Source organism: Taudactylus pleione, unplaced genomic scaffold (assembly GCF_031769625.1).
Source record: "Taudactylus pleione unplaced genomic scaffold, aTauple2 ptg000037l, whole genome shotgun sequence".
In the NCBI taxonomy this organism is placed as follows: Eukaryota; Metazoa; Chordata; class Amphibia; order Anura; family Myobatrachidae; genus Taudactylus; species Taudactylus pleione.
Genome location: NW_028284439.1, coordinates 6,648,289 through 6,892,081, shown reverse-complemented (window position 1 = coordinate 6,892,081; position 243,793 = coordinate 6,648,289). Strand labels below are relative to the sequence as shown.

Sequence of the window (243,793 nt, the reverse complement as noted above, 5' to 3'; positions counted from 1 at the left end):
CAGGGGGGGAGGCTACTACTGGGGACAAGGCTACTACTGGGGGCACTGCAGGGGGGAGGCTACCACTGGGGACATGGCATTTACTGGGGGCACTGCAGGGGGGGAGGCTACTACTGGGGGCACTGCAGGGGGGAGGCTACTACTGGCGGCACGGCTACTACTGGGGGCACTGCAGGGGGGGAGGCTACTACTGGGGGCACTGCAGGGGGGGAGGCTTCTACTGGGGACACGGCTACTACTGGGGGCACTGCAGGGGGGGAGGCTTCTACTGGGGACACGGCTACTACTGGGGGCACTGCAGGGGGGGAGGCTTCTACTGGGGACACGGCTACTACTGGGGGCACTGCAGGGGGGAGGCTACTGCTGGGGGCGCGGCTACTACTGGGGGCACTGCAGGGGGGAGGCTACTACTGGGGACACGGCTACTACTGGGGGCACTGCAGGGGGGAGGCTACTACTGTGGGCACGGCTACTGCTGGGGGCACTGCAGGGGGGGAGGCTACTACTGGGGGCACAGCTACTACTGGGGGCACTGCAGGGGGGAGGCTACTACTGGGGGCACGGCTACTACTGGGGGCACTGCAGGGGGGGAGGCTACTACTGGGGACACGGCTACTACTGGGGGCACTGCAGGGGGGAGGCTACTACTGGGGACACGGCTACTAGTGGGGGCACTGCAGGGGGGGAGGCTACTACTGGGGGCACTGCAGGGGAAGGCTACTACTGGGGACACGGCTACTACTGGGGGCACTGCAGGGGGGGAGGCTGCTACTGGGGGCACTGCAGGGGAAGGCTACTACTGGGGACCCGGCTACTACTGGGGGCACTGCGGGGGACACGGCTACTACTGGGGGCACTGCAGGGGGGGAGGCTGCTACTGGGGACACGGCTACTACTGGGGGCACTGCGGGGGGAGGCTACTATTGGGGACATGGCTACTACTGGGGGCACTGCGGGGGGGAGGCTACGACTGGGGACACGGCTACTACTGGGGGCACTGCAGGGGGGGAGGCTACTACTGGGGGCACGGCTACTACTGGGGGCACTGCGGGGGGGAGAGGCTTCTACTGGGGACACGGCTACTACTGGGGGCACTGCGGGGGGGAGAGGCTTCTACTGGGGACACGGCTACTACTGGGGGCACTGCAGGGGGGAGGCTACTACTGGGGACACGGCTACTACTGGGGGCACTGCAGGGGGGAGGCTACTACTGGGGACACGGCTACTACTGGGGGCACTGCAGGGGGGGAGGCTACTACTGGGGACAAGGCTACTACTGGGGGCACTGCAGGGGGGAGGCTACCACTGGGGACACGGCATTTACTGGGGGCACTGCAGGGGGGGAGGCTACTACTGTGGACACTGCAGGGGGGGAGGCTACTACTGGCGGCACGGCTACTACTGGGGGCACTGCAGGGGGGGAGGCTGCTACTGGGGGCACTGCAGGGGGGAGGCTACTACTGGGGACACGGCTACTACTGGGGGCACTGCAGGGGGGGGAGGCTACTACTGGCGGCACTGCAGGGGGGGAGGCTTCTACTGGGGACACGGCTACTACTGGGGGCACTGCAGGGGGGGAGGCTTCTACTGGGGACACGCCTACTACTGGGGGCACTGCAGGGGGGGAGGCTTCTACTGGGGACACGGCTACTACTGGGGGCACTGCAGGGGGGAGGCTACTGCTGGGGGCGCGGCTACTACTGGGGGCACTGCAGGGGGGAGGCTACTACTGGGGACACGGCTACTACTGGGGGCACTGCAGGGGGGAGGCTACTACTGTGGGCACGGCTACTGCTGGGGGCACTGCAGGGGGGGAGGCTACTACTGGGGGCACAGCTACTACTGGGGGCACTGCAGGGGGGAGGCTACTACTGGGGGCACGGCTACTACTGGGGGCACTGCAGGGGGGGAGGCTACTACTGGGGACACGGCTACTACTGGGGGCACTGCAGGGGGGAGGCTACTACTGGGGACACGGCTACTAGTGGGGGCACTGCAGGGGGGGAGGCTACTACTGGGGGCACTGCAGGGGAAGGCTACTACTGGGGACACGGCTACTACTGGGGGCACTGCAGGGGGGGAGGCTGCTACTGGGGGCACTGCAGGGGAAGGCTACTACTGGGGACCCGGCTACTACTGGGGGCACTGCGGGGGACACGGCTACTACTGGGGGCACTGCAGGGGGGGAGGCTGCTACTGGGGACACGGCTACTACTGGGGGCACTGCGGGGGGAGGCTACTATTGGGGACATGGCTACTACTGGGGGCACTGCGGGGGGGAGGCTACGACTGGGGACACGGCTACTACTGGGGGCACTGCAGGGGGGGAGGCTACTACTGGGGGCACGGCTACTACTGGGGGCACTGCGGGGGGGAGAGGCTTCTACTGGGGACACGGCTACTACTGGGGGCACTGCAGGGGGGAGGCTACTACTGGGGACACGGCTACTACTGGGGGCACTGCAGGGGGGAGGCTACTACTGGGGACACGGCTACTACTGGGGGCACTGCAGGGGGGGAGGCTACTACTGGGGACAAGGCTACTACTGGGGGCACTGCAGGGGGGAGGCTACCACTGGGGACACGGCATTTACTGGGGGCACTGCAGGGGGGGAGGCTACTACTGTGGACACTGCAGGGGGGGAGGCTACTACTGGCGGCACGGCTACTACTGGGGGCACTGCAGGGGGGGAGGCTGCTACTGGGGGCACTGCAGGGGGGAGGCTACTACTGGGGACACGGCTACTACTGGGGGCACTGCAGGGGGGGAGGCTACTACTGGCGGCACTGCAGGGGGAGGCTACTACTGGGGACATGGCTACTACTGGGGGCACTGCGGGGGGGAGGCTACTACTGGGGACACGGCTACTACTGGGGGCACTGCGGGGGGGAGGCTACTACTGGGGACACGGCTACTACTGGGGGCACTGCGGGGGGAGGCTACTACTGGGGACATGGCTACTACTGGGGGCACTGCGGGGGGAGGCTACTACTGGGGACATGGCTACTACTGGGGGCCCTGCGGGGGGAGGCTACTACTGGGGGCCCTGCGGGGGGAGGCTACTACTGGGGACACGGCTACTACTGGGGGCACTGCAGGGGGGGAGGCCACTACTGGGGACATGGCTACTACTGAGGGCCCTGCGGGGGGAGGCTACTACTGGGGACACGGCTACTACTGGGGGCACTGCAGGGGGGGAGGCCACTAATGGGGGCACGGCTACTACTGGGGGCGCTGCGGGGGGGAGGCTACTACTGGGGACAAGGGTACTACTGGAGGCATTGCGGGGGGGAGGCTACTACTGGGGACACAGCTACTACTGGGTACACTGCAGGGGGGGAGGCTACTACTGGGGGCACTGCAGGGGGGGAGGCTACTACTGGGGACACGGCTACTACTGGGGGCACTGCAGGGGGGGAGGCTACTACTGGGGACACGGCTACTACTGGGGGCACTGCAGGGGGGAGGCTACTACGGGGGGCACTGCAAGGGGGAGGCTATTACTGGGGGCACTGCGGGGTGGAGGCTACTACTGGGGGCCCTGCGGGGGGAGGCTACTACTGGGGACACGGCTACTACTGGGGGCACTGCGTGGGGGAGGCTACCACTGGGGACACGGCTACCACTGGGGGCACTGCAGGAGGGGAGGCTAATACTGGGGACACGGCTACTACTGGGGGCACTGCAGGGGGGGAGGCTACTACTGGGGGCACTGCAGGGGGGAGGCTACTACTGGGTGCTCGACTACTGGGGACACTGTGGGGGTGAGGCTACTACTGGGGTCACAATTACTACTGGGGGCACTGCAGGGGGGGAGGCTACTACTGGGGGGCACTGCTGGGGCACTGCAAAGGTGGGACCACTACTGGGGGCACTGTAAAGGTGGGAATTACTGCTGGGGGCACTGTATAGGTGGGGGACTACTACAGGGGGCACTGCATAGGTGGGGGACTACTACAGGGGGCACTGCATAGGTGGGGGACTACTACAAGGGGCACTGCACTGAGGGGTTAGTACTGGGGGCACTATATAAGGAACACTAGTACTGGGGGCACCTCACAGGGGGAGGGGACTACTACTGGGGGCCTTATATAAGGGGCACTGCATAGGGGGGGACTACTACTGGGGGACTTATATAAGGGGCACTGCATGGGGGGACTACTACTGGGGGCCTTATATAAGGGGCACTGCATAGAGGGGGACTACTACTGGGGGCCTTATATAAGGGGCACTGCATAGAGGGGGACTACTACTGGGGGCCTTATATAAGGGGCACTGCATAGAGGGGGACTACTACTGGGGGCCTTATATAAGGGGCACTGCGTAGGGGGACCACTACTGGAGGCACTGCATAGGGGGGGGACCACTACTGGAGGCCCTACATCCCTATAGATTGTAAGCTTGCAAGCAGGGCCCTCTTACCTCTATGTCTGTCAGTTATTACCCTGTTTTGTTCTATCAATGTTTCCAATTGTAAAGCGCAACGGAATATGCTGCGCTATATAAGAAACTGTTAATAAATAATAAATAAATAGGGGGGGGACCACTCCTGGGGCACTGCATAGGGGGGGAGACCACTACTGGGGGCACTGTTTAATGGCTTGTGTAGCTATCCGAGGGTGGAGGGGGGTGCAAGGCTGAAGAAATGCCTAGGGTACCAAGAAACCTTGCACCGGCCCTGCTCGTCGGGCTTTGACGGCATGGCTCTTGAAACTTCTTAAGAGCAAAGGGCTTTTCCAGTTCTGTAATTCAGATGATGCTTAGGGCACAGAAGCCTGCATCTATTACAGGGTTTGGCATTCTTTTGGTCAATGATGTTTCCACAGAAAATATGATCCTAAGGTGTTTAGGATTTCCAGGATACTGGCTTTTTTTTTCCATGCTGGTTTTAGGCCGTGGTCTACGTCTGGCCACTTTGAGAGTGCAGGTGTCTGCACTAGCAGTCTGGTTTCAGAGGAAGATTGCCTCATTACCAGATGTTAGAATTTTTTTTCAAGGAGTTCTGATAGTTCAGCCTCCTTTTGTTCCACCAGTAGCACCGTGAGATTTGTCTTTGGTTCTTAAGGGGCTACAAGCTCCCCCATTTGAACCTCTGGACTCTGTATACTTGAAATGGTTGACAACGAAGACACTTTGTCTCCTTGCTATCTCTTCTGCACATAGAGGACCTCATTCAGAGTCGGTCGTATGCATCCGATGTTTCCAAACCACGCATGCGTATGGTTAGTTGAGCGCATGTGCGTACGAGACCTTGCGATCCAAAATGTTGTCGATCGTATGGCTTACGAGCAGAAAGTGGCTTCCGAGAGTTGATTGACATGAGAGGCCGTTTGTGGGTGTTGACGGGGGTGGTGTTCTAAAAACGCAGGCGTTCCTCACCATTTTCAGGGCGTTTTAGGGGCATACATAAATTTCCTGCTACGACCGACATAGAAGGCCGGAAGTAGTAAAACGTCACTCTGCGAGCAGGTTAGAGGCCTGGCTGATCGTACAGCTTGAGTTTGGGTAAGTGCTCTCTCAAGCACCAGAGTACAATCGATACTATTGAATGTGACTGATGTTATGTTTGATGTTTCTATTTTGTGCCACACAATGCAAGCAGCTAATAATCGTTTGTTGTCGCTAATAACACTGCTAATTGGCTTGTAATTGATTCAGTTGCATTTGCATTAGAGAATAATAAGAATAAATATATTTCATGGGGATGGCTTATTCTATGCGTTTTTTTATGTAATTTGCACACAACACCAGCGGCCGCAACCATCAGAAGAAAATTAACATACAGCGACTGACAACGATTGACTTGATCGCTAGCTGCTATCACTCACTAGCTAGAGGAGGTGCTTTGTTCACGTATGGGCGTCACTTTGGTTGCGACCGGCCATGCAATTGCTTCTTTCAGTTTTGCGGTCGTTAGACATATGACCGAGCGGCCGCTTACGACCGACCCTGAATAAGGTCCAGAGTCTCTGATTTGGCAGCGCTCTCTTGTCGCTCCCCATTTTATTTTATTTTTTCACCAGGATAGAGCTGTTCTTCGAAGAAAAGGAGTTATCAAGGTAAGCCTACCATAACTCTAATTTTCCCGTGCAGTAACTTAACTAACTAGACCTGATGCAGAGGTGTCACATTTTATGATAACAAATTTAATTCAGTTGCTAGTTAAAAGCTCTGTGTTTTTAACATTATTGTATTTTTAAATGTTATGAATATTGTATGTGTGTAATAATTGCGTGTTAAATAGCTAAATAACCTACCATTACAATATCTGATTATGAAATTAGGTCTATGCCTGGCATATGGAGAACATATGTGCTCTACCCAGATACCAATCTGGTTGAAGTAGAACCCCTGGCCCCAGTAACCATTGTGCTGCTGTACATCCCCATAAATAACACCACAACTTTAAGTTTAAAAGTTTAAATGAATCTGTGCTTATCAGCTCTGTGTTATGTTGATCAGCTCTATGATGAGTTGCTATGTAACCAGTTACTGAGAAGCCTGGAAGTGAAGACAAAAACATTCCTACACAGCCGTCTGTCCGTGTAAACTCTCTCACTCAGGAAATCTTTGGACAGAAACCACCTTGCACACATGAATCCTTAAAGTATTTCATACTTTCCTTGTTTGTTGAGGTATGTTACAAAACTTGTTCCACAGCTCAAATCTTCTATCAGAAGTAAACTTGCCTTTTAAATAATTTACGCTGTTTATTTGTATTGATAGCCAATGTTTTTAATGCAGATCTCTAATGCTGATTCCCTTCTGACCAGTTTTTAATGCATCGCACGAAAGAGTTGATTTAAAACCAGAGATGAGCAGCCAAAGCGCTTACCTTAATGAGAGACAGCCCAGTGCTTCTGCAGAGGCTCTGCTAAGCGAGGAAGGGTCTGAAGGGGGCCAACATCCAGGGGATTCGATTGAAAATTGGCTTAGCATAAAAGATTTTGCTGAAATTCAGAACATGTTTAAGGCAAGTAAACAAAATGATGTAAAAGTAAAGAAAATGCTGCTGTTCTTGAATGCTTTGAAAGTAAATAATAGAGACGTCTGTACTTTTTGAAATCTTAAGATTGAAAACTTTTTGGCATTGCACGTGGCAGAACCATGAATCTAACGATTAACATAAGTGAATAAGGAAGAAAATGTGCATGATCATCATTTCAAAAATGTTCTAGTAAGGAATTTATAAACGAGACAAAATATGTCTAGTTGCATGAGTGCTCCTGGTCTTCCTTTCAAAATTATGGTAACTATTTTGCGAACCAAACTACTGTGCGTCAGCTCTATACAACATTATTCTCTTTTATGTATAAGGTACCACACAGTTTACGCTGTGCTGTACAGGGGCAATAACAGAGCATAAGTATACTAAACAACAGATGACCGTTGTGTACAAGTATAACATGACACGGTAGGCGAGTAACTGGGGTGTACAAGACAACAAAATTGCATACATGACAATTACAAGTAGGCAGAATAAAAATGAATAGGTGTCATTTCAAACAGAAGAGAACAGAGTAGACAGAAGTGAGATGTGAGGTAGAGCCTGCCCATGACAGTTTACATTCTAAGGGAAGATGTAATAAGATACAATAAGGCCAGTGGGACAATAGTCATTGTGGGGACATCTGAGGATTGGCGGATCTATTTATTTAATATCAGTTACATATATAGCGCCAGCATATTCAGTTGCGCTTGCTCAAGGTTAGGGATGGGCATCGATCCCTGATCTTTTGGGCCCGATGTTTTGAGATTTTTGTATCGACTGGAGACATTAGACCTCATTCAGACGCGGTCGCAAGAAGTGATCGCTCTCTCTGAATAAGGGCGGGCGCTTATTTTTTTTTTTTTTTTTGGTGCGGCCTCCTGGTCGCAAGCTAAGCTGTGGGTTACCACTCACAGCTTAGCTAGCGACCAGGGTGATGGTCCTGATGGTGATCACCATCGCGACCATCGGGGCTTGCGACCAGACCCTAAGGTTGGGTCTGGGCACTCGCAAGCCCCAGGGAGCTTTCTGCTCTGATGGAGCAGGAAGCTCCCCACTGACATCACTGATGATGTCAGTGCGGCCGCCCACAAATCGGTAGGCGTTCCTTAAGGAACGCCTCCGTTTTGGAAACCACCCCCCTGGCCCGCCTACAAAAACGGGCGAGCTGTCAATCAACATCGACAGTCACCCCTTTTGTAGCGAGCTCCGGAGTGAGAGAGTTTCTCTCTCGCTCCGGGGCTTGCGCACGCGCAGTGTGGCCGCTGCGCGTGCACAGGGTTACCCATCGACCCGGTTGCGAGCACATCGGTGCTTGCGACCGGGTCTGAATGACCCCCATTATGTATTGCTAGAATCTATCTAAATATCCCGATGTTGCAGCAGTGATCTACTTACCTGGTCCCCTGGCATCTCTGGGTTAATTGCGCACTTGTCGCTTTTTCCTTTTTCTTTTTTCTTCTTACTGTGCAGTTTTTCTCCCATCTCCCCAACCATCCATGCCTCAAAATAATATCAATCTTGGGAAGATCAACATAATTTTGGACAGTGGTCGACGTGGGAATGTAGAAGTGGGGGTATGGAAAAATGAATGGAATGACCGGGAGTCATGGGTCCACCTAGAACCCCAGAAGCTTTAAGGATTTTGATAATGTGAAATCAATTTTAGATTCTCTTTAACAGCATCCTTATATGGTATAAAGATATTCCCTACCTCCTCTGTGTCCAACCACCTCTTCCCTGTATGTTTTTAATTTCAGCTTTCCTAAATGTCTCGCATAGCATCTCTACTCCTCTTCCTCCTTCCCTTACTTACCCCATGCACCTCTCATGCCCTCTATCCATCTTTAGCCCTGCACTTTTCACCCCCTCCTTCCATCTCTCACACTGTACTTTTCACTCCCTCCCCTCTCTATACTGTCATACTCCAGCCAGCAGCAGGTATTCACTATATCCGATTTTTAATGTATGTATGTACAAGCGCTCTAAGAGCAAATAATCTTGCGGTGGGGGCAGTTGTAGGTATATGAGGTAACCACCCTCAATTCACACGTGGATCTTTAATTTTGATATTGATACCTCAGCGCTCAACCTATATGTGATATTAGTCTAAATAAATAGATATTAATCTTTTGTTTCTTTAAAAATGTTTATTTATCAATATATGTTCCCACCATCAAAGGTTGATATAAGCTGTTATCAGACACCTACAGTGTCTATTAGCAGGTAAGTAAAGTAGAGTGACAATTCTAAGCTATATACAGGATATAAATGAACTGTTAACAAGTATTGATTGAATACATATATCAGAATAAATTAATTGCTAATTGTTGCAGAACATATATATTTGATACTATAAAATCTCCTGCTGGCACTGAGCAATTCTAGGACGTCCACATATAACATCACGGTACGTATACAACACAGACTGACATTGGGATGGGTGAATGTGTGGGAATATGTGATCTAGACAAATACAATAGTGCTATGTGTGGGTACTGGGGGTATTGGGGGGGGGGATGGGTCTGTATGATGTTCCGATGGTGCCAGCAGGAGATGGTGCCAATCAAAGACAAAGGAGGATGCGAACACACACAGGGACTTAAAAAGATTATCCAAACTCCTCTCCAGAGAAACAAAAACATGGTGGGACTACTTCACACTACACTGGTGCAAAGAGAATAAAGTGATCCCCAAAGGACTGAATATCCAAAAATCCCCCGCATATAATAAGGACAATCAGGATTTCATGCAAAATTGGAACAAAATACTAACTAAATGTTCGGAACATTTAATAGATTTATTAATTGATACACATACAGTACAATTAGAATCACTGTACAAAGAAATCAATCAATTATTCAGTACATTAGACACAAAAACACAAACTGATCAGCAGAGAGAAACATTAACATCAATAAAAGAAAAATTATCAAAACAAGAGGAACATATCATAAATAAGAAATTAACTAAAATTATAAGGGACACATTTGGGATTTCAAATAAGAAGAAACAACATCTTAAAAAACCAGGAACAAGTAAGAATAACGAAAATAATAACAATAAAAAAAGAAACAAGAATAAGTTGATAGAGAAAACACACCCTCCTAGAGAAACACCACCATATGTAAAGCTTGGCCTGACATACCAACAGTATATGAAAAAATGTCATGAGGATGATCTGATGAAGCATTTAAGAAACCATAGAAAGACTCTGCTTCTTGAACCACCATCTTTAAAATCAGTGTACAATACAAGTTCAATTTCCACTCAAGAAATCATTGAAATCAATCCTGAATTTACTGTACATATAAGTGAGGAAAGTGTAAACGATATAGACACTACTATAACATCTATATGTATTACATCGGAACCATTGCAAGAGGTACTAACGGAGGTTAATCTTATCACAAGCCTTCAAATACCAAATATTCCAAAAATTCCTGTCCCTCACAACCAGTCTGACACCATCAACGAAACCGAGGAAGAACAAGAATGGGGACACCATTTTTTAGATATAGAGGCAGGAGCAAATGCCTGCCTGACACCAGAAATGAAGAAAGCCAGAAGAGAGAGGTTAGAACTCAACAGAATTCTACAAACAAATATTTCAACTCCAAAAAAAGAAACCTACAATGCGTTACAAGTAGAAAAACCAGAAGAGGAACCTGAGGAGGGAGAAACTGCAATAGAACGAGCAATAGACAACAAGAACAAAGGAAGAAAAATTCAATACACCAAACCCAAGAACAAGAGCGTAAAGAACATCAAATAAGACAAGATTCTCCAGAAGAAGACATACACGATCTTTTACAAAATAAAGGTATATTCAATTTAAGTACATTGGAACTTACCGACAGTCGGATATCATTACTTCAAAAAGGATTGAAATTCGCACCTCCTAACAAAATCAATAAGTTTGAAGTTTTCCTGGACGTACACAAATTCACTAGAAAGTTGACCCTAAAAAAATTATTTGAAAGGAATCAAGCCACAAGTACAGATAAAGAAAACTCTACAGAATATATACATAGTGATTTGAAACCTCAATCACATTTCTACCCGCAACACATCAAAGGAAACTTCATTTCTACATTTGAAAAAATGGTCACGGATGACATTCAACAACTGAAAACAAAAGTACAAGCCAGGAATCAGAACATCAGCAAACAGGAAGCTGCAGCCCTTAAAGAATTACAAAAAAATAAAGGGATCATAATTAAACCGGCGGACAAAGGGGGAGGGATTGTAGTCATGGACACACAACAATATATTGAAGAAACTTTACGCATTTTAAGCGATCAATCCACCTACCAAACACTCAAAAGAGACCCAACTGAATCATTTAACAAAGAATTATTGCAGATTCTAAATACAGCAGCAGATGTGGGAATCATTAACAAGCAAGAAAAGGAATTCATGTACAACAAACATCCAGTAATTCCGGTTTTCTATCAGCTACCAAAAATACACAAGGACAGAAAGAACCCACCTGGAAGACCAGTAGTCTCAGGGATAGATTCAATCACAGCCAACCTCTCACAATATGCCGACTTTTTTCTGCAAAAATATGTCACTCAACAACTATCACATCTTAAGGACACCACTCAAACCATACAAGCATTAGAGGCACTAACCTGGAACGACAACAGATGGTTAGTGACGTGTGACGTTGCATCACTTTATACGATTATAAATCACACACAAGGTATTAACAGCATAAAATACTATCTGGATCAAGATACCAACATGAAACCAAAACAAACAGAATTTATATTACAAGCAATCAGATACATTCTTCATCATAACTATCTGTGGTTCGAGGGCACCTTCTACTTGCAGTAGCAGGGCACGGCGATGGGGACCAGGTTCGCCCCAAGTTATGCCAACCTCTTCATGAGCTATTGGGAGCATGAGAAGGTGTGGACTCGCAATGAATTTGGGGCGAGCCTGGTCCTCTGGAGGCGCTATATTGATGATGTCCTGTTTGTGTGGGAAGGAAGCGAACAGTCCCTGGAAACTTTCATCTGTCAAATTAACAACAACAACAGAAATCTCAAATTTACTACCCAATATAGCAAAACGGCAGTCCAATTTTTAGATTTGGATATATATAAGAACAAAAACCCACTACAAAAACGTGGATGTCAACAGTCTTCTCCTGGCCACAAGCGGCCACCACCCGCAATGGCTAGGAAATATTCCCAAGGCTCAATTTACCAGGCTTAGGAGGAACTGTACAACCACGGACAACTACATACAGCAATCAGAAATACTCAAAACACAACTACTGGAAAATAAATATGATGGAAAAACCATAGAGACTGCCTATACAGAAGTACTAAAAAAGGAAAGAAAAACTTTCTTAACATACAAAGGGAAAAAGGACAACAAGCATGAACAATCAGTTTATTTTATAACAGAATATAACACAGCTTCAGCACAGATTAAACAAATTCTAAACAAACATTGGAAAATACTGTTAAAAGATGAAACACTCAGATCCATCCTTCCATGAAGACCATCAATAGTATATAGGAAAGCCCCGGACATCAGAAAGCAACTGGTTCACAACCACATCAAATCAGAAGATCATCAACAAACATCAATCATTACGTCATGCAGAACGAAAGGCTTTTTTCATTGTGGAAAATGCAAAAATGTTCTCACTATAGGTAATAAAACAACTAAACCAACAGTAACTTTGACCTCAAATATAACAAAGAAAACCATTCAAATTAAACAATTCATAACATGTGAAACAAAAGGGGTTATCTATGTTTTAGAGTGCCCCTGTGGCAAACAGTACGTCGGAAAGATAAGGCAATTTAGTCAGAGAATTGGAGAGCACAGGAGAAACATTCTAAATGGTTTCGAGATGCACAGTGTCTCTCAGCATTTTAAGCAATGGCATAACCAAGATCCGAGTCAGCTCACATTTCAAGCAATTGAGAAAGTAAAATCCAATTGGCGAGGAGGAGACCACAATAAAAAAATTAGCAAAGCAGAAATAAAATGGATAATGACTCTGGACACATTACAACCGAATGGTCTCAACATAGACCTAGAGATACAAAATATACTATAAAAAAAACATAATCTGCTACATGATTCCATACAGAATTTAGAATCGTTAGTTACATTTCGCTATATATACAGCATAATCGAAACATCAACCACTCAAAATCAGTCTAGGTGAATATGTACCCATACAGATTATCTAAAGATAGAAATAAAAAGAGAGCCACTAGATAAAGAATATATAAATAGGAGTATTTGGCATATTCAGTATTCATAAACATCTTCTATTATTTACCATTTTAAATTTAATAAGATCATAATATATGCACTAAACTCAATTAGCAGCTTAGAAGGGTATGATATCTAGAAGGTAATCGTGTTGGAGGTTATGCAGATTTATTGCATCACCAACACTGCACACAGGTCAATATAGAATATAGTTAGTAGTGTATTATTAATATCCCACAAGGTATCCCCTTAATGGCCAAATATAATATTTGCACAAAGAGATATATCAGTTTGTGAGTATATTTATAAAAACTAAAATATTAACCTCATAATTGGATTTGAATTACATATGTTAGGACAGAGAATTAACATTTCAGTATATTTATCGAAGTCAGAATATCAGTATCACTGATACATTCTGGCTACTATCCACCAGTATGTTAAAACAATACCCATTGTGTCACCCTCACGATACTACCACACCTCCGGAGAATACAACCAATTACATGGAATGACCAATTAAACAATTAAGGATTTATAAGAGGCCAAAAGAGATCAAGATGATACACCTTGACAAAGGCTAGACAAAGCCGAAACGCGTTGGTGTACTGACACCACTACTAGCAGCAGAAGAGACCCAGCACTGCACTGCAGGATCAAGCATTTAACTCTGGACGGAGGACCAGGACAGCGCGCTGACAAACTAATACTTAAGCCATGGCCTGACCAAGCCGCAGGTGCATAATCAGCACACTGACAGCCAAGCATCACAGCGGGATCGCGGACCACGCGGCAAACGGAGCAGGTCTCACCACAATAACCATCTGAAGGAACACGCCGCATCAGGAGAGACCAACGTCTCAGGAAGCCGAGAGAGGGAAGCTCCACTCACGGACTTCAGCGGCTGAACTACAGGGGTGACTGTCCTGATCCGTGACGCCAAAAGGGAGACCGGAGTCTCTGCAGCCCAGGAAGGCTAAGTCACCCACGGGGCTGTTAACGGCCGGACCCCAGCGGCTTTATTAACTTTCCAATAAGCTATTTTTCCACTGCTTCAGCAACGACCATCCTGGGTCCCCATACAGGACAATTCTTTGGACCAAGTATATTGGACACCATCGGGACATCATACAGACCCATCCCCCCCCCCCCAATACCCCCAGTACCCACACATAGCACTATTGTATTTGTCTAGATCACATATTCCCACACATTCACCCATCCCAATGTCAGTCTGTGTTGTATACGTACCGTGATGTTATATGTGGACGTCCTAGAATTGCTCAGTGCCAGCAGGAGATTTTATAGTATCAAATATATATGTTCTGCAACAATTAGCAATTAATTTATTCTGATATATGTATTCAATCAATACTTGTTAACAGTTCATTTATATCCTGTATATAGCTTAGAATTGTCACTCTACTTTACTTACCTGCTAATAGACACTGTAGGTGTCTGATAACAGCTTATATCAACCTTTGATGGTGGGAACATATATTGATAAATAAACATTTTTAAAGAAACAAAAGATTAATATCTATTTATTTATTTAGACTAATATATCACATACAGGTTGAGCGCTGAGGTATCAATATCAAAATTAAAGATCCAGGTATTCACTATATAGCTGCTGGTTTCCAGTCCCAGAGACTCTCCTTGTGCCAGCTTGACATCAGCAGTGTGTGAAACGTGCTCCTCCTCTTAGCGCAGCAAGTGCATCCTAGGGATGGCTATCGACCATCAAACATTCACAATAATCGATGGTTTATGGCCGATGTTAAATGTTTTTACCTTTGATCCATCTATGGCACAGCATAACCAAATGTTTTTTTTTTGTTTTGTTTTTTTACCAGGAGATTCGGAGCATAACTCTGCCCCTGACACCTTCGAAGCCCTGCCCCCAGGTTCTGATTGGCCCACGGGCCAGTTAGTCAAAGAACAGGGATGAAACCATCGATGGTCAACCGTTGCATAGTTGGTAACCATCGATGGACACTTGCTATATTACCATCGATGGTAACCACACCGATGGCCATCTCTAGTGCAACCACAGTTCACTTCCCTGAGCCTGGGCACAGTGAAGGGCTTTGGAGGACTGTCCCAGGTGCTGGCAACTGAGGTGGTGCTTGAACGGCCCTCGAGCTGGCCTTGCCTCTATCCACCAATGAGAAGGAAGGGAGATTGTCAGTATTGATCTGTAGTTGACGCTCAGTGCAGAAATTAAAGCACTGAGCGAAACTGACAACTCTGTACATCTATGCTGAGGCCTGGCTTGGTGCATAACATTCAAAGATTATGGCAAGGTGGTATTGTAATAGGCAATAGTGTTTGCACCACCCTGATTCACTGTTATCCAAACTACCTATAAGCCCTTTCTTCTTCAGGGTCCATAGGGGGTCCGCAGGGTTGACCTTGGGGTATAGCTGGATCTGGATCCACGGGCACCACACAGTTAAAGCTTTAGCTCCCAGGATGCACTGGGTCCATCCTCCTAATACCCCGCCCCCGAGCCACAGGCACCTCAGTTTAAGTTGGTGCCCGGCCAGAGTCGGGTCACCGTTCGCGCAGGGGGTCTGATTAGTAGCCCCTAAGCTTATTTGAGTTTTTTACATTTTTATTTTTAACTTTTAATGACTCTTCAGAGCGGCAGCGTCGGACTGTCCATTGGATGTCCAAGCTGCCGCTCCTACACCCCGCCGGCGCCGCGACGCCAGTACAGATCTGGGGATCGCAACGGGACCCCAGAGTCTGTACTAGCAGGGCTCTGGGGGAATCTCAGGACTGCTGCCGGTTCGCCGGGGGAACAGGTAAGACGCGGGTCATCGCTTGCGGTGACACGCAGGTTAATGCAGTCTCTTGCCTCCAGTCTCTAGGGACAGACCGGAGGCACTAGCAGTGGCGGCGGGCTCCCCCTCTCCAGAGGCATACCCCGTGTGTCCACTAGACCACCAGGGAGTTATGCCGGCAGCGGGAGCTATCATCCCGGGGGTTAATTGCTAGCCAGGGGAGGCAGCCTTCCCTGTCTAGCAGCTCCTCAGCTCTGCGCACTTTTCCGCTCGGGTCTGACGTCGCTGAGCTGCTTCCTCCTATGGCCACTCCTCCTCTGAGGTCTCTCGACGGCCCTCTTCCCTGGCACATCGCAGATCTCTCCAGGCAAGCGCGTGGACCGATCCCCTGCTAGGACAGCGTACACAGCACTATAGCCCTTCCAGTCCAGTTCAGTCCAGAGTTTGTCGGCTTCATCTTCAGCTTTTCAAACTATGCTCTGAAGTGACAAGCCTCAGAAAGCGTCTAATCGCACGGTTATGTCATCACAGTCTGTACAGATGTCCGACTCGGCTGATGGGGAATTACTGGAGGACTCGGACTCGGATTCCCCTGTCCGGGAGGTAGAAACTAAGTAGTCTATTAACGTGCCAGCTTTGGTATGGGCGGTTCGATCCATTCTTGATATTGAGGATAACACTCCGGTCCCTAAATCAAAATACCCACATTTCAAACAGGCAAAAGTGACTTCGGCAGTTTTTCCGCTATCTGACCAGCTGACTGACCACATGGCAGAGGCCTGGCAGTCGCCTAGTAAGAGGTTCCAGCTGCAGAAATGTTTAACGTCTAGTTATCTGTTTCATGCGGTTCATTGCAAAAGTGGGAAACTCTGCCTGTTTAATCAAGAGTGCTACCTTACCTTTGCCCTCCATTTCATCCTTAAAGGATCCCACGGACAGGAAGGTGGCGACTTGCTTGAAGTCAATCTATTCTTTTTCTGGGGCTGTGGCATGTCCATCCATAGCCATCTCCTGGGTAGTTAAAACCATTGAAAGCTGGGCCAGTGTACTAGATGATACCTTCCCTGAGGAGGCTCCTGAAGTTCAGAGAGCTTTAGTGGGACAGATGAGAGATGCCGCTTCATATATTGGTGAGGCAGCTTTGAATGCCAGTCTTTTGACTTCCAGAGTCTCGGCCGCAGCGGTGTCTGTTCGCCGTTCTTTGTGGTTACATTCTTGGAGGGCGGATGCAGACTCCAAGAAGGGCCTGGAGGCCTTACCCTTTAATGGGGTGATATTGTTTGGCCCAGACCTAGACAAAATTGTAGATACCCTGGCAAAGTCTAAGTCAGCTTATCTACCATCGGCAGCTGCACCTTCTAAGGCTAGGACCTCTGCATTTCGGTCCTTTCGTTCTCAGGGAAAGTCCAAGGGGCAGTCCTTCCCGAAGCAGTTGGCAACCAAGGCCACCCCTAAACCTAAGAAGCAAGCATGGAGTGCTAGACACCCTGCTTCCAAGCCGGAGGATAAACCTTCTGCCTGATGAGACGGGCCTCCCTCTGGGGGATCCCAGAGTGGGAGGCCGACTTCTTCAATTCGCCCAGTGCTAGTACAACACCACCACGGATGCTTGGGTTCGAGAAGTGGTCTCTCAGGGGTATGCCCTCTCCTTTTGTCACAGAACTCCCCAACAGTTCTTCTGCACAAGTCCTCCTCTAGATGAGACCAAGGCCTTGCAGATTCAGGGAGTCATAGATTCCTTGCTGAAAGCAGGGGTCATTGTTCCTGTTCCACTTTCTCAATGTGGTACGGGTTACTACTCTACTTCTGGTGCAGAAACCCAATGGGTCTCATTGGCCTATCCTCAATCTGAAGTCGCTAAACAAGTTCCTCAGTGTAACAAAAATTCAGGATGGAAACTTTGCATACCATCATTCTGGCTATGGAGCCTGGGGATCACATGGTCTACCTGGACATCCAGGACGCCTACCTTCATGTTCCTATAGCACCTTCCCATCAGCGGTATCTGCGGTTTGCTATACGTCAGCTCCGCTACCAGTTTCAGGCTCTGCCCTTTGGCCTCCCCATGGCTCCAAGGGTATTCACCAAAATGATGGCTGTCATGGCTGCACATCTACGGAGCCAAGGTATACGGCTTCTACCGTATCTTGATGACCTCCTTTTGCTGGTGAGCTCTCCTGAGGTCCTTCTACAACATCTACACCTGATGATCGCTTGTCTGCAAGTGCACAGGTGGCTGATAAATTGGAGGAAGTCCTCCCTTATCACATCACAAAGGATGGTTCATTTGGGGGCCCTTCTCGATTCTCTTCAGCAGACGATCTTTCTAACCCCAGAAAAAATGTCCTCCCTACAACTGTGGGTGCGCAGTTGTCTGAACAGTTACCGGGTATCTGTTAACTCAGCAATGAGGGTTCTAGGGTCCATTGTGTCAGCATTCGATATGGTGGAGTATGCCTAGTTCCATTTCCATTCCAGGCCCCTGCAGGGGCTGATTCTATCCAAATGGAATGGGTTACCACACCGGATCAGGACTCAGATGCTGGTGTTGTCACCGGAGGTGCGCCTCTCTCTTTCTTGGTGGCTTCAGACATCTTATCTCACCAGGGGTCACCCATTTTGGATCCCGGACTGGGTTCTTCTAACAGATGCCAGTCTCCGGGGTTCGGTGTGCAGTGACAGGTCCACTGTCACTTCAAGGCTGCTGGACAGCGGAAGAAGCAATTCTCCCGATCAACATTCTGGAACTTCGGGCCGTGTACAGGGCCTTCCAGTTGTCAGGTCACATTCTTCAAGGAAAAGCCGTGCAGGTTCAGTCCGACAACGCCACCACGGTGGCGTACATCAACCATCAAGGGGGCACTTGCAGTCGGGCACCAATGACAGAGGTGTCATGCATCCTGTCTTGGGCGGAGTGCCACCTTCTAGCCATTTCGGCAGTCTTTATTCCAGGAGTCCTCAATTGGGAGGTGTACTTCCTCAGCCGTCACGACATGTATCCCGGGGAATGGTCGTTTCACCCAGAGGTCTTTCAACTACTTGTGGACAAGTGGGGACTGCCGGAGGTGGACCTCATGGCCTCCTGTCACAATCACAAGTTGCCCGTCTACTGGTCCAGGACAAGAGATGCCGATGCAAGCCTGGTGGACGTGCTGTCAGTGAGATGGACCTTGCAGTTGGCGTATCTATTCCCTCCGATATCTCTAGTTCCTCAGGTCCTTCGGAAATTCAAACAGGACAGCGGCACACTTATGCTGGTGGCTCCTGCTTGGCCCAGACGTCCTTGGTACTCCGATCTTCGGAGCCTCTCCATCGACGCTCCATTCCTTCTGCCTCAACATCGGGACCTGTTGTCTCAGGGTCCCTGTCTTTACCTGGTTCTGGGTCGTCTGTCTTTGACGATGTGGCTCTTGAGACATCGTCTTAAGGTCCCGGGGTTTTTCCAGCTCAGTCATCAACACGATGCTGCAGGCACGCAAGCCTGCCTCCGCCAGGATTTATCAGTGTGTGGCATACTTATTTTCAGTTGTGTGAGTCGAGAAACTACGATCCTCAGCTGTTTCGTGTTTCTAGGATTTTGGCGTTCCTTCAGTCTGGTTTGGACCTAGGCTTACGCCTAGCTTCTTTAAAGGTTCATGTGTCTGCACTATCTGTGTGGTTCCAGCGAAGGGTAGCTACACTGCCAGATGTTCGCACCTTTTTCCAGGGTGTTCTCAGGATTCAGCCTCCCTTTGTTCCCCCAGTGGATCCTTGGGATTTGGCGGTAGTGCTTCGGCCCCTACAGGGTCCTTAATTTGAACCGCTAGAGTCGGTGGATTTCAAGTGGTTGACGGTTGAGACTATTTTTCTCCTGGCGATTGCTTCGGCCAGGAGCGTGTCAGAATTGGGGGCGCTTTCCTGTCGTCCTCCTTTTCTGATATTTTACCAGGATAGGGCAGTGCTTCGCACTCGTCCGGGTTTGCATCCTAAGGTGGTTTCTAAATTCCACATTAATCAGGAAATTGTTGGCTGGTGAGGCCTCCTTGGATGTGGTCCGGGCTGTCTGCATTTATGTAGATCGGACTAGTTCCATTCGGCATTCAGATTCCTTATTCGTCCTCTTTGGATTTCACAGGGGGGTTTGGCCTGCCAGCAAGCAAACACTGGCTAGATGGCTTCGTTTGGCTATTTCTGAGGCTTATACACGGGAGGGCTTGCCTGTTCCAGCATCTGTTAAGGCTCACTCTACTCTGTCTGTGGGTCCCTCGTGGGAAGCTGGCCGTGGCGCCTCAGAAAAATTAGAGAAAATTAGAGATATGGCAAGAACTTACCTTTATCTCTCTCTCTTCGAAGTCCATAGGGTCCACAGGGCTTCCACCCTGCCACACTTGGCTTCATATGGGCTGTGTGGCTGGTTGCCGGATTTCCGTCTCTCTTTCTGTGAGTATGGTTCTTGTGTGTTCCAATCTTCCTTCTCTCTGTTTTTTCCTCCTTCGGCGTTGGCTACTTACCAACTGAGGTGCCTGTGGCTTGGGGGCGGGCTATATAGAAGGATGGACCCAGTGCATCCTGGGAGCTAAAGCTTTAACTGCATGGTGCCCGTGGATCCAGATCCAGCTATACCCCAAGGTCTCCCTGTGGACTTCGAAGAAAGAGAGATAACAAAGGTAAGTTCTTACCATATCTCTCATTTTTATGTTCTTGTTTACATTTTTATTTCCCAGTGTATGGACCAGTGCTCGAAGTGGTAATTTAGAGGTGGGGGTATGGAGATTGAATCTTCCCCCCACCCCCTATGGGCCCCTGCTTCCATATCACTCCATTGTACTTCTAACCCCCCCCCCACACACACACACACTTCTCCCTGCCTGCTCCCCTCTCTCACACCCTGCCCTTACTGATTCCCTCTCTCTTTCACCCCCTACAATAGCTAGCCTGCCTCTGTCTGCCCCTCTCTCTATTCCCTCTCTCACACCCTCCCCTCTCTCTAATTCTCTCTTACCTGCGCTGCTGGAGTGGAGCCACCGGGATCCTCGGGTCTTCCCTCCAGTTTATCTGGCTCCGCTGCGAGCCAATGAGAAGCTGCCATTTGGCAGCTTCTCATTGGCTGGCGGCTGCGAGCCCTGCGATTGGCTGGCGGCCGCGAGTCCCGCGATTGGCTGGCGGCTGCGAGCCTCGTGATTGGCCGACAGCCGGCCAGTACGTGGTGCTTACAGTGCAGCCGGGACCAGGTACTTTGTCCCGGCTACATGTCAGCACCTCCACTGCACTGATTGAGATGTGTCCCCTGCGGGACACATCTTAACACATTGCCGCCGCTGTTCCAGCGCTGGGATCCCATACTGGATCCCAGCGCTGGTGCAATCTTTTCTACATCTAAAATTAAGTGGGGCCGGGAAGTGGCGGTATGTCATACCGCCGTATACCGCCCCACTTCGACCACTGGTATGGACTGTGGGCACCTAAAGCCATCCTTTCTCATGAAATTTGGTATAATTCTGATGTCTCTTGTTGCTGGTGGCTTTAAGTTCTATGGTTGCCAAGTAATGGATAATAGAATTTGATATTACGTGTGGCTTGGACTGTTACCTGCATTATAAGGGCTGCAATCAGAAGAAACAGAATGTCACATTCTAAAGCAAACTGCAGCTAACCCCAACTTGGCAAACACAGCACTGCAGATTGTTAGACAGAAACATCAGCATTACACTGAATGCTGGGGGAACACAGTTGCGGAGTTCATAGTCCACATATACTGAAAAAAATATATTCGGTAAACCACCCCTTTTACTCTGGGTCAATTTGAATAATATACTCACCAACTGTTTATTATGTTAATGACAGTCATAGGGCCGTATTCAATTAGGGGCGAAAACTGACCTTTTTTTCGCCATTGTCGAAAACGGCAACATTTTCACCAAATAAAAAGGCGAAAAAAACTGGAGAAAAGTTTTCTCCATCCCAGACCAGGAGAAAAAAAAATGCAAAATCCCTATTTTTGGCTAAAAATGGGAGGATTTATGTCAGAACCCTTTGGACACCCCCCCTAATGATAAATTACCGGGAAAAAAATCGTAAGTTGCGTATTTTGGCGAAAAAGAAGCGCGCAAATTTTGGCCAAAAAAAAGAAAACATTGAAAAAGATAATAAAAAAGAAAGCTATTTTTTTTTTCCAGGAAATTACTGTTCCACGTAAAATGGGGGTAGGTTAAAATGGGTGCAAGTATATTTTCGTGTTGTAAAAACGCAATTTTAAAAACCCACCTGCTGTGACCGCGTGCGATGTTTAGAACACTTTACGCATCTATACCGCACATCGAAATATCATACCCAATTCGTTAAAACCATTTTCAGCTATTTTTTTTTTTTCGCCCACAATTTGCACGGCTTTTTTCACCAAAGCATGCAACTTACAGTTTTTTTTCCGGTAATTTATCATTAGGGGGGTGTCCAAAGGGTTCTGAAGGAAATCCCCACATTTTTAGCCAAAAATAGGAATTTTGTATTTTTTTTTCTCCTGGTCTGGGATGGAGAAAACTTTTCTCCAGTTTTTTTTTTGCCTGTTGCCGTTTTCGCCTGTTTTTTTTTGGCGAAAAATGTCTGTTTTCGCCAATGGCGAAAAAAACCTCAGTTTTCGCCGCTAATTGAATATGGCCCTTTATGTGTAAACATTATTTAACTGGATTAAAGAAGATTTTATAGGACCGACATGGGTTTTCTTTAAAAATAAAAAAATAAATTGCTGCTTTAAATCTTGCAGCTCAATTGGCAAAAATGTCAGCACTTCCTGCAAATTGCAGGGTAATTACATTTGGCCCTTAGTGTTTTATTTGTTTGTTTTTTCCAACCTGACGACTTTCAGTTGTTTGGCGTCCTACCTTGAATATTTATAAAGGAACACGGGCGGGCCACATAACAAAACTTGTAGAGGAGCTCATCATTGCAGTCCATCTCATGCAGCACTGACTCTGTCAAGCATACCGTCCAGCACTAGAGCAGTGGAGTCCTGTTTTGTATTCCCTGTTCGTGTGCTTACATTATAGTGGGTGCAGGCTGTGGCAGAACTACCGTTGTTGCAAGTAGCGTGTAAAGCTGGTCTCCATAGGTGCTGCGCCTCCAGAAATATTCTTCACAAAAACCTTCTGATAACTCACTACTCAGCCCATCTGACCTTCCAACTGCCCTCTCGCCCAATTAACCCTTTTGATTACACCTCATTTTCTCCTCCTAGCACAGCCCTGTCATTGTACCTATGTTCCCTTGTCGTCACCCCCCACCACCACCAGCATCACTATCTGCCCACGTGTTATGTCTACATTTGTTGAGTGATGGTGTGCTTCCTACTCCTCCCCCATGCGACTTATTATTACTAGTCATAGTGAGTTGGTGTACCCTAATCTTTACATCCTCTATATTCTCCACTACGCATTTGGTTGTATCTTTGTGGTGTTACGTATCGATATAGAATTGTGTTATTTAATCTAGATGATAATAAGAAAAATAGTGTTCTGTTACTGCCATAGTGTATCTGGCAATACAAAGTGAGTAGTCAAAGTTAAGACCTCTATCAGATAGTAACTGTTCAGTCCAGGTCACTAGTACCTTCTGGTAGTTGCTCAAAATGGGTGACTTGTCATAAACAGCAACTTGCCTCCCATTGCTATTTGATTGTGGTCCCCGGCAGCCGCTTTGGCTCTCTTAGCCAATCTCAATCTACTTCTATCTTCATGTAACAGCACATGCAATGCAGCCACGCCAATTCAGAAAAAAAACATGAAAAATAGTATGAGGCACGTGCTACAAGAAGAGGGATATTTCTCCTCCTCCACAGCCCCTCAGATAATGCCAGGTCCAGGCAATTATGACCCACTACCCCCGTTCTTCTTGGCACCCCTAAATGCAGACCTTCAATGAGAAAACCACCAAATATAAGATATTTACATCTTGTAGCTACTATACAAAATAGTGACAGAACTTCAGATCAACGATCAATTATTAACATAGACTTGAATAGGATCTGCAGATGTACTAATGGTTGGTTTTAAAACCTGCCAAAACTCTGCTGTAAAACGATGGCAAACCCGCCCAAACAATAGACCTGCCTGAGGCAAGCAAGTTTGGTGGAAGCACTGCACAGGTCACTATGACCTGTGCAGGCTTCATTAGTTGCAAAAGCAAGGAAATAGTTACAAATAAAAATGTGCGCCCCCCCTCCCCCACAAAAAAAAATCCTTAACCTGCCCCAGACATCTTGGCCTGGACTGGTATGGTAAAATAGGGGGGAAAATGGTATGGGGTTCCCACTGTTTTCCTATAACCAACACCAGGTTGAACCAGCCGGGGGGATAATGCTATAGCAGGAAACACAGAGCGTGGGGTCCTCGTGCCATAACTTGAATAACTAAAATGGGGTCCATCTCCCCTCCCAAAGAACAACAATCCCTGGGCTGGTGGCAGTGGCTGTATGGTAATGGTTAAAAAATAGATAATATAGTTTGTTACAGCCGGACTAGAAGTTCCAGAAAGCCAGTCCAAGCATGATGGCCCTTGTGCAAGTGCCAGCATGCCCGGACATTAAGGGCCTACTGGCATCTGTAGCCTGCCTGTAAAGAAAGTATTAAAATAACCACAAGACTTGGACACCCACGGTTACTCTGGGACATAGAGATGAATGGGAAAGCACTGACTGGCTAAGAGCAGACACTGCCATAGCAACCATTCCCCCACTCTCAGCCAATCAGCACTTCCCCATTCATTTTAAGGGCATTTTCCCACAGTGACCTGTCATTTTGGAGTGGCACTGTACACAGTGTACAGTGCTTGTCCATGGATTTCAGCTCATTTTTTTTATTTTACCAAGACTATTGAATTCCATTTTGGAATGAAGAGAGGCCATACAAAGATTTGCTAAGTATTTAATTGTTTTCTGGGGGATTTTTTTAATATAAAATATTAAAACAGTCGGTGTCCAACTTTTGTCAGCCATGCCGGGGCTGGCTTGCTGGGACTTAGTCTGTCTGTAACGAACAATATTATCTATTATTTAACCATTAACTTGACACCCACCGCCACCAATGGTGCGGGTAATAGACGTGGGGACCATATTTTCAACGTCGGTTTTGAAATAGTCTCAAAGCCGATGGTTAGAAAATTAGCCCCCAAATCTCTTCATATGCTAAAGGTCCCAATGCAGTGGAGCAGATTGATGCAAATTGATTATTAACTCTGAATCAAGCTCCTAGTGCAAAGGTTCCCAAACACGGTCCTCAAGGCGGGCACAGCTGTATTAGAGCTGGTGTGCAGCTGCACAGTGTGACCCCTATGATGTCATACAAAGTCGCACAGCCTTTGGAGTCCCAGGGGCAGCGTCTGAGCTGTCTGAACTAGTGCTCAGGGCTGAAGAAAGCTGCGCAGCCTGTGCTGGAGCCTGGCACAGAGGACTCTGAGTTAATCCTGGACTTTTTAATGCCGATCCTGGTATTGGCTTTCCTACTCCCACCCAAGCTGTATGTAGCATTGTGAAGCATATAGGGTATTTGCTCATTTTGGCCACGTAACTCTTATCTCTGATAAGACTAGATTAAGTGCCCCTGGAAACTGTTAAATATATTGATGTAGTCTTCAGACGAAAGTGTAAGCTTAAAAGGATTGGCTTTTATTTCAACAGCAAAAAATGTACTGATAAGCATTGTACAGCATGGCAATATGTTAGACATTAATTTAGGATTCTAAATTATTATTTCCTGCTCCGTACAAGCGTTTTTCCAGATGCCCCAAACAATCTGAAAGGGAATTCATCAGAGAAAATAACTTTGCCCCTGTCCTCAGCAGTCCAATCCCTGTACCTTTTGCAGAATATCGGTCTGTCCCTGATATTTTTCCTGGCGAGAAGTGGCTTCTTTGCTGCCCTTCTTGACACCAGGCTATCCTCTAAAAGTCTTCGTCCTGTGTCATGCCAACAGTAAAGTATCCTGAGACCATTCATGTGTGGGGTTGCTTCTCAGCCAAGGGAGTGGGATCACTCATAATTTTGCCTAAAAACACAGTCATGAATAAAGAAAGTTACCAAAACATCCTCCAAAAGCAACTTTCAAGACTTGCAGAGGTCTTGAAAAAGAAGGGTCAACACTGCAAATATTGACTGTTTGCATAAACTTAATGTAATTGTCAATAAAAGCCTTTGACACTTATGATATGCTGGTAATTTTACTTCAGTATACCATAATAACATCTGACAAAAAGGTCTCAAAACACTGAAGCAGCAAACTATGTGAAAACCAATACTTGTGTCATTCTCAAAACTTTTGGCCATGGCTGTACATATAATAATAATAATAATAATAATAATAATAATAATAATAATAATAATGTCACTTTGATTGTAAAATGGTGTTTACTAAAGGTGCCCATACATGGTGCTATAAAGCAGCCGATCCGACAGATTGGCACAATTTGGCTGCTATATGGTACTGTGTATGGGCATGATATCGGAAAGAGCGCGCACACGTGGGGTCGTACATCGCACCCCCAGATCTTACTGCAGGTTCAGTAGATCTGGGGATGCGATGTGCGATCCCGTGCAGTGGGGGAGGGGGAGCCAGCATATCGGGTGGTCGGCCACCCGATCGCACCGTGTGTGGGGACCGCCCAATATGTAGGACGTCGGATCCCCCTTCGCGTTGCACGGTTCTTATCGCACCATGTATGGCCAGCTTAAGTGTTACTAATAATAATAATAATAAACAAGAAAAATGTTTGTTTTATGTTTTGTAAAAGAAATATAGATAAACCAGCCAAGCGCTGGAGTCTCTAATAGGTTGGTCCCATCACTTACAGAGGGCCACTGTGTGTCTAGGGGACATCTAGGTTAAACACGCCTATGATTATAGCACATTATACTAGTGCAATACAGCATTGTTAAAATCTCTAAGCTACATTCTGTGGACTTATAATTATAATAACTGATTATTACTTTGTGTCTTGATAATTTGTTTTTAAATGGGACAAGTCTCAACACAATGTCATGTTATTTTTCTCTCCCCAGTCCCCAGAGTTAGAGCCACCGGAGTGTATGAGCAAAGAGCAATTCACAGAGAGGACATACGCAGCCGTGGGGCACGGTGCAAAGGAGGAATATGGGGATTTATTTGATAAAATAGATGTGAGTCGCGAAGGTTTCATTGATTGGGACAAATTAACATCCTTCATGCTGCTTGAGCTTTACGAGAAAGATGAACGAGTGAAATCATCAGTAATTCCCCAGTGGAGGGATATTCGCAGCCTCCCATTAATTCACAAGGAAAACATCCAAAAAGTAGTTTATTTGAAATGTTCTTGTCGCTACGTAACTTTGAGTAAAGATGGATTACTGGGAATCTGGGGAGAGAATTTAAAACTACAAAGAAGCCTGAGGATCTGCACAGACACCGTCAAGCTGAAAGATGTATGGGCAACCAGCTTGGTGTTCCTGGCCAATGTAAACAAGGTAAATATGGATATAAATAGAAGTAATGCATATATCAGTGATGGAAGAGAGGAGGGATCCTCTTTATTAATCCTATCTGTCATACAGCATCGCATGGAGGGTGCCCTGTGCTGGCACAGAGTAGGTTTGGGAAAGGATAAAGAATGCAATTGCCAGTCTATGTAGAAGGGCTGAATAAATGAGCAATGTCAGTGAGTAATGAAAAGCATAAATCTACAAAATAATAATAAAAAACCCTGTACATCCACTATATGGTTCTATGAAGCAATAGTTCTAGAATACCAATCGGTTGATTAAACAAAGCGCAGCTATTGGCCTGTACCAACTGTACATTCAGGGGAGGGGACATGGTATAGCTACACTCTTATGTTCAAACTATCATTCTCTACTTTTTACTGCATAAATCGACTTATTGCTTTTGATGCACTTAAGTCAAATACACACTAGACAATTTTTATGGACAATAATGTTCAACAATATATCTTTCATATTGTTCAGTCTGTATGCAGTGAACGACCAACGATGTGCGCTCCCGCTGGTCTTTAACGATGTCTTTTGTCATCCGTACATGAAGGCCAATCTGACGATCTCGTCAAGAATTGCGTGTTCAGAGATGTGGCAGGATGACTTCACTGAAAGAAATCTTTAAAGATACAGTCAGGTGCATAAATATTGGGACATTGACAGAATTTTCATATTTTGGCCTCTATTCACCACCACAATGGCTTTGAAATGAAACAAACAAGATGTGCTTTAACTGCAGACTTTCAGATTTAATTTGAGGGTAATTACATCCAAATCGGGTGAACGGTGTAGGAATTACAACAGTCTCAATATGTGCCTCCCACTTTTTAAGGGGCCAAAAGTAATGGGACTATCAACTCAAAAGCTATTTCATGGACAGGTGTGGGCTATTCCCTCGTTATTTCGTTATCAATTAAGCAGGTAAAAGGTCTGGAGTTGATTCTAGGTGTGACATTTGCATTTGGAATCAGTTGCTGTCGGCTCTCAATATGAGATCCAAAGAGCTGTCACTATCAGTGAAGCAAGCCATCATTAGGCTGAAAAATCTAAACAAACCTATCAGAGAGATAGCAAAAACATTAGGCGTGGCCAAATCAACTGTTTGGAACATTCTTAAAAAGAAAGAACGCACCGGAGAGCTCAGCAACACCAAAAGACCCCTGTACACCCAATATCATTTGTCCTGCACTACAAAAAGTTCAAGGTAAATCTTTCACCAATATCGTTCATACAACACATCGTGTAGTGTGTATAAGTCTTTAGGGGGAGATGTAAAAAGATGTGGTAAGGGGGAGTGGCTAGCGGCTCCACCAGCTGGACGTGAACTATCATTCATCTACATTCTGCTTTCTCACGGTATACAATCGGGAAACCGGCTGCCTTAATACTGACGGCCGGCCTCCCGATTGTCATATCCCGGCGAGGGTGAAATGCCGGGCGTCTAGATGTAGACGCCTGACATTTCCTAGATGTGGCTGCTACAGAAGTGTGAGTGAGGACACAAATAGAGCTTCATCTGGGCCTACTGGACATATATGGAAGTCTCCTGATACCCAGCACTCATGCTGCTCAGCATATAGAGCCTTCTGTTATGTTGAGCATGTCCAGATGAACCTTTTCATATTTGGGGCATTTGCATGTAGGCTCTGTGTGATGAGACTAAGGAGCAGCTTCATTATTAGGTAAATTGTACTTTATATATCACAAGCGAGGAGTTAAGAGCTGATCATTTCTATTTCTGATTGTTTCCCAGATCCCCAGAAAACTGTGAAGGGGACAGGGTTCTATTTCTAAACCTATTGTGCATTCCCTAACATTAGTGTTGAACTTTCATGGTATATCATCTACTGTATGCTTAGACTTAATGTATTTACCAAGATATGCTAGTTGTTGCTATTGTAACTAATTACTGTTTTCCAGGGAACAAATGCACCCAGCCTTGCTCTTGGTTGGGGAAAAAATGTGTAACCTGCTGTCAGGAACCATATGGGAATTCTTTAGGTGAGGATAGCAGCCAGGAGGTTAGGGTGGCTAGGGAACAAGCAGGTGAGTGACAGTACTAGGTCTCACTATTGCAGCCAAATCTAGGTTTGGCTAGACCTGCCCAGAGGTGCTGAGTCTAACTCACTTGGTGGTCTTCACCAGTGACCCCTCCAAATAGGGACGTGGGTTTCGCTGCACCAAGTGAGCAGGTTACGGCCCTCTGGACAGGTACCCAGGAGTGGCAGGAAGACCAGTAACTATATTTACGAGAGTTAAATTACAGGAAACCAGCACGGAGACAATAAAGATATAACACTAAAGGCCAGCGTAACAACTAAATAACTAGGACACAAGGGATCAGCTAGTGAGCTGAATACTTGACCACAGTAGATCAGCATATAAACTGAGTACTTGAACACGGGATCAGCGTGTAAACTGAATACTTGAACACAGGAGGTCAGCGTATGAACTGAATACTTGAACACAGGAGGTCAGCGTATGAACTGAGTAGAACACAGGAGATCAGCGTGTGAAAGGAATACTTGAACACAGGAGATCAATGTATGAACTGAATACTTGAACACAGGGAAATGTAACACAGCAATGCACTGAGAATAGTAACGGAACCAGTCACTGACTTGCACTGAGAACACAGGGAAATGTAACACAGGAATGCACTGAGTATTGTTAAGGATCCACCTGAGAGCGAACTAGTAGTTAGCATGTAAGCAGACACCAGTAACACAGGGAGGCAGCTGGGGAACTGAAGAGCACAATAATAACAACACTAGAGCTGTTATGAAAAAAACTGGAGTTCAGTGAGAGAACTGAAATGATACACTGGAGAACAACGAGAAGGCTGAAGCAACACACTGAGGAATTAACACGGAGAAACACTGGTGAGTATCACAGTCACTAGAACAGCGAAGTTGAACAGCAGTTTCCTGATCCTGGAGTCAGACTTAAATACCCATAAGTAGCTGGTCAATGGATCAGAGGATCAGCTGAGTGACAGCAGGACTACCATTGGGTTAGACTAGTCAGATGATATGGACCAACATGGCTGCGCCCATGCCCGGCACCCCAGGAACCAGAATGCATGTACGGAAGCCCTAGCAGACCCCGGGGAGAATACTCAGTCACCAGTCACCTCCACTCCCAGCGACTGAACACCTAAGCCCAAGGACACTGGCACGGAGGTGAGTAGTGGCCACATCCTGACACCTGCAGTGTTTTCAATGGACCATATATATTTCCTTATGCTGACACAACTGCAGTGTGTGCTTATTGTATTGCCATAATATTGCTTTCATTGTTATTATGTTGCCATGTGGATTATAGGTAAATCCAGCAGCGGTTTCTACCATTTTCAGTCCAGAGGGCTGCCCGAGCTGAAGCTCAGGTCAATGCCAACCTGAATTCCATCTGTTGTGCATGCACATAAAATCTAGCCGGGGAGAGAAAAAACTGAAGCTGAAGCACCTTCATATTGGAAACTTCTGTAAATTGCCATCCGGACTGGCAGTCCTAGAAAGACAGTTTGGCTTGTTGTCAGGGGTGCCGAGAGGTAGGGGAAGGGGGTGTGGGAGCTAATTACCCAGGCAGGGCCGTAACTAGCTATGGGCGATCATTGCCACCTCGCAGAGCTCTGTGGGCAGCACCGCCGACATTCCCTATATCTGGCTAGCAGCCAGAATCGCAGTTGCAGTGATGCTGCAAATGGCAGACTGCAGCCATAACATCCCCTCTGGAGTATCCTGGGTATGCACCGTGCAGCGCAGTTGTTCTGTTTGCTGGCGCCCCCTCCCCCTGTGGCATGACGTCACTGCCTGCCCGTTACACTTCTTCCCTGTCAGCAGCAGTAGCTTCTCTCCACATCCCAGCAGACACTGTTGTGGTCCAGGGAGGCTGTTGCCACTGAGCAGCAGCAGTCACCCTCTGCCTGCATGATGTGCATTATGTGTGGGTCTGCCCCTGGATATGTCTCCTACTCAGATAGCATGATCATTATTTAGAGGCGGCTCTCTTAATCAAGTAAGCCAATATGACTAGAAGTGGTATCCATTGTTCTGGAAAAAGAGTAGGTAGGCTGTTAGAAGCTTTAACAACAGGGGGCCCGAAAAGTGGTGGGCCATCATCCCTAGCACATTGAAGGAAGTACCCTGACAGCCCCACATCTTCTGTTGCTTACCAGCTCATAGAGCAGCACAAGTGCCCAATCCTGCTACACTGGAATGACCTTCCCCTTCAATGTCCTTTCCTGCACTCCTTCACCACACCAGACGCCTGGAGGCGAATGCTTCCATTACACCACTGGGCAACGAAGGGCAGGTGCTTTGTCTCATTATATCAGCCCCTTGGTAATGCATACCCAACCCTAGAAGCAGAGCCAGATTAAGACTTCACAGTGCCCTAGGCAAAATACTAGTTTAGGAACCCTACGTTGCTCCATTCATACAATGAATATATTCTCTAGGCAAACTGGAGCTGAAGAAAAATCTTAAAAAGATTCCCCATCCCCCTACAGAAACAAAACATAAATTACTGAGCAAAGTAATCCATAATATGATAAAACACACAGGGGTCTATTTAATGATAAGCGGTAATAGGTAACATTTTCATCAGCACATCATGTCAAACCAAAACCTATGTGCAAGCACCCTGTTACTGCCCAGTTATACCCACCCAGTTGCAAGTGGAAATAGTACTGAGATTTTCTGCATACGACTAATTTTTGTGATCCCCATACACTACAGAGTGTCATAATCACATAGATAAATAACTAGGAGACAGACCCATTTCATAATTCTTAGTTCTAAAAAAGAAAATATATTATTTCATGAGTATTAACGGGACTTCCGGTTTTCTGGGACCCGATCACGTGACATAAACAGACTAGTGATCTACCTTCAGGGCTGCAGATCACGGGGTGTCCATATGATCACCGTCTAGGGGCACACCCGAAAGGAAGCATTCACATTCTATCTATCTCCCCTTTTCACCATTGAGACTTATCATGTCTTGGTTGGCTGCTTGTTGTCAGTCCGATCACGTGTGTTAAGGGGCCTGTGTGTTAAGGGGCCTATCCACTAGGCGACCTGAAAGACTGAACGTCTAGCATTCAGACCTTCAGGTCTCTGAGGTGCGGTGCCTGCATTGAACGGCTTTCACTGAACGTCATTCAGTGCAGGAGCCCGACCTCCTATCTCTGAACATGCCGAACCTGACGAGCGTCGTCAGGTTGACGGGCATGTTCAGTAGATAATCGGGCACGGCAAGGACCCAGTGTGCACGCGCATCGCTGGTCCTTGCCAGCTATCCAGTACACGACTTTGTGAACGATGCGACCAAAACCTCCTGGATTTGGTTGGATTGTTCACAAAGTCATGTAATGGATAGGCCCGTTTAGTCACGTGATCGGGTGAACTTCCAATCTGCAGTAACTTGGATCACAAGAGTTAGGGCCCAGCCTGTCAGAGCCTGTCAGATGTTATCCCCTGGAATTCTGGGAATTGTAGTGAATATTCATTTCACAAATTCTGTTTATTCTAAGTTATGTTGGAGTCCATGTTAGTCACGTGAGTTGGAACACAGCTGGTTACATATTATCCCAAAGAATTATGGGAGTTGTAGTTATTCAATGCATACTTATAAATCACATCAGTATATACGTATTAAAACATATCTCATCCAAAATCAACACCAATAAAGAATCTTTGTTTCCTCAACCTCATGTATTAATATATGGAGTACATATATATAGTTTTTCTGATCACATTTACTGTCCTTAATCACTACACAGAATATTTATATCAGACTAATCAAATTGATTACTCTTAGGTATCTAGAATTTTCAAGAAAACCTTTTCCAAAAGAAGGAACTTGTTTAATAAAATTAGCCAAGAATTTATATTCAAATCATTGGTCTATTTTTTAGATTACCATATCTCAGTTTTAGACCACTCTATAGATATAAAGAGGGGAAGGTGGGGAGGTGAAGGAGGGGGGGAAGGATGACTATACCATGCTCTGGATTAGAGCGAAGATAGAAATGTCCCAATACTATGCTAAATAACTGTATTGAGTTCTACCGCCTCATTGAGTCCCTCTGGATATATGGAATTAATTCTAAACATCTAGAACACTTCCTGTTTACATAGATTTTTGAAGTGATCTCCACCCCATCTTGTGACTGGAATATGTTCTAGACCAACCAATTTCAAGCATTTCGGATCACCATCATGACACTGTGTGTCAGTATATTTCTTCAGTGCTCAAGAAATCTGGACTTTGAGCATCCTCGTTGTCCAACCAATATACCTTTATATATAGCTTTTTTTTGTTCCTAGAATATTATTAACCTCAATAACATTAATTTCCAGTCATTTACAGTCAATTTAGACCACTTCACAGCTCACAATATTGCTTTCATCATTATTGGCCAAAGGCTACAGTGAGCTGGCTGGTTATTAAGCGACAGAGCAGTGGCACAGACACCGCAGCTTAAAGCACATCTATGAAACATTGCCACACAGCAGTGGCAGAAATGGTAGTGCAAGATGGAACTGTCCTTTGTGGCCCACCCACCCTTATATTGGATATTAAAAAGGATATGCACACTTTAACAAACCAAGCACTTCAGCAACAGTAAAGAAAACACAAGTTCAGGTGCTCCAAGGAGAACTGAAAGATGCAAATCTAAATGCAGCTCACCACTTAGGGGATAGGCAAACCCCAGAAAAACTTTCAAAAGAAGGAGAGAACTCAGAGGTGGGTGCGCTAATGATTTGTTAATGGAACAATCGTACAGATAATAAAATTAACTCACATTTATTATCACAAATGACATGAGCTGTTTCCATAAGACGATTGGTAGCTTGTTTTGTGGGGGCCCAAACAAACCAAGAACTTCAGCCACAAAAGTGTCAGCCACTGTTGCTGAAGTTACTCACATTTATTATTACAAATGACATGAGATAAATAAAATAATTAGAAAAGAAGGATTGTCTGTTAAAAATCAGCAAGTAAAATGTATAACATTGAAAGACATATAAAGAGAGTGCAATAAGTAACAATGATGGAGTATAATTGCGGATATAAATTAGATTTACTCTGATAATAATAAGGTTGTAATGTCTCAGTCAGAGTTGCCCCTGGTGAAGTCTGAGGTATGATACAGAAGCTACAGTTTTGCACTTAATGAATCATTTGATCATCAAAAATAGGGGAACTGATAACTGCGTGAAATTAGTGTTCTCAAAGGTTCCAATGGAAGTTAGTTAAAGGTGGATTATGCCAAAACCGTTTGTGTAAAACTTCAATGGCTTACCCGCTAGATGAAAGGTGTAGTTCGGGTGCTCAATAGTAGAAGGACCGTAAGCATACGACTTAAACCTAGGATCAAGCACTGTTGCTAAAATGTAGTGATCAGATATCAAGATATTGGCCATCCATGGATCCTGGCTAAGCAACTAAAGGACTTGATCTACAAGACCGGTATACTTTGTGGATTTGCTTTGTTTAATCTCCTCTTTCAATTTCTCCAGCTGATTTTCCAAAAGCCTAAATAGGAGAAACGCCTTACTCAAGCTAGCAGTGTCAGCACTCACTTCACATGTGGCTACTTCAAATGGTTTGAGCACCTTGTACTGTGCTGGGCCAAGGTACATTCCCCCTCCTATCCCAGTGGCATGGCTTGTTGTATAGCTATGGATGGGTTTTTGCTGTTCCTCCATCCGCTGAAGCATACAGACGGTGGAGTTCCACCTTGTTACCACCTCTTGCTTCAGTTGATGGCAGGGCAAATTCAACTGTTCTTGCAGGTGCTGCAATCTCCTGCATGCTGTTGCTGAATGCCAAAAATGTCCCAAAACTTTTCGGCCCACAGACAGCATCTCCTGCACACCCCAGTAATTTTTCTAAACAAACCTGCACCACTAAGTTGATCACGTGAGCAAAATTTTCACAATATTTGGCGTTATCAGAAATCACAAATTCTGAGGAGAGTCCAAGTGGGGTAAGCCATGTTTTTATGACATCTTTTGGTTTTTCTTAAAGGTTGTTAGTGGTATGCCTCCTATTGAATCCAGTGATACATGGAGTAGCCTGCCTCTGAATGAGCTGGCGTTGTTTGTTAGATACTGCTTCTGCTGCTGCTGAAGGCGATTCACCGACCCAGTGAGCTGTCACAGTCATGTAATCTTTAGTTTGCCCACTACCACTTGTCCACATATCTGTTGTTAAGTGGACAGTTTGTACAATGGCATTTTGTAGGCCAATAATTAGGTTTTTTTTTGCATCCTGGTACAGCTGAGGAATGGCTTTTCAGGTAAAATGAAACCGAGATGGAACTTGCTACCAGGGACAAAGGACTTCAATTAACTGTGTAAAACCCACTGCATTAATTGCAGATATTGGATGCAGATCTAATACTAGCATAGCCGTCATGGCATCAGTGATCCGCTGTGCGACTGGGTGAGAGCTGTCATACTTGCTTCCTCTTGCAAAGGATTGTTTAACAGTCAATCGTTTTGTTAAACTACTACAAAAATCTTCTTGTTCCACTTCTGTGATGAAAATCCACCCCCAGCAGCAGGCCTAGCGCTCAAGGATTCTTCTGAGGAGTCCTGGAAAGGGGAGGAGTCACCTAGCAATAACAAATTAGATGCCAGACTACCTCTGATCATTACTGAAGATATTGAGGATGAAGGTGTTGGCGGTGGAGGTTGCAGGTGCTGGGATCTAGTAGAGAGAAGGGAGCTAGCTGATGCTGGACTGCTTGTTGTTATTTTTTTAGCACCAGTTTCTGATGTTATCAAATACTTGTCATGAGCTCGCTGCAGATGACATAATAGCGTGAAGGTTATTAGATGCTTGACAAATGTTGTCAGGATTTTGGTAATAATAATTCCACACATAAGAGGTGGATTTGTTGGTCCTATGCCCAGGCATGACAATGGCCTTCTTATCATGGCCAAGAAGTGCTTCCACTGTTTCAATAATAATCTATCCCAGTAGTACTAGGATTTAGTCATACTATTGCAAAATTAGCCTTTTCTTTGTGTTCTCGCTACATATGGGACAATTCTGTCAATCAATCCGAGCGTTGAATGACATGATCTATTTTCAGTTTGGCTGCATGTGATGCGCTCTTCATATAGATACGCCATGCTGCTGCAATCACAGTAAATAATGTGTTTAGTTCTGCTGTCTCCAACTTGTTGAATTAAAAACACATATGCAAAATATAATTTAAAAAAAAAATAGAAATACAGGTTGAGTCTCCCATATCTAAATATTCCGAAATACGGAGTTTTTTTTAGCATGACTGAGATAGTGAAACTTTTGCTTTTTGATGGTTAATGTACATAAACTTTGTTTAAGGCACAAAAGTATTAAAATATTGTATAAAATTACCTTCAGGCTTTGTGTATAAGGTGTATATGAAACATAAATGAATTTCATGTATGTACACAAACTTTGTTTGAGCCACAAAATTATTGAAAATATAGTATAAAATGACGTGCAGGCTGTGTGTATAAGGTGTATATAAAACATAAATGCATTCTGTGTTTAGATTTGGGTTTTATTCACAAGTTATTTAATTAAGGTATGCAAATATTTAAAAATATGGAATATTCCGATATCCAAAATAAATCTGGTCCCAAGAATTTTGGATATTGGAGACTCAACCTGTATGTAACTATAAATGAATACTGTTAGTATTGTTACATGCGATTGGGGATGATAGATGAATGAGTACTGTAAATGGGTTAGGTACGGGATGCCGGTGCTTGGGATCCCAATGCAGGCATCCCGACAGGGTTAGGATACCGACACCTGTCTGTAAGTATCCTAACCCTACCCCTATCCCTCCTTCCCCGCACCCTAAACCTAACTTCCCCCTAGTGCCTAAACCTAACCCTCCTCCCTAGTGTCTATTCCTAACCCTCTCCCAAGTGCCTAACCCACCCCTAAGCTCACTACTTACCGTTCGGATGCCGGTAATATGCCCCCAACACAAATGTTTTAGTAATACAGCGTGCTGCTATGTTTTTCATGTCAATGTCCTTCACCCCACAGATTGCAGTTGCTTTCACCAGTAAGGAGATATGTTTCTATGATCTAAACTCAAAGCAGGACCTATTTTGCCAGTACAAGCTGCAAGGACTTCCTGGCACACCATTATGTATGGACTACTGGCACAGCCTTGATGATTGCAATGATGCCATTCTGACATTTGGAGATGTCAATGGACAGGTAAAGCTAGCCATAAGACATAGGGCCTGACTCTGAGTGGCATACACCGCCGATGTCTGACGCAGTGCAGCGATTTCTTCTGCGCATGCGGCCAGATAGCAGCACACAGGGTCACAGTTGGGATCGAGGCGAATGAGACACGCACAGTCTCAAAAATGTGTTGCAAATGTAGTTGGTGTTTCTGGGCAGTGACAGGGAAATGCCTATGTGCAGCACAGAGATGGTCATCCTATGGGAGTATCACGAGCAAGGAGGAGGCCATACACAGTTAGAGAAACTGCACCTGCCATATGGCTGGTGCAAGGTTCAATGGTGCCATCGATGGTGATGTCTAAAGACACATCAAGCGGTATTTCAGCAGCACATATGAACACTGACAGTGGGCATCTCAGTCCTTGCACATTTGTTTGCATGGATGTACACCAGGGAAGGACTTTGTAGTGGCATTTGCATGAAGACACAAACGGGCGACCGCCAATAGGCGCAGACACAGACATGGGTGCGTCCGATTCAGAACTGGCCCATAGACTGGTCTGTGTTATTGTTATAACATAAGCACTGTAAACAGTAATGAATGTACACACACAGACACTTATATATCTATTGACACCTTAAGGTCACACAAACTGAGACCTTAAGGTGTTTAGATAAAGGTCCTCATTTGTGACGATAACATTGGTTTTCCTGATGTCCGTTTGCAAAAAATCATTCTTGATAAAATGACAAGTGTTTGGAATGCACTCCTGCATCTATTTCTATGTATGGACCTATGTGATATGGAGTAGCACCCCAGCTTTGAGTTGGTTACATGAGTGCAGACTGATCTGACTATGGGCCTGATTCAGAGCCGCTCGTTCGCTCCGAGCGATGTTTGCCCAACTGCGCATGCGTACGGATCGTTATACGCATGCGCGAACCAGTCAGTGTGGCCGAAATTCATGTGTTCGCAAAATAGCGAATGCCTGATAATTTGAGTGACAGGAGTAGGCGTATGTGGGTGGTAACGGGGGAAGGTGCTTGAAAACGGGGAGTGGAGATCCGAACGCAGGCGTGCTTAAAGGTCAAAACGGGCGTTTTATGGGTGTGCATAATTAAAACAGCAGCGTCATTGACCACGTCACTGGGTTATTTTATAGCCAGAACTGCTCGCAAAATTGTGGTAGGAAAAACCAACCCCAAGAATAGCGAGCAGTTCATACCCTGGTCGATGTACTCGATTAATCTAATAAATAGCGGACATGACGTAGGATGCGAGCGGCCAGGGGGCGTATTTTTTTAAAAAACGACCGCAAGTTTTGTTCGCTCGTTCAGACCTAGAGGCGTGAACAGACCGCAAAGAGCGAACGGTTGATTTGAATAGCCACCCCTATTTTCTGGACGAGCGAGAGCTAATTGCGTCCGGCTCTGAATCAGGTTCTATATCTGTCCGTTTGTCCATCCATCCATTTATCATACAAATACTATACTCATTAAAACAGCTGATAAGATTGTATATTTGTGATTGTGTTACTATGGTCTGTTTATCATCACAGGTCCATGCTATATGTTTCACAGCTGCAATGATATCCTTGTTTGAACGATCTGCAAGTTCTACAGAGGATCAACAAACTACCCTTTATATTACTTGGAATGAACTGGTTTCTGGGATCCACAAATGTTGCTGCATTTTAAAACACAAACTCCATGAAAACAACTGGGTGCGCCAAGGTGATGTGCTCATGCGTGTAATGTATTTTGGCTGATAACAGTTGTCAGCAAAACTCAATGCTTTCGAATTTACTGTACTACAAAATTTAGCTAGCTACTTTTGGTTACTGTAAGTTTAGTCTCTCCCTACAACCCTAAAGCTCATCAGACTACTTATTTTCTATTACAGCCATGCAATGTTTTTAGTACGTAAGCTTTCTTATATTTCATATTCAATGCAATATTTAATTACAAAGGCTTTCACTTATACTTGTATGTCACCAGTTTAGAGAATCACTTTTCCATATGTGTCTATGTTTAATATTTTTCCTTCTCTGGTTGCTCTCTCTCATTCCTTTATTAACCTTTATATAATGACAACATATTATAAAGCACTTTACAGAGAATATTAATATGCACATGTGGTATATGACCCCATCCCTGGCTAATGGCTACCACAGCAGGGGGAAAGAGAGAAGAGAATCACTCCCTGGGGTAGTGTAGGAGCAGGGTGTAGAAGAGAGACCAATATACTAGTGTTTTAATGGGTTGGGTATGAAAATACCAGCAGTCGGGATGCCAGCTGTCAAAATACTGACAGTACCATCCCGATGCTCAGTTTCCCGACAAGGGTCTGTAAGTATGCTAACCATTTTCCGTTCTCACCCTAACCCTCTGTTCCTGCATCCTAACCCCAACCCTCCCTACCGCACCCTAGCCCTCCACGTTAGTGCCTAAACCTAACTTTCACCCTTGGTGCTTGAACATAACCCCCCAGTGGTACCCAAACCCCCCCTCATAGCCTAACCCTAACCTCCCCGTTAGCGCCTAAACCTAACCCTCCCCCTTGGTGCCTGAACCTAGCCCCCCCCCCCCCTGTGGTGCCTAAACCAAACCCTCCCCATTGGTGCCTGAACCTATCCCTCCCCTCTTGGTGCCTGAACCTATCCCTCCTCTCTTGGTGCCTGTACCTAGCCCTCCCCTTTTGGTGCCTGAACCTAGCCCTGCCCTCCTAGTGCCTATCCCTACCCCCCCCCCCCCACATGGTGCCTAAACCTGACCCTCTCCCCCGCGGCTAAACACCTAACCCGGCCCGCTATAGTTACGTCTGGGATGCCGGCTACAAGGATTCTCGCCATCTGAACTGGCGTCAGGATTTCGACACCGGTGTCCTGTCCCAGGTCAGGATTCCGTCGCCGTACAGGATTTCTTCAGTCGGCATCCAGTACATAGGTATCATAATAAATACATCCCAATTTTAATAATACACATCAGATGCTACCACTATGAAACCTACACTAAAAATTAACTATCACACATACAACTAACGAGCCTTTTCAATTACTTGCGAGCTGCCACTGGTAGCTTGCGTTGCACCAATATGAGGACATTATAGTAGGCTGATTCTGCTCACACCTCCAAACACTTTAAGCAGAAATGATCCTGACAAATCCCGTGAAGCTTCAGACCAGTGGATGCTGGAAGGCAACGGTGAGAATTATAGTTCACCAGCAACTGGAGGGCAAGAAGAAATACCAGGGTATTAAAAAAGAGAAAAAAACATTTATATATTAATATTATACGTATGTCAATGTAGATGAATTATACTAGATTTTCTGGCAATGTTGAGTAAAACATGAGTAAAACTTAACTAACTCTGCATACAATTTATCTACTTGATTGCATTTAGTAACAGGAGTGTCCAAAAACATACTGGTAGGTTAGTCTAGGCAGGGTATTCAATAACACACAACAGACTAACCTACCAGTATGTTTTTGGACACTCCTGTTACTAAATGCAATCAAGTAGATAAATTGTATGCAGAGTTAGTTAAGTTTTACTCATGTTTTACTCAACATTGCCAGAAAATCTAGTATAATTCATCTACATTGACATACGTTATAATATTAATATATAAATGTTTTTTTCTCTTTTTTAATACCCTGGTATTTCTTCTTGCCCTCCAGTTGCTGGTGAACTATAATTCTCACCGTTGCCTTCCAGCATCCACTGGGTGGCTGAGGATGATGTATAGTTTATATACCAGACTGACTTAAGTTTGCCTACTGCTGTGCTGAACTTTTCAAGTCGGAATGTGCATTTCAATAAAAATATAATTGAATGCCTAAACTCCCCTAGCCGTTTTAATGGTACAATATTTTACTCTTTTTACCTGAACAATATTACATCACATTTAGCAGCGGGAAGGTTACTGGATATCTGTTAAGGATATGCTTTGGCTTTGCTTCAATTGCTGCAAGTAAGATTAGTCTCCCCAGAAGCTAACAATACTTCTCTGTTATCACTGCAGAAATATTGTAATCTAATTGCTCAGAGAGCTGTACCTGCAATCTCCTGTCTCATTGGACCTAAAATCTTTTGATTGATATTCCTATTTCCAGTACATTTAGAAAAATCATGTTCGATGCATCATGGTGTAATAAAGTCACAGAACACGACTACACATTTTTTACCGATTGTTTTAACAAATGTTTTGGTTCAGCAGAAAAGGTTTGATTAAAAATGACGGTTTCTTAATTGACCTTAATGTGACTGTAGTGCTCTAATAACACTTCCCATTCGTCATGGTAATAAAGAACATTTTTGGATCTGCATGACATTTTTCGTTATTGCAAAGCTCTTCCCGATGTAACTTCAAATAGTATCTTGTGTTAAACTAATGAGGATATTTCTGTTTTCGCCCTCAGTTAGATACAGCTCCCATTTAGAGGCATTTCTGTCGTGTACTACATGTGACAATAACACTGTGGTTCTGGCCTGGAGAGAAAAAGGCAAAACACATTTGAGGACAACATCACTGAACATTACTAAAGGAATTAATGACTTTGACTATGATTCTGTGCTAAATATAATTGGTATGTATCAGTGCTCTGAACAAACCTATGTTAGCTGTAGTTATTCATCTTTCTGGCAGAATGATGTAACAAGAATTTTACTCTGTTATTTTTTTCACTTAAAGGGCTATCTATGTTGCATGTCGTTAAATACAGCCCAGGGTAAAGAGTGGTCCATTCATTCCTTGTAGTTAAAGTTAATTTTTGCTATTAGAAATTTCAATATTCCTACAATAGTAATTTTTCAAGGGTTGGCATACTCCTCGCTGAACCCATTATTTATTGACATCTTCCAGCTAGCATTTCTGCTTTAAATGGTGATTGTAAGAGAAGTGATAACACAATTTCTTCTTCAGGGTCCATAGGAATCCACAGGGATACTATGGGGGATAGTGTGGTTGGAGAGATCAGGCACCAAACAGTTAAGCTTTCAACTCCCAGGATGCCTCTGGTCCTCCTCCACATATATCCCACCCCCGGCCACAGGCATTTAGTTGTTCGTTTGGTGCGGCAGGATTCAGACGCACCTTTGTAACAGGGGACTGCTCTGGCAGTCCCAAGCTTTTATTTTAAGTTTTATTTTATCTCTGTGTTTTGAGTTACAGTAGCAGTGCTGAGCGTCTGTATTAAGACGCATGCACTGCGACTCCGTCTACCTACCCCGGGCAGCAACACCAGTAACGTCTCTGGTGATTTTGGCTGCTTACGGCAGAGCTTTGCTAGCAGTGATGTTGTGGCCCGGACTGCAACCGGATGCACGGAGATGTCAGGGAAGGCGATTCCTCACTTATGGGGAATTGTACGCGGCAGTGAGGGCCTGGTGCGTCCATGTCCTCAATAGACCACTGGTGTCTTATCGTCTCACACTGGGGATTGGCAGCAGACGCGTCTGCTGCCATGAGGCTGTTGTACCCGGTTTGGTTGATGTAACTTAGGGGAGGTAGGCTCTCCCCGGCAGCTCCTCCCCCGACCCAGACGCAGATTCATGAAAAGTTTCCCATGACTGGGTCGCTCCTCCTACCCTCCACATGTATATGAGATGCTCACAGTCCACTGTTGGCGCTCTGCTGAAGCGGTTTGGTCCTAGGAGGTTTCGGGTCAGTCTCCCTGTATAGCTGTCCCTGGGTCAGGTATATAGTGCTCTATATCCTACCAAGCTTCATGTTTTGAGTAGTTAATTCAGAGCCCATTGCAAGTAAATTGCATATGCATTGTATGTGATTGTTTGCTAGCTGCTGAGTGATACTGCCTTTTATTTCTGACTGTCAGTTATAACTGTCACTGTTTTTCTCCTCATGCAGGTTTTTTTTTTTTTCTCTGTACTTCACATTTACTTTTTATTTGTGAAGGCTGTCACATTACATTACATTGCATTGTTACCTTTATAATTGCTATGTCAAAAAGTAAAGGGAAACAGGAGGTGGAGGCCCCTGTGCTGGTTTTATGTAAATCCTGTTTGGTGGGGTTGTCCCCTCAGGACTTTGTTAAGGATGGTTTGTGTGCTGTCTGTTATAAAGAACCACCTCACCAGTCCAGTCTACCAGCCTCTGTACAGGAGCCATCTTGGGTGTTCTCTTTGTCTCAGGTGATGACGCAGCTATTGGATCATGTTGCTATGCCCACACTGCCTCCTTTAATGGGATACCCACAGCATGCTATGTTTGCCCCTCCTATACATCCTTCATGGGTGAATGTTTATGCCCACTGAAGTCAGAGTATGGCTCAATCAGCTGTTGCAAACAGACCAGTAGTCACTAAGTCACCTAAGTGCAGGTTATCTTTTTATCAGCATGTAGATTCAGACGCATCACCAGAGGAATCAGATGATACATCTGGTTCTTCTCCAGGGTCTAGTTCAGAAGAAGAGGAGGACCATCCCACTAAAATGGATGTTCCTTCCTTAGTGAGGGTGGTTAAATTAATCCTAAATATACAGGATGATGAACCAGCTCCTAGAAAGAAGACTCTGGTGTTTAAACACCAGATGGTGGTAAAACCTGAGTTTCCTAAATCTGAGCAGCTCACTGAGTTTATGGAAGAGACATGGTATAACCCGGTTAGACAGTTCTATGTTAGCATGGTTGTATCCTTTCCCAGCTTCTGAATGTAATAACTGGGAAATCCCTCCTACTGTGGATGCTCATGTGACACATTTAGTCAGGAATGCTATTTTGTAATATAAGTATAGAGTGGTGATTACTGGCACCTAAACACTATATTGCTGCAAATAGGTTGTCAAAGCAGTACCACCATTAGATACTAAGATACATATATTACATTAGTAGTGACAACTTTAGTGCGCACGGTGCTTAAATAGAAGGTATATATATTACTTCCCCACAAACAGTTTGATATGTAGATCTTGTAGATAGTTGTCAATAGATGATATTTCCGTTGATATGAAAAACATAAGAATATATCCACATAGTGCAATAAAGTAATAACAAAATTTATTCCAAACTTAAAAAGATAAATAATAATAATAACAATGATGTATCATCCAAGACACACCTAGCATAAAATGCAATCACTTGCATGCAAAATAAGTCAAAAATGAATGCATTTATAAAATCCTTAATAGTATCCAGCCAAGAATTACCAGAAGTCCCACTTCTAAGGGCCCGTAGATTTTAAAGGTGGAGGTTTCCGGATAACCTCTCACAACAGTCCATTTCCGTGGGTCTTCTCAATGTAAATCTCCCTGGTCAAATAATCCTGCCACCAAATGCCAACGCATTTCAAGAGCTATACTCTCTTCCTCAAGCCTTAAGGAAGAGAGTATCAGCAGCCTCAGTTGTGGCTTGCAGAATCCTTTGGTTAGGGTCCTGGAAAGCAGATACAGGGTCAAAGAAGGCTCTGGAATCCTTAGCTTTTTTTGGGCATATACTTTTTGGAGCAGACTTAGATAAGATAATAGCTACTCTGGCAGCTTCAAAATCTGCAGGTCTGCCATCAACAGCCACTTTGAAGTCTAAGCAGTCTTCTTTTCGGTCCTTTCGCCCTCAGGGATGAGCAAAAGGACAGTCTTCCTCCAGGCCATCTAGTTCTCGCAGGACAACCAAGCAGCAAACTAAGAGGTCCTGACAGGCCAAACGTCCAGCTTCTAAGCCAGACAACAAACCCTCTGCCTGATGGGGCAGGCCTCCTCCTGGGAGATCCCAGGGTAGGGGGGCCGACTGCTCCTGTTTGCCTACTACTGGCATCAAACTTTGACAGACGCCTTGGTCCGAGAAGTGGTCTCTCAGGGTTATGCCCTCACTTTCCAGAGGCATCCTCCCCAGAAGTTTTTTTGCACAACTCTCCCATCAGGGGTTATCATTCCAATCATTTTTTGTTTCAGAAACCGAATGGGTCTCGTTGCCCTATTCTAAATATGAAAACTCTCAACAAGTTCATCCGTGTACCCAAGTTCCATATGGAGACTCTTCGGTCAATTATTTTGGCAATGGAACCTGGGGATTTTATGCCTTCCCTGGAAATTGATTCTGTCCTGTTGGAACAGACAGTATCATCTAATAAAGTCCCAGAGGATCCTTCTCACTCCGGATGTTCATCGTTCTCTCTTGTGGTGGCTACAAAAGGATCATCATTCTGGATTCCAAATTGGGTGCTTCCCACCACGGACGCCAGTCTTAACAGATGGGGGGCAGTGACAGGTCATCACACCTTTCAGGGAAGATGGACAAATCAGGAAAGTCATCTGCCCATAAACATTCTGGAGCTTTGAGCAGTATACAAAGCACTCATCATGGCATAGGACCTGCTCCAGGGCAGGCCGGTCCAGATCCAGTCCAACAACACGAGCACGGAAGCCTATCTCAATCATCAGGGAGGCACGCAAAGTCATGCAGCCATGAGGGAAGTGACAAACATTCTGGTTTGGGCAGAACATCATCTTCCGGCTATCTCTACAATATTAATCTCGGGGATTCTCAATTGGGAAGCAGACTTCTCAAGTCATCAGGACATACACACCGGAGAGTGGGCTCTCCATCCGGGGTTTTTAAACTCGTAGTGAACAAGTGGGGCCTACCGGATGTAGACCTTATGGCATCACATCACAACCACAAGGTCCCCAGCTACGGATCCAGGACAAGAGACCCATCAGCTGCCTTATTGGATGCGCTGGCAGTAAGATGGGACTTCAAACTGGCGTATCTCTTTCCTCCGATTTCCCTCCTCCCAAGGGTCCTCATGAAATTCAAGCAGGCAGGCGGAACAGTAATATTGGTGGCTCCTGCTTGGCCCAGATGTCATTGGTTCATGGACTTATGGAATCTATACAGAGACATTCCGTTTTCCTCTGCCTCTGTTGCTGGATCTGTTAGCCCAGGGTCCCTGCCTACAGTACATCCTGACTTACCCCGTCTGCCTATGACGGCATGGCTCTTGAATCTTCCATCTTAAGAGCCAAGGGTTTCTCCAACTCTGTGATTCAAACAATTCTTAGGACACAAAAACCTTCCTCTGCATGCATCTATTACAGAGATTGGCATTCTTTTGGTAAATGGTGTTCCAAAAGAAAGCACGACCCTATGGTTTTTAGGGTTTCCCGGGTACTTGCTTTACTCAAGGCTGGGTTAGACCTGGGTCTCCGCCTGGCCACCCTGATATTGCAGGTTTTTGTGCTGTTAGTCTGGTTCCAATGAAGGATTACTTATTTATCGGATGTTAGAATTTTTTTACAGGGTGTTCTCCGAGTTCAGCCACACTTAGTCCCACTGGTGGCGCAGTGGGATTTGTCTTTGGTTCTCAAGGGACTACAGACTCTCCCATTTGAGCCTCTGGACTCTGTAGATTCAAAATGGAAGACACTTTTTCTCCTTGCAATCTCTTCTGCATGTAGAGTCTCTGATTTGGCATCTCTCTCTTGTCACTCCCCATTTTTTATTTATCACCAGGATAGAGCCGTTCTCCACACAAGGAAGGGTTACCTTCCTAAGGTTGTGTCCAGTTTTTATGTGTTTGAAGAGATTGTGGTTCCAGCTTTTCAGTCTTCAGACCTTTCTGTAGGTGATGCCTCCCTGGATGTGATAAATGCTCTTCATATCTATGTGGAGCGAACGATCTCTGTTAGAAAATCATAAAGCTCTTTATGTGCTATATGGTTTTCACAAATGAGGATGGCCAGCTAACAAACAGACTCTGGTACAATGGTTACGTATGACTATCGCTCAGGTATACACACAGGCTGATCTCCCTGTCCCGAACACAGTGATAGCACATTCTACTCTGTCTGTGGGGCCATTGTGGGCATTTAGTCGTGGCGCCTCTGTGGAGCAATTATGCAAGGCAGCCACGTGGTCTTCTGTCCACACTTTTCTTAGGTTTTACACCTTTGATAATTTTGCCTCTCAAGATGCTTCCTTTGGGCGATGAGTTCTCCTTTCTGCTCAGGAGCGTCCCCCACCCTTAGGGGAACTGCTTTAGGATATCCCCATGGTATCCCTGTGGATCCCTATTGACCCTGAAGAAGAAAATAAGAGTTATGGTAGACTTACCATTGATAACTCTTTTCTTCAAAGTCCATAGGGTCTCTGGTAGTTCAGGGGGCCTGGATGGTAACAGCAGGAGCCAATATAGGAAGCACTTGAGAGTCAGTATTGGTTGGGTATGGGTAGATGTAGGGAGCAGAACAGTACTGTAACAGGACCAGTCTAGGATCAGAATGTAGCACAAACTGGAGCCAGATTGGGACTGGACCGGAGCACACACTGGAGCCGAATTGGGACCGGACTATAGCAAAATCTGGAGCCGGATTGGGACCGAACTATAGCACATGCTGGAGCCAGAGTGGAACTGGACTATAGCACAAGCTGGAGCCGATGTGGGGCCGTACTAGAGCACAAACTGGAGCCGGAGTGGGACCGGGCAATAGCACATGCTGGAGCCAGAGTGGGACCATACTTAAGAACTGGAGCCAGAGTGGGACCATACTTAAGAACTGGAGCCAGAGTGGGACCAGACTTAGCAACTGGAGCCAGAGTGGAATCACTGCTGTAGTAGACAAGAGAACCATAGGCAACAAGCCATGGAGCTGGAGCCTTGGAGGTCTAACAGCAACGAAGCTCAGGCACTGAATGTTGTCAGCCTGAGTATTAGCATGCTGTGAAAGTGTAGAGGGAACAGCAGGTACAGAGAGCAATTACATTTTCAATCTCTGCAGGGCACCCACCCTGATGCACTTCGCTTCATTTTGTAATTTTTTTTTCGGGCATGGATTCCCTCATTTTTCTGAGAGTGTTTCTGATGTACAATTGTTCTTCCTTCTCCTCTTTTCCTTCTCCTGCCTTGGGCTTGTTTACACAACTGATTGCCTGTGGCTGGTGGCAGGGTATATGTGGAGGAGGACCAGAGGCATCCTGGGAGCTGAAAGCTTAACTGTTTGGTGCCTGTATCACTCCATCCACATTATTCCCCATGGTATCCCTGTGGACCCTATAGACTTTGAAGAAAAAGAGTTATCAATGGTCTACCATAACTCTTATTATTCACATGTTGCCTTCTTCGCCATAAATGTAAAGTGAATTAGACTGATGTGACCCAGCCTGGCTATCTCATTGGGGAGAGATGTATCAAGTGTATAAAGTAGAAAAGTTGTCCAAGGCAACAAATCAGCTTCTGTCATTTCAAATACTGTACTAGATAAATGACAGTTAGAAGCTGATTGGTTGCTTTTGGCAACTTCTTTACTATATCTCTCTCCAAGGCTTGATACATCTCCCCCACTGTATTTTAGAGCCCAGCTCTAAATTCCACAATGATCTGGGCTTTTGCAACATTTATAAATATGTGTGATCCACTAGCCTAAGTCTTTATGATAGATTCTTCCTATATGGGCTACTCAGTGTCAAAATGGGGTACCTAAGTAAAAAGGCCAAATAAATTAAAGATTTGTGTATTAAAAATGGAGATGGGGCTAGTTCCCTGACTACCATATAGTAGAATGGCGGGCAATAGTCAGTCAGGCAGGTGGGGCCACATGCATTCCTCAAGGAAGTTAAGAGTCTATGCACATAGTGTATATGACAAAATGATCTATGATTGAATGGGAATGTTTTTAACCAGTTTATCTATTAATACACAGTTTAAGCTAATGCTGCAACTGCATAACCCTTTCTTACTGCATTACTTATCTCATCATTGGCTCTTACCTCCCATCATTGCTCAATGCAGCATTTCTCACCCCCACCACTTCCCGATGCCACAACTTGCACCACCCAGCACTGCTCATTGCAGCAATTCCCACCTCCCTCCACTTCCTGATGCCCCAAATTGCAGCCTCCAACCATTGCCTAATGCCTCGTCTTGCGCCCCCTACCTGCGTTTGCAATGTGGTATCACGCATGATTGCAGTGAAAATATTTTTCAAGTTGGTACAGTATGTCTGAAATTATTTTAGAAAATATTGTTTAATCCAACATACATGCTATTTCATGGCAAGTGATACTTATTTCACACCTGTAGCGTTGTTTCTCTGAGACCATGCAATTCTCAGGTGTGTAATACTGGGTTGAGGTTGTTGAGCACTATTAGTGTTTGAACTATGGAAATGATGGCAGCAAGTAGCTGTCCCATATAGACTTAGGGCCTGATTTAGAGTTGCATGTAAAGCATCCACAATTGTGACCGCTTTACACAGTGTGAAATAAATGCTAATTTCTGCCTGTATTCAGAGTTGTCCATTTCTATGCAACCGGACTGCCCCCATCCATCTGATGGAGAAAGTAGGCGGCATCATCATCCGCACACATTTGCACCAGCCCTATCATTGATGCTAGAGAAGTGTCTGGAAGTGGATTGATTTCTGCATGCGTTCACCTCTGAATAGCCCACAATACCATTCAAACCCCCACAACACATCCACAGCATATTTATTCCTAGTTCATATCCCCCATAGCCACCAAGGGGAAATGTATCAAACCTTTGAGAAAGATAAAATGGAGAAGTTGGCCATAGCAAACAATCAGCTTCTAACTGTTATTTCATAGACTGTGCTAGATAAATGACAGAAGCTGATTGGTTGCTTTAGGCAACTTCATTTTATCTCTCTCCAAGGCTTGCTACATCTCCCTTCCTTCCAGTAACGCCCAATCACCTGTAAGTGGAGATGTGACTGTCCCCGACGCATGCACTGCCTGCGATAAATCATGACATCCATATGCAGACAGGATAGTATGCAACTCTGGATCCAGCCCTCATTCTCCCTGATTCAGGGCAATTCTCTAGGCATATATAAATGAAAACTGTCTTTCTGGATGTATGAAGTCTACAAAAAGTTAATCAAATTTGCTACAAAAACAAATTGACAGAATTCTCAAACTGCTGCTATAGCAACTGCATTTTATTTTTAATACATCATATATTCTATACCCCAGGCAACACTGTGATGTGCTTCTGGTCTAGATGCAACTATTATGATTAGCATGTACAAGGTGTGCCTGACATTTCTATTCGGCTTGCTACAGCTATATATTTGCTATTCACAGGACTTTGAGATATGATTTCAGTAAAAGCATTGCACAGATTAATGGCTACATACATTGTGAAGGGACAAGTATCTACTGAGATGGCAGTAAAAAAAAAAAAGACAAAACACATAATAATACAATGACATTTCTTCCATTTCCATGTAATTACAAAACTGCAGTTGTACAGTATCTGTTGAATACTTTGAAGAGCATTGCTAGAGCCCAAGTCTCCTGCTGAGTGCCCTCGTTAATGTTTAAAATGTTTATATTTACATTTTTAATGGATTTGTAGCAATTTATTTGTCAAACCTAAGTTGCTGTGTGAGGTCAGATAGTAGAGATATTTCATAAAGTTATGTTGTATTCTATTAGGTTCACTTATGTCTTTATACCATGTGGCTGTCAGGATTGAGTATTCAGGAATATCCAGGAGAGACCCAGATACTGTACTTGCTCTCTGGTAGTTCAGGAGGCCTGGATGGTAACAGCAGGAGCCAATATAGGCAGCACTCAAGAGTCAGTACTGGTTGGGTATGGGTAGATGTAGGGAGGAGAACAGTACTGTAACAGGACCGGTCTAGGATCAGAATGTAGCACAAACCGGAGCACAAACTGGAGCCGGATTGGGACCGGACTATTGCACAAGTTGGATCCGGATTGGGACCGGACCATAGCACATGCTGGAGCCAGGGAGGGACCGGACTATAGCACAAGCTGGAGCCAGAGTGGGACCAAACTATAGCACAAGCTGGAGCCGCAATGGGGGCTCGGGCTATAGCACAAGCTAAAGCTGGATTGGAACCGGACTATAGCACGTGCTGGAGCCGGAGTGGGACCAGACTTAAGAACTGGAGCCGGAGTGGAATCACTGCTGTAGTAGACAAGAGAACCATAGACAACAAGCCAGGGAGCCGGAGCCGGAGCCTAGGAGGTCTAACAGCAACGAAGCTCAGGCACTGAATGTTGTCAGAGCTGGATACTTATACCCTGGGTCTCGCAGGGATTGGATGATGCGATCAGGTGCTCTGAGTGGTGTAGGAGTCAGGTGACTGAGTCCAACATAGCTGTGCCCATACTGACTTTTGGAGGGAACTCTGGCATACTGCCTGAATATTAGCAGCATGCTGTGGAAGTGTAAAGGGAACCGCAGGTACAGAGAGCAATTGCATCTTCAATCTCTGCAATTCAAGACCAGCACTACTATTTGGACTGCACACACTGGGCCTGATTCATTACAGATCGCAACTGTAATTAGTCACTTAGACGGCCGATTGTTGCAATCTGCGTGTGCATCTCAGTACGCGTGCGCAAAGGTCTCTCTGCAATCACACTGTGATCGCAGATACTAAGCAAAACCATTGCAGAGTGATTGACAGGAAGTAAGCATATGGGGGTGTTGACGGGGGGTGGTTGGCGAAACGCAGGCATGTCAGTGCTTTGAACGCTGTAACAGGGGCGTGCATAAATTAGTCACTCTGATGCCATACGCAGCTTGAGCTCCTACTGCGTGTGACGAGGTTAGCAATTTCTGAGTAAGCTCTGACCTTGTGCAATTGTTCATGAGGCTCCAACGGTACTCGATGTTACCGATGGTTTTGCAGAATTACAAAGTATTATGGAAGTGAGTAAGGGGAAGTGGGCGTCCTTATGTTGTGCTGTGACGGCATAGCGATTACAAGCATTAGCATATTTTCGCAGTGGACCTGCGTGCCTAATGCTACTGCGATCGTAATAGCGATCCGTAATTAATCAGGCCCTCTGTTCTAATCAGGAATCTGTAGAGTTCACAGACCAAAGAAAACTCAGGTTGAATCAGCCTGGATGGAATAGCACAGTCTCATGCTAACGCTGGACATGTTGCATCCTGCATGCTGAGCAGACTTCCCAGGCATATCAGAATATCCTGAAATACAGTACAAGTGGCAGAGATAAGTCATAATAACAAATGAGATAAATAGTCAGGATCCTGACAGTGGCATGCATGGCAAGGACGGCTGTGAATGTGGTAGGCTGGGCTTGGAGATGAAACCTAGGACTTGGAAGAATCTAGCAATGTGAATGAAATGAATACATTAAAACTAGATCCTTAAATCTTGTTATGATGGTGGTTGTAGTTTCTGAGGATACCAAGCCACAGGTGACTATTTGTATCCACAAATACACCTGAAATGTTATTTAATTGTCATTCATTGTTATTTGTGACATCATAGTAAGGGGTGGGACCTGAGTGTTTAATAAAAGTGACTAGTGATATCAGGATAGCTGGAGAGCTTGGACTTAAGGTTATATTAAGAGAGTCATGGGCCTATTTATCAATATTATTATTAGGGATGTGCGCAGGACCATTTTTGCTGGATTTGGCTCTGATTCGTCGTCTGGGTTTGGATTTGCCAGACCTGCTGTGACTGGATTTGGATTTTTTACAAAAATTGCCAAAAAAAGGTAAAATCACATAATTTTTTTTTTTTTGTTCCTAGAGTACTATTAATCTTAAAAACATTAATTTCCAGTCATTAACAGTCAATTTAGATCACCTCACAGCTCAAAATAATGTTTTCACCATTATTGGTCAAAGGCTGCAGTGAGCTGGCTGGTTACTAAGCAACAAAGCAGCAGCACAGACACCGCAGTTTAAAGCACATATATGAAACATTGACATGGACTGTGGAGCCACAGTACTTGTGTGTTGTGGACACATACAGGGTTAAGGGCCAAGGAGTCATGGTGCTTTTATACACAGAGGGCTATTGCCCAAGGAGTCATGGTGCTTGTATACACAGAGGGCAAAGGCCTAAATAGTCACAGTGCTTGGATATACAGAGGGCTAGAGGGCAAAGGCCTAAATAGTCACGGTGCTTGGATATACAGAGGGCTAAGGCCCAAGGAGTTATGGTGCTTTTATACATAGAAGGCTACTGCACATGGAGTCACAGTGCTTTTAATGTATACACAGAGGGCTACTGCCCAAGGAGTCACAGTGTTTTTATACACAGAGGGCTAAGGCCCAAGGAGTCACGGTGCTTGTATACACAAAGGGCTAAGGCCCAAAGAGTCACTGTGCTTTTAATTTATACACAGAGGGCTTACTGCCCAAGGAGCCACAGTACTTGTATACACAGAGGGCTATGGCCCAAGAAGTCACAGTGCTTGTATACACAGAGGGCTAAGGCCCAAAGAGTCACGGTGCTTTTAATGTATACACAGAGGACTAAGATACAAGGAGTCACGGTGCTTTTAATTTATACACACAGGGCTACTGCCCAAGGAGTCACGGTGCTAGTATACCAGAGGGCTGTGGCCCAAGGAATCATAGTGCTTGTATTCACAGAGGGCTAAGGCCCAAGGAGTCAGTGTTTGTTTACAGAGAGGGCTAAGGCCCAAGGAGTCATGATGCTTTTAATTTATACACTGAGGGTTACTGCCCAAGGAGTCATGGTGCTTGTATACACAGAGGGCTAAAGCCCAAGGAGTCATGGTGCTTTTAATTTATAAACAGAGGGCTACTGCCCAAGGAGTCACTGTGCTTGTATACACAGAGGGCTAAAGCCCAAGGAGTCATGTTGCTAAAGTTTTAACTTTCTTGAAAGTTTTTTTTTTACTTTTATAAACTTTTTTTTTTGTACACACAACGACTTGTGAGTCTTGACACAGCCATTTTAATCAGCAGAGTATAGCGCAGCATACATCAGCCTGTGGTGTGCCCCCTTGCTTTGCTAGCACAGCCACTTGTGAGTCTCTGGACAAAGCCACTTAATCAGCAGAGCATTGTGCAGCGTGCAGAACATGGTAGTGAAATGGCGCTGAGTCCTGGTCTTGGCACCTTTTGTAGAGGCGAACTCTCATGAGAATCCAATGTCAGCAGGATGACGTTCCGCCTTGCAGTGGGGGCCGAATCAGATGGGAACACCTGACCCGTGGCTTGGGTGGACTCGGATCCACGCTGTTAGGAGTGGTTCGGATTCCACAGAATCTGAATTGCTCATCCCTAATTATTATTACAAAAAAAATTTGAAAAAGGGTGTTTTCACACCCTTTTCACATTATTTTAGTATCACATACATTTATTAAAGGGCAATTAGAGTAGTTTTCATGAAAATGCCCTTTAATTCGCATATTTTTAGTATGCAGATCATATTTCCTATACTTGTAATGGGAAATGTGATCTGCCTGAGATTTACTAAAAATAAACAGTAAAAATATAAGTGGGAAAGCCCTTTAATAATACCATCTTCAGATGGCGTTATCAGGGCTTTCCCCACAGTCCCCCGAATCCTGCTTTGACAGGCAGAGCTGAGCCTGTAACTGGACCCTGTGATCAGCTGTGTGGTCTAAGTAGACCACAAGCTGACGACTGCAAAAAAAAAAAAAAATAGTTGAAAAAAAATAATTAAATAACACTTGAGTGAGGTTCTCCCTCTGTGGCTCCAGTCAGCTGGTCTCCGGAAGGTATTCTGCAAGTATGGGGACACTGCGGATAACATGTTGGACAGTCCCCAAAAAGCAGGATTGTCCCACCCAAAGTGATACAGTTGAGGGCAGCAGCGGCTCCTACCTTCTTAGATGAGGGGGGCTGCTGCTGCCCGTGCTGTTCGAAGGAAAGGAGCAGAGAGACTTTAGTCCTGGATGACCGGGTCCCAGTGCCTGCGCAATGAATCTGGCAGTGGAACCGTGTATTCAACAAAATGCATTGGCTGCAGCGCCTTGAAGCCAGGTTAGGACTGCCCGATAGGTAGAGGGATGGCTTCCCACTGGAAGCATGCTCTCTGCTAATCGCAGTCCAGAATGTCAGTCTCAGGGGGAGAAAACACCTGGGACTGACATGCCTTTCATGTCTGTGATTGGCAGGTAGCACTTCCAATGGGAAGCCACTGCCAGCCACAGTGTAGCTGCTCCCTGAGGTGGCAGGTTTTACTGGTGGGGGGGGGGGGGAGACACTGGTTGGGGGGCTATTCTGTGTCATATGAGTGAGTGTTGCAGCCAGTATATATAATTTCTGTGTATGTACAGCTTGATTAGAAATTTAGCTTGGTAAAGTGTCTTTATGACTACATCAATTTCCTTATGCTCAATGTCCAGTTATTTAGTTCTTTTTTTTTTTAAACAATTTTTATTGATAGGTTTGCAAGTAACATAAATAGTGCACATCTGAGTTTTGTATAACTATACAATATAGAATGGTCAACATTTATAAAACATTTGAACATCACAAATATATCCAATCGAGTCATCATCAGAGTCAGTATATTTGACAATATCTTAGAAGATTCCAAAATGAACATACAATCCAACCCTCAAAACAATCTGAAATTCAAAAGGGAGGAGTGCTATTGCTAAGAACCTCCAGGTTATACCAAGAAGTGAATTGAAAACATTTCCTCAAATTTTCTTTCATTACTGGGGATAGATTGTGTATGTATGGGAGCCATGTGTCAAAGAACCTTTTGACCTGCTTTTCTTTATGCAACGATGCCTCAGACCAGTCCATTAAAAATAAAAAGGAAATTCTAGGGTGTAATAGTGTTATGGATATAGGATCTGATGAGATCCATTGAGATAAAATTGTCTTTTTAGTAGCCGCTGCCAATTTTGCAAGTAACACCCGATTACCTTTGGAGGGGCCACGAACAGTATCCTGGGGGTGAATATCCCAAAAAGCCCAAGTTTTAGTGACTACAAACTCAATCATAAGTGTATTATTGATATAACTTTGAAGATTCATCCATAATGCTTGCACCTGAGGGCAGGCCCATAGACAGTGTACAATATTAGCCTCTGGGGCTCCACACTTATAGCAGTTGGAAGTGGAAGCCTCACCAATGAGGAACTTCAATTTTGGTGTAAAATATGCCCTATGTAGGATTTTCTGATGCATTTCAGTATATGAAATTGAGATTAATTGTTTATTTAGTTTGACATAAGAAGCTAATATGGTTTTCAGTGAAAGCTCAGGGAAGTCAATTTTCCATTTTAATAATCCCACATTACCGGAATCTATATTAAGTCGCGAACGAGAGTTCGCATATATCTGTGAGGTAGAATAGAAGTTCTCAGGTCTACAGCGCACCATGTTATCCAATCCGCATTCTATGTCCCTCTCACCTAACCCATGCAATATTGATTGTACATAACTTAAGGCTTGTAAAAATGGAAATAAAGGGATTGTAATAGATGGGTGTAGGTCCTGTAATTGAGAACGCATTAGTGGATTCATAGTATCTGCATTTAAAAATTGATAAACATATTTAAGGCCCTTATCATGCCATATCTTAAATATCAGTGATGTTCTATGTGGACAAAAGGCTGGATTGCCCCAGAGAGGTAAAAATAAAGATGCATATCTAGATATTTTCAATTTAGAACGGACCAATCTCCATGCCGTACAAGTAGTATAAAGTAATAAATTATCTTTAACTTCTGTTGGTAGAGATTGTGGAGGTGTATGTAAAAGAGAGATTAGATTCCAATCTGGAATAAAAGCTTGTTCCATAGATCTTATGGTATAATTGTTAGCCCCCCCTATCCAGTCAATAATTGGCTGCTAAGGCATAGGATTGGAGACATGGCAAATTGACACCACCTAAATCAGTCGTCTGTTGTAATTTGAATAGTGATATTCTGTGGCGTTTATCTGCCCAGATAAATTTTGTTAGGGCTTTGTTTAGCAGTTTCAGGTCGTTCTTTGATGGTATAAGAGGAAGCATTTGGAGAACATAGAGTAGCCTCGGGAAACTAATCATTTTATATAGGTGACACCTACCAATATAGGACAATGGAAGATATCTCCATTTCGTAATGTCTGAAAAAATCTTTTGTAATAATGGTGTGTAATTTGCAACATATAGGTGGGAGGGGTGCGTAGTAATCTTGATTCCAAGATAAGTAATGCAATCAGCAGCCCATCTGAAAGGGAAAGAATCCCCCCAACCCAGTTTTGCGTCAGGAAAAAATGCCAGTGCTTCAGTTTTAGTGTAGTTGATTTTAAACCCAGCTACTGATTCAAAGGTATGAAATAAAGAGACCAGGAAAGGCATAGCCACTTTTGGGTTTGCAAAGTACAGCAGGAGATTGTCAGCAAATGCTGAAAATTTTATTTCTATCTGACCAAATTTAATACCTTGCCATCTGGTCTCTTTAATGAAATGTCGAAGGAGGGGATCAAGGGCCAAATTAAATAAAAGTGGGGACAATGGGCAGCCTTGCCTTATACCACGAGATAAATAGATAGAACGTGTATTTAATGAGTTAATAGTCAAAAAGGCGGTTGAATTTTGGTATAGACTGTTAAAGACATGTAAGAAAGCAGTGCCAAAGTTTTGGTAGTTAAATATTCTAATAAGATGAGACCAAGACACTCTATCAAATGCTTTGTCCGCATCACAGCTAATCACTATATTCCCCCTTTCTTTCAGCTGGTGTGTTTTGATCATGGTAGCCAACAATGTGCGGATGTTATGAACAGAGTGACGGGTTTTTATAAAACCTGTTTGTGCCGGGTGAAGTATTTTGGACAAAATAGGTTGGAGACGTATAGCTAATATTTTTGTGAAAATTTTGAAATCTTGATTTAATAAGGAGATGGGTCTATAAGATGACACCTGAGTAGGATCTTTGTTTGGTTTTGGCAGCATGATAATTCAAGCTGTGTTAAAACCTGGGGGGGGGCTGAATTACCTGCGAGAATGGAATTATATAGTGTTGAAAGATGTGGTACAATGTGTGAGGAGAGAATTTTATAGTAGGCTGCTGAGAATCCATCTGGCCCTGGTGTTTTGCCTGTTGGCAATGATTTAATTACTGATTCTATTTCTAAGTCTGTTATAGGAGATAAGATAGCCTCTCTATCGTCATTATTGAGTCTATGAAGACCCGCTTGTCTCAAAAATTAAATTCCCTGTGTAGGTTCATCAGGGGGTGCTTGGTACAAAGAGTCAAAAAAGGTAAGAAAGGTGTCATTAATCATTTCTGGATTAGTGCTAAGTGACCCAGCAGAAGTTCTTATAGAGGAAATATGTTTGCGGTTAGTAGAGGACCTTATTAGATTTGCCAACAATTTACCTGGTCGATTACCCCATCGGAAGTATCTGTTTTTCTGATAAGTCAGATTCTTTTGGGCTTGCTCCGTACAAAGAGTATCATATAAGGCCTTAGCTTCCCTGTAGGATTGTCTATTTACCTCAGAGGGATCATTCAATAAATCAGAGTAGGTAGACGTTACAGTAGCACTAGCTTGTTGGAATCTTTGTTGTAATTTTTTCTTTTTAAAAGATACATACGCTAATAAATGTCCTCTTAAAACTGGTTTGGATGCCTGCCAGAGAAGATTAATATTCTGATTATGAGCAACATTATCTGTTAAATAATTTTGAAAATGATGAACTAGTTGTTGTTGAAAGTCTTCCGAAGAGGCCAAATAGTCTGGGAACCGCCAATTAAAAGAGGAAAAACAGGGAACCTCCAACTTAATAGTAAACCATACGGGTGCATGGTCTGAAATTAATATGTCAGCTAAGGCAGCATTTTCAACCCTATGACATAAGGTCCCTGGTATCAACCAATAATCAAGCCGAGAGAAAGAGTTATGTGGATGCGAAAAGAAAGAATATTCTCTAGAATCTGGATTTAAATGTCTCCATGGGTCAATTAGTTGGAAAGACTCTATAAGCATTGATAAAGTAGACGGCATTCCACGTCTACCTCCGGTCTGTCTAGGCCCACCTGAAACATCCAATGAGGAATCAAATGCTACATTAACGTCACCTCCTAAAATCAAGGAACCTTCTAGCCAGCCTTGTAAAGCTGCATAAATGTCTGAGAAAAAGGAAGCATTGGGACCTGGAGGGGCGTATATACATGCAAAGGTGAAAATCTCGTTTTCAATATTCACCTTCAAAAATAGAAACCTCCCCTCTGGGTCTATCCACTCCTCTAATATATTATAATTAATGGAATTACCAAACAAAATAAGCACACCCCGTGTTTTCGTAGTGAAGGACGCACTTTTGTATTCTTGTATCCAATTATCCCTCAAAGTATTAGGGTCATCTAATTTCCAGTGCGTTTCTTGTAAAAAAAACCACGTCTGGGCGAAATTTCTTAAGATGACATAGTATCTTTTTCCTTTTAACAGGTGAGTTTAACCCCTCTACATTCCAAGATAAGAGTTTAATGGATCTTTTGGTTAGGACATTAGGATTGTCAGTTATTGGCATAGTAGACATCAACCAACCCCCATTTTGGGAAACATGAAAAAAGAAACTTCTCTATCCGGTTCCCTTACCCTGTCCCAGCGAGCAGAGAAGGGGGCAGTCACGGGGAATCCCTGATAATGACCGATGACATGAACAATCAAAGCAAACCCAGTGTGGACATAGATAGCACAAATATGTGTAGAAAACAACCTATCAAAATTTTTACATATTTGAAAAACCCAGTTTGGTAGCCCCTGAGGGCATCCCAACTTAAACCAGTAATCAAAAAGATTAGAAGAGCACAACCCTAAAGGTCGGTATACATATAAATGAAAAACATACATATTCAGCAAAAATACGTAACAAAGATACACCACAACTAAATGCAGCAGTAATAGTGACATAATATATAAAAATAACATATGGAAAAGGCAATAGAGATATGTCAAACAGACAATAATGTAATTCTTATCAACTCTCCCAATGGTCAGTCATTATCGTCCAGGGTAGAATGAGGAGAGATAGATCCCAGGGACTGAAGAAAATTCTGTGCTGACTTTGGGGAGTCGAAGTAATGTGGCTTTCCAGCGTGAAAGATTCGCAATTTAGCTGGATATAAGAGCGCAAAACGGACGCCTTTAGTAAACAGTTCCTTGCAAACCGTGGAGATTTCTCTTCTCTTTGTGGAGACCTGAAAAGAAAAATCTTGAAACAACAGCAATTTGAATTCGTCGTAGTAAACGCCTGAAGATTTGCGGTAAGCCTCCAATATTTTAACTTTGTCAAGATAGTTCAGAAGCTTGAAAATGACAGGTCTCGGACGTTGTTGAGTATTCTGACGATCCGGGCCAATACGATGCGCCCGTTCCACCAAGATGGTTGAGGAGGTAGATGATATACCCAGTGTTTCAGGAAGCCATGTAGATACTTGGTGGAGAAGATCTTTTGGTTTCACTGATTCAGGGAGACCTATAAGACGTAAATTGTTTCTTCTGTTACGGTTTTCCATATCTTCAAGTTTGTCATGAAGAGCCGCCACAGTGGAATCATGTGATTGGAGAAGAGATTTTGCCTCATGTAATTCGTCTTCCAATGTAGAGATGCGATCCTCCGCCTCTGTCAGCCGCTGGGAATGTTGTGCGAGTTGCGCAGTTGCAGCCGTAATTGCCTCTGTTAGTGGTGCTAATTTTATATCAAGTAAGGGCGAAATGATGTCTGATATTTCTTTAGCTTTTTGTACAGATTGGGAACTGTATTTATCGGTGTCAAATAGAGCATCAATTGAGTCATCCCTTTTAGAAGATATTGGAGAGGAAGAAGTATCAGATGCTGAGGCTTTGTCTTTATTACGCCCAGTTTGCGAGCCTCTAGGACCCCTGTGGGTTTTTGCCACATATTTTTCCATTATAGACACCAAGTGTAGAGAGGTTCTTGTGAGAAGAGAAGGGCAAGGGATATTGGCGTGTCTGTTGATTAAAGTGGCGCTCCTTGTTAGGATATATGTAGAATAGTATAAGGCGTTGTCTGCAGAAGAGGGACTGCGGGCCACCAGAAATTACGATAAAATGGCCGCAGCGCAATATGCCACAAGGCCGTGATCCGGTAGTATAGAGATCAGGGAGCCGGCGTTGATGTGAGCGCCTTGCCTGAGCTTATCCCTGGTTGCTGTCCAGTAGGATTTATTTATTTCTTGGGTCAACAATGAAACAGGGAGCTTCTCTAAAAAAGGGGCCGCCCGCCCACCGGAAATCTTTGATGATATATTCTGAGGCACTGTTCCTTTAAATCTTGAGCTTACATCATGCTGACACAGGAGGGAGCTAGACCCTCATGTATGGAGTGAACAAAGTTATAAGGTGCAATATGATGTGATAACACTGCAGGTGCAATGCAAGGGTAATATAGTCCCCTCCTGCAGATTTACCTTCCTTCAGCAGAGAGGTAGAAGAGTCACCCAGAGGTCTTCATTTAACACAGCAGCTGCAGCAGGTTAATGGAATGGCGCCGGACACATAACAGCCAGCGACCACGTCACCACAGAAGCCCAGCTAGCAGGTAGGGAAGAGGCCACGGAGCATGTATATGCTAAAGAGAGTGGGCAGCCTCCAGCACTCAGCGCTTGCAGGGTAGAGGAGAGGGTCCAAAATGGCGTCCTCCCGAGATTTGCGGCTCCGATCACGGGCCTTTCCAGGGGTCTCCTGTTGATATAGGCTGCCTATCCCACTTCTCCAGCCAGACAGCGAGGGTCCCGCTGGGGTATGGTGGTTGTGGCGGCGATCGGCGATGATCGTGGCAAACTCGGGCCCGGCGCCAAAATCGAGGCTGCGGCTTCTGGAGGCGGTGTAGGCCACAAAGGCCCCAGAGGTGTAACTCTGTCCTGGGTGCCAGCCAGGAGGTCAGTGGGGCCCCGTGTGGGTAAGTTTAGGGAGAGAACCCTCTGTAACGACAGGGGTCGGCGGGAACAGGTGAATTTGCAGGGTAGTTTAGGGAGCTGTAGTGAAGCACGTCTTCCCCGCTTGCCAGTCAGGCCATGCCCCCCAGTTATTTAGTTCTTATTAGAGAATAGGTTGGGTCATATCAGAAATGCTCAGTGAATAGGTTGGGTCAGAACCTGGAAGTAAAGTGATAGCTGTCACTGTAGTATAGACTTCACTGGGTGTGGTGTATTACTACTTTACATCAGTAGGTGGCAATATAGGGAAGTATGAGCACTGATGAAATGAAGACAGGTCTGTTTCATATCTGCTGTTCTTGTTTGTTAACTGTAGGAATGATTGAGCATGGATCGCAATTGCAACCGCATAAGCAGATCGGCCGATTGATGTATACTGCGCATGTGATTGCACTCTGATAACGCACGCAGACAGGAATCCATCGCAGAGTGAATGACAGGCTGTGAGAGTTTGGGGGTGGTGAAGGGGGAGTGGTTGGAGAAACGGCCGTGTGCCTGTCCGTTTGAACGCTGTTGCATGGGCGCGCATAAATTATCCACTGCGATTGCTTACGCAGCTTAAGTACTCACTGCGTGTGATGAGACTTGCAATTTCTGCAATGGGTCAGAGCTGCTGTAATTTTGCGTGAAGGGCCGATGTGCTCCGATGTTACCGATGTATACACAGGACTGGTCCGTATTATGGATGTGAGAAAGCAGCAGTGGGCGTTTCTATGCTGGCTGAGCGGTGGCAGACATTAGCTTATTTTCACAGCTGCATTGCGTGCTATTACGCAGCTGCGATCGCAATTGCGATCCGTGGTGAATCAGGCTCTGTATCCTGAATAACAAAATTGCTGGGAGTCTGGGACAGAGCAGGAGCAGTGAGCAGGCCCTGCATCACTGCCCATCGAGGTTCCATATGTGCATGCCTGATTTGGGAATGTCAGGTCACACACTCACACAGGACTGGAATCCTGTATTAGATTCTCAGCGCAGATTTGATTTACTAAAAAAAAAAATAGGAGGAAAATAATTGAAAAAATGCTTTTGTTTTAGTATAAAGCATTTTCCCTACATTTCTCCCTCCTATCAGCTATAAGGATTGAGGGATAGCGGTGGTACTAGTATTGCTCCTTGTCATTGTTAAATTACCAATATCTATTTGCTTTCAATGGGCTGTCCCGTGTTTATTAAATAGACTCATTAATGGGGGCACAATGCACTAGATCATGAATAGAAACCATATAATGAGTTAAAAGTAGAAAATACTTTTTCATTCTGGTGATCTGGACTCCTTGGACTGTTACCAGCAGTACACAATATTTCTGGTAATAAGTCTGTGTGTATATTATGCATGCCAGTGTCATGAGATAGGGCAGCTCTGCATTATGCACATATTTACCCATGGGCAGGATTCAGGAGGATGGTCTACCCAGGAATACGAGGGCACTCCCTGAAATTTGTGAGTCTCCCAGAGTAGGCAATTTCATGGACATTCTCCTGTTCATTATTTAACTGAAAGATTTGGAGAAATATACACTGTAACACAATGGAGTTGCTGGTGATGGTTGTTTACCACTCTGCCAGTCTCATAGTTTTGGTGCTCTACAAATACATGTTTCTCTGGTATCTAATTGTCCACTTCTTTGGAGGGGTGTGATAAGAATGTTGACAGTCAGAATATCGACATGGACAGTAGGTTGACATAGTTAAAATGTCGGCAGTCAGAATGTCGACATTTAACATGCTGACACCAGACTGTCGACATGTGTTTTGCATATTTTAACCAAACCCTAAACCTAACCCTAATGCTGGTTACACACAGGCTGACATATCGGTCTTTCGATTGAACGGACGATATTTTGTGTGTGCGTCGGCCAGTGTGTGCAGGCGATATGTCTGTGAATGATGTAGTTCACAGACATATATCGTGATGCGTTGACATATAGATCTGCCCGTACACTTGCTGTACAGGCCGCCGGGGAGGGGCCTACATACTTACCTACTCTCCCAATTTGGCCAGGAGCCTCCCGAAAATCGGGTGGCGCTCCTGGCCAACCGGAAAAGTAGGCAAGCCTCCCAGCTGGCTGCTGACCCCCCGGACCTCCCTACGATTCCCAGACAAACCCCCACAGCGGGGGGCCAATGACGCCATTTGCTCTGAATCGCATCATTATGACCCCGCCCCCTGCTTCACAATACCGAAAATCTCACCATTGTGTAGCGGGGCCAAAATTTTATTGTGTGGCTCCGCCCCCTTATGTGGCACCATGCCCACCTTCTTTGCCGACCTGGCTGCCACCTCCCAGGGCTGCCAGAATTTCGGCACGCATGATCTGCAGATCAGTCAATACCCAGATATATCTTTCACGTGTGTACCCAGCTTGATTGGCAAAAAAATATGTTGACACTCATGTCATCCTTTTTGTATGTTGACATATTGGTTGTCAACCTATTGTCCATGTCAGCATCCATAATCTGCCTACATTCTGGTTATCAACCTTCTAAATGTTGACTACCTGACTGTATAAATTCTGCTTCAAATAAGGAAATGTTGCCATAACTCAGCATCCCACTTGAGTGCACTCTTGTAATATCCATACTTACCAGTTATTTTGACCACGTAATGTTACAATAGTTATATAAATGTGTCTTGTTTCTGTAAAGATAATTGAACTTTAAATGCCTGTGGTGCTGTGTTTGAGTGTTTTATACCTTTAGCATTCAAAGCTCATTGTGGCTTAGGAGGTAATTACAGGAGTTTATTGTTTTTGGAATATATGGTAGCTCATAGAAAAGCTTTTGATCCTTTTAATCTTTCTTCAGAAAATGTTTAAAATGAGGTATGCCTTGTTATGGTCTCTTTTCCATATATTGACTTAATGTACAAGCCTATCCTGCCCTTTACATTGTTGTATACTGGGATGTACGTGCATTGCCTACAGGGATGTATAGTCAGAAGGATACTGTGATTTATGAGTACATGCATTGTGTGTTAGTATATGCATGCAGTTGTGTAACACTCTGTAGATGCATTTTTGTGTACTGGGCCACTTTAAAGAAGTGTATTATGATCTAATCAATGTATTGTTTATTGGAGCGTATTTGTAAATTTGTACTGAGGTCTACCTGCGGTTATGAGCTAAGGAGCTGTACATACATTATGTACTGCAGAGGTAGGCAATATGTAGCACTATAGCATTCACTCCTGCTGCTTTGGAACTACACATACCAGCATGCCCTGCCAGTTTTACTTTGGCAGGTTTTAATGGGATGTGTAGCATACTTGCCTACTCTTTCGTATTGTCTGGGAGGCTCCCAAAAATAGGGTGGCGTTCCCAGCCACCCATAGGGTGGGTAAGTCTCCCAGAGCCACCCAGCTGCCCGCTTCCTGAGTGAAGTGGGCAATACAGATGGCTAATGACTCGATTTGCATTGAATCACGTCATGATGGCTTTGACATCTGGCTTCACAATGTCGGTAATGGCAGCATTGAATAGCGGGTGTCACGACCTGGGTTTCTCGGCATAGCGGTCGGCGGCTATTACCAGTGAGGTCGCTGTGGCAGGGGGCATCTGGCAGTGGTGCTGGTGCCTGGCGGGGAGCATTGGTTGTGCATGATCCGGTGCGGGCATGTTGTCACTCTGGGCTTGTTTGGTCTGGCGGTGTTTCCGTCCGCTCCAGCATGGGCGCCGCCATCTTGCCTCTGGCCATGTGTTCTAATCGTCCAATCCTGGTGAGTCACATGCTCTCTCTGGCCTGTCACAGCAGAGAACTGGGTATTTAAGGGAGTTGAGAGCTCTCTTTCATTGCCAGTGCAATGTGTTTCTCAGCTGCCGCTGAGAGAGAGTTCCTGTGCTCACTTACTGCCTGTTGGATGTTTGCCTTAGCCTGCTTACCTGACCTGCTCCATACCCTGCTGGAATCCTCTGCCTCCTCCTATTGCCTCTCCCTTGCCTGAGTACCTGTGTCAGCTGTTACCCTGCCTCCACTTGCTAATCCCCTGGACATTATCAATTCACTACAGCCTGCAATTCACTTCAACCTGCAATTCATTATAGCCTCACAAGACTCGGATTACTGGACTGCTCCTATCTGCCAGTACCTGGACTTTTACTCATTGCTTCACCTCAGTTCCCATTTGCACTTTAGTGCCATCCCTGGACTTAATTTTCTCCCATTGTAAATGTCTGCCAAACCACTCATTAAAAGTTCCACGTTTTGTTTTAAATCTGCTTCTGTGTTTTCTCCTATTACCACCCCGTGCCCACAACAAAACCAGAACATCACAGTGGGGACCAGAGCCATGATGTGATTGCATCCCCCCCAGCACCGCCCATTTCTGCCATGGCAAGCTCCATGCAGTGCCGACCTGGCTGTTCCCTCCTGGGTTGGCAAATATGATGTGTAGTTTTACAACAGATGGAGTGAGTGCCACACGTTGCCTACCCCCAGTGTAATGAAATATATATACAGGTCTGTAGTACACTGTACATGAAGAGCCTACAGTCCTGCCCTAACAGCTGTAGGTGGCAATAGGGTAATAGGGGATAATGATGAGAGCAAGGGGGAAACCCTGCAACGCCGACCAAAATAACTAGCAACCCGGTGTATGTAGGGTCCATAATACTAATATTTAATATAGGAAATTATAATAGAATATGAATTGGTAAACATACGTTAACATAAAGAATGATTTTATGAGAAGATATCAGAAATAATAATTAAAATAATATACTACTACATTAATTTTGCTAATGTAAGAAATACTAATTAATGTGACATGTGAAGACAGGGCAGCACAGACGGTGTAATGGTTAGCGTCACTGCCTCACAGCACAGAGGTCGTGGGTTCGATTCCCACCACGGCCCTAACTGTGTGGAGTTTGTATATTCTCCCTGTGCTTGCGTGGGTTTCCTCCGGGTACTCCGGTTTCCTCCCACACTCCAAAAATATACTGGTAGGTTAATTGGCTCCAAAACCTAAAAAAATTAACCCTAGTGTGTATGTATGTAAGCATGTGATAGGGAACATAGATTGTAAGCTCCACTGGGGCAGGGACTGATGTGAAAGGCCAACTATTCTCTGTAAAGCGCTGCGGAATATGTGTGCGCTATATAAATAACTGGTAATAAATAATAAATAAATAAAGACATTTGTGTAGATAGCATTGAATGTGATTAGTGCAGCCACTAAAGGGATTTACAGCAGCGATAGTGATCTAAGAGTTAGGATTTACATTTAAACAGATGGTGAAAGTTTTTGACTCAGATCAACAGGAAGTACAGTAGTGAAGATGACATCCTGGGGTATGTTAGAAGGTGATGTAAGTTCACAAAGATGTTAATATAGTAAAACTTTTTACACACACAAAACATGCAAGTTATGCTCAAAAACGTTTATCCTGAATGTGCCTAATTTTACCCTATATGGCTGTGCTCAATTTCACCAACAGGATGTATATGTAATGTATGTCTTATAAAACTGGCATTATACCAAGTTATGAACAATGTTTCAAAGTGGTTATCCATTTTATAGTTATACATTTGGAAATACAACTTTCAATGCAAAATAAGAATTTCTGCAGTGCTCGTCTTCTCCAACCATTAGAACATACTTTCCTACTGTCCCAGAAGGTCCGGGAGACTCCTGATTTTTGGGTTGCCCATTGGACCCAAGGAAGAGTTGCTGGATAGCCAGGAACGGCGATAGACTGTGCTGCGCCCAGCGCCGTCCTGTGTTGCCGCCCCTTCCCTCCTCCGCTCCCTCCCCCCTGAGCTTAAATATTTCCTATAGTGCTTGGAGGGAAGTGGGCATTTCCTGCGCCCTCCGGAAACAGTAGCGTTCCGGGCGACAGACCGGCTTGCCCGTGCCGCTACTGTGGATAGCCCCCATACTACCCACTTTCTAGTGAATTGGGCAGCATAGGAAGATAATACTAGGGATGGCAGGTCCGTAGGCAGGGGACAAGGGCAATATAATGTGATTCACTTAATTTTAGCATTACCGATCCTACTCGCGATTCGTGCCATATGCCAGGGGTAGGGCCTAATGAAGTTAAGAGCACTGCCCTGAGATTGGTCATCTGCATCTCCTCTCCAGCCTTCTCCCAGAGAGGACAAATGAAAAGTAGGTAAGTATGCATAAGAAGCAACATTGAAATGCAATTTAACTTATAATCAACTAGGGAATATGAATTTATAAAAACAATGCATGTACATTTCTTTAGTGGACAGTAATAGAGTATGGTCCTAGTATTTAGCTCCTGTGATTGCATACTTGCCTACTTTTGAAAAAGCATTTTAGTGAGATCGTGTATTGCTACATCTGACAGGCGTGTCATAAAATTGATTTACATTCAAATGTAAACGAGCCCCAAAGCAGTTAATAAGATCTACTTGTTGATGATACTTTTTAGAAAATGCAGGGAAATGGTATTAATGATCCAATTTGAATGTATATATATATATATATATCAGTTTATTTCTTTAATACAACAGCTTCATAATGGGGTGCACTCAGGGAGATTACTACACTCTTCAGGGAGATTGCTTCTATTTCAGGGAGTCTCCCTGACAATCAGGGAGAGTTGGCAAGTATGGTGCATTGGAGAGTAAATATTAGAAAAATTAAACTACCAATGATTACTGATTTTAGCATTAGTGAATATGATCATTAGTTACTTTATACTTTATATATGTAGAATCAAGGTATAATGGTTTCAAAGTTTAGTAAGCGGAGGTCCTGCAATTTTGTTGAGTGAGTAATCAATGAATGCTTATAATAAAGGGGATGCACTACAGATGTCTGTCAGGTTAGAAATCAGGGCCTGATTCAGACCCGCTCGCAAGCGGGTTGATGGTATCCCAGTGCGCATGCACACGACGGAGCCGGCTCCGTTGTGCGCATGTGCAAGGCCCGGATAGCGACGGGCAAACAGTCGCTCCGGGTCTCGTACCAAAGGGGGCGTGCTGTCGATGTTGAGTGACAGCAGCCCACTTTGGTGGGCGGGCCGGGGGAGTTCCCATGTGAACACCTCAGTTTGTTGCCGGCCCCACTGACATCACGAGTGATGTCAGTGGGATAGATTTCGGCTCTGTCAGAGCCGAAATCTCCCTGGGCTTGCAGCAACGAGACCCTACCACAAGGTCTTGACCATCGCGATCATCTTCCTGGCCGCTGACTATAGCTGTGGGTGGGTCACCCACAGCTATGTGAGCGGCCAGGAGGCCGCTGTAAAAAACAAGAAGGCCGGCCCTGATTCAGAGTGAGCGCTCTGTCAGAGCATCCGGCTCTGAATCAGGCCCACAGATCAGTAGTAATGGAGTGAGAACAAGATGTGACGGATTAGGATCCAGAGGGTAGTTAGTAGGACGGGCCAGGAAAGAAAGGAAAAAGATGATGGGATAAATGTAATAGGCTGTGGTTTGAGACATCAGCGAGTCCCATGCGAGACCGTCCGATGTTTTAAAGTAGCAGTCTTTTAATAGGCAAAACCAGGTTCAATCTTGTGCTTACAGTTAAAGGTGTGTGATTGGTGCCTTTTACCTACATTGGCATAGACGGAGATGGGGCACAAGTGAAGGACAGGATGATTGCACTTGTAGTACATACTTTAGTAATCTGGGAGCATATTTTTCTGCAATGAATGTAGATAGAATCAGCAACACCAGAGGTGGAGATGGCAGCTACTTCTACAGTGATGTAACTTATTACAGTGTTTTGTGGGATGTGAGAGGGAAACAATGTAGTAGAGTAAGAGCTTTAGAAGAGCAAAGAAAGAGAATAGAAAGATTGCCCTTTAATAAAGTGTAATCTGAAAGAGCACAGGTGGTGTGATGGTTAGTAATATGCTGGATAAAGGCTGGTGACATTTCTTACTGCCTTGGCACTGTATCTTAATTCCACCTCCTGTCACACCTTGGTTTGTGCACTTGCCTAAATTGAAATGTAAAAGACTTGTTATATTTACATTTTTATATATTATGAATGTTAATCATCACAACTTGCCTGTTACTTTAAATACCATGTTCTTAACATCATCAGAGTGATTATGGGTCATTGCATACCTAGTGACCATATATTTATTCCAATTACCCACAAATGTGAATTACTATCAACTTTGTATGGGGCCTGATTATCATATTTTCTCTTTTTGCTGCATTAAATAACATTCTGTATCACCACATATTGCAACGGTACAGATTGTAGCGCTGCTTCAATTTATCAACCAAGACCAACCTTGTATGAAAACCTAACACCCTTTTGTTGTTGTACATAGCCTTGGATGGTAGTTTAGTGCTCCGGTGAATGGTCTTATTTGTATTCAAAAATGTCAATATAGCAGTGCCATGAGTGTGCCACAGAGGACGCACATGCCCAGTTCCATTTGCCTTAATCTCTATACTGGGATACATGTGCGAGCTGGTAAGGCCCAGTATTACTTCACACCATAAACCATACTGCATGCGTGATAGGTGAATTTATACATGCGCAGTACTTCTTTGGAGAACCACAGACTCTGGCCGCCATGTAGGTAAGCATAACACCTTCCTGAGATGGCATTATGTTTTATAAAAAATTTGATAGATTGTCTACAGTTCAATCCATGGGGAGGCAATACAGTCTGAATTTAAAGGGACTGCAGTAACTCTGATCATACAGTAAATTGCTGGTAGCGGTTTTAACCTCTGTCACTGGCAAATAAGCCACTTGTAAAATAGACCATTTGGGGTATATTTACTAACGTCGATTTTGATTTTTCAGGTGTTTTTCAGTCTTTTTTATGTCCATTTTGATAATCAGGTAGTCACTAAAGGCAAAATGGACTGCAAATTTACTCAAAATCACCAGAAAATAGACTTTGAACTGAAATAGAATATCAACCAAAACATTGTTAATTTAACATAGCGTTTTATACAGATCTCTTATTTACTAACAGTCAGTTTAAAAACCCAAAATCACTAAATTGATTAGACACATTTGAAACAGGTCTATTTAACTTCTAAAACATGTGCAATTGGCTGAAACCTCATTATGATGTATATAACAGGGGAAACAAGCATGTGGGGCATCCTGGGTGTCCAAATTATGGCACGTAAAGGCACAGAAATGCTTTAAAATTTTCTGGAAAATGCAAATTGGCACTTAAATGAAGGTATTTGTGGGTAATACAGTGCATGTGACCGGTTTTGGCCAATAGGGATGCATTTGTATAATGAAGTCGATTTTGAGACATTTCATTCCATTTTTGATTCTATTTGAGTGTGATTGGAACAGGTTTAGAACTACAACTTGAAATCAATGTACCATCGAAATCAGAATGGAACCAAACATCAACTATTCGTAAATGATTTAGTTTGATTAGAAACACTGGGGTCGATTTTGTGGGGTGTTGGTTCTATTTTGGATGATTTTAGACTATACCCAAAATCGACTTTTAGTAAATATACCCCCTATGTCTTTAAAGTGTATAAAAATGCCCTTCTAATTTGTTTTGGATTACTTTATTGGTAACTTATGATTACTGATGTGAGCATAATTTAGCTGGTGCCTCTCTAGGGATACTGGGCCTGATTCAGACCCGCTCGCAAGCGGGTCGATGGTGGCCCAGTGCACATGCGCACGACGGAGCCGGCTCAGTCGTGCGCATGCGTGAGACCTGGATAGCGACGGGCAAGTCGGCGCTCCGGGTCTTGCACCAAAGGGGGCGTGCTGTCGATGTTGAGTGACAGCACGCCCCCTTTGGTGGGCGGGCCGGGGGCGTGGCTGGCCAGACGGAGGAGTTCCCATGGGAATGCCTACCGTCTAGAGCCGGCCCCACTGACATCACAAGTGATGTCAGTGGGAGTGCTTTCGGCTCTGGTAGAGCCGAAAGCACTCTAGGGCTTGCAACAACGAGACCCTACCACAAGGGTCTCATCGCAAGCCTGATGGTCACGATGGTCTTGACCATCGCAACCATCTTCCTGGCCACTCGCTATAGCTGTGGGTGGTCACCCACAGCTATGCGAGCAGCCAGGAGGCCGCTCTAAAAACACAGAAGGCCGGCCCTGATTCAGAGCGAGCGCTCTGTCAGAGCATCCGGCTCTGAATCAGGCCCAATGTACATATACATATAACATATAACACATCTGGTGTCTCTCTAGGGATACTGTACATATATATATAACATATAGCACATCTGGTGGCCCTCTAGGGATACATATAACACAGCGGATGTCTCTCTAGGGATACATATACATATAACACAGGGGATATCTCTCTAGGGATACATATACATATAACATATAACTCATCTGATGTCTCTCTAGGGATACATATACAAATAACACAGCGGATGTCTCTCTAGGGATACATATACAAATAACACAGCGGATGTCTCTCTAGGGATACATATACAAATAACACAGCGGATCTCTCTCTAGGTATACATATACATATAACTCCTCTGATGTCTCTCTAGGGATACATATACATATAACGCATCTGATGTCTCTCAATTTCGGTTGTAAGCCGCCAATGTTCTCAGTCTGCGCATGTGATTGAGACACACTGCGCATATGACCCATTGGCACCGCCTCTGGATGCAGAACGAATTTGGGCATAGAGACTATTTCAGTGGGCGTTCCTGGGTGATAACGGGGATGTCACGGCCAGCTCCTTTCTTTTGCACAGTTACTGTGACGCCTACGGCCATGATCCGCATTACATTCTGAGCAACCATAGGGCTTCTCTAATGTCTGATGGTGCAACCGATGTACACTCGATGGTGCAACCATGCAACTTATTATGCAAAGCATCAGATTAGAGTCCCAGCAGATGACCGCCTCTGTACGAATCCCATTGCTTGCGGCATTAGCATAAAGACCCAGTCATGCTGTGTAAAGAGACGCAGTCGTGGCTGCATTATTGTTTACCTGAATCAGGCCCATATGTCATTGTGTGATGACTGGCTGCTGACATAGGGCCTGATTCAGAGCCACTCGCTATTTGCGGTCGTTCGTTCTAAAACAAGGGGTGGCTATTCAAATGAACCATTCGCTGTTTGCAGTCTGTTCACGCCTCTATGTCTGAACGAGCGAACAAAACTTGCGTTCGTTTTTTGGAAAAATACGCCCCCTGGCCGCTCGCATCCTACGTCATGTCCGCTATTTATTAGATTAATCGAGTACATCGACAAGGGTATGAACTGCTCGCTATTCTTGGGGTTGGTGTTTGCTACCACAATTTTGCGAGCAGTTCTGACTATAAAATAACCCAGTGACGTGGTCAATGACGCTGCTGTTGTAAATATGCACACCCATAAAACGCCCGTTTTGACCTTTAAGCACGCCTGCGTTCTGATTTCCACTCCCCATTTTCAAGCACCTTCCCCTGTTACCACCCACATACGCCTCTTTCTGTCACTCAAAATAGCAGGCATTCGCTGTTTTGCGAGCACATGAATTTTGGCCGCACTGACTGGTTAGCGCATGCGTATAACAATCCGTACGCATGCGCAGTTGGGCTAACATCGCTCGGAATGAACGAGCGGCCGCTTACGAGCGGCTCTGAATCAGGCCCATAGAGAAGTAGTTTCTTAATGGTGAAGCTGCCAGCTGCGGCTCCTACATCTGTAAGTTCACCAATGCCCATCTTCCGATGGCTGCACAGAAGTGGCAGACATCAGTGACTGCTTTATTACAGGAGGCTGATAATGTTCCTGCCTTACAGGAGCCACATGCACTTTCCCCACCAGCAAATCCAACTGTCATTCTGCTATTGTACCTTATGTATCTTGACTGTCAGCTCATTTGGGCAGCAACAACTTTAATTCCTGTCTCGTGTTAATGTCATTTGTTGGTGTGTTGATCCCATCAATGTACAATTCTATGCAATATGTCAGAACATTATAAACAAAAAACATAATTACTAGGAATCACTGACCTCAGCACTCACTGGTTCCTAGTCTGTGTTCTCGTAAATGTAGATGCACCCAACATAGAGGCTGGTCCCTAGGGATTTCATAATCTGCTTTGTCATGCACTGTGATAAAAGGAAAAGTTGCCATAATGTATTTGTGGTGATAGCTGTACTAAGCATTTTGTTTATGATATGTCTGTAACATGTGGACTTTTAACAAGCTTGAAATACGGGCCTCATAGATAAATTTGGTTGATTTCTCTGTGATGCTGCTTCAATCTCCCAGCTTCTTCTCTAGTCTCAGATAGGATCAGGCCACCGCTCTGCTCTTCAGCATTTGGGACTTCAAGGCATGCACAATAAAGCCCCAATTGTTGCTTAAAAGTGCATGAGTCTTTAAATTGTTGCTGCCATTACCACATGCCTTGCAATGCCATATAATATAACCATTGTCTGTTACCCATTCATTAACCATGTATGCTAGTACCTATCCACAAATGAGTTCTTCTACATACACAGAGTTTAGTGTACGAAGCAGGACTGAGACATAAGCAGCCATCACAAATAAGCATCGGATGGTGGCAACCATCACATTCCCAGAAACTAATGGCAAAACCCCTGCCATCAGACTGGAAGCATCGATGGTTGCCAGTTATCTGTTTCCAATAGTCACCTGTCATAGATGAGCTCCTATTTCCTGCGGGACCTTCACTAAATTTTTAACTGAAATAAATTATGAGAACAGGAAAATGACACCACTGATAATATAAGAGACAGAAGTGACTTCCCTACTTCTTTTCCTGTCCTGTCTAGTTCTAGACTCTTTATTTACGCACGCCCTTTCACTGAAAGAGTAACTGAGATTGATGTTTCCACTTTGTTTGCCAAACAACACTGTTAAACCTTTCTTTCTATACTTTGTATCCTGATAGCAACTGATGCCCCTTGTTATATGCAATCATTTACTAGCTTCCTCCATCCCATATTTCTTTTTCTGTAACTCCCTTCGCCGTCCCATTTTTTTGCTATTTAAAAATCTAATTTTATATATATTATCAAATGTCCTGACTGACCGACCGACCGGCGCCCAGCCCAAACCCCTGGACCTAGAATCATGAAAATCGGGAGTGTATGCCTTAATGACGTAGGTGCCCACTAAGAAGGGATTATTTGAAATTCAACTCCTAAAGCCGCATACACACTACATGATAAATTAAGCGATAACGATATCATTATCGTTCATCGCGTTCAATATTGTCCAGTGTGTTTGCAAGATTTAGTTAACGATGCGCACTCCCGTGGATCGATAACGGTGTCTTTCATCGCCCGTACTTGCAACTTGTTGTTAACAATATCGTTCAGTGTGTATGCTCAATGTCGTTAACATTGAGCCTGGCAGTGCAAGGGAAAAACATAACAATATCGCTCATGGAGCATATCGTTATGTGTGTATGAGCCTTAAGAGGGTGAAAAGGGCTAAAATGTTTCCTCCCCTGTGCAATGTCCTGCCTGATTGTCTCACAGTGGCTGTAGCACAGGTCATATTCAGACACCAACTGTCATCCCAAGTGCTGCCAAACATCACTGGCAGTTGGTGTGGCTCCCCTGTTTGAATAGTGAGGGAAGGGTTGGGGGTTAAGATACAATATTGGGTGCAGGGTTATGAGGTAAAGATACAATATTGGGTGCAGGGTTTTGGGGTAAGGACAAAGTATTGGGTGCAGTGTTAGGGGGATAAGGATACACTGCAGAGGTTCCCAAACGCGGACCTGAAGGCACCCAAACAGTTCAGGTTTTAGAGATATCCATGGTTGAGCACAGGTGGTCAAATAAAATTGACTGAGGTACTAATGAAGTGACCTGTGGTCAAGCATGGATATCCTTAAAACCTGGACTGTTAGGATGCCTTCAGGACCACGTTTGAGAACCTCTAGTTACAGTATTCAGTGCAGGGTTGGGAGAGTAAGCATATAGTAGCGGTTTCAGGGATAGAGGTAAGTGTACAGTATGGAGTGTAGTGTTAGGGACACACTGGGCGGAATTCAATTGATTACGCGGTCCGGATCTCCTGTCTAAAGTGACAGGAGATCGTGGGCCGCTATTCAATTGCTGCCGTTTTTCACGCTGATCGCGCCCATAGAGGTCAGGTTTAGCCGCGTAAAGCAGCTAAACTCGACCAAAGTGCTGGGCACGACCGCGAAAAGTGATGTTTGGGTGCCCAAACAGGTCACATTTCGCACATTTCAGCTCTCATCCCCCTGGGGCTGCGAGCTGAAATGTAGCGCTGGCAGCTGATCGTGCCTGACAGGAGCAACAATTGAATAGTTCCGTCGGGCGCGATAGGGGCTGGAATCAATTGAATTCCGCCCACTGTGTTACTACAGAGATGAGAGAGGAAATTGTGTTATTACACAGGTGAGGGAGGGGAATGTCAAATGTGTTACTACAGGGTGAAGGAAGGGAATATGTTACTCCAGAGGTGAAGGAGAGGAATAAGTTACTAAAGGTGTGAGTGAGGGGTTGTATTTCTACACAGGTGAGGGAGGGGAATGTGCTACTACAGAGGTATGCAAGGTTAATGTTTTACTACAGAGGTGAGGGAGGGTAATGTCTTACTACAGCAGTGATGCATTACTGTAGAGGTGAAGGATTAATGTGTTACTGGAGAGCTGAGATGGAAATGGAAACAGTAAATATCTAAGGTCTACCCAGGTGAAATCGGATACATCTGCTAGTGTGTGTATATACAGTATATATATTACACACACTGTATCAAATTGAAACGTATTATATGCATGTGTAACTTGATAGTTTTTCAGAATATGTGAATGTTACACTTGTTTGTTACTACAGGTTGAGTCTCCCATATCCAAATATTCCGAAATACGGAATAATTTTGGCATGACTGAGATAATGAAACCTTTGATTTTTGATGGTTCAATGTACACAAACTTTGTCTAAGGCGCACATTATTAATAATATTGTATAAAATTACCTTCAGGCTGTGTGTATAAGGTGTATATGAAATATAAATGAATTTCATTTCTGTACACAAACTTTGCTTGACACACAGAATTATTGATAATATTGTATAAAATTACCTGCAGGCTGTGTGTATAAGGTGTATATAACACATAAATGCATTCTGTGTGTATATTGGGTTCCCATTCCCAAGATATTTAATTATGATATGCAATATTCCAAAATACGGAATATTCCATTATCCAAAATACCCCTGGTCCCAAGCATTTTGGATATGGGAGACTCAACCTGTACTAAGGAACTAAATTATTTTGTCTTTTGTTTTTACGGTAGCAACTGCTGGAATTGATAACAAGATTTGTCTTTGGAACCCCTATGTTATCTCCAAACCCACTGGAGTTCTGCAAGGCAATATGGCTAGTGTGATTACTGTCAAATTCATTGCTAGTCGCAAACAGCTTTTCAGTTTTTCAAAAGACAAGGTATGTGTTTCATCAATCTTTTCTTAGAATAAACACGTAGAGTTGGCAGCTATTATGGTTGGATCTAAATAATAATTTCTACAACACTGCTCTCACATAATAAGCAATTCTAACTTTGTATTCTGGTCTCCTAGTTATATTTGCTGCTAATACACAGATTAAAGAGTAAGTAAAGCTAGTAATTGAAATAACTATATGACAAAGGCTGTGTATTACTGATCTAAATGTGATACATAAAATAATTGGTGTTCTTATATTCACTAAATAGGTCCACATATGTATGTCACTCCTTTGCTGCCATGTTTGGAGGAAGGACACAGTTTGAGTGATAGCTCTGCATAGTAGATTGAGATATATAATACTGTAATACTAGTAAAGGGGGCCAGCTCAGATGGGATCAGTATGATTTACCGCCGGCCGCAAATCCCGACAGCGGAAGCCCGGCGGTGAAGATCCCAACAGGTAAGTTTTGTTTTTTTTCTAATTACTAACCTGACCTCCCCCCCCTAACCATAACCATCCCTTAGGGTGCCTTACCCTAACCCCCCTCTAAGTGCCTAAACCTAACCCCCCCTTCCCCGCTGCCTAAACCTAAGTCTCCTGGGGGGTGCCTAACCCTAACCCTCCCTTCCCCTAGCCTAACCCTTACCTCCTGGGGGTGCCTATACCTAAGTCCCCCCAGGAACCCCTAACCCCCCCCGCGTGGCTGTCTGCGCCCGGCTTACCTTCGATCGGGCGTAGGTCTAATGACAGGTGTCGGGATTTTGACGCAGGTCATTAGACATTTGCCGGGATTAGACAGTCGGGATGCCGATGGTAGGCATTTAGACCGTCGGCATCCCGCTCAGTTTGCTCTGCACCCTGCCCCCTGCTCTGTCCAGCCCCGCCCTCTCTGTCTGCTGTTCTCAGGCCCGCCAAGAGCCGTGGCGTGGCGTGGCCTAATAGCGGGAGACGTGGCCACGCCCCCTTGCCCCCCCCAAAAAAGGATGTGCTGAGCGCTGGGGAGGGGGGGGGGGGGCGCTCTGAGCCCCTTCAGCCCGGCGCAAAGCCAGGGGGGGCGCGATTAGTGTGATCGCTCCTCCGCACAGGCATAGGAGACTGCTGTGGCTGCTGCTCAGCAGCCACGAGCAGTCTCCAACTGCAGCTCAGCACGCTGTGTGTTGGGCTGCTGTGAGGGGGGGGCGGTGCCGATCCCGGGCCCCCGCCGGGCCCCTCAGAAAGCCCGGGCCCGGGTAATCTGTACCCACTCCCCCCCCTCTTGGCACCTCTGGCTGTTCTGCCCCCCTTTCTGCTGCTCTGTCCCACATCGCCTTACTCTATCCCCCCTCAGTTAGTCCCGTGTCCCCCTTTCCATCATCTAGGTTCCATACTTGTTCCCGTACCTGGCAATTGGCCAGGCCCTCCTCCTAGGCTAGGTCTGTCCCGTCTACCTAGTAGTGGGGGTCATTGCCAGATAACATTACGCATGCATGTTGTAGATGGCACAGACCTTATAGAATTATTATATAGATATGGAAGGTCTGAGTGGCATCTGAGGGAGTTTGGGCATATGTAGGATTTGAGGGCTTGTGGCATTCTGGGGGCATGTAGCAGATATTTTATTGCTAGTGGTCTAGGAGCATGTGGGGGTTCTAAATTCAATCTCTGATGAAAACAGATGATAGGGCTTTAGCCTAATTATCAAAGGCTGCCACAGGTGTAGACATCACTGATGGTCTATGGCGATAGCTTTCCCATGCAATACATGGGGAATCCTACTTAGCAAGTACCGTTGCTGTCCTCTGATAGCTATTGCCAGCTCAGGATGGTGATAGCCTGGAATGAGTAAAGGCAAAATGTTTATTCTATAAATAAAGCATTTTGTTTAAAAGGAAAAACATAAACTTTTTTTTAAATTACTTTATTTATTTTATGTCTTTATTTTAAATTCATGAAAGCGGCACTGGAAGCCCAAGTCAAATCATTACTGTCCATGTGTGAGACTTGCACATTTGCAGAAGTCTCCAGACTGGCTGGCAAAGCACCAAGAGTCCTCTTACCACTGCCAGCTAGTGTCACTATCGAGCTGAGCAACTGCTATTACTGCTAGCTAATTACAGATGGCACTTTGGCAGGCAGTGGCAGACATGGACAGACAGCCATCCGGCGCAATTTGAATCTCGCGCCGGTCGTGAGCAAATCGGAGCTCGCAGACTGTCAGCCAATCAGAAGCTTCCACTGCTGATTGGCTGCCAATCCACGGGCTCTGATTGCCTCACGACCGGACTGCACTGTCTCTCCATGTCTGCCTGCCAGTGCACCAGTTGTAATCATCTGGCAGGCCAGCACCAAATCAACACCGCTGACACCCGTGCCCCCTCAGTGGCCTGACAGGACAGGCCCACCTTCTGTGCGTGACTGGATGCAGGGGAGTGGCAGGCCACAGCAGCAGTTTGGGCACCATAGCAGCCGCACCCTTTGCACACACGGTAGTTATGCAACTGATTGCATGCATGTTAGCAAACAGTGGGGTCCTATTCTGGATCAATGGAATGGGGTTATAGGCGAGGACAACATAAAAGAATAAAGGCTGCAGGTGTATTTCAGGGTCCAGTCTGCAACCCGGGCAACGTCGGGTATCACAGCTAGTGTCATAAATCTTGTCTCACTATCTCCTTAATCTGCATATGAAAGTCTTACAAAACAAAATGGTAATTTTATATAAAGATGAACAACACATAAAGTTATGTTACTTAAATGTCAATAATAAAACAAATGTTAAAACTGTCCAAAAAAGAAAGTTATTGTGAAAACATCTCATTATTTTTTTTATTGATACCCAATGTAATTGCCAAATAGGAGATTTTGTAAATAAATGATTCTTTCAATCACAATTTGTTTTAAAGTTCTTTTTCCTTGTGGAATTCAGTTGCACACTTGAGGTTTTTTTAATCATAAAAATGCACACAGTGGATCTGAGTTATTACCTGTTTGTTTATTATACAACCTTTTATTATCAACAGTGTTATTGTTTTACAAAAATGATAATAAACATAATTTTTAAGAAAAAAAAAAGCCATCCCTTTCTCACATCTATAGAAAAGTACATGTTGGTGCTAGGAGCTTCCGTATGATTTACAGCTGCTGCATAAACTATCTTCCAGGTGCTGAGGATATGGGATGTTCATCATCAGGTGTGCATACAACGCATAGCTGGAATCTTCCCCAAAACGCTGGAATTTCAGCTATCCTTCTATTTCTATGAGCCACATGGACGTCTCTTTCTGTCTTTCAACAATCAACTGTCTGTTTTAGAGATGAAGAAGGAGACCAGCAAAAGAGTTACAAGTCATGAGAAGCCAGTAACCTGTGTACTGTATAACGCTACATTCAAGCAGGTAAGCTTTAAAGCCAAGTCGCAGTGGTGTTTTACTTTGAGATAATTATGCGTGTCAGGAACGAGATTCCATAAGAGCAGATGCTGAATAGCACAATCAGATGTAGTTATAGAATTCCTCCAGATCAGTAGCACATCAATGGTTTAGTTAGTGAATCCCGATTTGACCTGTACAGTAAGATCATTGGTCGGTGCCTTGCTGATTGATATTTTCAAGCTCTTTATATGACTTGGTAGTTACATATCGGTGTATTCATGCGTCAGATAGGTGTAGGCAGGGAACCAGAAAACCGCAGATTCTAAAAGGTTACTGCTAGTGATTATATTGTTTCTCATTGAATATTATCCTTCTCTGGATCTGTCAAGAATCGTATGGGAAAAAGCCAGGGAGTTAGGGTGGCTAGGGAACAAGCAAGTGAGCGACAGTGCTAGGTCTCCCTATTGCGGCCAAACCCAGGTTTGGCTAGACCTGTCCAGAGGTCTTCACCAGTGACCCCTCCAGTTGACTTATGGGTTTCGCTGCACCAAGTGAGCAGGTCGCAGCCCTCTGGACAGGTACCTGGGAGTGGCAGGAAGACTGGAACTATATTAGAATGAATTAGCACTGGGAACCATAAAAATGTAATAACACTAGAGGCCAGCGTGAAAACTAAATAGCTAGGACACAAAGATCAGTTAGGACTGAATACTTGAACACAGGAGACTGGCGTATAACCTAAATACTTGAACACAAGAGATTGGCGTATGAACAGAATACTTGAACACAGGAGATCAGCATATGAACAGAATACTTGAACACAGGAGATCGGCAAATGAACTGAATACTTTAGCACAGGAGATCAGGGTATGTACTGAATACTTGAATACAGGAGATCAGCAAATGAACTCAATACTTGAGCACAGGAGATCCAGGTGCTGACTTGCACAGAGACATACAGAGAAATGTGGATACAGGCATGTACTGGGAATTAAGTAAAAGGCCTGGATCTATAGTTAATTAATACAGTAAATGCCCTAATTGGCCAATGCTGTTACCTTGGATATTAACTATTCCAGACAAAAAGCACTTGATCATAAAATTTAACAATTTATTACATACAATATAATTTAGAAATATAAACAATAAAATTAAATGAAATTAAAAAACACACATACTGTATAAACATGTAGTGCAAACTGTTTCCTGGTATTAATGAAAATTCTTATATAGACATAGGAGATCCACCTCTGCAGAAGGTGTCTCCTATATTAATGCATAGTATAAAGCCATCTAATTCCTTAAGCTGGCCATATACGCTACAATTATCGGGGCGATCCGCCCGATATCCGCGGATCGCCCCGATAATTGTAGCAAGTGTGCGGGCGACCCGGGGTTAAATATTGCTCGGTCGGGCATGACGGATTGTACAGCATGCTCGTCCGATGTGATATTTAACAGGTGAATTGTCGGCCGTATCTGGCAGTGTATGCCCAGCCACTGCTGACAGACAGACATTTCCTGTGTTCCTTCCCATGGAAAGAACAGGGAAATGTCTCCTCCCCCGGGGGCGGAGCGCAGATGTCCGGCGGATACACTGTGAGAAATCTCACAGTGTATGCCGTGGACATTTCCGGCTGGTATTATGCCAGATAAAATGTCTGTCGGTCTGACAGGCATTTTATCTGCATGTGTATGCCCAGCTTTAGTATCACAAAGCAGTCTCTAGTATCCAGGTAGATAGTGAGGTTATATCACCGAAATTGCTACAACTAGCAATCACGCACCTCAAGATGTTTGGTATAGTGTTTTAAATTTGTCACTTAGTATCCATATATTGGCTTGTATCAATTATTTGATTGTAGCAAGTGATCATATCAACATGTTCTTATAGATTGTGACCCTGATTCAGCAGTATAAATTTGACCCCCTACTGGGAATTACTAGAGATCCAGCTGAGAGCTAACTAGGAATTAGCATGAAAGCTGACACCACAGGAACACAGGGAGGCAGTTAGAGAGCTGAGCAGCACACTAAAAGACAACACAGGGATTTACAAGAAACACTGGAGTTCTGTGAGAGAGCTGAAGTAACACGGTGGGAATTAGCATGGGAGCTAATACAAGTAACACTGGAGGTCAGCGTGAAGGCTGAAACAACACACTGGAGATACTTTGTTGAAAACACTGGAGAGCATAACAATCATTGGAACAGATACAGTAAGTTGAACAGTAATTCCCTGTTCCTGGAGTCAGACTAAATACCCCTGGGTAGCTGGTGTTTGGATCAGAGGATTAGCTGAGTGACCACAGGACCACCATTGGGAGAGACTAGTCAGGTGATATGGACCAACATGGCTGCGCCCAATTCCGGCACCCCGGGAACCAGGAAGCACAAATGGAAGCCCTAGCAGACCCCGGGGAGAATACTCAGTCACCACTCACCTCCACACCCAGCGACTGAACACCTAAGCCCAAGGATGCAGGCGCAGAGGTGAATAGAGGCCGATCCCAGGCTGCATCCTAACAGGATCTTTAAATGTTCTAAGAATAACTAGTTAAAATGGCTGAAATTGTAGTTTTTGAAACATACAGTTAAGGTGGAAAGTATAATTTAAAATGCACTGTTCTGACACATTAACTGGAGACTTGCTAGAAAGTAAAGTGTTATGGAATACTTTCTCTCTGCTAAATCACTAACATCTAAAATCGCATCCCACAGCGCTTTGCAGGCCTCAATTACAAAAGACAAAACAACTTTGGTACAACAAAAATATTGTCTTTGAAGCTATGTACTTTATTTGTGTATTTATTAACATATATATAGCGCTGAGATATACCTCCTTTTACACAATTGAGCTTAGATGTCTGACAAACTGCATGGGTTTAGAGGAATAGTTGTGGCTGCAACCTACATAAATCTGCTTAGCTGCAATGGTTTAAAACTGACAATTACAAATAGCGTCATATACAGTAGATATAATTACCAAGTTTCCTATGCAAGAGCAAATAACTCCATGTGTTATTATTATTATCCTTTATTTATATGGCGCCACAAATGTTCTGCAGCACCTTACATAGTACTTAGAACTAATAGGTGAACAAGAAACAAGTAACTTACAGTACATTACAGTGCAGGACAAGGACACAACTTATATACATTGCTGCAATAGTGATTAAAGCACTCACAATAAGCAGCAGGGAGTTGGCAGTCACGTGTTAGGTGCCCTTATGGGGAGTAAGGAGTAGAAGAAAATGTAAAGAGAAGCACATGAGGGAAGAGGTCCCTGCTCGAAAGATCTTACATTCTAAAGGGGGAGGTGCGTGCGTGCAGACAGACAGGCGTGACACAGAAAGGGAAGATAGGGAGGAAAGAGCATGAAGTGGGTTATAATGAGAGCTGGAAGGTTAGATGTTAGATGTCTGAGGTTGTGAGTTAAAGTCCCAGGTATGGCATGTTGAGAATTGTGTGTTTTAAATATGGCAGGATTTAACTGAATGACAAAGTGCCCACAAGTCACACTGTTACTAAAAGCTAGCAAGTTAAGTGTGTGTACGAATATGGTATAGGAAGTTTGGTGTTCAAATCCCTTGCTTGGAGTGTACTGAATGTAAGGATGCTATAAATGTGTACAAATATGGATAGGATAACCTTTTGGAAATCCTGTGTTTTACCCTATCTCTCATCTGTATTCTAAAGCCTGGGTGTCCATGTAACAGTTGTTCATACATTAGAAGATGTAGGTGACTGCTGACATGCCTTCTTAAATACATATTTATGAATATGTGCATTGAAATTCTCCCATAACAGTAGTATTGTCTGAGAGTCCAGGTAACTGCCACTGTAATACAGATCAGCTTAATGTCTTGCTGCACACCAGTAATTTCAGTAATAAAAGATGCCCAATGATAGCAGAGTTTTGCAGGACCTGGTGGCTCACTTACGCCAGGCATATCGCGCTGCATGGTGTATTGAGGCTAGATATATATGAGGACACATCTGTATAGTAGGTACAGCCGTACTCACTGTTACTTGCACAGTTGTAATGGAGTGGAGGTAGGGATCTATACAGCTCACAAGTAGATGAGTGTATGTTGTAAACAGGTAGTGGTGCAGGGAACTGGAACAGTTTTGTAGCAGGTGATTAACCCGGTCTCTCATCGGAGCTAAGTAGGAGACTTCTGTCTCCCACCATGTCACTGTACACAATAAAGACAAGATGGCCCCTGCACATGCTCACTTGTGAGCTCAGCTGCCGTTTTGGGACAGGGCATGAAGCATCCCTGGAGAACAGAAAAACTGGAATCTGCACAGTAGAGCACTCCTCTTTCAACACTGCCCTATAGATCCTCCCATTAGAAGTGCATTTTGCATTACCTAGTATCAAGATGAGTAAAAAGATCACAACTTTCCATTCATAGTACAACTATTAATTGATACCGTTAAGCACAATCGTAAAGCATTCCACTAATTGTGGTGCAGTTTACATTGTTCTGTAAAAAAGATTAAGAAATAATAACCTTCCATTAACAGTTCAATAAACTACACAACAGAAGCTCTGCCTAATAGGGGACCAGTATATGATATTTATTCCTCCCTCTATCTGTGCAGTTTAGATTACTCAATAGTCAGATGCGTGAAGAGAATGCAAGATTCGTCCCCATATAATAGACAGAAGTATACAAATTGTATTCCCATGGAAATGCCTGAATACAATGGCTTTGGCAATAACAATTAGTAGAACAATTAATGGCAATACTGGCATGTGTTATATAACAATAATTATAAGAGACAGAATATACCTTGCTTGCTCATGCTTGCATCTAGGGCTCCTACACTTCTTCCAAATTCAGGAGTTTTTTCATCATGGTTTTTAGCTTTGACCTATTGGACTGTAACTTCATCATTTTATTTGCTGAGGCCTATAATTTCCATTGCATTCCTGTAGTATAAGAAGATAGTGAAAAATAACTTTATCATGTGTTTTCGAGTAATACTTAGAACTGACATTTCCATTAGGATGCACACAGTACAGTAATAGAAGTGCAATGTTAAACAGCATAGGATAAATAGCCTTTTCGTTGACATTCCATTAACTTAATAAATGTAATAAAGTGTCTTTCTGGAGATGGAGATCCCTGTATGCAGGAAATTGCAGCGCACTCTGAAACGGTGATACCAGAATAGGAACATCTGAATTATTCCAGCAGTTTCTTTAGTTATTTTCTAGGGCAGTAGCAGAGCAGGTGGTACTGCCGTTAAGGGTCCTGGAGGGTAAGGCAGGTGTGTAACCCCCAGGCCTCCTTTAAGCATCTGTGGGGCTTTAATGCACATGCCCCAGACCTGTGTATGATTAGAAAAAGTCATACACTCTTATCTTCTGAGAGCAAGACTCAGGACGTGGAGGTTGGGGTGGCATTGCCAGGCTCTCCCGAATTGTCACCTCTGTTCCAGGCAGTTGCAAAAAACAAGGGGTGAGAGGGGTGCTGCCACTTTGGAACACCTCCACCACTCTTAGGCCTCTGATTTGCTTTCAAAAAAGTTAAGCGGAGACTTCTTCACTGGTGCATCCACCATAAACATCACAGGAATTGGTAGCCCGCCTGGAATCTGTTGACAGATGCTGCAAACCGATTACCAGAGCTGGGTCACTGGAGCCTAAACCCTCAAAGAGGAATCTAGATCTAGTACCAAGTCCCCAGCAACTGGAGTGAATGCTGAAGCAGAAACTCAGCAGGAACCCCAACACTCTAAGAGAGGACCCTCAGGGCAACAACCACCATCGATAGTGGTACTGATGGTATAGTGAGTAGTGAGTAACTCATAGGCTTGGACCACACTTGAAAAGCATAGGAACCGAAGGTTGCAGATGTAGAACCAGAATGGAACTGTAGACTTGAACCAGACTGGAACTGGAGGTAAATGACAATGGAACCGGAGTGGAGCCAGACTGGGGCCAGAGGTAACAGTCGGAGTGGAACCAGAGGCCTGGATCGGACTGGGACCAGACGTAACAACAGTTGAGCTGGAGTGGAACTGGAGGTGTGAACTGCAATGGGACCGGAGACAATCATAATTTAGCCGGAATGGAACAAGAGGTTTGGACCAGAAACAACAGCAAGTCAGAATGGAACGGAGACATGAACCAGAATGGGTTCGGAGACAACAGCAGCTTTGCTGGAGTGGAACTGGAGGCTTGAACAGGTTAGGGAAGGCTGGTAGGGTGCAGGCTGGAAGTTGGACACAGCACAATGATGCAGAGTAAATGGAGCAGACTCAGATGCAGCAACTTGCAGGAAACCAGTAGTCAACAGCTCCGGTTCAGGTAGTGGATCTGAGGTAGAACCTACTTACTGGTGAGTGAGATCACAGGGAGGTAAAAAACCACATGCTGCAGAGTAGATGAGTCTGTGGGTCTGATTCAGCAAGGAACGCAGATGCTAATATGCACGCAATTGGTCGATGTTTCTGCTCTGCGCATGCGTATGCACTGCAGTGCGCGAACTAGCAATTGCGATGGGAACTGCGAATGCTGAGGCTACGCAGACCCAGAGCACAGTGATTGACAGGAAGTGGCGTTTGTGGGTGGTGATGGGGAGGTGGTCGAGCGAACGCAGGCGTGCTAGTGCATTTCAATGCCGTTGCAGGGGCGTGCATAAACAGTGCGTGGCTATAAGCAGCCAAAGCACTGTTAGCATGCGTGGCTGGTAACAATTTCTGAGTAAGGTCAGGGCTTGTGCATGTGTACATATGGGCCTGATGTTACCGATGGTTTTGCTATGTTCCCCTAATATATGGATGTGAGTAAGGGGAAGTGGGCGTTCTTATGTTAGGATGTGATCACAATGTGAATGCAAACATTTACATATCACCGCTGATATTAGCAACTGCGCTGTGTGCATATAAGCAGAATAGCGATCCATAGTGAATCAGTCCCTCTGTTTGTTTTGCACTCTCCTCCTGCAGTATAATTCCCTGCCACCAGGGGCTGACAGGCCTCTGGTTATGTGAGCTGCAGTACTGGTCCTTAGAGGTGCTGCTATTTTGTGCTCAGGTGTCAGGTAATTAATGACTTAATTAACAGCATGGACTACACCTGACAGCTGGATGTTACGTCTGTATGAGCCCAGCAATCATTGCTGGGTCATTAATGTTTCATGTTTGGTTTCTGCAGCTCCCTGTTTTGCAGTTTGTAAGAATGTCCCTGCAAGCTCCAGTTTCTGCCAAGCTAAAGGAACTGTGCTATTTGTTTCTGGACTCTGATTGCTTCTGTTATTACTGTTGCAAGATTCCAGTAATCAGCCTTGCCAAGTTCATCAAATGCCACATATTTCTGCATTGCTTATGTACCCACATCCCCAGTATTCATGCGGTTTCCAGTAATCTGCGTTTTCTAGGTTTACCTGTACCCTCCTGCCATTTTTTTTCCCACCAAGGTCAGATTATGTCTTGTGGGGGCCCTGGGGCAACTAAGTTGTGGGGGCCCTCTCCAATAAATTGTCCCCTTACCTTAAGCCCTTCCAATATGGCCACAGAGCCCCCACCCAGTGGCTCCCTCACAGAACCTCTTCCATCTCTCCAGTCCAGTGTCTGCCCAGCCCCCACACTTACCTTATGTGCTTGTCGGCTGGCGGCCGCAGCACAGCTTCTTGGCTACCAGGCTGCCTGATTCCTTTCAAAGCCCTGGGTGCAGTGCTGCATGATGTCATGCTCGCTGCATCGATTGTACAAAAAAATAAACTTTATTGCCACTGTTAGTTCAATAAAGTTATTGAGCGCCACGGTTCCCCGGGACTGTCCTTGTACAGGACATGTATCTGCCTGTGCCCTGCTGATCTTGCAGCAGCGCAGGTAGCAGTCCATCTGTGCCCCTAGTCTGCTCATCGCCAGGCATGTGTGTGTGGGGGCCCTTGGATGACTGCCCCTGTTGCCCTCCTTAATCAGGCCCTGTTTCACACAATAAATATCTTCATATGTTTCGTCATACTCTGACTTGTGGTATAACTTCACCCAGGGGGTCATAACAGCAGGGCCGCCACTGGGGCGGGGGCTGGGGGGTCATGTGCACCGGGTGCCAGATTTTGAGGCACTGATGTCCAGTCTTGTGCCACAATTATCAGTAGCGGTGCGCCCAGCTCTTCCTCTGCCGGGGGCACCGCTCCCATTACACATGGCAGCGGGCAACTTGTTGCTGTTTGCCCCCTTCTGGTCCGCCCCCTCCCAGGTCTCTTGGGACTGGGAGAGACGTCATGATGACTCTCCCAGTCCATACTCACAGTTCCCTGCTCCGAAGACGTCTGCCACGTTAGGCCGATCCATCAGGATTAGAGCGCCTTCAGTCCACACGGCTGTTGCTGTTGCTGGTGGGAGACGAGAGGGGCTGTGTATTGAGGGATCGCTGTGTAGTGAGGGGCTGTGGTGAGGAAGGCTGCTTAGTGAGGGGCTGTGCAATGACAGGCTGTGGTATGAGGGGCTGTGCTGAGGAAGGCTGTTTAGTGAGGGGCTGTGATGAAGGCTGTGCAATGAGGGGCTGTGTTGATGATGAGGACGGCTGTGCTAAGGAAGACTGTGCAGTGAGGGGCTGTGCAGTGAGGAAGGCTGTAGTGTGAGGCACCCTTGATAAGGATGTCTGTGCAGTGAGGGGCTATGATGAGGGCTGTTGTATGAGGGGCTGTGAGGTGAGAGGGTTTTTCTGTGCTTTTATGGGCAAGTAAAATTATTATAAAGAGTAGAGGTTTGGGGGTGTGCAGTAAAAGAATCAGTACTATCAGTATGAAAACATGGAGGGGGGGGCGCCAAATCACTGTCTTGCCCCGGGTGATAGAAATCCTAGTTTCGGCCCTGATTACAGACTGCTTCAGAGGCAGAAGAGATAAAGCACCTTGCAAGACACACAGAGGAGTAATGTTCCCCGTGCTGCAGAGTAGATGAGACTGACTGAGGGAGCAGCTTGCAAACTCACAGAGGAGTATTGTACCACATTGTACTGACAATGTGCTAGTGGCAGGTGCAGGTTTAAATAGGGCGCTCTTGTCAGCAGGGCCGGCGCCTCCCTGTAAACTATAAATTTGCGCCCTCTTACAACTGCGACAGGCAGTGGATGATGCTGGGGAGATGCAGTGGGTGACAAAGAGGGAGACAGGGAGTGGGTGACACTAGGGAGAGGCAGTGGGTGACAGTCAATAGGTGTCAGGCAGTGGGCGATGCTGGGGAGAGGCAATGGGTGACACTGGGGAGGGATTAGAGGGTGACAGAGAGGGAGTAGGTGATGAGAAGCAAAGAGGCAGAGGGTGACAGGGAGAGGGTGATGTGAAGAGGCATTGGGTGATGGGCAGAGAGTGACAGCGAGAGGCAGGAGGTTACAGGGGAGGCAGAGGGTGACAGGGAGAGGGTGATGTGTAGAGGCATTGGGTGACGGGCAGAGAGTGACAGCGAGAGGCAGGAGGTTACAGGGAGAGGCAGAGGGTGACAGGGAGAGGGTGATGTTGTAGAGGCATTGGGTGACAGGCAGAGAGTGACAGCAAGAGGCAGGAGGTTACAGGGGAGGCAGAGGGTGACAGGAGAGGAAGGGTGATGGAGAGAGGCAGTGGGAAGAGAGGCTGGCGCAAACAACTGATGGACAGAAAGGTTGGTGCAGACAGAGGATGGACAGAAAGGCTGGTGCAGACAGAGGATGGGCAGAAAGGCTGGTGCAGACAGAGGATGGACAGAGAGGCTGGTGCAGACAGAGGATGGACAGAAAGGCTGGTGCAGACAGAGGATGGACAGAAAGGCTGGTGCAGACAGAGGATGGACAGATAGGCTGGTGCAGACAGAGGATGGACAGATAGGCTGGTGCAGACAGAGGATGGACAGATAGGCTGGTGCAGACAGAGGATGGACAGAAAGTGCAGAGAGGAAAAAGTTAGAATGCTTGCATAGGCAAGAAAATGCTGCCATTGATATCCACTTTTTCTATCCCTTTTAGAACGCATACCGACTGGATCACTATTATGACATTCACTAAAATGTCTGTGTAGACTATGATTCATAACTTTATATTTGCACATTTCTCACGTGCTCAAGGATCCTAATTTTCAGCATTCTTTTCATTTTCCCTATGTATCTATATCCACATGGACATGTGATCATATAGACTACATGAGTTGAATTACAGTTAATAAAACTTTTTATTGGGATATTTTTACCAGTGTTTCTCCCTTCAGAAGATTTAGCACCTTTTTCTGCTAGTTTACAGACCTTGCAGCTTCCACATGCAAAGGCTTATTACATATTAATGGATCTAATTCACTCTTTGATACAAAGAATTTAAGATTCCTTGCTTTTTAAAAAAAACTTTAAGATTATCCGGTATTTTACCATCCAAAATAGGATCCAACTTCAAGATATGCCAGTTTTTTCTCAACATATTTTGTATAATGTTGGCTTCTCCATTATAAGTGGTTACAAATGGACATATACAGTATCTGTAGCCTGACTGGATCTATTTTTCTCCTTATACACCAGTAATTCCCCTCTACATTTTCTCCTTGCTCTTAATTTCGACATTTCATTAATTTCCTTGGGATACCCTCTTTGACTAAACCTTCTCTCATATACACTTGCTTGTTCATCATATTTTGTTACACTACTACAGTTTCTCTGTAGTCTTTAGAATTGGGAGAAGGGTATGTTCTTCTTCAATGGTTCAAAATGGCAACTGGAATATTCCAAATAGCTATTGCAGTCAACCTTCTTAAAATGAGTATAAGTTTAAATTTTTTTACAATCATCAAAATTACTAGTATTAAATATCAGGTCTAAAAACTAAATTTTTGTTTCATGTATACGGAAATTTCAGGTTTAACATGTTGATGTTAATCTTCTCCATAAATTATTCAAATTCAGACTTTGTACCACTCCATATAATCAGAATATCATCTATGAATCTTTTGGACAAAATCAAATGCTTGGTTAGATCCTCACAGAGTTACTTTCTCCCAGCATCCCATATATATATATTCGCTAAGCTTGGAGCACAAATCGTCCCCATTGTGGTTCCACACATCTGCAGGAACCACTCTTCCAGGAACGTAAAATAATTGCGCTTTAATACAAACAAAATCCACGCAGTCACATATGAATTCTGTCAGGTTTTCACTCATAGTGATATCCACTCTTAGTGTTTCCCTAATGCACTAAATTCCTTTACCATGTGGTATTGAGGTGTACAGGGACTGTACGGCCACTGTGCACCATTTATACTCCTTATTCCATTCTACCTCATTGATCACTTGTAGAATGTGAGTGGAGTCTCTTATATAGGAATTCAAGTCTAATACATAGCTATTAATATATCTATCCACATACTCAGAGATTCTAGACGTTAGTGATCCGATCCCTGATATTATCGGACGTCCCAATGGTTTTACACAGTCTTTGTGGATCATTGGAATGTGGTAGAATGTTGCTATTCATGGTGTTTCATTAAGCATCTTGCCTCAGGTCATGTGACGTAGTGGGCCTATCCTGATGCATCAGGTGATCTCTCCAGCCACTAACGCTCTGCTGCTGGGTACTTAAGGGGGTTTGGAGCTCCCTGTAGTGGCCAGTGCAACCGTGTGTTTCAGCGTCAGCAATGAGAGAGTTCCTGCGCTCCTGACCTTAGTCTTGTGCTCCGGTGCTTGCCCTAGCTCCTGGTTGGTCCCTGGCACCCTGCAAACCTGCACCATGCTACTCTGCCTTGCTTCCTGCTATGGATCAAGTCCTGCTCCTTCTACCTACCCATTCCTCCCTGAACCTGAGGTTCCCAAACCTACCCATTCCTTCCTGAACCTGTTGTTCTCAATTGCCTACTCCAGCCTGCACCTGAGTTTGCAGCAACTATTACAGCATTGCTGGATTACCCTGCGCAGTCAACTCTCAGCATTTTTGGATTTCCCTCCAGCCATTCTCACAGCATTTCCGGATTACCCTGTTTAGCCATCATCTCAGCATTACCTGCTTTCCCTTTCAGCAACTGTTACAGTATTTCTGGATAACCTTGTTCAGCCATCATCTCAGCATTACCTGATTTCCCTTTCAGCTATTATCACAGTATTCCCGGATTCCCTACTCTGCTATTACCACTGACTTTCTGGACTTTTCCTTCAGCTCCATAGTTACCTCAGTTAATCAAGACTTTATTTTAGTTCTGTCACTGATCTGGACATTCATTCATTGCATCACTATGTTTCCTTCGGTCACAGGTGTTAATCAGTATTATTCTTGTGCTTGTCTACTAGTATTTACATTAAACAACTCAGTTTCAATTTAAATTCAATTCAGTTTCAGTTTAAATCTGTTCCGCTGTCTGCTCCGGTTTCCACCCCGGGTCCACAACAAACACAGATCCTAACAAGTTCCCTATCTCTGAGTCTTGGTCCCTTTCTTTGACCTAAAAAAACAGGACTCCGATGGGTCCCATCCTCTTTATAGGACCTCAGAAGACTGTATTTATTTTCATGTACATACCCATTTGTATGCTCACAATCCTCTTTATTAGGTATAACTGATCTGAATTATTTTTTGTGTGGGACCTGTTTCCATTCATTACTTTTTAGTCTGTCCCTAAAATAAATTTCTCTGGGTTTATCGTAAGTAAACCTTTTTTCAGAATGAATATATGTGTTACCAGTCTCTCATTTGTCTATGTTGTGGCTTTGGATTCCACCTATTTTGAATCTGACTCCAGGGTTTCTTAATATAATGATCAGATTTCCTTTCCTGTTGTCTGACTATATGCCATTCCTAACCTGATCCTTCTGATAATCCTCTTTATCCCATTGATATTTCTTGCTTTTAGTCATTATAATTTTTTCTTCTATCATTGCTACTTTTTTACCAATTTCTGTCTCGCACTTGAGGAACTTATCTGTTTTTTTTTTCATTTACACTAATTCACCTTCCAATATAGTTAAATATTTTTCTACTTCTTTTAAAATCTTTTTCTTTTCAAACACTAGTAACCTCATAAGTTCAAAAGAACACTCATCTAGTATCAGAGACGGCCCTAGGCATAGGCATTCTAAGCAAATGCCTTGGGGCGACTGGAATGCCTTGGGGCATTCCAGGGCTCTGACACTGCCCCCGCCCCCTCTGCGACGCTGCCCCCTTCACGCCACTGTCTCCCCCTCCCCTCCCGTTGCTGCCTCGATCGGAGCTCAGCTCAGTTCCGATCGGGCAGTACAGCAGTCAGCTGGTCAGGTGACGCGCTGACTGCCTGTGAGCCAGGTCAGAATGAGCTTCTGCATAGAAGCTCGTTCTGGCTATTGGCTACAGCGGGAGACTTCTCCACTCCACCCATGGGCCTTTGCGGAGCAGAGCCGTGGGGTCACGGCTCTGCTTCCAGATAAGCTGCTGCCCTCCACCCGCCACCCACCGCTGCAGCGCCCAGGAGTTAAGAGCAGTTGCATCGAAAGGTAGGTGTAACCTGCTCAGGTAGGTAGGTAGGCACTGTGGGCAGAGAGGGGGTTGAGCAGCTGTGTCATGTGTGTGTGTGTGTGTGTATATATATATATATATATATATATATATATATTTTATAGATATATATACATATCTATAATATATATATCTCAAATGCAGAAGAGTGGCAGCAGTCCATTGACTTCAGGGAACTAATCACAGCACAAGGCTTAATGTTGGTAATATTATGCATTGTGGTGTGGTCACCTCCTTGAGCCCATGGAGTGCTGCGCTTATGTAAAGAGGAAAGCTTTGGTCTCTGGATCTCTGTGCATCCATGTGTGTATATATATATATATATATATATACATATATGTGTGTGTGTGTGTGTGTGTATAATGTATGTATGTATATATATATATATATATATATATATATATACATATGTGTGTGTATATATATTATAATATATATGTGTATATAATGTGTGTGTATTTATGTATATAAGTGTATATGTGCATATATATATATATATATATATATATATATAATTTTCTATATATGCCACTGTGATATTTTTGGCATCCATGTATAAACACTTTGGCCCCCATTTATCAACGATGGTAAGCACCAGCGCAATTTTTCGTTTAGTATCATTGTGATACAAACTAAAAATTTACTGGTATTTACCAATACTGAACCCTCCAGCGAGGTCCAGTGAAGTCTTTCTCCGCTGGGCTGCTGGCTGCCTAACGCTGCCAGTGTCAGGGCTCTGGTGTTATGCGCATGCGCAACGGTCTGTCTGCGCATGTGCATAACATGGGGACCCGGCAGTGCCCGAAAGGCTTCGCCGAAGGCGTAAAGGCACCACTGGGTCTCATTGCAGGCAATGTGGACCGCATTACACTCGCCATTTAAAAGATAGCAAGAGCGATGCTTGACAAGCAGCGGTAATCTTTGATTACTGCTGTTTGTTAAATCCAGAAAAGAAGGCATAATTCCTTTAACGATCGCTAAAGGGGTTATGCTTCATTGATAAATGGGGGCCTTAGATTGGTGGTGAAATTATCTGCTAGGGGGCACCACTCAAAATTTTGCCTAGGGCACCAAAATGGTTAGGGCCGGCTCTGTCTAGTATACAAAACCACGCTTTCATAAAATTTGTTGTTATAACCCATAGTGGGATTCTTACTTATTCTCAAGCCACGAGGGACTCTTCCACATTTCAAGTAATTCTCAAGACCCATAATGTCCTACCAAATCTTAGGCCCTCATTCAGACCCACTCGTGAGCGGCTGTCCGATCGCAAGTGGGTCGATGGTCCCCACTGCGCATGCGCACGACGGAGGGAGCTCCGTCGTGCGCATGCGCGAGACCTGACGAGCGAAGGACTTTCCTTCGCTCGGAGTGTCTCATCAAAGGGGGCGTGCTGTCGATGGTGACTGACAGCATGCCCCCTTTGGTGGGCGTGCTGGGGGCATGCCTGCCAGACGTAGGCATTCCCGAGGGAACGCCTACCTTCTGAAGCCGGCCCCACTGACTTCACTAGTGATGTCAGTGGGAGTGATTTTGGCTCTGATAGAGCCAAAATCACTCCTGGCCTTGCGGTTGAAAAACCCAACCGCAGGCTTTTGCCCACAGTTTCGATGGTCGCGATGGTCAAGACCATCGCGACCATCATCCTACACGCTCGTATATGCTGTGGGTGGTGACCCACAGCTATACGAGTGTCCAGGAGGACGCTCCATATTAATGGAGGTGGGCCCTGATTCAGAGCGAGTGCTCTGGTCAGAGCGTCCGGCTCTGAATCTGGTCCTTAGTCTCTTTAATTAGTAACTGTTCAAGCTTTTTTATTTTTTTCTCTCCCCAGTCTAATTGGGGGTTCTCAATCCTTGTGGTGTCAACATAATTGTTCTCAAAAATCCTTGGACATTCCAGTGATCTATTTGTGTCTTAGATCACTGTTCCCGGTGGAACGAAATAAGGTTATTTAATACAAAAGGTTAATTAAGCCACACAAACCAGTATCTTAGAAAAAGATGCAATTTATTACAACCAATAACAAGATATAAAAGAATAATAGTTACTTAGCTTCGGAATTTAAAAAATGGTTACACGATCCAGGAGCCTCGGTCTATTCAGAATAGCCGGACGAACAATTTCCTGGCCACCAGCTGCAAACTGATCCAGGCATAGGGCAGGCTGCTCGAATCTCCTTTGTCTCTGTTTATATAACATCCTACTTGTCATACCCAGCTAACTCTTACTAATTTGGGCATAAACCTACTTCAAACTACTCTATTGGTTAACTACTGATAAAGACTTTCTAAAACTTAATGCAGGTGTACATTGCAAAAGACAACGCCTAAAGGATTTATGACTTGTCTGCTTTCCACATTCCTGTACCACTTCATGTCTGATACACACATAAGAACAATGAATAAAAATGGCTGTCAGTAGCCATTTTGCTCTCCCAATACATCACTATTTCTAAACATCGTATAACAACCAATAATAGACAGTTTTTATTTTATTTTATATACTCACAAGTGCAAACATACATGTACATGTATATCTATACAAACATACAGATATATTACATAAATCCATATACACATACAGTATATACAGAACTGCAATCTGTGTAAGCAAATACAATTCAAGTGCAACATCAAACACATACATTTTGTCTGTAGGATATAGCAAGTCAAAAATTATTGTTAAACATAAGCACAGAGATAAAATATATAATTCAAATAGAACCATAATAACAGAAAACAAAAACAAATTATATATGTATAAAATAAAATAGACACATACACCCTCCCCCCCCCCCCCCCCCGAACCCTGGTGCAGCTTGTTCCCTTTCCATTGATCGGATACTCCTACACTGGAGGAAATAAGGTTGTTCCTCTACAGGAGACGAAGAATCTTATCCCCTGACCCGTAAATATAAGATTTTAAGATCTAAATATACAACATCACTCCAAATTACGGAGTAGAGACCAATTCGTAGTCTCAAATAATCTCATTATATGAGATCTAACATCAGAATCCAGGGAGTCGATATATATACCCCATTTAGTGTAAAAGCGAACCACCCCCTTCTCAACATCAGGTATAGTTGCTCTTCTATCAAAATAAAGTATTTGTAGCAATATGTTTTTAACTGCTTGAAGAGATGGTGCTGTGGAAACTGTCCAATTACGGAGGATAGATTTCGTCGCCACAGTTACCACTACCGTAAGAAAGGGCAATAATTCCATTTTACGACCTTGCAGGTCCCAGTTTATAAAATTAGCGCATAACATAGCCAAGGGGTCCTTCCTAAGATGTAAGGCGCATATATTGTTTAGAAATACCATAATCTTATCCCAAAATTTTCTAATTTTCCCACATATTATGGAAGAAAGTAGCACGTGAAAATTTACGCTTCTGGCAGCAGCCTGACTCCTCCTCAACAACATGCCTCCTTTGACTCTGGGACATATATGCCCTATGAATGGTCCTAATATGCACTTCCTGCCAAATAGCTGAATGGAGAACTCTTAAAGTCTTCTCAGTATACTTTAATAAAACATTGGGGGAGTCTACTTGTGGTATTTCTGAGGACCAATTTTGGGTGCAACTCTCCCATAGAGCCTCAGCTGTCACGGGAAGCAAGTAGGGGTATAACAACCGTGTCTTGTATTACCCAGTATTGGATAAATTAAATAAGGGCCCTAAAATATCATCATCTCCCTCCCTCAACATAGGAAGGGGTAAAGATTGTATAAAGTGACGAAGTTACAGAAACATAAAAAAGTCTCTATTAGTAAGAAAAAATTTAGACTTCAAATCTTGAAGAGAATACATTTGACCCCCTGGATCAAGCACATCGCGAATGGCAGCGATACCCCTCACCCTCCAGACCAGGTATTCAGCATATTCTAGGCCAGGAGTAAACATAGGATTACCCCAGAATGTATTATATTGAGATACAGTGTGGTGCCTGTGAAGCTTTCGGTTTATTTGTAACCAAACTAGGTAAGTGTCAAAAAATAGAATATTATTTTGCATCAATGGTGGGAGATGTGATCTGGGAGCAGAGCCGGATTTAGACCTGATGGGGCCCTAGGCAAGATATCGATTTTGGGGCCCCACTCCCTCAAACAATCCATATCACTAAACTTTCAATCCTAATTCATGAACCCCTCTCCCCACCCTTCTCCCATTTCCCGTCACAGCACCCCTCTACTCACAGCACAGACCCCTTTCCCCTCTGAGCACCCCTCTCTACTCACAGCACATACAGCTGTCCTCTCACAGCACAGAAGCCCTCTCTCCTCAAAGCACAGACCCCACTCAGCACACAACCCTTCCCACACACAGCACAGATGCCTTTCCCCTCTGAGCACCCCTCTCTCCTCACAGCACAAACAGCTCTCCCCTCTCAGCACAGACCCCCTCTCCCCTCTTAGCACTGACCCCTCTCAGCAATGACCCCTCTCTTCTCTCAGCACAGATCTCCCCTCCCAGCACAGATCCCCTCTCTCAGCACAGATCCCCCTTCTGCCCTTTTAGCACAGATCCCCCCTCTGCCCTCTCAGCACAGAACCCCCCCTCTGCCCTCACAGCACTGACCCCACCCTGCCCTCACAGGACAGATCCACTTCCCATCCCCTCATAGCAGCTTTCTCCCATTCAGTTACAGGCAGCTCATCAGCATAAGAACTTACCTGCCTGGCCTTGTTGGCAGTGCCAGATTAAGGTCCACATGGGCCTGGAGCTGATATTTATGAAAGGCCTATGGTGTGTCGCTGTAGGGGGAGGGACAAGCACCGCGTAGTGTGATGTGGGGGCATGAACAGTGTTGTGGGGATGTGGGCTGTGCAAGGGGCACTGTAGGGTGTGGCTAGCTGTGTGAAAATAGTGAATGATCAAACATTTTAGCCCCCCTCCGTCAGCCAGCCGCCAACATTAAAAAAATAAACACCAGAACAAACATTCAACTACAAAAAGTACTGACAATAAACAAGGCCAGGATATGTTATGTCTTACCTGCACTTGCATCCTTGACAACTTGCTCCAGATGTCAGCTGGTAATGTAAGTTCCATTTGTGCTTGACTAAACTTGATAGTTTGATATAAATTTTTTTTTTCAATTTTGGGGAAAAAAATATCAGAGCATGTAAATAATAATCATTTAAACCTGATTCAGTATAATTGAATTAATAAGTATGCAGAATTTGTTAATACAATTATACTGAATCAAGGTTAAATAGCTGTCATTTTTGACTATTTAAAAAAGATACAATTTTTGGGACTTTTTTGGATTTTATTTATACAATTGAAAACTAGGAGGCATAGGTCTTATTGAAGCCTCCCTCCACATCTCTCACTGCCACCTTCCTAATATCTCCCTGATTGCCCCCTCCATAGTTTTGTCATTACTCCTTTCATAGCTCTCTCATTGTTAGTTTTCTCCATATCTCACACGCCCCCTTCATATCTCACTGCTACCCACCTCCACAGCTCATTGCCCCCACACCTCACTGCTCCCCTCTGCAGCTCACTGCCCCATTACACCTCACCACTCCCCACACCTCACTGCCCCCCTACTGATCAGACGGGAAGCTGGCGGATGCAATGCCGACCGCCGGCTTCCCGACTGCTTAATCCCGGCAATGGTTAAATGACAGGCGTCGAAGTCTCGACACCCGTCATTTTACCTACGCTGGGAGACTGGCGCCCAGCATCCCGATCGAAGGGATGCCGGGCGCAGGCCGCGGACAGCCGTGGGGGGGAGGGCTACGTTTATTGCTCCCGGGGTGGACTTAGGGTTAAGCACCTCTCCGGGAGGTTAGGGTCAGGCTAGGGGAAGGGGGGGTTAGGGTTAGGCGCCCCGGGGGGGAGGTTAGGTTTAGGTGGCAGGGAATGGGAGGGTTAGGTTTAAGCACTTAGAGGGGGGATTAGGGTTAGGCACTTGGGGGGGAGGTTAGGGATAGGCATCCCTAAGGGAGGGTGAGGGTTAGAATAGGTTAGTTTATACTTACCTGCCGACTTTCGGGATTTCCACCTGTGTCGGACTGCCGCTGCCGGGATTTGTACCGTCGGCCATGAGGCCGGCGTTAAATCATACTGATCCCGATCAGACTGCCTGCTTCACATATCACTGCACCCCATAGTTCACACTGCCCCCTCACTCCTCCCCCCCAGCAGCTCACTGCCCCATCACACCTCACTGCTCCTCCTCACACATCATTGCTCTCCATGCAGCTCACTGCCTCCCTACTGCTCACACTGTCCAGTCACAGTTCACTGCTCCCCTCAGCTCTCTACCTACATCACACCTTATGCTCCCCCCCATAGTTCAATGACCCATCACACCTCACTGCCCACATCACACCTTACTGCTTGCAACCTATCATTCCCATCACAAGTCACTGCTCTCCCCACCCCACAGCACACTGCCCCCACATTTACTGCTTTCCCTGCTGCCCACTGACCCCCTCTCACCTCACTGCTCCCCCTGCAGCTCATTGCCATCACACCTCATAGCTTACTGCTGCAGCTCACTGCCCCAACACACCTCACAGCTCCCCCTGCAGCTCACTGCCCCACAGCCCCATCACACCTCACTGCTACCCCTGCAGCTCATTGCCATCACACCTCATAGCTTACTGCTGCAGCTCACTGCCCCAACACACCTCACAGCTCCCCCTGCAGCTCACTGCCCCACAGCCCCATCACACCTCACTGCTACCCCTGCAGGCCACTGTCCCCTTACACCTCATTTGTCCTCCTGCAGCTCACTGCCCCATCACACCTCACTGCTCCTCCTGCAGATCACTTGCCCCTTACACCTCACTGTTCTAAATGCACCCATCACAGCTCACACTGCCACCCTTACATCCACACTGCTGCCCTCATGCCTCTGAAAGCCTATCCTACTATCCAATTCACCCAGCATCTTAACCCACCCACCCACCTCACACACACACACACACAGTGACATTCAGAGGCCCACATGCAAGAGAGACATAAACCCCAACCCCCAACCCCACTCACGTGTTTCCCTCCACTCTCTCTCTTACCTTTACAAGTAGGTCTCTCTCTGGCTGGCTGGGATCTGCTGCAGCCCCTCCTGCCCCTCTGATTGCAGCACTGAGTGCTGCTGCTGGTGGGCGGCGGGCTGGAAGAGTTGCGGGTTGTGGCCAGAGCAAGGGGGAGCAGCTGGGACAGAGCGGCGGTGGGTGAGTCAGTGCGCTGCATGCAAGCAGACAGCTGCGGCGGCTGCACACACCTCCCAGAGAGTACTGTGCAGACAGCCGCGCGGGACTCTCTGGGTGTGGAGGCGGGACCGCGTGACGTACTCGCGCAGTGCTCCTCTGGGAGCACTGTAACTGTGCAGATTTCTCCGGGCAAAGGGGCCCGTCCACGGGCCCCTTGGGTCCCGCCGGGCCCTAGGCGGATGCCTAGTTTGCCTAGCGGGAAATCCGGCCCTGTCTGGGAGTATGAAGTAGAGCAGACAAAGAATAGGGAGAAGCTATTTCTTCCTCCAGGTATTTATGGGTATATGTTTCACAACCCGTCAACCAATCGCGTATATATCGAAAAAATACTGCTTTAGTGAATGCAGAGACATGCGGAACAGCTAATCCACCATCAGATTTCCCCAAATACATCTTAGCTCTAGAAATACGTGGTTTCCCACCCCTCCATAAAAAAATTTAAAAATAGGCGAGTAATTTGAGTAATATCGAAACGGGTTAATCGTATTGGCAACATTTGTATAGGATAGGCCAGTTTAGGAAATATGACAGATTTCAACAATGCAACTCTTCCCAGGAGAGATAATGAAAGGTGTCGCCAAATGTCCAATAGTTTAGTTATGTCAGCTATCACTGGGGTGAAATTAACCGTATACAACTTAGAGATATTAACCGGGATATAGATTCCAAGATACTTAATAGATTGCTGAGCCAGTCGAAAATGATCCAAGCATATAGCAGAAAGAGACATAGGGCTCTATTTACTACAATCCACATATTGAATGCGGATCGTAGTGTGATATTACCGAGTGAATTCGCATTGCGAATTCAGGCAATATCACAGGGATTTACTATAAATCCCTTGCAGGGACAGAGCTTGCGATAAAGCTCTGTCCCTGCGGATCCCATCCGCACTCTAGTCGCGGTATTTTCGGAAAAAATACCGCGACTAAGAGCCCGCGCATGCGCCAACCGACCACCGCTACTACCCCCCCACCGATGCTAAGCCCCACCCCGGCGCTAAGCCCCACCCCCCATGATCGCGGACCCCCACGACCCCCCCTCCCCCCCCCCCGCGACCCCCCCTCCCTTCATTACACTTACCTGCATCCTCCTGGCCTCCGGTGATCTTCTCCGGGCTTCCCGATCAGGTGATCTCCCATACTGCACTGGGACCCGATCACCTGATGACCGGGCCCCAGTGCACTGTGGGAGACCAGCTGACCGGAGAGGAGCCATCACCGGAGGCCCGATCACCGGTCCCTGGATTCAGGTAAGGAAAAAAAAAATGTTTAATTTTTTTTTCTTTTTTTTACAGTAATCAGCTTGCGGTCTACTTAGACCACATAGCTGATTACTGGTACCGGCTCCCGCCTCTGCTCTCTCCGTTAGAGCAGAGTGGGAGCCCGGTAACCGGGGGAGACCCTGGATAACGCCACCTCCAGGTGGCGTTATTATCACAGGGCTTCCCCCGGTATTTTTTTACAATTTATTTTTAGTAACTTGCACACAGATCACATTTCCCATTACAATTATGGGAAATGCGATCTGCTTTACTAAAAATAAGTGATACTGGGGGTTGGAGTGGAATTTTACTAATTCTACTCCAATTGCCCTGTAATAACTACAGGTGAAACTAAAATAATGTGAAAAGGGTGTGAAAACACCCTTTTTCACTTTATTTTAGTAAAAATAATGTTAATAAATAGAGCCCAAAGGCTGGGACCCTGAATCATGTATATAAAGGACCTCCGATTTATGTAGGTTAATCTTATACCCAGCAAAAGAACCATATCGCGACAGTAATTCCAAAATAGCAGGAACAGAGTTTGTGAGATCTGACACAAACAAGAGCATGTAATCCGCAAAGAGACACATCTTCAGCATTACGTTCCCAATAGAAATCCCCCTAAATCCCTCATGCTGGCGAAGGGCTATTGCAAGAGGCTCCAGGGCCAGTGCAAATAACAGGGGTGAGAGAGGACAACCTTGTCGAGTGCCTTTCTGAACTTCAATAGGGGTAGACAAGTAACCATTTGTAGAAACCTGCGTGAGTGGTTCACGGTACAAAGTTTGTAATATTGACACAAACTCATCAGGGAATCCAAATCTCTTCAATGTTTCAAACAGGTGATCCCAAGTGACAAGGTCAAAAGCCTTTTCGGCATCCATAGAAATTATAGCCTGAGACCTAGGACCACCTGAGAAACCAAGAGCCTGTACGGCTGCCAGCACTTTCCGAACATTAACTACCGAATGGCGACCCACTAGTGATGTCAGTGGGGCCGGTCCCAGATGGAAGGCGTTCCCATGGGAACACCTCCGTCTGGGCAGCAATGCCCCCGGCACGCCCACCAAAGGGGGCGTGCTGTCAGTCGCCATCGACAGCACGCCCCCTTTGGTGCGAGACCCATAGCGACAGCTTGGCATAAGGGCACCATCGGCCCTATTTCAGACCCGCCCGCTTGCGGGCGGGTCTGAAATAGGCCCTCAGTGCACCCATCCCTGCAGTATATCTGTATCTCAGTACACCCCAATCCCTGCAGTAAATCTGTATCTCAGTGCACCCATCCCTGCAGTATATCTGTATCTCAGTGCACCCCAATCCCTACAGTATATCTGTATCTCAGTGCACCCATCCCTGCAGTGTCTCTGTATCTCAGTGCACCCATCCCTGCAGTATATCTGTATCTCAGTGCACCCATCCCTACCGTGTCTCTGTATGTCAGTGCACCCATCCCTGCAGTATATCTGTATCTCATTGCACCCATCCATGCAGTGTCTCTGTATCTCAGTGCACCCATCCCTGCAGTATATCTGTATCTCAGTGCACCACATCCCTGCAGTATATCTGCATCTCAGTGCACCCCAATCCCTGCAGTGTCTCTGTATCTCAGTGCACCCCAATCCCTGCAGTGTCTCTGTATCTTAGTGCACCCCAATGCCTGCAGTGTCTCTGTATCTCAGTGCACCCATGCCTGCCTTTAATCTGTATCTCACTGCACCCCAATCCCTGCAGTGTCTCTGTATCTCAGTGCACCCATCCCTGCAGTAGATCTGTATCTCAGTGCACCCCAATCCCTGCAGTGTCTCTGTATCTCAGTGCACCCATCCCTACCGTGTCTCTGTATCTCAGTGCACCCATCCCTGCAGTATATCTGTATCTCACTGCACCCATCCCTACCGTGTCTCTGTATGTCAGTGCACCCATCCCTGCAGTATATCTGTATCTCAGTGCACCCATCCCTGCAGTATATCTGTATCTCAGTGCACCCATCCCTGCAGTGTCTCTGTATGTCAGTGCACCCATCCCTACCGTGTCTCTGTATGTCAGTGCACCCATCCCTGCAGTATATCTGTATCTCAGTGCACCCATCCCTGCTGTATATCTGTATCTCAGTGTACCCATCCCTGCAGTATATCTGTATCTCAGTGCACCCATCCCTGCAGTGTCTCTGTATCTCAGTGCACCCATCCCTGCAGTATATCTGTATCTCAGTGCACCCATCCCTACCGTGTCTCTGTATCTCAGTGCACCCATCCCTGCAGTATATCTGTATCTCAGTGCACCCATCCCTACCGTGTCTCTGTATGTCAGTGCACCCATCCCTGCAGTATATCTGTATCTCAGTGCACCCATCCCTGCAGTGTCTCTGTATCTCAGTGCACCCATCCCTGCAGTATACCTGTATCTCAGTGCACCACATCCCTGCAGTATATCTGTATCTCAGTGCACCCCAATCCCTGCAGTGTCTCTGTATCTCAGTGCACCCCAATCCCTGCAGTGTCTCTGTATCTCAGTGCACCCCAATGCCTGCAGTGTCTCTGTATCTCAGTGCACCCATCCCTGCCTTAGATCTGTATCTCAGTGCACCCCAATCCCTGAAGTGTCTCTGTATCTCAGTGCACCCATCCCTGCAGTAGATCTGTATCTCAGTGCACCCCAATCCCTGCAGTGTCTCTGTATCTCAGTGCACCCAAATCCCTGCAGGGTCTCTGTATCTCAGTGCACCCAAATCCCTGCAGGGTCTCTGTATCTCAGTGCACCCATCCCTGCAGTGTCTCTGTATCTCAGTGCACCCATCCCTGCAGTGTCTCTGTATCTCTGTGCACCCATCCCTGCAGTGTCTCTGTATCTCAGTGCACCACAACCCTGCAGTATATCTGTATCTCAGTGCACCCATCCCTGCAGTATATCTGTATCTCATTGCACCCATCCCTGCAGTGTCTCTGTATCTCAGTGCACCCATCCCTGCAGTATATCTGTATCTCAGTGCACCACATCCCTGCAGTATATCTGCATCTCAGTGCACCCCAATCCCTGCAGTGTCTCTGTATCTCAGTGCACCCCAATCCCTGCAGTGTCTCTGTATCTTAGTGCACCCCAATGCCTGCAGTGTCTCTGTATCTCAGTGCACCCATGCCTGCCTTAGATCTGTATCTCACTGCACCCCAATCCCTGCAGTGTCTCTGTATCTCAGTGCACCCATCCCTGCAGTAGATCTGTATCTCAGTGCACCCCAATCCCTGCAGTGTCTCTGTATCTCAGTGCACCCATCCCTACCGTGTCTCTGTATCTCAGTGCACCCATCCCTGCAGTATATCTGTATCTCACTGCACCCATCCCTACCGTGTCTCTGTATGTCAGTGCACCCATCCCTGCAGTATATCTGTATCTCAGTGCACCCATCCCTGCAGTATATCTGTATCTCAGTGCACCCATCCCTGCAGTGTCTCTGTATGTCAGTGCACCCATCCCTACCGTGTCTCTGTATGTCAGTGCACCCATCCCTGCAGTATATCTGTATCTCAGTGCACCCATCCCTGCTGTATATCTGTATCTCAGTGTACCCATCCCTGCAGTATATCTGTATCTCAGTGCACCCATCCCTGCAGTGTCTCTGTATCTCAGTGCATTCATCCCTGCAGTATATCTGTATCTCAGTGCACCCATCCCTACCGTGTCTCTGTATCTCAGTGCACCCATCCCTGCAGTATATCTGTATATCAGTGCACCCATCCCTACCGTGTCTCTGTATGTCAGTGCACCCATCCCTGCAGTATATCTGTATCTCAGTGCACCCATCCCTGCAGTGTCTCTGTATCTCAGTGCACCCATCCCTGCAGTATACCTGTATCTCAGTGCACCACATCCCTGCAGTGTCTCTGTATCTCAGTGCACCCCAATCCCTGCAGTGTCTCTGTATCTCAGTGCACCCCAATCCCTGCAGTGTCTCTGTATCTCAGTGCACCCCAATGCCTGCAGTGTCTCTGTATCTCAGTGCACCCATCCCTGCCTTAGATCTGTATCTCAGTGCACCCCAATCCCTGAAGTGTCTCTGTATCTCAGTGCACCCATCCCTGCAGTAGATCTGTATCTCAGTGCACCCCAATCCCTGCAGTGTCTCTGTATCTCAGTGCACCCAAATCCCTGCAGGGTCTCTGTATCTCAGTGCACCCAAATCCCTGCAGGGTCTCTGTATCTCAGTGCACCCATCCCTGCAGTGTCTCTGTATCTCAGTGCACCCATCCCTGCAGTGTCTCTGTATCTCTGTGCACCCATCCCTGCAGTGTCTCTGTATCTCAGTGCACCACAACCCTGCAGTATATCTGTATCTCAGTGCACCCATCCCTGCAGTGTCTCTGTATGTCAGTGCACCCATCCCTACCGTGTCTCTGTATGTCAGTGCACCCATCCCTGCAGTATATCTGTATCTCAGTGCACCCATCCCTGCAGTATATCTGTATCTCAGTGTACCCATCCCTGCAGTATATCTGTATCTCAGTGCACCCATCCCTGCAGTGTCTCTGTATCTCAGTGCACCCATCCCTGCAGTATATCTGTATCTCAGTACACCCCAATCCCTGCAGTAAATCTGTATCTCAGTGCACCCATCCCTGCAGTATATCTGTATCTCAGTGCACCCCAATCCCTACAGTATATCTGTATCTCAGTGCACCCATCCCTGCAGTGTCTCTGTATCTCAGTGCACCCATCCCTGCAGTATATCTGTATCTCAGTGCACCCATCCCTACCGTGTCTCTGTATGTCAGTGCACCCATCCCTGCAGTATATCTGTATCTCATTGCACCCATCCCTGCAGTGTCTCTGTATCTCAGTGCACCCATCCCTGCAGTATATCTGTATCTCAGTGCACCACATCCCTGCAGTATATCTGCATCTCAGTGCACCCCAATCCCTGCAGTGTCTCTGTATCTCAGTGCACCCCAATCCCTGCAGTGTCTCTGTATCTTAGTGCACCCCAATGCCTGCAGTGTCTCTGTATCTCAGTGCACCCATCCCTGCCTTAGATCTGTATCTCACTGCACCCCAATCCCTGCAGTGTCTCTGTATCTCAGTGCACCCATCCCTGCAGTATATCTGTATCTCAGTGCACCCCAATCCCTACAGTATATCTGTATCTCAGTGCACCCATCCCTGCAGTGTCTCTGTATCTCAGTGCACCCATCCCTGCAGTATATCTGTATCTCAGTGCACCCATCCCTACCGTGTCTCTGTATGTCAGTGCACCCATCCCTGCAGTATATCTGTATCTCATTGCACCCATCCCTGCAGTGTCTCTGTATCTCAGTGCACCCATCCCTGCAGTATATCTGTATCTCAGTGCACCACATCCCTGCAGTATATCTGCATCTCAGTGCACCCCAATCCCTGCAGTGTCTCTGTATCTCAGTGCACCTCAATCCCTGCAGTGTCTCTGTATCTTAGTGCACCCCAATGCCTGCAGTGTCTCTGTATCTCAGTGCACCCATCCCTGCCTTAGATCTGTATCTCACTGCACCCCAATCCCTGCAGTGTCTCTGTATCTCAGTGCACCCATCCCTGCAGTAGATCTGTATCTCAGTGCACCCCAATCCCTGCAGTGTCTCTGAATCTCAGTGCACCCATCCCTACCGTGTCTCTGTATCTCAGTGCACCCATCCCTGCAGTATATCTGTATCTCAGTGCACCCATCCCTACCGTGTCTCTGTATGTCAGTGCACCCATCCCTGCAGTATATCTGTATCTCAGTGCACCCATCCCTGCAGTGTCTCTGTATGTCAGTGCACCCATCCCTACCGTGTCTCTGTATGTCAGTGCACCCATCCCTGCAGTATATCTGTATCTCAGTGCACCCATCCCTGCAGTATATCTGTATCTCAGTGTACCCATCCCTGCAGTATATCTGTATCTCAGTGCACCCATCCCTGCAGTGTCTCTGTATCTCAGTGCACCCATCCCTGCAGTATATCTGTATCTCAGTGCACCCATCCCTACCGTGTCTCTGTATCTCAGTGCACCCATCCCTGCAGTATATCTGTATCTCAGTGCACCCATCCCTACCGTGTCTCTGTATGTCAGTGCACCCATCCCTGCAGTATATCTGTATCTCAGTGCACCCATCCCTGCAGTGTCTCTGTATCTCAGTGCACCCATCCCTGCAGTATATCTGTATCTCAGTGCACCCCAATCCCTGCAGTGTCTCTGTATCTCAGTGCATCCCAATCCCTGCAGTGTCTCTGTATCTCAGTGCACCCCAATCCCTGCAGTGTCTCTGTATCTCAGTGCACCCCAATGCCTGCAGTGTCTCTGTATCTCAGTGCACCCATCCCTGCCTTAGATCTGTATCTCAGTGCACCCCAATCCCTGAAGTGTCTCTGTATCTCAGTGCACCCATCCCTGCAGTAGATCTGTATCTCAGTGCACCCCAATCCCTGCAGTGTCTCTGTATCTCAGTGCACCCAAATCCCTGCAGGGTCTCTGTATCTCAGTGCACCCAAATCCCTGCAGTGTCTCTGTATCTCAGTGCACCCATCCCTGCAGTGTCTCTGTATCTCAGTGCACCCATCCCTGCAGTGTCTCTGTATCTCAGTGCACCCATCCCTGCAGTGTCTCTGTATCTCAGTGCACCACAACCCTGCAGTATATCTGTATCTCAGTGCACCCATCCCTGCAGTGTCTCTGTATGTCAGTGCACCCATCCCTACCGTGTCTCTGTATGTCAGTGCACCCATCCCTGCAGTATATCTGTATCTCAGTGCACCCATCCCTGCAGTATATCTGTATCTCAGTGTACCCATCCCTGCAGTATATCTGTATCTCAGTGCACCCATCCCTGCAGTGTCTCTGTATCTCAGTGCACCCATCCCTGCAGTATATCTGTATCTCAGTGCACCCATCCCTACCGTGTCTCTGTATCTCAGTGCACCCATCCCTGCAGTATATCTGTATCTCAGTGCACCCATCCCTACCGTGTCTCTGTATCTCAGTGCACCCCAATGCCTGCAGTGTCTCTGTATCTCAGTGCACCCATCCCTGCCTTAGATCTGTATCTCAGTGCACCCCAATCCCTGCAGTGTCTCTGTATCTCAGTGCACCCATCCCTGCAGTAGATCTGTATCTCAGTGCACCCCAATCCCTGCAGTGTCTCTGTATCTCAGTGCACCCAAATCCCTGCCGTGTCTCTGTATCTCAGTGCACCCATCCCTGCAGTGTCTCTGTATCTCAGTGCACCACATCCCTGCAGTATATCTGTATCTCAGTGCACCACATCCCTGCAGTATATCTGTATCTCAGTGCACCCATCCCTGCAGTGTCTCTGTATCTCAGTGCACCCATCCCTGCAGTGTCTCTGTATCTCAGTGCACCCATCCCTGCAGTGTCTCTGTATCTCAGTGCACCCATCCCTGCAGTGTCTCTGTATCTCAGTGCACCCATCCCTACCGTGTCTCTGTATGTCAGTGCACCCATCCCTGCAGTATATCTGTATCTCAGTGCACCCATCCCTGCAGTATATCTGTATCTCAGTGCACCAATCCCTAGAGTATCTCTACCTCTTTATACTAGGGTTGGCCATTGACCATTAATGGTTTTGCAACAAAACTGTTTTTTCCGTTGATTGTGATGCACTGATGCTGAACCATCAATGGAGGTCCTGTTGCTAAAAAAAATATCAGCAGCGACAGGCAGATGGTCAAGGTCTGCACATGAGCAGCGCTCAGCCATCAATGGATAGCCCTAAATGGCCATAACTACTTTGTACCCATCCGTTCAGTGTCTCTGAGGGTTAGTCATGTCAGAAGGGCTGGAGGTGTGCTGCTGTGATTGCTTCATTTAGGCACCAACCCAGCTATTCAGAGCCACAGTTTACTGCACTGTATGGGAGAGAGGGGATGGGACAATGATGGGATTCTGTGCAAGGTGCATCATCCAGCCCATGGACTGCCCACTTCACTCTGGAGTCCAGAAGAACACCCCCTCCCCCCAAAAAAAAATTTGTTCTGCAAACCTAAGCGACCCATAGGAGAGAAAGGAGCATTTGCGCAAAACAGAGTCCAAACCTAAATTAACTCCACTATATGTACTGTATTATTCAGTAAAACAGCCCAGAAACTTTCCCATCCCTATAACTACACTGTGTTTTATTTTAATTTATTAAACAGATTTAATAAATTGTAGTAATTTCTCATTGCTATTTATTAAAATATCATGTCAGAAAAAGCACTTTTACTTATTTCATTAACACCCCTTATTTCTCAAACTTGACAGTTCAGAACTGTTTTCACTGTTTGTAACGGTGTTTGTGTTTCCAAATGGACATCATTAAGAAGATGTTTTGGCTTCATAATAAAATAGTTTAGCGGCTGAAAAACCAGGACTGTCTACACTAGAATGGAAGATCATTAATCAGTAACCTGCAGCTTCTTTCATGTATCACTGCTATAGGCTCACAGACTGCCTTACCCTTTTCATGTAATAGCTTGGTAAATCTTTCTGAAGCTTATTTTTCATGAACCTTGAAGATTAATGGTTAACTACTGTACTGTTGTCCATTGTTGCAGCTGGTGGCTAAGGTCGGGGAAAGAGGGTCCTTTTTGTTTGCCTAAACATATTATATAGATAAAAGTTTTTCTTTCCTGGAACCCATTTGGAAATACATTTGCATTGTATTAATAAAAAAAAAAAAAAAAAAGCATGTAGGGATGTAAGCTAGTTATCAATGTGAATTCATATATACCTCTGTGCGGGGGTGGCTTTAGAGAGGAGGGGGCCTGGTGCAGTCTCCACCAGGGCCACCTCCGCTCTCACAGAGCAGTTATGAGTAGACTCTGGCATTGTGCCAGGGTGTACTGTGTATATACAGGTCTCCAGAAACATGGAGTGTGCCATGTTCCAGGCGATATCTCTACTGCACATCTCTGAGAAAATGACAAATGCAACATTTTCTCCATGATTTCAGTAGCACTCGAACTTCAGAGAGGTGCATATAATATATGGGTGCGGTGCGATGCGCTCCTTGTGTGCACTGTACGCCCTCCACCCTGCAACTGATAACAGAAATTAGGTCCAGTACATCAGGAGGCAGGGAGTGTATAAGAAAGTGGAGACCTATCTAGCCTCATTGTGTGTCAATTCTCTATGGTTTGAGTCACATGTGTGGGGTCAGATGGAGGCAAATGAGTAGTGAGGAGGCTGCTGATTTTGGTGGCTGGCAGCTGGATAGAAGACCACAGCTTCTGTGGTGTGTCGCTGCTCTGGACAAAAATGTAGGGTCGAAAATGGCAACCAGTGTGCCAAGAAATGACTCCAAATGTAGCGCACCACAATCTAAACATTTCAGAGGTGAGCTGGTGGGGACGAAGGAACCTGGAGTTAGGGAATAATATCTCTAGTAGTATCCCTATTGGGCATGAGCAGCACAGTACTGTTGTTGTCCCTGCATTGCAATATGAAAAAGTGAAGTGATTGCTAATGCGATCATTTCAATTCAATATCCGGACTCGGCACAGTCTGCTGTCCACGCATGTGTGTGGCGGCCATTGCTGGAGCCTCTGCCTGTCATTTTTGGCGAATGTAGCCCCTAGGTAAATCGAACAACTTTGCAGGCCCCATATAGGTGCTGTGGCTGCTGTCAGAAATGGGGGGACCGTGACAGATATTAGGGTGATACTTAATATTCACGGGTATTCCCGAAAACCTGTGATTTCTAGAGATATGCTGCAAATACTGAATGATTGGTTCTTGAAGTCTGATCATTTTCATAGTCTAATAATGCAACTAGAAAATTATATACTGTGAACCACGGCATGTATTCAAAGTATTTTTTCCAAACTACTAGAGTCGTGTGTCAGATAAATATAGTTTCACTGGACTATGCTTAACAATATGATTTTTTTTAAAATGGCATTTCAGCATAAAATTTTTGTGGAGTTTTATATGCTGCACTAATTTAACACAATACAAAGTGCATACTTTGCTGTCTCCATCCCTATAGTGGGTGTGGCTTACACAATGATATATCCAAAATAAAGATTTTTGTGTACTCAAATTTTCTTTTTTTGTTTTAATTGGATGCATCTTGATAAGATAAGTGGCCTCACCATTACTTGACATAAGATTACCTAATAACTACACCACTGTAATCCTTTTATTTATTTATTTTTTTACCACCGTTTATTAAATAAAGTTTTTTTTATCTTGTTTTATTATATTAGGGATTTTTGGAATGTTGGGCTTGACATGTAAAGAACATACAGCAGTAATGACTCGTTTATCAGTCACAGTTGAAAGTATGAGAAAGCACTCTTCTAACTTATAAGAAGGCTATTCCATGTTACATGTTAGTTTCATCCAGAGTTTCCTAAACTGTGCCATTACAGTCCAGGTTTTAAGGATATCCATGCTTGAGTCCAGATGGTTAAATCAAATTGACTGAAGAACAAGGGTGCCATTCTAGGCACCCTGCTAGCCAGATGAGGCTAGCAGAAAAAAGCTCCTTGGGCCTGACCAAATGATTCAGAGGTTCTCCATCCCTGGTCTAACCCCTAGGGGTGTATCTATAATAGGTGCAGGGTGTGCGATGCACATGAGCCCCTGGGTCGACATGGGGCTCACACTACACCCCCTGCACACATTTATTTAATACTTACCTCTCCGGAGTGCCACGTCAGTGGTAGCAGCGCTGTGCAAATCACCGGCAAAATGGCGCGGTGCAGACTTTCCCAGCGTTTTGCGCAGTAGACTCTGGCATAGCACCAGAGTCTACTCTAGTGCCTGGAGTCTGCTGCACTCATTGCTTTGCTGACTGCTGGGTAGAGAAGACACTGCACACAGGTTTCCTCCTCTCTTAATATGCCCCTGCTAATTCCCCTCCAGTAGCCTAGCTCTAACCCTCCTCTTCCTGCAGAATGACAACATTTTTGCACATGCCGACATGTTTAGTGTTAACTGTTGACATTATGAAGTCGACATGTCATCATTGTAAATGTCCACATTATGACAACATCCCGTAATAGTGAGGATCCACACATGCAACAATTTGGTTATTATAGCTGAATGTTTAATCACCATTAGAGGGCCTGATTCACTACCGATTGCAACTGCGAATGCAATAGTGATTACGTACGCAGTCTCATTGCGATTATATGCTAATCCATTGCGATCGCTATGCCTTTGCAGCATAACATAAGGACGCCCACTTTACCTTACACACATTTGGAATGTTTAGCAAGACTGCGAAACCATTGGTACAGTCGAGTACCATCGCAGCCTCACGCACACTTGCACAAGCTCTGAAATTGGTAAATTCATTGTACGCTATGAGACCTCAGGCTGTATAGGCCATCGCAGTGGCTAATTTATGCATGCCCCTGCAACAGCGTTCCAATGCACTGGTACGCCATGCTCAGTGATGCCTTGTTTGGGTTTTTAATTCCAAAAATGGAAGCCCAACATGGATTCATTGAACATGCGCCAGCCCCCACACATGCTCAGGAGAACAGAACTGGGGCCTCTGATGGACAGATGTGCAGAGCAGCACACAAGCAGTTGTGCAATTCCGTCCATCTCTGATGCAAATGCAGAAGGAGGTGTCAGACACCACCATGCTGCATTGGTGATCCCAGCACTGCGACTGATGTCGCAGACTGGAATCACCATTGCCACCAATGGTCGCAATGGTTACTCCTGAAGCTGCCCGCAGCGTGACCGGGTGCTGGTCATGTGAGAGGCTAGGAATCTGCATCCGTCGACTCAGACCCTGGAATCGTCCCTCCCTTGAAAATGGGAATGACACAACCTCCTTTCTGGGAACGGTGACCAACCATGCTCCTGCTCTGTCCCCCAAATGCTGCAGCATGTCAATCATGCTGCGGCTTGGGAGGTATGCGAGTGAGATCGCAGGACCCATTCTGCACATGGGTAGAAACGGTCCTGTGCAATCCCCCCTCTAAGTGCCTAACCCTAACCACCCCCTTCCCCTTCTGCCTAAACCTAAGTCCCCCCCGGGGGTGCCTAACCATAACCCTCCCTCCCCCTAGCCTAACCCTAACCCTCCCGGGGGGAGTGCCTAACCATAAGTCCCCCCCGGGAGCACTAAACCTAATCCTCCCCCCCCCCGCGGCTGTCCGCTCGCGGCGCCCGGCATCACTACAATCGGGATGCCGGTCTAGATGTAGACGCCCGGCATTTCACCCTTGCCGGGATATGACAGTCGGGAAGCCGGCTGCCGGTATTTAGGCAGTCGGCTTCCCGATTGCATACCGCTCACATACATCCTTCATCGCTACGTTAGAATAGATGTTACTATACTATACTTTCTGTTGAACAGTCAGCAGATAATGTTCATTTAGTAGTTAACAGGATGTGAAAAAATTAAACACCATTTCTCTCCAAGTGAAATCACAGTTCCCATCACTTTCCAGGTAATAAGCTCAGACACGGGATCGACAATTACCTTCTGGATGATAGACACTGGACGGAAAATCAAACAGTTCTCTGGCTGTCATGGCAATGAAGAGATTAGCACCATGGCTCTAGATGCAAATGAAACGAGGCTTTTAACAGGGAGCACTGATGGAACAGTAAAGGTGAGGAGAGCGTGCTTTATAACATGTTAGTGAGCGCTATCTGTTGTTTGGTTCTTATAAAGCTGTTAGCCACTTAAACCTGCAAAATCAGACTGTATATTGTATGTCATTAACTGTACAAACATTGCGTTGTTGTATATGATGATACATAATACTGCAGTGGAGGCCCCAGAGGTGGGGCTGCAGAACAGTCCAAAATTCAAATAGGGGAGCCACACCAACTGTAAGTGAGTCCCAGCCGGTGATGTTTGACAGCGTTTGGGGAGGCAGTTGATGAGGCTCCCCTATTTCAGTTTTGGACTGCACTGCAGTCTCACCTCTGGAGCCGTCACTACATAATAAACAACATTGGTACTCCCATGAAGTTTATATGATATGAGCTTATTATTTAACCATTTTGCCTAAAACTATGACTGGACCATTTTTACAACATACCTGAAGCAGAAAGGTAAAATACATTGCTCAGTGTTGCCCCATTACTAATACATGCTTTTACTAGCAAATTGCAATTCCTTCCAATGACCAAGGGGTCAGGTGTTATGCTGACACCACATGTTCCACCTACTTTCAGTAGATTACACAGGAATTTAAATACAGTATTTTTTAAAATTTTATTAAAACAAAATCCTGTCTGTGTAACTGAGGCATGGTCAGGGTACTCCATATGAAGTAAGACTCTTACAGATACAGAACAGAACAGCAAACACAATGAGAATGGCACAGTTTGCTGCAGCTGAATATTTTATATATGATAATGTTGCTGCATGGCCAGTGTGGAATGAGAGATTTGTCTGTTTTCACCTAAATGCTAAACTACAGTATATGGAAAGACTGGCAAGTTCACTTCTTTATGTTATGGGAAAAGAGGCCAAATCAAACCAATAAATCCTGAAGAAATCCACAAAAATGATTATGAAGCAGTTCTGCCTAAGTTTGATAGCCAGCTTTTTATATATTAAACAGAAATGTCTTTTATGAAATCCTGCTTCTCTCAAAGGTGTGAACAGCCAGATGAAGCTGCAGAGGTTGCTGAAAAACAGATGGGCAGAATCTCAAGTTTATATATCATACTTACCAACTTGACTTACTCCTCTCTGGGAGAAGCCTGGAGAGGAGATGCTGCTGACAACTTCGGGGGACGGAACCAGGCGCTAGACGTTATTAGCTCACACCCCTGTCAAGACAAAATACAGCGAATGTGGGTCCGCGAGAAGGGACGGTTCTAAATGACGCGATTCCTGACATTTTAGCCCCGCCTCTCTGTACAGACAATTTGCCCATCCTACCAATTTTACTAGGAAGTGGGCAGAATGCAGGTGATCTACCTCCTCTTCCAGGTGGACTACCCAAAAAATCATGAGCTTCCCGTAACTTCAGGAGAGTAGGCATGTATAATAATGTATGTGTTAAAAGTAGAGATGAGCTTTTCAGATTCTGTGGAATCTGAACCGCTCCGAACAGTGGGGATTCGAGTCCACTCTAACCGCGGCTCGGGTGTTCCCACCTTACTCGGATCCTACTGCGAGGCCGAATGTCATCCTCCTGACGTCGGATTCTCGCAAGAGTTCGCCTCTACATAAGGCACTGAGACCAGGACTCTGCGTCATTTCTCTCCCACGCTCTGCACTGCTCTGCTGATTAAGTGGCTGTGTACAGAGTCAGAGACTCACAAGTGGCTGTGCTGGCAAAGTGACTGTTAAGGGGGCACACTGCATGCTGCTGTATGCTGCTCTATACTCATACTTGCCAACTCTGTGATTCTGCAGGCCGTAGCCCACTGTGTGTACAAGCACTGTGTATACAAGTACTGTGACTCCTTGGACCGTAGCCCACTGTGTATACAAACACTGTGACTCCTTGGGCCTTAACCCACTATGACCCGTATTCGGTTAGCCGCTAAAATTTCGTTGCTGACGGTGGAATCTTGTTTCCGATGTCATTGCGTGTTTTACCCGTGGAAAGTTATCGGGCGCGCCCCGATATTCGCCCTATTAAATTCCAAAGGATGCGTAAATGCGTCCCGGCGAAACACAAACAGGCAGAAAGTGCTGTCAAAAATGGGGAACTCAGCCTGACGCCCCCCAAAAGATGCACTAACATTGGGGATCAATATAGATGTCCCCGATTAGGCCTACTGAATCTATTTGGGGTACTTAAGTGCTGTCAATTGCTTCAAAATAGAGTTTTTGCACAAGTGGTGAAGAATAGCATTTAGCAATTTTTGGGGGTGAAAATAAGTATTCCTGTAAAATTTGGGGTACTTGAAAATGGGTACAAGCATAGTTAAAAGTCGCTAATTTGTTGTTTTATAAAACGCACCTTCAGCAAGCATCTGCAACCAAAAAAAACCTCCCCCATACTTGAGGACCCCCCAAAAGTCTATTTCACTCCTTTTTAGATTTGTACCCCAACTTTGTACTTTTTTGTCCCCATTTTCAAAGTAATTTTTTGGGGTGTTCCACACTTTTTTTTTTTACGCAGTTTTTCTATTCTAGGTTAATTCTATTCAAGGGTGCTCAGTGGTTTCCCCACCTTTGCACCCAAATCCGCAATTCTGCACTCTTTTTCCGCCTTCTTTCAAAGGCGAATCTTTTCCGCCTATTACATTGCATCGACTTTCTGCGAATGCGAAAAGTCTTTGTAATTGAATACGGCATAAAGTTTCCGCCTGGCAAAATAACGTCATCTGCGATACTTTTCTGCGGATTCTGACTTTTTGCGTCTAATTGAATACGGGCCTATGTATATAGGCACGGTGACTCCTTGCGTCGTAGCTCTCTGTGTATACACACACCATAACTCCTTGGGCCTTAGCCCTCTTTGTATAAAAGCATCGTGACTACTTGGGCCGTAGCCCTCTGTGTAACTGTATACAAGCACTGTGACTCCTTGGGCCTTAGCCCTGTGTATATACAAGCACCGTGAATCCTTGGACTGTACTTCACTGTGTATACAAGTACTGTGACTCCTTGGGCCATAGCCCACTTTGTATACAAGCACCATGAATCCTTGGGCCATAACACTCTGTGTTTACACGGATCATGACTCCTTGGACCGTAGCCCCCTGTGTAACTGTATACAAGCACTGTGACTCCTTGGGTATTAGCCCTCTGTGTATACAAGCACCGTGACTCCTTGGGCTGTACCCCACTGTGTATACAAGTACTGTGACTCCTTGGGGGGTAGGCCACTGTGTATACAAACACTGTGACTCCTTGGGCCTTAGCCCTCTCTGTGTCCATAACACACAGGTACTGTGAGACAGTAGTGAGTGGCAATGTTTCATAGATGTGCTTTAAACTGCGGTGTCTGTGCCGCTGCTCTGTCACTTAGTAACCAGCCAGCTTACTGCAGCCTTTGGCCAATAATGGTGAAAACAATATTGTGAGCTGTGAGGTGGTCTAAATTGACTGTAAATGACTGAAAATTAATGTTATTGAGGTTAATAATACTCTAGGAACACAAAAAAGCCCAAATGATGTGATTTTAGCTTTTCTTTGTACATTTTTGTAAAAAAAATCAAATCCAAAGCCAGTCACGGTGGTTTGGCAAATTCAAACCCAGATGACGAATCAAAGCCAAATACAAATACAAATCCAGCAAAAATGGTCTGGCGCACATCCCTAGTTGGTAATTCTGTCAGTTTGCTCAGGTACGATCAGAATGGACAAAGTTGCAAAGAGTAGACAAGGAAATACTTTGCAGGTCATTCACACCAAATTGAACTTTTTATTTTGAAACTCCATAGACATCGGATTGTGATCCTAAAATCAATGCATAATGAATTCCTGTGCTTGTTCTATTAAGAACATTTTGTAGTGCCCCTTATTCATATTACGCTACACAGTAGTGTCTTTTATTCATGTTACGCCACAGTAGTGCCCCATATTCACATTATGTTACAAAATAATGGCAACAATGCACGTTATGCCACATATTAGTACCGATTTATTTGTGTTATGCCACATTTTGGGCTATATTTTCACATTATGCTACACAGTAGTTCCCATATTTCATATTATGCCACAGTAATTTCCATAGTTCACATTATGCCATAGTAGTGCCCCTTATTCACATTATGCCCAACTACACTGCGTCCTTGCTGTGGACGTCGTGTAGGTGGAGCTACAAGCACCACTCCGTTCACATTATGCCCCCTGGTTGGGAGAACTGATCTCTTTGTGTTTCACGCTCAGCTCAGCACAGCAGGCGCTCTGCCCTTCTACAGATGGCTGATCTCCAGTGCCCTGGCCAGAGCAGACGCCTGGAGAAGGTGCTCTACTGGAGCCACTCCTCTATGCCCCTGCTTGTAGAGACTTAGAATATTCTGAAAAACAGGATTTTGAAAAACAGGTTGACATTATTCATACCTTTTATTAATCTCTCCACTGCAGGGTTAGTGGCAGTAGTGTAAATTAGTGTAGGTAGTGTATGCTGGGAGCAGTTGCAGGGTTAGCAGTGGTAGGGTAGTGTGTGCAGGGAGCTGGTGCAGGGCTAGCGGTGGTAGTGTAGAGCAGAGTCGTAACTAGACTTTTTGGTGCCCTGTGCCAGAAAGAGCATTGGCGCAACTCTCATTTTTCAAAGGGACGTAAAGCACCCACAAAAGGACCATGGCTTCATGGGGAAGGGCCAGGGAAGAGATAGGGAAGGCCAGGAGATGCTGGGGATGAAATAAGAGGAAGCTACAAGCAAGATTGATAATAAACAGAAATTTGACATTCCCAATTAGCGCCCCCTGACCTGTGGTGCCCTGTGCGATGGCATCGGCTGCACTACCCTAACCAGGTGCATGGTTAGCAGTGGTAATGTAGTGTAGGCGGGGAGCGGGTGCAGAGCTAGCGGTGGTAGTGTGTGTGCAGGGAGCAGGTGCAGGGTTAGCGGTGGTAGTGTAGGTAGTGTGTGCAGGGAGCAGGTGCAGGGTTATCGGTGGTAATGTAGTGTGTGCAGGGAGCAGGTGCAGGGTTAGTGCTGGTAGTGTACTGTGTGCGGGGAATGGGTGCAGGGCTAGCGTTGGTAGTGTAGGTAGTGTCTGCTGGGAGCAGGTGCAGGCTTAGCGGCGGTAATGTAGTGTGTGTGGGGAGCATGTGCAGGGTTAACGACAGTAGTGTGCGGGGCGTGGGTGCAGGGCTAGCGGTGGTAGTGTATTGTGTGTGGGTAGCGGGTGCAGGGTTAGCAGCTGTAGTGTACTGTGTGCAGGGAGCTGGTGCAGGACTAGCGGTGATAGTGTAGGTAGTGTGTGCGGGGAGCAGGTGCAGGGTTAGTGGTGGTAGTGTAGTGTGTGTGGGGAGTGAGTGCAGGGCTAGCGGTGGTAGTGTAGTGTGTGCATGGAGCAGGTGCAGGGTTAGAGAGGGTAGTGTACTGTGTGTGGGGAGCGGGTGCTGGGTTAGCGGTGGTTTTGTAGTGTGTGTGGGGAGTGAGTGCAGGGCTAGTGGTGGTAGTGTAGTGTGTGTGGGGAGTGAGTGCAGGGCTAGTGGTGGTAGTGTAATGTAAGTAGTGTGTGAGGGGAGCAGGTGCAGGGTTAGCGGTAGTAGTGTAGTGTGTGCTGGAGCGAGTGTAGGGTTAGCGGTGGTAGTAAAAAAAAATATATGAACCAGGAACTGCGCTATATCAATCACAACAATAATGTAGAAATTATGTCAATATAGAAATATCTATTCGACCCGTATCTGTATAAAATAATTTTATGACATAAAATAAATAAAGTATTAATATAAAAAAACAGGATAGGTGTAATTCAGCCTATACAGACAATAATTCTTATATTAAAACTGTAAGATTATTCCCAATGACATGTAGAGCGATCCAAAAGTAAATAAAAATAGATAGAGTCCTCCATATATTAATTAGTAACAATATTCCAAATGTGTTGCAGGGAAAGAGAAAATTCCATTGATACAAAGACACTTTAAATGTGAAACAATGTCTCCATCAGGGTGCAATACGCAGTAATTGACAGTGTTCCATATGAGTAGCCACAGATAGATGGTATAATCAAGCTATTTGATCACTGCAGTATATAATATAAAGACGTGGAAACTGTAAAAAAGTCAAATGTTTCTTGTCTGTACTGTGGACTATGATGAAAAAGTCACAAGTATTAATTATAGTGGATAGCTTACCACTTTTAGATGGTGTTGATTAGACAATCAGGCTATGCTGAAGTGTTCAGCGTAGGAACTCCGGTCCGTCCTGTAAGCTGAGGCTCCGTCCACAGAGCTCAATGAGACTGACGTCTCTACCCAGCTCGGAGCAGTGCACAACAGCCGCACAAGTCAGCCGAATGGTCTGTGACTCCTGCAGTGTTCCTGGTTCATATATTTTTTTGTTGCTTATTTCTATTGAGGAACTACAGAGTTCCTCAGGAACAGCTGCTTAATCAACCTCAATATTCTCACTCTGAACTAACTAGCGCCGACTGGTTTCTAACTGCTCTGTGTTCTTAGCGGTGGTATTGTAGTGTGTGCTGGGAGCGAGTGTAGGGTTAGCGGTGGTAGTGTAGTGTGTGCAGGGAGCGGGTGTAGGGCTAGCGGTGGTAGTGTATTGTGTGTGGGGAGTGGGTACAGGGTTAGCAGCAGTAGTGTACTGTGTGTGGGGTTCTGGTGCAGGACTATCAGTGGTAGTGTATTGTGTGCGTGGAGTGGGTGCATGGTTAGCGGTGGTAGTGTAGGTAGTGTGTGCGGGGAGCAGGTGCAGGGTTAGCGGTGGCATTGTGTGTGAGGGGAGCAGGTGCAGGGTTAGCGGTGGTATTGTGTGTGTGTGGAGCAGGTGCAGGGTTAGCGATGGTAGTGTAGTGTGTGCGGGAAGCTGGTGCAGGGCTAGCGGTGGTAGTGTATGGGCGGGGAGCAGGTGCAGTCTTAGCGGCGGTATTGTGTGTGAGGGGAGCAGGTGCAGAGTTAGCGGCGGTATTGTGGTGTGTGTGGGGAGCAGGTGTAGGGCTAGCAGTGGTAGTATACAGAGGGGTAGCATTGAGCCATGGTGCCTGGAGCATGCCTATGCTAGCACCCACACCCCCCATCTCCCCTCCCCCGAACTGAAATTTGGTAAAGTGGACGTGGTCAACATGTGAGTCTAATTTAAAATGTTAAAAAATCTTTAAGGCATCCATTAATTTATTGCAATTAACACTTGTATACAAACCATTAAGCTAGCTTAATACAAAAAATAATGACGACACCACAGCATTGGTTTAAAGCTCAAAGTTATTTATTTATTCATTGCAATTAATTTTAATTCAATAAGGGTGGCAAAGTAGGACGCTACCAAGAACCATCTCTAGCCAATTGATAAACCCCACTCATAGGCCAATTCTTTTGACCAATCAACACCAAAAACCAATTAATCTACCTAACCTCTTAATCAATTACAAAAAATGAGGCCACTTATATTGCTTATTTAAGGCGTCCATTAATTTATTGCAATTAACACTTGTATACAAACCATTAAGCTACCTTAATATTAAAAATAACGACAATGACACCACTGCAATTGTCTAAAGCTCAGTTATTTACTTACTCGCAGGGGTAGGACACACCCGTCATCTTTCAAAAGGGTAAGTGCCCCACAACGACCACTTATGCCACCGGTGGCTAGTAGCACCTTCCCGCCACAGCTAGATTCTAGAAACTGCAGCCTGCCACCCTCAAGCAACTTCTAATCCCAACTGGACCTAGCCCGTACTCAATTGAGAAATGAGAAAATATACTTCAGGAACACTCCTAAACCGGACTCTGAAAGATGAAACCCATCTGACCTAAAGTATTGTGGACTCTGTAAAGTCAACTATAGGTGTCTAACTACTACACCCCCAGAAGAAGCCACAAACCTGAAAATAGCTGCATTGATCTTTTTCCTAGAATTGTCCACTGCCACCAGATTCCTGGAACCCCTCCAAACAAACCTAGGTATCAACTCCGACCATACCACATGAGCCTCAGGCTAGCGTGAGACCACCTCTACCAAATCAGCCTTCACTTTTAAAATAAGGTCGATTCCTTTCACCTGCCCTACAACATTGCCCCCAAGGTGCACAATTAACCAGTCAGGCCTCCCCCATAGTTGTTCCTTCCTGAAAATGAACTCCAAAAAAGCTGCCCACCTTAAACCTCAAACTCCTATCCATCTAACCCTTCGCCCCCCCAACATCAGAGAAGCCTTCCTAGCTGACGAATGACGCTCAGTCCAAAATATTTAGGAATGACCCACAATCCACACTTGCTCTGTTGATGTATGGGATGCTGTAAAAGAAAGGACCCCTAAAAGTCAGTATCCTTGCCCATAAATCCAAATAACTGAACGATTAACCAAGAACTGTGTTAGTGACAAACAAAAACCCAAGCGAAGGAGAAAACTTAAAAACCTCCCGTGGACCTCAATATTCAGCCAATTGTAATTTAGGCCTCCTCGGAGGAAAATTAAAAATCCCTTCACACCCCCACTTTTTGAATGCAAGCCATTCAAAAACTGATGGGTAAGCAACGTTTTTGGGTTAGCGCTACAAGTGCAACATCAAACCTTATCACAACGTACATAAGACTTAAAAGCCGAAGACTTCCAATGGCCCATCTCCTGTATGGCTGAAGCTTTCAAACCGCTGGCCACTGTGCAAGTAGCCGCTCCGATACGAAAAGAGTGGGTGCCGTAGTTCTCACTCCTCAGTCCCAACTTAACCAGACAGCGCTTGAAAACTGCTGCGAATTGAAATTTAGTAAGGAGTAGAGAATCTGTATGCAATAAAAGCTGCCCACCTCCTGCTGGCCGCAACAGCAAGTAATGCCTAGCTAAGCGCAAAGGGCAAATCTCAGCTACTACATTACTTTTTAAAGGCAACCCCCGACTCCTGTCCATTTGATCCATTTTTGAGTGGGGAACCTTGCAAAGGACTGCCTCTCCCTTCAACACAACGTTTTTAAATAACACACCTGTATTCCCTGATCACTTATTTGAAGCCACTAACTCACTAATTTTAAATGCCCTGAAGAAAGCAAAGGAATAAGCCAGTTGAAACAGTACCACCTCATATTCTGAATCTGCCACCGATTTCAGGACTACTAGCAGGTCCAGCAACAACCCCAAATCAATGGGCCTACGGGAATCAGCCAGGGGCGGCTTCTCTTTAGGCCATCCCTTCAGGTCCTTGGACAAGACAAATGACCTAGTGGGATCATGAACTTGATTAATTCTAGCAAAGAAGGAAATCCCAGCTAAAGCAGAAGCCATGGGAGATTTGGACCTTCCCTGACTATAGTGCCCCAAGACAAATGCCAGCAAACATTCCTCATCTGACTTACCCTCCTGTTGGTACCTAATATTATATGCTTCCCACTCATGCCAAGCTGATGAATAGGCTCGCAATGTAGATGGCGCCAAGGATTTCCATGCCAATTCTGTTATGCCTGATCGATAATCTGCCAGACATAAGGAGGACACATTAATCCGGAGTTGTGCTTCCGGCACCAAAAAGTGAAACTTATCAAAGTTGAACTGAGACAAAGCATCTGCTATCTCATTCTCCACCCCTGGCACATGCTTTGCTATAAAACTGATGTTAAACTGTAAACACTTCAAAACCAGGTGCCTTAAAAGACGAAGGGCCTGTGGTGAAGAGGAACGCTGGTTGTTAACCGCGTGAACAACTCCCAATTTGGAGCACCGAAAGACAAAGCTCTGATTCGACAATTTTTTGGCCCACGGTTCAACGGCCACAATTGTTGGAAACCGTTCCAACAAAAGCAAATTGGCCGTAAAACCACGTGAAAACCAAGATGGGGGCATACCATTCCTCCTGGAAAAAGCCCCAAAACTGTAAGAGCCAGCCACATCAGTAAACAACTGAATAGACGAATTTGACACTGGCCTGGAAGGCCAGATCAATTCCAAATTGAAATGAATAGAAAATGAAGACCGCACCCATAAATCATCCTTTATTTCCTTTGACAATCGGATGGTGTGGTACGGCTTGACAACCCCTGCAGTTGCCCTCTCTAGCTTCCGGCAAAAAACTTTCCCCATTCCAATTATTCTACAAGCAAATTTGAAGGAGCCAAGGAGGATCTGAACTTGACGTAGCTTCACCCTATCCTTGCTCAAGCACTCCTTTATTTGGGCCAAAAGCATTTGGACTTTGTCCACAGGAATGCGACAACAACCTACTACTGTGTCGACCTCAATACCCAGGTAAAGAAGGCAACACATAGGGCCTTCCATCTTGTCGTGTGCGATTGGGACCCCCATTGCTTTAAACAATGCGTGGGCCGAGAACAAAAGATCTTGACAAATGTTACTGTCTCTTGGGCCTATAAAGAGAAAATCTAAGTAATGTGCAATTCCACTGTGACCGGTGCCTGCTTGGATACACCAATGCAGAAACATACTGAATTTCGCAAGAGACAGAACAACCCATGGGTAAACATTTATCTAAATAAAAAAGCCCGTCTAACTTGAAACCCATGAACCTCAGGGAATTTGATATGAAACAGTAGGAGACGAAAAGCGGACTCGATGTCCAATTTTGCCACAATGCCCCAGGGCCAAAATCCTGGAACAAGTCAAGAGCCTCCTCAAACAACTGGTACCGAACTCTACAAAACTCTTCAGGAATCGTGTCATTAACAGAGGCCCCATGAGGGTGCTGGATTAAGCAGAACTTCCGCGGAACTTTCTTGGGCACCACCCCTAACAGAGAAATGCACAACTCGGGCATAGGCTCAGATGAGAAGGACTGCACATGCGGCTCTACTTAATGTCACGGCCAGGGTTTCTCGGCATGGTAGTCACCGTGTATTTCCTGTGAGGTCGTTATAGCGGGGGGTCTCTGGCAGCGGTGCTGGTGTTTGGCGAGGGGCATTGGCTGCGCGGGAACATTGTCACTAGGCCTGGTGAGGTCTGGCGGTGTTTCCGTTCCATTGGCATGGGCTCCGCCATCTTGCCTGCGGCCATGTGATTCCGGCTGTCCAATCCTGGTAGGTCATGTGCTCATTCCAGCCAGTCACAGCGCGGCACTGAGTATTTAGGTAGGTCCAGAGCCTTCCTTCCTTTGCCAGTGCAACGTGTTTCTCAGCTGCGGCTGAGAGAGATTACATGTGCCTTACCTGCCTGCCTGTTACGCTACTAGCGTGAACCTTGCCTGCTCCAACCTGCTGGATTTACCCTGCACCCTCCACATACCTTTTCACCTGCCTGAGTACCAGAACCTGCTGTTTCCCTGCACCTTGCCTCCCTTCACTCCCATCTGGACTTCATTACCTCAGATTGCATTTGTTACAGCTCACCATACCCGCACTTATTACAGCTCATCATTCCTGCATTCAGTTACAGCTCATCATATCTGCATTCTGTTACAGCTCACCATATTTGGTTATTGGACTGTTCCTGCCTGTCACTATCTGGACATTTCCCCATTAACCCCCACTACAGTTATCAAGTGCACTTTAGTGCTATACCTGGACTTTTTATTTGCCATTCCCATGTCTTCTAAGTCACTTATTAATAACTCCACTTTTTCATTTAAGTCTGCTTCTGTGTCTGCTCCTATCACCACCCCGGGCCCACAACAAATTCAGAACCTCACACTTAATTTCCGCCTCCACCTTTTGTCTCACCACATGAGGTAATTCCCTTGCTGACCTTAAATTCCTGCACGCCCCAACCTGAACCGAATTGATAATGGGCAAACTAAACCCCTCCCCCAAAAATTGAGCATCATCTCTCCTGGGGTACCTTGCCAGCCATTTATTCAATTCAGACAGAACTACTAGAGATGAAGCCTTATTTATTACCTGCGCTACCTGTATCCCGATCGGGGTGACTGGGGGACCAGCACTCTTTAGTTGGATGACCTGCTCCAAAACTTCTACAGAAGTGTTGAAAATGACAACTCATGCCGCTGTGACATTTGGATTCATTGTACATGAAGCATTTTCCCTTCTCCACGTACCCTTCTCCACACCCCTGCCTTGGAGACAGGGGTGTGTTTGTTATCCTAACCCTCAAGTGCATTCTTGCTCTGTTGTGTGACCTCCAACCAAACTTCCACATCTTTAAAACCTAAAGGCATGGTTGGGTTTCCGTCTTGTTTTCGACTACATTTTTCATCGTACTCCCTCCATATGTAACCCTTAGATTTTATGAACATCTCGTGAACTAAAAATATGTATTTTAAAATATTGGGATGTTCATTGGGCCTTGTATCTAAATAAGATGTCGAAAAAAACTAAGAAACCCCTTAACCAGTGGTGAAAACTACAGAAAGCGATTTCTCCCATGCCTCCTGCCTTTTTAGCCTTTTCAACATCCTGCCTCATTTCCTTAGTCAACGTGAACACATCTACATACTTCCCCTTCTTTATCTTTTCCCTCATGCTTTTCCTTAACACCCTAGTCACCGTTGTGTTTGTGCAATGCACCATTTCTGAGAAAAGCGCAGACTCAGAGGAAGCTCCTGATGAACACGCGTCTCTCTGCTTTGCAGCTTTTTCACCAACCTGTGCGCAATTAACTTAGCTAATTTTCACGGGTGCTTGGAGGAGCCCGAAAATTCGCTGCTAGTTGAAGATTCGGATGTTGAACTGACAGATGATATATTAGAAATACCATGCTCACCAGATCCAGATGGCCCCGGAATCTCCAAAGCATCCGCATTGGTTGCTGCTACCGAAATGGCTGAATCTCCCGTTAACGCCACTTGTTCACCTGCTGTCTGTCTCTTCCTCCAAACCGTCTCCCCCTGGCACAACCTGCACTGTTGATGTGCTAGCTACAACTTCAGAACCGGAAACAGAAATTGTTAACTGGCTGGGAAAAACTAGTTCTGCGGCTGGAGCAGGGGGTAGGGGGGAGTTCCTACGCTGCTTTCGACTGGGGGAACTGGTGCAGGAGGTACGGGGGGAGCTGTAACTTTGGGGTGGGCAGGGGTGGCTGAAAGGAAAAGGTTATTACCTGTGACAGTGGGCGCATGGGAATACCCAGGCAACCAAGGACCTGGCATTGCATATCCAGATTGCCAGGGGTAATTGTATGGGCTTGGCGGTTGTTGCGCCGGGTTTAAAGCTGGTTGCCAATATGGTGTCTGCCTAAAAATTGGTGCCAGCGGGGTATTAAATTGATACGGTGCTGTCAATGCAAAAGGATTGGGGGAAGACCATGTGGACTGGACTGCAGCAGGGGAGGAGACCACTGCAGGGAAATATGGTGCAAACTGTGTTTACACCGGCATTTGTAAATACTGTTGGCGTGTACTAGTGGCTGGGAAAACTTGTAAACCAGGCATACTAGAGAAAAATGTACTGGCAGGCAGGCCCGGGTAATAGGGGGCGTGGCCTAATTGCTGAAGGCGTGACCACGCCCCCTTCCCTAAAAAAAAAAAAAACAATTTGCAGCGCGCTGGGGAGGGGTCGCTCTGGGCCCCCTCAGCCCTGCTCAAAGCCAGGGGGGCGCGATCGGTGTGATTGCTCCCCCCCACAGGCATAGGAGACTGCTGTGGCTGCTGCTCAGCAGCCACGAGCAGTGTCCACTGCAGCTCAGCACACGCTGTGTGCTGGGCTGCTGTGAGGGAGGGGGAGCGGTGCCCAGATCCGGGCCCCTCAGGAAGCCCAGGCCCCGGTAATCTGTACCCTCTCCCCCCCCTCTCGGCGCCCCTGCTGGCAGGTGGGGCCCTATGTGTATCTAATGCAGGGGACTGGACTGGCATATTAAGGGAGCTGTGTGAGCTCACACTATGCATCACTCCTACATAGCCACCAGGTGGAGCTGCTGTCATGCCTATAATGGCTCCTGGAGCTTGTTGAGAGAACACACACCCCTCCCACCCCTAAAATGGCTGCTGCAGGCTGCAACAAGTAAGGAGATCCATTACTTGGGTGAGGGGCTGCTGGGAAGTGCCTTGTGTGTGGGGGGGTCATGGCAGGGACCCCCCAGCCGGCACTCTAATTATAGTCTCTAATGATGTGGCCGGGAAGCGGCACCTCCCTCCCGCTCCCCAGACTAAAGCGTGCATTGGGCGCCAGAGGACACGGGCAGTGTAAGGGGGGAGGGAGTGGCGCCTCTGTCCCGCTCCCTGGCTAAAGGTGAATGGGAGACAGGGGACGTGGGAGGGGGGGAGCCAGCGTAGTTGGGGTGGGAGAGACACCTTCATCCCTCTCCCCGGCTGAAGGTAAGGCCTCGACCACGCTGGGGCGGCAGTAACCGGTGGACGCCAGCGTGCCACCTCAACCAGGCACTGGGGGGGGAGGTGCTGACCGTTTGGGTCGGGGCATTGCAATCAGTAGGTATGTTTTGTCACAAAGGGTGGAATGGGAGGGGAAATACAATATAATGCAAAAGGGTGGTGGTGGGTGGGGGGAGATGCTCACAGCCAGATAGGAGAGGGACTACTGGACAGGAGGAATGGGACAGGGAAAGGGGGGAAACTGTTTAATGTGAAAGGGAGAATTGAAGAAAATAAAGGAAACAGGAAAAGATGAGAAAGCACAATAAAATGGAATAAACGAGAGGAATTGAAATAAAGGGAAAGAATAAAACAGTACAACTGGAAAGACAAATTCTGAGGTAACAGAAATCTGACACAGATTCTACTCAGCCTGACTTCCAAACCAAGAAGAGGCTGTACCTTATTCAAATCTCACCTTAAATAGGCCCTTCAAAGGTATACACCCCAAAACCCCACTCATAGGCAAATTATTTTGACCAATCAACACCAACAAACCAATTAATCTACCTAGCCACAGGTTCCTAACCTCTTAAGGTGCATACACACTAGACGATATGCTCCCTGAGCGATATCGTCTAGTGTGTCCCCGGCAGGGTGTGATCAATGTCGTTCATGACATTGAGCACACCCGCTGAACGATATCATTAACGATATCGTTCAGCGCCGGGCTCTCTCCCCCATTCCCCAACATGCAGCAAACTGACGACATCGTCAGATTGTGCTGCATGTTCAGGCGATGGACAATGTCGGAAACGACCAGCGGGAGTGCGCATCGCTGGTCGTTTCCGACATAAAAGTGCACGATTACTGAGCGATTGCACGATTACGATGTCGTAATCATGCAGTCGCTCAGTAATATCGCCCAGTGTGTACCCACCATTAACCAATTACAAAAAATTAGGCCACTTATATTTCTTTGTGCTTATCCAGCCCTCAGCTTATTAAATGATCTTCAGAGATAGTCTTTTGCTAAATGCACCCTGTGCCGCTATCATCTCTCCACTGTCCTCTCTGAGTCCCTCTACTCACTGTGACTTTCTTTAGCCCACCACTCTCTGCCATGGCAGGTCCAGACCCACATGCCTCTACATGTTTTTTTCATTTTAATTAATCAAGTGACCTTTGTACAAAATTAATGTATTGTGTTACCTAAACCTACCAATTACACATTTCCTACTATCTGTTCTCACTTGTGTCTGTCCGTGCTTCTACCTCTTCTGCCTTCTGCCTCTCTGTGCTCTATATGAACCCCCTAATGACTCTTTGTCTCTGTGACCCCTTCTGCCTCTCTGTTCCTCCATCTGTACCCTCTATTCTTCTCTGTGCTCCCTTCTGCCCCTGTGTCTCTATCTGTACCCTCTATTCTTCTCTGTGCTCCCTTCTGCCCCTGTGTCTCTATCTGTACCCTCTATTATTCTCTGTGCCTCCATCTGTGCTCCCTTCTGCCCCTGTGTCTCTATCTGTACCATCTTCTGCCTCTGTCTGTGCCTCTAACTGTACCCTCTTCAGCCTGTCTGTACCCCCTATTCCTCTCTGTGCCTCTATCGGTGCCCCCTATTCCTCTCTGTACCCCCTACTCCTCTCTGTGCCTCTATCTGTATCCCTTCCTCCAATAAGTATTGTGCTGCTCTCACTGCAGTGTATATCACCGCACCTCCTGTTTCCCATCCCCAGTGTCAGCCCGGCAGTGTACAGTTAAGTTCACTTGCCTGTGCTGGATGAAATCCTCCATGGTGGATCGGTGAGTCCCAGGCGGCTCCTGTTTTAAGGCGCATGCACAGCTCTGGGTTGGGAGCGAGGAGGGAGGAAAAAAACTAAAGGCCCCCATACATCAGCAATCGATTGTGGCAATTCTGCAATTTGCAATCGATTGTGTATAAAAATCTACCATGTATGGGCTTCACAGATTTCAACCAAAAAGTGATCGGAATTGGTAAATCAGGTTGTCCAACATGTTGGATTTCACAGATGGATTAGGGCTGTAGATTGCTAGTGTATGGACATTGCAGACCGTCACTAGTAAAATGATGGGCCTTTCAAGATTATCAGATCTGTGTTTGCTGCAATCGATCTGCAAATCACTGAAAGAGATCTCTCATGTATGAGTGCAGATTGCTAGATTGGGAAATGCTAAGATTGGGCAACAAATCTTCAAATTGTTCAATTGTGGTTTTAGTGTCACGTCACTGCCATTGTCCTGTTATGAAGCAACCACACTACACAGTCCATTTCTGCAACTGCGGCCATCACCAGGACACTGGCTAAAGTAGTGATGGCTATTGCTTTATTTCTGTTTTCAGACCTAGCTATGCGAATACACTGCCACCTGCTGTACATGTGCAGTCGGTACCTATTGGGGAGAGATCCCTCTGATGTCTTTCTGAGATAAAATGCTCTGAACGATATGGGGAACTGCGGTTGAAATTGCTAAGTGCGGCACTGCAGTAAATATCTCCCATATCTGCTGCAATAGCCATTTCTTAAATACTTAAGTTCTCTAAATTGCGGCAATCCTCCGAATCAAACATTTCCGGAGGACTGGCTGCAATTTTTAGCTTTATAAATAGGCCCCGTAGAGAAGCACCTTCTGCCTAGAAGCTTGCTGCAGAGGGGTGAGCATGGTGCACATATTAGGAAGGATAAGGACAAACATTCAATATTTCTTGTATATTATAGCCATTAATATATTATACAGTAGTATATACAGTAATGTCAAATAGTTTTTTAATTTCTCTTTAAATAGTTTTTCTTTGCTAAACCAATGCAACACAGCAAGCATAAAAAAACCTGGTGTGGTCATTGACATGCAAACCACCTACAATCACACAGATGGCAGTAAAGGTGGGTTCACACTATACATATATATCTGCAGATCGAGTGATCTGCACATATATCTGCAGATGATGGTCATTCATGCACACTGAATGGCCATCATCTGTGTCTGGCTGCGGGTTCCAGCGGCCACGGGGCGTGTCGTGGGCGTGTCGTTGCGTGTCTTTCCCCCCTCCCCGCGGCTGTCGCTGTGTGTACACGGGTGGTCTGCAGACTGCCCATACACACCTGCCAATGGACACATATGTCTGCAGACCTATCTGTCCATCAGCTGTGCAGCACAGTCAATGCAATATGTCGGTGAACGACGACGTTCACCGACATATCGCGGGTACTCACTGGCCGACGGGCAGCAGATATATTGGCCGATCAATTGATTGGCCAATATATCTGTCAGTGTGTACCCAGCATGAGTCAGATGAAAGATAATGTTAATTACATTTCTACATACACACACAAAAAACAAAAATGATAAATCCAGGCAGGTAAATAGATAAGGGTTTTATCATATGGCTTGTAATGCCAATGCACAGAGGTGGTTTTCATACTGTTTTTGAAATCTATGAAATATTCAAAAGCGTCACCTGGTCTGGTGACATCTGGTGAGCACTCTGGATACCTCCTGCATGCCGAAGGCGCGCTTAGCCGAAAATGGGTGCTAGCCTAAATAAAGGGGACGTGGTCTTGCGGGGGCTCCTGACAACATCACTCCGGGGGCAGCCCAGCATCACTGGAGACAGCTAAGTCTGCACTGTCGGCTCCTTTTCTATGACAGGAGCCGGGTGCTGCAGGAGAATGTTACACTGTAGCACTCAGCTCCCGTCACTGCAGAGGAGCCGGAATTTAGGTGTCACCCCCTCCGAGGGTGACACCCGGGTGTGGCCCGCACCCTCTTCATGACGCCACTGTAAATATTATCAACTAAACATAACTCTTCAGACCGAATGGCAGATTTATCAAGCCAGTTATGTAGGGATGGTCATCAAGCATCGATGGTCTATGGCCAATAGCAAGTGATTGTTTGTCATAGGTGTTGAGAAAACTCTTGCAGCTCCTGTCAGATGGCCGAGGCCTGCAAATGTGCAGCACTCAGCCATCAATGGCTAAAACATTAATGGTTTTTTACCAATGATTTAACACCATCGATCCTCAATTGTATAGCCTTCGATGACCATCACTACTATAAGAGAAGGTGTTATCCATAGCATCCAATCAGGTCCTAGCTATCAGTTATCTAGTATATTCCATAAAATGACAGCTGCAGTAGAAGCTGTCTGGTTGCCATTGGCAACACTTTTACTCGTCCTCCTTAGAAGGTTTAATAAATCTCCTATTGGGACCAAAGGCTTGGTGCATATGTGAAATGCAGTAAAAACTCCAAAAACGGGATTGCTTTTGATGCATCCTGCCATTGGTCCTGTCGAAAACTACATCTGGCCTACAGCTCCTACAGTAAGACAAGTGGGATTCACTGGAGACCTTGTACTTTAAACACTTGCCTATCACTAACACATGAGATGCGACCACAGGCAAGACTGCTTTACCTGACCAGTTCTCATCCCATGCGTTAGTGTCGCCCCTCTGCTCCCATAATCTGTAATTCATCCTACACATGTGCATAGGCATCTTTTAGCACTTGGGGGGGGGGGGTGTTATGATCCACAAAAACTTTATGTGGCTGTTGGAATAATGTAAAAAAAAAATACTAAAGAATGTACAGTGACACATGTAGAGGGGAGCACTAAACAGTGGGGGCCCATTGACATCGGGAGTGAGGGTGGGGGCTGTGCCACTGAGATCTATTATCAGGGTATGCAATCGGGAAGCCGGCTGACAATATACCGACTGCCGGCTTCCCGACTGTCATATCCCGGCGAGGATGAAATGACCGGCGTCTAGATGTAAACGCCTGTCATTTTACCGACGCTGGGAGACCAGCGCCCGGCATCTCGATCGAAGTGATGCCGGGGTCCGCTGCAGACAGTCGCGGGGGGGGGGGGGGAGGGTTAGGTTTAGGGCTCCCGGGAGGGACTAAGGGGTAGGCACTCCCCCTGGGAGGTTAGGCTAGGGAGAGGGAGGGTTAGGGTTAGGCACCCCCGGGAGGGACTTAGGGTTAGGCACCTCCCCGGGGGACTTAGGTTTAGGCGGCGGGGAAGGGGGAGTTAAGTTTAGGCACTTAGAGGGGGGATTAGAGTTAGGCACTGGGGGGGATGGTTAGGGTTAGGCGTCCTAAAGGATGGTTAGGGTTAGGGGGTTAGAATTAGTTTTGTAGATACTTACCTTAGACAATCGGGATTTCCTCCTCTGCTGTCCACCTGCTGTCGGGATTCCAAACGCCCGCCAGGGGACCACCGGTAATTCGTATGTATTCCATTATCAGGGTGGGAGGTGATTATATAATGGGTGCCTATGGACACAGAAGAGGGGAGGGAGGAAGCAAAAACAACCCCTAGGTATGTTTTGTTTCTGTTGAAATAAAATACTTAAATATATTTGTAAAAAATACATTCCAAACTTTATTAAATAAAAAAAAGACAATTTCTGGCTGTTTTATTGGTATAAAAAGATTGTTAGTTAAGTGGTTAAAGAGTACGTAATAGATAGGAGTCACATTTTTTGCAAACTTCATGTGTCTGCGAAACAAAACGACCAATAAAACCCAGAGGCAGGCTTCAGTTTTACCATTCTAAATGTAAATGACACACACAAAGCTGGAATCTGTGCTGAATAAATGGCTCACGAGGATATACATCTTTGAATAATGGCCGTACCAATATAATAAAAGGTTTCACAGCACACAAAATAGCAGTGTAAATCATATTTCATGCCATAGGAAATTGACGTTCTCTTCTACCTGAAAATCTGGAAGAAAAAAATAAATAAAAATAGAACAGTTTTGGAAGAGTATGTTATATTTTTGTTAAATTTTGTAAAAACACAACTATATAAATAGTTTATATCACATTGCATTTGAAGACAAAAAGTTTGCATTTGTTTCATAAACATAAAAGATGTATGTGTGTCATGTAGCTGGCAAAAATAACAGTCTATGGGAAATAAGGATCAAATGACAATGCATTTGTTAATTCAGAGATCCTTCAGATTAGCAATTTAACCTTGACAGTCAAAACTATGATTAAAAACATCTTTCTATAATTACATGTTTCGTAGTGTTTGAAAATTAAATCTGTCTGCACTAATTGCATAAAGATTAAAAAGTGCAATATTATGATTTTTTTTTGTCTTATTTTCGGTTCACTTTCCAATTAATAATTAATTTTATTTTGCTACCAAAATAAAGCCCTAATTGTCCAAAAAAACTATAGAAACTGTACTTTTGTACACAAAGTATTTTAGCATGTCATCTCCATGGAATTTCCAAAAGCCACTGGAAGCATGTCCCTCAGGGGATTAGAAAATGTTGTATTTTCATGTTGGTGAATAAGTACAGTATTCACACTTGTGCACCTAATTAGAACACAGGAAAGAATACCCTAAATTTCTCCCAACAACCCCATTGGCCAGTGAAAATTTTTGCACTTGCCACTAGTTAAACCAATCCCAAGATCGTGATCGGCGGGATTCTGGGATTTAGCAGAAAAACACTGGGATTTTAAGGATTAAGCTGCACATCTTTTCTTCAGCTTGGGGTCAGCACTGAGCACTAGTTCCACTGACTCAGACGCTGCCCCTATGCACGCCAGCCCGCCCCTTATACAGTCACGCCACCCACTCTGGAGTCTGCTGTGGGCAGGCGGAAGCTATTGATTGATAATGTTAAAGTGTCTGAGGCAAGCGGCACCTGTGTGGCCTGAGAGGGGGAGGACTGGAGGAGAAGACTGGTGTGGGAGTCAGTGGGTACCACTGCCTTCCAATGCCTGGGCCCTGGGTTGGCCCTGTTGCCCTGCCTGTACTCTAGTCTTTATTCAACACAACAAGTTTTGCAGAACCAAACAGTTTAGCTGTTTACACAATGGAGCGATGTCAGTCCAATTTGCCGTTATGTAACAATAAATTGCCTGCATTGCTCAGTGTGTACAGGTGATCGCACACTCCCGTGATCGCTAGCGACGGTCGCTAGGTATGATATGCTGCACATCAAATATGTGTTTCTAAATCTGAGCTTCCAAGTAAATGCATTCCTCAGCCTCTTCTTCCTTAACACAAAAGGGCAATTCAACCTAATGCTCCAAATAACAATCTGTACAAAACTACAATATGATAGCACTGCTGTATATGTTGTGATAACTTGGGGGTTAATTAGCTCGGTAGACTGGGGTCAGTGGTGCAGTGAGTAGGTGCATAATTAGAGTCCATACGTATCATTCCAGTTTAAATAAACATAAATGGTGTTTTACTTCCAGCATGTGAAATCAGGAAACAGAAAAATAATAAACAACCTAGCCCTTGTTTAGGGCACTAGCTCACTTCTTGAGCCCTCTCTATTAAAGTGCAGCTAGTCTGTAAATAAGTGTCGAAAGCCAGCTTAGCCCTGCTTCATGCAGGTTAACACAGGCTCTGGCCTGGTCTTTAGTTGGCTGGCTGCCACAGCCTCACAGTCTGGCCTGCTTCCTTGCAGGTAAGATAGCTCAGTCCCAGAGTTTGATAGCCTTCCCTGTTTCCCACAGGTCTAGCCTCAGGCCTCCTGGCCCTCAATGGCTTGCTAGCACAGTGCGCTCTGTCTGACTGGTCTGCCTCAGTCCTCCCTGGACTGAATTCACTGGGCCCCCTTACACCTCTTCCCAGAAACCTTTTCTTCTCTGTGTGGGCGGATCTCTCTTGCCCCACACAGAATCTGCTGCTCACCAGTGCCATCTCTGGTGATACTGCCATAATGTGTTTAGCTTAAACTTTCTTAAATTCATAAAAACTTTCACCAAATGCAAAAAGCTTCCCAAGAAAACACTTCACCAAGGACAATTAGTATCAATAATCTTTTTGTTACATTCTTTCTTTTTCCATCCTAAAGTTCTTAGGTTGTGCATCCAGAATGGAAATAAAGATGTATTTGTCTATCAATATAAACAGAAACCTTAATTGTTTCCTTAAACAGCCCAAAGCTCTGTTATTATAGAAAAAATGAATCCTCTCAAGTGTACTCCACAAAAACAAAATCACACTTTATTCAATAAAAAACAAGAAAAAATGTATATTCCAGTGACCACTCTTAATCCTTATTTGCTCAAAAAAGACAGTCATATAAATATGTATGAAACAGAGGGAACTCACCGGACACGTGGAGGCCAAACTACTGCTTTATCGTACTAGATGCTTGATGTTTACCTGGTATTTCTCAACCACTAACTCTCTCATCTTGGGGATACATTTACTACAGTGAGAGTTTTTAGAAGTGAATTTTAAAAGTGATGTTGCCCATAGCAACCAATCAGATTCTACTTAACTTTTAACTAGCACCTTCTAGAAGATATTAGCTAGAATCTGATTGGTTGCTATGGGCAACATCACTTTTAATACTCTCTTCTAAAAACTCTCACTTTAGTAAATGTACCCTTGGATCTGGGAACTTATTCCACTCATGTATTCTTACCAATTGATGTTATACAGGGCCCTTCCGCTGGTTCACCATATGCTTGGGATTAATGGTGCTGTGGCGTGCTGCCCGGTTGTATAACACTCCCTGGAGATTGCCAGCATTACACATGTGCTGCCAGCTGATGTTAGACTCCCGTCAGGATTCAGCGGTTCCTGCACTTGTGCAAATGTAGACATATGTCATCACCAAAAGCTTAGCGATCGACAAGGAGGCGGTCGTTCAGGATGCAAGCGGCTGCCCTGATTCAGGGCAACCGCTTGCAACTAACGACCGCCTCTGAATGAGGTCCTCTGTTCCAACTCCGGGTCAGACCCGGAATTTAGGTGTAAAAGCTGTATTAATCTCTTGCATAGATTTGTTTTTACCCGTATAGTCTATATTGTTCATTGAAGCATAGTTTATGGTATATATCTGGCTTGGTTTTTGCTCCAACTCAGAGCAAATTTTCTCCTTTGATCAGCAGACCAATTTACTCAGATGTAGCCTTTCAAATCAAAACACTCCTTTGTATTTTCTCTAAGGATATAACATCCTTACCTCTCCCTACATCTCACCGCTCTGTGCTCATTGCAGCCATATTGATTCACTCACCTCCTCTAAAAACTCATGAGCTTTCTTTCCATCATACATTATCTATTAGAACCTCATTGTGTCACTATAAAAAATTTTTACACACCTCCTACAACTATATCTCCTTCTCTATCCTCCTGCTTTTATTATTGGTGACATATCACCACATCCATGCCCCACACATACAGCGGATTTACTATGGAATAAATATCCTGCAAACCTCAGATTTCCATCACCCTCCAAATCAATAAATGTGCCTTATGGAGTCCACACTTTAACACAACTTATCATTATTTTACATATGAACATCCCTTTACAATAACTACTTTCACCAATTTGTACATTTACCTGAGACTGCTGGTTCGCACCTTAACCAAACTCTTTAAATAACCCTTGATGAAGTGGCTTCAGCTACCCATCAAACTTCACGTAAACTGAAATAACAACCATGGCTTTCCACAGATGCCTACAAATACTGTCACGTAAAGTAGAATGTCAGTGTTGTAAATCTTAATCCAAATTATTTCCTCACATACTGTAAAATAGGAATCCACCCATCTGTTATCATAGCTCTCTGTCCACCCCATCTGTGTTACCCCTGTCTGTCTGCCACTTTAGAATGTAAGCTGTCATGAGCAGGGCCCTCTTCCCTCATGTGATTTTTCTGCCTTTACTTATATTGTTATCTACTCTATACTCCCTACAACAGCACCTAAAGGTGGGTACACACTATACCGATATATCTGCAGATGATGATCGTTCATACCCACTGAATGACCATCATCTGCATGCTGCAGCAGGTCGGGCCAGGTAGGGGGCATGGCCTAATCGCGTCACTCATGGCCACGCCCCCTTCGAGAGAAAAAAAACAAAAACATTTTCTGTGCTGGGGTGTTGGGCTCTGTATGCCCCTCAGCCTGGTGCACAACCAATGGGCAGGGCTGCCATCAGGGGGGGTCTGCCGGGACTGGAGTCCCAGGCCTGGACCCTGGCTGAACGGGGGGGGGGGGGCCCGGCAGGTGCTACTGCCCACCACCAGTCACTGCTAGCATGATCGCCCCCCCCCCTTTGTCATAGGAGTCTCTCCGGCTGCTGCTTTAGCAGCCTCGGACAGTCTCCAAGTGCAGCCCAGCACACAGCAGCATGTGCTGGGCTGCTGTGAGGGATGGAGAGCTGTGCCGGACCCAGGTAATCGGCAGATCACTTGCCGATGGACAGATACACACTTGCCAATGCGATATGTCTGTGAACGATGTCGTTCACAGACATATCGTCTGTACACACTGGCCAACAGGGGCACAATATATTGGCCAATCAATTGATTGGCCAATATATCGGCCAGTGTGTACCCAGCATCACTCTTGACATCCTGCTACTGTTGCAGCAATGTTTATATGCCATGCAGTGGCGTAAGTTCATCCCAGACGCCCAGAGGCAAGTTATAATATGGTGCCCCCCGGTCACAACCGCTGACACTGTAATGTAGCAATTTGCATACACACAGGCTATAGATAGACGAAGGCAGCAGTTGATGGTCTGACACGGAGCTCTCCACTAGTGTATGGTGGCTTCTCAGGCAGGCTTGGACTGGGCTGCCGGGGAATTGGGCAATTCCCCGGTGGGCCCCGGGTTGACCATCGCGACCATCAGGGCTTGCAACGAGACCCTTGTAGTAGGGTCTCGTCTGCCGCAAGCCCCAGTGAGCTTTCAGCTCTAATAGAGCCGGAAGCTCACCACTGACATCACGAGTGATGTCAGTGGGGCCGCCCCCAAACAACAATCGTTCCTTCTGGAACGCATCAGTATGGCCAGCCACTCCCCCACCTCACCTACAAAATGGTGTGAGCTGTCGATCACCATCGACAGCCACCCCTTTTGTAGTGAGCCCCGGAGCGAAAGAATTTCTCTCTCGCTTCGGGGCTTGCGCACGCGCAAGCAGGTCAACATCGACCCGCTTGCGAGCGCTCAGCGCATGCGAGCGGGCCTGAATGAGACCCTGTGTGTATAAGGTGTTTATGAATCACAAATGCATTCTGTGTTTAGATTTGTGCCCTATTCCTAAGACATTTCAATATGGTAAAGCATTTTGGATATGAGAGACTCAACCTATATAACATTGCGTTGTTTTAGTGATACCTTTTTGATTGAATAAAAACGTTCATTGCACTATGGAGTTGCCCCTTCTCTATTTTGATCTAAACTATATATATATATATATATATAAAAAATGGGGTAGTACACGGCGCTGAGTCCTGAAACAGTTAATGTGATTCCAAAGTAATATCAGTCCATCAAAAGTCGCACTCCCCAAACGTATAGGGTGGCTGCTCCTACTCCCATATACTGCTGCCTAAGCAGCGTCAAAATCTGTAAAACGAAAAAGGGTGGAGAAAAGAGCGCCTCCTAGTGCATTAAATATGTAAATGATGTAACCATCACCAAAGATAATCACCCTCTGTGTAGATGGGGGTGTACCTTATATAGTGGAATTCACCACTTATTCAACAGCAAGAACAATCACAATGATTCCTTATTTGTCCAACTTCTGGAAACCCTCAGGCTTTTCCCTCCATATAGACCAAAGTGAATCAACACCTAGTACGGAAGCCGTGATCCCAGTACTGCAGCTCGTGGATCCTCCTCTCCTCCTTGGGTTTTTTTTACTTTGGGGACAGTCATGAGATCGTGATGTCTCCGGCGCCAGTGGCAAGGACTACCTCAGAGAAGAAGAGCCAGGCCAGTCGGAGAGAAGCAGGGCGGGACGGGGATATATATATATATATATATATATATACACACATAAGTAAGAGAGTGGCACTTTACACTGAAAACGGTGCTATATATATATATATTGGCATTGGTTTGCGCAAATGTATCCTTTGTTATATATATGTATACTGTATGTGTATACAGATATATGTGAGTAAATTTTATTAAGTAGCTTTTTTGGATGGGGGTCGGTTGCATGTGCAGTTGAGTGACGAGGTCTGGGCCAGGGAGTTGGCGAGCAAATAGCAGGTGCCCTGCCAGTGTAATGTGTACTGGTCCTCACAATTTCTGCTGGCAGACCTGGGGCCCCCTGCTTAGGTTGTCAGTCAGACTTCACAGCTGCCACTTCCCAGTGGCACATACCTTCTCTATAGTTAGTGCGGGATGTACTAAGCAGCGCATCCGCAATGCGGTACATCCTGCCTCTCATCAGGTACATACCACGGTTGGGTACAGTGGTATGTACTTAGAATATCGCAAAGGCCAGCTCTCCCGATAAAAGCTGTCCTTTGCGATGCCCCCGGGATAGAGGGATTTCTGGGTTTAACATCCAAAAGCCCCTCTGTCGTCCTTCTGTGCATGCGCAGAAGGCAGTGGGGGGAGATGGGAGGGATCTGATTGGATCTCTATCAGGGGGGCATCCCAATAAGAAGCCCATAGGCTTCTATTGAATAACGCCACCTGAAGATGGCGTTACCCACCGGGATGATGCATTCCGGAGCTTTGTACATATGGAAAATGTGCTAAAACCCCCGAAAATGGCATTTTCAGGGTTTACTGCATTTTGCACTTTAGTACATCCAGCACTTGGAGACGGCCATCCTGAATCCACGGTACTATACCACACTATGGGCCTCATTCTGAGTTGGATATAGTGACAATATCAGATGCAGTGGAGAAATTCATTTCGTTTGAACATGCACCTGAGCCGCACCACAAATGTGTCCTTATTTTTCATGTACAGAGCCACAGTATGAATTTAGCTGCACAGTAGCAGAAATATGTGGGGCATTCCTGGGTTGTGACTGGGAGGTAAGATGTGGGTGGCTAAATAGAAGCATGTAGAGATTGTGTGTTATGGGAGTGTTGCAGGCGTGCCACTGATAGTGGTTGCATTCATTGACACTGAACCAGTCACATAGTAGGCTAAGGGCCTGATTCAGAGCCGTTCGCTATTTGCGGTCGTTCGTTCAAAAGCAAGGGGTGGCTATTCAAATGATCCGTTCGCAAATTGCAGTCTGTTCACACCTCTAAGTCTGAACGAGCGTGCAAAACATATGCTCGTTTATTTGTTAATAACGCCCCCTGGCCGCTCTCACCATACGTCATGTCCGCTATTTATTAGATTAATCGAGTACATCGACCAGCGTATGAACTGCTCGCTATTCTTGTGGTTGGTTTTTGCTACCACAATCTTGCGAGCAGTTCTGGCTATAAAATAACCCAGTGACGTGGTCAATGACGCTGCTGTATTAATTATGCACACCCTTAAAACGCCCGTTTTGACCTTTAAGCACGCCTGCGTTCGGATCTCCACTCCCCATTTTCAAGCACCTTCCCCTGTTACCACCCACATACGCCTCATTCTGTCACTCAAAATAGCAGGCATTCGCTATATTGCGAGCACATGAATTTCGCCCGCACTGACTGGTTCGCGCATGCGTATAACGATCCGTACGCATGCGCAGAAGTGCGAACATCGCTCGGAACGAGCGTACTGCCGCTAGCGAGTGGCTCTGAATGAGGGCCTAAATTCAGAATGATAATCGGCATCTGCAATGGTTCTGGTGCAAGTTCGATGGTGTGACAATGGTGCATCTAAAGACGCAACATATTTCAGCGTTTATGGACGCTGAAAGTGTACACCTCAGTCCTTGCACATGTATGTCCACCAGGGAAGGGCTTTATAGTGCCATTTGCATACAGTGCCAGAAACAACTGTGGCAAAAGACACAGACATTGATATGGCTGCCCCTGGCTTGGGCAGCCTGGACAGAATAGAAATTTTCCTGCTAGGGCAATAATGAAAAGCTGGGTACACACTAAATGATGTGTACCTAGCACAATGTCGTTTGTGTCGGGACCCGGTGGAGGTGCCGGCATCGGCAAGTGCATACTTGCTTGCCAATGCTGGCAGCGACGGCGTGACGGGGGCCATATGCTGCATTCGGCAGCATAGCCCCCACTGACGATATCGCCTGTCGGACCTGCATGCAGGTACAATGGGCAATGTCGCTGACAATGCGCAGGAGCACGCATCGTCAGCGACATAGCAGGTACACACAGGGCCTGATTCAGAGCCGAACGCAATTAGCGCTCGCTCGTTCAGAAAAAGGGGGTGGCTATTCAAATGAACCGTTCGCCCTTTGGGGTCTGTTGCCGCCTCTATGTCTGAACGAGCGAACAAAACATGCGGACGTTTATTTGAAAAATACGCCCCCTGGCCGCTCGCATCATACGTCATGTCCGCTATTTATTAGATTAATCGAGTACATCGAACAGCGTGTGAACTGCTCGCTATTCTTGTGGTTGGTTTTTGCTACCACTATATTGCGAGCAGTTCTGACTATAAAACAACCAGGTGACGTGGTCAGTGACGCTGCTGTATTAATTATGCACACCCATAAAACGCCCGTTTTGACCTTTAAGCACGCCTGCGTTCGGATCTCCACTCCCCGTTTTCAAGCACCTTCCCGTTACCACCCACATACGCCTCCTCATGTCATTCAAAATAGCAGGCATTCGCTATATAGCGAACAAATGATTTTCCGCCGCACAGACTGGTTCGCGCATGCGTATTAAAAACCGTACGCATGCGCAGATGGGCGAACATCGCTCGGAACGAGCGTACTGCCGCTTACGAGCGGCTCTGAATCAGGCCCACTGTCCAGATCGGACAACAAATCGTCTAGTTTGTACCCAGCATAACAGTTGAGAATGTGTGTGAAATTAATCATCTTTATTCTAATCTGTGTTACTGAATGTGACGAAGTCTGATGGCATGATAGTGGTAGGCGGGTTTACTTGTGCCATCTATCATGGTGTCTGTGCCTACATCCTTGTGGATTTCTTCCCTGTGTATTTGCACTTTGTTGTTTCTGTTCATTACTGTAATTGCTTGAAAAAGTCTCTTATCGAATATAGGGCCTGATTCAGACCCGGACACTAAGCCGCGATCCTCGCTATGGGCGATTGTCACCCATCTGTCCATGCATGTGTGTCACAGTGCGCGTGCGCAAGCCAGTCATTGCGATCGTGAATCGTGCGCTCGTTGTACACAGACTGAGCGCTACTTTGAGTGACAGTGCCGTTTGAGGGTGGTGACAGGGGAAGGTGCTTGTGAACGGGGGAGTGGTGGCGCGAACGCAGGCTTGTCTGGGCGTCAAAGTGGAGTTTAATGGGCGTCCATAATTAGCATGTGGCCATTATTGTACACGTCACCTGGTTGTAGTTCAACCTGCAGTGATCGCAATGCTTGCGATGGGGTATGGTCTACCTCAAGGGCTGCGTGCAGCTCCGATGGTTCTCGATGGTTCTGATTAATCATACACTTCCTGGAGATGTCGTGTGCTAAGAAAGAAGAGTGGGCGTTATTACACTGGCGTGCACTCACTCTGCCCCGCTCTCTAAAACATAGAGAGCGTCCTTAAGCCTGACAGTGAGATCGCGGAATTTGCATACCCGGCCTCTGACGGCTGAGAGAGGGCGCAGCATAGCGTCCCGGTCTGAATCGACCCCCACAGCCCTCATTAACTCCATGGTTAAACACATTTAAACTAAAAATAATAATCCTAAAATAATACGTATTCAAAACGGGATTAATACTCAGTCCCAGTAGTTAGATTATTTTCAATGGTTCAATTTATATCATCCTCATAAAGTTCAAAGCTGGATTGTCATATCTATAAAACACATTATTTTATTAATGTCACTCTGTGGGGTCTATTTATTAATCAGGACAACCCTTTCACTGTTTTTTTGGAGGTATATCGCTAGTTAACTTCTCCTTTATCTATTAACACATATTATTGCCAGGCCTCTGTTCACTGGGTAGACCCACTTTGACAGATGGTTACACCACTTCAGCGGGCCCCTACTTTTGCAATCCACTGGTGGGCCCTTCAGGCCCCAGTCCGACACTGTTCTCAGGTGCCGGGAAGGGGTGCTATGTATTGGGCGGCCATGATGGCACACCCCCGGGTACATAGTTACAGCCCTAAATGGGGTGAATATGTTGTGAACAATGGAGGAGGTGCCACTACAGAGCTGGAGCCCGATGGCAGGCGCCTCCATTGTCTCCCATAGTTCTGCCCCTGATGCCATGTACTTGTCTTGCAATGTCTTGTACTGTATGGGCCTGATTCAGAGCCGCTCGTAAGCGGCCGCTCGTTCGTTCCGAGCGATGTTTGCCCAACTGCGCATGCGTACGGATCGTAATACGCATGTGCGAACCAGTCTGTGCGGCCGAAAATAGTTTGTTCGCTGAATAATGAAAGCCTGCTAATATGAGTGACAGGAGGAGGCGTATGTGGGTGGTAACAGGGGAAGGTGCTTGAAAACTGGGAGTGGAGATCCGAACGCAGGCGTGCTTAAAGTTCAAAACGGGCGTATTATGGGTGTGCATAATTAATACAGCAGCGTCATTGACCACGTCACTGGGTTATTTTATAGTCAGAACTGCTCGCAAGTTTGTGGTAGGAAAAACCAACCACAAGAATAGCGAGCAGTTCATACGCTGGTCAATGTACTCAATTAATCTAATAAATAGCGGACATGACATAAGATGCGAGCGGCCAGGGGGCGTAGTTATCCAAAAAACGACCGCAAGTTTTGTTCGCTCGTTCAGACATAGAGGCGTGAACAGACCGCAAAGAGCGAACGGTTCATTTGAATAGCCACCCCCTTTTCCTGAATGACCGTCCGCAAATTGCGTCCGGCTCTGAATCAGGCCCTATGTCACTGTTTTCTTGTTCTGTTTAAGTGTTTCTGTACTTTGTTTATGTACTATGTAAGGTGTTGCGGGACCCTTGTGGTGCCATATAAATAAAGGATAATAATAATAATATATAAAAGTATTACTTAAACCTATACACAAAGAATACATAAAAATATCCCGTCACTTTCCTAAGAATAATGGTGCGTACACACTACACGATGTGCTCCCTGAGCGATAACGTGTAGTGTGTCCCCGGCAGGCTGTGCTCAATGTCGTTCATGACATTGAGCACAGCCGCTGAACGATATAATTAACTATATCGTTCAGTGCCGGGCTCTCTCCCCCATTCCCTGACATGCAGCAACCTGACGAGATCGTCAGGTTGGCCTGCATGTCAGCCCGATGAACGATAATGATGAACGACCCGCGGAAACGCGCGTCGTCGTTATCGTTAATCTTTTTGGGGTTAAAAATGGACGATAAAGTGGACGACTGAACGATAACGATATCGTTATCGTACAGTCGTCCACTTTATCGCCCAGTGTGTACGCACCTTAAGCTGTAGAGAGAGAGCAAGTGTGCAGATTTTTCTCTTGTGGAAAATAACATTGTTGCAATAATTGTTGCCTATCTCTACAGCTTATTCTTAGGAAAGTGACGGGATATTTTTATGTATTCTTTGTGTATAGGTTTAAGTTATACTTTTATACAGGTTTTGTGATTATTCATATGTCTCTTTTTAATAATAAAATTTATATATTTATCCATTTACTTTGTTGTATGATTTGAACGCGCAGCCACTTCGTGCTGTTTTTATATTGTATAGGAGAGATATACACAATCTTATTTGTGGCAGCTGCGACCGGTCATATGTAGATTGCACTGAGAGCGCCTTAGTGAGAATTACTTTTCCTACATTTTTCAGTATTATATGAATGTGAAACTGTTATGGGACAGGTGTAGCTATATGGAGAAACTGTGGAAATATAATTATTTTTCTTATTGTTTCCAATGTCTAACGGCACTTGTGCCGATACCATATAGCAGGGGTGGCTGGACTTTTGTGACCTGGGATCTACTTTTCATTCAGTTGCTTAGTGGTGATCTACCATCATCAATAGGCCTGATTCAACGACGGACTCTATGCTGATCTTTGCGCTGTTGAGCAATTTATTTTTGTTACTGCAGACTTTCCTAACTGTACAATGGCGATCACAGTTACATAGAGTCCACCTCTGTATCAGGCGCACAGGCTTTATTCTGCACACAGGCGCACTGATATTGTTTTCCCAAAAGCTTTCACATACATGAAGTACAGTAGTATTATACAACAGCTTTCGCATGCATAACATACAGTAGTATTATACAACAGCTCTCACATACATAAAATACAGTAGTATTATACAACAGCTCTCACATACATAACATACAGTAGTATTATACAACAGCTCTCACATACATAAATACAGAGTATTATACAACAGCTCTCACATACATAAAATACAGTAGTATTAAACAACAGCTCTAACATACATAAATACAGAGTATTATACACCCGCTCTCACATACATAACATACAGCAGTATTATACACCCGCTCTCACATACATAAAATGCAGTAGTATTATACAACAGCTCTCACATACATAACATACAGTAGTATTATACAACAGCTCTCACATACATAACATACAGTAGTATTATACAACAGCTCTAACATACATAAATACAGAGTATTATACAACAGCTCTCACATACATAAAATACAGCAGTATTATACAACAGCTCTCACATACATAAAATACAGTAGTATTATACAACAGCTCTAACATACATAAATACAGAGTATTATACAACAGCTCTCACATACATAACATACAGTAGTATTATACAATAGCTCTAACATACATAAATAGAGTATTATACAACAGCTCTCACATACATAAAATACAGTAGTATTATACACCCGCTCTCACATACATAACATACAGTAGTATTATACAACAGCTCTCACATGCATAAAATACAGTAGTATTAAACAACAGCTCTCACATACATAACATACAGCAGTATTATACACCCGCTCTCACATACATAAAATGCAATAGTATTAAACAAAAAAGACATGCACAAAAAATAAAATATAACAAAAAAAAACATCAAGTCTTTTTTAGGTGTACAAAGTTGCCACAAATCTGCAATCTCTTACATTCCTCCCATACCATAAACTTGTAATTATCTCCACCTCTTAATAACATAAGTGGTTGTCATATTTAAAAAATAAATCAGTCACTCAGTGTCAGTGTGTGCGGCAGGGAGCCAGTGCTTAGGGTGCAATATGGTACCACAGCAGGAGGAGGCCTGCAGCCTCTACTGCACATATAACACTATCACTCCCCACACACTACCTCCAGAAGAGTCTCCGGCACTTGCAGAAAGTTTGCTGCTATCAGTCTGGGATGTGCTTGGCGCTGTGAGGAACCAATGTGCTGGTGGGACAGCATCTTCCCATGACACTCAGCATGCTCTGTGGGGCCAGGCAGATGCACAGCAGCACCTGCAGGCTCCTTACAGTGTGTGGGTGATGTCATGATGTCACCCGCGTGCTGCATTACAGGGAGCTGGGTTTCTGAGGCTCCAGAAGCCGTTTCAGGTTTATTTTACTTCAGTTGGTCGTGATCTACCGGCGTATGCCCTGTGAGCTACCAGTAGATTGCGATCTACCTTTTGGCCAGGTCTGCCATACAGCGTTATTAAATATAACTACCTGCCAATGTTTTTAAAGTACTTGTTGAGTCATAGTAATAACTTTTGGGAGGCGTTACAAAATGATGAAAAGTCATAAGGTGCATACACATAGTCAGATCAGACAACGATCAGATATCGTTGTCTGATCGTCCTCCATGTGCTGGATGATCGCTATAGAACATCCAGCACATACTCCATTCCCCCAACTACTATAACGACCCTCGATCAACGATCGAGGTTCCCTATAGTAACCAGGCTAAACTTGTCGATATCGACCAGGTTGGCCTGCATGCACGGGCGATGGTCAATATCGACCATCTGTGTCCGCGCATCATTTGGTTGTTATAGGGGGTTAAAAAAAGGATGATTGAAATGATCAATGATAACCTAAATCATTATCGTTTAAATCGTCCTTTTTATCTGACCGTGTGTATGCAGTGCACCATTAAGCACCATAGAGGAGATTACTATAGATAATGATAGTGTGTGCAGAATGCAGGGCTGTCTCTTCTTTCATATACTCTTGTTTCCTTAGGCTTAGAGGACTAATGTGAATGCTTACAGAACAATAAATAGCTGATAAAGTTTGTGTACAGTACAAATATAAGGTTGTAACAGACAGATGTTTAATAATATTTGTTCTTTAAGATATGGGATTTCAATGGACATTGTCACCATAAATTAAATGCTGGAAGAGACAGAGCTGCTGAAATCTCTCAGATACTGGTGCTGAAGAGAGCTATACTGGTGGTCGGATGGGAAAGGTGTGTATTTTGTACTAACTCTGTGACACTTATTTTATCAATCTTTAGCCATTATAAAGCTAACTGTATCAGCTGTATTTGCTGTTTAATATATGTCCCATGCATGTTTTCACTGTCCAGTTGAACATAGAATCTAGTTTGTGGAATCTGGGACACATGGAGACAAAGGAGCCTATTCATCATTACTAAACAAATCGATTGAGGGAATTAGGTTTAGAGCTCGCATGGAGTTCTACCTAATTACCGGAGGAATTCATAATTCCTCCTTTCCATAAGCATCTATTCCGAAAAGCTGTCATTTTTGCGATGACAGCTTTTTGGGAAATAGATACTTTTCCCTGCCTGCTCTAACTTACCGCAGCTGTAACCAGTGCTGCGCATGCGCTGTTACGGTCACTAACGCCGCGCATAAGCAGCACTGGTTATAGCTGTGGTAATTCTGTGTCCGTCCACAGCTAAATGAGAGACTACTGTCTTCCACTGTGACACTCAATAAACTCATGCACAGTAGCTAAGTCCGTCAACTATCTTGAAACAGGGAATGGAATCTTCCTGGAGGAAGAAAATGAAGTGCGCTCAGTAGCTCTCCACTTTCAACACACTTAGGGGCCTATTCATCAAAACCAAATCGCCCAGTAACGCTAGTTTCTGCATATTTTAGTTACTGGGCCATTCATCATCAGGGGTCCGAAAAGGACCCCTGATATTCAGCAAACTCCGAAAACTGAAAGTTTTCTGGGTTTGCTTCCGAGAACAAGCTCCATCTTCAGACGGCACTTGTTCTCGGATCCCCGCTCCTTCCAATGGGAAGGCGTTCCGGGGATACAAAGAGGGTTCCGAGCAGATCCCTCCTTCGCCTCTTCACTACCTCCTCAGCGGCTGTGCACTTGCGTGACCTCGGGTCACGGGGAGCCGAGATGACGGGGAGGTGGTAAGTAACGCGGCTACTTTTGTAGTTGCGATACTAACTGAGGGTAGAACTGCTTTTTGGAGCAGTTGTCCCCGCACTGGGGCAATGATGAGTTGCTCTGGTGTCATGGCTCCCCCGCTGTGAGTTGGATACTTAAGTATCCCTCGCAGTGAGTTCAACACTTCAGGCCTCCGATGATGAATAGGCCCCTTAATCTGGCCAGTGTTTTTCAAATCCGGCACTCATGGACCCCTACCAGTGCATGTTTTCCAGATAATCTAGCTAGAGCACAGGTGTTTTAGTTAGGGATGAGTGGTTCGGATTCTGCAGAATCTGAACCGCACCGAACATCGAGGATCTGAGTTCTGACCCGACGACTCGGATCCCACTGCGAGGCCGAACGTCAGCCTCCTGACGTTGGATCCTCGCGAGGGTGCCGAACTCTCGCGAGAGGCGAGAGTTCGCCTCTACATAAGGCGCCGAGGCTGTGACTCGGCACCATTTCACTTGCAGGCTCCACACTGCACACTGTTCTTCTGATATCACTGGCTGAGTGGGACAAGTGACTGTGCTGGCAAAGTGGCTGTATAGGGGGCACACTGCACTCTGATGTATGCTGCGCTATACTCTGCTGATTAAGGGCCTGATTCAGATCCGCTCGCTATTTGTGAGCGCACGCTCTGAATCAGGGCGGGCCTATTTTTTTTAAATACCGGCCTCCAGGCCACTCGCACAGCTGTGGGTGACCACACACAGCTTGTGCGTGCGGCCTGGCGATGGTCACGATTATCGCGACCATCGGCATTGCGAGGAGACCCTTGTGGTAGGGTCTCAGCACTCACAATGCCAAGTGGACTTCCAGCTCTAATAGAGCCGGAAGTCCACTACTGACATCACGAGTGATGTCAGTAGAGCTGCCCACAAACGGCAGGCGTTCCTTCGGGAACGCCTCCCTTTGTTCAGCCACCCCCCCACCCGTCTAAAAAAGGGGCGAGCTGTCGATCAACATTGACAGCTGCCCCATTTTGCTGTGAGCTCCGGAGCGAGTGAAGGTCTCACTCGCTACGGGGCTTGCGCACGCCACATGTGCGCACTGGGCCACCATCGACCCACTTGCGAGCGGGTCTAAATCAGGCCCTAAGTGCTGTGTAAAGAGACTCACAAGTTGCTGTGCTGGCAAAGTGACTGTGTAAGGGGGCACACTGCACGCTGATGTATGTTGCATTGCTGCACTATACTGATTAAAGTGTCGAGACTCACAAGTGGCTGTGTGTAAAAAAAAAAAAAAGTAAAAAAAGAAAGTTAAAAGTTAAAAAAAAAAAAAAAAAGAAAACGTATTTTTTGGTGCTGTATCCCACTGTGTATACAGGCACCGTGACTTCTTGGGCCTTAGCCCTCTGTGTATACAAGCACAGTGACCCCGTGTGCCTTATCCCTCTGTGTATAAAATAAATTAAAAGCACCGTGACTCTGTGGGCCTTAGCCCTCTGTTTATACAAGCACCGTGACTCCACGAGCCTTAGCCTACTGTGTATACTTACACTGTGACTGCTTGGGCCTTAGCCCTCTGTATACAAGCACTGTGACTTTTTGGGCATAAGCCCTTTGTGTATAAAAGCACGTAGCCCTTTGTGAATACAAGCACTGTAACTCCTTGGGCCTTAGCCCACTGTGTATACAAGCACCATGACTCCTAGGGCTGTAGCCCTCTGTGTATAAAAGCACCGTGACTCCTTGGGCCTTATCCCTCTATGTTTACGAGCACCATGACTCCTTGGGCCTTAGTCCACTGTGTAAACAAGTACTGTGATTCTGCAGGCCGTAGCCCACTGTGTATACAAGCACTGTGATTCCTTGGGCCATAGCCCACTGTGTAAACAAGTTCTGCGACTCAGCTGGCCATACCGCAATGTGTATACAAGCACTGTGACTCCTTGGCTCGTAGCCATCTGTGTATACAAGTACTGTGACTCTGCTGGCCGTACTCCACTGGGTAGGTTGTTATGAGATGCAGGAGGCATCGTGATATGGCGTTGGTTGGTATGTGATACAGGAGGCTGTGGCGACATACAGGGGACTGTGGTGATATGGCGTAGGTTGGTATGTGATACAGGAGGCTGTGGTGAGATGCAGGGTACTGTGGTGATATGGCGTAGGTTGGTATGAGATGCTGGAGACTTTGGCGAGATGATATGGCTCCTGTGCGAAGCCGATGCGGGTCGCTAGTTTATAGATAATGCAATTAGAATTTATAAAGGTTGCACCTTTTTCAGCTTTAATATGTTACATTTAATTTCCATGCAAATATCCCCCACCTACTAAATAAATAAGAATAAAATATGTGTACATCATATTTTTTTTCTTTTAAGGATAATCACAATTTTCCGTCGGAACACTTTAACTCAATATCTGGTTCAGCCCTCAGAATGGAAAGGAGGGGTTCAGCACCGTGATGATATCTTATGTGCAGCATTTTTGCCTCCCCAAAGCCTGGTCACAGGTAAAAATAAAATCATATTGATTTGTGTGTATTTATAGACTATGAGGGATCATATCTGCGTTACCTTACCACCAGGTACATACAGTATGACTTGCCTGGAAATACTAATAGATATAATTTAAGTAAATGACTCTTTACAGTAGTGTAGGATAAAGGTGGTATAGTGACAAAAAATAAAGTTTCACAAAGTAGCTAATAGAGCACTGTTTCATCAAATGATAAACGCTACTTCACCTCCATAAGGACCTTGGGTCGTGAGTCCTAATATGTCTGTTTATGGGCAAAGAGCAATATAGCTAATGTGTCACATCTTAAGTCAAAACTTTTAAAAGTTGATAATGTAGAAATAATTGTGTTTTTGTTTATTTTGAACATTTATTGTCTCCACAGCTAATGTTAATAGTTTAACTTTCAACCTTGCCATCAGTGAAATCTAATAGAATTGTGTTTAATCCGGGCCGCCATATGCATGACTCATGAATGTGATTATGTACGTTTTTTTGGTCATGCAATGAATATTGAAAACAGGAACTTTTGTTTCCCTTTATATTATCAATTGTATATTGTGCACGAAAAATATACTTCTCTGACTTATCAGCCCATGCTGCAGTTATTCTGACAATAGGCTAATCAGGGTGTTATCTTCAGATTCCTTATAGACACTGCCTATGGGCTCTATTTATCAACATTATTTTTACTAAAATAATGTGAAAAAGGGTGTTTTCACACCCTTTTCACATTATTTTAGTATCACCTATAGTTATTACAGGGCAATTGGAGTAGAATTCGTAAAATTCTACTCCAACCCCTAAGTATCACTTATTTTTAGTAAAGCAGATCGCATTTCCCATAACTGTAATGGGAAATGTGATCTGATCATAGTTACTAAAAATAAATGTGAAAAAAATTTCGGGGGAAGCCCTGTGACCTGGAGGTGGCGTTATCCAGGGTCTCCCCCGGTTACCGGACTCCTGCTCTGCTCTAACGGGGAGAGCAAAGCCGGGAGTCGGTCCCAGTGATCAGCTGTGTGGTCTAAACAGACCGCAAGCTGATTATTGTAAATAAAAATAAAAAAAAATGTACTTACCTGACTCCAGGGACCGGTGATGACTCCCCTCCGGTCAGCTGGTCTCCCACAGTGCACTGCTGCCCGGTCATCAGGTGATCGGGCCCCAGTGCAGTATGGGAGATCACCTGACCGGAGGAATGGAGAACATCACCGGAGGCCTGGAGCATGCAGGTAAGTGTAAGTAAGGGAGAGGGAGGTCGTGGGGGGGAAAGGGGGGGTCGCAGGGGCCCACGATCGCGGGGGGTGGGGCTTAGCACCGGGGGGCGGGGCTTAGCGCCGGAGGGGGGGTAGCTGCGGCGAACGATCGGCGCATGCGCAGGCACTTAGGGCTCTATTTATTAACATTATTTTTACTAAAATAAAGTGAAAAAGGGTGTTTTCACACCCTTTTCACATTATTTTAGTATCACCTGTAGTTATTACAGGGCAATTGGAGTAGAATTAGTAAAATTCTACTCCAACCCCCAGTATCACTTATTTTTAGTAAAGCAGATCGCATTTCCCATAATTGTAATGGGAAATGTGATCCGACCACAGTTACTAAAAATAAATTGTAAAAAAATACCGGGGGAAGCCGTAAAAAAAAGCTGTAAAAAAAGAAAAAAAAAAATTAAACATTTTTTTTTTACTTACCTGACTCCAGGGACCGGTGATTGGGCCTCCGGTGATGGCTCCTCTCCGGTCAGCTGGTCTCCCATAGTACACTGGGGCCCGGTCATCAGGTGATCGGGCCCCAGTGCAGTATGGGAGATCACCTGATCGGGAAGCCCGGAGAAGATCACCGGAGGCCAAGAGGATACAGGTAAGTGTAATGAAGGGAGGGGGGGGGTCGCGGGGGTTCGCAATCGCGGGGGGGGAGGGGGGGTCACGGAGGTTCGCGATCGCGGGGGGCGGGGCTTAGCATCGGTGGGGGGGTAGTAGCGGTGGTCGGTTGGCGCATGCGCGGGCTCTTAGTCGCAGTATTTTTTCCGAAAATACCGCGACTAGATTGCGGATGGGATCCGCAGGGACAGAGCTTTATCGCAAGCTCTGTCCCTGCAAGGGATTTATAGTAAATCCCTGTGATATTGCCTGAATTCGCAATGCGAATTCACTCGGTAATATCACACTACAATCCGCATTCAATATGCGGATTGTAGTAAATAGAGCCCTTAATCACGGTATTTTTTGCGAAAATACCGTGATAAGGCTCCGAAGGGGATTAGCAGGGACAGAGCTTTATCGCAAGCTCTGTCCCTGCAAGGGATTTGTAGTAAATCCCTGTGATATTGCCTGAATTCGCAATGCGAATTCACTTGGTAATATCACACTACAATCTGCATTACCAATGCGGATTGTAGTAAATAGAGCCCATAGTGAGCAATAATAGTGAGATACTGCAGATCATTGTATATCTTAGTGTATATTAACACATTCTTTTTCTATTCCTTACTTGCACTATGGGCCTGATTCAGACCCGGTCGCTAGCAAGTGTACGCTCGTTGCTGGCGATGTTTGCTATGTACGCATGCATATGCGCGTGTGCGAACTAGTTTGAGCCATCGGGAAGCGTTCGCTTGCCCAGCATAGACAGCCCAGTGGAATGAGTGACATGAGAGGCCGTTTGTGGGTGGCAACAGGGGCAGGCCAGTAGTAATGGGGGAGTGGAGGTGCGAACGCAGACGTGCCTGAGTGTTTCAACGCCGTTTCAGAGGCGTGCATAATTAATAGGCACCGTCATAGTACACGTCACCTGGCTGGTATTTACACTGAACCAGGGTTGCCTACCTTTAATATTCTCTTCCTGGGAGAAGCCCGGGTAAGAGAAGCAGCAGGGGGCCGACGGGGGCGGGGCTTGACGATTCGCGTCATTAAGCCCCGCCCCCTCGCGGGAAAATTGTCGCGATTGGACACAATTTACATAGGGGCGGGGCCAAATGCTGTGATCCATGCAGAATCACAGCTTAATCCCCGCCCCCTTCACGGAGACCCGCGATTGCCGCGGGTATTCTCCTAATTCTGCCCACTTCACTAGGAAGTGGGCAGAATGCGGGAGAAATGCCTACCCTTCCGGGGGTGCGGGGGGTTACCCGAAAAATCGGGAGCCTCCCGCGAAAACCGGGAGGGTAGGCATGTATGCACTGAACTGCTCACAGTGCTTGCGGTAGGGTAAAGGCAACCAGAAGCGAATGCTCCCGATGGTACCTGATGTACCGATGGTTGTATACACTTCCTGGAGATGATGTGCGCAAGTGGATGTCTTAAGACAGGCTGGTGGACATCTGCATACACAAAGCGATCGCACGCCAAGACATAGTGGGTGTGCTTATGCATTGCCGTGTGATCGCCTGCCTTGCTGGGTGTGTTCCGAATTTGCATATGCTGGGAGCGAGCGTACATATCTAGCGACTGGGTCTGAATCAGGCCCTATGTTCTGTGATGGTAATTGGACATTAGTTTTAATATAATCAATAAAAGGTTTGTTTTATTCTTGCTTCTCCCCCCACCCCAATTCTCCCTCCTCCCTCTCCCCATCCCTACTCCCCTTCTCTTTACCCATTTGGAGAGTGCCCCAACAAGGAGTTCTGTTCCATCCCCATTCTTATATAAACCACTTAAACAAAGTTCATCTCAGCATCAGGCCCATACTGTTTCAAAAACAAAAAAAAACAGAACTGATCTAAAAAACAAAAAAAACAAAAATGCGCTATCACCGAAATCCCAATCACAATGTCCTGTTTTTTCCGGGAATGCTGCATATAGTTGCAATGTGCCAATCTATTTAGGATTTAAATTATGTTCCATCAAGCTCTCAGAGTCTACCTGTAGCTGCATACTGTACATAACATAGATGATGTGCAAGTTCTTTTTATTTCTTCCTACCCAGGAAGTTACGATGGAGAAATGGTTGTTTGGAATAACAATACAGAAAATGCTTCCAAAAAACTTCACCCTGATCCTTCTAAAGCACTGCGGTCAAAATCAGGTAAGGAATTGATAAATAACATATAATGATTTAGCAGGCTTGCTGCTGGTATGGGACAACATGTTTGTGGTCACTCTGATATAGTATAAGTTAAATAAAAGCTGGGACTGGTTTACTTTGTTTTAAAACATTTTTATTATTGCATAGTGCAAGACCTGTGGTCTGAGGGGCAGTAACTGTTCATCACTTGCAGTTAATTTCCACATTTTAATTAATTATTTTTTGTCAGCATTTGTCCTTCAGTGTATGACTCTTACCACAACTTCATATGTATTTACATACATCCCACAGTGGGAAGCAGTCGGGAAGCCGATGGACGGAATACCGACCGCCGGCTTCCCGATTGCTTAATCCCGGCAAGGCACAAATGACATGAGTCGAAATCCCGACGCCTGTCATCTTACACATGCCAGGAGCCCGACACCCGGCCTACCGATCTAAGGTAAGCCGGGCGCGGACAGCCACGGGGGGGAGGTTAGGTTTAGGGTTCCGGGGGGGTCTTAGGGTTAGGCACCCCCCCGGGAGGTTAGGTTTAGGCTAGGGAAAGGGGGGTTTAGTGTTATGCACCCCCCGGGGGACTTAGGTTTAGGCGGCGATGAAGGGGGGGTTAGGTTTAGGCACTTAGAAGGGGGATTAGGGTCAGGCACTTGGGGGGAGGTTAGGGTTAGGCACCCCTAAGGGAGGGTTAGGGGGTAGAATTAGGTTAGTACATACTGTACTTGCCTTTCACAATCGGGATTTCCTCCTCTGCCGGGATGCCGCTAACGGGATTAGAACCGCCGGCCGCATATCGTATGTATGGTTTTCCTAGTAAAGCTTTTAAATTGTAGAACAGTATTGAATACTCGACAGTGAGTGGAAAGGCATCCAGCTTTGTTTTTCTTAGCCCTTTATGACATTACCAGCGGTACTACTTGTATTGTCATGTTTTAATATGAAATAGTTAGTCTTTCAGATTGGTGCTTTATATTTTATTACATTCTGTTTCCTATTTTAAAGATTGAAACCTTTCCTTTTGTTCAGGCACCGCTGCCTTTCTACAAACTACTCATTTTTCAACTGTTTTTTTCCAAGACTATTCAACCATTAAATTATGTTTTAATTCTGCACGTGTCTAACATGTTCATTTAAACTGTGTAATTGCAATATTCACCACCCAAGTCAAAGGTGCATTATGGTTTTATTTATATTTCAATCAGCTGGTTTGTACAGAGATCTATTTCTTAATATAATTGTATAAAGAACCTGGTCAAGTGCATTATAATTAGTTTAACAGTCTATCCACATTAATTATGAAAATGCTGTGCAAAAATGATTTGCATATTTCTTGCATAAGTAATGTATATATTTCCACAATTAAGTTGATGTAATTAACAACCTCACTGGCAGTGATTAAAATGTATGAGATAACTGTATTTTGTTAAAAGAGTTATGTAGACACTTTTATAGCAACTCATTAAGATATTACCATAAAAGAAAATACCATATTTATTTAAAGAACTGACACCTACTGAGTATAAGTTTTTAGAGGTTAACTGTTATTATTTAAAGTGCTCACTATATGTTGCAGTCGCTAGGATGCCAGAGCCATATTTCTTGTATATGGGATCGTAGTCGCAATATGTGACATGCTCTGAAATGGTCATGACACACCTGTTACATCCCACAAATGCTCTCTGTCAATCACACTGAATAAATTTTGCTGCGAGTGTGTACCTTGAAGCATATGCTGTGCGACTTAGAAGCATGCATGATTTACCGATAATCGTTCAATTGCGTAAACATTGGGATGCGGTTAATATCCCGATGATCGGGATGCCGACTGCCAAAATCCCGGCGCCAGAATCCCGATCACTGAGAGAATACCGGCGCCGGCATCCCGACATGACTGGGGATGCCGAGGTTGGAATCCCGGCAGCCGGCATCCCGATCGTAAGGACCCCGGAGCAAGGTAAGTATTAGCCGTGCAGGGGGAGGGTTAGCTTTAGGTACCCCAGGGGGAATTAGGGTTAGGCTGCGGGAAGGGGGGAGGTTAGGGTTAGGTTCTATACATGGAGGTGGTTCAGGCACCATAGGGGGGAAGGTTAGGGTTAGTTACTAAGGGAGGAGGGTTAGGTTTAGGCACTTACTGGGAGGGTTAGGGTGCAGGGTGGGGAGGGTTAGTATAAGGGTACAAAAAAGAAGGGTTAAGGGGTAAATAGGTCAGGGGAACAGTGCTCAGCATTCCTGTCAGGATTCCAACCATCTGTATGCCGCTGTCACTGTACTCACAGCCGGCATCTCCTCCGTCGGTATTTCATAACGATTCCGTAAACATCGGCATATTGTACAGCTCTGAATTAGGCCCAATCGTCTTTATTTTAGCTAGTGCCCCAGGCCGTGTGATTTTACTAGATTGTGCCACTTGGATCACTGCTAAAACACCATTGTGAATGAATATTAAAATTACAATCTTTGGGGCCTATTTATCAATTAGAGCCAATAACAAAGACTTTCTATCACCACTTTGCAAGCTGATAGAAAAGCTTTTTAGGTATATTTATCAATAAAAATGTGCAGGTGCAGCTGAGCAATACTCCAATCCCCAGCAATACTGTATGGCAGTGATAAGGAGAGACATGGGGAGATGTACCAAGCCTTCTAAAGAGTGGAGGAGTTGTCCATAGCAACCAATAAGCTTCTACCTATTATTTTATAGAATGTATTTGATAAATGCTACGTAGAAGCTGTTTGGTTGCTATGGGCAACTTCTCCACTTCACCATTCTTCATCTCCCACTTACTGCTTTGCTGGCACATGAATGCATGACCCAGTGAGAATATTTCTCTTCTCTTCCCCATGCTGTACTGGTCCCATACCAAGTCCACAGAATATCATATCCTTATGTTCCATCTTGTCCTATCGGTATGAAGTAAATACATTTTACCCCACAATAGAAAAAAAATATTTTATAATGCTGAAACTTGGACAACCTATCCAAAATGCAAGCTCACTTTTCTCCATCTGGGTACATACTATACGATATGTATCCAGCAGGCGGAAAAAGGTGATAGAACAAGATATAGCGTTGGCCGTACACACTGCAAGATTGGGTATATAACTGCGCGATATATATCGTTACATGCTGCATAGTGTCATACACCACATCGTCCCATCTGATGTTCAGGGCAGTGTACAATCGGACGTACACACTATATGATCTGTACAATATAGTACATTGTGACGATATGCTTTGGAACGATGTATCATACGACATATCTTATAGTTTGTACCCATCTTAAATTTGGCTTAGCTGATCTTTCCAAAAATCAATTGTAACCTTTAGAGCATATGGATACTTTTTTGCCTCATCATTTTAATGCATAAACATATTTACAAATCCAGCTAACAGGACTATTAGGAAGAATACAACAAAGAGTTTGAAACAAATACAGCCCTGATAATTGCAAAGTAAGTACATAGAAATCTAATAGTCTTCAACCAAACGCTGTGTATTTAAAATGAGCTTCAGGTGGACACTATAGCTATAAATCTGTAGGCAGTGAAGGAATTATTGGTATGGTATTTCAGTACACAGTATCGATAAAACCAGGTGATAGTCATTTATAAACGAGACAATCTGAAAATGATTTTTGTTACAGACTCTCAGCTCCATAGTGCTGGAAGAAGAAGCATCTCATTGTCATCTTCTGGAAGATATACACGCTCCTTTAGTGGCTTCTGCAACACAGACTCTGACAGCAATAATACTGTAACAAGATTGTTCTTCCTTGGGGCAAGAAAACATATCTCAGCAACAGGTGAGAGCTTTCCAGAGATTTCATTGCGCACAAACATATTTGCTATAGAAGAAGTTCTGTCTTAAAAATGCATCTCACATCTCTAAAGCACAAGCGTAAAGTACTAAATGAAAATGCTATACAGACTTTGTTAGGGAAAGCAAGATTTTCATGGAGTATTTTACTAAAGGTCATCTACAAAGCTGCAGAAATGCATTTCGGTGTTGGTCCTTGATGCCTAAGGGCCTGATTCAGAAGTGGATGCAGTTAGCGCTGCTGCTGTATCTTTGTATGTCGAGGGTGTGCTAAATTATGCAAAAGCCTGAGGACGCATCTGCCGGCTTCTGTGATTTGCTACTGCGTACAACTGCGTGACCATCAGGTAACGCATGATGTCCAGTTAAATCACACAACCTTGCCTCTGGCTTTTGCACGCCCAGAAAATGTGGCTGACATGCCCCAGTTTTCTGGAACGCTTCCTGTCACCTCCCCCAAATGCCAGCAGCATGCCAATTATACTGCGACATTTGGGGCACTGCAAGTGACAATGCAGCCCCAGATATGTACATGCACAGTGCAGCTTCTGCACATGCACAGATCTAAACACAACGGAGATGTGCGTAACCAACGGTTTTACATACAACTCTGAATTAGGCCGTAAGTTCATTATTAGTGGATGGAGGAGACAGCTGAGGTGCCAAGTGTAGCCCCTTTGGGTTCTCCTCTTCACAGTACGTTGACAGTAATTTCTCCTGAAGCTATACTTCCTATGTAGTTCTACAGCTGCTCCACTCTTACAGTCCTTATATTGGTTGCCTGTATTTTACTGAATCCAATATAAAATAAATCTACTAGCATACAAGGCTGTGAACAAGACTATACCAGCATACATTTCTTCACTTGTCTCAAATGATATCCCAATTCCACCCCTCCACACTGCACAAGATCTGTGTCTCTCACACTCATCGCTTCCATTCACAGTTACATGTCTTCTTTTGTGTTGTACCCACTCTGTGGCATTACTCTAGCCTCCTAACCTTCAAACATCCCCTAACTCTCCTCTTTAGGCAACTTATCAAAGTCCAGAACCACCCACATAAGTACCATGTGCTATTCTACCCGATTACCTCTCCACTTAACAGTTCACATAAAATTTACATGTGTTCTAATCTTTTTCTATACTGAAACAATCCTTAGTCCATAGACAAATTCTCTATTTTTGTGTGACTGGATCAGACAGCCCACCAAGCACTTGTTAGCCTTGTAATCTGGCTTGACCGGTATGCAATATGCAACACATGACCTCATGTATTAACCTCCTCAGCATTGCCCTCTTAAATCTCTATCTGTAAACTCAATCTTGTTTATTTAATGTATTTGTTCTTAATGGTAAAGCACAACAGAATATGTTGTCAATATATAAATAAATGTTAATAGTAATGTAAAATACAAGTTTCTAAAAGTAAATCTATCAATGTAAACATAAATCACACACAAAAAAAGGAAAATATTAATACAGATATGCATAAATTGCAAACAGACCTGAAGTCTCCTTACTGAATTATTTTTTTTTATCATGATTTACCAAAGAATAGTGTTTTATTAGAAAATTAGGAAAATGGATTAAATTAAGGGTGTAGCTAAAAACCCACAGTACTGTGTGCAGAAAGCTTGTCCTGATATGGTGTACAAGCCAAAGTAAAATAATAAATAGACAATGAAAGGCCTAAATAACGTGCATCACCAACTGATACTGCTGCTATTCTACAGCCAAGACTTTATTTCCTGATTTATTCATGTTATTAAAATAAATAAATAAATGAAATCATTGGTTCTAATTGAATTTGCTTTGAAATGGTTTACTTTGAAGACTACAGTATTAATTACATTGCTACATGTCAGAGGTACTTTCAAGATCTTTTTGGTTTATAGATTTGAAAGAATGAAGACTTTTTTTTTACTAACTACAGTCACTGTGGCATCAAATAGAGAGCACAGCAGTGTACAATGACCTCACACTCACACATATAACCTAATCCCATTTCTACAGACCTGGCTGAGCGTCTATCATTTCACATGTATTTAACTGGCAGAGTTAAAGTAACACTGTACGGATGTGTGCATGTCAAAGGCAGCACATGGTGGAGAATGAGGTATTTTAAAACAAGAGCATTAATGAAAAATACATATAATTTAAAGCTGCAGTGGTCTATTTATTAAGTCATCTGGTGCACTGTGGGCCTGATTCAGCAGTGCACTGTGCAGAATGGGTCCTGCGTAATTGCATGCAGCCCCTTCTATGCCTCTGCCTGATTGATAGGCAGAGGCATTTAAGCGGCTGTGCGGGGGCGGCCACTGTTCCCGGGAGTGGCAAGCCCAGGGACTGTGTCGACGCAGTGTCCTGGGGCTCGCAAGCCGGCCAGCCTGAGTAAGCTGAGGCTTTCTCAGCTTGCTGGTGGCCCGGCACCGTCCACCATCGCGACCATCGACTACCAATGGTCACGATGATGATCCCAGCCTGCAACCTCCATCGCAGTGCTGTGATCGCAAATACAGCAGGGGCTGTCATAGACCTCCTGCTGCATTTGCATACTAGCAAGGACGTAATTGCAAAGCTGCATGTGTGCTGGTTTGCAATTGCGATCCTTGCTGAATCACCCCCTGTATCCATTGAAAAACACGTTTGATTAGGTCATCCAATCAGGTCTCTCAAGACAGAGGGTAAACTCTGAGAGGATCTGCTTTTCTTTTTATTTCCATCCTCCCTACAAATTGTCTACTGTCCTATTTTGATGTCCATTCGAATAGCAACACTTTAGTTCAGGTTATGTCCAAATATATCTGAATGCATGACCATTGACGTAGCTTAGAGCTATGGTGTGAGAGCAAGTGTATGTTATTCTCCCAATCTCCCCAAGGAGCCGGCATGGCTACCTTGTGGGGGCAAGTTAAAGGGAAGTGGCTAGCCACCAGATGGGGTGTACTCAGCGCAAGGAGGACAGCAATTTGGTGACTGTATGTAATAATTTAGCATATTATGAGGCTGGATATTGACAAGTGCAACTTATGGCTCTCCATTTCTTTTGGAACTACAAGTTTTAGCTTGCCGACTGACAGGGCATGCTGTGAATTATAGTTCAACAACACTGAAGAACTACAATCACTGATAAAAGGGGTGTGGTATGAGAATGTCAGCAATGACCATGTTCACTTTCATCATGTAGACACTCATGTAATATCGACAGGTTAGAATGTCGACATATTGTCCCTGGTGGCCCAGCAGTCACTTGCTTGCTCCTGACAACTGCAGCAGCTCAATCGTGGCTTCCGGGTTCCGATGACCATATGACTGTCACTTCCGGGTCAGACCTCTGATGCTTTAATGTGTATTGCTCCCCTATCCCTAACCCTATTCCACAACCCTCTGTCTAGTTCCTAACCCAAACCCACCCCCTTAGCCTAACCCTAACCCTCCCTCCCACAGACTAACTCTACCCCTCCCGCCCACAGCCTAACCCTAACCCTCCCCCTGCAGTCCAACCCTAATGTCGACATCATAACTGTCAACATTGTGGGGTCTACATTATGAATTTCATATTCATATTAGCGATCCCTTCACTTCTATAACACCACAGGGACAGGCTCCTTTTAGAGCCCGTGTCCCTGTGGGTGTTTTTAAATACATCCGAGCGATAATTAATATGTTATTGCTGTTATTAGCTGCAATAAGAAATTATAATTATTGGGTGTAGGACTTGATAATTGATAAATGTACCCCTTATTGTTTTCCCACCTCTCATATGTTCTGTATTGTGCTCTACCTATATGCTCTCTATTGTGCTCCTTGTCAGAACTCCAGCCATCCCTCTCGTATTGTACAAGCTTCCCCTGACATGCTCCCCCATGTTCTTTATTGTATTCCATACACTCCCCCCTTCCATCTGTAAGTTCTTAAATGTACGTCTCTCCCTAATCTGTACATTATACAATGTGCTCCCCTCTTCACTTGTCACTTACCTTAGGTCGCCTTCTTCTTCCCTCACCGTCTCATTGCAAGTTATCACATCTCACCTGTGACGCAGCTGGGAGCAGAATACTGATATGGGCTGCTGGGAGCAGAATACTGATATGGGCTGCTGGGAGCAGAGTACTGATATGGGCTGCTGGGAGCAGAATACTGATATGGGCTGCTGGGAGCAGAGTACTGATATGGGCTGCTGGGAGCAGAATACTGATATGGGCTGCTGGGAGCAGAGTACTGATATGGGCTGCTGGGAGCAGAATACTGATATGGGCTGCTGGGAGCAGAGTACTGATATGGGCTGCTGGGAGCAGAATACTGATATGGGCTGCTGGGAGCAGAGTACTGATATGGGCTGCTGGGAGCAGAGTACTGATATGGGCTGCTGGGAGCAGAATACTGATATGGGCTGCTGGGAGCAGAGTACTGATATGGGCTGCTGGGAGCAGAATACTGATATGGGCTGCTGGGAGCAGAGTACTGATATGGGCTGCTGGGAGCAGAATACTGATATGGGCTGCTGGGAGCAGAGTACTGATATGGGCTGCTGGGAGCAGAGTACTGATATGGGCTGCTGGGAGCAGAGTACTGATATGGGCTGCTGGGAGCAGAGTACTGATATGGGCTGCTGGGAGCAGAGTACTGATATGGGCTGCTGGGAGCAGAATACTGATATGGGCTGCTGGGAGCAGAGTACTGATATGGGCTGCTGGGAGCAGAATACTGATATGGGCTGCTGGGAGCAGAGTACTGATATGGGCTGCTGGGAGCAGAGATCCTGTAGTAGTAGTCTCTCTGGGACGGGTACTCAGGTGCCAGGAAGAGGTACCATATAGTGGGTGGCCGTGACGGTGCCCTAAGTGGGGCAAATATATTGTGGACACTGGAGCAATGGAGGAGGTGCCTAGGAACCAATTTATCATAAACAGTGCCTTACTGGATCAATTTAGCAATAACATATAAATGGGACAGCTCATCAGTATAGCTGCCTCATTGGTACTGTCCCGAAGTGCTAAGGAATATCCTGGTGCTATATACGTAAATATTATTATTATTATTATTATTAATAAGGGTTAACAGTCTTTGATCTGGATTGCCATATTTTGGAATGGTCCATGAAATAAATCACTACTAATAGTCCCCAGCCAGCACTCCCTGTACATAGCTGTAGCTACACCTGCTCGGCCCTCGCTAATCCCCAGAGCATGACTACAGCTTACTGACGCTTGTGAAATTCATCTATGACGATTCTCTATTTATGTGCATAAGATTCTGAAAAATACCTGCCCACAGTATAAGCACTCATGAGTACATTTATTCAGAAAGTGTAAGGTGCAGAAGTGGAAGCTGAGGAGCGTCTAATTTCCCACGCACATGGCATGATAAAAAGAAACATGTCTATGGTATTTTAAAAATAGAAAAATAATTGGCTGTCTGGGCAAAATCGTTCCCTTTCTCTTTTCTTTTTGTCCATATTTTACTTCTTTTTCAATATAAGTAAACAATCATGATAATTTATACAATGTGAATATTAAGTATATTTAGGGCTATTTTTCTGGAAAAATAGGTACAGGAACTGTAGGTGGAGCTAATGGGGGTGGAGCTATAGAAAAAACTATTTTATATATACCAGTTCCAAAGGGCGGCACTCGAGACGGCTTCACAAATCAATCATGTAGTCAGTAGCTTGAATTTTCAATGTTTCAGAACTCTTTATAGGTTCTTTCGTCAGAATAAAGGTACAAATGACACCAACTTTCTTTAAATACATGTGAACACCCAGAAGTGTACGCCCAGCATCTCTAATCAGAGATGTCGGGACATCCGAAATTAATTAGTGACAGCCCATCATCGAAAATTACATACAACAGACTCTTAACAAACAACCATATAAAGATACATAAAAACAAATGAACCTACAGATTAGAATGAATCAGTGTATATAAACAGCACTATGCTGTAATCTCAGTATATCAAAATAGCAAATGTAATAAGATAGATAATACATCTTAATAAATCCTATAAAAAGACAAGACTTAACATACCTTACAAATATTTAGTATACCAAACTAGGACATCATTATCCTTATGTTGATTATAACTACAGGCAGCCTGATACCATCTTCACAACCAATGGATCATTGAAAACTTATACTGAAGCAAAAAAATACAACAAATAACATTATAAATTGACACAGCTTAATTCTCTTGGTTTAATACCATAACTAGGGAATCGTTATCCTTATGTTATTATAAGTGCAGGCAGCCTAACGACATTTTCACAACCAATAGATCAGAGAAACAAAAGGAAAAAACCTAACAGGTAACATTGTAAAATTAGACAGCTTAATCCTTTGTTGTATTTTTTTCCTTCAGTATAAGTTTTCTTTGATCCATTGGTTGTGAAGATGATATCAGGCTGCCTGTAGTTATTATCAACATAAGGATAATGATGTCCTAGTTTGGTATACTAAATATTTGTAAGGTATGTTAAGTCCATTTGAACGCTGATACACGGGCGTGCATAAATTAGTCACTGCGATGGCATACGCAGCTTGAGTACTCTACGTGCGAAAAGACTTTCTGTGACAGGTCAGGCTTGCTGTAATTCTGTGTGAGGGGATGATGTTACTCAATGTTACCGATGTATACTCAAGACTGCGAGGCCTTACGGATGTGAGATAGCGTTAGTGGGCGTCTCTATGCTGGCTGAGCGTTTGCAAACATTAGCATATTTTCACAGCAGAACTGCGTACATAATCTCAGCTGCAATCGCAATAGCAATCTGTAATGAATCAGGTCCTTAGACTCTAAAATGAATAGTATGGAAATCATGAGTAATTTGTACATCTTATGGAGCGTACACACGGTCAGATTTGTCAGACTTGTCAGATTTGTCAGATGAACGACTGAACGATTAAACGATTTGAACGATTTGGACGATTTGACCAAAGTTTTGAACGATTTGAACGATTGAACGATTTTTAACTGCATTAAAATGAATGGAATCGTCCAAGTCTGACTGCAAACCCATCAGATGTCAGATATCGTTATCTGACAAACGGGAACGCGCATCGTTGATCGTCCATCGTTCAGGCATGTCAGATATGAACGATTTTTCATCAGATATGAACGACTGAACGATTTTTAAATCGTTATCGTCCATATCTGAAGAAAAAATCTGATCGTGTGTATGCACCATTAATCTTAGCTTTCTCATTACAGGTGGTGCAAACTTGGTGTCTTGTGGAGGATCCGGCTACGTTAGGTTTTGGAATATATTTCAGAACCAGTTAATGTCAGAGTTTGTAGCTCATGAAGGTGCAAGTTTTATAGTTATGACCATTGACAAAACAAACAACTATCTCATTACAGGAGATCTTGATGGATGGATAAAAATTTGGAACATACAGGTAATGTAAATCTGCTACTACAGAAAGGCTAGGGTTAACTTTTTATTACAGATAAGCAAATACTGCACATAATTTATGAACCAGATAAAATAGAGACTCAGTAAATAAGCACTTTTTTCTTCTGTTTTGGTTGAATGTGTGCTATGTTACCGGTACAAACATAGCTTTGTTTTCTAGATAGTGTTGAATGCATGGCGATCATGCATTTTTTTTTGATGATACTGGAAGGGCCGGATTCCAGGGAGAAGCAGCGATAGTCACTGTAACGCATCAGATTAAGCTCACAGATGAGATTAGATGACATTTAGCAGATATCATAATGTACTGTACTTTAATAAGGAGCAGCGCATGTCCACCTGTGAAGGCTTTCTGCAGTTTAATGGGTGTCTGTAGAACAATTTAAATTGTGTATTTTTATATGGCCTATAGGTGCATTCCTAGTGGAATACTCAAATACCATAAGATAAAATAGCTTGGTTTGCAAAGTGAAATAAAAGTACTGTATATCTCTGATACTCTTGCATTCATTATTTTTTAAGAATATATATATGTCTTTCAAGGTCTGGCACTCCCAACGCCACCCCCCCCCCCTTACCTGACAGTAACCCACCACATGCTGCTAGGTGCTGGGCTGCAGTGAGATACTGCCTGTGGGGGGAAGCGATCACACTGATTGTGCCCACCCCTGGATTTGTACCGGGCTGGGGGGGGCTCACATCGTTCCCCTCCCCAGTACCCCATTTTTTTTATTCTAAGAGGACGTGGCTATGCCTCCAGGCATTAGGCCACGTCCCCTTCCCTCGGGCCAGTTCTCTACGGAAGTGCCGCTGCTACAGGAAATGCGGTGGATGCAGACGCCGGCCCGGACAGACAGCACGAGGGGGGACCTTACAGTTGGTCACTAGTGAAGAAAGAGCTTGTTACATTACTTGTTTGCATATTTCTGTTCTCTGAAGATGGAATAAAATTTTCGAAATGTTGGAGTAAGAGGACGTGATGTTTGACAATTTTTACGGACCAGATGAGTGCTGCCGTTCTTTTGTGTGTGTGTGTATATATATATATATATATATATATATATATTCAGAAGTATTTTATATATATATATATAAATTGAAAACCAACCAGCGGATAGACAGGCATATTTGCTTATTAGAAAAAGTGCCAGAAGTCTGCATTAATGTGTATCCTGTGCATATATAACCCACATTATTAATAAAATACCTAATCAAGCACTTCTACACGTGTGTGTTATTTATATGTGGAGCATTGCACTTTTAATTAAGGTAACTTTAAGTAACCACTAGTATTTCAAGTGCATTTTTCATGCATTATAAAATGTATATGAATCACATGTTTAATACACATTTGAAATGGGATGCAGTTATCGTCCGTGTCGGACTTTAAGCATCGAGATTCAGACCGGCGGTACGCCGTCCGCCGGTCTGAATCCCGACCCCGAAAGTCCGACAGAGGACTTAAGATAGGCGTCGACATACAGACGCCTATCTTAATCCCGACGCCAGAATCCAGGACGCCAGCCCGAATGAGGTAAGTCCAGGGCGCCCTTAGCCACAGGGGGGCATCCCGACACCCGGCATTACATACCGATTCCTTTTATATGTATATAAGTTTTCGTTCGTCTGACACACTGAAATGGAGGCAAGAAGCACAGTACTGAAAAGCATGTGAAAATGCTAATTTTTGCTGTTTCATTTGGCATGATTTATTTTTTCACATCAATTTTACATTCACTTAACTTGCATTTAGTACACATGTCAAACTCTTCAAATTACCGGCATTGGACAAGTAGACTTACGAAAGAAAAATAGTTAAATGGATAATGTGGTTGGCACTTTTCGTTTCAGAACACGTTCTTTGTAATCTTGCACTAAATTTCTTTAATCTTTTCTTTAATGTGTTTGGGCTCTGTAGGGTTATGAAGCATTTGTTACATTGACTGATGCTTTATTTTCTAATCATGGCTGACCTTGTGAGAGAAATGTTCTGAGGAAAAATGTACATGAACTCCTGCTTTGTACTTCTTACACGGTCCTGGTTTAAATCACTTAAACCCGTGGGCACAGTATTTGGTGCTCAAGGTCTGGTCCTATCAACTGACTATAACCATTTTCCCGCTCCTTCTTTTCCTTATACTTAAAATAGCGACATGCCCTGGGTTCGCACATTTTACGGTCTTATAAGATTGCCTTGTACACGACATTAGGCATTTTTCCTCCTGATGTTAACACAAAAAGATTTTGTTTTGACGACCATGTAAAGTTGTCCAAGAGCAAAACAGTCTCCACTTACGTCAGCTCTAGCCTTTTATCGTGGCTGCAGTTTCATGCCAAAGCAGACTCTTAACGAGAATTGAACTCATTTGAAATTAAAGAATTGTTTTTCACACAACTGAAATAGGAACAGTAAATAAAGGAATTTTTTTTTATTTTGTATCAGTAAACAGGGCTTACATTTATTTTTCTCGAGAAACCGAATATTACGTATCAATCTCTACATGGTATAAAATAAAGTCCATGGTTGTGATATATTTTTAACGGTTTAGGCAGCGTAAGCCAAGAAAGCGCTCGTACGTTTTTTCATTGACTTCACTAAAATCGTCACTGCTTGGCTCCCTTTTGTCATACATAACTATTTCATACACCTAAACCTTCCTCGAGAAATGCTCTATAGAATAGTGAAAACTGCATCAAAATCCTTCCAGAGGTTCTTGCCATTAACCGAACAAACAGACAGACGCCTACCAGGGACTTTATTTTATACTATGTATAAATAGATAATACTCCTGTACACATTATTTTATGCAACCTACATGTGGTTTATATAGCACACTTTCTGTAAAAGTCAAACTTAAACATTCTCTACATACAAGTAGAAATGAACAGCGTATTCCATAAGTTCTTTCCCTACCTTGCTATGCAAAAGCAGAACTATAATTCATCATTATTCCTCCACTGTGGAGAGATAAAAGACATTGAAATTCTCGACAAGCCATGTGGAAAGGTGGCATACCAACAAATTGTGGTTCTACCTACAGCTTCTTGTGCAAGCTTCTTCAATAAAACATGCAAGGGAAACATAGGATCTGGGCCAGCAGGTTTCTCTGCATGAGCTGGACCTCTGGATGCTCTGCAGAATAGAGCAGCAGCCTCTGCCAACTTTTGCTATGGAGCGAGGCAGTAGTCCGCCTCTGGATTTCATGTTATTGTTCTGTCATCTTTACATGTGCTGTAATGCAAAGTTGCCAACTTGATGACTGCCCCATCCATGAGAGAGCACCCAGGTTGGCAATACGGGGAGCATGTCGCAGACGAGTGAGTAGTGCAGGGGTATGATGTCGTTGTGGCACTACCCCACCATACAATGTCAAAAATACCGCCATTGTGAAGTGGAGAGCGAGGCCTCCATGGTGTATTTGAGGCTCGTTTGACCCCTGTGTTTCATGTTATTGTTCTGTTGTCTTTACATGTGCTGTAATGCATAGTTGCCAACTTTAGGCCTGATTCAGCAAGCAACACAAAGTAGAGAACGCAAGCACTTGGCCGAGTATGCATCGCACTGCACGTGCGCGAACTAGCCAGTGCGTTCAGGTAGGCGTACGTAGACTACACGCAGCGTGCACGCAGACCCCTTCCGATATTGATTGACAGGAAGTGCTGTTTGTGGGTGGTGATGGTGGGGGGTCAGGTGAATGCAGACGTGCCTGCGCTTTGGGACACCGTTTTATGGGCGTCCATAATTAAGCCAGTGCGGCGACGGACGCAGTGATGAGACTCCGTGCACACAGGAAGTTGGCAAGATCCTGCGTGAGGTCTGGTCAGCCACTATTATGCAAATGTGGTCGATGGTACTCGATGTTACCGATGTTTACACTATCTTGCGTACTGATCAGGCTTTGAGTAAAGGGAAATGGGCGGCTTAATATAGGGCTGGGCGTCTGCATCTTGTGCTGCTGTCTCCGTGCGTATGCATTGATTAGCATATTCTCGCAGATGATGGGTGCATGCGTTCTCTCCTTTGCGTTCCTTGCTGAATCAGGCCCTTTGTGGCTGCCCCAACCAGAGGGGGCAGCCAGGTTGGTAATGAGAGGGGCATGTTGCGGCCGAGTGAGGTGTGCGTTGTATCATGCTATAATTGTGGCCTCACCCCCTACCATACAATACTGTGATTACCGGCATTGTGAAGCGGGAGGGAGGGGGAGACGAGGCCACCATGATGTGATTTAGTATTGGCCCCTCGGACCATCCACTTCACTCGGGGGGACTTTCACACTTTTCTGGGCGTCCGGGACAGCCACCCATGATACGGGACTCTCCTGAACCCAGGGAGAGTAGGCAAGTCTGCTGTAATGAGAGATAGGTTGTCAGACTGCTAAATGCTCTGCTTTCATCAACTTTTGAGTCTGTGCGAAAATTCAGCATCAATTTTATTGACAAGTTACAGAATGGGGTGAAACTTGAACAAGAAATAATAGTATTACACTTGTATGCATATACTATAACATGAATGCTCTAAATATGCAGAACATTCATAAAATAGTACATCAATACTATATAGCTACAAAGCCTTGAAAAAGTGAGATGTGACAAAGCACCTAATTATTGTTTGTACACAATGGCGATTTTTTAGGCTTTGAAACTGCTAATCTTACTGCCCAGAAAAGAAGATAGATGATCACCGAAGTCGTCACGAACTCATTCGCATCTGTGTACACATACGCAGACTATACGCAAGAACGAGGAACATCAACTGATAGGGTTGCCCTATGGCTACGCAGACTGGCAGCGGCAGTAGTGATGCAGGTGCCATATTTCACTACGTGCACGATCACAGCTGACGGCTGATAGACGCCCCAATAACGCCCATGACAAGCCTGCGTTTTTCGAACCTCTCCTTGATGACACCTCCAAACGGTCGCTTTCTGTCAATCACTTTGTGCTCACTGCGAGTGACATCGCAAAGATACATCGATGCAGCAGTTCGATCGCAGCGCATGCGCAGTTGGCCGATAATCGCTCAGTTGCATGAACATGGGCATTGCAACAAACATGTATTAGGCCCAAAATGCATAAATCACCATACAATCAGTTAAAAAGAAAAATGAAATTCATTATGCAGGCAAAGACATGGAGGAAGTTACAGATGGGTCTTATCATATAGCTACTGAAACTAGAGAAACTTCCTGATTAAGGGGCCTATTTATCAATTTCAGATATTTATAATTTCTTATTGCCGCTTTTAGCAGTAAGAAGAACTTAAGATTCACTAGAATGCTTTAAAAATCACATACAGGGGCACCAAAGGAACCCATCCCTGCGATGTATTAGAGGTGAAGTGTTTGCTAATGTGATCACTTCACTTATCTATTGGAACACGGCAGCGCTGCTGCACATGCGGAACCCTCTCCCATGAATTTTGGCAAAGAGTAGCCCATAGGCCACAGCGGCTAATACCATCTGAAGATGGCATTAACTGCTGGGACCAAGCTCCAGCATTAAAGAAGCCCCCATAGAAACCTATGATGGCTGATTTTGCTGCCTAAAATAGAAGTCCGCATCAGGTGTCCTCCATTATCTGCTGCGATTCCCTGTACATACATGCCGGGGATACTTAATATTTGCAAGTACCTCCCACAAATATTCATTGATAAATAAGCCGTAGGTCACAATTTGCGACATGAAAGCAGCTACATAAGGACAACTCGCCATACAATGATGAATAACCAGCAGAGGGAGCCAAGAATCAAACAATGCAAGCAATGCAATATTAAAGATTTCCAGTTATATAAATCATTCAAATAAGCAGTAACTTAGCAGTCAAAAATGACAGAAATTATAAAAAAAAGTCCCTGTTCCCAGTGCAGATTTCACTCTCTAAGAAATGACAGAAAATATTAGAACAATCCATTGTCTCAGTTAATATCATATTTGCCCTACTTCTCACCTCTGGCCTCCAATAGATGCAGGGGACACATAAAAGAGAAGATGGGCTGGGAGCTGTTGAAGATATACAAGGTGTATGATGACAATAGTCTCACTGTACCATTTGTGTCAGTAATCAGGCAAGGTAAAGTGTACGAAAATACGATTCGCTCCATTGTAGCACATGCTTTCCCACTTTGTACACACTCAGGACCTTAACCTACTTTCCCTTGATTCTGGACATTCCAGCAGAGGAGGTAAGTACTGTCTGGTTAGAAGAATATATACCTTAAGCTATCCAAACTCAAGTTAAACACCAGCTTAGCTTAGTATTTTACCAATTTGATTAAAGTTCAGCACAATCTTTATATAAATGCATTTGTCCTGCAATATGAATTTTGCGCTGCAGCCCGTATGTTTGTGCTAATCATTTTTTTTTTGCTACAGGATTACTGCATTCATTACAGTGAAAACAAGAGTGTCACGCTCCCTCCCATAGTTGCATCGTTCCAGCCTCACACAGATTGTGTCACACACCTAGAAACCTGCTCCCACAGCCATTGTCTCCTAGTCATTTCCTCTTCTGCAGACTGCAGTATATGTGTCAGTGATGTACTTGGGAATCTAATTGGAGTATTCGGACAGGTAAATACTTCTTTACCTCTTTTGTGGACATTGAATATACTAAATGCTCTTTGGTAATCAGTATAGAAAGACATCCTAATGGTTATAGGTGTAACATTAAAGCGCAGTGAAACACAACCTTTTTAGTTGGATTGTAAATTAAAGGTTGCAAAAGAACATGTAATTATAAATAAAGTATTTGACTGGAGAATATATTAATTCTTTTTATGCACAGTTGAAAAATTTAGATATTTAAAAAATATATAGACAAAATGATAACGTCTGATATTAAATGGCTGTGGGGTTCAGGATATATGGGATAATGTACACCTTTCTGTCAGGGGCGTATTATTGCCCACCCCTCCACATCTGACCACCTCTGAGGCGTAATCTTCCCAGTGATATTCGGGAAGATGGCTCATGCGCCCAAGATAACAAAGGCTTTGCTTTCAGTGCAGGGTGTGCGGTGCGGGACCGCCTGAACTCAGGGATCAGTGTGCATTGCACCCATTGTAAATACGCCTGTGCTTTCTGTATATAATAGAAGCCAGTGAGGCATTATGTGATTATGTGGGGGCCTATTCATCATTACATAATTGTCACTAGTGATAATTATGTTTTAAACTCGCTGCGAGTTTAAAAAATGTTTTGGAGACATTCATCATGCCTCCCTAACAAAAGTATCACTTCCAAAATGCTGCTCTTTTTGCAGTCAGCTTTTCAGAAAACTGATACTTTTCCTATTTATCTGCACTTTCTCTGCTCCCAGTCGATTGCTTCTACCCCATGTCTCCCCTCTCCCAGCCCGCAGCCTCTGCCTCCCTTCTCTCCCCCCGGTGTCTCCTCACTCTGAGCTCCCCTGCTCGCAGCCTGTCCCCGGTTTCTCCACTCTCCCTGCACCTGCCAGCACATGCTCCCCACAACTCCCCTCTCACTGGCTCCCTCTTCTCCCCATGTCTCCCCCTCACTGCCTCCTATCTGTGCCTCCTCAGTGCCCGGACCACCTCCGCATGTCTCCCCCTCAATGTCCCGACTGCGTTCTCCAGTGTCTCAGTGGCCCCCCCCCCCCGGCAGGTGTCCCACCCGACCGTCAAGTGCGGGTGTCAGTTCCGCCCCGCCCACGGATGTCTTAATGCGGGGGACTGATCCAGGCTCCCCCCATTTTCCTGACTGCCGACGCATACTTTCCCCAGGCTCCCTCTTACCTGTCTCTGTGTCTTCTGCCAGTGGTGAGTCCAGCAGAAGCAGTGTGGCCACATGTCTGCAGTGCCCTGGAGCTCTCACTCCGGGGCTCAGCAGTGCAGACACAGCAGGTAGGGATCTTAATAGATCCCTCTGCTTTGGCTAGCAGGTATTTCTTTATAGGCTGCTGTGTAAACAGCTGCCTGTGAAGATTATTATCGGGGGCTGAACGCCATCTCAGGATGGCATTCAGTAACACCATCAAGTTCTGAAAAAAATGCTTTTTCGGAACTTAATGAATGGCCCTGACACTTATTTTTTACAGAAGTATGTGAAAATGTTAATTTTTACATGCTTTTGTGAAAAATAAGTGATGATGAATAGGCCCCATAATCACAAATAATTTCCTTTTGAACTTTCGGCTGTGTGAATGAATCAGTTACCTATATAGGGTGAATGATTTCTTGGGGGGGCCTTGTTTCTTGAGTGCATTTGTTGGAAGGGTATACTTACAGGAATAAGAGTCCCACTTAGCTCACAAAGATATTGTGCAAGACAGATCAAATCTGTAAAATGACAACCTCTACAGTGGAAAGATAATCAGGTAAGCAATAATTTCAAGTTTCAAAAATGGACTTATAATGCTTATTGAAACATCATTAATGTTTTTTTGAAGTTGCTGCACTGTAAGCACCTAGACCTGAACTGGCAGGGGCCTTAGAAGAGGAGCGGTTGCTCTGTTGAAAATAAATCAACTTCCACAAAAAGGACAATATTCAAATTTAGCCCAGGATAAAGAATAATTTTATATATATATGTATATATATATATATATATATATATATTTAATCAACCAAGTGCAATTGCTCCTCACTTTTACTTAATTATTTAAACTAATGTATAATTTAATCTTTGAAAATGTGTTTTTTTCCTTCATCCTTAGGGGACACTGGAACAATGGGTATAGTGGTGGTGTGAAGAACTTAGGGTTAGCCATAGCCTTCAATGTTTTGCCATCAATGGTTGATGGTTTTGCCATCAATGTTGTATATTCAACAGAAGGTGCCTTGAAAGAGTGCGCAATAAAAATTAGAGTGCTGCTGGAGTAATACAAGATGAGTATACACCCAAACAGATACACATAACATGGAAAGCAATAAATAAAGGATGTACAATCTCACAAGCGCTCTCCAATTCCCACATTTACATATATGATTAACACCACAGTGTATGTACATCAACCAAAAAAATGAATTAAATCACCCTTAGATCGATGGGTACTGAAGAGTCCATTGAAATGAATGAATATCCACAATGTTCTCTTAAAGAGCAGATTCCAAGCTTCTCTATATGAAATGGCTGGCTGTAGATCTGAAAAATATATAGTGCCTTGCCAGCCCTTATGTTCTCATAGATAAACACCAGGCATGCAAAGACACATGGAAAAGAAGAAAATATAATGTAGATTCCTTTTAAAACTAAAAATCTTTAATTACAAGTTGCACTTACAATCATGAAGTGGGTTATAAGCATATAACAAATTCCCATAGGCAAGCAGCATCAGCAAATATCAGATGAAGAACCATCCCATGTCCCAGTTCGTATAAGGGAAAGGTGAGCCTGAGGTCCGGATCGTCAGGTCCACCAGAAGTGGGGAGGCGATAAAAGCGCTGCTGAACACTCGGGGTCCAAAGAAGAAGTGAGCCACGCTTAACGCGTTTCGGACACAATTGTCCTTCGTCAGAAGCGTGTTTAGGCTCACCCAAATTGCTCTTTATATACCTTGTATATTCCTAGCTTGCAGCTGTTCTCACTTGACGCATTATCTCCGTCTCCACTGGAAGCCGGAAGCTGAATGCGTTCCACACCACCCGGAAGTTCCATAATGCGTTCCACACTGTCTCTCCTGCAATCACATGATGGCTAAATGCGTTCCTTAATGCCCAGAAGTTCCGTAGTGCGTTCCACGCACGATCTTTCATGCAAACATATGATTTTATCCTGAATATTTTAACTTTATTTAAAACCTTTTAATATACGATCCGAAAACTTGTTAATAAAGTGCTTTTAGTGCTTGCACTTAGTCCATTCGACAGAGACCCAAAAAAGAAACACACATAAAACAAATTAATAAAAAAATGCAAAACCTATAGCAGCATTTAAGAAACATCAAAAAAATATATATAAAAGACTGTAGCAGCATCAAGACAAAGATAATACATATACAATAATAAATATGTTAGGAAAGTGCTTAATTATGATAGCAGCAAAAATTATACACTTAACACTTAATACATATATCCAAAGACCAAAAGTAAAAAACAGTGGACTTTTTAGGTGAGGAAACATTTAATTTCGAATTCACCATTGAGCCCCTTGGGTACAAGTGTCCCCAATTGGTGAATCCACCTCATCTCCGTTTGAGAAAGTCTTTTCTCAATATCACGCATTCTCCACCTAGGTAATATCTGTTGGATCCCTAGAAATGTTTTAATACACTTCTCTTTCCCTGCGTGATACCTCTTAAAATGTGCAGATACAGTATGCGTCTCAAGTCCCTTGCGGATGTTATATATATGCTCCGCTAGTCTAACCTTTACATTTCTACTGGTTTTACCCACATAAAAAAGGCCACACTCGCACTCCAGGATATAAATCACATTCCTGGTATTGCAAGTGATGAAATCCCTAATCGGATACCTTTTTCCTTTAATCTCGAAATCCATCTTTTTACGATCATTGAACTTCACAGTTCTGCACATTAAACATTCTCCACAACGATGGAAACCTTTGGATCTAATACTTTGTCTTATTTCGTAGTCTAAACTGCTTCTTACCAGCTGGTTTTTAAGTGCTGGTGCTCTTCTATAAATAAATAATGGGGGTCTCTGGTATCGCAGGACCTATAATGGGAGCTTGTAATAAAAGCTTCCAATTAGTTCTAAAAACTTTTTCAATAGCTTTAAAAGAAGAATTAAACTGTGTAATAAAAGCCCATTGTAACTTATCATTGGAATCCTGGTTTTTATCCTTAATCTTAAGTAGATCTTTTCGTTCAATCTGATCTATTCTTTCTTTTGCTTTTAATAATACATGATTAGTATATCCTTTTGCTCGGAACCAATCTGTAGTTTCATTCAGTTGTTGTTCACAAATGTCTTTATCAATACATTTCCTTTTAATCCTCCAAACTGGCTGAATGGAATCCCACCCAGCCAGTTTGCGTGATGATGACTCTTTCTATGTAAAAAAACTAGTCAGTCACTTTTCTAAAAGTTTTGTTATTAACTTCACTGTCCTTGACATAGATGCTAAGATCTAAGAAAGATACTTCCTCCTGACTACAATTAAAGGTCAATTTAATTGAACAATCATTGGTGTTCAAAGTATTACAAAAATTTAAAAGATCTTCTTCACTGCCTCTCCAAATAAAACAGATGTCATCTATAAAGCACTGCCAGGACACTAGGTTTGCCACTAGACCACCGCCACACCATATGTGGTGGTCTTCCCAGTATGCCATGAATAGATTTGCATAACTGGGGGCAAACCTAGTGCCCATGGCAGTGCCTACCCGCTGCAAATAGAAACATCCATCAAAATAAAAATAATTGTTCAATAAAATAAATTTGATACCTTCAAGAATGAACTCCTTAGTCAAATTTCCCAGTTCACTCTTATTTAAAAAATAGGATACAGCTTCTATTCCCCTCTCCAATTCAATAATGGTGTACAAAGTACTCACATCAGCTGTACATAAAAAGTCGCCTTGCTGCCAGGTGTATTCCGAGATTTTACGTATCATATCACCTGTGTCTTTTAAATAGGCTTTTGTAGTTTGTACAAAAGGTTGGAGATAGAAGTCTATCATAACTGAAAGATTGCTAGTTAAGCTATTGCATCCTGATATAATTGGATGGCCTGGGGGGGTGGAAGGGGTCCTTATGAATTTTCGGGAGAATATACACAGTAGGGATGGATGGATTTTTTATATTCAAAAAATCACACTCATTTTTAGAAATAGCTCCCTTCTCTAAAGCATTCATGGTCAATTCCAATAAAGCTTGACCAATTTTTATTGTTGGATCACTTTTTAACTTTTTATAGGTGATTCCATAATTTAACTGTTTATATATCTCACCTATATAGTTCTCTTTTTTCATTAGGACCACCCCTCCACCCTTATCCACAGGCTTAATAATCAGGTCTTTATCTCCTTTCAGAGATCTTAAAGCTTCAAATTCTTTTTTCTTTTAATTACATTTTCTATTAGAATTGTCTGTTTGTGCAATCTTCTCTACTTCCTGACAGACTATCCTATTAAAACAATCAATATTACTACCCTTTAAATGAGTCGGGTAGAACATAGACGGAGGTCTAAAGCTAGTTTTGCTAGGGGGTCTTTCTACTAGAGGATCTAAATCATTCTCCTTGTTCAGAAAAAAACGTTTCACCATTAACTTGCGAACAAACTTTTGGATGTCAATAAAAACATTAAAAGAATTAGGTTTATTTGACGGGGCAAATTTTAAGCCCTTAAGAAGAACATCTTTTTCACTTACTGTAAGGATTTTATCAGTAAGATTGAAGATTTTTTCCTCTAAATTAATAATTCCTCCTGGTACCTCCTTATTGAGTATCTCTTTATCTCTATTTTTCATACTCCTCTTTTTTGGTCTCCCAGCTCTTTTTCCCCTCCGTATCTTCCTTAATTTATTTAGAACTTCCTCCTTCTGGGGGTCCTGGGGTCCCACTTTAAAAAAGGTGTATTAGAGGTAGACGGACCCTCCCCTCCATCTTTTTCCAATATTGAAAATCTATTCTGAGTTTCAATATCAGGAAAATAATTATCAAACCTTCTACTTTTATTAGATTGATATTATCCATCTGACTGATACCTTCGCATATCAGATTGATATCCATCTACATCAACCCTATTCCCCACATGTTTCCTTTGATGATAATGCATTTGTTGTTTATTAATATTTGAATTCTGGAAGTGATTTGGTATTCCTATATCCACATTTTTATTTGTTATTTTATTCTTCCTCAAATGGATTTTCCTGGATGGGGTAATAGTGTTTAAATTTAATGTAGGTTTAATTGGTGATGGAGAAGGTTTTTCAATACCAGTGGTAATACTGTTTATGTCCCTTAAATACTTTTTCTTTTTCTTCTGTCTATGGGCCTGATTCAGAGCCAGACGCTATTTGCACTCGCTCGTTCAGAAAAAGGGGTCGGCTATTTAAATTGAGCGCTCGCTCTTTGCGGTCTGTTGACGCCTCTATGTCTGTGCGAGCAAACGAAACATGCGCTCGCTATTTTGTAAAGACGCCCCCTGGTCGCTCGCATCCTACGTCATCTCCGCTATTTATTTGATTAATCGAGTACATCGAAAGGCATCTGAACTGCTCGCAGTGCTTGTGGTAGGATTTTCCTACCACAGTCATGCGAACAGTTCAGGCTAAGAAACAACCAAGTGACGTGGTCGATGAAGCTGCTTTGTTAATTATGCACACCCTTAAAACGCCTGTTTTGACCGTGCACGCCTGCATTCGGATCTCCACTCCTCGTTTTCAAGCACCTTCCCCTGTTACCACCCACAAACGCCTCATCCTGTCACTCAAATTAGAAGGCACTCGCTATTTTGCGAGCGCTCGATTTCCAACCGCACTGACTGGTTGGCGCATGCGCATTACGACCCGTACGCATGCGCAGATGTGCGAACATCGCTCAGAGCGAACGAGCGGCCGCTTACGAGCGGCTCTGAATCAGGTCCTAAATTCTTTTGTATTTTTTTCCATTTTTTGTAAAAGATCAATTTTAAGTGTTTTAAATTCCTCCATCTTCCTAAATTGGTGAATTAATGTTTGCAAATTAGTTATTTCCTCATTTAATTTAGACAGATATGTCCTTCTTTCCTTAATAGTTAAATTGACCAAAGAAAACGAACAAGTGTTTAGAATTGATTGCCATTCATTCATGAACATATGATTTTATCCTGAATATTTAACTATATTTAAAACCTTTTAATATACGATCCGAAAACTTGTTTATAAAGTGCTTTTAGTGTTTGCACTTAGGGCCTGATTCAGAGCCGGACGCTCTGACCAGAGCGCTCGCTCTGAATCAGGGCCCTCCTCCTTGAAAATGGAGCGTCCTCCTGGACGCTTGTATAGCTGTGGGTGACCACCCACAGCTATAGCGAGCGTCCATGATGATGGTCGCTATGGTCAAAGACCATCGGGCTTGCGGCGAGACCCTGCGGTAGGGTCTCGCTGCCGCAAGCCCAGGAGTGATTTTGGCTCTATCAGAGCCAAAGTCACTCCCACTGACATCATTACTGATGTCAGTGGGGCCGGACTCAGACGGTAGGCGTTCCCATGGGAACGCCTCCGTCTGGCCGCCACGCCCCCAGCACGCCCACCAAAGGGGGCGTGCTGTCAGTCACCATCGACAGCACTCCCCCTTTGGTGCGAGACCCCGAGTGACGTATTTCTCGTCGCTCACCGGGTCTCGCGCATGCGCACGACGGAGCTCCCTCAACATCGGCCCGCTAGCGAGCAAACTTTGCTCGCGAACAGGTCTGAATGACCCCCTTAGTCCATTCGACAGAGACCCAAAAAAGAAACACACATAAAAAAAATTATCATCATATGTTTGCATGAAAGATCGTGCATGGAACGCACTACGGAACTTCCGGGCTTTAAAGAACGCATTTAGCCATCATGTGATTGCAGGAGAGATTGTGTGTGGAACGCATTATGGAACTTCCGGGTGGTGTGGAACGCATTCAGCTTCCGGCTTCCAGTGGAGACGGAGATAATGCGTCAAGTGAGAACAGCTGCAAGCTAGGAATATACAAGGTATATAAAGAGCAATTTGGGTGAGCCTAAACACGCTTCTGACGAAGGACAATTGTGTCCGAAACGCGTTAAGCGTGGCTCACTTCTTCTTTGGACCCCGAGTGTTCAGCAGCACTTTTATTGCCTCCCCACTTCTGGTGCACCTGACGATCCGGACCTCAGGCTCACCTTTCCCTTATACGAACTGGGACATGGGATGGTTCTTCATCTGATATTTGCTGATGCTGCTTGCCTATGGGAATTTGTTATATGCTTATAACCTACTTCATGATTGTAAGTGCAACTTGTAATTAAAGATTTTTAGTTTTAAAAGGAATCTACACTATATTTTCTTCTATTCCATGTTTCTTTGCATGCCTGGTGTTTATCTATGAGAACATAAGGGCTGGCAAGGCACTATATATTTTTCAGATCTACAGCCCGCTATTTCATATATAGAAGCTTGGAATCTGCTCTTTAAGAGAATATTGTGGATATTCATTCATTTCAATGGACTCTTCAGTACCCATCTAAGGGTGATTTAATAAATTTTTTTGGTTGATGTACATACACTGTGGTGTTAATCATATATGTAAATGTGGTAATTGGAGAGCGCTTGTGAGATTGTACATCCTTTATTTATTGCTATCGATGTTGGACATCCCTGATGATGTGGCAATGCTCTTTTTTATGGAGCTTATCTTTGCCCCTATTGCACCCCACGTGGACAGGTGTGGGCTCCTAATATAAGCAGCACCCAATAGGCAAAGGGCAATACCTGGCAGCTTCTCTAGTTATTGTTGTGCATTCTCTATCAGCATCTCCTCCTTGGTGTACTTCCCAGTAAGCAGCGTTAAAGTGAAAGCAGCTATGGCACGTCGCCAGCATCTGGCCAGTCACTTAAGTTAGTATCCTCATTTTCTATTTCCTGGAGGAGTTGTTTTTTTGGAGACTTTTTTATTTCCTTTTACTATATTACAGTCAATCTAGTGTGTGGCTGTGGGATAGCAGCCACACATTGCTTTACATCTGTTTGTATCTGGCTTGCTCTGTTGAGTCGCTTAGCATTTCCTCCTTTGGATTGTGTACTGCAGTTTTCTGTATTTTCTTGTTTTCCCTAATATCTATATATCTGGGTTTAGGAATGTGTCCAGTGATGGGCAAGGTTATTGCATGCTCAAAATCTTAGGCAAAGTTGCAGTGTGGCAGGTCAGATCCAGGTACACTCTGCAGCATGTGAGGTAGAGGGAAGTGTCCCTCATCACCTGTAGTTGCTCCTGCAGAACAAACTGAGCCTTTCTGGGTAAAAGGTCTTACTCAGGTAGTGTTTGAGCTCTCCAAACAAGTTATTAGGGACCAGGGCAGAGGATCCTCATTCGTCTTCCTCAGTCCCAGGACCCATGCGGAGCAATCTGACTACAGATCAATCGCATCCGGCTACCCTTCTTATTGCTTCTGACGAGCCAGCTTGGGCTCTGTGCAATACTCTATCAGTGCAGTGTCTGGTGCCAGTCTCATTGTCTCTAGAATGGATCTTGGGTCTGCCTCCACATCCTGGAATTAGTGCATGCTATAAGACACATTTATCACAGTGAGGAACTAGAGGTTTTGGACATGTTAGTGTTTAAAACGCAAAGGAACCAAACCCTTTTGGAATGGGAATCTCCAAATAAAATTGGGACCACTCTTAAGTATATCGTCACTGCGGAAGACACTTTGCTTATGCCTGTCCTTGCACCCATCAGGGTAACAAGGCATTGAAGCAGTTGGTGAATCAGCTGAAAGAAGGCTTTCTGTTAGACAATGCAAGAATATAAGTGCTCAAACTAATTGAGCATGTTAGGGAACCTTTGGTCTACCTGGGGGAAGCTTCCATATATGTTGGTCATGTTTGGGCATGGATTTCTGCCTCAGCTGTGATTGCAGTAGATCTTTTGGCTACAGTGGACACAGAATACAAATTTTGGAGTCTCTTTTCATGGAAGAAATTTTGTTAGGCTTGGAGGTAGTGGACAAAATTACATCCTTGGCTACAGGTGGGAAATGCTTCTATTGTCCTTGAGCAAGACAAAGTGGTAGCCACATCCTGAGGTCAGTCTACAGCATCTCATAAAGGCCAGCTAAAGGTTAAGCAGTCCTGGGCAGCTCCCAAGCCTGCAAACAAGCAAGCAGCAATACTCAGACGGGAGCTTTTCTGTTATGCTTCAGAGACAGGTGGTTTTATTCCACTATGAATGCTTGGGTGAGGAATCGTGATTAGGGGATATGTCATTAAATGTTTGAGGTCTCTCCCAAAGTGGTTCAGGTCCTTATTACCGTAAAATAGAATTTCTCATATAATGTTTGTAATACCAATAAAGTTTGCATCTCTCGTATGTTGGACATTTACTATTCAATTATTTGGCCGATTCCCTGCATATCAGCGGATCTCCCAGATAAATGTACAGTGTATTACTGTGACCAACCACTAATTGTCGATCTGTCGGACAAGCTGAAATCGTCCAGCATGTCTGAAAGATTCAATAAATAGTCTGCCGTGTCTGGCAGTGTATGCGCTTCCACGGCCGACCGCCCAACATTTTCTTTCTACCTTCACAGGGGAAAACGGGAAACTGATTTCCCCCAGGGTAGGAACACAGATATTGTGGCCATACACACTGTGACATATATCACAGTGTATGGCCACAATATCTGCTGGTTTCATCTTGTCAGATAAAATAGATAGAGTATGCGCAACAATAGGAATAAATATTAACATTTTATAAACAATTAATAGATGTATATAAAGTAATTCTCAATAATTTTTTAATCATTCATCCATTACTACCTCTCAGCAAGCACCCATATCTGTTATAGAAGCAGAAAATTGTTAGTGATCCTTGTTTAAATCCAATCAATGCAAACATGTTAAAGGATTTATTTATTTAATTTAGAAATGCTTTTCTTTAGGAGGAGCAATGGAGAATTGAGAAATTTCCTCTAGTACTTATTGCTGATAATGAATTAGAATGCGTTGAGGAAAAAACAAAGGTCTTGGCCTCCCCCCATGATGTAACATCTGTACATTCTGAAACTCATTTTCTAAATCTACTAACTGAAGCTAACGAGGACTTGCCCTTTAAGTAAGTAATGCTGTTTTATATTTATTGAAAATGTAATTAGTTTACACAGTAATGTTAATGCATATCATGATATTGTGATAACTGTCAGGGGCAAAATGCAGTATTATCTAGGGGGACGATGGGTTCTGCATATGTTCTATATTATTAGATTTCTGAATGGGAAAAAATTATATTTAATTTTATTTGTAAAGAAGATATATAAACAAACCACAGTACACACACACACACAGCCCGTTTGATTTAATCCTTTATTACACACTCACTCACACTACATACTTACCTTCTCCCTGGAGGAGGTCAGACCCCTTTTCCAGGTCAAATCCACGGTCTTCTGAAAACAAAAATATGGAAGTCCTGATCTCCACAGACATGCTATACTGTGATACGGTATACGGTATAGTGCACCAAATGACAGAACGCACGTGGGTCCCTGCACTATAGTCATGACTGGCTAGGAGTCAGACTGCTCTTAGCCAATCAGCAGGCTCTGTTATGGAAAGCATTTAGGACTTTTAGCCCTCTTTCTCAGTGCGGAATTGTGTATTTGCACGCATGTTTGCCTTGATAAATTGCAGAGTTGAAAAACAAGGAAAACTTGCATGGGAATGAAATCTCATTAACGCAAAATTCTGAGCAAATATAACCCCTAGACTTGCACCAATGAGCGTTCAGAACTTAAACCCGATCGTGCACTCTCAGAGCTGGGGCCTAGTGCCAGAGAACCCAGCCCAGAGACCTGCAAAAGTCAGTCAGAGCTGGGACCCGGTACTGCAACTGAGAAATTGACTCAACTACCTGTAATTCAGGACTGGGACTACCACCAGGACACTCAGAATGAAAATCCACCGCAAGACACAATACAGCAATGAACCAAACCTAAGAATGGGATCGGCCGGAGGCCCTGGTAGCACCCACTGGTATGATGAAACTGAGTGAAGCCATGGAGGAGTTGGTAATTGAGTGTTCTGATAACACCGGGAGTACCTGATGATATGGAGACTTGAGGTGCTGTAACTGGAGTGAGGCACTCTGGAGATGGTAGCTGGATGCACCAACATCAAAGATGCAGACTGGAATCAATGACAGAGACAGTCAGAGTGGTAGTGCTGCACCTGGAGCCAGAGACCATTCCTGGAAGTAGAAGTTATTCTCGCACTGGTTTGGACAAAGGCTCAGGTTTAAATAGTGTAGCCTATAAGATGATAGGTTGGCAGTTTTAGATGACTGGAGGTGCTGTGTCCCGATTTTAGTGGGTGAATCATGTGATCCAAGGCAAGATGGCCACGCCCATGAGCGGACAGCGGAATGGTTTGTGCGTAGTATCAGGAAGGCAGGGCACACCGAGAAGGTGACAGTTGTCAGAAGGGGCACAAAGGACCATGATATGGCAGAACTGGACCTGGTAACGGTTTATAGAACCCTGATATGTGACATAAGGATTTGTGAACCGCCTCTAGAAATACTGCCCCTGAGCTGCGCAGTAAGAGGCCAGAGTATAAACAAGCAGTAAGAGAACAGAGTGCAGCAGAGTAGTAAGAGGACATAGTACAGCTAAGTGGTAAGAGGGAGGCAGAGTAGACCTCACAGGGTTGGCAACAGAAATCTCAGGGCACTCACTACACTGATGTCTCTAGGGGCCCCACCTTCTAGCCACTACCCCCGATCTCGTACATCCCTTCCCTGCATGCATGATATGTGAAGCATGATAATGTTAACTGAAAGATAGTCTATAAATAAAGTAAAAATACACTATGACTTAACACACTGTCTCTCTGTCACTAACGATGCAGGCTGTAGTTCTTGTCTGCCGTCTCTTGCAAGGTCTTCTTGATGACAGTGCTGTGGATGCCTCAGGGGTAGGAGGGATGGTGTCTGCAGCCAGCCATCCTCAGTCCTCAGCCCCTCATCATCTTCTTCAAGTTCAGCCTCTCATCACCATCCCCAGTAGCCCCCATCACCTTTCTCCATCCCCAGTCCCAATCACCTTCCTCTGCTCCCAGCCCCTATCACCTTCTGCCCCAGCCCGATCACCTTCCTCCATTCCCAGCCACCATCACTTTCCTCAGTCCCCAGCCCCTTCATCTTTCTCTGGCCTCTTCACCTTCCTCTATACCTGGCCCCCATCACCTTCCTCCGTCCCCAGCCCCCTTCATCTTCCTCTGGCTTCTTCACATTCCTCCGTCCCCAGGCACTATAACCTTCCTTTGTGTCCTGCCCCAGTTACCTTCTGGCCCCAGTCCCCTTCACCTTCCTCCATCCTCAGGTATCATCACCTTCCTCTGTCCCCAGCCCCTGTCACCTTCTGCCCCCAGCCCCATCCCTCTGCCCCAGCCCTCTTCATCTTCCTCTGCCCCCTTCACATTCCTCCATCCCCAGGCACCATTACCTTCCTCTGCATCCAGCCTCTGTCACCTTCTGCCCCCAGTCCCCTCTATCTCCTAATGGCAGCCTCAACTCCTGACCACCGCAGCGGTAAATATGAGGCAATGTCACACCACCGCGTTGCAGAATTAAGGGTCTCGTCGGCTGTAATAATGAGTTTTCCGTCCGCAGCCCAGTTTTGTGCCCCTCTGGACCTCGAATGGTAATATTATTGAGTACAGCAGAATGGTAATATTACTGACGACAGCAGAATGGTAACATTACTGAGTACAGCAGAATGGTAAGATTACTGAGTGTAGCAGAATGGTAAGATTACTGAGTGTAGCAGAATGGTAACATTACTGAGTACAGCTGAATGGTAAGATTACTGAGTACAGCAGAATGGTAAGATTACTGAGTACAGCAGAATGGTAAGATTACTGAGTACAGCAGAATGGTAAGATTACTGAGTACAGCAGAATGGTAAGATTACTGAGTACAGCAGAGCAGTAAGATTACTGAGTATAGCAGAATGGTAAGATTTCTGAGTATAACAGAATGGTAAGATTACTGAGTACAGCAGAATGGTAAGATTACTGAGTACAGCAGAATGGTAAGATTTCTGAGTATAGCAGAATGGTAAGATTACTGAGTACAGCTGAACGGTAAGATTACTGAGTACAGCAGAATGGTAAGATTACTGAGTACAGCAGAATGGTAAGATTACTGAGTACAGCAGAATGGTAAGATTACTGAGTACAGCAGAATGGTAAGATTACCGAGTACAGCTGAACGGTAAGATTACTGAGTATAGCAGAATGGTAAGATTACTAAGTACAGCAGAATGGTAAAATACTGAGTACAGCTGAGCAGTAAGATTACTGAGTACGGCTGAACAGTAAGATTACTGAGTATAGCAGAATGGTAAAATTACTGAGTACAGCTGAGCAGTAAGATTACTGAGTATAGCAGAATGATAAGATTACTGAGTACAGCAGAATGGTAAGATTACTGAGTACATCTGAGCAGTAAGATTACTGAGTATAGCAGAATGGTAAGATTACTGAGTACAGCAGAATGGTAAGATTACTGAGTACAGCAGAATGGTAAGATTACTGAGTACAGCTGAGCAGTAAGATTACTGAGTATAGCAGAATGGTAAGATTACTGAGTATAGCAGAATGGTAAGGCTACTGAGTACAGCAGAATGGTAAGATTTCTGAGTATAGCAGAATGGTAAGATTACTGAGTATAGCAGAATGGTAAGATTACCGAGTACAGCAGAATGGTAAGATTACTGAGTACAGCAGAATGGTAAGATTACTGAGTACAGCTGAGCAGTAAGATTACTGAGTATAGCAGAATGGTAAGATTACTGAGTACAGCAGAAAGGTAAAATTACTGAGTACAGCAGAATGGTAAGATTACTGAGTACAGCTGAGCAGTAAGATTACTGAGTATAGCAGAATGGTAAGATTTCTGAGTATAGCAGAATGGTAAGATTACTGAGTACAGCAGAATGGTAAGATTACTGAGTACAGCTGAGCAGTAAGATTACTGAGTATAGCAGAATGGTAAGATTACTGAGTATAGCAGAATGGTAAGGCTACTGAGTACAGCAGAATGGTAAGATTTCTGAGTATAGCAGAATGGTAAGATTACTGAGTATAGCAGAATGGTAAGATTACCGAGTACAGCAGAATGGTAAGATTACCGAGTACAGCAGAATGGTAAGATTACTGAGTACAGCAGAATGGTAAGATTACTGAGTACAGCTGAGCAGTAAGATTACTGAGTATAGCAGAATGGTAAGATTACTGAGTACAGCAGAATGGTAAGATTACTGAGTACAGCAGAATGGTAAGATTACTGAGTACAGCTGAGCAGTAAGATTACTGAGTATAGCAGAATGGTAAGATTACTGAGTACAGCAGAATGGTAAGATTACTGAGTACAGCAGAATGGTAAGATTACTGAGTACAGCTGAGCAGTAAGATTACTGAGTATAGCAGAATGGTAAGATTACTGAGTACAGCAGAATGGTAAGATTACTGAGTACAGCTGAGCAGTAAGATTACTGAGTACAGCAGAATGGTAAGATTACTGAGTACAGCAGAATGGTAAGATTACTGAGTACAGCTGAGCAGTAAGATTACTGAGTATAGCAGAATGGTAAGATTACTGAGTACAGCAGAAAGGTAAGATTACTGAGTACAGCAGAATGGTAAGATTACTGAGTACAGCTGAGCAGTAAGATTACTGAGTATAGCAGAATGGTAAGATTACTGAGTACAGCAGAATGGTAAGATTACTGAGTACAGCAGAATGGTAAGATTTCTGAGTATAGCAGAATGGTAAGATTACTGAGTACAGCTGAACGGTAAGATTACTGAGTACAGCAGAATGGTAAGATTACTGAGTACAGCTGAACGGTAAGATTACTGAGTACAGCAGAATGGTAAAATACTGAGTACAGCAGAGCAGCAAGATTACTGAGTACAGCAGAGCAGTAAGATTACTGAGTACGGCTGAACAGTAAGATTACTGAGTACAGCAGAATGGTAAGATTACTGAGTACAGCTGAGCAGTAAGATTACTGAGTATAGCAGAATGGTAAGATTACTGAGTATAGCAGAATGGTAAGGCTACTGAGTACAGCAGAATGGTAAGATTTCTGAGTATAGCAGAATGATAAGATTACTGAGTACAGCAGAATGGTAAGATTACTGAGTACAGCTGAGCAGTAAGATTACTGAGTATAGCAGAATGGTAAGATTACTGAGTACAGCAGAATGGTAAGATTACTGAGTACAGCAGAATGGTAAGATTACTGAGTACAGCAGAATGGTAAGATTACTGAGTACAGCAGAATGGTAAGATTACTGAGTACAGCAGAATGGTAAGATTACTGAGTACAGCTGAACGGTAAGATTACTGAGTACAGCAGAATGGTAAGATTACTGAGTACAGCTGAACGGTAAGATTACTGAGTACAGCAGAATGGTAAAATACTGAGTACAGCAGAGCAGTAAGATTACTGAGTACGGCTGAACAGTAAGATTACTGAGTATAGCAGAATGGTAACATTACTGAGTACAGCTGAGCAGTAAGATTACTGAGTATAGCAGAATGATAAGATTACTGAGTATAGCAGAATGGTAAGATTACTGAGTATAGCAGAATGGTAAGGCTACTGAGTATAGCAGAATGGTAAGATTACTGAGTACAGCAGAATGGTAAGATTACTGAGTATAGCAGAACGGTAAGATTACTGAGTACAGCAGAACGGTAAGATTACTGAGTATAGCAGAATGGTAAGATTACTGAGTACAGCAGAATGGTAAAATTACTGAGTATAGCAGAATGGTAAGATTACCGAGTACAGCAGAATGGTAAGATTACTGAGTACAGCAGAATGGTAAGATTACTGAGTACAGCTGAGCAGTAAGATTACTGAGTATAGCAGAATGGTAAGATTACTGAGTACAGCAGAATGGTAAGATTACTGAGTATAGCAGAATGGTAAGATTACTGAGTACAGCTGAACGGTAAAATTACTGAGTACAGCTGAACAGTAAGATTACTGAGTATAGCAGAATGGTAAGATTACTGAGTACAGCTGAGCAGTAAGATTACTGAGTATAGCAGAATGATAAGATTACTGAGTATAGCAGAATGGTAAGATTACTGAGTATAGCAGAATGGTAAGGCTACTGAGTATAGCAGAATGGTAAGATTACTGAGTACAACAGAATGGTAAGATTACTGAGTATAGCAGAACGGTAAGATTACTGAGTACAGCAGAACGGTAAGATTACTGAGTATAGCAGAATGGTAAGATTACTGAGTACAGCAGAATGGTAAGATTACTGAGTATAGCAGAATGGTAAGATTACCGAGTACAGCAGAATGGTAAGATTACTGAGTACAGCAGAATGGTAAGATTACTGAGTACAGCTGAGCAGTAAGATTACTGAGTATAGCAGAATGGTAAGATTACTGAGTACAGCAGAATGGTAAGATTACTGAGTATAGCAGAATGGTAAGATTACTGAGTACAGCTGAACGGTAAGATTACTGAGTACAGCTGAACAGTAAGATTACTGAGTATAGCAGAATGGTAAGATTACTGAGTACAGCTGAGCAGTAAGATTACTGAGTATAGCAGAATGATAAGATTACTGAGTATAGCAGAATGGTAAGATTACTGAGTATAGCAGAATGGTAAGGCTACTGAGTATAGCAGAATGGTAAGATTACTGAGTACAACAGAATGGTAAGATTACTGAGTATAGCAGAATGGTAAGATTACTGAGTACAGCAGAACGGTAAGATTACTGAGTATAGCAGAATGGTAAGATTACTGAGTACAGCAGAATGGTAAGATTACTGAGTATAGCAGAATGGTAAGATTACCGAGTACAGCAGAATGGTAAGATTACTGAGTACAGCAGAATGGTAAGATTACTGAGTACAGCTGAGCAGTAAGATTACTGAGTATAGCAGAATGGTAAGATTACTGAGTACAGCAGAATGGTAAGATTTCTGAGTATAGCAGAATGGTAAGATTACTGAGTACAGCAGAATGGTAAGATTACTGAGTACAGCTGAGCAGTAAGATTACTGAGTACAGCAGAATGGTAACATTACTGAATACGGCTGAATGGTAAGATTACTGAGTATAGCAGAATGGTAAGATTACTGAGTATAGCAGAATGGTAAGATTACTGAGTACAGCAGAATGGTAAAATACTGAGTACAGCTGAGCAGTAAGATTACTGAGTACGGCTCAGCAGTAAGATTACTGAGTATAGCAGAATGGTAAGATACTGAGTACCGCTGAGCTATAAAAGGACAGAGTATAGTTTAGCATTAAGAGGAGGAAATTACAGGTGAGATGTAAAGTATTTATATTTTTGTAATCCATAAAATGAATGTTTAGTTAAATTTTTGCCTTGATGAGTGCAATATTTTACATTGTTTTCTATTTTTGACCTAACTTGATTTTGTGCTACACTGCAGGCAAATAAACACTATACACATTTACTTACTTCCTAATCTTTTCATTAATTTAGATACAGTCCATGGGAAAACACAATCTTAGGTAGAAAATACAGAGAAAATGGAATGAAAGAAAAATTGCATTCAAACTTCATTGGGGATTCAGTCCAAAATGCAATTGGTAAGTGTACCGCCAGTGACTTTTTTGTTGTTGTTGATCCATATTAAATTTATGACATTTCACTGTAACACTGACGGTCATAAATAAAATATTACCAGTCACAATGCTACTTAAAGAAGTTTTTGATTTGGGCTTTTAAAATGATATAAAATACTGCCTCCAAGCATAGTAAGAAAACTATGAAGATTACATACTTTCTGAATTCTCAGGTTATATCATTTTAAAAATATTTTAACACTCTAAACTTAAAACTTTAGTCTATTAATCTGTTAACTTTTACAGAGGTGAAAGTGGAAAAAAACCTCTGAGAAAGTGTTGTTGATTTGACAGTGATTTATGCTAGTAGTTGGTAATGGTAGACTGGGATCGTTCATGCAGACACCATTATCAGTCTTACATCACTTTGCAATTCCTTACCAAATCCAAAACTTTGAAGCAGAAGTTAAATTGCTCACATAGACTGCAGGAGTTAGCAAATCTAACTATTGAGAAGAGCAATGATCCATTTAAATATGAATTAAAAATCAGTTGATGGAAATGACATTACACTGCGCAATTATGTTTATCCTTTATGCGTTACCTAGCAAAATTCTGTACACTACATCAAGTATATATATAATATGTGTCAATATGCAATGGTAATAGGTTGGAAACGGTACTACTTCCAAGCACCACAAATATGTAAACATTGTATTTATTTGAGATATACATTACATACATATACATACTTTATGCTGAATTATACTGGCCTGCTGCCCTCTGCACTCTTCAAGCACGCACTTTGCACAGAACCCACCCGGACTGCATATACCATATCTATCAATTTATGGTATTAATATTGATGTCTATGTGGCATGCAGTAAGGGCATATGGGGTGATATGAGTGGCTTTTGGGGGCTTTAGGGAAGTCTGCGATGGCATATGAGGGGAATGTGGGGAAGTCTGAATGGCATAAGGAGCTGGGGGAATTTTGCAAACATGTTTGATCTGAAGTCTTGTGGGGGTGGGTTGGACATGTAGGAGCATGGGGTAAATTTTAGATAAGTACTGTAATTTGTGGGGGCCAATGTCATTTTGAAGTTGTTTTTTTCACTCCTGAAATGAAGGAACATTTGGCCATTGTAGTGTATCAGGTTGCCCATCACCAGCATGTATTGTACCAAAATCATTTACACTTGTTAGTATTGCTTTGTTAGGTAATGCAATTAATAGTATTTTTGTGTGTATGAATGGCCAATGCTATTCAAGTTTAGAGGGACAAAGTGATATAGTAATAAATAACTGAGCCCAAGAAATGCAATGGTAAAACTAAGTTCCAGGGCAGAGCATTTTGTTGTGGGTCATGTTGGATGGTCTTCAATTTCATGTGACAGTGATTTTTTTTTAATGTATTTATAAGATCTGTGTGTAGATTTCAGTCACTCTTCTGTGGTAAACTGTATCCATTTACATGTGACATTACAAACATGATTGTACCACTGAGAGACATGCCTATCCATTTAATCATATTCCTGCTCAATATTTCTGCAATATTTGGTCTGTACTTTATATACACTGTGTAATCATTAGGTGAGTAACTAATATACGTATATATCTTTTGTATGGCAGCATAATGTTCTAGGTTACACATTTGCTGTAGTAATTAACATGGAAATTGGGAAAATGTAAGAAGTAAGTGAAAGGATTATTCTCTCTGTCTCATTGCAGGTACCTTTAGCTTGTTAAATATAGGTTCTTTGCAGGATACAGATGAAATAAGCAAGCCTGATTTTGTGGTAAATCCTGACAAGTACTTTGGGGAGAAGATAGAATATAAAACATCTAACATTGTAGAAATGCCTACATTCACAGAAAGTAAGTAATCATACATTGGTTGTAAGATAATGTACCATACAAGTACATTATCTCGTATTATGGGAGAAATGTCAGAAATATTCAAAAGAGGACAAGTTGAGAAATTGATCATAGCAACCAATCAGCTTCTAGCTTTCATTTATCTAGTTCATAATATAAAATGATAGGTAAAATCTGATTGGTTGCTATAGGAAACTTCTCAACATAACCTCTTTAGAAAGTTTGATATATGTCCCACAGTGTACCTTATGTGACCTTGTAAAATGAAAGCTGCTGATTTTCAGGTAAGAAGTAATGTGCATGGATTGGAATTAGTGAACTTAACATTGATCATGAACTACTAGGAAATGTTGGGATGGGGGTGCCCTTTTTCCTCACACACTCTAGTACTCTGTGACCTTACTTACCTGTTCCCCAAGCACACAATGCATAGTTTCCCATATACTTACATATTTATAATTAGCATGTGACCTGTTGCATCTAGAGATGTGCGCCGACCTCCGTGTTTTGGTTTTGGATCTGGAATTGGTTTGGCCAAAACCACCCCTTGCGTGTTTTGGATCTGTATTTTTTTTTAAAAATCATAAAAACAGCTAAAATCAAATAATATGGGCCTGTTTTTCCGACTGTCTAATCCCTTCAAGGGTCTAATGACAGACGTCGAAATCCCAACGCCTGTGATTTTACCTACCCCGGGAGCCCGATGCCTGGCATCCCAGTTGAAGGAAAGCCAGGCGCGGACAGCTGCGCGGGGGAGGGGGGCTAGGTTAGGGGCTCCGGGGGGGACTTAGTATTAGGCAGCCCCCCCGGGAGGGTTAGGGTTAGGCTAGGGGAAGGAAGGGTTTAGGGTTAGACACCCCCGGGGGAGGAGGTTAGGGTTAGGTACACCCCTGGGAGACTTAGGTTTAGGCTGTGGGGAAGGGAGGGTTAGGTTTCGGCACTTAGAGGTGGGTTAGGCACTTGGGGGGGAGGTTAGTGTTAGGCACCCCTAAAGGAGGGTTAGGGTAGGGAATTAGGTTAGCGGTACTTACCTTAATTAGCAGTTGGGATCTTCACCCCTGCCGGGCTTCCGCTGTCGGGATTTGAACCGCCGGCAATACTGATTCCATTTTGACCACCTCACAGCTCACAATATTGATTTTTTTCATCTAGTTTGGACCAAAAGGTTGCATCTAGCTAGCTGGCTGACTAAGCTAAGCGACAGCAGTGGGTGGCACTAATGTGTGGCAGTTCAGCTTCGAACATGGTACAGAGTGGCATTGCAGTGGTAGACAGGATGGCAGTTTAATAAACTATACGACCCCTAGGGATTTTAAAAACCAAGAATGTTTTCCTTAACCACGTCAGAGGCCCAACGGAGTTGGAATATGTTTATGGACTGAAGACAGGGAAAGGACGGAAGGATTGATTCGTTTTAATTTATTTTATTTAATGTTTTGATTCTTAAAAAAATGTATGAGGGAGGATCAATCTAGGATCAAGTTCTTCAGTTCCTAAAAGACATCTTTGATCTGGAGGAGGTTTTCACATTTTTTATACATCTAATAAAAAAAATGAGGTGGCCTTGCTTGTGGAGGTGCTGCTAGAACATACTGTAAACAGACGTTTACTAGTTTGTACTCAGGGAGGTTGTTAGAGATAATGGAACCAAGACTTGCTGTTTACTTCAGAGGAAAGCAGCCTGTAGTTCTCCGGCTGAATTATAACTCCCAGCATCTGTGATGTTTGCTGGGCCTACTGGAAGTTATATGTCAACAACAGGTGGCGTGCTTCAGGTTACCTCAGCATGCTTTACATGTATTTGCACTTTATTGCACACATCCTGGCAGGAAGATGCTCTGTGCTGCTGCTCATATTTGCCTACCCCATCAATTTGGTGGTTCAGAATTTTCTTTAAAAAAATGAAAGGGGCATGCAGGAGATGCTGTCTGTGGCCATTACCATTTCTGGACATTCATAAACCATAAAATAAAAAATGTCAGGCAGCAATGCCCCAAATAGCACATAATGCAAAGAAGAGAGGTGTGAGATGGAATTGTCCTTGGGCCCTCCAACACACCCTTATGTTGTATATATGAAACAGGACATTCACAGTTTAACAAACCAATCACTTCAGTGACAGGGACTGCCACTTGTGGCTGAAATGATTGGTTTGTTTGGACCCCCCACAAAACAAGCTGCCAATGTGCAGTGGACATTGGTGGCAAGGAATGGGTATGATATCCCCCCCAAGTGCCTAACCCTAATCTCCCCTCTAAGTGCCTAACCCTAACCACCCCCTTCCCCGCTGCCTAAACCTAAGTCCCCCGGGGGGGTGCCTAACCCTAAGTCCCCACGGGGGTGCCTAACCCTCCCTCACCCTAGCCTAACCCTAACCCTCCCGGGGGGGTGCCTAACCCTAAGTCCCCCCTGGGAGCCCTAAACCTAACCCTCCCCCCCCGCGGCTGTCCGCTTGCGGCGCCCGGCATCACTACGATCTTGATGCCGGGCGCTGGTCTCCCGGCGTCGGGGAAATGCGGGCGTCTACATCTAGACGGCCGGCATTTTACCCATGCCGGGATAAGACAGTCTGGAAGCCGGCTGCCGGTATTTAGGCAGTCAGCTTCCCGATTGCTTCCCAGTGGCAATGATCCCATACACAAACTAGCTTTACAACATAGGTAAGATCAGATATTGTCATCATAATCCCCATCGTGGAAAGAATCCTCTTCTTCACACAATATTAATTCATCCCTGCTGGAATCCACCATTACAGGTGCGTCTGTATTTTTTTTTTACTTAATTGCTGGTAAAGGTCTTCCTCATGGAGTTTGTAATTCATTTTGATGAGCATCATCTTTTCCATGCCGATCACTGACAAGGTTCCCGTCTGCGCTGAAAACTGTTTCAGAGTACACACTGGGGGGTGGGCAACTTAAGTAAAACAAAACCAGTTTGTGTAAGGGACTCCATATTGCCTCTTTTTCCTGCCATTAGTGAAACGAACTGTCTGACATGCCTATTTGGATGCTATCCCTAAAATAATCATCCATCATTCTCTGACTGGTGACCATATCAGACAAAGTCACGGTAGACATGTCACTGATTGTAGACAGTTATTTCAGACCCAACCACATGTCATTAGGTTTTGATGACTGATCTGTATCACCACCAGCAGTGGGTCTCTTAGGAAAATTTAGTTTTTTTCCTGACAGTCACAGAAACTGAAGGAGGCGATGTTGATCTTGAGCTGACAGTTTTTTCACCAACAGCTCTTTGTATCTTTTCAGATTTTTGTCCGTCGGAAAGAAAGACACAAGGTATGACTTAAACCTAGGATTAAGTATGGTTGCCACAATATAGTGATCTGATTTCAAGAGATTGATGACCCTTGGATTCTGGCGAAGCAAATGAAGGGCTTGATCTACAAGTCTGACATACTAAGCAGAATCACTCTGTTTCAGCTCCTCCTTCAGTTTCTCCAGCTGCCATTGAAAAAGTCTGATTAGGGGAATGACCTGACTCAAGCTGGCAGTGTCTGTAGTCACTTCACATGTTGCAAGTTCAAAGGGTTTGAGAACCTTGCACAACACAGGTGCATTCCCGCTCCTTTCCCTATGTCATAGGCCATTGTGTAGCCTTGGATGGCCTTTTGCTGCTCCTCCATCCACTAAAGCATATAGAGAGTAAAATTCCACCTAGTTACTACCTCTTGCTTCAGCTGATGGCAGGGCAAGTTCAGAAGTATTTGCTGGTGATGCAATCTTCGAACACAATTGCTGAATGTTGAAAATGTTTCGAAATCTTTCGGGCCACCAAGAGCATCTCCCACATGCCCGTCATTTTTAAAAAAATGTTGCACCACCAAATTAATTGTGTGAACAAAATTTGCCGAGATGTAATGCTCGCACAATATTAGTGGCATTGTCATAAATCACAAATCCGAGGAGATTCCAAGTGGGGTAAGCCATTTTGCACTGATTTCCCTGAGTTTTTCTAAGAGGTTCTCAGCGGTATGCCTCTTAGTGAATCTGGTGATATACAGAGTAGCCTGCCTCTGAATGAGCTGGTATTTGTTAGATGCTGCTGCTGTCTGCACTGTTGGAGGCAACACACCTACCCAGTGGGCTGTCACAGTCATGTAATGTTTTAGTTTGCCCATATCTGTGGTTAAGTGGACAGTGGGTACAATGGCATTTTGGAGGACACTATGAAGGTTTTTATTTAATATCCTTGTACAGACTGGGAATTGCTATTCTAGTGAAGTGGAGTCTAGAAGGGACATGGTAGCGGGGACACAGGACCTCAATTAACTGTCTAAAACCCACTGCATTAATAGCGGATACTGGACGCACATTTAATACCAGCATAGCTGTTATGGCTTCAGTAATCCGCTGTGCAATTGGGTGTCTGCTATCATACTTGTTCCCCATTGCAAAGGATTGTTTGACAGTCAATTGTTTTGTTAAACTACTAAAAGTAGTCATCTTCCTGGTCCCCTTCTGGGATGAAGATCCACTCACAGCACCAGCAACAGTCGTAGCACTCAAGTATCCTTCTGAGGAATCACGGATAGGAGAGGTCAGTCATTCTTATGAAATTGGATGCAGGACTACTTCCGATCATGTTTGAGGATGTTGATACAGGTGTTGGTGGTGGATTTTGCAGGCACTTAGATCTAACAGATCGAAGGGAGCAGCTAGGTGACACTGGACTGATTGTTACTTTTTTTTAGCCAAAGTTTCTGAATTTTAAAAACACTTTTGAATTTGATGAATGTGCTGCAAGTGACGTAACAGGGAGGAGATTCTCCTCACTCTTGCTTGGCAAACTTTACAGATGGCTTGACAACTTTTGTCCGGATTTGGGTGGAAATAATTCCACACATGAGAAGTGGATTTGTTTTTGTCTTTTATTCCGGCATGACAACAATGGCCTTTTTCCTACCATGGGCAACAACTGTTGCCTGATTTACACAAACAACATCCTCAGCATCAACATCCTCATCATCATCAACATCCTTGTTAGAGCCAACTACAGAAATATACTCCTCATTCTCCTGGTGCAATTTCACAGAAGCATCCTTGATTTCTTTGTCAGCATGTTGACTTGTGCTGCTCATCCCCACATTTGCAGAGGGCACACAAATGGTGGAAGGAGGATAACCTTCAAGTACAGTATTAGAAAGGTCAGGCTTACACATGGCAACCGTGGACACACTTGGACTCTCCTCAGGGATCTGTGAGTTTTCTGAGCACACAGTTGGTTCATGTGCCTTCGCGATTTTCATTTTTTTCACACTTCTACAGGGAGAAGGGCTTACATCATCAAAAGATGCAGAACCAGCAGTCATAAATAAAGGCCAAGGCCTTATCCTTTCCTTGCCACCTTGTGTAGTAAATGGCATATTGCCAATTTTTTGTTTCTCTGCAGCTAACTTAGGAGCTGATTCAGATCCGTTCGCTCGATGCGATCGCTCGCACGGTGTGTATGCAAATTGCGTAGCCAGTGCAATCACACAGCAATGCATTAGCATGCACAGTATTTCTTAGAGAGCAATCACATAGTGTATGCAGACACCCACCTGCCTGTCTTAAGACGGCCACTTGTGCACATCATGTCCAGGAAGTGTTTGCAACCTTCAGTACATCGGGTAAAATCGGATGTGATCGCAGTGTTTGAGGTTGACCATACCCCACCGCAAGCGCTGCGAGCACTTCAGTGTAAAAACATGCTAGGTGACGTGTACTATGATGCTGTCTTTTAATTATGCACACCTCTAAAACACCGTTGAGATGCTCAGGCACGCCAGGGTTTGCTACTCCACTCCCTCATTTTTAATGGCCAGTCCCTGTTACCGCCTACATATGGCTTCCCTGTCACTCACTCTGCTGGGCTGTCTTTGCACAGTGAGCGAACACATTGTGAACTTTCTCTAAGGTATGCGCATGCGCACTGTGATGCATATGCATGTGCACAATGCATACACACTGCATTCCATCGGCAGCAGCAAGAGTTCTTAGCGAGTGGGTCTGAATGAGCTCCTTAGCTTTTAATTTTTTTTTCTTTAACACTGTAAAACATTGCTTGTTTAATTTTAGATGCCCTGACTTAAGCCCTGTATGCCCTTGGGCATCGGCTTTAGTAGATGATGTAGATGGACTAGTATTGTCATGACTGGTGGCACTGGCAGCAGCTCCAGCACTAGTATGTGGTTCCTGCTCTCCTCTCAACTGATCGTTCTCCATATCAACAAATACGAATGAAGTGGGGTACAGCACACACGTCAATTTGTTTAAATTTTAAATATTATACAGTGGTATCAATGAAATACAGTGTCACAATATTTTTTACGAATACACTGCGTTTCCATTAACAGTGTCAATATTTTTTTACAAGTACACTGCCTTTTTCACTTACAATATCACAATATTTTTTATGAATACACTGCGTTTCCACTAACAGTGTCAATATTTTTTACATACACAGAGTTTTCCACTTACAGTGTCAAAATATTTCTTACGAATACACTGCGTTTTCCACTTAGTGCCACAATATTTTTTATGAATACACTGCTTTTCCACTAACAGTGTCAATATTTTTTACGAACACACACTGCGTTTCCACTAACAGTGTCAATATTTATTACAAATACACTGTTTTTCACTTAGTGTTACAATATTTTTTACGAATACTGTTTTCCACTTACAGTGTCACAATATTTCTTATACACTGCACTACCAATTACAGTGTCACAAACAATACGTGTATGAATATTACATTGCGGTCTGACAGGCAGCATCACAGTAAAAAAAAATAATAATATAGTACATTGGGGTACAGCACAAAAAAAATATATCTTATTTTTTTATTAAGTATATTATTAGCTTTTATTTTGTTATACACTGGGCACCCTTGGATGGCAGAATACCCCTGGTTGGACACAGTAGCCCCTGCCCCTGGATGGACACACAGAAACCCCTGGATGGGCACAGCAGCCCCTGACCTGGATGGACACAGAAACCCCTGGATGGGCACAGCAGCCCCTGACCTGGATGGACACAGCAGCCCCTGCCCTGGATGGACACAACTCCTGGATGGACACAGCAGCCACTGCCCCTTGATTGACACAGCAGCCACTGCACCTGGATGGACAGAGCAACCCCTGGATGGACACAGCACACCCTGGATGGACACAGCAGACCCTGGCTAGACACAGAAGCCCCTGCCCTTGATGAACAGCAGCCCCTGGATGGACACAGCAGCCACTGCCTCTTGATGGACACAGCAACCCCACCCCTGGATGGACACAGCAGCCCCTGCACAGATACAGCAGTTCTTGGATGGACACAGCACATCCGTTGACTACACTCTTCACACCTGGAGTGAAAATGGCGCAGATCATGGGGACTTTTATATAATCCAAACCTCGCGAGAATCCGACAGCGGGAGGATGATGTTTTGCCTTGCTTTAAGATCCGAGTCAGGCGGGAAAACTCGAGCAGGACTTGCAGCACAGCTACATTTTATGCAATGCTTCTGTATTACACATGGCACCACTTTTCTTTAAGAACGAAGGATTTTGGCTATATCTACATTAGTACATAGAGCTCAATGTTAATAGAATGTTGTGTAGAGCTTTCCATTACTTTTCAGAACTACAGATTTTCTGGGTGATTCTGCGTCGCATCTTTTAAAACGAACGCATCTGCCGACTTCCACACGACTGTGCATGCGTCTGAATTGTAAACCATGATGTGCGCATGCACCACACCATTCGACCAAAGTCGCAAGTATTCGCGGACGTATCGTAATGGAGACTAACGATAAGTAGGCGTTTCTGGGCGGCGAGTATCAAGATGAACAAAATGGCTGATTCTGATGGGAGTATTGTGTATATGATTCACGACTTCTGTGCTTCAGTTAGGTGTTCGGACGCAGTTGGGATGCCTTTTTCTGATGGTTCTTTTGTACCCAGCTTGGGGCTGGTGCAAGCCCAGATACTAATGATGATGGATGCAATAAAACAGTGGGAGGTGCAAGCGGGATGCAGGAAATCCTATTTAATACGCACATAGATGGATAGATAGCTAATTAGCTATATTGGCATATCTTAGTCCATAGGCTGCCGCAATAGGCGCACAATCTGCCACACTAATAGCAAGTAAATCTACAATTTGGTATTAGAGATGAGCAGTTCAATTTCTCTTAAAAAAAAACAAACACACCCGAACTTAGGGGCTCCGCGTTGAATCGAGTCCCAGTTTGGAATCCCTTTGGGGTTCAGAGTAAAACAGAGTCCTGACTCGGGTCTTCTCACAATTCTGAATTTTGATTTAAAAACCAGATCTCTAGTGTATTGAATTGCATTTAAGTCCTGCCCTCGTGATATCAGATGCTGTAAATGAATGTTCACGATGTTAATAATACTAAAAGAACAAAAACAGGTACAAATTACATTATTTTTGCTGTTTTTATAAATTTTTAAAGAAATAAAAAAACCGAATGAGGATGGTTTTGCCATAACCAAAACACGATGATGATTTAGGACCAAAACCAAAACAAAGATGCCTGAGTACATCTCTAGTTTTAGTATACAGTATATAAAAGACTGTCTGTTACTGAGATGAAAAATATACCTAAGATAACTGGAGTGTTTATACATTGGTAAATAAGGCCACCATTCTCTATTCCAGTCCTCTGTAGCAGTTTGTCAGTGTCACTTCTGACCCACTTGAAGATAAAAAACACTGATCATTATTTTATATTTCAAATACTAATTTCTCATGTACCTGTCCCTAAAACGTAGTAAAGGGCATATATTTGGGCCAGAATAATATATGTGAATAAAAGTATATTAATTCCTCAGCATTATCAAACAAAATGTATATCTATATTTAAATCAATAAAAATAAATTCACATTAAAATGCTATTAACAAATATGTGAGCAGTACATTTTATTTCATCTACAAGAGTCATTATTAATATTATTTTAATTAAAGTGCAGGTGTCACCAAAACTCAGCCATTTTTATTAGCAGAGTAAGTGGTGATAGCATACTGAGTGACATAACCTCTAAGGGGCCTTTTAATAAGAAATGTGAGCGGAAGTGCTGGGAACAATCGTCCTCCAGACAGAAAGGTACACCAGGGTATAATGCACTTTGGCCAAGGTATATGTAGTGTTAAATATGTAATGCAGTTGTGGGTGCTAGTGGAAGATTTAGGGGTCTATTTTCTAAGCAGTGTTAGGAGACAGAGTGAAAAGTGATAAGGTGTCAGCCAATCAGCTCCCAACTGTCATCTCACAGGTTGTGTTTGAAAAATGACAGTTGGGAGCTGATTGGCTGGCACCTTATCACTTTTTTTTATCACTTTTCACTCTGTCTCCTAACACTGCTTAGTAAATAGACCCCTTAATGAATTTGGTAGAATAACAAGTAGCATATGAGACAAGGATACCACAAGTTTTACAGCGTTATGCAGGATATATGAGTAATGTTTGCCTGGAGCTTAGGCTGTTGTTGTAGTGCGCCTGAAGTGATTGTGGTAAATATAATGTCGGATGGTAGCACTGGTGCCCTATACACTAATAGTGGTGATACATTGTACTTTCTTTTTGGTATTGCGGCTCTGTATGCTGTGAATATCCTATGTCCGTCCATCCTTATGGAATGCCAGAGAGTAAAAACGGGTGTGCCGTGCATGCACAGAGACACATGTCAGAGGTCAGACCTGTCTGACTCCGGCGAGTCCTAGTCACCACCGAGTCAGCCGATCTTGTCAGCTTCTGACCAGTTTGGTTTCAACCAGATTGTTTTATACTTTGATCTTACTTGACACTTTCAAAATAAACATGTCAGTTTCATGAAGTAACACCTGCTACTCATAGATTCAAGCGCCATTGGTCCACACATGTCTAGCTCCAATGGCACTTGTGCTCTGTATACAAACTAAAGGCTCATACACACGGGATGATGTGCTGTATGAACGATATTGGTGAAAGATTTCCCTTGAACTTTCTGTAGTGCAATACAAACGATATTGGGTGTACACACTGATATCTTTCAGTGAAATCATCCTGTCACATCTCTGAACAGGCAATTCTTGATGATATTGTCAGATTGGCTTGCATGTACGGATAGCAAAAGACATTGTTAACGACCCGCATCGTTGGTCGTTCACTGCATACACACTGAACAATATGAACGATATATTGTTGAACGATATCGTTATCGTCCATATCATTCATAAGAATCGTCTAGTGTGTATGCGGCTTTAGGAAAGGTGCAACGTGTTTGTTTTCTCTCACATAGCTCTCACATGTTGGTCTTTCAAGACTGTCCTTTAACTTCCCAGTCACCATACCACTCTGGAGCCTTTGTATGTTGGGAAAAAAAGGTTTATTTTGGCAAATCCGCACAGAGGACCAACAGAGGGATATAAGAAAAATATATCAATAAATGTATTGTGAATCTCAGTCTGTATCTCCTAAAACTGACATGTTAGTAACTCAAATTTTCAGGAAATATTTCTATCCTACTCTTATGACGTATAACAATAGTCATGTTGGTTGGTTAGTCAGTGGTGCTCCCCTGGGTCTCGTGTTACCAATAATGTACTCAAAAAGGGTGAGGGGGGGAGGGGAGGTCCCTGTGTGGGGGCACACTTATACAGAGATAGATTAGTTAAAACTTAACTTTTTTTATTGGTCTTTACATGAAAATAAAAAAATCACATATGGAGCAGTTTAATCTAAAAGCAGATAGTAAGGTACTGTTGGGCTTCAAACTATTACTACTGCAGGAAGAGAAATACATATCTTAATGAAAAAAATCATAACAGTGTCAAACTGTAATCTATTACCGGCTATTGACTTCTGCTCAACTTTTTGGAAATTATACTGGGTTTATTCCCTAAATAGTGAGCATCAATTATTATTCTCCTTTAATATTGTATTTATCACATCTGGGCATAATCATGGCCCTATAATCTCAAGGAATACAATAGTCCTACTCCTAATACAACAAGATATACTGTATCTTAATCCCACATACAAATACACAAATATAGATGCAAAATCCAGAAGGCCTATATGTCAGATAATCTCAATTAGGCCAGTTCTGTGCCTGTATAGCTTCTCCACTCAGAAAAATCCTTCACAAAATAATGAAAAGTATAAAGACCCTCTTATAAGACTGAGCCTAAAAGGAAGGAAGGGGGAAGGGAAAAGGAAAGATTGTCCTGTAGCTATATTCAGGATAATCTGTCACATACTTAGATCTTGAGTACAGTGTGTTAATTCAACATTTCATATCCATGCAAATATAGACATTTCACATTATTAGCATAATCCTTCACATAAAACAATCTCATAGATCAGGACATGAATATTCAACATTTCTCTCTTGAATAATCAATTTTCCAATCCTGAAAAAAATCAACTCTAAGTGTTGGCTCTATAGATCAATCATTCACTTTGTAATGAAAATTGCAAAAAACAATTAGAATCCAACACGCTTTTTCCGAGTTTCAAGGAGCCCAATAACATTAGGCAGTGGCGTAACTATAAATTTTGCTCCCCCTTGCCAAAAGTTTCAGCCCCCCCGCCCATAAAATAAACACACCCAAAGACGACGTTTAAGGTGTGTAGTTTCATGATACAGTAATGTCCCTTACACATTATGCCACACCGTAATGCCCCTTATAACAAATTATGCCACACTTAATGCCCCTATAACACATTATGCACAATGTAATGACTCTTACAACACATTATGCCACACAGTAATGTGCCTTACACATTATGCCCCTTATAACACATAATGCCACACAGTAATGCCCTTTATAACACATTATGCCACACTAAATAATACCCCTAATAGCACATTGTGCCACACAGAAATGCCCCTTACACATTATGCCACATACCCATTACATCCCTCCCTGAAAGAACTACTTCACAACACTCCTCTCCTGCTAGTGTGTCACCTCAGCGCAACACAGGTTGCACAGTTTCTATGTCCATGTAGAACCAGATTATTGGGAACATAGTTTATAACCTGTAAACTGCATGTATCAAGTTAGTGCCCCTTATACAGTGCCCCCTGCAGTAGTCCCCATGTAGTTGTGCCCCTTATGCAATGCCTCCTGTACTCATGCCCCTTATGCAATGCCCCCTGTAGTAGTGTCCTTTATCAATGCCCCATGTAGTAGTGCCCCTGTAGCAAATCCCCTTATGCAGTGCTCCGTATTAGTGGTGGCTCCACAGGTGGGGCTGCAGCGCGCTCCAAAATTCAAATAGGGAAGTCACACCAACTGTCACTGCAACTGCTGCCAGACATCACTGGCTGGGACTCACTGGCAGTTGGTGTGGCTCCCCTATTTGAATTATGGACCGCGCTGCAGCCCCACCTCTGGAGTTGCCACTGCCCCTTATACAGTGCCCCCTGTAGCAGTGCCCCTTATGTAATGCCCATTGTAGCAGTGCCCCTTATGCAATTACTCTTGTAGCAGTGCCCCTTAAGCAATGTCCCCTCTAGTAGTGCCCCTTAAGCAATGCCCCCTGTAGCAGTGCCCATTATGCAGGCCCCCCTGTAGCAGTACCCCTTATGCAATGTCCCCTGTAGAAGTGCTCCTTTTCCAATGCTCCCTTATGCAGTGCCCCTTATGCAGTGCTCCCTGTAGCAGTGCCCCTTATGCAATGCCCCCTGTAGCAGTGTCCTTTATGCAATGCCCCTGTAGCTGTGCCCATATGCAGTGCCCCCTGTAGTTGAGCCCATATGCCCCCTGTAGTTGAGCCCATATGCCGTGCCCCCTGTAGTTGTGCCCCTTAAAGTAGTGCCCCCCCAGTACTTACCTCCCACTGCTGTGCTGACTGGTTCTAACTTGATCCAGCAGGCGTGGTGGCGCAGGGTCCTCATATCGCGGGTGACGTCATGACGTCAACTGCGCACTGCATCACTGGGAACGCTGGCCTCTGAAGCGATCTGAGGCTTCCTTAGCCTCTGATTCCTTCAGAGGCCAGCGTTCACAGTTGCAGTAGTGAAGCAACGGCCCCTGGCGACCCCAAGCCACCGCGAGGGTTGCGGTGGCCGTAGTTATGCCACTGACATTAGGTATCCCTAAGTGATCTCCTTGTAAGGCAATCAATTCCACTGAAACATAATTTTGATAAAAAATTTAAAAATTACGTATACATAAGGTAAACAGTCCCCGTCAAGTGTAATTAAAAGAAGTTCCCTTTTAGGATCAGCATATCTAATGGACAATATAGGTAATTTGAATCTTGTACTCAGATTCAATTCAATGAAGTATGCGTGTGTAGCATATATCTTCAATCTTTGTATAGGATCACAGTTTCATACATTCATTTGTCTGCTATACTGGCAGATAGAGGGTAGAAAATATATAAAATAAATCAGTCAATCCCATTTGAAAAAAGTTCCTTTTCCGAGACAGCATATTTAGTGGACATTATAGAAACGTTTGTTCTTATGCAAAAGTGTCATGCAGTGAAAGTAGCATATATATCAATCTCTGTATGGGATCACCGTTATACACATTCATATGTCTGCTATACGGACAGAAAGAGGGTAAAGAAATAATATAGATGTATATTAAACTAACCCTCTCCTGCTGTTTCCCATTGCAGTATGTGTATATACATACAGGGCAGCCAAGAGCCACGGCGGGCCCGGGTGACAGGGGGCGTGGCCTAATCAGGGGAGGCGTGGCCATGTCCCCTTAGGAAAAAAACACAGAATAAAAAAAACATTTTAGCAGCGCCGCTTCACTGGGAGGGGGGCACTGTGAGCACCTCAGCCTGGCGCACAGCCAATGGGGTCACGATCAGCATGATCGCTCCCCCCATAGGCATAGGAGACTGCTCCAGCTGCTGCGAGCAGTCTCCCACTTCAGCCCAGCACACATCAGCGTGTGCTGGGCTGCTGTGATGTAGGAGGGAGGGGGGCGCGGTGCCAGACCAGGGCCCCCGCCGAGCCCCTCCAGCAAGCCTGGGCCCAGGTAATTTGGACCTGCCCCCCCCCTCTCGGCGCCCCTGTATACATAGCGAATGAGAGAGAGGGCAATCAGACATATACAGGTATAAGGAAGCAGAGGGAGGTATCAAGCATTAGAGGCTAGTGGCTGTCCACCCTGATATGCCAGGTATCTTGCTTCCTGCAGTAGTAATAGTTGGAAGTCCATCAAACAGTACCTTACTATAAGCTTTTATATTAAATCGCTCCATATGTGATTTTTTTATTTTTATTTTAATGTAAAGACCAATAGTAAGTTAAGTTTGAACTAATCTATCTCTGTATAAGTGTGCCCCCACACAGAGTCCTTTTTCTAGCCTTTGTACATTGTCATAGCCAGGGCCCGATTATAGGCGGGGCGTTAGGGGCGGTTGTCCCGGGGCCCCCACACACTGTCTCCAGACATGCCACTGCTACAAACATTAAATCGGAGAACAGCATTTAGCTGTCTCCGCTTTGGTCCTCTTCGGCGGCTCAGCTGTTCCCTAAACAGTGACCTCTGAGGAGCTTCACTAGTCGGAGCCACTGAGAATCTTGTGAAAAGGGGAATGGAATAGGATCAAAATGAGGCCAGCGAGACACAGTAATTTTGGGCAAAATCTTTTATTGAGTAGTCACAATGCTGCTCTGTTAAGATCCCGGGCAGGTGGGTGGGGTTCAGTGATGAGTGGTGATGAGACTGGGGAGGTAGGTGGACCCTTTTAGGGGGCTCCTTCCCATGCGATTCAGTGACCTTGCACGTCACCCCTGCTGGACCTATGGTCGACAGTCTAGGAAGTCTCGGGGGTTGGGGGGTTTGCAGAGTGGGTTGGAATACCTGTGCGGCGTCCTGCGTGTTGGTGTGAGTCTTGGCAGTACTTACCTACCGGTAGGTTTTTTGTTATGGTGATGTAGGTCGACGTTGCGGCCGTTGCAGATAGGTTGGAAGCTGCAGGTTTGTTGGTGAGCTGAGTCAGCGTGTTGCTGGTGTGCTGCAAGTGCACGGCTGTTCTGATTGGTCTGCGGAGGTCAGCAACCGTAGTATGCAGCTGAAATTGGCTCTTGATCGTGCCGCTGGTGGTGCGGAGCCAGAGGTGTGGATGGGTGAGCTGCTGGGAGGCTGGGTTGCAGCGTGTGTGCTGGGACCACCCCTGGGGGGTGGTCTGCCCGGGATACTGATTCAAAAAAAGCCAGGGAGGAGGGAGGATGTGGAAAGTGTGACCGGACAGGAAGGAGCCCCCTAAAAGGGTCCACCTACCTCCCCAGTCTCATCACCACTCATCACTGAACCCCACCCACCTGCCCGGGATCTTAACAGAGCAGCATTGTGACTACTCAATAAAAGATTTTGCCCAAAATTACTGTGTCTCACTGGCCTCATTTTGATCCTATTCCATTCCCCTTTTCACATTACTCCAAACTACACTCCATACCCAATCACACCCTCCGCACTCCCAAAACATCACCACCACCAGTAGAAACATTCTAATTAACACCACTCACAAACACACACAAGTCATCACCATTACTAGCAGGAAGAGCGCACCTTACCCCCCCTACCCCCATACGTTTTTAGTGCGGGAAAGGTACTCCCACACAAAGGTGCAGCACCCCGAAACCACAACACCCCACCCCCTGGTCAACGAGAGCGCAGTTCTACCGCCCATCTCCACTGAGAATCTTCTCTATACTACAGAAGCCTCGGCTCTGACAGTCAAAATCTTGCAAGATGATGACGTCAAGTCTCACGAGAGTTTGACTGTCAGGAGCCGAGGCTGCAGCATACAGAAAATTCTCATGGTTCTTTCGTCCTCTGCCTTCCGCCCGCGAATAGCGATGCAGCTGACAGGCAGGTATCCCACATATTATATACACACTATTTGTACATTATATCACCGAGGGCACCCAGGCACTTACCTATATGGTTGAGGAGTGCCAGACAATCTGTTGTTTTATATATATATATATATATATATATATATATATATTGTGACACAGTCAGATTAGGAGGTCCCTCTCCTGGGTAGGGGACTCCTTCCTTATGCACACAGCTGCCGGGAAACAACGCCAGACTGGATTCGAGTACAAGCTGGTCGGCGCCAGTCTTTATTGTGCAAAACAGAAACAACAAAAGAAACCATAAACATAAATCCTAGCCCTGGCCGGGCTCTAACTTTACAGGTGGTTCCCTCACTACCAGAACCTGGCAGGGCCTAATGCCCTCACCAGCAACAAAGGCACAGCACAACACTCACAGATAGGTTTTTCCAGTGTCTCTGAGCAAACTCCCTGCCAGCTCTCCCAGGTGAGACACTCAGCCCTAAACACACAAGGCTTATATTGGCCACTCTCAGGTGGAAACCCTAACAAGCCTGTTAGCAGGCTGCGAGAACCAAAACCTGGAGTGGCCGTGGGTGGAGCCCTCCCTCTCCTCTCACCCACAACCCCCAGGTCCCAAACCGGCTTTTCAAAAAGCCGAGACTCAAGCCTGCTACACTGCAGACTTTCTCCTGGGGGTTTAAAACACATAAGACAGGAATCTGGGACAAATGTACCTGCCACAGACCACTTTACCAGTGATCCTATCACATATCCCCCCCCTTTGTTTCGACCTGTGGGCCGGAACAACTGAAGCCCCCAAACAATGAACGCGTGACAACGCGTCTGCATTGGCCAGCTGGCTTCCTGGCCTGTGTTCCACTGAAAATTTTAAAGTTTGTAATGCCAAGAACCATCTCGTAATTCTCGCATTACTGTCCTTATTTTCGGACATCCACTTCAAAGGGGCATGATCAGTGATCAATTTGAACTTTCTTCCAACCAAGTAGTACCTGAGAGCCTCTAATGCCCACTTTATGGTCAACGCCTCCTTCTCCACTGTGGCATCGGGTAGGCACCGAATTTTGAAACACTGTTCAACTTTCGGAAGTCATTGCAGAAACGCACACTCCCGTCGGGCTTTGGAATCAACACAATGGGACTTGACCATTCACTATATGATTCATCAATAACCCCTAACTCTAGCATATTTTTAATTTCTTTCGACACCGATTCTCTTTTTGCTACTGGTAACCTATAGGGCTTTAGATTAACTTTAACCCCTGGGTCAGTGATTATGTCATGTTTAATGACCGAGGTTTTCCCAGGTACGTCAGAGAACAGCACCCTATTTCTGATCAGAAACTCCTTGACCTCTTGTTGTTGAATTGCCGATAGGGTTTTTGCCACTGTCACTTCGGGAACTAAGGGCCCTGGATTTACTGGAGGGGCTCGGACGGCCGACAGTACCGTTCTATCTTTCCAGGGCTTTAACAGATTTATATGGTATATCTGTTCCGGCTTTCTTTTCCCCGGCTGGTAAACTTTGTAATTGACCTGTCCCACTCTTTCTAAGATTTCAAAGGGCCCTTGCCATTTAGCCAAAAGTTTATTTTCCACAGTGGGAACCAACACTAACACTCTGTCCCCAGGAGCAAAGCTGCGTAACCGAGCATTGCGATTGTATACCCTCTGCTGTGCATGTTGAGCCTGTTCCAGGTGCTCTCTCACTATCGGCACCTCTATAATAGGCAATGGAACTAGTGGACCCTTAAAATGTGGTCTGGGAGCATGATACTGACACTCAGGGCAGGATGCGCAAAAGTCAGATACCTCTTTATGAAGCCCGGGCCAGAAAAACCTCTGCATTATTCGCTCAGTGGTTTTCTCTACCCCTAGATGGCCTGCCGTTATATGACCATGGGCCAGATCCAACACTGTCCTTCTGTAGGCTTTGGGAACTATTAGTTGTTCCACAACATCTTCCCCCTTCTTAGTCACCTGATATAACAAATCCTGACACATTACCATGTGGGGATAGGACAAAGGACTATCAGGGTCTATGGGTTTACCATCAACTACTTTTACATTCTCCCTTGCTTTTACCAAAGTAGGGTCATTCAACTGCTCCACAGCAAAGACCTCTCTTCTGACCTCTAAATCAGGCAGACGATCAACTGGCCCAACAACACTTCCCACCTCAATGGGAGGCACATCAGTTGGCGGGCCACCGTCACGCTCCGCATTCTCTAGTTCGCCAATCATAGTAGAAAAAGGGAATAACTTTGACTCAGAAGAAACTCCCTCCTCCACTACATCGACAACCTTCTCAAATGGATCGGGGTTGTTCACTTCTGGAACAAAACGGCTTTCCCACAACTTCCAGAAGTGAGCAAAGTCTCTCCCCAATATTGCATCGTACATCAGACCATGCACCAAACCCACAGAAACTATAGCAGAGCCACATGGTGTCTCGATGTTCACCTCGGCAGTAACATAATATCGAGTATCCCCATGTATGCAGGTCACACCAACAGTTTTCCCCTTATGCCTCAAGGGTTTCACCAGCTCAGCTTTCATAAGTGTCGCCAAGCTACCAGAGTCTAACAGTGCCTCTACTCGGTTGCCATCTACAGTGAGTACACACATGTGCTTATCAGTCTCAGCCTGCCGGTCAGCCGTACAGGCTGTCTGTGCAAAGAAAGACGCCCTGCGGTAGGCATGAGCAGTATCACATTGCATAGGTTCAGTTGTAAGTGAACAATTAGCAGAAATATGGCCGAAGTCACCACACCGGAAACACTGAATCATATTAATGTCTAGTCGTTAACGGGGCAAGAACCTTCCTGGCCTGGCAGGCCTGTCTCCAGGTTCTACACCCTCAGTCTTAGGTACATTCCACCGCCCAGCACCCTTCTCCCCTGGAACAGTCTTACCAGTGTCTGTTCACCGGTGCGCCATTGGGGCTCGGTGGGGCATACTCATCAGCTCCTCAGCCGCCACGTACCTCTCCACCAGCTCGACCAACTGGTCCGCGGACTTAGGGTCTGCATGGCTCACCCACTTGCGCAGAGTCACAGGTAATGATCGCAGGTACTGGTCCATCATGACCCTTTCCACGATCTGTGGTCCCATCAGCGTCTCGGGCTGTAGCCATTTTGAGGACAGATGGACGAGGTCATGCATCTGTGAACGTGGAGGCTTGTCCATATGGAACTCCCAGCGGTGGACCCGTTGGGCACGAACAAAGGTGGTGACTCACAAGCGAGTTAGGATCTCCTGTTTTAGTTTTTTATAGTCCTTGGCATCAGCCAGGCATAAGTCGAAATAGGCCTTTTGTGGCTCCCCAGACAGAAAAGGTGCCACCAGACTTGCCCACTGCTCCTTGGGCCAACTCTCCCTTTCGGCCGTTCTTTCAAATGCGGTGAGGTAGGCCTCCACATCATCGCCCGAAGTCATCTTTTGGAGGAAGTGACTGGCTCGTATGGAGTGAGTGGTGGTGGGAGGACCAGTAGTAACATCTCTGGGCCGGGCAACCAGGTGCTGTACCACCTCTTTTATGGCCTGGCTGTTTTCCACTAAGGCCTGGCTGTTTTCCGCTAAGGCCTGGTGGGTTTCCCCGATGGCGACCTGTTGTTGCCTCTGGGCTGTCTCCAAGGCCAACAGTTGCACCCTGGTGGATTCCTACTGAGCCCAGGTAGATTCCTGCTGAAGTTTGTTCGTCTCCTGCTGAGCTCTGGTAAATTCCTGCTGAAGTTTGTTTGTCTCCTGCTGAGCTCTTTTAGATTCCTGCTGAAGTTTGTTTGTCTCCTGCTGAGCTGCTGTAGCTTGAAGCAAGGCCTTAATAATGTCCTCCATTTTGTCCTGGGGTGTAGGTTGGAAGCTGAACCTTGCCTCTCTGAGCATTGGCTGACGCCTCCTCTATGGGACTCCAAGGACACAGTGTTATTTCCACACTCACCAATTTTGTGTCTGTCCCTTTAATTTTTAAACGGAAAGTTTTCCTCTCGCTGCAACTTCAGTGTGTGTGGTTACCCGCATTCTCCACCATATTGTGACACAGTCAGATTAGGAGGTCCCTCTCCTGGGTAGGGGACTCCTTCCTTACACACACAGCTTCCAGGAAACAGTACGCCAGACTGGATTCGAGTACAAGCTGGTCGGCACCAGTCTTTATTGTGCAAAACAGAAACAACAAAAGAAACCATAAACATAAATCCTAGCCCTGGCCGGGCTCTAACTTTACAGGTGGTTCCCTCACTACCAGAACCTGGCAGGGCCTAATGCCCTCACCAGCAACAAAGGCACAGCACAACACTCACAGATAGGTTTTTCCAGTGTCTCTGAGCAAACTCCCTGCCTGCTCTCCCAGGTGAGACACTCAGCCCTAAACACACTAGGCTTATATTGGCCACTCTCAGGTGGAAACCCTAACAAGCCTGTTAGCAGGCTGCGAGAACCAAAACCTGGAGTGGCCGTGGGTGGAGCCCTCCCTCTCCTCTCACCCACAACCCCCAGGTCCCAAACCGGCTTTTCAAAAAGCCGAGACTCAAGCCTGCTACACTGCAGACTTTCTCCTGGGGGTTTAAAACACATAAGACAGGAATCTGGGACAAATGTACCTGCCACAGACCACTTTACCAGTGATCCTATCACAATATATATATATATATATATATATATATATATGTGTGTGTGTGTTTATTAACAAAATGTGAAATTGCTGGAATATCAAGTTTATTTATATATATATATATATATATATATATATACACACAATCCTATATATACATACATATATACTGTGTGTATATATGTATATATATATATAGTATATATGTATATATAGCTTACACAGTATATATGTGCGGATATATATATATATAATATATACTGTGTGTATATATGTGTGTGTATATATATATATATATATATACATACAATTTGGGGTTGGACTATACAATATATATATATATATATAGCAGTTTTATTGGGGCCCCCACAAGCTTGTTGCCCAGCGGCCCCCACAGACCTTAATCCAGCCCTGGTCATAGCCTAAATGCCCCAAACACCTGTGTCACAGTTAGATTGATTGGGTGGATTCCTCAGCAAACATTGCACAGCATACACAGTGTCTAGGGCAGGGGTTCCCAACCACGGTCCTCAAGGCACACTAACAGTCCAGGTTTTAAGGATAGTCATAGTTGAGCACAGGTGACTTAATTAGTACCTTAGTTATTTTGATTTAACCATCTGTGCTGAAGCATGGATATCACTAAAACCAGGACTGTTAGTGTGCCTTGAGGCCCGAGGTTGGGAATCACTGGTCTAGGGTATATAGTTGTTGATACCAAGTTGCTGCAGCAATAACAGTCCAAAATTGGACTCTGTATTGTCTCCTGTCATGAGCACTTATGGCAATTAAGTTCCTAAGTTAGGCATAAATAGTACATCTTCAATGTCAGTGAATGTCTCACTCTTAAGCATAGTGTAATTGTCCCAACTTTAGTGGCATTTAGGACTTTGCCTCCTATACCTCGGACTTTGGTTGACTCAATTGGCTTTAATGACTTAAACCAATTTTCATTATAGCGAAATGCCTTGTGGCTCCTGAGTCCATGTACCAGCAGTCCTTACGGTAGCTATCTGCTACAATTAAGGCTGACTTATTCCCACTTTCACAGTTAAGTGATGAGGAGGCACTTGATACAGATGTTACAAGTCGCACCACACATAACGTGGGAGGTTTGCATGTACGTACTATATGTCCGATGTGCAAAATGCATCAAACTCCAAATTAGGGCCATTTGCTCTAAAAAGAGAGGGGCTTAGAATGCAAAGCTAGGTCAATAGCAGTAGCAGAAAGACTTCTTTAGTTCTAACCAGTCACATGAATAATGTATATTTTAAATTCTATCACTATTGTAGCACTGAAGGTTGTGTTTGATGAAGGAAGCCTCTTCCCAAGAGAAATTTTGGAACATGAACTAAAAGCAAAACAACTAAATGAGAAAATGTTTCAAGAGTCCAATATAAAGAGAAACAAGAAAACAACAAGGCAGAAGGAAAAGTAGCACATTCTGGAGCCTGTGTGAATGGTTTATAATGTTGTTGTTGTTTTTTTTTCTTTTTTAATACAGTAAATAAAAAAAATCTACAAACAAGTTACTTTGTTTTACAATATACTGTATATTTAATTGTTATTTGGAATGCATTAACATATCATATAATAATACATGCAGTTGCATGGAAGACCGTACAAAGATTTTTATACAGGAGCAAAATGCTTTTTTTTTTACTTACAGGTAATAAATGCAACAAACTCAAAGGTTGTATACATCAATGAGCCATAACATAAAACCACCTGCCAAAAATTGTGTAGGTACCCCTTGTGCCACCAAAACAGCTCACACCCATTGAGGCATGGACTCCACAAGACCTCTGAAGGTGTCCTGTGGTATCTGGTATCAAGACATTAGCAGCAGATCCTTTAAGTCCTGTAAATTGCAAGGTGGGGCACCAAAGACTAGGACTTGTTTTGCCAACACATCCCACAGATGCCTGTTTGGATTGAGATCTGAGGAATTTGGAGGCCGATTCAATACCATGAAGTCTTTATCATGTTTCTCAAACCATTCCTGAACATTTTTTGCAGTGTGATAGGGCACATTATCCTGTAGAAAGAGGCCACTGCCATCAGGGAATGCCATTGCCATGAATGGGTGCTCTTGGTCTGCAACAATGTTTAGGTAAGTCAAAATATCATCCAGATGAATGCCAGGACCGAAAGTTTCCCAGCAAAACATTACCCAGAGCAATCTTCCCATAGTGCCTCTGTGTTCAATCTCTTCCTCAGGTAAACGATAAACATGCACCCGGCCACATTACCTACAAAAAACATGATTCATCATACCAGGCCACCTACGTCCATTGCTCCATGGTCCATTTATGACACTCACGTGCCCAATGTAGGTGCTTTTGGAGGGACAGAGGTCAGCATAGGCACTCTGAGTGATATTTGGCTACGCAGCCCCATGCTCAGCAGGCTGTGATGCACTGTGTGTTCTGACACCTTTCAATCATAATTAGCATTAACTTTTTCAGCAAATTGTGCAACAGTAGCTCTTCTGTGGGATTGGACCAGCCGGGTTAGCCTTCGCTCCTGACACATATCAATGACCATTGGGTGCCCAATACCCCACAAGACTATCTGCAGATTTACTAAGGCCAAAACCGCTGTAAAACCGCTGTCAAAACAAATTTTAGAACAGAACAGGGCTGTCATTTAGAAACCGCCCACCAAAACGTCACCAAACTGCCGGGGTTTAGAACATGCCATCAAACCGCTACCAAACCGCCGGGGTTTAGAACCCCCTGCTTAGTAAATTTTGCCCTCAATGTTATTCACTTCACCTGTCAGTGGTTTTATCTGTATATTTTACCCTTTTTTTGCTGACAAATAGTTATAGTCTCTCTGGTTTTATTTTGCTCTGTTCCATACCCCTTTTGCATCAAAAATTTGCATCTACAGTAAGTGCAAGTAAATATAAAATAAGACCCAGAGATGCCCACTTTGCATATCTGAGCAATGCTCAACTGCTTGGTGGAACTGATCTCTCCACCGTCAATGTACCATCAGTTGCAACATTGACTTCTCGAGCAGCCCCTGTCTGGCTCAGTCTTCCTTGTAACTTTCTCAAAATACTGCCATTGAGGCTGCATTGCTGCGAAACAGAATGTAGCCTCATGCAGAAACGCACCCACAACACTCCCAGTCTCCATTCACAAATGCCCAAGGATTGCAGAAGCCGCCTGAAGTAAGAACGATGTCATACGCAACTGCATACACCATAGCACACCTTGTTTCTCTTGTGCACAGTAAGGGTTTTTTGCAAGACTTTCCATGCAATGACAGTAGCACAACATTACTCAACTGCGCAAACATGCACCTCTGACTCAAACCCAGTGACATTAATTCATTAGCACAATCGCTGACCTGTTTCTGCAGGGACCCTATTTATCAAGCAGCATACAGTATTTACAGTATCACAGTTATAGCTTCAATCTTGCTCTACATTATGGGTCGTATCCACTGAGGTGTGAGTTTACCGAAAATATTTTGTTCCCACAGGTGTGAGATTTTCGGTATTCAATAGGTTGGGATGTTTTTTTTTTTTTTTTATTGGAGTACCTCCAGGGCAGGTCCAAATTTTCCTAAAATCCATATGTTAAGGAAAAATTGTTGGCACTTGCTCTGGAATCCTGAGGACACACTCCAATGACTAATTAAGCAATTGGAAGTTTCCAATTAGCCTAATTATTCCTTAATTGCTCACCTTCTGCAGCGTTGTCCTCCTTCTCTGTCTCTTCTCCAGCGTTGCAGACAGCAGCTGACAGCTTTCATGGACAGGCCGGGCACAATACAGGTACTACTTCTAACCCTGCACCCCTCTACCCCTAACCCTGCACCTTCTCCCCGCACACACTACACTGCACTACACTACCGCTAACTCTGAACCTGCTCCCCGCATGCAGACACTACACTACACTGCACCCGCTCCCCGCACACATTACACTACACTACCACCGCTAACTCTGCACCCGCTCCCCACACACATTACACTACACTACCACCACTAACTCTGCACCCCCTCCCCGCAAACACTACACTGCACATGCTCCCCGCACACACTACACTACACTACTCTACCTCCGCTAACTCTGCACCCCCTCCCCGTATACCCTACACTACCACCACTAACCCTGCACTCCAACGCTACCCGTAACCTAGCTAGGAACTACATCTCCCATATGCCCCCTCCTCCTTCTCTCAACATCCTCCTCCGCAACTTGACCGGTGGGAGAGGAGCTGACAGGGAGGGTGAGAGACCCAGGATCGGCTAGAACACATCGGTAAGTGCCTGGTGTTCCGTGCTGCATTACCCGCAATCTAAAATTGGGCGCGCAAAGTTTTTTTCAAGCAAAATCCCACACTCATTGGATATATGCCCCTATGTATACATTACTGTGTTTCCACTGTTGCAGTGAAAAGGATGCTGCCCCAGAGGCTGTAGCTGTGATTTTCATAAATTCCTATGGTGGCAATGAGATAGTGCTCCCCATGCAAGGGGGCAGGAATCTGCATCCGCCGACGCAGACCCTAGCCTCCTCTCTTCTGGAAAATGGAGATGACATGCCTCTGCCCGCCCCCCCCCCCAAACACTGCAGCATGTCAATCATGCTGTGTTTTGGGGGGTCTGCGAGCAAGATCCTTCAACGTCGGAGATGTACGCTCATCCTCGGCTGAACATACATCTCTGAATCAGTCTCCATGTTGCCAGCCGTTCCGCTGTCCCTAAGTGCTATACACCCGGCATACTCCCTGCACTTATGGTGATGAGGAACTGTAACAGGGAAAGGTTCATCTTATTTATGTCGTCACGTGGTTCATGGGACAAATGCAGTGTCAGCACAAATCCCCTGAAGATGGAAATCAAAATATAGAAATGAAGACGAAAGACTCAAAACAGCAATAGTGGAGCAGTAACAATTATTGCCTTGTGAAGACTTTACTGAAGACAGAAGAAGCTGTTGTCTGAGTTGATTCCACCATAAGTCTCAAGTAGCCAAGTGGGAGTGATAAATGAAGACCAATTTGAAAGTAAGTACAATCGTATTTCTTTACAGCCTAAGCCAATGACTAGACATATATGCAATTAAATTGTTATGAAGGAACAGCAGACTCCTCTGGTACCTTCAAATTATTGTTACCCGAAGGACAATAAAAAATAAGCACTTTCATCTTCCTATCAAATAAAGAAACAGGGGCAAGGTGATGTCAGCACTATTCCGTTTCATCTGACAAAGTCTACAGCTTTTACTGCACATGGTGTGACCCAATGTCACAATCAAAGCTTAAGAGTGATGGCATTAATAACCAACAACATACTGGTGAATATGTAAACATGCATGAAAGATCTCCTGAACACTTCAGATAGAGTCAAAGGTTGTTCAGTAAGGAAATACAACTGAATTGAAATGAAGGCATAGATAGAGACATGCAAGATCAAATAGCACAGAAGGCCAGTCACTAGCGGCTGTATTGGAAAGAATATGGAAGTTGTTGTTTTATTGCTCTAAAATAAGAACTTGACTTTTCATGACAATTCATACAAATTATTCACATCAAACAAAGGGAATAACTTAGGCCTGATAGGCTTAGGCTTTATCAAATCCACACAATATATATATATATATATATATATATATATATATATATATACACACAATATGCAGTTTGGTTTATGTTCACATTTGTATCAGCACATACTACAGAAAAAAAGTTAAAATTAATTATCAACTAATACGAATTCAGGATTACTTGCTGTAAGAATGCAAGAGCATCATCTTGATAATTTGCTACATACAGTAGCATGGAACATTATATTATTGCTGTGCTACTAATAAAATGTCATTGTTATCCTAACACTCCCTCCGTAAAGATCCTTGCTTGTTTGTAACCTACCAATCCTGCTACGATGAAGATCTGTTCCACTAAGTGGAAACATCATCTTTGCAACTAAATCACAGGATCAGCAATCCAACTCTCCACTGTTGTTTGCACCACCAGAACACTGGGCCATCAGTCAGACATTTCCTGAGTTCCTGGTACCCTGTTAACAGCGTCCTGTCCTGAACTCCTGGCATCCTGTTACCAGTGTGCTACCCTGAGTCCCTAACACTGTATCCAGTGTGCAGTCCTTAGGCATGGCACCCTCTTAACAGTGTACAAACCTGAGTTCCTGATATCCTGTAATTAGTGTGCAATCCTAAGATTATTGCACACTGTCACTAAAGTGCACTAACTGAGTTTCTGGCATACCATTATTAGTATGCAATCCTGTGTACCATGCATCTTATTGCCAATGTGCAATACTGATTCCCTGGCACTCTCTTCCCAGTGTGTAGTACTGAGTTCTGGGCATCCTGTTTTTAGTAGAGATGTGCGCTGACCCCCGTGTTTTAGTTTTGGATCTGGATCTCTCCTGGTTTTGGATTTGAATCTGGTTTTGAATTTTTTTCCTTCGTGTTTTGTTTTTGGTTTTGGATCTGTATTTTTTCCCAAAAATTATATAAACAGCTAAAAACAACATAATTTGGGCCTGTTTTTGTTCCTACAGTATTTATTAACCTTAATAACAATCAGTTTCAGGCATTTCTAGGCATTTTTAACCACCTCACAGCTCACAATATTGATTTCACTATTTTTCACCAATACAGGCCAAAGGCTGCAGCGAGCTGGCTGGCTAAAGAAAGCAACAGAGCAGCAGAAACGCATGGCAATTTAAAAAAATATAGGACATCTATGAAACATTGCCACATAGCAGTGGCAGACAGGATGGCAGTTTAATAAACTATAATAATGTCAGTCGGCAATGCCCCAAATTGTGCCAAATGTAAAGGAAAGAGGTGCAAGATGGAATTGTCCCTTCCACCCACTCTTATATAGGATATTAAAAAGGACAAGCACAGTTTAACAAACCAAGCACTTTAGCCACTAGGACTGACACTTTTGTGGCTGAACTCCTTGGTTTGTTTGGGCCCCCACAAAACATTTTTTGGAAGTACTACCTTCAATTATTAAGGAGGAGGTTGATGATGAGGGTGTTGGTGGTGGAGATTGCATGTGCTGGTCCAATCTGCTGGTAGCTGATACTGGACTGCTTGTTATTAATCTACAAATTATAATTTTGTTAAACAAATTGCATGAACTTGCTGCAAATGACGTAACAGGGAGGAGGTGCCTAGATGGTTAACGTCCCTTCCTCTGCTGACTTTGGCTTTACAATGGAACAGATGCCTTCACAACTGTTGTCAGAATTTAGATTGAAATAATTCCACACCCATGACGTTGCTTTTCTGGCTTTCTTTTTATCATTAGCAAGAACTGCTGCCACTGGTGGCTGATTTACGCAAACCACATCCTTATCATCAACATCCACATTAGCGTCAGATAAGACACAAATTTCCCCTCATCCTCCTTTTGCACTTCCTCCACACTATCATCCTCATTTTTTATTATTTCACCATCTAATACTAGCAGAGCCGCCATGACGTCAGTGATCCGCTGTGTAACTGGGTGACAGCTGTTATACTTACTTCCTCTATCAAAGGACTGCTTAATAGTCAATTGTTTTTTTAAATTACTTCCGATCACGAATGAGGATGTTGATGATGATGCAGGTGTTGGTGTTGGAGATCGAAGGCGCTTGGATCCCACAGAGAGGGAGCAGGTAGGTGACACTGGACTTGTTACGTTTTGAGTTTTGGAACTTGGCGACATACACTTTGATATTTGATGAATGCGCTGACATAACAAGGAGGAGGTTCCTAGGTGGTTTAGGTCCCTCCCTCTACTCACTCTTGCTTTGCTATGGTTATATATGGCTTGACAACTGTTGTCCGGATTGGGGTGGAAATAATTCCACACGTGAGAAGTGGATTTTTTTGTCTTTTCCCCCGGCATGACAACAATGGACTTTGGCTTTTTCAATCCATGGGCAACAGCTGTTGCCTTACTTACACAAAGGACATCCTCGGCATCAATATCCTCATCACCAACATCTTCATCAACAACATCATCATCATCCTTAGCACCTTCAACTACCAATATATTCTCCTCCTCCATGTTCAATTCGACAAAAGCATCCTCACTGACTACAACTAAAGCAAAAATGGGAGCGCTAGTGAATGGCTGCTGGTTTAAGAAATAATTATAATTTTATTGCACAAAATACAATTTAAAAATCTTTTACTTCATACAGAGTGGATACAGGTGGATTTAAATAATAGGCTACAAGCCACAATATGAAGCACGGATCCGGCTCTCACTATATAAAACCAATTACATACAAAATATAAAAAATATAGATGTGTATCTAAATAATATAAAAAGATATTGTCTCATGCATGAGATAGTTTGGATATCAACTAGAGCGAAGCACAGAGTACAGATGTTAATTCGGAGCCAGTAAATTGATTGCTGTTAGTGATAGTCTCCAGTCACTACCGGTTAGAATGCAAGTTATAAAAAGATCTTAGTCATAGTTAGTTAGCATACATAAGAAAGCAGTCCATAGCATGCAAATTGAAACTGCTGTGATATATTTCAGTCACAGTTATTTAGCATACATATGAAGGCAGTCTATAGCATGCAATTAGAGAATGCGGCAATATATAACTTGTGGTTCTCCTGTCATGTGACAGCCCTCCATATTTTCTGCGGTCTTGAAGCAGTGTTACAAGCACCAATAGTGTAGCCAAGGTGCGGTTACAAAATTCACACACGTGCAGTCGTGCGCACACAGAAAAAAAAGACTATGTTTTTATTTTTTTTGCCAGCTCCAGAACTTTGGCCCAGAGCATAGATTGATGATGACTGGAGTTGGGCAGCACTAGGTTGCGTTGCCGACTTGCTAGATCTTGTGCAGCTAAGCCTAACATGCACACAGACAAATATATATTACACAAAAAAAATGATTTATATTTTTTTGGGGGGTCCAGAACTCGGGCCCAGATGGATGCAGCAGACAGCACCAGCCCAAATGGATCAGCAGCAGCCCAGATGGACACAGCAGACAGCACAGTGACAGTAGTAGCACCAGCCCTGATGGATCAGCCACAGCCCAGATGGACACAGCAGCCCAGAATGGATCAGCACCAGCCCAGGACACAGCAGAGAGAACAGGACACAGCAGACAGAACAGCACAGGACCTCTCCCCAGCCCTACACTACCCACCCTCCCTGTTCAGTCTCCACAGCCAGAGTGAAATGGCGCTCGCCGAGTCCCTTATATATAGACGATGAAAGCTTGCGAGCTGTGAGATTTCGTTTCTGTGGTTTTGCCTCGATTTGAGAGATCCGAGTAAGGCGGGAACATCCGAGCCGGCTTGGATCCGACTCGAATCTGCTAAATTCGGGTGAGTTCGGATCTCTGAAAACCGAACCCGCTCATCTCTAGTTTTTAGTATGCAATTCTGATTTCCTGGCAACCTTTTCCCAATGTGCAAACCTGAGATCCAGTTATTCTGTCACTAGTGTGCAATCCAGAGTTCCTGGCACACTGTTATTAAAATCCAAACCTGAGTTCCTGGCACTCTCTTGCCAGTGGGCAGTCTTAGGACCTGATTCAGAAATGTAAACCGATGGTTAGTGTACATCTCTGCGATCAGAACGGGGGCATGGCTGGCCACTGTTCCCAGGAAACGGGAGCGTATCTTCCCCAATTTCGGGAGGGACGAGGCAAGAGTCTGTATTGGTGGATGCACATTTCTTGGCTTCACAGATGCCAGGACACGGTCAGGCTGCAGTAAGCTTCAGCTACCACAGCCTGGCCAAAGGAGAAACCATTTCCACCATCAGTCTCAATTGTTGCGATGGTGATCCAGGCTGGGATCACAGATGCAGCAATGAGGGGTCTGTTTCCTACTTTCGGAGCAGTGAGGCAAGTGCTCATGCATGACCTACAGATCATGCATACGCACAAGAGCCCCGACGTCCGGCGGAATAAAGCCAGACAGGGGTGGAGGCTATTCTCAACCCGGGACTCCTTCTCACAGTGAAGGAGCAGGCTGCGAGCCCTGAGCGGCAGCAATCACCATCTGAAGATGGCAAATGTGCCAGCACTCAAGCTCCGAAAATTTTGTATTTTTGGAGATTGATGAATTTTGTCCCCATACTAGTGGGGATATCTGTGATATCTCCTGCTTTGCCTTTGTGATGAATGGCCTGATAACTTCATTTCTACAATTGCAGGTGAAAATGTTAATTTTCACTTGCTTTTGTAGTAATTAAATGATGATGATGAATAGGCCCCTTTTGTGAGAAAGGAAAAGGACTTCATTGTGCTGGATATGGTTTTGTTATGGAATAACTGCCTGAGCTGTTCATCAGATGGTCTGGAGATAGTATTTGACTTAAGGTGGCCATCTCATCCGCAAGATATCACTTTGCAGTATACAGCCTGGGCTTGAAAATCAGCACTAATATATCTCCAGTGTGTGCTGGAGTGGATGGGTCTTTGGCCCTAAGGATGCAACTTGCTTTTAAGGATTTTGAACAAGAAGAATAAATACAATGTGGGACTAAGTGGTTCCCAAATTGGCTCTTATTCTCAAGAGACTAACGATTCCACTTCAAAGTTTTATTCAATGTGCCATTTGTCAGAGACATTTTATCTGCCCTCAGCCCAGTGAATTTTCTTCTACTTCCTCCATTTATGTTGTTATGAAAATACACATTTTATATAATGATATATATTGTTGCTTTTTGTTTTAGGTCGATGTTTCTTATTTTTTTTAGAGATTATATTCTGTAATATTCATTATTAGAAATGTATAGATGTTTAGTGTATATATTGTTATTTTTTTAATTAGAGATGTTCTTGTGATAGATTTCATAGTGACAACACATTTCTCCTAAGCCAACGTCCACCTTCCATCTTCCTTGACATTACTAATTGCTCAGGTTCCAACTATAGTTTTTAAACACAGGGGATGTGGCCTTTTCAATAGACAGAAAATTATAGAACTGTGACTTCCTATTAGCTGTCGTCTCCATAGATTCCTGTACAGTGATAATTGCATCCAAACAGGTTACTAATGTTAAAGATTGATAGAAGGAAAAGGGAGAGCTCGGTCTGTGTCATTGCTAATATCAGTATGTCTCAATTAGTCTGTATGTATGTGTTTCTGTATGGTTTTTTGTCTTTTTATTTTTATTTAAATGAGATTATTATATTCACACTTGCCTAAAGTGAAAAAGCATTTCAGGGAGATTGTGAAAGTAACACCTATGTGCGCAGTTTTGAAGAGGGAGTGTACTGCTTCGCCTGAGAGGCGTGTCATAAAATTAACATACGCCCAACTGTAAACAAGCCCTAAAGCAGTTACATAGATCTTATATAAAATACAGCTCTGATGTTTCTTTATTTCCAAGTTATGTAACATCTAGGGTTAATGGAGGTAAGGTGCTAATGTGATTAGGAGGTGGTGCTTAGAACCAATGATGATGTTATCACTGTGTTGTGCCCACCCAGCCTGGATATCTAGACTATTAAAGGCATCAGGGAGATCACCACTATTTCAGGGAGTCTCTCTGACATTCAGTTACCATGATTTTTTAATTTTATGGGGCAAGGGTACTGTACTGAGATACAGAGAGTGAGAGAGAAAGAGAATTATCAATGGCGTTGGTTAACTTATTTGACTATTTCTCCTGTGCAAAAGTGTTTCAATTGTGCACCACCTTATAGCTTGGAAAGATCGGCTCTTTTTCAGCCCCAGTGCATAGGCTGAATTCTCCAGGGAGACGAGCAAGGGGTTTTGTTGCTACAGGCCTGTACTGGCATAGGTTGTTGCCCATAGCAAAAAATCAGATTCTAGCTATTATTTTCTAGACTGTGCTAGATAAATGTTAAGTAGAATCTGATTGGTTGCCATGGGCAACATCTCCACTAAAAAGTCTCACTTTAGTAAATTTACCCCCTGGACTCTATGGGGGAGTGCAGACAATATAAATATCTCTCCGGAGTCCAGGACCAATGGAGCCGTTCCTGACCCTTCTGGGCTGTGCAGACACTGGTCAGTAACAGATTTCTACCATTGGTCTGGAAACTTTGTTTACCCAGTGATGCCAGTAGAATGATCAGGGATACATGAGACACCTACCCAGGGCCGTAACTAGGGTGGTGCGACCTGTGCCATGGCACCGCAGGGCAGTGGGCGCTGATTGGGTATATATGACACTATAGAGGCTAAATGCCAGGGAGTACCAAGTATTGCTGCTGTCCATGTTGCAGCCGCAGGAAGCAGCATGTATAATGAGTATCCTGGGTAATGAGCATGGCCGACCTACTTTTGTCAGGCCGTGGAGGGGATTAAGCCCTCGAGGACTGCAGGATTGTTGACTGGAAGGAATGTTGCACCAACCCAAGATGAGCTACATCTGCTAAACCAACAGTGGACATCATGTGGCAAAAAAACCCAGACAGCCCAGCCACCACTGCCACATCTGCCCGGTCTCATCATATCTGTGGCTCAGACATGATGAGACCAGCACCCTTACACCTACCTGCCCCTATTGAAGGTCATCAAAGCTAGTAACCCGGGGGGTAAGTTGCAAAATACCCTGATATCCATCACTACTGAAGGCAACATACAACAATACCCCACATAGCTAGGTACCCCTTACTATTAGAGATAGGCTACATCACATGTCCAGGTACCCCTTACCATTTGAGGCAGGTTCATGTACATACCTGGGTACCTATTGTTAGTGAGAAACGCTCTGTGCTGCCTCTATGTTACTGAAGCGGCCAGCTGGTACTAGGAACCAAAGTGGCTCTCCATCTCATACAGTGAGTGCATATCCGGCGCAAAATGTGTGCGTGCATGTCACCACCAGTGTGGTCAGAGGCAGAGTAGAGGGGCAGCCCTGGGTTCCTTTCTACTCTGTGTGGTCTAAATTGTGGTTGGTCAGACAGGCGTAGTGGAGGGGCAGCCATGGGGTTCTCTCTTCACTGTGTAGTCCCGCTGGGGACTGAATTGTGGCTAGGCGGCTCCATGCAGGATTGATGTTCACAGCACCTTCTGCTGGCTGACGCGCCAGCATAGTCAGCGTAACAGTCGGGCCGGCCCTGCCAGCAAGCCTACAAATGCTCCTGTCTGTAACTGGAGAATCCTGTTACCCAGCTGTTAACCCTGTGTTGGCCTGTTCCTGTTTTTACCTAGTTAATAAACCTGCCTCTGGTTAAACTGACCACCATTTGCACACTGCTGCCTAAGGGGGAGCCGCTACTGGGGGCACTGCATAGGGGGGACTACTACTGGCGGCATTATATAAAGGGCAATGCATAGGGAGGACCGCTACTGGGGGCACTATATAAGAGGTGCTACTGGGAGCACTGCATAAGGTTTACCACTACTGGGAGCACTGCATAAGGTTTACCACTACTGGGGGCACTGTATAAGGGGCACTACTGGGAGCACTGCATAGGGAAACCATTACCGGGGGCACTGTATAAGGGGCACCACATAGGGGGACCACTACTGTATAAGGGACACTACTGGGAGCACTGCATAGGGTGGACCAGTACTGGGGGAACTGTATAAGGTGCATTACTGGGGGCACTGTGTAAGTGGTACTACTGGGTAAACTGTATAAGGGGCACTGCATAGGGGCACTGTATAAGGGTGCACTACCGGGGCACTGTATAGGGGCACTACTGCAAGGGGTACTGCATAAGGGGCACTGCCAGGGGTGCTGAGAAGGGCCCAGCACCGCCCCCCTAACTTTCACCATCCCTCATAGTAGCCCAGCACACAGCATGTACTGAGCTGCAGTGGAGACTGCTCATGGCTGCTGAGCAGCAACCACAGCAGTTTCCTATGCCTGTGGGGGGGGGAGCGATCACAGCGCCCCCCTCCCCAGCGTGCAGCGCTGCAGAAGTGTGTTGGGGGTTTTTTTGCTCAAGGGGGCATGACCACTCCAGCGATTAGGCCTCGCCCCCTCTTCACCTGAGCTTGGCAGGGCTCTCTATGCCTTTGGGCAATGCTACTGGGGACATTGCATAAGGGGCACTACTACAGTGGGCATTGCAAGAGGAGCACTACTACTTGGGGCATTAAGGTGCATATGGAATGGAAAGGAATGTTCCCAGAATGACGAGAAACGGTGGTGTGTCATGTTGCCACGGCCCCATTTTCCAATGGCCATGCCCTTTGTTGCTGTGTGACTACGCCCACTTTTTGCTGCACACCTACTTGGGGAGGGGGCGAGAGGAGGCTCCGTTTTTTAACTTTCCCTGGGCTCCATATACCATAGTTATGCCACTGCCTGAGGTAGCAACTAATGGTATTTACATGTAAATTCCTGTCAGCGCAGTCCATACTTTATGCAGTCCTCAGTATTGTCAACCTAAGGCCGGCTGCACTAGGAATGTATTTAGTCCTTTTATTACAGTGCACAGTAAGTATTATATACGAGTGTTGCATCATCCAGAAAGTTTTAGTGCTGCTGGTCCTAGCATTGTCCGTAGTATTATTATGACAGATCTTCATACAGATGAATCCTATATAAAATGTAAGCGTGTAATGTATCAAAAACATTTAGTAACATATGCGTTTAAAAATGAAACCGTATAATCAAAATATAATAAAATCCTAAGCATGTAAAAGTGCCACATTACAATAAAAAAGTAGGGGAATCACTGCATCTAATAACAGATACAATAGTAACGGTTATTGTACAGTAGATTGGGATTCAGAGGCTCCTAGTGAGAATGACTAGAGATTATTGTTTTTCATTTGCATTTTTTTCTCCTTGTAGGGTACATTGTAAGTCACATACTGAAACTTTTTACACTAAATTATACCTGGCTGTTAAGGGCTATGTCGTGTTTCCACATTTGGAGCAATTTTTTGGCTAAACATCACATGAGGATATCCATAAATTTTACACTTTCTTTTTCTCTGGGCAAAGGAGCTCATTCAGACGCGCTCGCTCCCAGCGTATTTAAATTTTGCAAAGTGACGTCAAGGCAGCCGCTCGCTCGGCAAGGCATAAGCACGCCCACTATGTCTTGGCGAGCAATCACTTTGTCAATGTAGACGCCCATTAGAGTGTTCTTACACGTCCACTAGCACACGTCATCTCCAGGAAGTGTCTTTAAACATTAGTACATCTTAGACCATTAGAAGTGATCGCAGCGCTTGTGGTTGACTCTACCCTCCAGCAAGCACTGCGAGCTCTTCAGCGTGAAAAACAATCAAGTGACGTGTATTAGGAAGCACCTTTGCTAATTACGCACACCCACAAAACTTTGTTTGGACACGCCTCACTCCCCCGTTCACAAGCACCTTCCCCTGTTACCACCCTCAAACAGCACATTTTGCCACTCAAAGTAGCGGGCAGTCTGTGTCCTACAAGCACACGATTCCCCATCGCTGAGACTGGCTTGCGCACGTGCACTGCAAATTATATGCATGCTCAGACGGGCGGCTATCAGTCAGTATGAGCGGCCGCAGCTTAGCGAGCAGGTCTGAATCGGGTCCTAAGTGTATAGCTTCAATTTGTTTGTTGTTTGCATGCTATTAAGTGGTACAGAGAGTTCAGTGAATTTACTACACATATAAGTAAACACATGAGTTAAGCAGCATTTGATAAATATGACAAGCAAGAACATGAAAAAGCTAACCTCAAGAAACCATAAATATTTGTCTTTAGGGGTCTCTTCTTGCTTAATATCCCTGGTATGTATTTTTTCCCTAAATCATGCTGGGTCTTACTGTCCCTTAATGTCTCCCTACAGAGACATTACAATTGCTATTTCCCACTGTTATTAATGAAATTATGCCAGATACAGTAGTGAATAATTGCAAATACAATGCAACTGTTCTACTATCCAGCCACCTTCTGCTTTCCCATGTTTCTGCAGACTGCTGGGTTGCTTCCCTTAAAAGAATACTGGCAATAGTCTGCAGGGCCTGCTCCAGGGTTAATAGTGCCATGTGCCGGCCGAGTGCACTGCGCCCCCTACGCCGTGCGTGACCCAAATTGGGAACGTGACCAAATTAACATAGGTCACGCCCCCTTATGCAACGGTATTTGGTGAAATTGGCTGGCTGGCTGCTGGCACTGGCAGGCAGGCTGTATGTGGTGGGGTGCAGCACATACACTTGACACACAGCCTACCTGCCAGTGCCAGCCCATGAGAGCATTCACTTACCGAGCGGCGGTCCATCTCCTCAGCACGGCCACCCTCATTGGTCGACGTCTCCTCTCCAGGCCTCCGCATCCACCTAGTGCTCACTGAAGGATGCAGACTGCAGACACGCTGAGGGTGGCCCCCACGCGCTGGTCCTGTGGTCGCCCGGCCGCCTGCTTCCACTGAAGCAGCAGCCAGTGCTCACTACCAATCTACGTCATCCACCGCCGCTGGAGTTGACGTGTGACGTCACATCCGGCCCGCCCAGCCCAATCTTGGAGGAGGGACTGGCTGGTGGTGTTTTATTATAGGCCGGCCGTGGCACCGTGTCTAAAGCGAATTTAATTTCATTTCCAAGATGGCATCTTGCGGCCAATCACAAGATGGCGTCACTGCGATTCAGTTTTAAACTGATCTTGTCTCAGCCAATAATCCAGCTTCGACAACGGAGACAGCTGATCTGAGTCTCCTTTCGGAGCATTGAAACTAGTGTGCCTGTATAACCTAGAGTTCACACAGGCACACAAAAGCCTTAGCATCCGGCAAAGGGATCCCTCTTTGCAACCCTGGAATGTGAGCTGTAAGCGTGAGCAAACGCAATCTGAAGATGGTCAATGCTCCAACAGTCAAGCTCCGAAAATATTGTATTTTCGGAGTATGATGCTTTCCTCATACTAGTGTGATATCTCCTGCTTTACCTTTTTGATGAATGGCCTAAAAATTTAATTTGTACAAAAGCAGGTGAAATTGTTCATTTTCACCTGCTTTTGTAGAAATTAAGTGATAATGAATAGAGCCCTAAGCCACAAAGGCCACAGCTCCTTAGGTGGAGCTACAATGTATATTTGTGTACCTGTGAAACGTGAGACTTATTGCACAGAATACTGGCCCTCATTCAAAGGGGGTCGCGCTGTCAATCAACATCGATAGCCAGCCCTTTTGTAGTGAGTTCCGGAGCGAGAGAGTTTCTCTCTCGCTCCGGGGCTTGCGCATGCGCAGTGCGGCCGCTGCGCAGGACCAAAACATCGACCTGGTTGCGGGCACTCAGCGCTTGCTACCGGGTCTGAATGAGGTCCTCTGTACTTCGATCTTTGCCTCTGTCATTAGAGAATGCCTCTCCCTGAATATAAATAGATCATTGACCTGATTCAAAGCTGCATGCAATACGCACACAATGCTGATGTAGCTGAGCGATTTGCTACTGAGCATGAATCAAAAATTCTTAAATCTCCTACAGCGCATGCGTTACCCTGAGTGTATGCACATATGTCAGACAATATCAGAAATGTGACAGAAAAGTGATGGCTGTTTCCCGGGCGGTGGTTACTAGTGCACACAAAAATTGGTCCTCCCAGTGGGCATGATATAGGCATAGGCAAACGCATGGGGGGGTTTCTGGCTGCCTGGAAACCCCCCCCCCCCCCCAGCCCACACCATGACCACAATAGAAATAGTAATATAATAGAATTTTACTAGTGCTATAGTGCTTCTCAGTATCACAAATGAAATAATTAGCAATACCTGTGGATCTTTTAATATGCTTCAGCCAGTAATAAATAACCTGTGCACCACCTAGGAGATTTGGAAAACATGCACTGTTAGGGATGCACTGCTATAGAACCCAATATGTACATATACTGTATGTCCAGGGCATTGCTAGGTGCTTCTGCTGCTCATCCAGGCTCCCAGACTTGCTCCCATGCTCTGGAAGGGTGACCACATCTAAAATAAAAACATTCAGTTGAGGCAGGATGGCTCTACTGCCACATCTAATAGCTTACTGTGATCGCTGGTCCTGTATATGGTGCAATTATGACACACACAATACACTTTGTATGAGGCATATTAAAGCTGGTTAATTGCTAATTATTCATGGGCTGGCCACACTCAATCTATAATCAAGCTTTAGGACACTTCACAGATAGCTGAACTCATTATTATCCACCAGAAATAGTTGAAAAACATTTATTCCATATACATAAAAAACAGCAGACAACACTGGATCCAGATATACATATTTACAGGAGTTGTGATGCAATTTTGAACTGTCCAAATAGAGAAAAAGCCCCTGTACCTGACTTGGGATACAGTCTGCTGTAAACCATCAATTCATAACCTAAAAAAACACCAACAAACCAACGTTGTTGCATTGCAACTCCTGTAAATATGTATGTCTGGATCCAGTGTTGTCTGCTGCTTTTTATGTATGGTATGCGTGTTAAAAGAAACCTTTATACACTTAAGAACACTATTGATTGGAGTACGCCCCTCATTTGTTTGTTTTATCTTGGTTGTGGGAAATTTGTGAAGACCGGTGATTTCACTGAGGTGATTATACCATATATACTGATCAAGGGCACACTCCACTAGTGAGGGGTTTGTGTGGGGTATAAGAGGATTACCCCTCCCTGTGGATTCACCTTTAGAAGGAATATTCTACACATTTTTTGTTTTTTCTATGTCCAATACCGAGTGAAAGAAGATAAGAAAAAAAATTCTTCTAAGTTCTTGGAAATATCGATTGTGGACAAGGATATACATCTATAAGACTATTTGAAGAATCTGAGTATTTATTTTGATCATCAGAGACTTTCATGTGAGATTAGCACTCCACTCAAAATTCTGCTTTCATTTTCTGTATCTTTATATGTTTTTTGGGGGTAGGGTGATACCCCAGGAATTTTTATGAAGAGGGCAGCTATTCATTTGCGCAGAGATGTGGTTCATATTTTTTTTGTACAGCTTTATAAATTGTTCTTAGATTTTATATAGAAACCTGTCTGTATTCTTTGGTGGGTTATTTCCATAAAATAGAGGAGTTTTAGAAGATAATGCTTTAGTAGTAATTATACCCAGTCTCAAAAGGTCCTGTGTTATATATACAAAGAATACTGAAATCATTTAGGTCATGGCTTGCAAGAGTTGAATAGAATTTTCACAGGTTGTTAGTTACCTACTTCATTAGTGAGTTCAGCTCACAAACAAGGTGGTTTAGCTACAAAAACTTGTTACTTGAATTCATCCGACTGTTGCACAGTTGAAATTGATTGGTCAAACAAAGCAGCCAGTTAATAATAATAATAATAATAATAATAATAATAATAATAATGTGTTCACTGAAAAAAACTACATTTAAATAAATGTAACAGAAAAATAATGCAGCATAGTCTTAACAATAAATCTCCTCCTAAGAGCATAATAGGAGATGTATGATGATAAGAGACAGGTCCAATGGTCACATAGGGGTTGATGCAGTTGAGTTGAACGTATGCCCATTGAGGAAGTGCATTTTGCATCTATTCATATTGTGTGAGCTCCAGAACTGGGCGCACGCAAGTTTGGGTGGTGCAGAATCAAACACCTTTGAGTTGCATTCACAATTGTAACTCAAAGAGAGTAGCTGGGTTGCAGCGTGGAGTCTAATGCTACAAAGTTCAGAAAGGGCGTGCCAATGGAATTGTAGGTTATGCAGAGTTGTACGCATTTTTCCGGATTCATCATTTGCTCCAAGTATAGCCTGGTTCAAGTGTACAAGGATGATGATGATTTATGTACGCCTCTGATGATGTGAGAGCTGCGCATGTGCAGAGGTGTGGTATAAAGCCATGTCTTCTGGAGCAAGTGCAGGCTATGGTGCCCCACAGCCACCACCTTGGTAATAACGTGTACACAGGGAGGGGGCTTGGCCAGAATGTGGGACTAAATTCAAATGTTTAGTGTTCATGAAACTGTGCCTAAGAGATGGTGTCTGGACAGCCCACGGAGGACATACAAGCAGGCAGAGCAGGTATGGGGGAGGGTTCGCTGATGAAAGCTGCCAAATTAAGATTTGCTGGCTTTATAGTGCAAACATGTTTAAAATCAGATTTTGTACATGACACTTCTGATTGGCATCCTGTGGGAAGCCATTAACTTCAGCAGAAGAAGAGGAGGAAGATTTTGGGCCCGATTCTGAGTCGCATGCAAAGCGCACTACCCGATGACCTTACCAATGTTAGAAGCAGCCAGCCTCCTATGATAGCATTTGTGCTCCTATTGTTTGACAGGATGTCGCCCCCACAGTAATAAGGGCTCCATTCTGGCTCCCTTACCAGCTGACGGCACCTGGAGCATGTGCTACACTGATTCACCCAAACTACACCCCTGAGCATGTGCAGATACAACACTGTGCATGCCCAGATCTCCTTCTGCAATATCGCTGACAGTGCCTTGAATGCCGCCTGATTGATATTCTCCAGCAATTTGGGGGCGGTGACCTACAGCGTTGCAGAAAATGGGGGCGTGTTGTCCCCGTTTCCTGGGCGTGCTGAAGCCAGTGGCTGCGTCCTTGGAAGCAGCTTCAATGGCTTCAGCAGCATGAAGTTGTGGTAACCTTGACTTAATATGGAAAGTAAAGAGTTTACCTTGTGTGTTGTGGTTCAATCTTCACTCGACTTACGGAGAGGTGAGAGTAATGGAAGCACATGAAGGGGTGACGAGGCAGCTTGTGGTTTTTATTTTGTGAACACAAGTTTATTAGAGTCGGCAGGGCACTTGCATAAATAACACACCTCACTCAATGAGGCAGCCTTTGTATTGCATCAGTGGGAAAAACATCAATAATGAGATTACACATAAAAACAATGGCATTTGCATGGCACCATACGGATCAGTGTAATAATACTTCGGCAGTATGACCGTACAATGTAAGACAACTTTAACGTTAATATTCACAGTTAAATTCAGTATTAAGCATACATTCTTATCTCAAACGGTTGCACACTACAAGAAAACAATTCAGCAATGATGACAGTACTAAACTAACTAACAATTTCAATGTCCAGATGACCTTAAACACAAAACACTGTATTCCTACCCGTCGTCGCTGCTGCAGCTGGTGGAGCTCTTATAGATCAGTTTAAGTTGACCATGGTACTAGTCCCACTTAGTGTAACATTTGTTAGTATTAAATCTGAGAGGGAAAAATCGCCAATGTGTATATGGAAGTCCTGTACGCATTACAGCAATGCAGTCACTGAATGTTAACTCCACTTTTCTCTCTATAGCTACATTCAATTCACAGGCAATCAGAAGGTTATTCAATATTCCTAGACAACTGTTACTGTAAAGTGTCCCGCAGTTCTATCCCAGGTTGATGGGCTATATTATCTCCTTTAAGTAGTGTATTCCAGCTTTCAAGTATCAAAGAATCACTGTGCTGTGAAATAGGACAGTCTTGGTGTGATCCGGAAAACATGCAGGGTAAATAGTGGTAAGCTTGGTCAGTGAAGCAGATAACTCGTATATAATGAAAGTGAAAGTAACACTGAGGTTCTACTATTTGCAACAAGGTATGAGAAAGTTCACTAATACTGATGTCAGTGCAGCTCTGCCTGTGGTGCAATCAGTCTTCCACTCACCACTCCACTCCTGTAGTTACCTCTGGTGCAAGGCTATGTAACTTTTCCACTGCTGGAGCTGTATGTATATACTGCAGTTAATCGGTGGCCATCTTGTGGTTGGCAGCATGGCAGCTCAAAGCAAGTGTTGCTGTTGGCCTGCGGCCATCTTGTGGTTGGCAGGAAAAGTTATAAATCGCAATAGGACAGCGCCTCTCTTACAAGTAGTATAACTGAAATGAGGGTGCTTTGGGGTTACCGTATGATGGCTGCTGCTGTGGTATGGTGCAGGGAGGATGATTACCCTGTACTGCGTGTTGCCACTGTGGCCACGTATCTCCACGAGCGGCTCTTGCTGCGTTGGGCACCTTAATGGTGTGCTGCTCAGTGCTGCCCTTGGTCCCAACTTCCCACTGCTGTGGCTCACCTGACCCGTTCTATCTTCCGCAGGTCCCCGGTGTCTGCGCTCGCGGCTCGGCTGCTTCACACTACACTAGAGCTTTGCAGCTTGATGGTCTCTGCCCGCTGTCCTTGCGCTGCACGCCACACTTCTCCTCAGCTCCTGGCTAACTCTATAACTGACCCGCTTCTTCGCATGCACCTGGTCACACCCACCGCTTGAGAGACCGGACAGGCTCATCCAATCAGCGCCCGCTGTCCCTGTGCTTCACACGTGCTGGGGAGATATGTATTAACTCCTTCCTGGCCCAAGGTGGAATTAACCCCTCACAGTCCTAGGGGTGTCCGTTTCATGGGTGTCACATCCCTCCATACTGAAATGATGCGTGTCCTCACGCTCGGTCCAATAATAAAGGGAAACAGAAAAAAGGATAATTCCCAAATAACAGAGTATTGGCATCTGCAAGTCACAAATCCTGGGCATCAATGAACATAGGATTAATAGATCATGACCCTGACTACGCCTAACCATTAAATATCACACTAGCACAAATGTACACATAAATACAACATATCAATGTCAAACAGATTAATGCAATCAGGAAAATATAAACAGTAATAAAGGTGCCTCTACCGACCTCTCTATTGTCTGTAACGTGTGGGCAGTATTCCTTGGGTGCTCCTTGTCGAGCGTCTCACCTCACCAATTTCAGGGACGTCTGCAATGACTTCCTCAACCACAGGCGGATGCCTCATTTCTGGGGTCGGGGAACCAGCCACGACAGGCCAATACATACTCAGGACAAGACTCAATGGGTCATTTAGTACCGACAACTGGTCTCGGGCTGGGTGTGATGGTGGAGAATCAGGTAGTAATTCTGGAGCTCTGGGTTGGTTAGGGCACAATTTGAGTTGATCCCGGTGTACAACTTTTGGTTGACCACCTTCTACCTTATCAATCTGGTACATGGCTATTTCAGCATTGGGTATGCCGGTAACTACACATGGATCAGGCTCCCTTTGGGAATTCAATTTGCTGTGCTGCCGATTCTTTTGCCTTAGCACGACATCCTCTACGGTTAATGGTCTGGCATGTGTGGTCGCATCGTATCGATCCTTTTGTCGATCACGGACAGCATCCATACGTTGGTCCACAAGAGCTTGAGCAGTCTGTAATCTATGCTGGTGTTCTACGACTCAATCCCCTTGGAAGCAAGAATCTGTGGCATCATCCGAGGCCAAGCCTAAGTGAACGTCAGCGGGTAGTTTCCCAGATCGTCCGAAAAGCAGATAATATGGCGTGTATCCTGTGGAGCTGTGCACAGTGTTGTTGTACATCAGTTCTGCTAGCAGAGTGGGCCACTCACGTCTTTGTGGAAGGGGTACAGCTCGGAGTAAATTTATCACAGTTTGGTTCATCCTTTCGCAGGCCCCGTTGCCCTGAGGATGGTATGCTGTAGTGCGTAATTTCATACACCCGTACAACTGGCATAGTTCTTGGAAGAGTATGGCTTCAAACGCAGGCCCCTGATCCGTCAGAATACTAGCAGGGTACCCGTAGGGCCGTACAAATGCTCGCCAGACGATTTCCGCTGTCGTCTTTGCCGTGAGATCCCGGACTGGCAGTACAACGGCAAACTTGGTGAAATGGTCAATTATGGTTACATCATATTGATATCCATTGCTACTTGGTTCTAGCTTCACATGGTCGATAGTTATGAGTTCCAGTGGTTGTCGGGTAATAATGTGCAGCGGTGCTTTCTCTTCTGATGGAGCCGGTCTACGTGCTGTGCATATGTCGCAAGATTTGCACCAGTCTTCCACATCCTGATGCATATTCCCCCAGTAAAATCTTCGACGTAGGGTCACCTTGGTCTTTTCACAGCCGAAATGGCCGGAGTGATCATGATAGGCCCGTAGGATAAGATCGATTTTCGCAGGTGGCACCAACAACTGCTCAATCAACAGATGTGTCTTTGGATCTGTGCTCTGTCGTAGCAATAGGCCTCTTCGCAACATCAAACGGTCCTTTTACCGCCACAATTAGATTAGGTCCGGGGTTGCAGCTTGTCTCTGAATTTGGGTCAACCCCTGATGAGAGGCCAGCAACTGTTCCACCCTTTTTAGGGTTGGGCTTGCGTCCTGCCAGACAGTCCAATCTCCTTCCATCTCCATGCCCTGAACTTCCTGCACTCTCGCGGGGATGGGAACCATAGCATTCTGTTCCGGTGCTCTTCTTTTCAGACTGAAGTTGGGAGTTTCAATCTGCTCCTACCTGTCTATTCCTTCCAATTCACTTTTGCCTGTCTGAAGCCGGGAGAGTGCATCGGCATTCACGTTAATTCGCCCACTTCTGTATACTACTTTGAACTGGTAGTTGGCCAGTCTGGAGGACCACCTTTGTTCCAAAGCTCCTAGAGGGGTGGTGGCTTGATGAGCCAGTGGGTTACAGTCCGTATAAGCTACAAACAGTGTTGCCGCTAGATAGTCTCTGAATTTTTCTGTCACTGCCCACACCAAGACAAGAAACTCGGGTTTGTAGGCGCTGTAATTGGCGTCGTTCCGTTCGGTGGGACATAAACTGCGACTAGCGTAAGCGATCACACGCTCTTGATTTTCCTAAACTTGGGCAAGCACAGCTCCCAACCCTTGCTTGCTGGCGTCCGTGTACAGCCGGACCGGGTGGTTGTAATCTGGGTAGGCCAGCACAGGGGCCTCTGTCAGGACTTTCTTCAGCAGGTCGAAGGCTGTCTGTCATTCAGTCGTCAACTCTATGGGAATTCGTTTGTTATACTTATCCTTAGGGATCCCTCGTAGAATTTCTATTAGAGGGGCGGCGACTTTGGCAAAGTCCTTCACAAACCGTCAATAATATCCTACAAATCAAAGGAACCGTCGGACATCTTTGACTGTCAGCGGGATTGGCCATTCCAATACCGCTTTCACCTTTTTGGGGTCCGGGGTCACACCCTCAGGGCTTACAATGTGACCTAAGTACTGAACTCGGAGCTTGAGCAGGTGGCACTTGGATGGCTTCAGCTTCAGGCTGAATCTAGTCAGCTGTTGGAAAACCTCCAGTAAGTGTTGCAGATGATCAGAGTAGGTTTTTGAAAATTCCTATGGCCTAGACAATGCTCCATCATGCGTTGGAAGGTTGCGGGGGCATTGCATAAGTCAAATGGCATACGGTTGAATTCATAGAGCCCCATTGGTGTGACGAAGGCGGTGTTCTCTTTGTCCTCTTCCATCATCTGAACCTGCCAGTAGCTGCAGGTCAAATCTAGGGTTGAGAAATACTTGGCAGACTTAAGCGCCATGAGAGACTCCTCAATTCAGGGTAGAGAATAGGAATCCTTATGTGTGATGGCATTCAGCTTCCTGTAGTCTACATAGAATCTTAGCTGGCCATCCTTTTTGCGAACCAACACCAATGGGGCTGCCCATGGGCTGTGACTCTCTCTGATGATGCCATTGCTCTTCATGTCCTCCAACAGTTGCCGTACGGGCTGATATAGCGCTGGTGCCAATGGGCGATGCTGCTTCTTTATGGGTGGGGCATCCCCTGTCAGGATATGATGTTGTATCTCCTTCACAATACCCAGATCTGTAGGGCTATGGCTGAAAGTCTCAGCATTATTCTTCACAACCTGGAGGATTCCGGCCTATGGTCTCTCTGTGTGCTGCCATCCCCTACCTGAATCTCTGTCCACCATTCATCTTCCTGCTCATCAGCTGTACTACGCTCCGTGGTTACTTGACACTGATTAGCTCATAAGGATGGATATACGACATCTTGAAATGAGGTCCACAATAATCGGGCCAGTGGCTGGCGTCGATACAACTGGATTGCGTACTTATGGGGATTTAAGATCCGCACTGGGACTCATCCGTTCTCCACAGTGACTAGGGTACTGGTTACTACCGCCTCCTGGTGAGTGGACATTAAACAGGGTTCAATTAAGGCCTCAAAGCTTCTGCCAGCTGGTCTGCATCTTGCCTTGCCCCAGAGGATGGTCTCTGAATTGGGTTGCAATTTGATGGGCTTACTATCCATTAGTCTAACCTTTCCAATCTCTCCCTCACTATGGGCGAACCTCTGATGACCTTGAAGCACCCTGATAGTCTTCTGTATGATTCTTCACTCCCCGGTGACCAACTGAAACAATTCACTCCTTAGTGTGGCCAATAGTTCCTCCGGACATTGCTGTAAGATGTTCATCTCTAGAATCACCGGTGCTACTTTCGCTTCACTGCTCTCAGTGATCAGACATCCCTGTAGTGGAAGGTGGGTTTCTCCGATCTGCATATTAGCCTCCCATTACCCCATGCAGGAGATCCCCAGTCCGTTACTAGCAATTAGTTGCAGCCATGAGGGAGGTGGCATCATCAACTGCCCCTCCTTCCAATAGCGTTGAAAAGCAGGTAGCTGTATGGTGGTGATTTGGGATCCTGTGTCTAACATGGCCAAAACTTCCACGCCGTTTATGACAATTGGGATTGTCGGACACGTCCCGACATACCGGAGCCACCACTCTTCAGGATTCGGGTCTACTCCTCCTGTTCTCCCAGAGGCTTGACCCCCACCCTCGCGTTATTGCAGTTTAACGTCTCCTCTTGACTGCAGTGTCTCTCCATGTGACCTGCCTTCTGGCACCACCTGCAGATGGGACGGCCTTGAGCATCAAATTGATCTGTTGATATTCTTCCTTGTCCCCGTGGTGGTTCCCACCAGTCATCATCCCTTTGTCTTCTCGGCCACTACCGCGGCTCTTCATAATCCGCCGATTGGGATTGAGCTAGGCTGTGCACCTCCCTACGTATCTCCGCCATTCCCAATGTAATTTCTTCCATCTGTTTCCTCAACAGTTGTATTGGGTCAGGGGATGGCAGCTGCAACCCATGGGAGGCGGGGTTGGTTTCTTTGGGTGCCTGACATGCATTCCGTAAACCAGCTTCTGCCAAGTAGGACTGACTTGGTAATCCTGGTAATTCTGGAAATTCTGTATTATGCTCTTCGACCATGCCCAACATTTTGATAGCCGCTTCTTTAAAGTCTAGGAAGGTATGCATCGGAAGTTGTAGTCGCAGTTGAGCTTGTGTTCCTTCTCTGTTAGCTCCTTCTATCAATTGGGTGACCAAGGTCTCATCCGGGTTCCTGACTTCTTCCTGATCGACAGCCTGGATTACCCTCAAGGCCTCCTGCAGGGTGAGGGTGTAGTCACGCAGACTCTCCCCAGGTTTTTGTTTACATGCATATAACCTCATTTTCAAGGTGGGTAAGGTACGGGCGTCAAAAGTGGTCACCAGTTGTTTAAGGACTTGTTCTACATTCTGTTTATCTTTGGCTGGCCAGGACGTCACTTCCCTGAGTGCCGAATTTTTCAATTGCCCAATGAGTATCTCGACCTCTTGCTGATCACTTAGCGGGTACAAATGGAACATAGAGGTCATCTTCCTTTTAAACTCGGTGAGACTGCTTCCTTCTGTGCCATGGTCCTCACCAGAATATGTGGGGAGCCATGGGGCTCTGAAGTAATAGGGGAGTGTGATAGGATTGATCTGTGCCACAGGTGGGTTGATCGGTGCTCCTGCGCCCGGCACTGCCTGAGCTGGTGGACTGGTTGACATGGC

At 44.7% G+C, this 243,793-nt stretch overlaps 2 protein-coding genes across 3 annotated transcripts; one reads left to right on the top strand and one right to left on the bottom strand.

Annotated features, from left to right (window-relative positions):
* The first annotated feature begins 6,779 nt into the window (after positions 1-6,779).
* On the top strand, positions 6,780-217,749 carry WDR49 (WD repeat domain 49). Of its 2 annotated transcripts, XM_088452316.1 has the most exons (18): positions 6,780-6,974; positions 27,051-27,491; positions 37,581-37,757; positions 39,290-39,464; positions 42,153-42,320; positions 77,613-77,761; positions 80,905-81,138; positions 115,497-115,661; positions 149,921-150,036; positions 153,316-153,446; positions 157,382-157,480; positions 161,122-161,280; positions 168,506-168,693; positions 175,083-175,280; positions 186,236-186,408; positions 193,845-193,951; positions 195,659-195,805; positions 217,549-217,749. In XM_088452316.1, the coding sequence occupies exons 1-18, from the start codon at positions 6,816-6,818 to the stop codon at positions 217,692-217,694; spliced, it is 3,132 nt and encodes a 1,043-aa protein (XP_088308442.1). In that variant the 5' UTR covers positions 6,780-6,815; the 3' UTR covers positions 217,695-217,749. The 2 variants fall into 2 exon arrangements, with proteins under 2 accessions (XP_088308442.1, XP_088308441.1); XM_088452315.1 differs by lacking the exon at positions 6,780-6,974 and having other exon boundaries at positions 27,055-27,491; positions 168,656-168,693.
* Positions 217,750-242,920: 25,171 nt separating this feature from the next.
* Positions 242,921-243,790, bottom strand: LOC148538708 (uncharacterized). The gene has a single exon (XM_088452351.1). It carries the CDS (start codon positions 243,788-243,790, stop codon positions 242,921-242,923), a length of 870 nt encoding a protein of 289 aa, XP_088308477.1.
* Positions 243,791-243,793: the final 3 nt, after the last annotated feature.

Bases quoted from the DNA above. Each gene is read 5' to 3' on its own strand.
- WDR49 (XM_088452316.1), top strand. From the start codon at position 6,816: ATGAGCAGCCAAAGCGCTTACCTTAATGAGAGACAGCCCAGTGCTTCT. The intron at 27,492-37,580 runs GTAAATATGGAT...TTCACCCCACAG, and splicing joins TCCTGGCCAATGTAAACAAG to ATTGCAGTTGCTTTCACCAG. The intron at 150,037-153,315 runs GTGTGTATTTTG...TTTTCTTTTAAG, and splicing joins CTGGTGGTCGGATGGGAAAG to GATAATCACAATTTTCCGTC.
- LOC148538708 (XM_088452351.1), bottom strand. From the start codon at position 243,790: ATGTCAACCAGTCCACCAGCTCAGGCAGTGCCGGGCGCAGGAGCACCG.